The sequence below is a fragment of the Perca flavescens genome, chromosome 16 (genome assembly GCF_004354835.1).
Source record: "Perca flavescens isolate YP-PL-M2 chromosome 16, PFLA_1.0, whole genome shotgun sequence".
Taxonomy (NCBI): Eukaryota; Metazoa; Chordata; class Actinopteri; order Perciformes; family Percidae; genus Perca; species Perca flavescens.
Genome location: NC_041346.1, coordinates 15752902 through 15972858, shown reverse-complemented (window position 1 = coordinate 15972858; position 219957 = coordinate 15752902). Strand labels below are relative to the sequence as shown.

The window sequence follows — 219957 nt, the reverse complement described above, 5'->3', positions numbered from 1 at the left end:
ATAAAAAATGTCATGTCAAGTCATGGTATAGTACTATGTCATAAAAAAGTTTAAAAACAAATAGATTCAGTATGTAGTATGCCATAAGAAAGTTTTAAAACAAATCATAGTAGTATGCCTAAAAAGTCATAACATATGTCTTAAAAAAAGTTTTTTATGTAGTATGTCATGAAGTTTAAAAAAGGTTCATAGCATACTATGTCATAGAAAATGCCATAGTATGCAATAAAGGCCTTGGAAATATTTACCATTAATTTAAATGTGACTCTTTCACAAAATATGTGTTATATATGTTTTTTTTCCAACTATTTTTATTAAATTTTCAGAACAAATGACATACATCATACAGGCAGTGGTGAACGGAGCATAAGAGAAACCACAGCCATAGTATAGTATGTCGAAAAAAGTCATAGTACACTATGTCGAAAAGAGTGATAAAAAAGTCATTGTAAATATGTCAAAAAAAGTGGGGAAAAAGTCATAGTATAGTATGACGAAAAAAAAGTTATAGATTAGAATGTTGAAAAAAGTGATAAAAAAGTCATAGTATAGTATGATTAAAAAAGTGATAAAAGAATTACAGTATGTCAAAAAAAAGTCATAGTATAGTATGTTGAAAAAAGTAATAAAAGTCATAGTATAGTATGTCGAAAAGACTGTAATATGTAAAAAAAAAAATTAGAAAAAAGTCATAGTATAGTATGATTAAAAAAGTGATATAAAAGTCATAGTATAGTCTGTGGAAAAAAAGTCATGGTATAGTATGTCAAAAAAAGTGATGAAAAAGTCATAGTGTAGGGGTGGCTGTGGCTCAGTGGTAGAGCGGTTGCCGGTCAATCAGAAGGTTGGTGGTTCGATCCTGAACCCCGAGTTGCCCCCGATGCTGTGCATCAGAGTGTAAATGTGTGTGACTGATTATCTGAGCAGGTGGCACCTTGTACGGCAGCCTCGGCCACAGTGTGTGAATGTGTGTGCACTTTGAGTAGGCGTTGAGACTAGAAAAGCTCTATATAAGAACAGTCCATTTACAGTATAGTATGTTCAAAAAAGTCATAGTATATGTTGAAAAAAGTCATAGTATAGTATGTCGAAAAAAGATTATAGTATAATATGTTGGAAAAAGTCATAGTATAGTATGTTGAAAAAAGATTATAGTATAATATGTTGAAAAAAGTGATGAAAAAGTCATAGTATAGTATGTTGAAAAAGATTATAGTATAATATGTTGAAAAAAGTGATGAAAAAGTCATAGTATAGTATGTCATAAAGTCATAGTGTAGTATGTAATATGTTGAAAAAAGTGATGAAAAAGTCATAGTATAGTATGTCATAAAGTCATAGTGTAGTATGTAATATGTTGAAAAAAGTGATAAAAAAGTCATAGTATAGTATGTCGAGAAAAGTCATAGTATAATATGTTGAAAAAAGTGATAAAAGTCATAGTATAGTAGGTCGAAAAAAAGTGATAAAATGTCATAGTATAGTCTGTCGAAAAACGTCATAAAAAGTCATGGTATAGTGTGTGGAAAAATGAAAGTCATAGTATAGTATGTCAAAAAAAGTCATAGTATATGTCGAAAAAAGTGATAAAAAAGTCATAGAATAGTATGTTGAAAAAAGTGATAAAAAGTCATAGTATAGTCTGTCAAAAAAAGTGATAAAAAAGTCATAGTATAGTATGTCGAAAAAACAGACCATAATCAGGTTTGAAACCATGACCATTGGGGTCTTCTAACCAGCATTATGTCACACTAAGCCATCTGGTCTGACACTCTCAGTGTTGTTCAGTAACATATTTGACTTCTTCATTGTGGGTTTAAACCTGAAAGTTCAATGTCCCTCTCTGGGTTTGAACCCACAACCTTCAGATGGTTGACCACATGTTTAACACACTGCGCTATTTGCAAAGCCTGAAACATAGTGGTTTGACTTTGTATTTATTGTCAAACATTACTGAGGACAGAAAATGGAAAACTCTGGAGATACAGTGGAGTATTGATCCTTCAACCTCAGATTGTGATCTAGCCTATCTGTAAACTCTAAATCTTATCTTGGTGAGCTATACCTAATGACTTCAGTTTGCTATTTTGTTTGATTATTTGTTCTTCATACCACTGAGAGGAATACTTTGATAATCTCAAAATTGTATAGTTAGACAGGGGAGCCGGGATTTGTGCCTTTCTCTTTAGACTTTTAGGAAACAGCTTCCTTGTTGAGCCACTTCTCTTGTCAAATATTGGCTCCATATCCATTGAAAAAAGTTTAAGAAAGCCATAGTATAGTATGTCGAAAAAAATTAATAGTATAGTATGCTGACTTTTTTTTTCAAAAATTCATTGTATAGTATGTAGAAAAAAAAGTCATAGTATACTATGTGGAAAAATGTCCTAAAAAGTCATTGTATAGCATGTCGAAAAATTCATAAAAAGTCATAGTAAATTAAGTCTAAAAAAAGTTGTAGTACAGTATGTCGAAAAAGTCAAAAAAGTCATAGTATAGTATGAAGGAAAGTCTATACATGCCATAAAATGCACATAAAAAGATTGTTTCCATCCATAAAAATGGCAATGAATAAAAAAATGTATTGTTTCTGTGATTACATTCCTGTATTTACTTCATTTTGCACTGGTAGCAAGGAGGTCTTGAACCCAACACAGGTAGAACCAACCTAACGCACCATCAACATAATTACACTCAGAGATGTTCTCTTGGTGTATTTGACAGGTTTGAAACCATGACCATTGGGGTCTTCTAACCAGCATTATATCACACTAAGTCATCTTATCTGGCACGCTCACTGTTGTTTAGTAACATATTTGACTTCTTCATTTTGGGTTTAGACTGTCAAATTCAAGGTTTCTTTCTGGGTTTGAACACACAACCCTCAATCTTCAGGCAGCTCATCATGTATTTAACACACAGAGCTATTTGCAAAGTTTGAAATATTGTGGTTTAACGTTGTATTTATTGTCCAGCATTACTGAGGATAGAAAATGAAAAACTCTGGAGACACAGCAGGGTATTGATCCTTCAACCTCACATTGTACTCTATCTGTAAAGCTGAAATGTTATCTTGTTGAGCTATACCTAAGACTAATAGACCACTTTTTGTTTGATTATTTTTACTTGACACTCATATAGTCTGTCAAAAAAAGGTCATAGTTTAAAAGTGATAAAAAGTCATAGTATAGTATGTCAAAAAAAAGTGATTAAAAAAGTCATAGTATAGTATGTCGAAAAAAAGTCATAGTATAATATGTTGAAAAAAGTGATAAAAAAGTCATAGTATAGTCTGTCAAAAAAAGTCATAGCATAATATGATGAAAAAAGTGATGAAAAAGTCATAGTATAGTATGTCGAAAATAAGTAATAAAAAGGTCATAGTATAATATGTTGAAAAAAGTGATAAAAAAGGTACAGTATAATTTGTTGAAAAAAGTGATTAAAAAAAGCCATAGTATAGTATGTGCAAAAACAATTATAAAAAAGTCATAGTATAGTTTGAAAAAAGTCATAGTATAGTATTTTGAAAAAAGTCATAAAAAGTCATAGTATAGTATATGTCAAAAAAGTTTTTAAAAAGTCATGTCGAAAGCATGTCAAAAAAATCAGTAAAAAGTCTAATTATTGTGTGACTTTCCTCTGGACATCTGACTTCAAAAATAATAAGCTCCTGGTGGGAATCAAACTCCCAACCTAAGGCACCCCAACCAGTCTTCTAACATAATGAGCTAGAGAACAAGGAATAGGATTTATGTACAAAAAAGTCACAGTATAGTATGTTGACATTTTTTTTTAAAAGTCATAGTACAGTAGGTCGAAAAAAAGTAATTAAAAGTATAGTATGTCTCAAAAAACTAAAACAACGTTTTTTTTAAGTTCATAGTAAAAAAGTCATAGCATCGTCATATAAAAGCAAAAAAAGTCAGCATAGTATGCCATAAAAATGTCATAGTATAGTGTGTCATATAAAGTAAAAAAGTCATAGTATAGTATGTTGAAAAAAAATTATAAAAAAGGTACAGTATAATTTGTTGAAAAAAGTGATTAAAAAAAGCCATAGTATAGTATGTGCAAAAAAAAATTATGAAAAAGTCATAGTATAGTTTGAAAAAAGTCATAGTATAGAATTTCGAAAAAAGTCATAAAAAGTCATAGTATAGTATATGTCAAAAAAGTTTTTAAAAAGTCATGTCGAAAGTATGTCAAAAAAATCAGTAAAAAGTCTAATTATTGTGTGACTTTCCTCTGGACATCTGACTTCAAAAATAATAAGCTCCTGGTGGGAATCAAACTCCCAACCTAAGGCACCCCAACCAGTCTTCTAACATAATGAGCTAGAGAACAAGGAATAGGATTTATGTACAAAAAAGTCACAGTATAGTATGTTGACATTTTTTTTAAAAGTCATAGTACAGTAATTAAAAGTATAGTATGTCTCAAAAAACTAAAACAACTTTTTTTTAAGTTCATAGTAAAAAAAGTGAAAAAGTTATAGCATCGTCATATAAAAGCAAAAAAAGTCAGCATAGTATGCCATAAAAATGTCCTAGTATAGTGTGTCATATAAAGTAAAAAAGTCATAGTATAGTATGCCATAAAGTATGTCATAAAAAAGTATTAAAAAGTCATAGTATATTATGACCTTCACGTAATGTTATCAAGTAGCAGTACTTTGTTTTTCTACAGAATAAAACAAGCCAAAGCTCTCAAATTTTTAATATTGTCTATACACAAGAAGCCATAAAATAGTCTAAAATGGAAAGGAATTCAGGAACTATTTGATCAAAGAATAGACAACATTACCAGACACCTAATGTCAGCTTCCCGTACTTCATACACAGCAGAAAGAGGGTACCAAAATTATACTTAAAGAATGCTATCTGAGAACACAGAGAGGCGAGCTGTGGGAGAGAGGATGTGAGGCATTCATTTGGAAATAGCTGAATTTAGCCACCTGGTGCTGTGACATTTCAACTATGTCAGTCTCTTTGGTTTATATAGATCTGCTCTCAGCTGAAAGATCCAAACAGTAAATGGGCCCTGAGAAATCCACCGTTTGATATTGAATATAGCTCTGAGTACTGTGAGATACGAATTAAAAGCAAGTCCTAGCTTCAATTTGAGTGCATAGTGTACATTTCTATACTTTGTTCTGCCTTTTTAACTAATATAAGAATGAACGTAAATACCATGCTTTTCCCGTTTTTTCTTCTTCTTTTAAACAAAGAAAAAAAGAAAAATATTTGTGTATGTATTTGTATATTTGTTGTCTAAATAACAAAAAAACTAATCTCTCAATCCATCTATTTCATTTGTTTGTGTTTTGTTATATGTTTAAAAAAGAAAAGAAAAAAAAGCATGGTTTATTCTTTCATCGGTTCAAAAGAAAAAACAAACTTTTAAAACTTACACGACCAAGTCTAATTATATTTATATAATTTTACCGTGGACACTTAGGGCCCTATTTTAATGATCTAAGCACACGGCATGAAGTGCATGGAGCAGGTGCGTTTAGGGTGTGTCCAAATCCACTTTTGCGAGTTTGACGGCGGAAAAAAGGGTCTGTGCGCCGGGCGCATGGTTCAAAAGGTTTGTACTTAGTGTCTTCATTAATTCATAGGTGTGTTTTGGGCGTAATATGCAAAACACCAATCAGAGAGTCATCTCCCAATACCTTTAAAAGCCAGGCGTGTTTGTACCTTGGTGCATTGCTATTATGATGGCGGATTTGCCATGTCTGTAATATTTTTATTTGTAATCTTTTGCATGTTTGTGTGCTGCTGCACTTCCCTGTGTGTGTAACAAGCATAGTGTGCGCATGCTGTGCATAAGCCTAGGCGCACTTTACTAATTCGCTGTTAAAATAACAATGAAATGCTGCGCCATTGACTTTAAGGGCCCTATTTTAACGATCTGAAACGCAAGTATGAAACGCAAAACGCAAGTAACTTTGTGGGCGGATCTCGGGCGCTGTTGTTGTTATACCGGCGGGATAAATGAGTCTTGTGCTCGACGCAAATCTTAAATGGGTTGGTCTGAAGTAGCTAGGTGTGGTTTGGGCGTAACGTGAAAATAACCAATCAGAGCGTCATCTCACATTCCCTTTAAGAGCAGGCGTGCTTGTTCCATGGCGGATTGCTATTATGACGGCGGATTTGCCTGGCACACGCCAGCGGGAGCTGTCCGGGATGCAGCAAAGTAATAAATGTATTGTCCGGGTGGCGATGTTGCTGCGGCCTCTCGGGCGCATCTCCTCAAGTCTGGAGAGGATTGCTGCAGCCATGGAGCGTGGGCCTCCAAACGCACCACCTGCTCCTGTTGTGCCCCTTCCTCCTCCCCCCACTCCATCTCCGTCCACCTGCTCCATCAGGAGCACATCGAGCATTGCAATTCCCGGACCCTCAAGTGTCCAATCCCGCCGTAGTTCAACATCACATCTCCTTAAGTCCTCTAATATTTCCTCCTTTAATGTCATCAACACATCCATGATTCATGGAAATGTTATGTAAAACACAACAAGCCACAAAGAATGCTGCGACTTTTTGAGGACTGTACTGTAAAGTGCCTCCTGACCGATCCAAACACCTGAAGCGCATTTTCAGTAATATATTTTCTTGTAATTATGTATGGTTTGCAAAAATGGGAACTGCTCCGTCCATGTAGATGAGGGAAGCAAGGTGTATGCGCGTTGTGTGCACGCTACATTATGGCCAAGCATGCGCCCCTAAAATAGGATCTGAATAACGTACTACTGACTTTAGAGCAGGTTTTTCCTTGTCAGTGGCGGAATTGTTTTCTGAAACTGCAAAATAGCACCAGGGAACGTTTGCGCCTGACCACGCCTCCTCTTTTTGCTGAACCGCCCCCTGGAGCGCAAATTCATTCCCTAATTTACCGACGTGCGTCTGTGGAAGGGAAAGTCCGGTGTGCGTCGGGTGCAAAATAGGAATGATACATGCGTCGGTGTACAAAGGCAATTGCGCTGGGTGCAAGATAGGGCCCTAGAGGTTACATGTTTTTGTTGGTCAATGGTACGATCACTTCCCGCTGCCTCAAGATAGTAATACGCCAAGAATTCACCTGAACACACCTCCCTGTAAGACCAGCACGCCCATGGGCGCAAAGATGGATGCAGGTGCATTTGCTATTTGAACGACGTGGGCGCTGGATGGGAAACTGACAACTGCGTCGGTCTTAAACTAGCAAAGACACTTGCGTTGGGCTTTGCGTCAGGCTTTGCGTCAGGCTTTGCGTCAGGCTTTGCGCCGCGCCGCGCTGCGCCGCGCCGGGTGCAAGATATGGCCCTTAAAGACAAAACCTCTCCTTCCATCCAGCTGAATTAACATATTATGATGCCTGGTTGTTCCAAAATAGGACAGTTTTCACCTTAAGTAGCTGTTGGAAATCAAAACAATTCTCTGTAGTATTCTGACCCCGCTTTTCCACATCAACACCTCCCCCGCCTCACTTTTAACAAGAGCATGGAATGCTGCTTGAGGCTCTTCACTCATCTTGACATGTCACTGGGTTTGTTTATTTATTGGTGTTTTGCATTTTTACCTGTCTCCCGAGTTCAAAGTCATATTCTATAAAAATCTAAAAAGCCAAACATGTCCTTTCCTCTCCAACATTTCGTATTGCCGCTGAAAAGGAGAAAGAGATAAAAGAGGCCCATGCTGTTATAATGAGACTTCTCTAACTCACCTCTTGGGAACACTTGAGAGATTTTTGAACATGAAAATAAACCCGTTTTCTTCCAGCTAATTATATTGTGTGAAAATATCCTCTGTCAGCTACTTGAACAAGCCATTTCCCTCACACTGGATGGAAATCTCCCCGTGGCTTTTACTTACTTTGGCTCCAGTTCTATCTCTCATCTTCTCCTTCCAAGAACATCCCTCATAACATATGGCTGTATCAGGGATGAGTTATTTTCTGCCATGGCCAGTGTATAAAATGTACAGTGTGCACTGATTGTGCCCAAGGTCTAACATATATCTTTTGGAGTGTTTATAACTTGCGTGCGGGCCCATAAAATTATCACCTTTAGTTATGACGGCCGTTGGGATCTTGGCTCTGAGTCTGGCACTGTGGCTGCAGATTGCAAAGCAGCAGGCATGACGAGTTGGAAACCCGGTACCTGCAGCGGCTGGAGGTAACAAGCGTCAGCATTATGCAATCAGCTTGACACCTCCCCCACTCCTCTTTCTGTCCTACGTTACAGAGCTATAAATACGACCAGCGAGGCAGCAACAGAAACAGCAACAGAGTAAAATGCAACGGTGGAATGCTGATGGGACAGGCGTCCTTAGTTGCTGCTCATCGCTGATGATTTGTGAGTCAGGGATCAAGCTCTGTGTGTGTTTGCGAGTGTGGAGCTGTTTGGACCGTAGAGCTTCCCAATAACCTAAGTATGTAAGTAAGTTCACAGTTGTTTATGTCTGTCTAAAAAAAAATTATCAAATGGCCATACGTACATTAAAAACAGTTTTTGGTTGCTGTGATTGTCCCTACTTTGATTCCAAGAATATCTGAGGCTTATTCACAGCAACTCAGCCCAACATCGTTCCTAATGCAATTCCAATGTAAGAGATGCTGGACAAAATGGGTGTGAGAGTACAAAAAATATGAACCTATTTATTAAGACTTAAGACAGATCTGTTGCTAAGAGTTTCTTTGCGGATGAACATTTCACATTAATATTCAACAAGCTAAGCTTGAATCTGATTGGCTAACAGCTAGCCAATGAGAGCCTGGCTGTCAGAATCCTTTACCCAGCCCAACTGGGGGAGCTAATGAATAGTAATGAGCTCAGGCAATATGATGTCAGACTGACCAGCTTTTGTAATTGGCCTGATTTCTCTGCTTATTTCTTTTCAGTGGCTAGAGCTGACAGAGGAGGTAGCAGTTCATTTTCACATTCACAACATAACACAAACATATATGGATCTAACATATTTCAAAGTAAGTAAAAATGGTTTTGTATGGCAGGGCACCTTTAAAACAGGGCATGATGCATCAATAATTTAACTTTGATGGAACCATTTAGCTGGAATCAAACCATTTGATTATTAAGGCGGGCCATTCTTCACTATCAGTACTTTGACTTTTGATAGTCAGTATCAATAGTAGATTTGTCCAACAACTAATTGATTAATTCAGCTAAAATTTCAGCTACATCTGATAGCACCCACGACTATATTTTAATGTGAAGCAGGTCCTACCTACATATTAAATTATATTCACTGAAATGCGGTTGACACAAAGATTACTGTAACCTTAAAAAAATCTAAACCGGCTGGCCTGCATTACCATCCAGGCAGAGCGCCTCTTCAACCCCTATACTTAGTAGGACACAGCCTTGGACAGCTGCAAAAGGGAAAAACCGCAACAAAATGCCTCCCCAACAACTGAGTGTGCAGGTGGAGAACAGATTTGCTCCTCTGCTGCAGGACCCTGGACATAACCTGGATTGCGTCTCACCGTCACACAGCAGGGTAAGGACTGAGAGCAATTCTAAAATTAAAAAACTACAGAGAAAGCTAACGACTGGGCCCCAAACTCTGATTGTGGGTGACTCTGCTGTAAAAGATATCAAAAGCAGTAAAAACACCAAAATACTCTGTTATCCCAAAGACAATGGCCCTCATTTATCAACCTAACGTAGAAACCAGCGCAGATATGAGCGCAGAAATCATCTTACGACAGGCTTCACGTGGGATTCACGAAAAGTTCGTATCACACCAATCCGAGCGTAAGAATGGTCGTACATTGATAAATGCGGCGGCTGGAAACGATCGTCATTTAAATAGCACGCCCCAATATATTCTGGGTTTTGAGGCCTCGCCCCTACAATTTACGACATGGCGAGACGTAATCCGGCTGAGAAGCAACACTTTTCAGAGGTGGAGATTGAAACCCTGATTTCTCAGGTTCATTTGCATTAAAGTGTGTACTATTTGGCAGCCTGAAAACTGGTATTAAAGGCTGTAGAAAGAATGCGGGATGAAAAGAGATCACTGATGCGGTCAACAGTGTTGTCGGAACGAGGCAACAGCTGAGGGAGAGCGCGTGTCCTCCGCCCCCCCGTGCTGGACCCTGTCTCCTGACAGCAGAGGGGCTGGGAAAACAAGCCAAAATAACTTGGTCAATGGCAGAAATAAATCATTCACTTGAAAGAGAAACAAAAACCTGAAGAATAAATAAAAATGTTGTGCATCGTCATGTTTCCTGTATTGAATATCATTGCCAAACATAACACTATAGGCTACATTTTAAAAGTGAGGAATAATATCCTGTCTCCTTCATAAAGCCCTCAGTTGGTGGCTGTTCTGGACACTGCTCTCTGGGCATCGGGTCATCTGGCTCCATCGCTACATTTATGGCACCGTGTTTTCCTGCGAGATGTTGTGCAGAACCCCCCAGGCTAAAACAATGTTGCTGACCGGCGCATAGAGGTCTTCTAAAAGAGCCAGATCTGCCATTGCTGATAACTGATGACTTCTCCTTCTCCTGTTAAACTGATTATATGCTGCACCACCAGTCTACACTGACTCAAGAACTTGCGTACACGAGTTCAGACCAGACGTGAGATTTGATCGCAGCCTACGCTCACGTCCAAATTGATAAATGCCGAGCTTTGCGTAGGAATCGGCGTACGCCCGTCGTACGCCTGTTTTAGGTCGTACGTACGTTTCATAAATGAGGGCCATGGTGTCTGACTTGGCCCAAAGAATCACAGATATCGTAGCAGCACACCCAACTACTAAGAACATTATACTGCATATAGGGTCAAATGATGTTGTAAAGCAAGAGTCTGAAGTGCTGAAACGTGAGTTTATGGATCTGCTGAACACAGTTAGCTCCATAAATGCGAAAGTGTTTATCAGTGGCCCTATACCGCCAGTCAGAATAGGAGTTGAGAGATTCAGCAGACTGCTGGCACTGAACACATGGCTTTCAACTGCATGTACCGACCATTCTCTGCAGTTCATTGACAATTTTAACATTTTCTGGGACCGCAGACATCTTTTTAAAGCAGACAGACTCTTACTTAACAAGTCAGGAGTAAAGCTGTTCACCTCTAGCCTACTTTACTCTCTGCACCACCCATCTGCTCCCTTGGCCAAGGGCACGAGACAAGATACATCAACACAAACAAAACAAGAGGAAGACACAACAAAGTGCGGCAGTGATCCACCACAGCCCCCACCTGAGCAAGGATTTGACCATGGGAGACTACAGAGCGGAGACAAGAAATCTCAACTCCCCTGTTCACCTATCCAACACTCCTCAAACCCCCTTACCAACCCCGACGAGAACTCATCGCCCTCCCCATTCCATAGGAGACCAAAGAGCGGAGATGAGAAATCTCAATCCCCATTCTCACCCATCCAACACTACTCAAACTCCTTTAACAACCACGACGCCTTTGAGGACGTCTTTGAGGATGAGTCGCTCTCTCCTCTTTCCCCCATCCCCATGTTGGAGTTCACTGACCAGATGAAGCAGCTGGTGAATGCTGGAACCAAGTATGCCCCCCTTCCTTCTCCCATCGTTCGCCCCCGGCCAAAAGTAAAATGCCAGGCACCTCTGCCCCCTCAAGAGCGGCAGCTAACAAGGATGCTTGTTTGCAAAATGCAGCAACCGTTAACTGATATGGACCGGGTCCAGGCTATGCATGCCTAGTAGCACTCATGACTCTTTCCAAGACAAGCCTGGGCCCTGCGTATCAGATTCTTCCACAATTTATGTTGTAATAGGTAATAGAAAAAGAATAATGAATAAGCACTTAATGGCAAACTTTGCAAACTTAGCATCCATTCCTTGTCAGCCACAGTCAGTCACAAAAAATGAAAACACACTAACACTAGCCCTACTAAATGTCAGGTCCTTAGTAGGAAAATCATTTTTAATCAATGATTTTATTATTAAGCACAATCTTGATTTTATGTTTTTAACTGAAACCTGGTTGGACCATAATAACAGTGCTGCTGTTCTCATTGAGTCAGCCCCCACTAACTTCAGTTGTATGAGTCGCCATTTTGTTTAATGACTCATTCCAATGTACGCAATTATCTTATGGAAATTTTGCTTCTTTTGAATATGCGGCTCTTCAGCTAAGATCCTCCCCTCAAGCTATACTTATAAATATCTACAGGCCACCTAAATACTGTGCAAACTTATTTGACAATTTTAATGAACTGCTGTCTATAATCTGTATTAACTTTGACCGTGTAATTATTGCTGGTGATTTTAACATTCATGTTGACAACCCCCAGGACCGAGGAATTAAAGAACTATGTTGTGTTTTTGAGAGCTATGGATTGACTCAGCATGTGACACAGCCCACGCACAATAAGGGGCACACTCTGGACTTGATTATCTCCAAGGGTCTAAACATTTCAAAGGTTGTGGTGACTGATGTTGCTCTCTCTGATCATTCCTGTGTTTTCTTTAACGGCACTATCTCGGTGCCCAAAAGTGTTCAAACTAAGTTAATCAGAAAACGGTATATCACTGAAAACACAAGTGAATCATTCATTCAGCTTTCCTCCTCTAAACCCACCCTCTCAGGGGTCTCAGTCACTGAGCTTGTAGATAATTTCAACTGTAAAATTACGAATGTTATTGATGCTATTGCTCCCACTAAGGTCAAAGCTGTCTATGGTAAGAAAAGATCTCCATGGAGAAATTTTATAGTGGTGAGAACAGAAAAAAGAGAGTGTCGAAAAGCTGAACATAGTTGGCGAAAATCTAATCTCCAGGTCCACTATAACATCTATAAAGAGAGACTTCGCATTTATAATTTGGAACTAAGGAATGCAAGGCGGTCCTTTTTCTCTGACATTATCGCCAGAAACAATAATAATTCACGTGCTTTGTTTGCTACTGTCGATAGATTAACCAACCCTCCAGTACCAGTAGCATCTGAACTGTTGTCTACCAAGGCTTGCAATGACTTTTCCACCTTCTTCACAGACAAAATTCAGAAAATTAGACAAACAGTCAGTGCTTCCATATCAAGTAAGTAGGATATGTGTTGTCACAGTGTTCACACAAAACAACATCAAATATGACACAATTTCATGCGATCAGCCATAACAACCTGGAAGACATTATACAACATCTGAAAACCTCCTCCTGTTGCCTTGATATTCTACCAACGGGTGTTTTCAAAAGTGTTTCGAATTCTGATCTTCTAAATATTGTAAATACATCTCTGCTCTCAGGTATCTTTCCACAGGCCCTAAAAACTGCAGTCATCAAGCCACTCCTAAAAAAGAACAATCTAGACACGTCACTAATGAGCAACTATAGGCCGATATCAAACCTTCCATTTTTAAGCAAAATCATAGAAAAAGCGTTTTTTCAACAACTCAACCTTTTCTTATCACTCAACAATAGTTTTGATGCCTTCCAGTCAGGTTTTCGACCACACCACAGCACTGAGACGGCTCTTGTCAAAGTCTTTAATGACATCCACTTAAACACAGATAGTGGCAAAATGTCAGTCTTAGTATTACTTGATCTCAGTGCTGCATTTGATACAGTCGACCACAACATATTACTTGACCGATTGGAAAACTGGGTTGGTCTTTCTGGCTCAGTATTAAAGTGGTTTGAATCCTATTTAAAGAATAGGGACTACTTTGTGTCTATAGGTAATTATACATCTGAGCATACAAATATGACATGCGGAGTTCCCCAAGGCTCAGTTCTGGGGCCTCTTCTGTTAAACATCTACATGCTTCCACTGGCTCAGATTATGGAAAACAACAAAATAAGTTACCATAGTTATGCGGATGACACACAAATTTACATAACCTTATCGCCAGGGAATTATAGCCCAATACAACAACTGAATATGTGCATTGAACAAATTAACGACTGGATGTGCCATAACTTTCTTAAATTAAATGAAGAAAAAACTGAGGTGGTTGTTTTTGGAGCAAAAGAGGAACGATTAAAGGTCAGCACTCAGCTTCAAACGACAATGTTAAAAACAACAGACAAAGCCAGAAATCTTGGTGTAGTCATGGACTCAGACCTGAATTTTAAAAGTCACATTAAGACAATTACAAAATCAGCCTATTATCACCTTAAAAATATATCAAGGGTTAAAGGACTTATGTCTCAGCAGGATTTGGAAAAACTTGTCCATGCTTTTATCTTCAGTAGACTTGACTACTGTAACGGTGTCTTTACAGAACGCTGCTGCTCGAGTCGTCACTAAAACCAAGAAAGTGGATCACATCACTCCAGTACTGAAGTCTTTACACTGGCTTCCAGTGCCTCAAAGAATTGATTTTAAAATACTTTTGCTGGTTTACAAATCACTAAATGGTTTAGGGCCAAAATACATTTCTGATCTGCTACTACACTATGACCCACCCAGACCTCTCAGGTCGTCTGGGACAGGTCTACTTGTTGTTCCCAGAGTCAGAACTAAACAGGGGGAAGCAGCGTTCAGTTTTTACGCTCCACATATCTGGAACAAACTCCCAGAAAACTGCAGGTCCGCTGCAACTTTCAGTTCTTTTAAATCCAGGCTGAACACATATCTTTTTAATGTTGCCTTTCTTTAAATAACCTATTTTTAACTGCGCTTTCTTTAAAATTCTTATACTGCACTGTACATTTTATTCTTGTCTTTTAATGATCTTAAATCGTTGTTTTAATGCTTTGAAATTGTTTTTAATTGTTTTCTAACTGTTTTAATGTTTTATGTTTCATGTAAAGCACTTTGAATTGCCTTGTTGCTGAAATGTGCTATACAAATAAAGCTGTCTTGCCTTGCCTAAATTAAATGTTGCCAACTCAAATCACTAAATCAATGCGTACTAGATATATTTTACTGCTAATATTTGTTTCATTTGATCAAAGAACATTTTTGTAAGCAAGACTTTTACTTGTTGGAATTGTGGTGTTGACACTTTCGTAGTAAAGGATTTAAATATTTGTTTCACCGCTGTTTCATACACAGAATACAGTAGGTTTTCTCTTTTGCTGACAGACACACTTACCTTTCCTTTTCTGTTCCGTTCTTTACTCACTTCTGGAGGACGGTGTGTGAATATTTGGATGCTTGTAGCGGCCCTTGAAGGTGAAATCTTGAGCGATGAATCGCGTTAGTTTCGTCGCTGTTATCTCATTTGTTCAGGAGAGGAGTGTGACAAAGCATAACCGCCACCTGATTATAAAAGATATTTTGTCTGAGTACAAAATTCACACTTCCCACTCTGCTGTGTCCAATTACTTTGCTATCATTTCCCTCTTAATGGACAATTAAGCCTGAGGGTATTCTCAGGGAAATAAACATTATTTTCTTAATCCTTGACACCTGATTACCATAGTCATGGGACAAGTTGTGGAATGTTGAAAAAAATAACAAGAACCTCTAACACACTCGTAAGTCTTTATTCTATTTACACTTAAACTTAACCCACAAATACTTTATCATCTTTTTTTTAATCATGGACAGAACATTTATTTCAGCACTGATAATAAACGTCATATTTTGATGAACAAAATAAATGAGTTTTCTGTTCCAATTATTCCACCTGACTGGCCTGGTTTAATATCAATGTACTTCCACTAAATTGCATTTAAATCAGTGCTGTTCTCCAGCTAACAGTGTTTACAGGTTTGAGGTCACAAACATGTCAAAAGAGGGGTGGAGGGAGGGTGCAGTAATCTGTAAAGAAGTGTTACAGAAGTCAAAGTTTGTACAGTTAAAAATCCACTCCCCAGAATTTAAACTGTACAGCTCGCCTGGTAACATAATAAAGAGAAGAAGGTAGGGCTGGTTGCTCAAACTGCACCGAGTGTGGAGGAGGAAGACAAGGTCTGCACGGACTTCAGCATATTACGATCTCCCCGGAAATTAATTTCATGATTAACTTGAATCAAAATGGTTCTTCCATTAATTGCAATTGGGGTTCTTTTTTTCTTCTATTTTTTAATGTCTATTTATTGGTATTTTAGAAGGTAAACATATTGCATACACCTTCTATAAAATATTACAGAAATGGTTTTGCAATATACAGACACAAACAGGTCCTGTACAAAAGATAATCAGATTAAATAATAATCAGGGTATGCTGCTCCACATACTTATGACATCACACCTCAGGTAGTTATCAAAGCTAAGAGTTAAGGTAAGAGCCAAGGGGATATTTATTGTCTAGCTTCTACTATATCAATGAAGGGTTGCCAAGTCTTATGAAATGTTTCAACGGAACCACGCAATGTATATCTGAGTTTTTCCAGTTTTACGTGCTGTCTTTGATCAACATAGTGAAATTGGGAGGTTATGCAATAGAAACAATCTACGCACTAGAAGGGTTATGAATCTTGCTACTGAGAGAGAGGGTCCTGTAAGAGGACTGTCCTCTCCCGGTACTCCCAATTTGGGTTCGTAAAGGGGAACTGTGCAGTTTTTTTTAGCTTAATTTACCTTAACTGAACAGCTTCGGAGTCATTGGAATGGTTATATGACTTTTTTCGGGTTGAATGGTGGTCGTCTCGCTTCCCCCTAGTGCCTATTAGCAGAAAAAAAAACCTTGCAACTTTCGGTCGGCGAGCCGCCGGCCTCAGCGTCAGGAAGCATCGCGTGATATCAGGTCTTGCAATGTAACGAATTGCTTCACGGCACTGCACACATACAGGAACCTATGACAGGAACCGGCTAGCTATAAGTTAATTGTTTCTTACCAAAACAACAGGGGAGCCACCTGTAAAAACATTGCTCCAGAGCGCTAGTAGTAAAAATAAATCTACAACATGTACCTTTAATCAATCATATTGCTAAGATGGCAAACTGCTTTTATGCTGTGGAGGCAGGAGGTTTGGATAGCCTCTCTTTATCTCCATCCTGAGCAAAGTAATGCAGTTCAAATTCAGTTTTCAACAAATGGCAGTATTTTAAAGTTTTGGTGAGCTGTTCCATGTAACAATTACTTCTTTTTTTTAACTCTTTATTTATTCAATTTTCAAATTATAACAAACCTAACATAACAATTACTTTTTAAAATCAAGACCCTGTTTGTTTTGCTCACTAATGTTCATTGCAAATGTGGATTTCAGACCTTGCCTTCTGGTTCCTGCTTCAAATAGCCTACCCACTAATCAAATCCAACAGATAAAACACTCCTTCATACCCTCAGCAGTCTCACTGCTGAACTCAAATAGAGAAAGGTAATATCAGCATAACCACCCAACCACGCTTGGTAAATAGTGCTTTTGTACTTTATGTTTTTACTTTTTATTATATGTTGTATTTAGTTGATCTTGTGTTATTTCTGTTGTCACTGCTGCACAACCAATTGCCCCTCTGTGAAGAGAACAAATAAAGTTCTACTTGACTTGATATCTTTATTGAAATAGCTGGCTGTTTTTATTGATCGGTGGCCTTCCACATTCACTTTAACAAAGCACCTGTCTAGGTTTTCCACCTTAAATGTCTCAGATCAAATGAAAAGGGTGCACTTCTTCTTTTGTCTCCCTTTGTATAGTGGCTTCTCTCTTGTTAAGTGATTTATATAACATGCAGTATGCCTGATGTAAATACAGAAATGTACGCAGATGATGCAGTTTCCGATGCCCATGCAACAAGATAAGTATGCATGCACGATAACAGGGCCCTGAAATTGAAGTTAGTCATTAGTTTTATTATTTAAACTTGGCTGTGCTTTTCTGTGGGAAAAGGCCTATTGTTCCCTATTAACATTTGACAAATAGCATTTTCTGTGACAAACCTCCAGAATACTCAAACAACAAAAATAGCTCAAGTATGGTACAAATGTTGTCACTGTTTATTTATCATTATGTAGGTGCAAAATAGTCTAGTCATGAAATGTTGACATCTGGTTCAAATTAAACTATTTAACCAACTAGAGCAGGTGGCAGTAGGTCAGTCTGTGGGGATGGGGATTTGGCTTGGTTACTGGAGGGTGGCCCATTCAAGTCAGACCAAAGTGGAGTGGTGCCAGTTCACCTCCTGGACCTGGGCCCTGCCGAGGTGCCCTTGAGCAATGCACTGAATACCCACCTATGTGGCAGCCCCTCAGCTCTGATACCTCTCGATTAATGTACGTATGTCTATGGGTCCTGTGTATTTTGTATTAACAACAGAGTGTAAACATTTCATTTCTCCGTTAAGGCATTCATAAAGTGGTTCTTTTAATAATAAACAACACTTACCACGAAAAGATGCTAATAACTTCACGGCCCAGCATCATTCTCCACTTGAATTTCACAAGAGAAAAGAGTAACGTTACCCCACCCAAAACCAACGTTTTTGAATATCAAACACTCACCTCTGTTACTTGAATTAAGGTGGCTCTGATATATTTGCAGTTTAACTTTGTTAACGTTACTCCATCGAAAGCACAGCAGATAGCAGCATTGGAGTTTCACGTCGAAAAGTACCCAAAATGTCACACAATCACACTTTAGCATAGGATGGTCTCTGCTGTCCGTGTATCTAAGCTAACAGCTAGCTGATTGCCGGTGTATAGCCTACAGGTGCGGTGCTTGCGTAGGTCTATTCACGGATTGTATGACAAAGTAACGTTACTGTGTACTGTACCATCGAAAAGAAAGTGTGCATTTGTGTGAGCCAACAGCTGTAGACTTGTATTGATATTGGTTTACTTTGTTTAAATATTATTGTTACATCTTCACCAGCATTGTTGTTATCTATAAACAGGCACTGATGTTGTGTGTCAGGAGGGAATGCTGTCAAATCAATCTGATTTATGAGCATACATCACAGTTTCCTGTTACCAACTGAAATACGAAACGGGTCATCCTAGGAACAGTTGTCAGCGGTCCAAGGTAATTTATTGCCCTACAAAGTGTAGCCTACAGTATGGACCTGGACCATGATTCCTCATGTATGTTTTCAAATTAGTGTAACTGAGGGAATGTGATGTAACAGTGAGAAGAGGCACACAGCCAAGTTTGATCATCAAACTGGGATCTAATATTTTACTGCAAGCTCTTTATAGTTATGAAAAAGCATTTTGCTCTCTGAGATGTTTGTTTTGTTGGATCATGTTGATGGTAGTTGGCATATACTTCAGATTCTTCACATTGCTATCCACACTGCCCTCATTTTTGTCCCTTTCAAGGAAAAAATGTATACTATAAATATACTATGAAAAAGTGTATTGATGTAGTAAAAAAGTGAACTGCCACAATTGACAATCAACTATCTGTTGAGCAGGGTTTAATGTGTCAGGATACCTGTCATCGGCAGGAGAGTTTAATCCTCAGCCACTGTCTTGTTTGCTTTCTCTCAGACAAAAGCACTTTTATTTTTTATTTATTTTTTATTTAAGCTTTATTGAAAGATGTGGATATTCAGCAGGAAACAACATCTTAAGAGTCTACTTTTGTCAAAACTTTGACTTAAAAAATTAATAAAATGTGGTTAAAATAATTATTACATTTATCACATAACACTGAATAAAACTTTCTATCATGTTGAGTGAATCCAAACAATACATTTTCAATGTGAATGTATATGAACAGCAATAAAATGTGACAATCTGCTCCAAAGTTTCTTGGTATATTGGCAAGACCAAAATAAATATACTAGTGTTTTGTTTAGTTCTCCACAAAAAGTACAGCTAATATCAATGTCTTTTTTCATTTTCTGCAGGTAAAGCACTTTTTTTTTTCTTCCACGCACACACACACACACACACACACACACACACACACACACACACACACACACACACACACACACACAGAGCTTTGATTGGCAGCTGTGCCTGTGTGTAGTGTTGACTGCTGGAGATGTCACTGGATACTCGGGCTTAGCCATCAGCAGTGCTGCTCTAAATATGACTGACAGCTAATATGTGTGGAAACTCTTCTAAGACAAACTTGCCAATTATCTCTCATAGCCTTGACTCTGGAATTATTAGTTTGACATAACGACACAAGTATCATCACTTTTAGCTGTCAGAATGTAGCACTAACAATGTTAAAGGGGAACTATGCTGTTTTTTTTAGCTTAATTTACCTTAACTGAACAGCTTCGGAGTCATTGGAATGGTTATAGGACTTTTTTTTCGGGTTGAATGGTGGCCGTCTCGCTTCCCCCTAGCGCCTGTGAGTGGAAAAAACATGCTTGCAACTTTCGGTCGGCGAGCTGCCGGCCTCAGTGTCAGCGTCAGGAAGTATCGCTGTGATATCAGGTCTCGCGATGTAACGAATTGCTTCACGGCACCGCACACATACAGGAACCTATGACAGGAACCGGCTAGCTTTAGGAACAAGGTAGCGATGGAGTTTTTCACACTATCGCCATGGCTAAGCCGGCAAAAAAAGAAGCAGAAAGCTAGGAAAGCATTGTTTCTAGGAACAGAGAAAGAGTCAGACACGAGTAAACATAGGACCTGTGTTTTCAGAATGGCGAGAACTGAGACAAACAAGCCTGCAAATCCGATGCTGACCTGACGTTCTTGCTGTTGCACTTGTAAGTATCTTTGGGATAAACTCTTTGTATTTCTTGTTATTGTGACCTCAGGATGTTTGCTATTGTCTGTAAAGGTTTTTATTCTGATCGCTGTCTGTTACGGGCTTACAAGCTAGCTTACAAGCTGTCTACCTCAGTGGACATGGCTCCGTGCGTTCGCCGGCTTCTATGAAAACAAATGCACATGACCAGAGGGAGAAGATGGGAGGGGGGCGAGTTGCCAACGAGTTTTTACAACATTGTTGCCAAATATCTATTCCGAAGCTGTAGGGGGAGCTCTATAGAGAAACCTGAGAGCAAAAAGCGAAAAACTACATAGCGCCCCTTTAAGGAGGAACTTTAATAACATTTGCCAAAGTGTCGTATAAAAGCAAACCAAAATACTGTGTGTAGAGAGCAACTTAATCACCCCCCAAAAAAGACACTCACATATTCAGCACTTTCTCAGATTTATTTTCAGTTCGTCAAGCATAGATTATGTCAAAAACTGTGACAACCACAGATCATCACTGCTGTGAATGTTGCTACTAATCAAAACGATCAATACGGTGAGGTCAAATGAGCCCCCTTCATTCACCGTCATTGGCCCCAGTTCAGCATGACCAGTAAGACTCCCACCCTGTCATCGTTATTTCACAAAGTTCACTTCGATAATTTCATTGATCATACAGATTCTGTTGACAGATATCACTTCATAGTTTCAGAGGCAGCATCGTAAAACAGTTTCTTTTAATCCCCTTTTTGTCAAAATCATATTTACAGAAAAACACCCATCACTCGTAAAACGCTACTTTTGTCAGAACATTATAAATAAAAATTTAAAAAGGGGAAAGAAATATGAATCCTTACAGGGTGGATGCGCCCAAAACAACTCTCACACAGAAGTAGTTCAAAAGATATATAGATGTATATATGTATGTATCTTCTGTATATGTATGTATCTTCTGTATATATGCTTCTCTACAAAAAAGCAAGTTTACTCTTTCTAGGAGTAAATACATTCTACTCTACAATCACTATAACAACAGTGTACATTCCCAACCAAAATGCTTTGATCGTTTATCAGGGGGATATTGGACTTAAACAATTTGCGGACAATGACCAGGAAGAATGCAACAACATGCTTAATGTGACTGCAATATTGTGTGTGTGTGAAATAGTTTACCATTGCTCTCCGGTTTATGTGCTTGCCACACAAACATGCAAACCCCCACCCCTCACTCCCACCACCACCACCACACATATGCACACACACCTAGAGAAAATGAAGTGTTCAGCTGTTAGTCTAGTTCGCTTTGCCTCTGCAGTCGAAACGTGATCCTGGATCTATTTCTGCTGCTCTGCAGAGTTCAGACCGGCTCGCGTATGGACTTTCCAGCTCTTTCTGCAGTTCTTCTTTCTCTGCTTCCAGACAAATTTAGCACGACTCCCAAACTTAAGACCCAACTCCCTGTGCTAATGCAAGAATGAGCAAGACACAGATTCCGTTAATTTACACAGGAGATTTTCTTATCTTTTTAACTGATATTTCATAACGGTGTAGACGTTGAATATCAGATCACATACTGTATAGTTTCTCACTTCTGAGACTGCAGGGATGATCAGATTTGTGGAACAGAGTCTTTAGTGTCTGGATAAATCCCATTCCACAGAACAAACCAGAGCCTGTTTCACCTTTGACCTGGCAGGGGGATGAAGAGTTGCCTTAGGGAAACTGGGTTCGACAGTCTCCAAACATAAAGTCCAAAAAGCTGACGTTACCTGGCAACGAAAGCACTCAGAACCCTTAAACTACTGAACATATTGCAGCATCTAAACGTGCAAAGCTCCTGCATTTGGTACCAAAAAAAGTTTTCTTTCCTTTCTCCTTTCTCTCGTCAGCAAAGCTTGAGCTGTTCTCAGATTACTGCTGTTTCTCCAAAAAGCAAAAGTAAAATCCATTATATACAGTGCTGTGGACAGTATAAAGCACCAAGATAACAAATGGGGGAGGTGTGTTTTCTCAGCTCTACATGGCTCAATTCCTAAAGTACAAACAAGCCCTAATCACTTATGTGACTCTCACTACATAAAGTACAATCTTATGTGTAATATACAATCCACAGAGCAAAGAATGTCAAGCTGTCTCAATGTGCTCAGCTTTTATTGTTGATGAATGCTGAAATAATTAAATATATGATTGTGTGTGTGTGTGTGTGTGTGTGTGTTTGTCTTTTTGCATATGTGTGTGTTTGTGTCAGGTGGCCCTGAGAACATGCGTGGGAGTATTGCTCATGTGTGTTTTGTGCTTCTTAGATTTACAGGTATAGTTGTTGAACGTCTACGGAGAGGCGGTGTTTGTAAAAGTGTAGATGCAGTAGGGGATGTGTGTGTTTACAATAGCTGCCACATTTTCCTGTTTCATAGTGATCTCTTAGAGACATCTCTAAAGAACACTGGAGCAGGAAGAACATCCATCAGAAAACTCACTGGGACCCGGGTGCAGAAAAAACAACCATTACTTTCTAGAAAAGTTATCCATGTGAACATAACTGTCCAAGCCCTAGTACTACCTGGAGTGTATTTCTTTAGGGAAAAACATGTCACAATAATGTTTTCTATTCTGAGACATTTCATAGTAGAGTACGGCCATCGACTGCTATTGTCATCTTCCTGGTGGTGCAACAGTATGGCAAACACAGCTGGAAACTATCTGACTATATATTGAAATAAGCTTTTTTTATATCAATTGTGTAAGGAGCAGCATTAGTTCCATTTTCCTGTTTCCTATGCTTTCTCTAAATCATCACCAAATATATACTTTTAAAGAACAAGATAATCGGATCATTTTTTCTTTTTTTCTTTTTAGGAGGGGCTTAGGTACTAGCAAAACAATTATTTCCCTCACATTTCACTGTACGGCCTAACAAGAAACAAACATATGGAACCTAACCTGTGCTTAACTAAAAGACAACAACTCCCAAACCTCTATGGTCGCACCAGACTGCATGTGCCATTTTTAGACTGACTGTGTTTCCCTGAGCTCTCAGCCGGCCACACTTTCTCTTTTATTTATTTTTTTTACGATTATTTTTTTGGGGCTTTTTCTGCCTTTGTTTTGATAGGACAGCTAGGTGAGAAAGGGAAGAGAGAGGGGGAAGACATGCAGGAAATTGTCACAGGTCAGACTCGAACCTTGGACCTCTGCCTCGAGGCATAAACCCCTCACTACACGTGTGCCTGCTCTACCACTGAGCCAATCCGGCCACAGTGGCCACCCTTTCTCTTAATGTGGTCGTACAGCCAACAGACCAGAAGGACAGGGTCAGTAGTCAGGGTGACTCCTCCTGCGTGTCAGTTCAGTCTGAGGGGAAATGAAAAGGTTGCGCACTGAGGTATGACTGTCTGCCTTATTAATGTGTGCCATCTGGACTGAGAGGACGGGGGCAGAGAGAGAGACGGAGAGAGTGCAGAGGGGAAATTAGGAGATTTTTTTGCCGACAGAGAAGGTCTGTTTCCACACAGTAAAGCTCCAAGTTATTCACCTCCACGTGAATTCCACACCAGAATGAAAAGTCAGGGCAAAGCAGTGCCTCTCTCAAGTGAGATGAGACGACCAAAGATGCTTTGTGATTTGATGGAAAATGCTTGGAATAGCAAAGCATGGAAGTGAACTGTGTGGATAAGTCCAATTGTTTAAGTTAAGGAACCAGCTGCTCAAACATAAATGACCAAGAGCTTGTGTGCTTGACCTCATCGCTCCAACACACAAAGCACAACTGGAGGAAGCATGAACATCCTTCAGTTTACCTCCAATCTCTCAAGCACAGCTTGATGGCACAAGTTGTATTCCATCTTCACTGTCAGTTCAGTGGTGTCACAACATCTAACACTAATTTTAATTATTGTCTTGAAACAAGTCTATTTTCTCATTCTCTTTGTTGAATAAAAGCCGACACAAAAACAGGAGATCAAACTAGTGCCCAGATCAAGGCAAGCGTGAGGAGAATCAAAGCCTTTGTGTTCGATGTTGCCTCTGCTGACTGACACCTTGTCTCTATTAATGGCTAGGTATAAAAAATAACACATGAAGAGCTTTCAGAAGCATGTAAGCACCTCAGAAATTTGCAGACATCCCACACAGCCCTGAGTGAGTGCTAAGTGTGTGCTGTGACTGCTATCTCAGTGTACAGTGTTGTGACATGTTTGGTTCCAACGATACCCCAAACTTTAATATCTCATCTCTCAGTCTAATTTCTACCTGCGCAAATAATGTGTGCAATATGTGCGATAGCAGTATTAAACCAACAACACTAGGATGACACAGTCAACTACTAGTAAGCAATATACATGTATTTTGAGACTAAAAATAACCAACCAAACTCTATTTCCCAAATATCTCAGCAACAGTTCAACAATCTTGTGAATAGCTTGTGCAGAAGTGCCTTAAAATGCAGAAACTCTAACTGCATGAGGATGCTTCAAATCTTCATAAAGACCCTGTTTCTGTGTCAAAATACAAAGTCAATATATTTTGATATCAAAAGCTCATTTTGCTTCCTCAAATGCATGTTGTGGTGGAAATTTTCAGAATCACGGTTCCATTAAGAGCATATTTAGCCTTACAGAAACAATTTGTAGTGTGTTTGCTTGATTGACAGGTGTCTCAGCCAATGGTGGCTGAAACTTGGGATGCATCATTCCAACTTTTTCTCTTCCAGTACTGTTACCCCAACTCAGGGTATCTGCCGATACAGAGTACCGATCCGATACAAGTCTTTATTCTAAATGTAAAATCTGTAAACCTCATTGTGTGGAACTCATTGGAATTGTTGTAATGTACCGTAACATGAGGCCAGACGTTGCTGTGGTCGATACTGATTGAGCATGTTGGATTGGTGCATCCCTAGCTAAAATTTCCTCAGTCCACCTCAGCTCCAGCCACATTTCTTTTGCTAAAATTGTCTAACTTCAGTGACTGGCAAAGACAGCCTAAGGTAAAAAAAACATCCTTCCAGAAACCTAGAGGTGACACCACCAACCACTGAAATGTGCCCAGACAGGAACATAAAAATCCAATTCAAAGTTCCCATTTTGAGGATTTTTGCTGGGCATTACCTTTAATTAATTCTATGATTAGTAGTTGTGCTCCATCTTTCCCATTGTGTAAAACAGCCTTTGACAAAGCTGTATCAGCCACATCACATCCGTACAGTAGAGGATTGCCATAGGAGGGTGGAGGGAAGGGTGTGTTTTGTGTGTGTGTGTGTGTGTGTGTGTGTGCGTGTGTGTGTGTGTGTGAATGTGTGCATTTGCAGAAAGAAGGAATAGTAATTTGTGGGAGTGAGCTGTGCTTTTGGTCCCTAAGGCAAGCGGGACAGAGCTGACGATTGTTCTGAGTGTTGATGGGTGAGTCCGCTAATGTGTGAATGGTAGATGGAGGAGCGCGTACATCAGAGTATACACATACTATACACATACAGTACTGTATTTCTAACAACAGTATTCCCTGCCAGCAGTGAGACTATAGAAAATGTGCTTTCTGACAGGAAAAGTGTGTGTGCGTGTGTGTGCCCAGGTGTGATTAGATTATGAGTGTGTTCAGTAGCGAGCACCTCTGGTGCGGTCCAAGTAAACAAACCTCGGGCAGCAGAGAGCATGCTCAGAAAGGCTCAGAAAGACATCAAAGATAGAGGAAAAGTTTGAAGGAAGGAAAGAAGGAAGCATTATTATTCTAACAGCACAGGTTAATAGAAATACCAAAGATAATATTGCATCTCCTAGAACTAGCTTCATTTGCTCAGTGTATATAAAATTGGAAGAAAGCTATACTGTGATATTACAGTTACATTTCACTTTATAATTCTAAAATAATTTATACCAACAATAGTTATATCTTATAGAATATTTACATAAATACATCATCATATAGTAATATTATTGTCAACACATTGTTATAGAAACATACACCATACATATATGTGTATATAGTCATGTTATAGCCACACGTACACACACATACAATGAATATACAATCAGAATGAGCTATTGCAATGCTGTATTGGGTAAAACTCCATCCGACATTCACATCTTCTCAAGTAAGTAAGCTCAAAGAGAGGAGTTCTGGTGTATTGCTATAAGAAAGAAGTTCAGCCAGCCCAGCCTCGCACAGTCGCAGCTGAACATTTCTCGTAAAATCCAAGTATTGCTTCGTGTAAAGTTTCTCTCCTCTGAAGTGATAATCTGGGCAGAGGGTAGAGAAAACAGAGAGAGGAGCTATGAGCCTCTCGGTCAGTAGGTGAGATAGTTTCTGCCGCTGCTGTTGGGCAGAAAGTTTTCCCCAGCGGACTGATCAAACAAAAACAGTTTTGGATCTGTTAGTCCGCACCTGGATAGAAAGGCAGCCCGCTAAGACGGACAGAAAAAACAGGTGTCCTGCGTATACAGACAGGTAAGTGTGAAGAGAGTATCCAACAACCTGCTGCCTCTAGAAGTCAGAGAAGAGATCCTGGGGACCCAGATGAATGATAAAAGGAGCGATGGTCCGCGGCTGGTAGAAGGGATTGTCAATGAAAAGACCACCTGCAGTGAGATGAAGAACAGAAACAAAGAGAGCAGGAGTTACTACTGTTACACACAGATATATACATATATATATATATATATATATATATATATATATATATATATATATATAAAACACAATCTTAGACCGGTATATCGCTATAAAACTTACTTCACTTATTTGACAATATGGGTTGAAAGAATGAATGCCTATGGAGGATAGAGAGGCAATTCCATAATGACAAAGAAATCCAATAATGTTTTTTTAGGACAAGGTTACTTCAAGTGTACTTGAGCCGAACCTGGAAATGTTCCAATAAAAAAGATTATTAACTGGGTGGCATTAATAACATTACATGTCCAGTAGATTAAATTAAAGGAATAGTTCAACATTTTGTGAAATACACTCACTGCTTTCTTACCTAGAGTTAAAAGATAAGATAATATTATCATCAATTGTAATATTTGCTATTTTGGTCTATTCTGTACATGTGGAATCTATTGCATGTCTGTCTGCCCTGGAGATATCCATTCTCTGTTGTTCTTACTAAGGTTTGCGCCATTTTTCTCCCAGTTAAAGTATTTCCTTATCTGAATCTGGGGTCAAAGAATAGAGGGCATCGTATGCTGTACGTGCTCGTCTTGTATGATGAGCTTAAGAAAGTCCTCTAAGTTGTTTTAGCCTCTAAGCCTCTTGAGGTTAATTTGTGATTTGCAGTATTAGGCTATATAAATATAATACTCAAACCTTTTCACTTGGGGGATTAACTCACTCCCAACCCAGAGGGAGCAATCCACCATGGTCTTGTTCACGAGTGAGAGTAAAATGGATCCTGAGATCGACGTGTGGATTGGTGCGGTGTCAGCAGTAATGCGAGGGTTGTACCGTACAGTTGTGGTGGACAGGGAACTGAGCCGCAAGGCAAAGCTTTCAATTCACCAGATGACCTACGTTCCAACTTTCACCTATGGTCATGAGCTTTGGGAAGTGACTGAAAGAATGAGGTTGCGGATACAAGACGCTGAAATTAGTTTCCTCCCTAGGGAGACTGGGCTAGAGATAGGAGCTCAGAATAGAGCCGCTGCTCCTGTGTGTCAAAAGTTGAAGTGTTTCGGGCATCTGCTTGGATGCCTCCTAGATGCCTTTCTGTAGAAGTTTTCCAGACACATCAGACTAGTAAAAGACCTGTGGTAGACCCAGAATACACTGGATTATATATCTCATTCGTCTAAGGAACACTTCGAGATCCCCAAGGAGGCTGCTGTCACCATGACCCGGTCCCAGATAAGCAGCAGAAAATGGATGGATAAATAAAAATGTACTTGACAAGATTGATACACGTCTCATATATGTACTTGACAAGATTGATACACGTCTCATATCATTGTCTTTAGATATGAAGCTGGAGCCATGAGAGTGATCTTAGCTTAGAATAAAGACCAAAAGCAGTGGGGAACAGCCAGACTCTGTCCAAAGGTAAAGACATCTGCCTATCAGCACCTCTCTGCCTTGTCCACAAGATATATAACGTGGACAGAGCCTCTCTAGCTGTTCCCCTGTTTCAAGTCTTTACAGTATGCTAAGCTACGCTAACCAGCTACTGGCATTAGCTTTATATTTAGCGTACAGACATGCGAGTGGTATCAATCTTGTTATCTAACTCTCAGCAAGAAAGCAAAGAACTTAACCCAAATTTCCCAAAACTATTCCTTTAATATTTTACAGCTATTCCAGTCATGAACATCCAGTAAGAGCTGAATGAAAAGCATAATTACAAATGTTAAATCAAAGATGTAAAGACTAAAAAGGTGATGTACATATATGGTGTATCTCAGGCTTCAACTATTTGTGTAATTAAAATGAATTCAACCTTGAACAGAACAAAAATAAACAGAATGCAACAGAAATTAATCTTCAATCATTTGAGATTGAAGTAATTCTTTGGTGATGTCAGACAAATATCATTTGAAAGGTTTAACAAAATCTCAGTGGAGCTCAACCAACCATTGGACAAGATACTGGGTCCTCTCATCCAATGGCTGTGCCTCATACAGTAGCTGTAACCATGGAGACGTCGTCAGGGGGTTATCTCTCGCTGGTTGGATGACCGAGACGTGGTGAAGGGCCAGCATAACTCTGTCTTGACTGGTGCTGACCATTGACTAGCATGCTGGAGTATTTTCTTTTTTGAAGCATTTTTAGCCAAATTCCTCTTAGTTATTACGTTTTTTCACCTGTGGTATTACTGTACTGTAGGTCATTTTTACGTCAAATATTTAAATCTTTATTTCAAACACTGACAAGTCAAGAGGGATAGTTTTGAGCCAAAGTTTCAGTGGCTCAGTTGGTGCTGATCCCTATTTGACGGTTGAGGAAAAACATGCAAAAACAACAAAAAATACAGAAATGATACTGGAATAATGAAACAACATAAAACACACTGACGGTGTGGTTTGAATTCACGTGGGTCCCTTATTGCTGCTTTTGATTAAAATGTGCACCACAGATTGTTTGTTGTAAACATGCAGTATTAACAGCCCTTTATTGTCTGATAACAAGACAATAAGAAAAATATAAGGATATAGATGTAGTCTAAGTAGAAGTAACACATTTTGTCTTCATTATTTGACTTCAATTAAATTCAACTACAACAATGTACTGAGTACTACTCTGCAAAAAGGCTGCAGCTGGCTTATGTGATGACCTATGAAGGCTCTGCATATAAACGGTAGGTAATACCTCTGATAGCTGTGGGAAACCTGCCAAAAATAAATCCATGTGAGGTAATTGGATCGTGCAGCTGAATGCAAGATGCAGGATCTGACAAGAGCTTTCTAAATTCATTGGTTGTCTTCTTGCCTTTCTCTCTGAATATCTATAAACTGAGGGTCAAAAGGATGTAACTAGATGCCTTGAGCTATGTGGAAAGATTTAAATTGAATCTGTGTACCGGTATGAGGGTGGAATATTAAAGCTTGATGTAAGTTAAGTTGACAGTAGTGCGTGCAGGTTAAAGGAGTGGGGAAATCCTTTCACGTTAAGTAACATACCTGTTCTAAAAAGTCAAAATAAAAAAATAAATAAAAAAAACTTGCTACTGCAGCAAGTTCCTTACCAGCTGAAAGCCTTTAAATCAGATATACACCAGGCAGTGTTCAGCTTTTATAGGAGATACACTTTATTCATTTTTAACATTATTATTTATTTATTTCTATACATCCTTCACACAGCTCATTATTATTTTCTTTTTACAGAGAATGTGTGTGTTGTGTGATTCATATGGCAAAGGCTATCCCTTTCCTGGCAAAGCATAAACACAATAACAAAAGGCTGATATATATATATATATAATTTAGACTCAAAGAATGAGGTCACAATTCACAGTACAAATCCTTCAAGTTTTTGTTTATCTCTTAAGAACTTAAACCTGCAGTATATGTTTCATATTCATAAAAGTTTCTGGAAACAGTAAGAAAACAAAAAGCAAAAACAAAATCGCTTTTACAAATCTTCATCTCAAGTCCTTAATCCTCTCCCCATCATTTATATTATAAGAAAAAAGTTTCCCTTCTAAAAAAAGTGAATTTGTCACGGTTTGAAAAAAGCGTTTGGTATGTACGAAAAAGAGTTTGGTGTGTGTGTCTCCTGTGCTAAAAGAAGTGGTAGTGGGGGATGGGGTAGGCGGGCACTTTCATGACAGGCAACAGAAGCATTCTCTTGGGCAAACCTAGAGGGGAGACATGAGAAGAGCACAGCTCTGCATGAGTCCAGGGCAACAAATCAACCAAGTGTTTCTATTCTCACTACACTACGCTACATCTAGGTCCAACAAACAGCCTTCGCACTACGTACACAAACAGGGCTCCCAAAGGGGGAGTGTAGATGTGTGAGACACGAGGTGACATCCTTCATCGGTGGTTAGAGGAACCGAGAAGGAGAGAGATTCAGAGGTAAAGAGAAGAAAACAAATGGCCAAAGCTAAAGATTCATTTCGGTTTACTACAACTTGGGTCTTATTTATGTAGTCTTAGCAATCTTTTCCATAGGTTATGAAAACATTGCACTCATAAAATTAATTGCTGAGGAGCACAGGTCAACGTTGAAACAATTTTTTCTTTCAAATAAGTTTGGCAGATCTGGGGTTTGGTTCTTTTCAATTATGTCACAATGCCAGATCTCAGCAGTTAACCCGGTGAGTACCATGTTGTTATTACCAATAGGAATGATGGACAAAGCTATTAATTTAGAACCCAAGTTATAATAAAGCAGAATAATCCTTTAAAGGAGACAGTTGAGCAGGAGAAGTTGTTGTTGGCACTGTCCTATTGAAATGTTTAGGAAATGGTCATTCAAGAAGAGCTTTAGAATAATGGCTATGTTCTAATGTTCTGGGCTTTACAGTTTGATATAATGTTCTGTGCTCCACATAATGTTCTAGTGAGTCCAGCAGTATTGTAAAATGCATTCTAAGTGCCAACAAGGAAGCCCAAAGCAGCAACGGATGCCAGAGCACAGTAAAAAAGCAGAAAGCAGGATGATGAAAGCTTTGTTTCTAAAAGATAAAGTTGTAGTCCCAATGTTTAAAGTGCCTTTTTGCTCCCTTCTGATTGAAATGTAAGCCCCAATTGGGCCAACCCACAGACTGTTTTTAACTATTTGGTTTTACTCTTATTCAGAGGTGTCAAGTAACGAAGTACAACTACTTCGTTACCTTACTTAAGTAGAAATTTGGGGTATCTATACTTTACTGGAGAAATTATTTTACAGCATACTTTTTACTTCTACTCCTTATATTTTCACCCAATTATCTGTACTTTCTACTCCTTACATTTTAAAAATAGCTTCGTTACTCCTATTTCATTTCAGCTTGTTTTCCTTCCGGCTTGTCATCGTTCAAAAAAAAACCTATCCAGATAAATCACGCCATCCGGATAGAGTGAATTTGATAGAGTGAATTTGATTGTGGTTGGATGAGTATAAACATATACCATTCCGACACCCTATTGGTTTGTGCACCTGCACAGACCCAGTGCTAATACACCACCGGTGCCTTAACGACCGTTATCTACCGGACCGAATAGCAACGCGGATTTCAGTGCCTTATTTAGGTGCCACTTAGATGCCTGCGCTTCTCTCTGATGCTCCGAAAACGGACGTTACAGGGAACTGAAACATCACCGCACGGGACGCTAGTTAACAAACACTTGGCAGCAGGTAACGTTAGCCTACCGTTAGCTAGCAGCTGGAGTAAACACGGTTAAAATGCTGACAGCTAAACAGTGTAAAAGTGTGTCTGTATTTCACTGGAGAGGATTGTAACACCAGACTATAGCGGTTGTTGTCTGAAAAACACAGAGGAGATGTGTCACCTTTTTTCAGCCCTTCTGAGTTTGCAGGTATGATTTTAATATAACATTATTATAGTCATCATGGCCTTTAGAAAAATATTTTTTTTGTGGAGGTGGGGTAGTGCACTATTAGGCCGCTGTGGGGCGGGCTAAGCTTTTGTCCTTAATGGCATTGTTTTCCCCCTTACATTACTTTTACTTTTATACTTGAAGTAGTTTTGAAACCAGTACTTTTACACTTTTACTTAAGTAAAAAGCTTGAGTTGATACTTCAACTTCTACAGAAGTCTTTTCAAACCATAGTATCTATACTTCTACTTGAGTAATGAATGTGAATACTTTTGACACCTCTGCTCTTATTCAGAAAAATTTATTTAATATTATACTTGTAAAAAACAATCTTCTGTATCTCTGATTCTTATTATTTCCATCATCTGCAGATGTTCATTTTAAGTCAACTGGGGGTATGAAGAAAACCTAGATTTCCACATTAACAGCTTTTGTGTTTTGCCTCAAATTTGCAACAGGGTCTCTGGTCACATGTTGGGAACCACTGAGCAAGAATCCAAGCTAACAGAGACAAAAACCTGCACAGCAAGGTCTCAGCATACATTCTGTGCTGACGCAATCTGCGAGGATGAAACATTTCATTCCAGGACCTAATTCTGAGTATAGTTCTAGTTTTCATGTCTATCTTTTTTTTTTCAAATGACATGAATTGAACTTCCGACAAACTTGTAGGAGGTTACAGCTCAGGTTAAAGCTCAGGGTCAGCTGAACGCACAAAGATCACCCACCAGGATACGTGACGTATCCTGAAGAGTCATGGAGCAGAAATGCACACAGTGTGCAATGACGTATGTTTCACCACCCCCACAGAAGATACAGGTCATTTCATAGCCTACTTATTTGCAAAGTCTTTTCATTGGCCGGGTATGAAGCAGTCTCCTGAATGCTTTCTCAAATATTTTGGACGTCACAGCCATTAACAGACTTGTAAGTAAGAATTATTAAATAATAAAAAATATCAGTCACTGAAATTTGCTGGATAGATGAAAGCAAACACTACCATTGAATTCTGAGTATTTCAGTAAGCGCTGCAGTCACAACATGTGAAAAGTGTGCAAATGCCAGGGACTGAAACCGAACACCCCAAATGAATGCAGAGTTCCAGCTCCACCATAAACAGAAACACTAAGGCACACTTCATATTCAGGGCTGTTGGGACCTCAGGGGGCTACTCAAAGTCTGCCTTGGGCCCCAGATCAGTTTCTCCTAGGACATAAGACCCATTCAAACTCAAAGCTGTAGGATGGACAGAGAAGCCTACATGTGTACACACACTACACAAAGCTGAGTCTGTTGAGGTAAATATGACTGTGTGTGACAGAGGGACGCATGTGTAAGTGAATTTTGCGCAAAAACCTATGCTGTTATAGGTCAAGGACTAGTATAGGTTTTAGCCTATGCATGTGTGTGAGAGAGCCCAGGGGCCACTTTCCGCAGTGAGGACATGGAAACCCCTTAGCAGCAGTAACATGACAGGTGCAGCGCTGCAGTGATAAAAAGCTGCCCTGCCACCGTCTTAAATAGGTGAAGAACTTACACTATGTGTTCTGCTAATCTCAACAGAAATTAAGATGACTGCAGCAAAGACAATGTGTCAGCTTGTATATTTAGTAAGAGATGGCTGTTTAAGTGTACAGTTTTCTAGTCTTTTCTATTTTAATTCATGCAGGTGTGTGTGTCACCATGATTACAACCAGTTTCTGGACGTTTTGAGATGAAAGTGACAGGCGGCAGCTATTTACTGACAGAGTAGTGATCCAACCATAAGAGATAAGGAAGTGAGTGGCAACAAGCAGATTAAGGAACAAGTGGTGAGTGGACAATAAGCCAAAAGTACAGACAAATTAGCTTGAAGCACGCAACAAAAGGCAATGCTATAAGATTTGTTTAACCATGACTGAAACTCTGCGCCAAACCCTAAAACTTGGATTTGAATGGGAACAAATTTATTTTGAGAAAAGAGGAGAAATTAAGGCAAAAGGAAATTATGAAGAAGGTTGGAGGTGTCACATAAACTTACTGAAGAATGAATTTACCCACTAATGGTTAGCAATTATGGTATGTTGGGTTAGAAGGGAACTGTATGGTTAAGAGGGAAAAGAAGGTGGAAGAAGATTATAGATGGTAGAAGGGGGGTGAAATGAGTTAACAGGGAAAACAGACAAGAAGCACGTACCGTATGCAGGAGCAGCTGCTGCAGCAGGGCTGTAGCCATACGGTGTCCCAAAGCCTGTTGGGGAAGAGGTTACAGGGTCTCATTCAATGGCGCATTTGTTTAACTCCAAGCTGTAGTTTTCAACATCTTCAGTTTAGAGGAGTGATTTGGACATCCTGCACTCAAGCAGACAGCTATGGGTTCAGGGTAAGAGACCTGAGTGGAAGTCACGCTCCATTCTAACAGGATCAAAAAACTGTACATTCACTCACTCATTAAAAACCACAGCAGAGTCATATATTGGTGGAGGTTCAGCACAAACTGAAAATGAATAAAATTCTGATAAAAACAATCTAAATGAAGGGCCAAGAATAATATGATGTTCAGTAAAATCTGCTGTGAGGATCCAACAAATGTGGGCAAAAAATCTTTGATATGATGTAATGCTAAATGATATAATGCTACAATGCATTCAAATAAAGAAAATATCAGCTGTACAAATAACTGCATTATTTCAGAGGCTGATATAAAATGGCCCATGAAAAAGACTAAAATGACTTCTAATCCCACCCATATCAAAAACACACAATACATTACAAAATTCAACAAAAAATGCTTATTGCCTTGGTAAAAACATTAAAACCACATGCAACTATACTCTCACTACCTGGCGTGACATATCCAGGTGCGGCTGCACTGACAAAGGCTCCTCTCGCGAGGGCTGCTCTTCCTCTTCCTCTGGCTACCTGAGCTGCTACTGCTGAGGCTGCTGCTGCCGCGGCCAGGGCTCCTTTAGTCTGGACACAGACACATTAGATGTTAGTGTGTTTCAAACATTCATGATGCACAGATACACACAGTATTTAGATACATAGATACACCAATACAAAGTTCTGATGCATTATGGGCATCATTGTTGGCACACAGGCTCATAGACAAAATAAGTGGAAGAATCAGGATCTGATAACTGTCAAGTATTGATCTGATTAGACACTTGTTAAACGCAGTGCCATTGATTGCTAATGGCAAAAATTGTCCTACGGCTCAACAGAGGTGATTACTGATAACAGAAAACGTTTAAACTTTATCATCTTTCAAGCTGCACCGACCAGTTTGGTTCTCAAGGAAGCGAGTAACAGATTGCTTTGATTATATGTTTCATTCTGTCTTCAGACTAAAGTAGTGCCCTCTATGTCCAGTATCTACTGTATGAGTGTCTCTTTACCTGGGGCAATATCTTCTTTTTCTTGTTTGCAGCGGCGTTGGGACCAGAGAAGAGCTTTTCCAGAGCTTCCAGAGCAGCACTGGCCTTTGCTACTTTTTTGTTGGGGCCTGCCCCACGAAACTTCTGCCCATCGACCTCCACCTGATATGCACACACACAAACACAAGCACAGACTGTACTGTAAATATGAATCAAATCCTTTTTCATGATAAAAGTTAGACAAAAGGAACACTGCATTTTGGGCATCTGGTAAAAAGTATTTTTTCAACAATAGATCTTCTAATCTAATTATTTCTAATAGTGGTTTCACATGTATGCTACAGATCTGTCAAAACAATCACACAATAATTTTGCCCAAAACCCATTCATTTATCATGTCATTAGTAAATCAGCCAGCAAGTCTGGCTGAACAGGATGGCTTATTTAGCGCTGCCCTGCTGTCAAGCAGGTTTGCTAATCAATCAGCAGAGCAATGAAGCAGCCAGGCATGTCGCAAAACAAGACATCCAACAGAGAACAGGCCTGCTCCAGGAACCAAGTGGACTGATTGACACTACCGGTGATCAGCCTGTTTCTGAGTGTGTGGCTCAGCTTCTGTATGTGTCACAAATGCATGTGTATGTTAAGTTTTTCTATATTTTTTTGATTACATGTCATGGCTCCACACTCGTTTACATGTGTACATGTTTTATAATGTTTTGTCAGAGTCAGTCCGTGTGTGTACTAGAGCTGGGCAATATATCGATATTATATCGATATCGTGATATGAGACTAGATTTCATCTGAGATTTTGGATATCGTAATATCGTAATATGGCATAAGTGTTGTCTTTTCCTGGTTTGAAAGGCTGCATTACAGTAAAGTCATGTCATTTTGTGAACTTACCAGACTGTTGTAACTGTTCTATTATTTGCCTTTACCCACTTAGTCATTATATCCACATTACTGATAATTATTTATCAAAAATCTCATTGTGTAAATATTTTGTGAAAGCACCAATAGTCAACACTACAATAATGTTGCGGTATCAATATCGAAGTATTTGGTCAAAAATATTGTGATATTTTATTTTATCCATATCGCCCAGCCATAGTGTGTACATGAAGCTCTCACCTCCATAACAAAGCGTTTGTCGTGGCTGCCTCCGCTTTCAGAGATGAGTTCGTATTTGAGGCCTCGTCTCTTTTCGTTTAGCTCCATGACGGGGTTCTTCCCACTCGCAGTCAGTATGGGACCCTGAGTTCGCACCTGGGAAGTGAAAAAACGCTTTGTTAGTAAGCACACCGTGGACAGTAAACCTGGAAGACGGAGCATTATGTAATAAAGTTTGGATACCTTTTATGTCTTAACCAGAGTGAGCGTTACATTTTAATCACTTACAATCAAAATCTCAGACGTGGAACATTAAAAAAGCATTTGAACTGAGTTTATGCATTCGTGTATCAGCGCATGTTTCTCAATCCCCACCTCCAGTGTGTTGGAACTGTCCGTGGAGTGTGGTGGGTTATTGCTAGTGTGTGACGACGTCTCGCTCTTCCCCTCACCATCCGACTTCTCATCTGAACTCATGGGGTCCAGGTCTGAGTCAAAACCTGTTGGGTAGCCCATTGCCTGGAGAACCTAGACAGGCAAGATGATGATAAAATAAAAAAGAAGTTGGATAGGAAAGAAACGGCAAACTAAAAACTAAAGCTAAAAATGTGGATTCTAATTTCTTTGTGTTGTTTTTGTTGATTTGAAAATCCAAAATGATTAACAAAAAGACACTTACTACTGTACTTACACACATACACAATGTCATAGATTTAGTAAAATAGGTTCACCTAAACACTTTAAAGTATATAAGAATAAATATAAAATCTCTTTCCGCATTATTGAGATCTAATGTCATGTTGTCTAACACAGAGGTGTGTTACTGGCTATCTACTGTAGCTAGCTGAATGGAAACATCTTAGATACATATAGTATTTGCTAAATTGTTGAAATAACACACTAAATGGGATGAGCTAGCTTGTGCAATATGAGAACAAATTCCCAGTGATAAATTAATGTCCCTTTTTTGTGTGATGACTCTGTTTTGAACAGACGTTTTTTGTGGTTATGTGTTGATGAGACAAATGACTATATTTTGACAAAGAAAATATACTGGAAGCTGTACTAAATATACTGCAGAATACTGCATGTACTGACATAACAGAAAATACACTGGAAGCTGTACTAAATATACTGCAGAATACTGCATGTACTGACATAACAGAGTTCAATCTAACTCACACAATGGTTACAATAAAGCCATTATAATGCACTGGCTGTACAGTCACATTGGTTGACTGTACTGTAAGTCCTCGACAGCACAAAGATCAGCAAAGTGATTCAGAACAATATGCATGCAAAAGATATTAGAAGAATGACATGTTTTCACCTAAATAGGTTATTGTGTTACTGCTGCTGAACCAGCCAATACAGTGAGAGTACAGCAGAGAGAGAGAGAGAGAGAGAGAGAGAGAGAGAGAGAGGGAGAGAGAGAGAGAAGGGGAGATCAAAAGGTGAGTGCATGAGAGAAAGTGAGCGAAAAAGAGAATGGAAAAGGGGGAGAAAGAGCCTTTTATGGGAACGGAGCAGATAGTGGATTATCCCAGCTCTGTGCTCTGGAGAGCCTCTTTGTTCACAACCACTTTGGGATTACATGGATTTACCCACCTCCATCCCTTCACACACACACACACACCCACACACACACACACACACACACACACACACACACACACACACACACACACACACACACACACACCTACCTTTCTGTTTTTTGTATTAATGAGTCTTTTTTTATATAATTTCTCTGTTCTGTATGTACAGTATGTCCAAGTAAGCACAAACATATATCAAAGAGGATGTTCTTCTCCTGTCAGTTGCACATACATAAAACACGCACACACACACACACACACCCACACACACACACACACACACACACACACACACACACACTTCACACACTTCACACACTTCACACACATCACTCCTTTTCCTCCTTACCTTGACGGCGACGTGGAGCTTGGCGGTCTTCTTGGAGGATCCAGATGCTTCGTAAATAGTTCCATCCAGATCCACAGACATGGTGAAGACCGGAGCGTGAACCGGGCCCGACTGGGACAGCAGGCGATACTGCAGCCCCGGCCGGATCTGGTTCAACCGCATCAGGGCGTTCATTGGCTGGTTGGAGTCTATGGCTTTACTGTCTAGGACTAATGCAAAAAATGGAGGGGGTATGGTTACCATAGAAAGTAGAGCATATTAGGATTGATTTAATAAGGTTTTGTAGGGGGTGTTCCAATTATCCAGCCGGAATTGGACAGACTGGGCCAATTCAGGGATACTTTAAGTAATAAATCACATTTTCTAAAGGTTTTCTGCACACTTGCTGGTTGTTTTCATGATGAATAACTGTGCCTCTCTATTTTCTTTCTCTTTCAATCACTTTCCCCCTGTTTGCCAATATCTAAAAAATGTCTCTCTGTCTCCATTAGTCATGGTTAATCTTCTCCTTGTATGAAAAAAGAGCTGGGGATGGTTGGGTGGCCTACTAAAACATTAGCAATCAATACTATTGATCTGCTTCCAAGGGATGGAAGGAAGGTGGAAGGGAGAGAAGCACACAGGGAAAAAATAGAGACAGGGAAGAGAAGCAAGGCTTGTCTGCAGACAACCGAATATGAATGCTTCTATCTCTAAGCATTGCTGCTATCTTCTCAGTGGTTTGAATAAAACCAAAGACCAATGCTGAATAAAACATTTGTAAGATGGTATGTATTCTTTTGCCTACTCTCTTAAGTCAAGCATTTCTTTTCTTCCCATCTTTAAATTAGATTGAGGTTAATTAACAGGAACAATCAGGTAATTACACTGCCCATGCTCTCTTTCCTTTCTTCTCGTACCTTTTCTCAGATTCCTCTTCATCTTCTTGATGACGTCCTTGTCATCCATCGCTCCATCCTCATATGGCCTCTTCAGACCTAAGCCTGGAAAGAAAGCAAGAGGGAGAGATGCAGAGCGAAACACAGAGAGAGTTACTAATCAATCAGTGACTACTAGAGATGTTTATATGAACACATACAAAGGCGCTTGAGTGTGACAGAAAAGAAAGGGCAATGGTGCTGAAAACAAGCAATATGTGAGAAGAAGCATTAAGATGATAAACTCACAGACAAGATAAACAGAACAGACAGGCAGACCAGCAAACAATGAGGAAGACATATAAGCTCCTTTCCTATATGCACCTTAATCTGTAAATGCTCTGGCAATTTTCCATGTCAGCGTCACGAGGCACCAAAGGGTTTGAGTCAATTTTCCATGAAAGCCGCTTTGAAAATTGCCAAATTTCTATTGTCTGAACATTCAACAAAAGCAGAAACAATCCTGCATAAAGCAAGCACAAGTTAACAACATTTCACAGTGTCTTTTTTGCTGTGACACTGAAAATAAATTACAGTGGAAAAAGCAGGCAAAAAAATCTAATTTTGATGGTGCATGTCAGCAATATTGACAGTGCTGGTGTGTAGAAAAAACACCTAATGCATCCAGAAAGGTCATGAAAAGATTTGATGGTAAGTCCGACCTATGTACGAAAGCCCTCTGCCTGAACCCAGGAATGCTATAGGTTTTATGTGAGAGTGACAGACTGACGGACAAGCCTTCACACAGATTAACAGAGTGAAAAATGGACACATACAAACTGAAAGCCTGCATAGACAGATACTCAGGCACAGACAAGAACAGAAAGACAGACAGGTTGAGGTAGACAGTCAGGTAGACGCACCTTCTTTATCAGACCAAGGGTATTTCTGCAATGGTTTATTTGAGGGAAGAGGCTCCATCTCCAACACCTTGTAAATTTTTCCAAATGCCATGAGTCTGAGAGCATGCTGTTGAAGGCAACACACGGTGAAAGAAAGAAAAGCATATAAGATACATTTAAACTATTAACAGTATGGACATTAACATAGTCAAATTATTATTCCCATAATGCAACTTCATAGTTTGTTTCTTAGACCTTCCCTGTGTCCTAAATGCAGACTTCGTTTTCAAACAGCAAACTTCCAGTTTGCAAGAAAAATGGAAATGGCCCTTTCAATCTAATGTTAAATATGTAAATATTCTATTTTTACAGCAGTCTTACTGTGACATACTGTATTTTCCTTCATGAAGAGAATGATGAATCAATGTACATTTTGTCCTGAAATTCTGTTGTAAAGTTTACATTAAATGTGAAGTGAAGCTGATGTGCTTTTTAGGACAAAGCAGTAGGTGGTAAATTCTGGTCGTAAAACTGAGAGACAAAACTGTTACGAGTATAGTATCTTCACAAATATTAGTAGGCCATGTCCAAACATAAAAGGACATGGGCAAAGGTGTACATATGTAAATGAACACTAAATCTCAGCCAGATCTGCATTAACGAATGTCTACACATCTATAAAAACTTCTAAAAAACACCTAACACCTAAGTTATCTCAATTCAATTCAGTTTATTTATGAAAGGGGACAGTGCAAATTAATAAAATGCATGATTTCAACACACATCATAAAGTTTATCCACAAAGATAACTGGAGTAGACAAGCTTTTACATTTGTTTCCCCTCTTAATATCAATACCATCAGCAGACATACTGAACAGTATGTCTATGTGTTAATTTATCATTCTCTATCTATTGTACACATCCTCAATCTACACAATAAATCTGAAAGATAAGCAGAAACGGTCACAGTGGCCCTGCTAATACAAATCCATTAGGGAGGTAGAGTGCTTTAGATATTCATGAGGCTTGGTGTAGCTCATTGACAGAACAGCTCCCTCTCTTCTATCAGCTCTTGTATCTGCTCCAATACAATTATGCCCATTGACATTCCAGCCTCGTTCAGGCTGTCTTCAAAGGAAATGCAAGGCAGGATTCACTAAGCCATGCAGCTCAGAGGCTGCGCTGCTCAGTCGAGTGTGTGTGTGAAGAAGGACATGACAGCACGCACGCCCACAGTGCATGCACACCAATACGTCCTCGAGGTGTCAGAGATGGATTTATGGCTTGCAATGGCAATAGTTTCCCACACCAATCATTAAAATGCAGCACCACACAGGTAGTGCATGCACGTTGCACAAGTGTGTGTGTGTGTGTGTGTGTGTGCATGCAGATTGTGTGGTTGGGGTGGTGATGGGGTCTTTCTGTGTGGTAATAGGTGTGTTGATTACTGATTCCCAAACACTGAGAGCTCACGGCAATGGCAGCTGGGTGATAACAATTGTGTCTTTAAGCTGACATGTGTGTGTGTATGTGTGTGTGTGTGTGTGTGTGTGTGTGTGTGTGTGTGTGTGTGTCTGTTGCTGTGTACCTGTGCACGGTAGGTAATGGCCTCAGCCTGCTGGTTGGTCATGTTGGCTAGTGTGTTTGTTGGCTCTTTCTCACATGGGTCGTGTAAACCTGGACCACCTGGGGGAAGCGACAGAACATGACACACAAAGTCAGTTTTTGTCACTTTATGTACAGACACTGCCGCGACATTTAATTAGGCTTCACTGTTATGGAGTAAGCAACAATGGAAATCCTGTCTGATAAAATAAAAGCAACAGAATAATTAACTGTTCAAATTGGCTGGGAAATATTCAAACCAGTCACTTAATTAAAAAGGTAAACCTTCTCAACCTCTAATTGTGCCAAATATGTAGTACATTTGAATACTGTAGGTCAGTAAATTTTCTCCTGCCAGGGTGGCACATTTTTTCCCTGTAACATTATGACACAGCTATTATCGCTTTTTAAATATTAAAAGTTAACTGTTCTCAGTACCTTCTAAAATAGGACCGTAATAAGCCTCAGTCTAGAAGAACATAACTGGCTTAAGCATCCAAATATATATAAAAAAAAATGAAACTCAGTTTTCACATACTTTTGAATAATTGGATTTTTGCCAAAGATACACAACATTTTGTAAAGAACCCTTCAGCTGCTCCTAATTAAGATGCTCTGGTAATGATGACCTTCCCCAGACAGCTGTGCTATCCTGGGTCATTGATAATGTCTCAACCTCTCTTAGAGAAACAGCTCAAAAATGTGCTAAGCAGAGGCTCGATATACAGGATCTCATCTCATCTACCCAAACCAACCACGTTCCCTCACTACGTTCACCACTGATGCCAATTTGCATGAAAACACACACACAAACACACACCATACCTGGTAGTAGTATGCCTGAGGCCAGACACTCCATGACCCGACGCAGAGCTTCTCCCGCCCCAAGAGGTCTGTTACAGGTGGCAATTGCCTTCTCGCAGATAAGCTCTAAGGGCTGTAGGAAGACACACACACACACACACACACACACACACACACACACACACACACACACACGGAATAATGCACAAATGCACAAAAAATGTATAAAAGGTGCTGAACTTTCTTTTAATTTCAGGTAATTACAGCAAAAGACTCACCCATCCCTTGAGAGGTTCCCAGATAGGGTGTCTATTGCACATGTCTCTAAGTATCCTGAGAACGATAACGCAGGACTTGAGCCCGTTCACTCGAGCCTGAGGGAAATCGAGGGATGGAGAGAGGTGAAGAAGGAAAGGTGAAAGAATGCAAAAAGGAAGATTAAACAAAGAGAGGGAGGAAGGGAACAAATTGAGTGCAGTGTGAAAACAGATACATATAGATAAACATCCTGCTTTACACAAAAAAGCCACTTAATGAAGTAATTGCATCTGCCTAAAACCCCACAGAGAATGAATATCTTGAGTTTATGACACTAAACATTTTGAATTATTTTACTAAACATGTTTACTTATGTTTACTAAAAATATTGCTCTTGATTAGAAAAAAAATCTCTTGAGTTTTGTTTATGTCTTCAGAAAATACCTGCATTCTGAACTTGTAAAATGTTGTCAGTAAGGAAAGTGAGTTGGGAGACAGATGGGGAAAGGGTATGGGAGGGGAATCAAAGGGAAGCATTGACATACTGTACAGAGCAGGCAGGTTCACATAATAGCCAAAAAGAAAAGAAGTATCAACCATTGCTTTTGTAGCCTTACGATTCTTTTTTCCAGTCCATATACAGTGCAACATTGTATATAACGAAAATACACTTTTAGGAAACATTTTAAAAAATTGAGAGAATCTGAAAGTATTTATTCATTAAGTGATGTGTAATATTTGGCAATTTTTGTTCATGATTTGTAAAACTGAACTGGAGATAAGCAAGCATAAAAACATACGTTTATCAGCCATATTGCCTTTGACTATAGTAAAGTAAAGTCTTTTTCACACTTCTATCTACTTTAGATTAGTCTAATCTGAGTGGGTATAAAGGCGCTGACACACCAACCCGATTATCGGCTGTTGGACAGTCTAGCGAGGTCGGTGACTCGAGTCTGTTCCGTGTGTTCCGTGCCGTCGTCAGTCGGAGGAGCCATCGGCATCCATTTTGGCCAATTTGACTTGTTGAATCGGCCAGTGGGCAGTCGGACTCAATTACCAATCTGATTGGTGGAGTGCTAGCCCTCGACTGGCGAATCAGTGCACGAGAAAACCGGAGCGGACAACGCCAGTATCTTCTTATTACTAGCCATCGTATTTTAGTCAGTTCAGCGAGTAATGACAACAACAATCCTTCTTGACTACTATCAACACTCTGATGAAAACAATGACGAAAGTGTGCTCTGTGTCTCTGTGTAATTTTTTGGGACGCCAATACAGATTTGCGCCGACCTGCTGTTATGGAGACGTATTACGTCTCGCACACGTGCTCTGGAGCTCGAGCACCCATGGAAAATACTGAGCACCCACGTGTGCCAGACTGCCACATTCATTTAAAATTAAACATTGCAGTTCGTACTAAGTGAAGCGTCTGTCATAGTGTGATTGGTTATGTCGCTGTCAGTCTCCATATGCTATTCACCAATCACAGCATCTCTCAGATGAAAACGCCTCTTTAGTGAAGATAACAACAGGTGGCATTGATTCTTATTTTCTTAGTGGCGTTGTCCTGAGTTGAAAGATAGCCTACTTTACGGCTTTATTATCGAGTTAATAGGCATGTGTGTTCGTGTCGGCCGCTGTCCATTTCCTAAGGTTCTGAAATGCAAACATTTTTTGACTACTTTTTTTTTAAAGGGCGTGTGCCCGTGAGCACCCACGGAGGAAAACATAAATGGGCGCCTATGTGTTCCGAGGCACTTTTTTGACCTTGGGGAACCGAGTGATCAGTCTGACTGCGTTTCTGCCGACGGTCGACCCTCGGGTTGCTGTGTCAGAGCCTTACTAAGCACCACAGCTTTAGCTGACAGTGAGTGAATGGCTTCTGGGTGAATCGTCAGGCTACAATAAGCATCAGGCAGGAAGACAGGAAGTGAGTGGGTGCCGACCTGGAACCACTTGGCGTGTCGCAGCGCTGCCAGGGCCAACAGACATCTGTGTCTATCCAGCACCTCCCCCTCTTCCTCCTCAGCCTCCACTCTCTGCGCAGCAGCACCCAACACTGCCACAAAACAATAACAACCCAATATAGAGAATGTAAAACACACACACGTCATGTCTGAGTGTGTGTGTTTGAATTGTGTGTGTGTGAATGTGTGCAGACACACTTGAAATTGTGTGTAAATGCACACATACATACACACACATGCATGGATATTTTGATACATACAAGGTGCTTTTCATGCCATAAAGTTGTTCCTCTCCTTGTAGAAAGCTCTGACTCTCTAAAGGTTACAGATCTGTGATAAATGCTCAGAAAAACGTCCTCACTCTTTAAACGGTGTGTCATTTTCAGCACTGTGATCAGTCTAACATGTGTTAACTGCATCACATGTTGACATCTCTAGCACATAGTAATGCAGGATGCATTGCCCCTATATACATATACTGTGTGTGTTGAAAATTACACACACTATTTAACAGTGATTTAGTCATTTATATCCATCCAGTCACTGACAAATCAGTGAAAGGGAGAGCAACTGGGGTTACAAGGGAAGAGACAACTTTGTGGGATGGAGAGCCCCCCCACAGACATACACCTAACAAATACCTAAGGAGTGTTTGATTTAATGTATGGGCATTGTTGGGACACATCCATTCACATTGCTGTGCCCAGCAAGCTAAATCAATCTCTCCTTTAAGTATTTGAGGATTTTATTTATTTTGATCCAGTATGCACCAGGCAGGAGTCAAAATAGGAGTTCATTTTTCTTCTGGATTACTTAAATGCACTTGATTTCACACGCTCATAGAGAAATGGTGCAGAGAAAGCAATTCAACTCCCTGTCTGGGCAAACACAGAATCAAGCGATCCTAAAGTAGAACTAAAATGAAGAAAAAAAAAAGAGTCTAAAATTGTTTGACCCAGTCTCACAAACACAACACAGGAGGGATCGAGGCAGGGTTTAGTCAGAGCAACGTGGTTGGTAAAAGAGAAGCATTACGGTTTTTATACGTAAGCGTTTGATTCAAGCCGCCAAGCATCTCACCCATTCTGCTACTTTAGATTCAGCACAAAATCTATGATGTGCAAGGAGAGCTGAATCAAACGCAGCTGTGTATGAATGAGTGCAGTTACAGTTTCTGAAGAGGGTTTATTGTGTAGGAGACCTACTGGAAGTGACATAAAACACACTAAAGAGTCTTTTGGGTCTCTATGAAAACACGACTACTGTAGGTAAATAGTTTCCTCATCACTCTCCCGTGAAAAGAAAATCCTTTCCCAGAAGAGGTATTAAGTTGAAATGTCATATGTGTCCAATGTGTAGCACCATCTATCTCACGTTATCCCTGAACTCATCTGGCCATTATTGCAGCGTAGCTCCTCTTGTTTAATGCATGGAGTGGTGTGTGTATTTGTGTATCTGTGTGATGTCTAATGGTGTATCTCAAAGTCTGTCAGAGTGATCACAGCTGCATGTGGAGCCGCTCTGCTGCTAGTGAATCATTATAGTCTTTCTCCTCTCACTTGCTTGTCCTCACGCTGCCCTCTCAAACGCTCTGCTGGCCGCTCCCTCACTCAACGCTCTTATTTTATCATTATCTCCTTCTGTGTTACTGATGCTGTCCTCCCCCTCAGTCTGATTAAAAAAATTCCCTTTGCTACCATGTCTCCTCTAATTTACTGTCACAGCAGGCATAACTTATATTCAATCAAATATTCAACTGTACATAGTCTTGTGAAATGTATAAAAGCAAACACAGTAATCCCCATTTCACATGGTGACTGAGTGAAGTGTCAGATAAAATGACCAAGCACTATTTTAAATCAATGTATGGATTGCATGAGATCAGATCCGAAGGCATTATAAAGCTTACTAAAAACATTCCGGTGGATAGCTTTTACTTCTATTAAATGTGTGCACCATGTTGTTGTGCATGAGCTTATGTGTCTTTCAGAGATTTGTTACAGACTCTCTAATACGTTACTAATACATTTCTGACCAGACATGAGCTCCACGGCTGCCTGACTGCATCTGAGCAATTAGATATCCAGTGTCACAGGTATCTTAATTCATACAAAATACTACTGTGTGTGTATGGCTTCTCCTCTTCTTTCGGGTGTGCGAGAAAAATACAAACAGTCTTCTCCGTCTTGCCGTGGCACATGGAGTGATGTACAGCTAACCTTCATGCTATCTCTCATCTTTTTCTGAGACTGGAGTGTCTGGTTGGACGGGAGCCGAAGGATGGATGGGCAGCTTGCTACTGCTCGGTTATTGATTTGGCTGCCCTGCTGGCCTTGCCTCCCTGTCCCACCTCCCACAACCAATTATAATCAGTTCCTGCTACCCATGAAAAAGGTGTGTGTGTGTGTGTGTGTGTGTGTGTGTGTGTGTGTGTGTGTGTGTGTGTGTGTGTGGGGGTGGTATGTATCCTGTAGCTGTCTTGTCTTGTGTCAACATCAGTTAGGTGAGGTCTCTGACCTCTTGTTAAGGGAAATTAAAACAGTTCTAAAACATACAAATACAATATAAAAATTAAATTGTGTGTTGGGGTGTGGAGTGAGAAAGGGGGAAAAACTGTAACTTGTGCGTTCCTACCTCGCCCATTCTTCTTCTCCTGCTCCTGCTTTTCCTCCTCCACTTCCTCCTCCTCCTCTTCCTCCTCCTCATGCTGTCCTTCCTCCCCATTCTCCAACTCCTCCTCTTCCTCCTCCTCTTCCTCCTCATCTTCCCTCATGGCCGGTGAGGTTAGGGTAATCGTCAGTGTGAGTTTGGGCTCTGTTGTAGTTCGTACCAAGATGGCTGCCTCGGGCAAGGAGCTTATGACCTCATATTTCTCTTCTGTCAGCTTCTGTCATGTGTTAAACAAACATAACTGGATGGTCAGAGGCCAACGTCACAGCATGACTCAGTGCAGGTGAAAAAGAAGCAAAATCAATCTGAGCTTGCTGCTGCAACAACATCACCAGGTAGAAAAGGAGAAATATCAACTGAATAATGTGCATGAGAATTTGTTTCAAGAGAAACTGATTAGCGCTGAAGATACCTGATCTCTTGAAAGTTCCAAATGGGGCTATTTTGGTCCCTAGATGTGACTTATATCCTGAACTTAAGCAGAATTTTGAAATGTGAGAAGAATCTTTGACGTACATCATAATGGACAAAAACACAGATCTAAAAATGTCACGTTTGATCACGCAAGTTTCTGTGAGATCCCAGGCCCAAGAATTGACACTCTGAAATTGTTTAGTATAAAGTGTGTGATCCTCCGTCTTCACTGGTGTGTGTGATGTTGTTGCGATTAAAATATTAAAATCGGTAATATATTGCTAATATGTCAGTTAAGATTTGAAAATCCTCTCCTGTGCACCAGGCATAAGCTTCCAGGACATTAATGTAAGTCATTACGATGTCCTCCTAAGTGACAAAAACAAGTGTGTGTGTGTGTGTGTGTGTGTGTGTGTGTGTTTTCTAACACTGCTGCTCTGATGAGAAAATCTGAATCTCTGGTCACTGGGCCGAGACATGAGATTACCTCCCTGCCCACACACACAGAAAACACACACATACTTCCTGTCGTTCTCTCTCTCACACCACTTAACTGCAAAAGAGAACGAGCAGAGAAGAGGCACAGGGGCATAATTTATTCATTGAGTAATTTCTGCACTAGCCAGCCAGTTGGGGGAGTTTTTAGTCTATGCTTTGCCAGACCCTCCTCCAAAGCGCGCTGAAGGAGAGTCTGGCTACTCCACATATCATTCGGGGATGGGTGGAAAACTTGCTCTGGTTTAAAGATATTTCTTTAAACTAATCAGAATCATCATGGGTGGTGCTAAACTCCGCACAGAGCCACTGCAAAATAGTTGTGCGAGAAAACCTCAGATTGGACAGATAGTCTAGCTAGCTGTCTCAATTTACACTGTAGAGATCTGATCTGACAATAGTCCTCATGAATCCACCGAATTTAAAATTCCAACACAAAGAAAGCGGAAGGAAACGGAAAATACATGCATCCGGCAGAATTTCCTGCAGCACCGGAGCAATCCTGGAAGTGGAACGCAAAGGATATAGACTAGGGAGTTTTTAACACGTTAGTTGTCATGGCTAAATATTTTGCCTTTTAGAAAGATTTTTAGAGAATGCACAAGTTCACCTGGCTGCCACAATATATATCGAACAAATTGCTTAAGGGATTTACATGGGGGATTCTAATCCCTAGGAGCTACATAAGGCCAGAAAAAGTGGAATACTATTTAATTCCTAGATCATTTTAACATTACAAGCAAACAAGTTCAAGAATCACTGCATGTAAAAAAGATGAAAAATATGTCCTGCCTATTTGTGCCTGCATTTTGGTTGCACTCTGTGTCCTGTAGGGATCCGTGTGTTCAGTTTTTCTTTGCCATGACTTAAGGAAACATGACACAGAGCTTATGACAAAAAGCATTAATCACACATGACTCATGCATACTAAAACACCTCTCAACTTCTCACTTGACAACATTGCTGTCTCTTGCCTACTTATGCCAACACTCTCTTTACACTTACACATAAACTCATACACACGCACCTAGCAGTGTGAAACCCTCGTTAAATGCATAAGCTTATCCAAATAACTTAATTCTTGACATTGGAGAGGACTGTGCAATAAAAATAGAACTTTTTCGGATTGCATTTGGCAGACTATGACTGAAGGTTTGATGCAAGGTTGTGTGTGTTAGCAATATGTTTGGGAGCGAGTGTGTGAGAGAAAACAAAAGACAGAGACTTAGAAGCAGCATTATGTGCCTGTATGTATGCACCTGTGCTAGTCTGTGTCTCTAACCTCTATCTGTGTGGGTAAATTGTGACAGACAGTGTCCAGCAGTGTCTGTGTGGGTTTGTCTCTGCACATCAGCACCAGCTCCAGGTCCATGTCGCCTTTGATCAGGAGGCCTTTGGACACGTGGCCGATCCGCATCACTCCACACAGCACGCTACCACTGCTTGGCTCTCTGTTTTTAAGGGAAAATAAAGTAACATTCGTGTCTCATGTGGTTATGAATACAAGGACACACCCATTTCAATATACAGCTGAGAAAATTCAAACGTTAATACATCCAACAAAATACTGTCAAAGGAAAATTACTTTGTGATATATAGATTTAAAAGAAGAAAAAAAATCATCGTCAATCAAACTCAGTCCTAAAGAAGTTTCCAACATCCTTTGCCAAACATAACAACACTTCTTCAAAATAGCTGTATGATTAAAAGATAAAATTCCAAGCTGCCAGTTAAGATTGCAAAATAAAATCCGCCAAGGCAATTCAAGACCTTAAAGAGAAGTAGTAAACCCTTAATAAAAATGATTCATCAAGATAGCCGACCATGGAGAATGTGCCCAGAGATTGTCAAGTGGTTAAGTTAATTTCCTCTGGAGCCGCACATGCTCCTGCTGTTCATCTAACTCTGCCAGAAAACGAAAAAAAAAAAAAAAAAAAAAAAAGTGTATTTCCCAAAATGTCGAACCATTCCTCTAACATTTTTGCCAGATAAAACAAGAGGACGTCGCCTCCTATGTCATGTCAAGTTTATGGATTTTTTTTATTATATAGAATAAATAATCAAAACCATTAATAAATAAATTAATAATAAAATAAAATAAAACATTAGTTTCGGCTCTGTTATTCATCACTACTACCCCACCTGTAGCTGTCACTGGAATCCTCAGTTTCACTGCTGGGCTCATCACCAGGATCGTCCTCCTCTGTGCTGTCTGCTGGTTGGCTGTCGACTTGGCTGTGGACGTCGCTGCTGCTCTGATCCAGCCAATCAGAGACGTGTTTGAGGGCGCACTCGACAGTGGACACCAACTTCTGAACGGCTTCCAGCTCTTGAGAGGAGGGGTAGATGGTGGAGTGTTTCGCCATGACGTGGCGGTCATCGTTACTAAAGGAACGGAAGGACCTCTGAAAGTCAAAGATGAACGAGAAGTTAGTTTTCAAATGTAGTACTTTCTGATTAAAATTGACTGGCAACACTAAAACACACAAACCTGTACACACAAACACACACAGCAAGGGCACCACCGGAGAGAGGTTTTTAACAATGGATTGAACTTTAATCCATCAAATCAAGCTTTGGCCTCCCCATTGAAGCCTGACTTCTCTCCATCACGCACCCAAAAGAAACAAACACACACACACACACACACACGTTCGCACAAATGCTTGCACCACAGTCGAACAGCAAGAAACAAAATCAAGACAAACACACACTTACTGTCTCACCAAGCGTGAGGATAAATGGTGTTTTGTGTGTGTTGCTATCTGCAGACTGCACATGTATCTTTTTTATGGTAAAGAAATCAATTTGTAACTCAGTGACAGCTTCCATTTAATGGCACTGACCCTGACATGCACATGTTAACACAGCTATCAGAAATTCATCTGACCACCATCCTCATATCCTCTCTACCTGTCCAGATTCAATCAGACATTCTGGCCCTGGGAATTTATTTCAGCTCTTTTTTTTCTCATTTGCTCCTTCTTACTCTCTGGGAGGGATCAGGAGGAAAAGACTGGAACATGGAGATCAGGTGGGAGACATCAGACAGGGGGTAACACAGAAGAGAGTAAACTCTAGAAAATACAAGGGGGCATGCAATGGAAGCCAAGAAAGAAGAGAATAGAGGACAGCAGAGGAGGGCTGTGGAAACAGTTCATAATCTTTAAAAAGAAAAAAAGGACATAAAATGGCTGAACTCAAAGATGAATGGAAAAGTAAAGAGATGAAGGAGAAGAGCAGATGCAACTGAGGCTTTTGTGATTCGCACTGTGCAATTAATACCACCCAGATGGGTCCCTGTGATTTTATATGAAAAAACACCTTGTAAAATATATGTCTGCCGTTTACATCTTTTAACGTGTCACAGCATTTCAGTGGGTGGCTTTTGTTATGTGAGAAATTGTAAACATCTGACCATTAGGTATTAACTAATGTAATTAAATGTAATGGAAAACTGATACAATGGGGAACTTAAGTGGCAATGTAGAGAATGGATGATGGGATAACCCTTTGCAAGCATAATTACACTGAGAGTGCATTACAATCTATTATCAAAGCACATTTGCAGCAATACACATAATGTAAATTCTCTGGGGCAACTGTATAATTAATAACAGAAATATACAGTTATTGTCATAACATATTTCATATTAATTCCTCAGTGCTTGGATATATATATATATATATATATATATATATATATATATATATATATATATATATGTGTGTGTGTGTGTGTAGGGGTGGTACGGTTCATGAAAAAACATCCGACAGTTCAGTCTGCTTGTCTCGGTTCGGTGCGTGTGTGTGCCGCACGGTTCGACACGTGCAATGTAGACTGGTGCCCGTCAGGTGCCCGTATGTGACCTCAGGCAGTGTGTTTCCCTTTCGCGCAAAAGAAGAGATGTGGACAAGTTACCAACAAAACGTACAGCGAAAGATCGTGCAAAACATGTCAGACCGTCCTTTTTAACATCAATGTACGCTGTAACGTTTTTTCCCTTGTGGCAGGCCCAGGGGTGTGGGTGTCCACGTCACTAGTTCAATAAGACAAGCCGGCACCAGGAGTACAGTTGGAAAACAGTTGAAAAGTTTATTACAGAGAATGAGGGGAATTTCCACAACACTTCACTGGCTACTGCTTCACTGTCCACAATCCATTCACGTTGTCTTTAATCCACAGGTAAACCACAAACAGGTCCTCATCCAGAACAGTTCGGTACACAGGGGGTAGTCAGCCAGTCCAGGTCACAGCACTTAGTCACACAGTTTTAGTTCAGATCACTTGTCAGTACTTTCCACCACTCTGTCTCACTCAGCTCCTCTCCTCTTTTCTCTCTGCTTCTTTTGTTCTCAGTTCAAAAACCTGCTTCTTCTTTTTCCCTCCAAAACCCCAATCACCTAATTAATCCCAGCTCTCTCCTTGTTGGAAGAGGAAGTCCATAAAAGGCTCAGGGGTGGAGCCAACGGGCCGCAAGATACCTTGATGAGACGTACAGGAGGACCTGACAGCTACGCTCGTTATTCTAAGTGCAATGATAAGTACTTTATCAAACCGTATGAATGTGTGTCCCAGCCCAGGCCAGGATAGGAAATTAACTGACAATGTAATTTGTAATGTTTTTATGTTTAACATATTCTGACTTATTCAAAAGACGGAGCTTTAAGAGTTCCTCTCTTTTTCTTTTAAAGGATAACATTTTTGTAAGAGCTACACTGAGGTTGGCAGTTTGATAAATGCAAGTTATTTCAATTGATATTCTGTAATATTTCAATCTTCATGTGCTAAAAAGGCACATAAATTCCTGCAGATGTATACACATTCTCCTTTTTTTGCCAAATAAATGAAACGCTTGTTGAAATCATCAATGTCATAGTTGCGATAACAATTAGAGGTTATCGCACTATGTTGGGGAGCCTGAGGTACATAACCCAGTTCAACATGAGGAGACTGCTCTCAACAAGCTGCTTATCTCCAAGACCCACATTTCCCTTTATTCACTACACACACTACTCAAAGAGAAACACACACCAGGCATGCTAACTGACAACACACACACACACACACACACACACACACACACACACACACACACACACACACACTTCATCCTATTCCTAATTGAACTGGTGGCATTCTCTTTCACCAGAGTGAGTGAGATAAAGCTACTAAGGGAATGTAGGACAAGCACGGCACAATAACTGCAGCCTCGCAGCGTGTGTAGCTCAGTAGAGTGTGGCACAAATATTCGGAAGGGTTAGACTCTTCATTCCCACTGGGACTCAATTGTGATTCTCCAACACTTTGGCACTGGAGAGACATGGAGTGAATTTAGATACCTTGAAAGAATATGCCAATATTAAAATCATGTCTTATTTGTTTTTTATCACCATGACATGCACGACTTCATTTGACATTTTCAGGCAATCAATACTTTTAAATGTGATTTCAATAAATATTCATTAGTGTTATGAGGCATGTGTAAAAACATTTTAAGGGCCCTATTTTAACGATTTAAGCGCAGGGCGTGAAATGCGTGGCGCAGGTGTGTTTAGGGTGTGTCCAAATCCACTTTTGCTAGTTTGACGGCGGAAAAAAGGGTCTGTGCGCCGGGCGCATGGTTCAAAAGGGTTGCACTTAGTGTCTTCATTAATTCATAGGTGTGTTTTGGGCATAACATGCAATAAACCAATCAGAGTGTCATCTCCCATTCCCTTTAAAAGCCAGGCGCGTTTGTACCTTGGCGCATTGCTATTATGATGGCGGATTTGCACCATAATATTTGTATTTGTAATATTTTGCATGTTTGTGTGCTGCTGTGTTTCCCTGTGTGTGTGTGTAACAAGCATAGTGTGCACATGCTGTGCATAACCCTAGGCACATTTTACTAATTCGCTGTTAAAATATCAATGAAATGCTGCGCTATTGACTTTAGAGGTTACAGGTCAATGGCGCGATCACGTCCCGCTGCCTCAAGATTGTAATACGCCAAGAATTCACCTGAAGACACCTCCCTGTAAGACCAGCACGCCCATGGGCGCAGGTGCATTTGCTATTTGCTACGTTTTGGTTTAAAAATTAATATATTTTGCTACGTTTACACCTTGCGTTCACACTGCTCTGTCGTTTCAGAGCCCCTAAACCGGAGAAATTTGAAAACACTTTTGACCCCGTTTTGATTTGGAATCTCCAGGGTTGCAGTCTCAACGGCCGCAAATGGAGACCTTTGTGATTTGGGTCATGATGTCTCTGAGACTAAGCTACTAACATTACCATGGCAACTAACAGCAATGGGCAGAGTATACATGCTGCCTCCTGTTTATGCCCAGTATACAAGAATGTTGATGAGATATGCGCTTTGGGCATGTTAGTTTAAACAGAGATTAGTTCTTCTACTGGAGCTAAAAACACGTGTGCATGGAGATAACTTTTGGCTCAAGACTCTGCTTAAAAAACAAAACGTAGCAATATAAATGTAGCCTAAGCCTCCTTCGCAACATAGGCAACAGGACAAAAGAAATACAGTCAATACAGCTTTTAATTGCACTGGCGCAGAGCAACAATCAGTTGATCAACAGAAAATTAACCTACAACAATTTTGATTGATTAATACATAACTGAAATATGAATATTTTCTGCTTATGTGTTTTATATCATTGGAAATGTGTAATCTTTGGATTTTGCACTTAAATGTGTTGATGCATTCTTCACCAATTTGTGACAAACTGAAAATGTAATAGTCGGATTAATAAATTAATAAAATTAATAATTGTTACAGAACATTGGGAATCACTGCACTGTTTCTTTATTGAGCTATGAACTATATTTTCACTGTTTCCAACTGATGTTTTACCTCTTCTCTTTGTAGAGAACATGGTATATTTTGAAAAGTATTGTACAAAAAAGGTGATAACAGTGTAATTGTGAGTGAGTGTGTGTGTGTGTGTGTGTGTGTGTGTGTGTGTGTGTGTGTGTGTGTGTGTGTGTGTGCCTTCATGCATGCGTACAATCCTATGTGTATCTTTATTACTTGTGTGCCTTCTCAGAGCAGTGTTTAACAGACCAACAGTTGCAGATTTTATGAGCCGTTGCAAATGCTTCAGCAGCCATAAACCACATTGCGAAGAGTGTCCATGTATCCTGTGTGTGTGTGTGTCAGTACTACTTGACTATGGGGGAGTTGTTGCCCAGACGCTCGGATCACCATGTAAATCAGAGCAGTTAAGGAGGACTCACTTACAGGAATCAACCGTCTAGGCCAGCGTGTGCCCGGATAATGTTGCAGACATTTAGACAAGTGACACAATAAGTAAGCTACTGTAGCCAAGATAAGAATCGATGAAGGATTTCACATTTCACATTAATTTGAAAGGTTGACTGAAAATATTAAGTTATTTGTTAAAACAAAATGCTTTACCCTGGGTTTTTTATAAAGTTTTTCAATTTTAATGAAAAAAACAAAAACAGCAAAACATCTCAGAGAAAAAACTGACTTCACAACCTGATTGCAAAAACGCACACTCAATCTGTTAAAGACAACACCATGGTTGTCCTTGAATCCACCCTGACCGGCACATAACCCAGAGGTCAATTGTGCAATATGTTCTTCTGTCCAACTGAGCGTGTGTTAGAGTGAGCATAAATCATCTCTGTCCAGATGCTTGTAACAACCCACCACTGTCACTCACTAACAAAATTAGACTGTGTCCAATTTCAGCACATTGACCTAAAGCTGATCCTTGGAAGTAACATTTTTAGTTCAGGTGTCTTCTAGGGCCAAAGTTAATGCTGCTATCTCTCCAAATTCAATATATCATGCTCAGATTAAGTTTGGACATTATAGTCTATTGGCTGTAGAAAATTAAACACAGCGACAACTCCACAACAAGGTGTGCAGGGGAATGACACATAAGCAATTCAGGTGACCAGACAAATTGTAAACAACCCAACAGTTTAGCCATATTATCTAAACCACTTTGTTTGGAGCTAAAACTGAAATCGACATTTTTGCATGCAGTGTACAAAACAAGTCAGAGTTGTTGCATAAATTCCACATCTATCTCCAAAACAAATTATTTCAATAAAGCTCAGACAAAAACAACTGATAACTTTCTGAAGAGCCACATATGAATAATCCACAACCTGTAAAATCGTATGAGGGAAGCAAAAATCGGTTGCCTGTGATTCTTCCCCTCTAGGAATCAGAAACAGACATGCATCCCAGCTGTCTGCAAGCCACCAGCACACACCACCAGCATGTATACCTTTGTATGCCATTGTTGCATAGTGCTTTTAAACCACACACTTACCAATTACACTCCATTTCATGCTCCAGTGAGGCCGGATGGCTGGCATGTTACATAACCACATTACACAGCATTTACAACTCACTGTGTACTAAACTAATGTGCACACACACCAACACAAGAAAAACCTTGAACATATCATGGCAAAAATCCAACATTGGTCACTAAACATGAAGATTATGAATGAAGTATGCACATAAAACCCATACAATCAATTACTCCACAGTGTCTTACACACAAATTACTGCCATATCTTCCATCCATCACCATACATTCTGTGCTTAAAGGAGAACTCTGGACAATTTTTACGTTAATCTTAATCTACTTTACTTTAGAAGCAGCAGAATCCAATGACTCTGCCTGTCTCTTTCAGTCTCTTCCTGGCTCATCTTGTCTCTCTATGGCCATCTGCTATAAATTACACAACCCAATGCCAAGGACAAGACTCACTCGCACAATATCAGCTGTGACTGGAGTCTCTATACCTGTGACGTTTTTTTTTCTCCAACAATCAACCATATTGAAACATTGCACTGTGTGTGTGTGTGTGTGTGTGTGTGTGTGTGTGTGCGCTCAGGCCATGCGCCTAAGGAGTTTATGTGCTCTTATTTTTAATAAGTCTGTGCCTAAAGTGCATGCAGTGCTTGGATAACAGCACACACTACGAGGTATTGTGAGGAGAGACTGAAAGATGAGGGAGAGAAGAGGATGACAGAGAGGTGGAGCAAGCCTCCGAAAGTAAACAAAGGGCCAAAGCTGAGAGATCGACAGAAAGAGAAGCAGGGAGATAAAGACAAACTGGATTTTAATATTTTTAGCCGGCCACAGAAACAAACGTTTGTTTGTACTGAAGTTGACAACACAGACCAAAACATCCTCATAGTAAAACTACACTAAAACCCAGAAAAACAAATCACCACCCAATAATAGCACGCAAAACCATTTCAGAAGTGGTAAATGTCACACCTCTTTAGCCTAACATGAAACATAAACATAAAGTAAATTTGAAGGAGAAAATAACATATACACACACACACACACACACACACACAAATTAAAAAAAAGCCCAGTGCCGTCTCTGTAACATCCAACAGCCTCTGGGGGTTTGCATTAAAAATTCATCCTGTGATTTATTTGCACTCTGCTTGGCAAGCCGGCCCGACACACTCCGCTATCCTGTTTTATTGTGTGCTCTCTCTCTCTCTCTCTCTCTCTCTCTCTCTCTCTCTTTCTTTCTCTCTCTCTCTCTCTCAAATAACTACATATGTGCAGTCACACACACATACATAAAAGTATATGAAAAATCGTCTAGCAGCAAAACAACAAACAGGCTGTTCATGTCATGCCAGACCTCTCAAATGTCCTGATAAACATTTGATAAACATGGATACATGGAAAACTAGAATAAAAACATCTACACCCTTTGACTCCTTTAATGTGTCGGCATGGTTTTAAAGGTTTATAGTCCGCCTATAAAATATTATGACCGGACCGCTAAAAGCAGATGAGGTGACATTACATTGTTTCTGGCCATACTATTACAATATTGAGTATGGCCATGTCTACATGAGGGAAATACCAGAACACCACAAAATAAACATAAAATTATGTCATATGGAAGAATGAAATTAAACGTTTCCCTGTTTTGACAAAACTTTTAAATCCTTTTTAGTTTTGGCAATCCAGTTATGTCTTTTACCAACTGTACATCAAAGATGCTGTAAAGATGGGAGTATTTGGCATTTAACATAATGTGAGAAGAAGTGGAACTAAAACCACAAAATTGTTGAAACTTTCCACTTGGCGACGTCTGCACTGTCTTCTCCAGAAACAGAGCAGTGAACTAATGATGACATGTACAAGGACCGAGCCATACAACATGCCAGACAAATACAAATAGTCAAGCCAAAATGAGTGTATGTGTGTGCGTACGGAGGGAATGAAGACGCAGAGAAGCACTGTGAGCGTGTGCATTCATTAAATGCCGAAAGCTCAGTGGAAAGTCGATAAAGAAGCTGTTTGGTGTATTGTACGGTTTGCGCGGTGACACCCTTGCCAAGGTCACCCAGAGTATTTGCTGCATCACCATAACTCAAGACTAATCACACAAGTGCGCGCGTGCGCACACACACACACACACACACACACACACACACACACACACACACACACACACACACACACATCTGATTACCCTTGGTTATTTATGAGCTCAACCATGTGCCTTCTTCTGCATAGTCCAACCTCAGCACCTTCAGCAACATCTTGTTTTCTCTCAATCATTCATTTTTCTCCCCTTTCCTCTTACCTCCTCCCTCCATTCTTCCACCCTCGCCCACAAACCACTCTTCCACTCCCTCTCTTTTTTCCACCCATTTTTTCTCCTTTCTACACTTGTTCTAGTTTTTAATAATTCATCTTCTGCTCTGCTCCCCCCTCAGGGAAAAGCTCCCACTGTCACAGGGCAAGAACATTAATCAATCTCTCTTTCTCTCTCTCTCTTTCTCTCTCTCTCACTCTCTCAACCTCCCTACCTCCCTTATCACCCCCATTTTTCCATTCCACACTTCTCTTTTTGCTTTCCATATCCTTTGCGCTTTTCATCTGTCATGTTTCTGTCCATCATTTATGTTTTTATGGTCTTATCTGCCCCCACTTGTCTCCCCCCTCTCTTTCATCTTTTGAGACGCACTCCCTCTCCTCCTCCCAATAAACACAATAGCTCTTTTTCTGCATCTTCTTCCACCCGTAACGTGCCTCTTATGCTATTACGTTAGGAACAAACCTCATTTCTACATTGATTCAGCATTTGTGATTGTGCCCTGGTAGAAAACTGTTGACCAATAAAAATGAATCATCTATCCTTCTTAACATCATGAATAAATGAATAAAGGCGAATGTGAAACATTATTTCCATGCATAATTTTAATTCAATCTATAGGAATATAAGCATATGGAAAAGAACAAACAGAATAAAAATCAAAAGAAAAACCTCTAAAAAACCTTATAAACAGCCAACAGTAATTCACTCTTTCTGTTAAACACCACTGTCTTCTTTTGTTTCCTTTCATTGTTCTTCATCTTCTTAACCTCCTCTATCCTTTTCATTCATCTGTGTTCTCCTTCTCCTCTTTCCCCAATGTTAACATATAGCCTGTAAAGTTCCTCCCCCCCTACACAAAGCTATACACTTCTCTCTGCACAAACTCTTATCAGGTATCTCTCTTTGACACACACACACACACACACACACACACACACACAATTGTCATGTTGGTCTGGAGAGTGTTTCCTTACTCTATTGTGGATAATTCACCAGTATCCAAGCAAACACAACCACATCACAGACATTGACACACAAACACACCAGCAACTACAGCCACAGAGTGTATTACCATGCCTGCAGGAGGAGTGGTCGCACGTTTCCTTCCTTGTGACGCCCCGCTTCTGGAGTTTCTGGGTGCGTGGTGGGGTGCAGAAGAAGGGTTACCGGTCAGGATGTTGCTGTCACGCCGTTTCCGCTCCTCATGTGCTCCTCTGTCACTCTGGCCACCACTCTATGAGAGGTTGTACTTCTGAAGGGATGTAACAGAGAGTGGGGGGTATGAGGATGGGAGAAAAGGATGGAATTTTGATCAGTGCCTCAATAACTACAGAAGGGAGCGTCAAAGGGAAATTGCTTCTGGTCTGCCACATATAAAACACAAAAAAGCAAAACCGATGAAACAAAGATAGTAGCCTGATGATCATCATCTACAGTAACATGCATCAACCCCCATCACATTTAAAATTCCACTCATACATTTCATTTACCATCTCTCTCTCTCTCTCTCTCTCTCTGTTTTCTAAACGGGGGTGCACACACACACACACAGGCCTTCATTTATTTTTCATGAGGTTACAGGGGTCTGAGGGAGGGGGGTGTAATACAAACATGTACTTGTTTTCACACTGGGTTACACACTTAAGCCTAACACAAGCTCCTCCATTTACACACACGCACGCATGCATGCAAACTAGTTGACAGGCTACACGTAAACTAGTCTTTTTCTGTTCTTCTAGATATACAGGACCAGAAATGAGTGTGTCACTAGATTCAAATAGAGAATACACAATGACTTTTATATTTACATATATATAGTAAAATGATACATGCACATACTTAGTTCATAGAAAAAAGGTACCACAGTGAGTCCATACCATGGCAACCAGGAATCCACAGTGAGTGACATTTCTTACCACTTTAAAAGAAGCAGTGACAAAAAATGATCATGTAAGTACTGTGTTTCACTGTAAAGCACTTCCAAGTCACACTGTGATGAACAGCAAGGAGGGTGACAGGAAAAAAGGGACAAAAAAAGAAACTGACAAAAGCTGGACTTGAAATTACAATGTTTAGTGCTTGGCGAGAGCTGGACCACTGTGCTACAGAGTGCTTCTTCCAATACAATTTGTGACAGTAATGGTTCCAACCTTATCTTTTCCTTGCTTTTGTTCCTTTCAGTGAACAGAGGTGACAGTAAAGTAATATTGAAAATGTATGTAAAGGCTCTAAATATACCTCTTAATGATTTTCCATGCCTCTTATAATGACTTGATGATTTTCTTAAAAAGTAAATTAATTGTAATACAAACCTTGAACCTATATAAAGCTACTTGTGACTCATACCTTTAGCTCGTCTCAGGGCTCCGTAAAGTAAAGTAAACATCTGGTGTTGCTATGAAAACACAGGCCAGTTTTATCAGTGCGGAGCAAGCCGAGCTGAACAGATACACAACGTTCCTATTCACAACATGAAATGTCAACAGCATCACCACTGACAGTACACAGACACATCTGGTCACTCTCAAACCAGAGCAATGACATTTATAGAGCTGTGCATGTGTTCACACACGAGTGGATGAGTTGACTTCTCAAAGGTCTTCCAGATTCAGGCGTAGCCTGTTTAAGTAGGTGTGGGAGGATGCAGCAGTGTTAATTTCATTAATGAAAACGGTGGCAACATTTTTGGCAAACACACAGACCAAAAAAACAACAACCTGTGACTACTTATTGTTGAAAAAACTGAGCTAAAATGAGATTTAAAAATAAAACACTGAAATCTATGACGGTTGTTTGTGCTATGTTCATGTGGTGTCAAAATAATCTGAAAAATGTGTTCCCAACTGGGAAAATTCTCACTGCTATAACATTGTGAGATAGGGCATGCCTTGGTGGATGTCTGCACTCTCTGAGTGCCCTTTTAATTTTCATTAATCAACTAGTCGTTTTGTCTATAAAATATCAGAAAATAACGAAAAAAATGGCCCTCAGTTTCCCAGAGCACAAGGTGACATCTTCAAATGTCTCTTGTCCGACCACAAGTCCAAAACGCAAAGATATTCCATTTACAATTAAATAAAACAGAGAATAAACAGCAAATCCTCACTTAGTAGCAGATACATTTTCTGTTGCTCTGCGAATTGTACCACTATGGTGCCACAGCAGTTTGATCTGCAAAACCTATCATCTCTGAAAAATTAGATTAACCAGGCACTGCAATGATAAGTGAAACAATACAGACATTTATGGGGCAGAATCCAGGAGAAAGTACACATGCGTCTATTAAAGTCCATTACAGACACCAGACTGATCTCTGCTGGTGTACCTTGCAGAACTATCACTGGCATTTTTCTTTTTTTACACTGATAAATAGTAAACAGTGTCTCTAATGTGTAGAGAATCTCATCACCTGTACATACATCCAGGGTTCTATCTGGATGCTGTCAGGGGACAGAAAAGATAGACCCATATGATTGGTGGTCTCTCTTGGAGTAGACCTGCTGGGGGATTAAATTGTGGTGAAGCTGTAGCCTCTCTGTGAAAGCTCGCTGGGATCCAGGGAGAACAAGAGCAAGATAGGAGAGAGATAGAGATGCAGTAAGTAGTTGAAGAAAGGACAGAGAAAAATGGTGAGAATTGGAATTGTCCATGAACAGGAGCAAGTAGGACGAAGAGAGCGGGCAAAAGAAACTATAAGCAGAATACGAAGCGGTGTAAGGGGACAGGGGGGAATCAGATGAACAACTACGGCAGATATTAAGCTGGCCCCTCGGGCAAACAGACTCCACCAGAGGCTGCTCCTCATTTTCTCTTTGGCTGTCCCTCTCTAAGCCACTAGCCACTGGCCTGCCACACTGCCAATTACCTCCTCAACACACCTGGCAGCAACAGTTTCTGTGTCTATGCACACAGTTACCTTACAGCCAACACTCTGTGCCTGAGGGGGGTAAGCTCTCTTCCATCATGGCTTGGCCATTTAGGATTGTATGCACATGATTATAGTGCACGTACACAAACAGAGACCCAGATACAAACACCCTGCATAATAACAATGTGCCAGCTCCCATTCGATTCTCATTATCAGAGAAATTCAGTGATAAACAACAACACCAATTCCCTCCCTTTGTTTCTCTCTCATGGCATTTTCCTTCTCATTTTTCTTTAATTAAAATCATGTGTACACGAATGAGAAATATGCCGTACACAAAAAATATATTGGAACAAAAAAATAATGCTTGTGTTGTCTGAATTAAAGCTTAAACGAAGCCCTGGATCTTCAAAACAACAATAGCTGGTCTACAGAACAATTTGCCCACCCTCCTCTGTCTCCCAGTGGGACTGAGGGCGACTGAGGGGACGACCATGTTTTCACATGCGTGGCTGCGTGTCGCCTGTACGAACAGTAGATGCCAGCTTGTCCGTTTATCTTCTTGTGGCTTTGTCTTGCTTGGGCTCACACTGACCAATTATTACATTTCTGTCTGCATCCACCCTACATCTCTTTTTGTACGCCTCCTGCCAGTATCCATTCTCCATTTTTCTTCTTCTCTCTTATTCACACCATCATCGTGGGTCATTAGTGTGCGATTTTGTGTTTTTCTCCAGAGAAGGAGAGGAGAAAGGAGAAAAAACTGGCAGAGGCCCGGCCTCATTAACACTGGTCATGCACACAGACACCATCACCTCAATTCATAGTTATTGAATATATTTCTTCTACAAATTAATGCATAAGGAAAAAAACACACAGATGCATAAGAAACGAGGGAAGAGAAGTGATTGAAAGATGAAGAAGAGATAGCAGAGCTGGGGAATTTGCTGAGATTAGCAGCAATTTTTTCTCATCAGATAACCATCACATGAGATGAGCAGTGGAAGAGACAGTGTGAAGGGAGACTGGGAGGATTGACAAAAGCCAGAGAGAGTGTGCTAATTAGTGTTGGAGGAGCTTATTTTCACATTGTATTCCCTTTTAGAGTTTTGATTGAGATTGTCAGTCGTACTGATGTTGATGATGATTATAGCACAGTTGGAAGTGTTTCTTCCAGCAGCCACAGTGCCAGCAGGATGCCAAAATTCAAGACACACTGTCATTATTTCACCAGCAAAAGGATCTTTGATTAATGGCTGGTTAAAGGCCACAACTCTAACATTACAGCACAACCAAAATGTGCTGGCACTTTATATGAATAATAAAACACCAAATTAATATTTTTTGTGTTAGGGAATTTTAGAGAACCCCAACACTAATGATCTACTACAAAAACCATCTGTAGTGTTGTTTTAACTGAGAAAGCCCTGGGCCATGTCCCGGGAAAACGCTTCCTACTACAGTTTGGAATAAGATATTATCTTGCGCACAAAGTCCAAACAGAGTCCACTGATTTACTTTATACAAGCTTAAATCAATCTATGTAGCTCACATGTATCTTCCACCTTGCTTGTCTTTTCTTTACCCTTTATTTATTGTGTTTCTGACTGTTACTTTATTGTGGAGAAGGTTCTGACATCCACCTATATTTGCACATGCATGTCCAATTAAAAAATAATGAATGGTTTACGGTCTAAAATGTCAAAAAAACATTAGAGACTGCCCATCACAGTTTCACCAGAGCCCAATGTGATGTCTTCAAATTGCTTGTTTTATCTACCTATCTACCTATCTATCTATTAAGGGTGTCACAATCTCAAATTTCGAATAAAAAATGGAATCGTCGATGCTGCCACGCCCCCATGTCACGTCCGGTCGGCTTGCCAAGCGGAAAAAAAACATAGAAAATGTTATGCCTATGTTATCTCCTTACATATACCTACGCTCTCCGTCTCTGCAAGATTCGGGATGATTGAGATTTCTCTTGGCACAGCTACCAGAAGACTTACAACTTTCAGACAGGTTGCTCACGTCACATCTACGTTGTCAAGCTCAGTTCGAGGCTGCGCAGTAACGCTCTGCCATCACCGGAAAAGTGCTTCTAATTGCTTCTAATAGACTTCACTGGTCTCCGTGGAAGTCTATGGTGTCGCTTTGTCCATTCATTTTACTGTCTCTGCACACAACAGAGCATACACCGATCGCACTCAGCTTGAGCCAAGCACTGCCGGCACGAATGAGGTAAAAAACAGGAGTGAGACGGTTCATTCTCCCGGTTCAGTGACACTACTCGTGTTAATTAACAGGCTCTTCGGTCAGTTCGTCAACACTAGTGTTGAAGTGCTGCGAGTCAGTAAACCTCCTCTAATTTAGCAACAGCCAGTCAAAAGATAGCATGGCAACTGCAGATGCAGGAGACCGAACTTGAACCCCCTCCTCTTTCACTGAAGTTGCCGGTGTGGAAGTATTTTGGATTTCGGATGTTGACAACGGTCGACAAAAAAGCCACATTTTGCAAGCTCTGCTATGTGCGTGTATCATATTCTTCCACTGGCAGTACGACTAACATGGCAGTTAATCTGTGCGGTATATGTTCATCTGTTCGGAAATAGTTTGTTAAGACACTTAATTGTTCAGAGAAGACTATCTTTTATTGTTTTTGTTTGTTTTGTTGTGAACTTGAATGTCATCTCCTGTGTAGAAGACTGCAGTTACAAAAGAGAAACTAGATGGCAGGTTATAGATATAAGTTATTGTTACTTTAATAAATTAATAAATGTTTTAAATTTGACAATGTAGTGTGGTACATTGCGAACAAAGGTTAGATATTATATTGCATAAAAATCTAGTCTAAAAATGGCATAGCAAACTGTGCTTTAAAAAAAATTAATGTAGAAATGTAAGAATCGAACCGTGACCTTAGAATCGAAAATGTAATCAAATTGAGGATTTGGAGAATCGTTACACCCATACTATCTATCTGTCTATCTATCGATCTCATGCAGTGTTAAAATAAAGAATCAGGTACTGAGGGATCTTAATAAGGTAATGGGCTTAAGTATGTATCATGTACTTGCAGCTATGTACGTTAGTTCTAGCTCTTGCCCTGCTGTCACATGCCATACTCTTCTTTTTCCACACCAACAACTGTTCAGAAGTCTCTATGCACTCCAATGGAGCAGACCTGCTAGAAAGCTAATCTTGTGCATGTATAAATATGGGTGATGTTTCTGGCAGTTGAGTTTTTGTGTCATTCTGAAGTTATTTTAGAGCATCGCTGTTGATTTATCTCCCGCATAATTGTTCCGAGGTATGGTATTTTTGCTCTCACGAATGCTTTTCTCACCAATGCTATTTCTGATCCATTATGTTCAAACACCATACACCTGAAAAGGGCTGTTTGTTTGTGAGTAGCCTCTGTATTTTATTTGTACCAATTTGTGTGTGGCTGGCTCTGGGGTTATTGGTGCCATAATGTTTGCATCTGGGAAAACATCTGCAAAAGTCTGTGGTAATGAGCAAACACAAATAATGAAACTCATAGGAGCAGGCGGCGCACAATGAACAAAATGGATGCAGAATCACGCTCTCATACACCTCTCTCTAACCATCTCTGTTGTGAAGAAGCATGTATTGTGTAAACAAGTGCTTGCTGACGGAGATGCCTGTTTGCCTGGCTATTTCTCTACAGGGGTGAGACAGCAGGACAGAGAAAGACAGGGACAGATTGAGAGACAAGCGATCAGAAACACAGACAGTGGTACAAGCAGAGAGAGGCATGCTGAGACAGGGAGAGGTTGCATAAAAAAGCATCTCATTTCCCCACCTATTTCCTTGTTTCCACTCTTTCTTTTGATCCTTTTTGTGCTGCCAACAGAGCAGTTATAATGCTTGTATATCCAGTATAGCACACTTTAACAGACTGGACTGCAAACAGGCTGTCTAAAATAGATGTAGCAAATGTTTGAATGTAATCTGGGCTGAAAAAGCAGGGTTGAGGGTCTTCTTTTAAAGCCACATAAATAACTGTGTCACTGTGTTGCTCAATAGTTTTGCTGATAGTAAGTAGTTATGACCTTTGCCTTTTAAAACATATAAAAGTTGCTACACATAAAAAGACTACCTTCCAGCTGCAGGATTTCTGTGACAATTTAAATGCATCAAAGCATATTATAACTATTAAATGCACCACAAATACGATAAGATAAACAAACATTGACCATCCTGATAATTTACCTGACTAACTTTCAGTGTGATACCAAGCAGTCCAGTATACAACCTTAGGTTGTGAGGGCTTTTCCTTTCCGAGAAATAAACAAGGATTTCTTTCTCAGATAAGAACTTAAATTTCTTTCCAGATAAGACAGAGGTCTACAGTCACATACCTTTCTAGAATTAAGGAAGTAGTTATTGTGCAGATAAGAAGACATGCAAAGAAAAAGAAAACAACAATAACAGTAACCAGGGTTTGAAAGTGGCAAGAATATGAGGAGCAGGATAACAAGTCTGACGGAAAACTGCAGACAAACAGGAAGAGAAACACCTAAAAGGGAAACCTCTTGGTTAGACTGTTCTCCTCCTCCTGGTTTTAGAGCCGAGGCAAAGGTTGGACACTGACTCCTCCATTTCTTGTAACGTTTGGTGTTCTATGTGGAGACCATTTATCCAGATCTGAATGAGGTCCAATGGCACTAGTGTGGAGGGTGCATTCAGCATGCCCTGCAGCCAAACAGACGCTGTGTTTCACTGAGAGTTGAGAGACATGCCCAGAGAAGTGTACGGTTGCCTTTGCTAGTTCACTGTGAGGCTTTACTGGCTCACATAGCAGAGGAGGCTGTGCCTGATTGCTTGCTCCCGAATTGCGGAAATAATCAGCCAGTCATCAAAATATGAGGAATGCCTTGCCATTAGCCGTGACAGGGCCATTACCAAACACCTCATACATTTTAGAGAGGCTTGGGAAATCCTGAACCCTACAAGATCATACACTGATGCTCCTGGCCACAAATGCAAAGTGTACGTATTCATGTACCCACAGACCATTAAAGGTGATGAAAACAAACCAATCACTGTAAGCAAAGATGTAAACAACATATTTTAAAGTAGCATCAGGAAGTGCAAAGCTTTTAACTAACTGCATTAGTCCTCTGAAGTTGAGGTTGCAGGTAAGCCGGTCATCCTTTTTATGAATGAGGAGCTAGTAGGACCTAGGATCATGCCTGAGGTCACAAATACTTGGAACTGCTTTGGTGGGATCACCAACCACCACCAACCAATCCTTGAGTTATGAACCTTGCAGCAATGGCAATAAACAAACAAGCAATGCTAACTTATCAGTAAATTGAAAGGAACAAAGAGTGATAGACTAGTGAGGGTCTCTTTTAATAGAAATGTAAAGGAAGAGTTAATATTAAGAGAAAGCCGTTAGTTGGTTAACCGTCTTACAGATCTCAAGACTGAACTTAAATGTTGCAATGAAACGCTGTTTTACAGTATTAGGCTAGTAGTACAATTGTTTTTCCCGCTCACAAATTATTAAGTTTCATCAGCACAAAAACACGCACAACTTACAGAAAACAGCCGCAATAAAATAGCACACAAGACTACTCAAAGGTAATAGCGTTCATGCACTACAAGACGTGATCGGGAGTAAGTGACATGCTTTAGATATTGTCTGCATTATGTCTCATTAATGCAGGACACATGCTGATAGGATATTAGAACAAAGAACACCAGGGTTATGGGGTCAGGTATGTACTACATCTGCATGATGGTGATGGTGGGAAGGTCTGTCTCTCAAAGCCAAAAAAGGCTTATGTACACACTGTATAGAATGTATATACTTTGATGGCTGCCTTTAATTAAGAGGTATGACAACAGGCAGAACAATTGCAACCTGAAAACACTGTCAGGGATTGGCCCATTAAAACATCACACATTTATTTAAAACTATGGCTCTCGATTCTTGTTCTCAGAACAAGGAGCCCTGCTGGTTTTCATATCAGGCGTTTAATCCGGAACTGTTTTACACATGGGAGTCAAGGTGAATGGAAATTAAATATTTCCATTCTACATTATAGTTAGTACACTTTACTGCATTTATCCCGTGTTGTTTTAGTTTTATGCAATGGCGGACAAGGCTTCTGTTATTGATATTTTCAGGGACACGGGGGAACAATCCCATTTTAATGACCACATATTTTGTATATTGAACATGGAGGAATAGATCAGTCACCCGAATAAGAGAGCATGATTCTACACAGTATCACAGTGGACACACACTGACTCCATTAAACACACATGCACCAAAGCAATTACTTCTCCTACTGACTGCCATGCTGATTTCCCAGCTGATCTCAACTTATGCACCCGGTCTGTTCCAATTTATCTTAGCCTCCTGTTTCTCTTATGTTTTACTGCTGTTTTATTAATACCTTGTTCAGTCTTTCAGTATATTTGGTATTACATTTTATTGTATTTTATTGTATTTATTTATTTATTACGTCTATCACGTTCCTTTTTGTTTGTCATCCTTATTTGGCTATGTCTGTTTATTGTGTCTTCTGTTATGAGATGCTGACGTAAGCCATTTTGGTTTTTATTCTATTTACAGAACTTTAAAACATCCAACAATGAGATTAACAAGTTTTCCTGCATCAATGTTTTCTTTATAAAAGACCTTAATTTAAAAAGAAGCTGCTCAGTGTGATGACTAACTACTGTAGGTCCACTTCTGCCACAATAACAACGTTCAACAGTCCAATGGCAATTTCCTTTACTTATATCTTTGCTTCTTTTGAAAGCCTGCATTTAAAAGTGCATCAGTAATGTCCACTATAAGAAATCAAACACACTGTATACATGATGCATAGAACGCAGCCTGAGGCAGTTAACAAATGCAGGTGCCTTGGAAACAAGTTTCAAAAAATGAGGATGAACGACCATGCTTTGGTTTATTGATTACAATTGGTATTCTAATCCATATCATCAGCAGGACAAGGTCAGGTCAAGTTCTGTTGAACCCAGTCATTGATTTCTGTAACCTCTGATCAGCTCCTCTTAGTTACCATTTTCACATTTGTCTTCTTTATATTTGTAGGCATACGTAGGCTTCCCTGTGATCCTGTCATCAAATATAATTTTAAAACATAGGTAACAGAACTAAGGCCGGTTACACACTGCACGCGTCGTGGGAGCGTGGCGTTTCTGTTGCGTGTCAGCTGCGGGGATTTTTCTGTGTCCTACACACCAGAAGCGTGTCTGACACGGCGCTGCTCCTGCTGCTAGGTACAGGGAGGACTGATCTCGGGACATAGTGCTGACAGATTCAAACTCTGAAAAATGGGTAAGTGGGCTGTCTGTTTATAACAACTTTGTGTAGCTGTAAAGAGCCTATATAGCCTATCTGATGTTGGACCGTCACTCAGAACACACACTACGTTGTTATAGTAGCCTATCCTACCATTTATATATAGCCTACTGATTTGATTAAAGCAAGACGTCGGCAGTATTGACTGCAAAATATGTTACAGAATATTTTGTTCTGCAATATTGGAAAATATTTTCTCTGAAATTTTGTATTACATTTATATCTACATTGATGTCAAAACCTAGACTTTCAAACATCAAGATGTCATTTATTAATGTGCATTCGTGTCTAAATGACATATACACATATTTTCCTATTCTATTTTGCCTGGAAACGCTTTCAACACGCTCGCGTCTCGCGTGAAAAATAGGCGTCGGTTCTATTTCTAGCAGGCACGCATCTCACGCCGGCAGTGTGTAAGCTCTAACCTGTTAACATGGGAGGCGAAATATAAACGGACACGCCACGCGGCTGACACGCTCGTGCGACGCGTGCAGTGTGTAACCGGCCTTAGTGTTCCCTGCTTGCCTTGAAGAAAGATGCTCTGTTATCCTCCATATGTTACACTGTGGTTGTGTCTTGACTGGGTGCAGGTGCAGGACAGGAGAAGTCAAAGCACAGAGTATTGATGAGATGACAGAAAGCAGAGGAAACGCTGATGTTGCTTCTGGAAAGGAAATAGATAACATTGACAGGGGAGTGCAACTCCCCTCGGGCAATTATTAAAATGGAGAATAGCCGTTTGTGTGCACAATTTCTGCTGATGGTGGAGAGACTATCTATCTATCTATCTATCTATCTATCTATCTATCTATCTATCTATCTATCTATCTATCTATATTATGTATGTCTATCTATATTATCATCTTAAAATTAGCTTAGCATTGGTCATCTCAGACACACCCGTCATCTATATGGGTTACCTTACTTTTAACTGAAAACTTTAGCTACCATACACACACACACACACACACACACACAATTGACTACTGTCCTGCGTCAGCATGGGGAATAAATAGACTATCCCAGAACTGAAGCATGCTACAACTGTGTATGTGTGTGTGTGTGTGTGTGTGTGTGTGTGTGTGTGTGTTGTAGGCTCCTGCTGTGCTGATTTCAGCAGGAACAGATGGTCCTTCCATGGCTCTGCTGAGGCTTCACAGTCCATAGTCATAGGGAAGACTTGTGAATTTGTGTACAGTGTGTGTGCCTCTTTTTTTACCATCTACCACACTACTGTACTTACTTTACTACTGTACACACACACACACACACACACACTGACAATGATTGTTGCAGTGTAAGTGATATCCTAGTGTTCTTTGGCCTAGTTGTCTGTCCATTGACACTTAGCAGCTTAATCCTGCTTGAAAGGTTCTTCATTGCTAAGCTCATGTTTGCCAACACACAAAGCTGTCACACCCCCACCCCTTTGTGTGTGTGTGTGTGTGTGTGTGTGTGTTTGTCCGAGCAGGTTTGTGAATATGTAAGTGGTTATACACACAATAAACTCCAGCTGTCAAATTTAAGTAAAAAAAACAGTGTGGGCTTTTGCTGCTGCATCCTACTAACCAGACGGATCTGCAAGCTCATGTTGTTGAACGTATCCAGATCCTGACCGTGCCAATCACAAGCGTTTATCTCATATGAAGCGGGTTTGAAACAATGACTAACAACTTCCGGAGCCTTTGCGCTTTACGCAAAATACGTGATGACATCGGGAAGACTACAGTGAGCATAAACCTAGCTTAGTAAAGAGGAGCGCTTTTGAGGAATTTTCGAAAACAAACAAGATGGCTGCAGCTAATGTGGAACTTTGTGTTGAAGTTTACATTTGTCCGTCGCTTGTCGCTGTCGCTATGTCACATGTATCGTTGCTCTGATTAGTTGCAGGTCCATTTAATTTAGTCCAGAGGCATTTTGGTCTACTTCTGTTAACACACCTTGGAAATCGGAACTTAACTGAGAGGTTTCCAGACTATAACTATTATTTAATAATAAATAAATAAATATACAAAAAACAAATGAATAAATAGCAATTTAGCGAATTACCATCAACTCAGTCATAAATTTTGAAGCAAGGTTACATAGGTACAAAAAAGTGAGGGCGGTAGGGAGGAACAAAAGAAGAAAAGAGGTGAGATTTAGAAAGAAAGAAAAACTTATGTATAGAAACTTTGAAGATGGATTGTGTGTGTAGATTTGACCTTAAACCTTATGTTTGGTCCAGCGGTATCAATGACAAAACAACTATCTTGATATGTTGTAAATATATTAAAATGGGTTCACAGAGACATCCAAACAGGTCTCTCAAATAATTTGGAGAAAAATTGAGAATTGATTGTCAGAAGTGGTTGTTTATGTAATGTTCCCAATTCTGAAATATTTAGTTGTGAGCACACGAGGACAGCTAGGGTTGTCCAGATGTGGACTAATTCCCTAATGGGCTTCTACTTACGTCTATATACACACACACACACACACACACACACACAAGTAGAGCTTGATATCCCAGAGGTATGTCCATTCTCTATTTATCTCTGTCCATTTTCATTAATAAAAGCAGTAGTGTGGGTGGCAGATGAGCAGATTAGCGTGATGTATTACGAAAGCCAAATCACATCAAGTATTTTTAAGAAATTAATTTCACAGGATGAACTCAGAATCATGTAATAATGTTTCATGTTTTAATTAATAAAACAGAACAACTTGGGAGAGTGCATCCTTGTCATTCTGTCGCTGCGTGTTTGTCATTTTCACTCTCTTTAGCCGTTGCCTCGGCTGTCTGTCTCTCTGTTCCCTCTATAAACAGAGAAGAAAATCTCTTGAATACAGATTGCTTACTCCTTCAGCTGAAATGACTGAATTCATGGGCTTTGCCAAATATCGATTTTGGGCAGAATTCAGCGGAAAGAAGTTATTTTTCTGTATTACTATTATTTCAAATACAGCTGACTAGTAATAGAATACTTTGACTACACACAGTAAACGTGTTTGTGTTCTTATCCTGTGTGAAAGTATTCCTAACATGCATGCTACATTAGGCAGCTTCATCTGTGCATTCAGCTTTAGCTCGAGCTGTTCAGTGACTCCATTCATTCCAGGTCAATTTGGGCAGTGTATTCGATATAGACGTTTCATTACACACTTCCTTACTGTCTGTCTCTCCGACTCTAGGGAGAAGACGGAGGGACCTAGAGGGAGAAAGGAAGGAACAGTAGAAGAGAAAGAGAAGAGGAAGGGCGGCATTAAATTATATACTGTATACGGTGGGAGAGAGGGAGAAAAAGCGTAGGGGAGGTTAGAAACGAGGGAATAAGAGAGGGAACTGTGTGTGTGCAGTGGTTGGAGGGTGAGAGATTAGGAAGATATAAATCAGGATCACATGAAGGAGTGAGAGATGGTGAAAAAGGTTGAATGACAGGATGTTACTGTTTAGATAAGAATAATGGAGCCATAAGGTAGGGTGTGTGAGGCTATAGAAAAGGAGTGAGGGAGATTAGAAACTGCAAGGGAAGAAAGAAAGTGGAAAACTGAGAAGGACAAAAATGGATGAAGAGACGGGAAGGAAGGAAGGGGAGGCAGGGATGAAGAGAAAAAGGATGAAGAGAAGTGAAGGGAGACAAAGAAGAGCCTGAGGAGCCATGGCTGAAATAATTCATTTCAACTGTCTTTTTCACACTTTATAACAAAATGTTTTATATTAATATTAAAACAAACTTTTCCTAGCCACAGGAACAGGACTTGTCATTAATAATTCACAATTAATCATCATGGATTTACAAAATTGTATTTCCTGCACTTTTAGTGTGTCTTGCCCAAGGCCACCTCCATTAGAACCACAGATTAAGAATGACAGATTAAAGGATAATTCCAATCATTTTAAATCTACTTTCAATAAGGAAGGTCTAATTACAAGTTTAGATGATACAAATAAAACTAATCAAATAGCACAAAAGCTATTTTTTGGATGGGTGCACTTGCAACATGCAAGTCGTCAATGAGGACCAGGTTAAAAAAATGTAATTACCTATTTCAGAGGAGGCATACAAACACCTCAAAGAAACCAACATGGGCAATATACACCCTTCTGGAGCTGATGTCTAACAGCTCACTCTGTCAGTACAGCACTCTCTTCTTGAAATTATTCTGCCTCCTCACTTTATGTTCCTTCTTTTTCAATAATCTTCCTCCTTCAGCCTCTTTTGTATGTGTTAAATGTCCAAAGGTCTAACTGTAACAGTCATGGTCACTAACAAGCAAGAAAGTTAGAACAGAAAACAGAAAAAGATCCTAAACTCTTAGTGTTCTCAGCAATCAGGTCACTTATTTTACATCAGTGCTTAATTGAACTCTGTGCCAGAAGGACCAAAATAACATGTGACTCACAAACTGCATCTGTTCTCTGTGTGTGTGTGTGTGTGTGAGAGTGTGTGTGTGTGTGTGTGTGTGTGTGTGTGTGTGTGAGGGAAGCATTAGATTGCAACAGGGCATGAGACAAAGGAGGGAGAAGAGAGTGAGAAAGAGATTCAGCATCAACTTTTCCCCTTGGGATTGGTCGCCATGGCTACGGAAGCATTTTCAGCTGAACGTGGGACAAACATAAGGAAGAGTGAGAAAGACACAGAGACCGAGAGAGAGATAATGGCGGCACAAGTGTGTTAATGTAGATGTAATGTAGATAAAACAGTCTTAATAGTATAAAACAGATAGAATAGAAATGATTGCTGAGTATTGTACTGTACATATAAGTGTATCAATGTATTAACTTCAATCTGACTGTCATCTAAACATTCAGGATGCAGTTACAAAAACACTTCTGCCACACAAAGCACTGCAGCTAGGTAACCCACAAGATACTGGATCTCCAACAGAAAACAAGTAAGACGGCAGGAAAAAGCAGTGACCCAATACGCCCTCCATGAACTCTAATGGAAAACAGAGACCAATGAGAACAAACAGCATCAAGAGACCATAACATCTCATCTTACAACCAGACAATCAGACTCCATCTATATTTCAAAAGCTACGGAAAACTGTGACAATGGGCCGTCATGATCTGAGATTAGTGGAGGGCACCTTTAATGAGGATGGATCGTGTTTCCATGCTGGCATGCTAACTGCAGTATCACCTGGAGGCAATTTGTCCGAATTCTGTAACAAACCATGAGAAAGAGTAATTGAACTTGTGCATCAAATCCTGTTTTCTTACATGTCTCATCGTCTGACCAAGAGAAGGGAATTTAACTGGAACCTTGAATTATTGATTGTTTTTTCAATGGACATGGACAATGTCATCTTATATGTTACACAGCATGGCATTGTTGGGGTCTGATTGACAAGCAGCCACAAGCATTAATAAAGAAAAATATCTATTAACCACTTAAAAACTCCCTTTCACTTCCACTAATTTGAGGAACGTTCTATGTGCCATGACTTTGCAATGTTTTACTTGTATCAGCAGTTTGTTGATGATTTACTTTATGTTACTGAAAACAGTAAGTGGGCAGAAATTGTGCTCAATACAATAAATGACTGTGAATTTTTCTCTGCAATAGGTTTGTCAATATTTGCATAAAGTACAGCCAATTTTACTGGTTATGAATTATTTATGGAGACTAAAGAGAAGAGACTTGTAAAGGCTGGTTTTGCTTGACAGTGTTGCAATGGACCTACCAAATGTGTGTGTGTGTGTGTGTGTGTGTGTGTGTGTGTGTGTGTGTGTGTGTGTGAGAGAGAGAGAGAGAGAGAGAGAGAGAGAGAGAGAGAGAGAGAGAGAGATGCGCTCTGCTGCGCTCACCGGCAAAGTCACTGCTTTCTCAAGGACACTGCGGCTAAGGGGCAAGAAAGAGGAAAGAAAAGACACACGGGAAGAGAAAGCAGGAAGGAGGCAGAAAGAAATAAAGACATTTAGTGATAGAAGGCCAAGTACCATAATTAAATAAGCAGAGAAAATGGAAAAAATGACCAAGTATAAGGTAGCAGATGAAAAGTGTGACAAAAAGAGAAGGAAATGGAAAGAAGTGAATACACTGTGAAAGTTAAAATATTTCTTTACACTATGTGGAGTAACCATAAAACATTGTTTGGCCTATTACCTTGAATCTGTTAAACAAAATACAAACTAGGGCTACAGCTACAGATGTTATTATCAAATAATGTATACATTATTCTTTTTTTGTTTAATCAATTAAGCATTAAGTTTAAAACATGTGAAATAAAATATGAAAAATGCCAATCACAATTTACCAGAGGTCAAAGTGGCATCTTCAATTTACAGTAGTTCAAACTAACGTGTGGTATTTTGACTTAAAAAATTATTATAATGGTATCTTAATCTTGATATTTGATCTCAACAGACACAAAAAGAAACTCCTGTCAGTGCTCCTTTATACCATCCCTCTCGCTCCCATTGCCTTTCTCTTATACATCCATGGCCCCCGGTCCTGTGCATGTGTGACTCGGTCCGAACCACTGTGTTTGTTTTCCTTTTAAAGCCAGGGCTGTGTATGAACACCAGCTGTTTTTGAGCGCACACACAGAGTGTGAGGAGATAATTGCTGAATTTAACAAAAAAGTGTATTAGATTACAATCGCAGACTCCACGTTTAATGTCTGTCTAGATTTTCTGTGGTTCTTAAATTCATCATCTAATCCTTACAGCAGCACTAACACAAACTCAATTGACACCAACAGGCCACCACAGACAACACAGAGAGTCCACTGAGCAGCAGCAGAAATGGTATCGTTATGTTGTGCACACTGAGGAGTCTTTCCTGACTGGTTCAGTCTCACCAGCGATCCACTAAAACTTCTACAGCAATCAATTATTTACACATAAACACACACAGGCAGACCCCAAAACACTCCCACTGAGATGATAGTGGGGAAGGTTGCGGAGTGAATTGCATAAAAGCTACTTTACATACATAAGTAGGCAGTTTACCAAAGCAGCGAGTGAACTCGGCAACCACGCAGGCCACAGCCCCGGACCAGCTGTGATCAAAAATTGTGTCTAACCTAAAGGCATCCTCATGTCTGCCTGTAATACTGAGGACCAGACCACAAGGTGAATGTGGGGCTTATTCAGATAGACAGATGGGAAAGGCAGAAATACATGCATAGAGGCGTACAGAATACATTTAGGTGAGCAGACAGACAAAAACAGATAGACAAAACAGAGAAACAAAAGTTTTAAGCTTTTACAAAAATTAGGGTCGTAGATATGTGTTGTTTTCTGGCTGATTAAGCTGCTCTGTAAACAATGAGCCAACAATCCTGCAGCAGACTGAATACAGTACACAAAGCTATACAGACGGAGAGATGAAAATGCATTCCATTATTGTTTTCACTCACCTCCCTCTGTCCTCCAATCTGTTTATCTGCCTTCTCTTTCAGCTTCTGTCAGCCAGTGTGTCTGTCTGGAGTCACAGTGTCAGAGCAGGCAGGGTTTAGTACCTGAGAAGACAAAAGTTCGAAGGTCAGTTAACATCAGCACGACATCACTTAAGGATCATGTTCAGCTTGACACCCTGACCAGCTGACATCAAAAGGGGGAGTAAAAACAATGAGGTGCAAATACAAATATGCTTGTGTACTTAAGTATCATGCATTTCATGCGCACTCACACTCACACAAACACACAAGCATATGCACTTACACACTCCACTACAATCTAACTAAGGCAAGAGAGAGGGAAATAGAGAGCTAAACAGACACTGAAAGATGAGAGGTTGAAAGACTAACACCTCCATTAGGGAAGTGCATATTTAATCTCTGTGCGATAAGAGTCATTATTTTGCATTACAGTATGACTGATTCACTTGTGCACATAGCAGACCCTCATTAGTATATTGCTTCTGACTCTCCTTCCTGAAAACATCAACTGTAAGGGCAGTGGAGAGCTGGTGAGGGCAGAGGTGACAGGGCTAGGAAAAAATATATAATATTGGAAAGGAAGCATGGATAAAAGAGAAGAGTAAAAGAAGAAATCATAAGAAGGAACAGAAACACAGAAGTGTACAAACACCCACTGACCAGAACACTGAGACCCTGCCCCTGAAGAAGTTGGCCCTCCCTTTTCAATTTGCATATGTGCCACTCTATAAATACATGCATTCAGCATCAATTCCATTTACACATTTACTTTCCATGCAAACAGATTACAGAGAACGAGCCTGAAATATATAGCACTGTATCAAAGATTTCCAGAAAATGTTGCAGTTTATTCCTCTAGGACTTTGAGAAAAGCTCTCTCTCCCAACTTTCCAGAGCTTGTATAGGGCATTGTTCTTTATATTTAAATTTTTTTTACTTTAATTCATTGTGATGGAAAATTAATTTACCAACAGACAAATAGTTTAAATAAATTAAAGTGATTTAAGCTACTTCTATTCTCAATTAAAACCTCCAACCATTGTTTTAACTACCATTGTCATTTGATACTTTACTGTGAAACAAAGCTACAGTGACACTTAAGAACAACTTAAGAGCTACTGGCTGCTCTGTAGAGCACTATTATATCTTCTTTTACATTTTACTTTCTAAACATTAGTATAATTAGGTTGTGGTTTTTAGAGAGGCCACAGTGTCCTCTGTCTTCTGTTAGCTAAAACATCTTAAGGCACCATGTGTAGCAAAGTCTGGCCGTGATGATCCTGACAAACCTGATATAGCCAACAGATGCTGTGAGACAAGAAAATCAAATACCACATCTACAGTGCGTGCCTTGTGTTGTTTGGGGAAGTGGTCACACCTTGTATAATAGAGCATAACTGAGGTGGGTGTTGGTTGGTGTAATGGATGTATTGTCCTTCAAGGCAAACTGGTTCCCAGTCACATTCTAACTGCAAGTCTATTCACAACTCTGACACACACACAAACAAATCAGACTTACAAGTATACTGTGTTTGGTAATCACACACAAACACACATACATACACAGATTCAGATTTCTATGTGTTAAAAAAAAGAAAAGTATGTTTAAAAATAATTAACAATTTTTCAATATAATTTAGTTGTAAAACTTTTGAGACCAGTGCGTGTATGTATGCGAGTTAGAGTCCTACTGTAGGTTCACACAATCGCACACACGTACACACACTCTTCTTGTACAACTAGAAAACATGTGTTATACGAGCAGTGTAAACCATGGTAGCATCATTAAAACCTTTTATGATTTTAAAGATATGTCATACAATAAACAAGAGTACACTATTGAGCATTTTGTGTCTAGGACAGTGACTCAAAACTATCACTGGTACAGTGTGCAAAAATAAGAAGCAATAAGGTAAATAGGACATATATCCTGTATTTGAGTGCAGACCCACTGCCAAAAAACATACATAGCCAAAAATAACCTTTACAAGCAAATCAAAAAGGACAGACAATCAACTTTCAAGCAAAAGATGGATCATCATTGTTTGTCAGCAATCTCTTGTAGTAATTGCCGTTTGATAAAAAATATGATTGTGCTATAACTGTACATCATATAGGCCTATTAAATATGGAATCAGAATATTGATCAGATCACAAACAAAACTGCTGTATAAAGCCACACTGAATTGAGCAATGTTAATATTATATCTAAAATAATCTCGTTATTCTTCACAGAAAATCTGGCAGATGTATTAGGCAGAGGCAAAGTATGGCCTGAGGTCAGACTTGAAAATCATTTTTCACACCTTTAACAGGCATGGTGAATCAGTTTTAAAGATAGAGTGAGTATTAAAAAAACTCATATCACAGATTTGTATATCTTCCGTCTGTACTGTAGCAGAGCACTTGAGAGAGAGGTTAATGGAGACGTACTGTCAGATAATGGTCTACAGTGACTGACACATGTTCTCAAAAGAGTGCTCACGAGAAAGAAAAATAAACCTTCACTCGACAGTAGAATCTAATTTGCCTATTCTTCACATGTCATTTGTAAACCATTACTGATAGTGAGAACTAAGAAGCAATGTGTCAAACTGAGAAGCACTGGTGCAATGGAGCATAAACAAAGACATAATTTAATGCTGCAGTAGGTGGTGCAGTATAAGAACCTGACTAGGTGCATAAAACACAACCTGTAAGAATTTGAGCTTGTTAGTGACTGATTTCCAGTGTTGCTGATTGTCAGAAAACACACATTTGTGAACATATACAGTAAACGTACACACAAACATGGAAATCTACACAAAAACCCATGGGTTAACTGTTTACACAAATGTACATGCCACCATAAACACATTTTGAGGGCTCTGTTGTAGGGCTGCAACAACGAATCGATAAAATTCGATTACTAAAAAAGTTGGCAACGAATTTAATTATCAATTCGTTGTGTCGCGCAACTATTAGGCAACCTAGTCACGGAGATAAAAAAAAAAAATTGAGTTGAGCGCAGCGCGGAGCGGAGCAGCGCGGAGCGAAAGAAAAGGAAAAAAGAGCAGAGCGGGGGTAGAGGAAATACGGAGAGACCCGTAACGTTGTTCTGAAACACTCGGCGGAGGCAGAGAAATCAGTACGACCCAAGTCATCCAAGGTGTGGGAGCATTTCACACTAAATAAATCAAAAACGTGTTAATTGCAAGATAAACAAAAGCGACACGGCATGGCATGGGAGCACCACGGTGATGAGTCAGCACCTAAAACGGAAACATGCTGGAGTCCTTGATGAGGAAGAAGGGAGTTCAACAGCAGGGTAAAGTCACTACACTATCCTACTTCTGTTCCGTTCTGAAGTGAGGAACGTACCGTCCCTCCAGTAGCTCTTCTGGTGCTGCCGTTTACTTGTTATCCAGCTGACTAGCATGACAAGCTAGCGTTAGCTCGGTAATAACAGTAATAAAGCAGGGGTGGTATACTTTGCAAGACTAAAGACACGGTTTTATTCACTCGCCTTTTTTGGCCCATTCATTTTTCAATGTTATGTATATTATGTGCTTTGTCCCATATCAGTTATTGTTGACAAATATAATAGTGTGTGGTGTATAAACGAACTTAACTTGCACTTACTACAATGATGGTAATAATTTAATGAATAAGTGTGTGTGTGTGTGTGTGTCTGTCTGTCTGTCTGTCTGTCTATGTGTCTTGTCTGTATCTGCTATTTGGGTTACTTACCTTTACACAACTATTAACTAAAACAATAGGTATGTATGTATTGAGTTTATGTAAATTAATGCTTTTTTTTAATCCGATTCATCGATTAATCGAAAAAATAATCGACAGATTAATCGATTATTAAAATAATCGTTAGTTGCAGCCCTACTCTGTTGTGTCTGTGCATATGTACATCTACTAAGGGTTGTGCATTCTGGTCCATATGCTGCATGAGACCCATCAGCTTGATGACCAAAACAGGGTAGAGCACTCTCCATCTACCTCCTTGAATAAAGCTAAGCACTCTCCAGCTCTATGAGTCAACGCCACCATTAAGCTGTTCGTTACCATGCATATGAATAGATCATTCTCACCCACAGCCCCTGAATTCATGGTATACATTTCACGACCCTCGCAATGTCAGAAATCTATGCATGGATTCTAGTGAGCGCAGGTGCCTTCGCAATACCTTTGTCTCTGGTGAATCACTCAGAGAGTTCCTGATCAAAGGGGCTGTTTAATCAGCTGGAGCCTTCACATCGTAATGTGTGGTGATGTAGCCATTAGCCAGACTAGTAGAGTACTACAGCCAATAGTAACAAACGTAATCAAGTGTGAACACAACATAAAAGTGGATGTTTAAAAACCAATGCTGCAATTTTGCTAGTGTGCTGCACAAATATGTTCTCTGAACATCATTACAACTGAAGCTGCATTACTGTCAACGATTTCCCAGGTTTCCTGGACTTTACAGTGTGTTGGTTGTTTAGTTGTTATCTGCTTTATTTTACAATACAATAACCTGACTTTACTTTGAGTTGTTTGTCTCTAACCACCATTGCATTGTTTGGTACAGCTCTTATTAGCCTTATTATTATTAGCATGAAGCTAATCACGAAATGCTGCTTGTCTAGTAATTTCTAAATCACAATCTTAATCAGATATTAATAATGTATTAATATTACAGCCAGTGAAAATGTGGCAAGTCTTTAGCTTTGAGTCTAAGTGAGATTGACATGTCATGGAAAGTGCATTAGTTGATCTTACTGTAAAACACCAGAGTGCTTTCATAAAAATATAATAGACTATTCCGTCTAATTGTAAATTAGTTTTGCTATTCAATTTGTGAAATAAAATTAAACTGACAATCCCTTTTTAATTTTCATACACTCTAATAGTAATTATGAAGTGAGGGAGTATGCCTAACCTCATTCTCAATTTAAAAATATTACATGTAATCCTAATCCAGATAATCTCCGTTATAAATCATTTTCATTAGGGATGCTCCTGCATACACACTTCACATTTGTATGTGTTTTAAAAAAAAAAAATGTATGTTTTAAAAAACATTTACAATTAACAATTTTTCGATAGAATTTAGTTATAAGACTTTTGAGACCAGTATGTATGCAAGTTAGAGTCCTAGGTTCTAGGTGCAGGTAACCAGACAATTCAAAAAGTCGCAGATATAAAATATACACAGGCGCACACCCACAAATGCCGTACAGAAAGATTGCAGTACATACAGAACCACTTGCCTAATAGGATCAAAGCCCTCTCTTAATAATAATAATAATTTATCTTGCAAGGGAAATTACAATGTTTTCCCTCTGTTAGAACACACATTACACAGAGGACTGAAATACACACACTGAGCAGTTGGGGGTTTGGTGCCTTGCTCAAGAGCACCATGGCAGTGCCCAGGAAATGAACTGGCATCTTTCCAGCTACCCATCCACCACTGTACTTTGGTTCATATGGGGACTTGAACCAGTGACCCTCAGGTTCCCAACCCAACTCCCTACACACTGAACTACTGACACCCCCAAATTATAATATATTAATATATTATATATATATTATATTAACCCATAGATGCACACCATTGTACTAGCACAAACACAAATACATGCATGGCACACACATACACACAGTGGAGGAAGCTCTGAAATTGGTTCTCTGTTTCTATATATCATATATGAGAGAGCCTGACCCATAGATCTTCATGGACTTAGCCTTGGCTTTAGAAATTCCAATCAGGAAACAACTAGAATGTGAAGGGTGAGATGGGTTGCGGCTGAATGGAGTGTGGGTGGTTAGGCATGAGGACTAAAAGACCTGTTTGTGTACAAAAGACTTCGATAAAATCCATGTTTGCATCCCTGCCAGAGCCATAACAAGGTCAAAAATGCATCAGTGAAATAAGATGATAAAGCGTGAGGAATGAAGATGCTGATATGCATCATCATGCACAGTGAAAGAGGTAGAGCGTGAGCTCGTGAGAAGGAACGTGGGAGGGCGGTGAGGACAGAAGTGAAGACAGACTTAGAGGTGACAGGGAGTTTCCAGGATCAGCCTGTTGTTCTTCATTCTTGTGTGTGCCCTCCTTCCACTTGACAATAAAAGCAATTTAAGCTTATACATATGCAGCCAACTGCAGAGTAATTTGCTGCTGACTGCATTTCTTTATTCCTAGGAGCAAGTGTTCAGAGAAATCTTCTCCTGTGAAAGAAATTATCTAGACCAGTTCAACACTTGAGTTTGAGAATAAACCACTTATCTACAGTATTTTACTATGCAGAAAATATTAATAAGCTTACAATGACAAGGCTATATTGCAGGTTTCATGCAAGAAACATTATAGAGAATGTCTTTGAACGCTATGGCTGTTAGCACACACACACACACACACACGCACACACGCACGCACGCACGCACGCACACATGCACGCACACATAAACACACACACTCACACAAACACACACCGAGCCCCAGTCATTGGTTGTGATCTGACATCTACAAAGACACCTCTGTTTCAAATATCACTAAAGGCCCCCTCTATCCTTACAGCTCTAGCAATTGGTGCTAGTTTGTGGCCAATCTTGTGCTAGGCGTAGGTCCCTAAAATCACAAATGAGTCTACATTCAGTGCTTGTTTAACACTAATCCATTCTGTAGCAGAACACAAACACTATACACATAGGGCCCTATAGACAGTGCAAAATGCCTTTGACACTAGTGCAGTGTAGGAAGCATAACTTAGACCTCGCCAGTGAAGCTCAATGGTGTTTTAAGCCCCCAACGTCTCCTTCCAGGCAGTGCTGCGATCGTTGACTTCAAGGCGCTGCCTGGAAGGAGACGTTGGGGGCTTAAAATACCGATAAACGCCAATGAATGCTGACACACCAAGGGAAGAACACAGAAAACACCATTATAATGTTACAGGAATAACTAATTTGTGATTGACAGCATTCTGTGTGATACAGAAGAATTATTATATTATTATTTGTCCAAGTTGTAACAATATCTGACTTGTTGTTTTGTATCAGTGGAAATGGAACTAATGGGAAGTCTGGCATACGTCTTTTATGTGGTAAAACTGCTGGGGATCCTCTATGCAAGTAGAGTGTTTTACCTAGAACTAAAACAATTTATCATTAATCGATTTCTTTATCAACAGAAAATTACTCGTCGCCTATTTTCATAATCAATTAATTGTTTCAGTCATTTTTTTCTAGAAAACTTAATTGGTTCCAGCTTCTCAATTATTGAGAATCTGTTTCTATTCTTTGTCCTATGTGATAATAAACTGAACATCTTTGGGTCTTGGATTTTTGTTGGTCAGACAAAACAAGCAAGTTAAAGACATCACTTTGGACTTTAGGAAATTGGGACAGGCATTTTCCCACCATTTTATTAAATGATTAATTGCTTAATCATGATAATAATCAGCAGATTAATCAATGATGAGAACACAAAAAAGAGGTACAAATAAAAAAACAGAGGCTCCTGTGTGATATATGAATACAAAGGACACCAGAGTGTGATAAAATTCAATAACAAAGGCACTAAATCAACTGTAATCAACACTGGGATTTGTCCTCTAAAAGCAAAATATGAACATATGCGTGCCTTTCAGTGAAACATTGGACTTATATGGTCTGCTTGATGTCACAGCTACACTGTGGCTGCTTTGTATCTCCCCTGTGAAGTGTGTAATTTCATTCAATTAGCCATGCAACCAATGGACTCAATTCACAATCTTTTTTTTATTTTATAGGCCGTGCTGCAGTGAGTAAATGCTGTGCCCACCCAGATCTATCATAACAATCTGACAACTGACAGAGTGCTCAAACACAACATGAAGAAGGCCGACAGACAGGAATGGGAGTGAGGAAGAGTCTTGACTCCTTGTGCTTCTCTCACCCACTCTTGTATCAACACATACAAGCACACACACACACCAAATGCGAAAGAGTGACTAAGTCTCGCCCTAGGCCTCATACAGTAGCTCTTAACACATTCAAGCCTTGCCCAATAATTTCCCTTATCTCTAGGTTGCCATAGCTACAGCCTGCCTCCTTGTCTGTACTTTGGGAAGGGTGAGACTTTACCACTGTGTCTGTGTGTGTAACCCCAGCAGATATAGTCTTGACACTTCCTATCTGTCAACCTTACATTCACACTCAGATTGAACGTCTGAGACGGGAAGCTGTGAGATAGCAGAGGAGTGAGACGCGCTGAGAGAATGGAGAAAATAACTAGTGTGGTGGATGCGATTGCTTGTAACCCCACACGTGTCTTCCCATTCAGTACTGTCACCATGGGCCTTTCTGATTTCTCGATTTTGTGCCTCGGCTTGTGACCCGGATATAGATTTCAGCGCTCCATCTTGAAGGACGTCCCAATTCCTAAACTGCATCTCGAGGAGCAAGGAGGGTTGCCGGAGGAGCTATTAGCAAGGATACAGCCATGTATCCTTTGTGGAAGTCCTTTTAGCACTTGTGATGCAAAAAAGAGGGACAGAAAAGAGAGAGAGAGAGAGAGAGAGAGAGAGAGAGAGAGAGAGTGAGTTCTATTTCTATATGAATTAAGGAGAGGTTAAGTTAAAACATTCACTGTGCTTGGCACTCTGCGGCTCCATCTCCTCAGACTGACTGGTATATATTCCAAACAAATCTGAATTTACAAATGCGGTACCATTTGTGCCAGAGTGAGAGAGAGAGAAAAAATATATACCTTGTATATAGAGCTACAAAGATTAATCGATTAATCGATTAGTTGTCAACTCTTAAATTAATCGGCAACTATTCTGATAATCGATTAGTCAGTTTGAGTAATTTCTTAAGACAAAAGTAAAAATTCTTGATTCCAGCTTCTTAAATGTGAATATGTTCTAGTTTCTTCTCTCCTCCGTGACAGTAAACTGAATATCTTTGAGTTGTGGACAAAACAAGACATTTGAGGACGTCATCTTGGGCTTTTGGGAAACACTGATCCACATTTTTCACCATTTTCTGACATTTTATAGACCAAACAACTAATCAAATAATCGAGAAAATAATCAACAGATTAATCGACTATGAAAATAATCGTTAGTTGGAGCCCTACTTGTATATAGTTTGTATAAATAGTTAGATAGACATGAGTGTGTTTGTGTAAATAATATATGCCTGTGTGTGTGTGTGTGTGTGTGTGTGTGTGTGTGCGCTCCAGGTGCATGTGTGTCTTCAGAAGTGTGCTTCTCCACGCACTACACCAGATGTCACCTTGCAAGCACACCACGCAGATGTATGTGTGTTTGTTTGTTATCTATCAGGTAGATGACAAGAATGATATAAACACTTGAGGATCAACATATCACTAAAACTCCCACCATCTGCCTGCCAGCAGACAAATATAAACACACTCTTCTCTTGCTCTGCCATTTCTTTATCTTCCTGCATTGCTCCACTTTTCTCTCTGTTCTCGCTCTCTGCAGTCCTGCCATCCATCATCATTAGGAGGCGAATAGATGACCTGTCTACACCTGCAACCACTCCGTCCCTTTACTCTCTGGAGAGGAGAGGAGAGGAGAGGAGAGGAGAGGAGAGGAGAGGAGAGGAGAGAGGTTGGGGAAGGTTGACGTTTCGGCCATTTAGGAAACAGTGAAATTTGTGTTGTCTATTTATTCTACTTCTCTAAATCATACACTATTTATATGTGAAGACTATACCATCTCCCCTCTCTGTGATAATAACCGGTAACGCAATATAGCAATATACTATATTTTCTTGTGAAACATCATAGATAAATGTCTAAATATTACCATTCTGATACGTAACTATGAATGTGCCTTCTATTATAAGCATTTATACAACAATTTCACACTTTGCACCAATTAAACAGATTGTTTCACTTTCTCTGAGGGTATTATGTAGTGATCATTACCTGTATAACTTATAGAGAGGTCTGGCACTCTTTGATGCATGTGCATGCGTGTGTGTAAATCAAGAAAACAGAATGAAAATGTGTTTTCCCAAAGGTACACATAAAAGTATATTATATTATTATATTATTAATATTATATGTTATGTTATATCATACTGCATGTGTATTTGGAATGAAATGCAAATTCTGACTTATTTCTCTAGTTATGCTATGAGGCTTTGCTTAGTCACATAGTATAATAACACCAAATAAAGTCAAGTCCCAAGAGTATAATTAAAAACTTGGTTCAGAGATAAAACAAATAATAATAAAAACCTGTGATCAATTTATTTATGATTTGCTACTGTTTATGTGCATAATTGTCTGCAGTTATGCTCAACCCAACATTATTAGGGCTGCCCCCTGAAAGTCGAAGATTTGAATCCTCTCAGTCGACTGAGATTCTTCAAGATGAGAAGTTTAGTTTTTTTAGTCTGTCAGTGTGCAGTGTACTTCTAGGGACATGTTGGTCCCCAGAAGTAGCCGCAGAGTGAGCGCTCCTCACGGTCACGCTGCTATTCGGGTAAAATCATTCCACTACCTCAAGTTGTCCTGTCCACTCGGTGAAGATGTGTGCGACGGGTACGGGTTACTGGTACAGGCAGCTGCGGACCCTGACCCAGGGTGAGTCTGAGTGAGACTAGGCAGCTGCCCGGTGGAAGAGAGACCTTGCCTAGTCAGGCTTCGAGGTAACGTTATCTTCTGCCTTCTGCTTAGAAGTGGTACATTTACAGCTTAACAACTTAACACAACATAGTCTATGGCTTTTATTGGATATCTAGTCTCAGCAATATTTTTTTGCACATTTCTGATCCGTGACTAGCGTAGTTAGCAAACATTAGCTCAGAGGGCTAACTTGGCTTGGTTACCTGAACATCGCTGTCAGATAAAAAAATCTGGCAGTTCAATAAAGCGTTGCTTAATAGTCTATATGTAAAACAAAAACAAAAAACGAATTGTTACTCGTGCCCAAAAAAAAGCAGGGAGTTGGTGAAGCTTTACATCCCTAAAGGAGGACAAAGGATCAAAGCCAATAGAGACAAACAGAAAACGGGGGAAGAAGCACAGCATGGTACGAGAGGAAAGGATGGCAACAACTAAGATGGAGGAGAGAAGCAGAAGGAAGCATACGGATAAGGGGAGGACAAGCAGAGGACAAAGTATTGTCTCCTGTTAATATGTAAAAAATAACTGGTGCTGTCTGGTGGATGAGCTAACTAGGTCACAGAATTCCCAGAGAGAGAGAGAGAGAGACAGAGAGGTATTACATTGATTTAGTCTGTGGTATCAGTGTGAAGCAGAAGTCAGTCTCACTCTTTACCGTAGGTTGTTAAGGCTGAGAGACACCTCTATGCATATCCATTCCATGTATCCATCTATCTATCTATCTATCTATCTATCTATCTATCCATCTATCTAATAGTCTGCACCCACCCATCCCACCCTCCCACTTTTCATTTCCCCCTTTCCTCCGACTCTAGTTTACACCCTCATCCCTTCCTTCCTCTGCTGATAAACATAGCCTTGACTTTATCACATCCACTTGCTAGCCTCTGCTCCCCAGTTCCTTTCTTGCAATTAACCTCTCTTTCTTTTTCACCGTCTTTTCTCTCTCTGTAAATACACATTTCTAACACACCCCACTAAATGGGTGCATGAAACTTGGTGTGTAATACAATGCCAGTTAATCAATTCATAATACAGCATTTAATTACCCATCAGTTAAGCAATGTGACACATCTTGAACCCATGATAATGATGGTGAAACTGACTGATAAGCTTGAAGGAATAAGAAGAATGTATGAACTCAAGTTATTATATTGCAATCTGCATAATTATCAGTGGCACAAAATCAGTCACTGGTTAATGTGATATTGTGCTCTTAAAATGTTATCTGGTAATTTATTTGGCCTCCAAAACATGAATTAATTTGGTTAATTTACAAACAAATTCACAACAATAATTGATGTCAAGTTACTCAATTATTTTGTCTGTGGTTTTTGGTCACACATTGCTCTGCACAATGTTCCATGTCATAGATTTTTTGCTTTGTTTCTCCTCTTTCCTTCTGGACCTTTTTCACTATTTTATTCATAATTATTATTTATGGAACACCTGGAACCAGTTTAGTTAAATGTAAGAAAGACTGGGCAATATGGACAACATCTTCTACGGTATGCCCATATTGGGAATTTAATATGTTGATACATCACAACATAGCATGTTTTCTGGTAATTCAATAAATAAATAAATAGTCTATATGAAATGGCCACATGGTAAAGCCTATTTTTGTATATTTCTGTGTGAATTAAATATTTAACAAATTAAAAGTACTAAGTATTTTCTCATTCAATTAAGAACTTTAGTACAAAATGGAGGATCAAAATGTAAAGAGCCGTCCAAATGACATAAATGTTTTTTGACAATGCATCGGAAATATATAACAGACATTTTTATATAATTTTGATGATATATATCGTCATATCCCCCAACTCTAAATGTAAGTATAACACCATCTTTAAGATTATTTGTTTGGCTTTTATTGCCTTTATTTATAGGAGAGATTAAATTCAGGAAAGTTGGAAAGAGAGAGGGGGATAACATGCAGCAAAGGGCCACAGGTCGGAACCGAACCCACAGCTGCTGTGACAAGTACTGAGTCTCTGTACATGGGGCGCATGCTCAACCAGGTGAGCTAACCAGGCACCCCATCTTTAAATGTTTCCTAAAACATATCTTCTTTTCTTCTTACACACTGGATCTGATCAGTTGCTACTCTGTGTTCATGCAGCTACAGTGGGTTAAAGATCTGAGGATTTGAGCCAACCCTTTTAAATTATTTTTAATATTTAAGCTATTTTCAGATGGACTCTAAATTACAAAGACACCGTAAAGCTTTTTCACAGTTTCTCTCCCACAGTTTTTAATCTATGAAATGTAATACCATCCACCAAATATTTCATGCTCTGCTGTGTTTCTGGGTTAATACTTGCCCCAGCCAACACAGCAGCTATAAGAGTAACCCATAAACCATACAATGTGTGTGGGTCAGCAATTCTGAGCAGTAATTAAAATCTTTATTGATGAAGAATGCTGTAAGCATACTAACTACTGTATGTATAGTGCAGACTATTCATCAGGCTACTGTACTGCACTAGCTGTATGTGTGTTAGCCTGAGCCATACATCTATAAGACAAATGAATATAGGAGTGCTCTTGCACTTGGGGATTTCCCACCTGTGTATTTTCTCTTGAACTCAAATTCCAATTTTTTGACAATGGTAAGCAATAATGTGAAAAAGTAGTCTGCAAATAACATTTCTCGGTGAAGGTCAATTTACTGCTAAATAATCAAGCTAACCTTTTTGCTCTTTTTACTTGCCATATTTCTGATAATTCATAATCTTTCTTATTAACTACTGTATATTAGATTATCCAATCTCCATTAATCCCTATTTTCCACCAGTCGCATCTGTGTTGCGTTCCGGAAGCAATCAGTGCCATTCAAGTCAATGCTTGATATTCCACCACATGTGTTATGGGTCTCTGCTCTGGTAAAGATAAACGCCAGGTCTATTTTCACCTGAGCCGCGGGGCGTTCAGACAGCCGGGCAGTAAGTGAAACAGCAAGAGCATCCAGTCAATTTACCAAAAGACACCCCCCCAATATCATATACTGTATTACTCCTCTACAAAAACCATGGACGACGAGAGATTCATCTTGGAGGTAGAAAAACATAAGACATCACAAACCCTTTTTATAAAGACAATGCCAAAAAGAGAAAGCATGGAGTTTAATTGCAGGAGTGCTTGGAGTGGAAGGTAGACACTAGCTCAATAAACACGTGATTATTATTTCAAGAACTTGTAGCTAGACAATAAAATCTGTGAGTCGGGCAGGCAAGATGCTCCGCTTCTGAGACACTCCCAATGTGGTATGGCGCGTGGCAGAGGACGGAACAAAACCGCGGCGCAGCCGGCACGCAGCACAGAAGCGCCTGGTAGAAAATCACGGTAAGTATACCATATGTATGCAAGTGCCTGGAGCTACTTAAAATGAGTCCAGAGCTTAAAATTATTGAGAACTCAAGGCCTCAATGGATTAACCTGCAGGGTTGGTCGAAGGGCTGTTTTTTGGCTGGCTGACGAGCGGCAACAGAAATAGCTTGAGCTGACTACAGCATATGTAATGCACTGCAGCAGTCCTCCAGGGTTCCATGTTTTTGCATCTAAACCACCTGCTGTATTTATGTTCGTGAAAAAGAACTGCTTCATTAACTTTGTGAACTGGAGTGTACACGTGATGGTAACAAGAAGGAGCAGGGTGTTGGTGTGCTTTATGGTAGAGAAGAAGAGAAATACTTATGGGTAAATAACTCCCACATATTGTAATGGTGCAGTGGTACTCTGTAGTCTTTTAAACCAAGGGCCCACAGAGAGTCTATCCTAATGAACATAAAACACAATATTATCCTGTCATGTGGAGGTCTTTACTGTTGTTGAATAAACACTGCACTACAGTGTTGCTACAGTAGATCTTGGCAGCACATAAGTACTCAGGGTCACTGAGAGAAAGCATTAAGCCTTCTGTGTTTTTGTGCATTGGTGGAAATTAAATAATGTCAGATTGTGTGTTAGCTGTGAGCTGACTAAAGCTTTAGGGTTATTGTGAGTTTAAACTAAAGACTATGGACCCTATCTTGCACTCAGCGCAATTGCCTTTGTACACCGACGCATGTATCATTCCTATTTTGCACACAATGCACAGCGGACTTTTCCCTCCACAGACGCACGTCGGTAAATTAGGGAATGTATTTGCGCTCCGAGGGGTGGTTCAGCGAAAAGAGGAGGCGTGTTCCGGCGCAAACGTTCAAACGTTCTGGTGCTATTTTGCAGTTTCAGAAAACAATTCCGCCACAGACCAGGAAAAACCTGGTCTAAAGTCAGTGGTGCTAGTCTAAAGTCAGTTGCGTGTTATTCATAATAGCAACAGCGCCCGAGATCCGCCCACAAAGCTACTTGCGTTTCACGGTTGATACTTGCGTTTCAGATCGTTAAAATAGGGCCCTATAACTTGCAATTTCATCTCAGCCATTACAGACATACACAATAACTTGTAATTCAAGCAATACTGTTGTTAATCCTTAAAACACAAAACTATGCACAAGCTTCTTTTTTGACTACTGGGACAATACAGTGTAATTCTTGAGGTTTTGCAATGAAATATATTATTATTATTATAGAGTGTGTTAATGATAATTCTGTATAACTTCACTGCAACCAAATCCCTGTTTTCCATGTGTTTTCCTGCATAACTACCAGTTGATTTAACAATTTAGCAAACTGCTACTGTATGTTTCTGACAGAAAACAATGCTGTGCATTGTTTAGAATCAACTAACTGTAAGGTTTAAAGTCCATAAGCATTAAAACAAGAAAGCCATTTTATTACGCTCCTGTCCTTCCTTTTCCTTTCACAGCCACACACACAGGCACTGGCAGACTGACAATGATGTGTGTGCTGGAGTGAGACAACGATGTGGCTCCAAAAGATCTCAGGAGAAATATGGTGAAGCTGCAAGCGCTATGTGTCTGCTCACAGGCGTGCGTGTGTGCGTGTGTGTGTGTGTGTGTGTGTGTGTGTGTGTGTGTGTGTGTGTGAGAATGAAGGCCACCTGAAACTATTTAGCAAATAGACACAGATTAGAGTCAGTCTACACATAATCCACAGATAAAGTGTGAAGTCTGACTGAAACTAAACAGTGGGGAAATGTAATTCTTTACTAACAACCCTGCTTATTCAGCAGTGCTGAAATGACCACAAGGTTTTAAAATGAAGTTTACATTACATAGGAGGCCGTATGGTTAACACCTTATGAGAAAAGGAAACGGGAACTTCCTATTAGGCATGCATGTTTGGTAACAGTGACTTGTTTGTATATGTTCAAATGCAAATATACTACATGCATATACTACAGTGTTGTTTTAGAAACTAACAACATTACTGCATCTACATGTGTAGTTCATGTCTGGATTAGGAATAGACAGATCCTATTTTGGGCCTGGGCTGATACTGACCCACATAGCTGGATCGGGTATTGCATAAAATGGGGCCGATCCATTCAATTCATTCTATGTAGCTTTTCTTTTCTTCTCCACCCATACTTGCACGTGTCTAAAGAAAAAAAAGGAAACGTAGACGACATGTCATGTCTGTCGGTGTCTGATGTAAGGACTATTTGTTTGTAACATATGTCTGATGTCTTGTCATAAAGTGCCTTGCGATTGTGCCGCAAACCCAACTGCCCCACGGGGACAATAAAGTTATCTACTACTACTACATAGTGTAACTTACTGCCAGGTAGCATGCAGCTAAAGACGCTAACGGTAAGCTAACGTTAGCTTACCGGTAGCATGCAGCTGCACTTTTGTAGACACCATGGCCACTGTTAAAGGTGCAATATGTAATATTGTATGTAATACTGGCAACTAGCGGTTAAAATAGTTAATTGATACAACTAATTTATTGTATCTCTACTTCAGAAATCAACAAACTACAAAATATGAATTAAATCTTTCCACCCCTGGATTACTATTGAAGATCAAGCCCCCTCCATTGGACCGGTCAAAGATCAGGGCTGGAAGCAGGATGCATAGAAATAAAACACTAGAGTCAAGAGTGAAACACCACTAAGAATCCATGCTCAGACGCAAATTTGTCCAAAAAGAAAATAATGTAACTGTAATTCGATAAAGCTGATTAAGATCACCAAATCAAGATCCTGTTCCTGGAAAAGAGCTGTAGGAAAAATATCCCCAGCTAAAATAGCATGAGCACGGCATGCCCCTGCTAATTCAATGTGCCTAAGCTGATCCGTTTTAATGCACCTTTCATTTAGAAAGCTATTTCGGAAAATAACTTGCCTCTCAAGTTTGCTGGTTGTTTTGGTCAGTCCATAACAGTTAGCAGTAACATGCCTTGCTCTTTTAGCATCCTGAAACAGGCATGTCCCGAAGGGGATGTTTCCCTCAGTCTGATGGACACGCAGCTCTGCCGGTGAAAACAAGTTGTTCAGACAACCCATTTCCACACCTGATATTTAATTTTTTTCCCCCTGAAAATCGTTTGCTGCTTCTCTCTTCGCGGTCTACATCTTCTCGTCATCATTAAGCGATCTACAGTATCGCGGATATCAGTGCACGCATGCGAGTCATGGATTCCCAATTACTGTAACTACAGCCTCCACATGCATCGCTCAAAATCGTATTTCACACTTGTTTTACACAACACAAAACATGACAGTTTTTGTTGTAAAGAGTTGAACAACACATCGCACTTTATTTAAATTGGACGCAGATAAAACTGAAATGACCATCTTACATCCCAAATAGCAATAACAAACTAAAAACAAAAAAAAACCTGGCTCATCTGTCCTGTCCCTTGGAATGGCTAGAAAAAAGAAAAAAAAAAGAAACTTTAAATTGGATTTAAAAATGTTGAAATCCAAAACAAAAGCAATTGTTTTACCTTTGACCTATTACATTGGGAATTGTCTCTTTTTAATAAAATTCAACAAAATGGTTTAAACTCAACCCAAGCCAGGAGAACATAAATAACAGCTAAGGTATGGGATCTACAGTGTTTTCTGATATCAAGCCACTCGTACAAATTTGATTCAAACAAATCATTAATCATTAATCATTAACTTATCAATAAAACAGAGAGAATTTCAGCACCATGGAGAGCACACATTCCAAACTAAGTACTGTACAGTATAACATACAAAGTAAAACAGATCAGATCAAAGTTTGTCAAAAAAGCAAATAACAACGAAGCTACACAACACACATCATTTCATATGCACTCACCAGCAGCTGGTGCAGTTGCAGACGGGAGGTTTCAGCACACATTAAATTCACGTTTTGATCAAATAGTCCATATTATGAGTCACAACAAATATTACAACTAACAGTATATTATTACATCACTCTTAACGAAAAAGCCTCTCTTCTCACAGGATACAACTTACAGGAAACATAATTTTCTCTGCCTCGGAACACGTTTCCTGAGGTTCAGATGGCTGACTTATAACAATGTTTTGTTGTAACCTCAGTACAGTATGTTATACCACTTAAGGGAGAGACAGCACCTTAACGGATTACTGCGTCAACAGATTATAAAGCAATACAAGACATATTTCTCTTTGATTAAATAGAACGAGTCCCTGTCATGGTCTTTGTGTTGTGTCTCATTTAAAGTGCAGCACTAAATCACATCACCCCTGTTTAGCAACTCTACACTGGCTGCTTTTGTAGGTTTCATTTTAAATTTACTGATAACTAAAAGCCCCCAGCGACATATCAGACTTTTTTTAATCAATTATGAGCCGAGGCACAGTTTGGTCCTCTTAGTAGAGCTTGTTCCACACACTGAACCGCTATCAGAGGTGATGGAGCCTTTACGGTCAGAGCTCTCAACATCCTGCAAGAAGAGCTCAGGCTACCAAGATCATTATGATACAATATCAGTGTAATGTGACTGGGTCTGTTGGGATTGGGAACAGAATGGGTTGTTGCAGGGATGCTGGCAGTCACTGTTCAGCCTTCTTGATGTGTCATGTGTCTAACTCAGTGAGTCATCTGTGAAGGAAGTTCTCCACTTACTGTAATAACAACAATGTCATTCCCACTCGCTCAGGCTGAAAGCTAGAAGAAGTACTGCAAGTGTCACTGTCAGTCTGATGGTGCGGTTTGTTTGCTATAGTTAAACTATTTATGAGTGCTCAACAATCAAAGCTACACCTGTCAGTCAAGTGAGTTTCTAATCACAGGTGCACAGTGAATGTTTCGAGCCCACGTGTTGTGTGGTCTCAACTGTTTCCTGTGTTTTGGGCAGGCAAGAGAGTATGTTTGGAGAGAGCTGTGTGGGAGCTGTCGGACTATAGTGAGCTGTGGATAAAAAGCCAGTGAGTTGGACCAGCATAACAATTCTGTATTCCAATATAAAGGTACATCACACGGTAGCCTGGGTATGGTTCACAGAACAAAGTTGTTGTAGAGTGCACTGCTTTACAGTTTTACCCAAAAAACTCTATTTATTTACAAAGCGCTTTTTCCAAATATTGTCTGATATTATTTTATTACTTATCTATTTATGTATTTAATAGTATAATCATGTGGCTTTTGCTCTCCCCACCTACACATAAAACCCACAGCTGAGATGTACAGAGTTTTAGAGATGCATCCACTGAGGCACTGTTGAAAGTTGTTTCACTGAAATGTGAGAAACAACATTTGGCCTAAAATATAAATTGCAGCATGTCGTCACTAAAAAAACATTTTAAATAGGTTTAACATCACAAGATGATGACAAATAGTATGAATTTAGGTTAATTTCCATGTAAAAGGAAGTTTGTAAGTGTAAAAGTGAAGTAATTGTTCAAAATTTTTACAGATGGCTTATTAATTCAAGCAAAAACATACAGACGAAAACAAGCAAAGACACAAACATTTTGCACATATCTCATGCGCTCCTGTCCTTCCTTTTCCTTTCACAGCCACACACACACACCCAGGCACTGGCAAACTGACAATGATGTGTGTGCTGGAGTGAGACAACGATGTGGCTCCAAAAGATCTCAGGAGAAATATGGTGAAGCTGCAAGCACTATGTGTCTGCTCACAGGCGTGCGTGTGTGTGTGTGTGTGTGTGTGTGTGTGTGTGTTGCATTCTTTTTTATACCCATCCTCCCAGCAAGCATGACAAACATGGGTGGATACACTTCAGCAGCTCTGAGTTATATGACACGAGTATGTGTCTACTGTACAATAATATCTTTGATTCTACACTATGTCATTGGTACTGTACTGTGTATATATATATATATATATATATATATATATATATATATATATATATATATATATATATATATATATGTATATATTAGGGCTGTCAAAATTAACGCGTTAATTAATATTTAACTCGTTAAAAAAAATTAACGAAATTAAAGGTGCAATATGTAATATTGTATGGAATACTGGCAGCTAGCGGTTAAAATAGTTACTGCACTACCAATTCAAAATACTGGAGAGTCGTCTCCCCCGCCCCCTCCTGCCCAGACTCGAAGTTCACGGGGGTTGCCAGGCTGAGACCGCAGCATTCACAACAATGTTGCTAGACGCTTTTCTCACATAGCCAGACATTACTCACAGCACAGCGGAGTAGCTAACGGTAGATGCTGGCTATATTGACAGTCATAAAAGCCCGTGCTCACGCTGAGCTGTGTAACCAACTGACAGACACACTTTTTTGGCTTAAAATGACAGTATGAACCGCTAAAAACACAACAACCTCACTGTCCTCTCCACACGCCAGTCAGGCACACTTCCTCTGCTTAGAATTACAATACGAAACGCTAAAAATACCACTACCTTGCCGACGGAACACACTTCATTGGCTTAGAATTACGGCAACAATCGCCAAACACACTGCAAACTCACAGTCCTCTCTTTCCGATTTACAGCCCCCCTCTCGTGGCTTAAAATAACTCACCGTTGTCGGCTCCAGCCGCTGAAGAGGCTACACGCTGTAAACAGCCATGGGCTGCTTGCCTGGTCCTCCCGGTAACGTTAGCAGTTAGCAGGGTTAGCATGGCGGCGTTAGCCAGGACCAGTCGGGATCACTTTACTGGCTATGTCTCAATTGTTTTTGCGAGTAACCAACTCGGGTACTCTAGCTATATAATTCAATGTGAGTACACAAATGTTGAAATGACAAAAAATGCCCCTCCCTAGAAGCTGTGATAAATTAGCCTAAAGCTAATGCTTACCTGTTCAGGAGAAAATAAGCCAACTCTGCGTCCTTTTGGGATCTAAGCTGTCTCCATCTTTTAAATACATCTCCAATATTTACCAGGGGGTTGTTACGTCTCTGGTCACGCAACTGTTAGAAACATGCTGTTTTCTTTTTTTTATGTCATGTAGAATCTATCTCCGTTGATCCTGTTCGTTTGTTTGCTGCTTTCATGGCTGTACTACCGTTACAGCTGTAGCGCGCTGGGTTTACGTTTTTACAGGTATATCTGGCAACCCGGCCTGCCTGTCAAACTGGGGCGTTGATAACAACACACAGATCAAAACATAAACATAAATTCCGTCACGGAATGTAAATTTCAAAAAGAAAAAATACTGACATTAGCATTGTTGTCAGAAAAGATAGTATTTCAGTGTAACATGTTTCCTTAATATCTGATGAGGCATTGGTGTCATTTTTGGATTTATTACAGTACAAATATTACATATTGGACCTTTAACGCAGCTGTGTTTGTTTACTTCATGTGGCGGCTGAGAAACGTAATACGTCTACATAACAGCAGGTGGTGCTAATCTGTATTGTTGCCCAAGTAATGAAAACCGGCAGCTGATTGGACGAACGCGTCACATGGGTTTGTTTTCTCCGGATATTGAGAGCCAGACTGTCATGGCGGCCGTTCAGAATACGATCTCATATTGTACTAAAATAGTTCACTGAAACATGTTTCTGAAAACATTTTAAGCGAGAAATAGGCCGTGCAGTTGCTGAATCTGTCTTCATTTCAGCTCAAAAAAGGTCAGTTTAGAAGATTTTTGTCAGATTTTGAGAGACTCTAGTCACACTCATTCCGCTCGCCATTTCCGGGTGAGTCCCGACTGCCCTGCCGCCGACTGAACTCTCGGCTCGTTGGAGATGAACTGCGCCTCGCCTGTAAAGTAGACGAGAGCAGGCGACAGCAGCCGGGGACGGTGACAAAAATCTGCTCTCAAGTCAGACAGTTTCTAGCCGTTTCCAGCAGCCTTCAGCAGGACTAAGCCAAATTGTTGCTGCTGTTGTTCTGAAAGATATTAAACATTCTGAACTTAGCAGAACTTTTCCTTGTTTGTTTTTTTCTTCATATTTGCAAAGTTAAGTGATTTAGCATTTAAATATCCATTATTACAAGCTTCAGTCTCAATTTAAAAAAGCGATTAATCGCGATTAATTACAGCAAATTGTGCAATTAATTAGTTAATTTTTTTTAATCAATTGACAGCCCTAATATATATATATTAGGATAAAATCCGTGTATATTAGGATAAAATCAGTGTATATATATATATATATATATATATAGAAAAATAACAAGTACTTTGCTGTAACTTCTTTCTTCTTAGCCAAAAAAAAATCAAAAGGGTGTTCAATTTACAGTCCTCACACATTTGAGAAGCTGCAACCAGTGTATCTTTGGAGTTTTTCATTTATAAAGCACTATTAATCAACTATCAAAACTAACTTCATGTCAATTGCCTAATCAACAACAAATTGTTACATTTTAGTTTTAGGCCTTGAAAAAGACGTCATGTAGAGAGGTAATGTGTCCATATGTGTCACAATTCATAGTCTCTCTGAGTATTTCACAAAGGCATTGCAATATGCAATAGGATTTGTCAATAGCATGCAGCTCTGCAATGACATGCACTCTTTTTGGATCCTCTTCCATCACTCGTAAGGGAGTCAGCGCTGGTCGGTGTGTGTGCAGAGGAGAGAGACTAGAATCCCATAAATCCTACTTTATTAGATAAACTTCCTAATCAGATAAAGAAATCTCACACACCCCCGTGCACACTGCACAAAGACCGGTACAGGATCTCACTGATAATCTCCATTACCAATTACGGGGTGATACGCCACAGCTTAACATGAAGGCAGCAATTAATCTGCTAACACCGGTCACTGGGTCATTGTAGTAGAGAGAAAAAATTGCCGCTAGGCACACATATGCACACACACAAAGCAAAAGTATCACTGAGACATAGTGAAGAGTATAATTTTTCCTCATTTCTCCAGAGATGCAATTCAAATATAGTGGGGGTTTTTAAATTCTTATTTCCATTCAGTGCCTGTGTTCGCAAACTGTGGTGAGGGACTCAAAATTGGTCCCAAGACTTTTTGTTGTCCAACACTTCATCTGCTCTGTATAATGCATTAATAAGATAAATGAATGGAGAGACTTAACAGCTGAAGCTTATAAACAGTAGGGTATATCACACAACGATCAACAAACAGCCCGTTCAGTTTTAAACCATCACCAATACAATTTAGTATTTAATATTATATAACTGGTTAAGTTAGTATGGTTATGTGTTTTTTTCTGTTAGTTATCCTCACTACTTTTTTTTCAAAAATAAACTACAACTGTAATAAATTACAAGCATGCACAAGTTACCATATAATAATGAAATTTACCATTATATTGTAAAAAACGTCCCAGTACAACCACAGTCTTCAACCGCTTGTTGGAGCAAATGAATGGACTGCCTTGCTCTACGGCTCTATGACAGTGGTTTGGTTGAACCAAATTTGTCAAACCGTACTGGGCTTTAAACGGGAAACCTTCCAGTCACAGTCCAAACATGGTCTGCCAGGTTTGAATAAATAGCCTGATCTTCCAGGAAGTCTGCATGAGGGCAAGCTATGGTTTCCCTGATCTAAGCTCTTTTTGATGCAGTAAGCAGAGCTGGGACATTAGAGAAGGGGGATAGGGGAAGGTTGTGTGTGCATGTGCACATGTTTGAGTGAGTGAGTGAATTAGTGAGAGAGAGAGAAAAAGAGAGAGAGAGAGAGAGAGAGAGAGAGAGAAAGAGAGAGAGAGATTGGCTGTGGTTTGTGCAAATGGGTTATCAACATGTATACAATATATGTGTTATATGTTGCTGCCAGTGTCTCTGCGTGTGTGTGTTTGTGTGTGTGTGTGTGTGTGTGTGTGTGTGTGTGTGTGTGTGTGTGTGTGTGTGTGCGTACAAGGCAGGGCAGAGAAGTGACACTCAGTAGCTGAGTGATAAAGCAGATGGGCCTCCCATACCAAACTGTCAAACTGAAGACATTTTCTTAACTAAATCATTGACTCCTTCAGTAGATATGTGTGTGTACAGGGATGTTATCATTTTGCTAAAGCCAGAGAAATACAATATACTGATTATTGTAATTAGAATGTAAAACATATCTTAATCAGGTTATCATACTGACATTGAGGGTATAATAACACTTTACATGCTTTTTTAAAAGAGTTTTGATTGTGCACAGCTAGGGCTGGGCGATATGATGATATACTGTATTATGTCAAAACAATAGAAAAAAGGTAATTTGTGTGGTAACACTTTACTAGAAGGTATCTACATAAGAGTGACATGACACTGTCATGAACACATGACACTGTCATGACACATGAACCCTAACTCTAAGTCTAACCCTAACCTGTCATGACAAAAACCGAATGACACTTAATGACAGAATTGTTATGTCAACGTTTATGACAGTGTCACGTCACTCTTATGTAGATACCTTCAAGTAAAGTAACCATTTGTGTTTTTTTATATCGTTTCAAGCACAATGCTGAAAAACCAGCAGCCAAACTGCGTTACGGCAATATTTCCGTTCTGCTCTAAATTGGGCGCAATGCTTTTCCATTTCCACATTTAAATTACATTGTGAATATTGTCAACCATAAAGCAGTGTTTTGCATTTTCAAATTGTCAGAGAATGCATAAGGGTGTATGAAAATAAAATGGAATTTCAATTGTGACTTAAATGATGCATCTAAAAATGCAAAATTAAGTTATTAATACTGCATTTTAATTAACATTTGACCACCATAAAGCAGAGTTGGTCTTTGAAAATTAAATGTCATATGGCTTTTTCATTTTTATTTTGTGTCAGAAAATGCCCATGCTAGTATCGAAATGCAAATTGCATCACTTAATTTATTTAATTGAAATGTTGACCCAATTAATGCATATGTACTGTAAGTGGGAAATGAAAATGCTTTTGTGAGATTACATTTTCATTTGGATTTAGTACACCAAATGCTCCCATATTCCATTACTAGTCTCCTATCTGCTTGACGTTTTTTATTTCGGTTTAATTTGACCATTTCTTTGATATAAGACAAAGCAGCAAATGACAGCAAAAACGAGAGACAGGAAAACAAAGATCACAAACTCAATGTGAACCAAGAAGGATATGAATGTTTGGTTTGCTCGAGAACTGGAGCTGTCATGATAACCTCCACTGTACCACTTCTAAATCCCATCTCCACCTCACATTTGTTCTATGTTCTCTCTCCCTTATACTGGTATTACCTCATCAATAATGTTAAAGATGTGGTATTATCAACATGTTACAAATGGCACACTATTAAATTGCAGAATAACTGTTAGATGCGCTCTAACAAATCCACTAATGCAATAAAAAAAAGGCACATTCTTAGCTCTCCTCGCCCACATGTCCGTCACGACAACCACTTTCCTGGTAAATCCATCAACACACCAGCAAGTGAAATAGAATATTCAGAAAGTGGACTTGTGAAAGCCTCCCTCTATAATGGCCTTCACCCAATGACACTATGGTGCAGTGATCAAATAGTTGTGTGACAAGAAAATGTTGGTCAACACACTTCAGTCAATGTGCATGTTTAAACTTATTCCTCAAATTGAATGTAAACTTAATAACTGACCATTAGGTTTAAGGTAATTGTTTTTCCTGTTTAAGATATGTTTCACATTATCATTACAATAATCAGAATATAGGGCTGTGCAATTAATAGACATTTAATCGTGATTATGATTTTGGCTCCCAGTGATCACACAAACAGAATAATCGAGAAAAACAATTATTTAGCTCATTCACATTTTGCAAGTAAACTCTTATTTTCTCTTGTGTTCTGAATGAAAAAATAAAGTTTAAATAGCAAAAGTATTAAAGCAAATTTTACAGTTTTTTTTTTACTGTTGATTTATTTAACTTTTCCCACAGTTTTTTAAGTTCAATAATTGCAACATCTTTCCAGAAGTCAACGAGTAATCGTGTTAAATTATCATGATTTCAATATTGACCGAAATAATCGTGATTATATTTTTTTCCATAATTGAGCAGCCCTATCAGAATGCAGCATTTATCTGGCTTTAGAAAAATTATGACATGCATGACACACATACTGTATGTACATCTGCCAAAGGAGTAAATGGATTTTCCTTTCAGGGTTAGTATGATAAAATATGATCTTTGAGCATCATCTCACTTTGCAGGAAAGGGATTTTGCGTGAACCCACATTAAGTGGTTTATAATGCCATCTGGAGCATTTTCCCTTGTGATTAAAAAAAAAATTATATTTGATTTTCATTTATTATTTGTGCAAAGCAATGATGATAAACACACTCTGCTGCATGTCATTTGTTATTCACTGGCCTCACTAACTAAATATTATAATATAATAAGCCAATAATATAATATATTATTTTATATTTTTCTCAGAGTCTCTGAGAAAAAAAAACAATGTATCAAAGATTGAACAACTTTCAATTAACAGCTTTTTTTATTATAACACATTACGGTACATACATAATTAAGAGCTTTTACGATTAATTACACAATTGACCTTTTATATTAAGCCAAATTAGTGCGGAGGTTTATGATACGTGTGTGTACTAGCTACATTCATTCAACTTATCAAGTTTCATTCACATGTTATCAATATAATGATTACTTGAAAAAGAATCCAAGATCAAGCACAAAAAGTAAATTTAATTTTTCTTGCAAATGATGAGTAAAGAGAAGTACTAAGTTGTACCACTTTAGGTAAGGGTTTACGTTTTATTGGAAAACCAAATCCTAACGTATAATATAATTATTTCATCATGTACAGTACATCGCTGCCATTGTATATGAATACAATGATAATGCAAACAAAACAAGCCATTTCTCAGGAGGAACTGACTATTATTACAAGTTCCCAATGCATCCTATGGTGAAGGCTGCCTTTGTTTCATTGTAAAGCTGCCTCACAAAGCCAAAGTTCAAGTTAACAGTGACTTAATAAACCAAACTCTGAACAGTTCATTTCAGGTTCAGTGTTTGTGTGGTGAGGTGCAAGCTGTTGTGCAGGAAACCTTACATGGCCATCTCTCACACTCTCTGCCTCTGTCTGTCTGGCGGTCCCTCTTTTGTTTCTCTCTCCCTCTCTCAGTCTGTCTCTCCCTCTCTCTCATCTCTTGTTTCTGTCACTCTGAGCTATTCCTGGATTCCACGCTGAGGTGAACGGAAACAGGAGTGGCTGCAGTGGATGTTGGTAGCAGCATTTTTTTTTTCTCTGCAAAGAACCACTCTTCCTCTTGTAATACACACACACACAGTCAATATTCCTGTGTTAATGGCTTTGTTCTTTAGCCAATTGGGAAGATGTTTTCTCAAACATGTTTAGTGTGATTAAAGCCCTTCTTGTCCCTGCAGATGGAATGTGGGGGAGTGTGTGTTTGCATGCGTGCGTGTGTATTTGCATGCGTGCTTGGCAAACAACACAGCTGAAAATGAGATACGGTCAGCTGGATGGATCTGAGTCAGCAGGGTGCAGATGGATCCTTTATATTGCCATGTGGAGGAATATTCAAAACAGTAGCGCACTCTCTGCTGCTATCTCTCTGCTTTTATCTTTGTTCAGCCTTTCCTGCACCACAGCCCCGCTGGGACTCTCCCCAATTCCGTGTTGTGCTTACTGGAACCTTGGCAGCCAGCTGCTATGTCGGCCAATTAGGAAAGCTTTTACTAAAGCGCCAGCCAATTGGATTAATGCTACATTTCCTTGCCAGATGAGACTGTAAATGTGCTGCTGTATGCTAGAATCAGAGAACTGGTGAGCAGAATCCTGTTTCGCTGATAGGCACAGGGTACCAGAATACACACACGCTGCAGAAGCAGCGGCAGGAGAAAGAGACATCCCATGACACTACTGTGAGTCTTCTGCTACTGAGTGTGTGTTACTGAGATCCTAAACAGAAAAACCAAGAACACAACATAAAGCAAACCAGAACCCAAGCAGCCGAGTGACCACAACACTGTTCCCAGGCATAGATAAAGCAAGCGCTTATTCGCGGATGGGTTTGAGGAATAACAGCAGAACCAGCCTATATAGGTGGTGACAGCTAACAGACAAGGGGAAGAGGGCAAACTGAAGAGTGAAAAGGGACAGATACCAGACATTTTAATATTTTAATAAAACTCTTCCTAAGGTGTCTTCCTTTTTCCTCCATGTTAAATGTTTTTTTTGGGAGAAGTTTTTCTTCATCAGAATTGAGCATCAAAGGCGAGTGCTGTATGCTGTGCAGGTTATAAAAAGCCCTTTGAGGCAAATGTGTGATGTTGGGCTGAATAAATAAAACTGACTGGACTTGACTTGAAAACAAATTAAATGCAGTTTGTTTACCTGCCTGTGTGTGGAATAGATTAAAACAAGGGTACCTGACAAAACTGTGATTTTCTGGTTTCTGGCTGTTATTCAACTGTCAATCCACTGTGTCTGTGTTTGTGTCTGTCTTTCCTATGCATGCTCAGTTTTGCCAGTTCCATACATGTCCTTAATCTGGGAATCTGGGCCCAAGTAAGTTCCTTTAGTGAAAATTAAATCAATTTCAAAAAGCATTAAAGCACTTTAAAGCCATTGTGCTTCAATCACCTGTTTGATACTAGGATCAAACACCAAAAGCTAAATATAGAATGGTAAAAAAAATCCCTATTTTATACAGAAAACATCTTCTAATTCTTATTGAATATGATTTTTTATGGTTTTTTGACCGAGGAATATCAAATAAACTAAACATAACTAAATAATGCCTTATTTGTAAGTGTAAGGGGACAAATAAATGCAAAAATGGGCTAGAGATGCCGAGCAAAATCAAGAACGGGAGAAACAAAAACAGATTGTGCATCATGATCGAAACAAAACCAGCTTGCTCTCTCCCTCCTTCTCATCCTCTTATCTCGTCGATACTGCCTGAGAGTTCGCTGCCAAGACAATGCTTACGAGAAAGAGTCTGTGAAAGTGCTCATGGGGTCCTGGAGCCCAAACACTCAACCACACAGGTACTGGACACACATGCTTTCTCAACCTGTCCTGTTCCTGGTACTCTGCTCACTTTGTAAAGTTGCCACTGGGTATTTGTCCATCACAGAAAGGAGACATAAATACCGGTACACATAAGAAAAGAAGCAACACTACAAAATCACTGAGAATATCTCAAACACATACCAAAAAGCAAGGCTGTAATTACTCCATCTCTCCCTCTCACAAAGTCCACTGTACGCAGCACAAGAGGAGCATTATATGGCCGTAACAAGCAACAACTAAAGAAGTGTGTGTTCCCACTCTATTAGTCAACTCTATCTAGGCAAGTGAAGCAAGGGCTGGGCATTAAAACAAAGACACCCCACATTTCTATAACCAGGGCAGGTGTGGCTGAATGTATTAGCAGGGACACCTCCTGCACATGTAACAGGGTGGAGCAGGGTGGAGCAAACCAAAATAACCCAGAGGCAACAGACCATTAGTCAAGCCTGGCAGACCACCAGGCAGAAAGAGCTGATAAACTACTAAAACCAGCACAGACCAATGAGAACCACTAGACCACAGCAGAGACCAAATACAGCTCAGGTACAGAAACAACCTGTCAACACATACAAATGAGAAATGCTGCCAAATCTAAAAATAAATAAAAATAAAAATAAAAAAGGTGCTATTTCAACACCAAAAGGAACTGTATGCAAAGTTTTTGCACGATAGCCTACTATTCAAGCAGGTGTAAAGACCTTTGTACACTGACCTGACAAGCTGATATGCCTGTTGTGGTCTTTCTAGTAGTTGTAATAGCCGAGAAATAATAAGGTGCTAGTTTAAGATTACTTAAGGTTTAGGTAAGCCAACAATCTGGTTAAGCAAGAACAGAGCGCAGTTCAGCATTGCTTTCTTTCACTTAATGCCACGCACGCATGCACGCGCACACAGATACAAACACACACACACACACACACACACACACACACACACACACACACACACACACACACAGTATATTGAAGGAAATAACCTCGATGATGAAGACGGTATTTCAATAACTTAGCCTAGGCCTACTTTTGGTTCCCTAAAACAGTGCCTCGTGTAGGTTAAAAAGGGGAATTGAAAAGAATACTGAAACAACAACAAAAAGATACTAATACACAACTGTGACACCTCAACTAGTAGCAGGACCTCCAATAACCTAAAATAACAAATGTTTAGGTTAAACAGACCTATACGATCTATATCTCGCAGCACAGTGCGGAAGTGGGTTATCAGACACCTGCTATAAAAGATGAGCTATACAGTCAAACCGCCACCTCCGGTCTCATTTTAGTCTATTCTTCGCAGGACAATTCACCAAAAGCTCTTCCGCAAACACTGACAGAAAACAGTGTAGACCCACAACATCAGGAAAGTTAACGTTTCATCACGTTCCTCTTTTTTTCCGCTCACAAAAGCGAAGGCAAGGACGGTTATAAGCAGATAACGAAACAATAACAAAATGCAAAAAGTAGTTTAACTTCCAAACCTCTATCGACCAAGCACGCGAGAGATAAAAACAAATTATCCAAAACTCCTGCCAGTAGATTTTTCTCTCTTGGGGTGACAGCGTTAAGCATGCATGTCCTCATAAAATACGCGGGGGGGACAAAGCTAGAAAGATAATATCAACCAACTCACTGTGTTAGCAAGCTGAGGATAGTCCGTCACTTCTGCCAAAATATAGAATTCCAAAGAGGCAAAAATTTGAGCACAATCCGAGAAATGAGAGGGCCGAGCTGAGCTGTCACCGTCCAGCCGCAACGAGGAGAAGTCAGACTGCCTTGACAACCGGGGAAGCGAGCGCGAGCCCGGAGCCGCCTGCTGGTTTCTCCTCTCGCACGAGACAAGAGAAGGTGGGGGGGGCGAGATCCCTAGAGATGAATGGTGGTGGGTGTGCGCAAGCGCGGGCGGGGTTGATTCATTCCGGTGGAGTAGGGCTGTAAAAGGCAGAAACATAGCAGGGCAAATGCGCTGCATTTATTTATTTATTTATTTTTCTAAGGAAGCACTGGGGACGAACAGAAAATGACACTGAAATAAACAACCGCAGATCTGTAGACAACACTACCAGGACTGTAGAAAAGGATGTTATTCACATGGTGCACCAACAGTCCAAAACTTAAATATAGGCTATTCAATTTACAGGAATACAAGTCAGAGAAAATCAGCAAGTTCTCAAAAGCTGAAATGTAGTCTTGTATGCTTGATTCAATTTTCTGTTGGTCGGCTAATTGATTTTCCGCCTAATCCTGTCAATGTATAATTTGATTTTTTTGCTAAAACAATAAAAAAGAAACACAAACGGATTTCATTATCCTATAGCATAAACTGAACAAAAACATGCAAGTATAGGCTACATTTAGAAGTAGAAATGGGGAGATATCCCGATATATCTTCCGGAATATCTTGACTCCCTCTCCATCCAAGAAGCATTAGGCTACTCTCAGACAGTCTTATAAATAATTCAGCAATAAAAGCTTGCCTGGTTGCATGCAGAACCGAAAGAAGCATTTAACTCCCCCTTGCACGCGGCGTCAATCTGCGGGCGTTTCCAATTTAAACAAATCTCCAAGCAAAATAAAGTTCAATCAACATTCTTGTTTCGCAAATGGCTGTGGCCGGCCAGCCAGATCAGTCAGGGATTACAAGGCTTCTGTCAACTATCAATAGCCTCGTGTGCCTGCGAGAGACAAGGGGGTTAGAAAGGGAGAGAGAAGGTGGGAGGGAGGAGCGGGAAGGCTGAGATTCAATGCGCAGACGGTGCAGAGCAACCAGCCGATGATGCTGTTTGTCCTGTCCGAGGATCGGATGAAAACCAGCGACGACAATTTAATCCATGACATGTTGTCCCAGAGCCTCGCATCTGAACCGCATACTAACCCAACAGAGCTGGTGAGAGGGGATGAAGGCACACAGATAGCCTAGGCTATAATAGCAGTGGGGGGGGAAGCAATTTACCTGCACCGCTCCCGTATCAGCCTGCCGTTATTACTTCCCACTCAGTGTGGCTTTCAGCGCTACCGCTCACTCCAAGCTGTTCGCCGCCGAACGGAAATTTAGGCAACGGGATTTGTTCACGTGGTCACGCTCAGTGCTCCTAATTGGCGGAGCGGCTCGAGACGCCGCTCGCTCGCACCTGTACGGTGAACGGTAGCCTACAATAACGTTGCAGGGGGAGAGAAAGACAGAAGAAAACAGATTGTGTGTGTGTGTGTGTGTGTGTGTGTGTGTGTGTGTGTCAGATAAAGAAAACTAGCCTATATAAGTTCACTAATGATGTATGACAATTGGGAGATTTCATTTTTTTTAAACAAAAATTCAGTAAATAAAATCAGATGACTCAGACTAGGCTAACTGTAAAGAAAGCTACTAAATGGTTGTTCTAGTAACATTGAACTGTTTTGAGTAATACTACAAATCAATCTTGAGTAGGCTAGCATTTATTAAGAATGAAAGGGACTATACTTATTACACATAAAGATAGACTAAATGTCATTGCATAAATTAATAGATTTTTCTTACCATTTCTGTATAGCTTACTTTTTTTGCAGCTCTCAGGTGAATATCAAATCAATGCGTTTTGGAAATAATCTCAATGAGACTTTCTGAATAAATAAAGCTTAATCAGCAAACTAAGAATCGTAGCAAATTAAATATTTTAAAGGTCCTACGACATGCTGCTTTCTGGAGGCTTTTATATAGGCCTCAGTGGTCCCCTAATACTGTATCTGAAGTCTCTTTCCCGAAATTCAGCCTTGCAGAATTACAGCCACGAGCCTGTCCCACAATGAGCTTTAGTATGTGCCATTTCTGTGTCTGTAGCTTTAAATGTTATTGAGGAGGGGGGGCAAGGTGGAGGGTGAGGGTGTGGCCTTGACCAACTGTCACTTTGCTTATTTGCAAGCCATGATGTCTCTCTCTTTTATAACCTCATAAAGAGGCAGGATGCACACCTTATAAGGAGCAAGATTCCAGATTCCAGCAAGATTCCAGATCGGCCCATCTGAGCTTTCATTTTCTCAAAGGCAAAGCAGGATACCCAAGGCTCGGTTTACACCTATTGCCATTTCTAGCCACTGGGGGACCATAGGCTGGCTGGGGGAACTCATATTAATGCTAAATTCATGCCATGGGACCTTTAAAACCATTAAAATTGGCTCTGTGAACACTCTAGTTAGGGCTCGAGTGCTTCTGCTACTGTATATCATATCAATGATAAAGCCAGTTTTTACTGCATAAGTAATATCTGTCACACATCTGTCAATCTACCAACAGACTACTGATATATTCACATTTACAAACCCATAAGCATAATAACATACAGTAGCAAGCAGAATCTAACACAAATTACACTGCACCGACACATTGCACCGGTCTCACACAAATCTTACTATAAGTTAATTTTCCATACAATAACACACTTTTTTATTCATGTGTGTTAACTTTTACCATTTTTTATTTTCTTGTATTTATGTCAAAACACCATTCATTTCTGTACCACATATATATTACTAGCACACCCCTATTAAAGCTGCAAGCAGTCATATGCTATTAATGTACTGGATTTACAGTAATTTGTGCCTCATTTACTTAGAGTAACACACACACACACACACACACATATTTACAAAGAGGTTTTAAGATTGAGGCTTGTAACCAAGGCAGTGGCAAACCTCAGAATATAGCCTGTACTGCATTCCCACTTTACCACACGCACACAAGCATACTATACACATGAAGTTATTCATCTACCTACTGAGGGCACGGCATAGTAGCAGTCAATGGTGCGGGAGTATTTTTAGATTTCATGTGGGTTGCAGATGCTGCTCTACTCAACCAGGTCACAGCAAATAAAACTGTGTTTTTACTGTAACATCCAATGCCTTTGACTTCCTCTCACTTTCCCCCAAAATGTTTGCATTGAGTGTTGAAAAGAATTAGGTAGATTGTGATTATTATGTCACTACCTGCATTGTAACTCTCCTAAATGTGGTGCTCTTAGTGTAACAAGGGAAGTCAAAATCTCTACAATTTGTAATATCTTCTTTTCTCTTCTCTGATTTCAGTCTTCTTCACTGGTCCTGGTAGATTAGGCCAAGACACTCACATGGCCTGCAGGCTGTTGGCAGTGATATGTCTCTATGTTTTCCCCCTACTCAGTTTTGGCCCAAATTAAAAGCATGTTAGGTTTTTTAGGGCAATGCAGGGCATTCATAATTAACTATGAGAAATCTGACACAGTTGCAGCACAAACTGTCGAAAACATACAGTGAATCATCTTGTGAGCCCATATATAACCAGTTGTCATAACCACAGTAAAAGCCTGAATGTAACTCCTTATTCCAGACTGGAGGGGTTCCCTTGGTTTTTGGAGTCAGGGGGGTGGAGAGTTATTATCTAGGAGAACAAAAGCTGAAGAGCAGAGAACAGAGCAATCCCCCCCTCCTCTTGTTTCCTTCTATACCTTCCTTCATCCGCCCCCATCATCTCTCCATCCCCCCTCCACTCACCAACACAAACGCCTGCCATCTGACACCCCTCTAAGGAGTTCTTTTTCAGAGTTGTCTTCTAAAACACACACAGCACACACACACACACATAAACACTGGGTGGTGGCTGTGAGGAAGAGCTCCTATGTTTTCAATCCAAGGCAGAGTAACAGGCCAAATGGCATAGGGAGAAACAGACAGAAGGACAGACAAACACTCTTTCTGCGTGTTAATCAGGCCTACGTGCACACCAGCAGAAGGATTGAGAGGGACTTTCTGTTGGTGGACCACAGTGTACCGTAGGTCACAGCGTGTGTGTAACAACTGTTGGTCAATTGGTGTGATGCCACCTGGCTGTCTGACCACAAGTAGGACGTAGGGAGTGTGTGTGTGTGTGTGTGTGTTTGAGGAGTCTTGCTAGGCCGGACAGAACTTCGACGGGCAGCAGATGGTGGTGCCAGCGTGGCATGAGCATAAGAGCGAGGTGGACTCACACACATGGATGCACACAGGCTGCCCTGGCTGTGGTCAGGCAGGCGGCCAGGGTTGCCAGGAAAAATTTCATCAAAATACTAATCTGACTTTCCCACTCCACAGCCCTTTGTACTTTCTATCAACTGGGTTTTATTCATCAAGTTCTGTTTCTTTCATTTTTTCCTCCTTGCTTATTAGCACTCGTGATTATGCAGACCACAGTTCTAATTTCTTTTTATAATTAAAAAGTTCCCTCAATTTATTATGGAGGAGATGCCATGTCACTGTCAACAATGGAATAATCAATCTGTTTACGTATCTTCAAATGAATGTCATTCAACACAATACAATACTGGTGTCTAACCGGTGATTTGGAGTCTTTGTCAGCCACATTTGCAAAAACATAAGAGTATCATTTTTAAATACAATCTTATTGTAATGTTAGAGGTTCATTATACACAGACAAACTCACTCATGCTTGCATATATTAAACATACATAAACATACATATGCACAGACACATACACACACACACACACACACACACACACACACACAGACACACACTTTCAGGGGGTTGTGACTGGGCAGCTGTCTAGGGAGTGGACGACATCTCTATTGTTGGAGTGTGATGATGGATGAGACGGGAGCTTTAAATGCAACACTGGTTGACTATGGACTGGGGGGAAATTCTCCTCTGCCAACACTGTGAAACTTCATTACAGCAGTCAATGGAAAAAGGTGTTTTGGAGTGGCTTTTTGAACAAGGACATCCTTTTCTAATGTCATTTTCTGTTTCATGAAAGGTGATGACAAGAGTTGTCAAATTAGGATCACATGGAATGAGCAGATGATGACATGACACCTCCACAATGCTTGTATTGTGCGAAGAAGATGGGTTTGCTTTGAGAGCATGTATGTGCTTTAGAAGAGTTGCTTCATATCTCGGCTTTGGATCAATAACTCTCAGTCACTTCCATCACACACACACAAACACACACACACACACACACACACACACACACACACACACACACACACACACACACACACACAATGTGGTTGGTGGGTAAATTATCCTGTCATGTAAACATCTGTTGTCAGTGACAGGTGATGGTAAGGTGAGAACACACTTTTGCCCCCCATCCAAAACCTCAAGCAAGTAACCAACACACACACACACACACACACACACACACACACACACACACACACACACACACACACACACACACACACACACACACACACACACTTGTGTGAAGCTCAAGCCTTTGGCTGTCAGACTCGATCTCCGTCTCTCTGTAATGGTGGTGACAGCATGACATACACACCCATTAAAAGAGTTTTGTTGGCCCTCATACTCCAGGATCGTCAGACCTGCTCACCAAAACAACACAATGTATATAACACAAGAGCAGGTGTTCAAGCCAGCAACCCAAAAGTCTCTTTTCTTAGACCTAAACTCGTTAACATACAAAACACACTCTTGCGGGCAAGTGTCTTGAACAACATGTTGACTGTGTTGGACATGGTCACGTTACAGTTGTTTCAAAATACAGACATGCAATCAGGCTTTCACAGTAAGAACGTCAATGCTGTGGAAAAAGGTGATTGAGAAAATCAGGCTAGCCTCTTCAGTCTTTTCTTTTAAATCACTCCCCAAAACCTTAATAAAGCAGCTCTTACTTTGGCTTTTTTATGGAAAGTTGGTATTTTCATATCCGTTCATTTCATCACACCTGCTTTCTGTTTTAAATGTTTTTTATTATTAATATTTATCTCCTCATCTGGTGTTCCGTTGAGCATTTTGTACATTTTGCTTTGAAAATAAAGTTCTTCACATACCAAAAATCTCCAATGCTCGTAATCATTTTGCTCTTCTTTAAATGTGCACAAAGTGTCATTTTTGTTGTAAAGGGACCGTGTCAATCAGTAAGTGAAAGTACAAATTCTGTCTGCCTTGTGTTCTTGTCACTGCACCAGTGTGATACGTCGATACACTCACAGTTGCATGAATATACACCTGTACATGCACCCTTGCCTAAACACAAAGGCCCAGAGGAGACTTTGTAAGTGGAAAGACACAGAAGCTGAGAGAACAGACTTTGACGTTGGATAAATGATGCAAAGCAGTGAAACCAGCAACTCACTGTTGTATCAGTGAGGCCAGTGTGAGCTAACCTCAGGTGTCTTAGTTTGGCTGCGCAAAGTGCTGCTTATATGGCATCCCGCAGTTGTGGAATGTAACTAAGTACATTTACTCAAGTGCTGTACTTAAGTACAAATTTGAGGTACTTGTACTTTACTTGAGTCTTTTCTTTTTATGCTACTTTTTCACTTTTACTCCAGTACATTTCAGAGAGAAATATTGTACTTTTTTATTCCATTACATTAATCTGCCAGCTTTAGGTACTAGTTTACTTTACAAATTAAGATTTTTGCACACAAAAAACATGCAGTTTGTAGTTTGTAAAATACAATGTTTTATTATAAATTAAACTAACCAATAATATACAGGCCTACAAGTACAGCTGAAATGATTAGCCGATTAAACACTTAGTTGATTGACGGAACTGTTTTGATCATTTTCAGTTTCTAAAATGTGAGTATTTTTCTGCATTGAGTACTTAATGTACTTTAAGTACATTTTCCTGATTATACTTACATACCTTTACTGAAGCAACATTTTCAATGCAGGACTTTTACTTATTTTATGTATTTTTTACAGTGAGGTATTAGTACTTTTACCTAAGTAAAGGACCTGAATACTTCTTCCACCACTGGCATCCCGTCAAATGTACGTACAGTGACTCAACACTTCAATACGAGCTGTGAGATTGTAACATAGGGAGAAGAGAAATAAACAGATAAAGTAAGCCAGAGAGGCAGAAATACACAAAAGAGAGCAGGCCGAACCACAGGACAGCTCTGATCTCGACCTTGACAAATATTGGTTACTTTACATTAGCGAGGGACATCAATCCAGCCTGTTCAACCTCTACTCCACATGCTCAATCATTATTTGTCAACCACCTGCCTGTTCCTTCCTTCCCCATCCTACGTAAGATCGCAGTACTTTCATCTTCCCCCATCTTTACATCCTTCCATTAAAATCCTTCCTCTCCATCTCTTGAGATTCACTCCAGACCTCTGCATCTATGTTTCTGCTGTAGCACTTCAAAAGCAGCAGAAACCAGGGAGGAGCCACCAGGGAAGAGAGAGAGACATATACAGAGAGGCTCCCGTATCCAAACTAGAGGTTGGTAATGAATATAGAGCCGCTGTGGTACTACTGCAATAAGTCTTTTAAGGAGCAGGTGTTGGGAAAGAGATTATTACCTGATACTAGATATCACGATCAGAATTGTGAATACATCCCATTCATAATGACATATAACGTGACAAAAAATCTTGCATCTGTTTTGTCTGTGCTTGCTGGTAAGAGAGACAGCGAGCATCTGCCTAAATCCTTCTATCTGTTGAGCAATAACCGACCTCAGATTAGATCAGGCTGAATGGAGAAAATAACAAACAATATTCCAGATTGCTGGTTTTCGAAGTGTAGGGACAAAGTCAGTCTCACTCTTTGTCACCACACCAAACAGGTACATTTTTATGTAGTTTCAGTCACTAGAATCAAGCACAAGCCTACCCCATGTAAACACTTCTAATATAGAACATAACTTTAGGGACCCTGTCCCTCTATTGGGTTAGTGTAAGGGTTAGCTACAACATTAGTTCTTATGTTTCAGCAAGGTTCATATTCAGCTAATCAACCTGTTCACAAAATAATCACAATTCATTACTTTAAAAAACACTGTTGATTCCATACTGGAAGTAATTCCTTGACTCTTCAAGTCCAACAATGTGGCTTTTGGCAGGGATTACTATAATTCTGCCAGTACCTGTGTCATCATATGCAGTATATAACAGTATATAATATAACAGTAACATACTTGGATCTTCCAATAAAGCTAAATGAAAAATGCCAGGTCACATCTGAGTCACAATATAATATACTTTATGGGCAAAACTACTCAAATTCTGCTATGTATTGCATTATAGGTATCCCTGTCCTGTCGTATGGAAGATATTTCCTTAACAAATGATGACCATGTGTGTTTCCACATTCATTCAGTATAATACAAATATGTTTTTTTCAGAACATAAAGAGCCACGTTGAGCAGAATATGTGAAGCAGCAGTGTGTTGATTGTGGCAGAACAATCCTTCAAATGCTTCAAAAATGAAAGTGTTCCAGTCTTGAAATCAATTAAAATCAGCATGAAGCCATGTGGTGTATGCTAAGAATGCAATGGTAATATGGTTACAATTTTTAACGGTACAGTACCATGGTATGTTTTCTCAGTACATGGTAGTCTACTATCATGGTAGTAACTGTGTACCAATATATAAAAAATAGCACTTTACCTCCATACAACACTATATAAATAGAGTAACTACATTTACACAGCAATCATATGTAAGTGCAAAAATAATACATTACCATTATTAATATTCTTAAGCTTAGTGGTCTTACTGTTGATTCAAGCTAGGTATTTTGTTAATTGTGTGTGTGTGTGCACATGGGTGTGCATTTCAGAGTAGAGTATTGAGAGCAAGATTATCCCTTGGACTCAGATCCACAGGAGTTATGTGTGATTGACACGTCCCTGTTTATAATTCCCTCTCTTACTCTCACTCTCACTCTAAATTTGCATACATTTCTGCCCTCTAGTTTCCTAATGATGGTTCCGGCGCTGAATTCTATGATGAAAATGAGCGCAGGATATTTACATCTTATGAGCTTATCCACTCTTAGTGTGTCCCAGGCTCTTAATCTGCTTCTTTTATTCATGAGTCTGGCATGTTGGGTTTAAAGGTGTTAATTACAGTTCAGTTTTAGAGAGGCAGCTGTCTACTCCTCCTTAACACGCAGCCCAGGGAGAAGATGTGTCCGCATATCTGTAGATGAATGGGTGGCCCAATTAGAATTTAAAGGTACACACATGCAAATGTTCAACTAAAATCATGAACCAAAATATCTATATTTTTTTGTACGCTTCTCTTGGATATACTTTATTCACGTGGGATTGTGTGTGTGCACAAACACACAAAAACCACAGACATGTTCTTAATACTTTTCATTATCCTGTCACTGATAAAAGAATTTCATTTCTGGTGGGGACGTCATTTATTATAGTTAAAGCTCTCCTTATAGATTTATATTTGACAGTTTTATCTTTCAATTTAACAGAAAAGCTTCCACAAAACTATCTGGATATGTGATATTGTGCAAAAGCTGCTTTGAATGAAAGTTTTAAATTGAATTAATGATTACAGGGATGCAGTTTTTATTCAAGTCTATATGTGTCCAACCATTCCCATCATTAGCTCGGCTTTACAAAAGAGACATGTAAAGTGATGGGTATATCTGGTTTAGAAACAGTGAATTAAAAAGAAGAGAGGAAGAGGAGAAAAAGCTGAAAGAAGATTGAGGAAACACATTTGTTTGAGGCAAAAGGGAAAGCTTTCATAAGTCCACATTGGATCTGGGACTCCGCAGTGTGCACACGCTTCTCCTTAAGAATTTCATTTTGTAGAAAATGTAATCTCGTAAAGTTTGTTGCCTTTCTTCACATCTCACACACCCACAAAACTGTTTATGACACTCTTCATCACAGCCATCATTTCTGCCTTCCCACTTTCTGTTTCTTTCTGATTACTGTTATCATGACACTGCTTTTATGGAGTTCCATGACAAGAACAGGAAAAAAAATAGCAGGTATTTTTCAAATTTGATTTGGCCTCAACAGTCTTTCAATGGTTTTGGCGGCTGAAATCGCTTGCAAGTAGCCTACACTGCGGACACACACAATCTGTCTGTTTAAGACACACACAGGTATACATCTTTAAAGAACTCCACTTAAAAAGATTGTTTCCTTAAAATCTTCTCATTACTTTAACATGAATGCATGTTCAAATATAGTCTTAGTCTTTGTTTCTTTGATCTAAAGAAATAGAGCATCTTTCAAGTCTTACTAACTATTTTGCCACAATGAAGACCAGCAATATGTTCTTCTTTATTTGAATTCCCCTCATGTTTCCATTCTTGGTAAGCCAAACTGAATCAATAGATGCAAATGTAGTCTTCTTTGAGCTGCAATCAGTGATCATCAACAGTGTGCGGGTGTGTGATGTCATGGGAAGAAAGGGACACTACCAAATCATTTGAGATTGCGTTTTTTAATTAGCAAAAAACAGGAAGGAGAGAAAAATGAACAGAAAGTGTGTGTAGTCATGTTTTAAAATCTATCTCAGATGGTTTAATACATACATGTGTGTTTGTTTTCTCTGAGAGGGTAAGAAGAAAGAGAAAAGGCAAATCAAGACAGCTTGCGAGAAACAAACATTATGTCTTTGTTGTAAATGATGTGCAAGTAAGTGTGTGTGTGTGTGTGTGTGTGTGTGTGTGGGGGGTTGAGATGTCTTCCTCTGACCTGCAGGCTGAGACTACATTTACACCTGCTAAGGATTTTTTCCCAGACCCTCAGAAATCTGTCACCTCCACATTTCTGTCTCTCTCTTGCTGTCAGGCTTTCAATCTTCTTCTTTTTTCCACACCTCCTCTCATCTGCTTTCTTTTTTCAACTTTTACATTCATTTATTTCTCATTTCTTCATTGGGGTTTAGGGCAAAGATTCCTTTCCCACAGATATGTGCTCCTTATCTTTTTATAACCCCTTAATATTTTTGATCTCTACGGCAATACTTTTCTCATTATTCCGTCCTTTCTCAGTCTCAAACTCACCTCTCTTGTGACTCTGTTTCCTCTCCTTCTCCTGTTCTTCCTCCCAGTAGAATTTCAAAACAATAGGGACTGCATAGTCATGAAGTCCTGCATGCAACAGAATGTAGCAGAATGAAGTGCATTTACCCTAAAAGATATAAAATGACTAAAAGACACTAAAGGTAAATATGTGTGTTTGTTTTGCTTGCTCTTGTTAACTAGGCCAAGTGCCATATAATAAGGTATTTTATCAATATCAATATAGGCTAGTGATAAAAGAATAGGCAATATAAAATACAACTTAAGAAATCAACATTCTAACAGCATGCTAGCACCCTGTGAGGCTGTGAGGTGGTGCTTTGAGCCTAATGCTAACATGCTCACAATGACATTGCTAAGATGCTGATGTTTAGCAGGTATAATGTTTACCATGATCACTATCTCAGCATTTTACAAAGTATGTAAAAGATGAAATTCAAGAATCATGTAAGTAAGACCCCTGACGTACAGCTGTGAACTTCTTTCTGTGTGGTCTCTGGGTTTCTGTAAATTTAGACAATGAGATCTGATTTCTGAGCACACACACACACACACACACACACACACACACACACACACACACACACACACACACACACACACACACACAGAGGATGAGCAGTTATTTGTCAACAATGCTGTGGTACTTGAGCTGACAGTTGTTGCTCAGCCGAAGAAAAGAACATCCGAGCAATGAGGTCAAGATGTTTTGGAATTTCTGTCATGCTAAGCAGCATTGTTTGTGCTCAGGCATTTACAGGGGGACAAGTGCTCAAGTGAAACAAAACACACAAAGACCACAGTTCAGGAGAGTAGGGGCTATGTCGATGTAAGTGGGATCATTTCTGCACCTTATTAAATATAGTTATTCATAAGAAAATCAAACATGAGCAGCAGAGCAAAGAGCCACTTTAGTTCTTTCTTATTGTATGTTTTGCTTACAGTAAGATGTTGTACTTTTTGGTAAATAGTCTAATAAAATACGTACGTGCGTTTCCTTTTGTGGAAAACAATGATGTTGATAATAATTACTGTAACAAAGCAGTTAAAGTTATTTATAGAGTTTTCAGTAAAGCAATAAAAGCCCAACCACCTGTTCCTCTAACTATTTAGTGAGTGTGTGTGTGTGTGTGTGTGTGTGTGTGTGTGTGTGAGAGAGAGAGAGAGAGAGAGAGAGAGAGAGAGAGAGAGAGAGAGAGAGAGAGAAGGACGGAGAGAGGGAGAGACACTATTCAAAGTATATCCAACATCAAAGACAATGGTGATTAGTTTGTTCTGACCTGTAGCACATTAGTTTAAAAGGAAAACAAACACAAATTGTCTCTTCAGCTCTGAAGGTTAATGTCTTATTTTCTTTTCAAATGTATACTTTTGATACCTTAGCTATAAAATGCTGCTGGAAACCTAGGAATAAAAATATAAGCATCATAAATAATATGGATAAACATAGAAGGGATGTAACACCTGCTGAGAACCACAATTGAATCCATACTCATTATACATATGTAATCAATAATCATGTTTATTGATTTTCAGCCCCAAGGAGTGGCTGGTCACTATGGAACAGCACACATAATTGACTTAAATCAATGCACTCACACTAATTGGGTTGAGAGCCAATGCAAAGGGTGAGCTTTCCTCGGAACGTGTGGTCAGGGTGAGATCACCCTTCTGTAGACAAATGATCCAAGCAATCTAACTGTGACCTGCACCTGAGCTTCTCCTGACCTCTGTTGTTGTCAGGCTGATTCAACAGATTTAAACTGTGGGGTATTTATTATGTAGGGCACAGTGAAAGAAATCCATCAAATACCGTAGTGTTGGTATGGAATTAACAGCTCAATACTGAGCGCTGGGCAAAAGCCTGAGGCAGCTAATGTTGGCTGTTTAGTACATTTTGAGATCAACCAATGGATCAATTAGTTTAACTTTGTCCATACAGTGCTGTAGTTTTAGAACATTTCTATACACAGTGCTGCAGGAAGAAGAAAAACTGTTCAACTTGATTCATGTACTTTTTACATATTCATTACAATAAGTGCTTAAAGTCTGTAATATGGTAATATTTTGTAAGTTATTGCATTATGTGCTTCTGAGTAGAACATAAAACACAACTATTGCAGTGGCACCATCATTAAAAACGCAGAAGACTTAGAAGTTGTTATAAATCCCAGATTGATTGGCATGTCTTTATAGCACACAGACAAACACAGGTTAGAAATACATTTTAAGTACTCTGTAAAATGTTTGTCTAAGTAGGCAAACTTTACATGACTAAACAGGGCTGAAACTTTATTGTAGGTTGTCTCCCACTGAGAAACACAAAAACAATTATTTTTCATCCATTTATCACACATTTGAAATCATAAAACCTGGCCATGATCCACCTAATTTTAATGCATAATGCATATTTCAATAAACCTTTTTCACAGAAGACTTGACATAGCAGGAAAGGCACAGGTGTAATTGTAGAATTAAACTTGAACTGGAACTGAACCATTGTTAACAAAACTTGTTCCAACTGTGCTTATGGATTTTATGGTTTCGCTCATTACTTTTACCATAGATTGCTTCATAGATCCTATTTCTGAGCTGCTAAACACTGTACACCTTGGTTCAGGAATATCCTGCTGGAATAATTACTTCTGAATGACACATTTATTAAAAAGGTGCTATTTTGATTCAGCAATACTCTGATTTTAAATTCCACTTTTTTTCCAATTGCACTTATGCATACATTGATTACTATTTTATCAAACAGTAATAATACATGGGTAGATGTGCAAGTTAAGCTGACTAAAATGAATACTCCTGCTGTATTACTGTAACACTGAACCTGAGACAAGCATAGAGTTCTTCATGGTTGCATTTGACTGATCTATTTGCTTGATAAGCATTATCATTTTCCCCTTTTTCTTGATTACAGCAGAGAGTTTGACTTGTCAGAGCAAGAAAAGCCTAGGTGGAACTGACACCATTAAAGAAGGCTGCATGCAGTTATTGTAATGTCATGCAACAATAATTTATGTTATAATAAACTAATTCAACCTTTGTTTGACTAATCAAATGTCTGCTGTGGAAAAGGTCTATTCAACTCCACATTTTTTCTTCTGGTAATGTCGGTCCGCCCAGTTTGGGTAGGTAACGAAAACAACGTAGACTATACAAAAAGTATCTTTTTTTTTCTGATAGGTGTCAACAGTAACATGAATATTATTTGTCACTCAGCATATAGCTTAAAATTATGTTTGGTTGTTTTTGACATTGTAAAGTGGAGCACTGATGGAGTGTGAAGGCAGAGAACAAAGACAGCCAAGAACTTGTCTGTGCCTGCTCATTAGCCCCCAGTGACAGTAGCTGTTATGTCCGTGCAATATTCAACTTTTACAGTCAAAGGCCATCATTTCACCTTTTTTTCTGTTGACTGTGCAAACCAGTTTTGGAAACCAAGCTCGTCTCTCACTGTAAAGACACCGTCACAAGGTTCAAGAGAGGGTTAGAGGGAAGAAAAAAATAACAGGAATCCTGAAAAACTCTAGCCAAAAGATGCCAAATTGATCTGTTCTATAGCCTCAAACACTAATAATATTTATTTCCAGGTCTCAAGCTAAATTTTGAGGCCATCCATTGTATTGTGTGAAGCCAACCTATCAATCATTGAGTAATTTTGTAAGACTGTTGCAGTGCAATAAACAATAATTGATATGAAGAGGCAAGTTAGGAGGAATAGAGTGGCAAAATTACTCAGTGTTAGAGAATGCAGGGTGTTTGATTTGTGAGATAACACATGCTAATTCTCACCAGGAGTGCAAGAATGAGTTCGGAAGATATGAAAAATGTGATACATAGAGACATAAGTGTAAGTAAGAATAATGATACAGAATAACCTTCCTCTTTTCTTTACACTGCGGCAAAGCTGTGGAATACAGTCTTGACATATAGACACTTTGCATGGAAAGCAGAATTGACACTCCAACCAAATAAAGCAAGATTTTGCACGCTGGGATTGATGTATTTGTTTTCATCTATTTTAGGGAATTTCTCTTAGATATGTTGATGGCTGTTGAACAACCAATCTTGATTTGATTTTAATCATAATTAGCAGTAAAACATTCACATAATGTACATTTAGTTAGTGTTTTACTGTAATGAATCAGATCTAAATTTGCCTCAAGGAATATACAGTCCTGCAGCATTCTAATATTTCGATCTTTGAATTTGATTTTGCTTTATTTGATCTGTCTTGTGCATAAAAAGGATTTATGCTGGAGAGCCTTACTTAATAATATTGTGATTTTGTTTACATGCACCATCCAGTTAGAGTCTTGTAGTAGCTAACCCTTAAGGATATTACTTCTTTACTCCATGGGCCATGGGCCATGTGCCGTAGCATTGTGTTTCTTATTGTGAGGTAAGAGCGCGAAGTGTAACTGAATTTGAAGAGAAAAATTACAGCTATAGGAAAGAAAAACACAGGTGGAGGGAAGGGAGACCGGGAGGGGAATATAAGAAAAAATAACATGCATGTGTAAATAAGATTGTGTGTTGTGGGAGCATCATGGCCTCAGGAAAGGAAAGCGAGAAGTGGAGAGAAAAGAGGATGGTGGTTAAGGGAGATGAATGTGGAAGGAGAAACAAAGAAAAGTGAAGGATCAACATGCTCTTCTACTGTATATGAAACCAAACACCTGAGGGCCTCACTGCCTCCTTGTATCCTGTGAGCTGGTAGCAGAGGATGATGGCAGGATTCATCATATTGGAGTCCAGATGTATCAGTTATGAAGCTGTTTGTTTGTTTGTGTGCATGTGTCAGATAATGAAACATACAGGGAGCATTTTGCCACATATGAAAATGATGGATTAAAAATGCTTAGAAAAGTAAAAGATTACAAAGCAGTTGATGTGTTTAAAAATCCATATAAATAGAAGTTGCTAATGTTAGGGTTTCTTCATTCAATATAGCTAGCCAGATGTTGGCTGCTTGCTAACACATAGCAATAATGTGTTGATTACTCCATTGCCAGACTGTCCTCACCCAGAAAACGGCTGTATGGGTTGCTCAAGCGAGCAGCTTATATCGACACATATTTACATTTGTTGTTAAGCGGCGACCTCAAGTTGCCATAGTAATTATCGCGGGAGCAAAACGAAGAAGTAAGGTGATGAAATATAAGAGCTCCAAACTCCACATAAGGAGAAAAGAAGGTTGGGGTGGTGGATGGGTAAAACAAACACAGGACTTTCACCCAGGAGACCGACGATCATGTCCTATAGTCAACGGTCACTTTTTAAAATTAACCAACTTTGTTAAGGACCTAAGTCTGTCCCCTAGTTACAAAACTGACGTAGTTACATCCATGACTTGTGTTAAGCCAATCTCTGATCTTTTCCTAACCCTAACTAATCATTTTTGTTGCCTAAACTTAACTAGGGCCGTTTCACAACGTTAACTAACTGTTTAAAAATGCCATCGTGAGGTAAGAGCGTGCACCCCATGTAGGCTGAGTCCTTTGCAGTCCTTTCCTGTCTATAGACGTTACTATCAAAAAAAGGGAAAAGCCCTAAAAATAAAAAAATAAATCTTTAAAAATTTCATCACAGTCACGTGTTTAAAACGTTTAGAACGTTAAATAGGTGGTCTGGTCATATATGTCGTTTTAGGATTCATTGGCAATTGACCTAGTGTGTCGTTTGGTTCTGAGGATGTGTTGTCAATTGTACGTCATTGTGATTGATTTAATGTGTGCAAATTGGTCGAAATTCAGGCTGCATTCATTCATGCTGCAGCGAGTTTGCAAACAAATACAGATTTCAGACAGATATCATATGAACATTGAGATCAAGTAATGCATCACGTCACTTGTCAGGAGTACACACACAGTCTAGCAGGCAGGCAGCTGGGGCATCATTAGAGCAAACAGTCACGCAACCAGTGTTGCAGATGCTCTCTGTTCTTGTCAGGGTGGATCTGACATGAGAGCTGATGTGGGAAAATAGGCTACCTTTTTCTAGCAAATTATAAAAAAAATGGCAGCACCAAGGTTAGAGGTTATGGATTTATAAGTCTCACTGTCTCTCTTTTTCTGTTTCTGTTCATCAATGTCTGCTTTTTTTTCAAAGCTTTGTTTCACTAGAATATGTCTGTGTCCTAATAGGACACTTCCACGCTTCATGTTTGCCCTAAAGTCACACCAAAGAGGCCCAGGTGTTGCTCTGTTCAGCCAGAGTTCCCTTCTGTTATCTCTGTTGTGACCAAAAGAACCCTAAAGCTAAATGTAATCCTAACCCTTTGGCTGGGTTGGCCCCCAAAAAATGAGGGAGTCTTTGCCCTACACTGCTGGTGCTGGACACAGCATCAAGCTAGCATTCATTATGGAACATTATATTAATGATTTGTTGGCTTTTCATGTAAGTTTTTAAACAGAATTCAATACATTTAAATGTAATACGGGTACATTTTTCCATATTTATTTGAGTAAAGGTGTTAGCTCAAAAATACTGAGCACTAAACATGCAATACACATCTGTGGTCCATGGTGTGTGTGAAAGGGTGAGTGTGTTAGAGTGTGACTTTGCATGATCGAACGTGTCATGTATGCATTTTGCTGATCCTCCATATTACAGTGGGATCAAACACTGTCACGTATAGCCACCATCAGCAAATCCTGTTCACACACACACACACACACACACACACACACACACACACACACACACACACACAAAACACACATGGTCATGGGATAATCCCCTGTTTTTTTTTTCTGCCACTCATAAATCAGGTTCAATGTCAACAGTTTTACTGCAGCTACAGCCTGGTTAGTTGGTGATACATCTGAAGATTACAGTCATATTTAAGTATCATTCATGGAATAACATGTAATATATATGGATAAAAAGTCATACTATTTATCTATAAGTTCTTAAGTTCTAGTTCTAAAGTATCTATGAAAACACACACACACACACACACACACACACACACACACACACACACACACACACACACACACACATCTTTGATCTTGCACCTTATTTTACCACATCTTTCTGTATTTTCATCCCGTACACTTACTGAGACCACCTTTCAAAAGAACTGTTTCTGATTTGTGCCAGCTTCATAGACAGCTTTATTCATAGCATTCACCCCCCTGACAGTATAGTTATTTTAAACATTTGTTGGAGCATTACATTGTGAAGAGATAAAAAGAAAAGGCATACCACTGAGGAAAGGCTGTTGTTGTTGCTGGCTGTGTTTTCACAGCGGGAATGAGCTTCTATGGAAAGATTGATCAGCTCGAGGACTAAAACCTAAATCCATTCAAATGAGAAAAACAAACTCCTTACATTATATGTGTAAGTAGAAAAATAGCCATTTACTGTAAGTGAAGGGCTTTTGTAAGGACCTCTTGCTCATGATGTGAGTACATTCATGTACACTAAAAGAGCCTGAAATTCCCAAACTCTTTCAGTTGAGATTGTCTGACTCAGACACTGTCCAGGCCCTGTGCCTCTGAGCCTCTGTGAGGAACAGAGCAGCCAAACAGCCCTGTCAGCTTCTTTCTCTCCCATGTCCTGCTGCCATTTCTATAACTCTAAAGGTCATTGAAGATTTCATAACAACTGCAATACTTCTGTCCTTTCAAAGTGCTTTAGAGTGAATTTATAAATCACCAAAATGCCAAGTGTAGTAAAAAGATTAAATGAATCTCATTACTGGAGCCTCTGCACCTTGCATTGGCGAAAGACTCAACCAGAATCTGAGTGGTGGAACCAGAGCCTAAGAAAGAAAATCCACTTGCACACTGTGGGGACATTAAGTGTCTGTATGTACTTCTTTCAAAAGGTAGTTAGTACTTGTCTTTACTGTAAATAATGAATAAGATGGATACAGAGGAAAAATATACCTGGATAAACCTGTCTTGCTGGTAACTTTTCCTGAGATCTGGAGTTTATTGTATGCTCACAAATTGATCGTGGTTTGAACAAAAATCTCCATCTCTATTTATTGGTGCTTCAGAGAAAAAGGATTAATTTAGTTGGCTTTGTACGAACGCCACTTGAGCTGCCAGCACATTCACTTGCAATAGATATAAATGCTGTGATGCTGTGCATTGGAGATTTGTTGCGCAAATGTCTATGTCTAAGCATCTGTCCCTGTTCAAATAAACTAGAAGGCTGCTCTATTCAACCCACATATCAAATAAATATGCAAATATGGACAGTAGAATATTTAGAAATTATCTGTGTGTATTTGTTCCCCTGTGTTGTGGAATTCAGTGCTGTGTGCGTGTGTGTGTTTGTGAATGTGTGTTTACATATTATATACACAAAATATACCAAAGAACACAACATCATCAAGCTGTACTTTTCTATAGCAGGACAATACACAAGCTTCAACTGGAGTAAATCCCATTTCACTCCAAATCAGTAGATTTTGGAATTGCAAATGTGACATACATACAGGAACAAGGAGGGAGAATGATTGATAGATCAGTGCTTTTTAAACACTAGTTCACCGTTCAGTGCAAATGCTTCTTCAAATGCATGTACCCCCCCCCAAAACCACACACACACACATACATACATGTACAAACAGAGTAATGCATTATGTAATGTTATTGCAGCAATTCAGCTGATCCAATGGATTTAGATTCCAAAGAACACAAACATGGGAAATTGTATTCAGATTTTCATATTTCAGCTTTGTTTTGAATGATTTAGTAACGTTGCAACAAATAGGGACTCTGTCTATCTGTCAATATGCTCGCTGCCCATCTAAACTCCTGCCTCTTATTAGATTTTGGCCATAAATAATTGATGACCTTTGCACCTCCCCCAACTCCCTCAATCTCTCTCTTTTTGTCTCACAATCTCAGTCAGCTGTGGAGAAGGACACCCAAGGTTAAACAATGGGATTTTGTATGTGCAGTTGAGTGTGTGTGTGTGTGTGTGTGTGTGTGTGTGTGTGTGTGTGTGTGTGTGTGTGTGTGTGTGTGTGTGTGTGTGTGTGTGTGTGTGTAACAGAGAGCAGAGATCAAAGGACAGGGAGCGTCCTGATTTGATTCCAGGAGACAGGGACTGATGGATAGACGAAGAGAAAAGCAGAATTCAAAGTATAAATGCAATAAAGTGAAGCGCATCAACAACATAATAATACAATGGAGTAGCTCTAGATTAGAGTAGATGAAACATTTATGATATGCTCGCAGAAACTGGGTCACAGTGCAGGATATAAGATAGACAATATTACCTAAATAGAATATGTTAGAGACAAAAAATAGATTTTTTAAAAAGCTTTAAAAAGGTGGGAAAGGATTAGTTGTCTCAAATGCATTTGCTTTATGTTTGATGATTTTCAAGGATTTAATTTATTCATAGTTAGTGAGAGTCTTTATTGTTTGATAATTATCTGCTCACATCATCCAATATGCAGATAGGAGAACAGTAATACAGATTTATGCAAAAGCATTGTGAGCTATTGACATAGTTCATTAATTTAAAAACAGAGCAAACACTTAAAGTGCTCATATTATACTCATTTTCAGGTTCATAATTGTATTTAGAGGTTATATCAGAATAGGTTTACACAGTTTAATTTTCAAAAAACACCATGTTTTTGTTGTACTGCACATTGCTGCAGCTCCTCTTTTCACCTTGTGTGTTGAGCTCTCTGTTTTAGCTACAGAGTGAGGCATCACACTTCTGTTCCATCTTTGTTGGGAGTCGCACATGCGCAGTAGCTCGGTAAGCACTGCTAGCCAGTCAGAAGCAAAGTTTGGGGGCGTGCCACGCTAGCAGCTAGGCGAGCATTATAACATGTGTTACAAAGTGACGAACGTTTGTCTCTGAAGTAAAGGCTGGACTACAATAGAGCTGTTTGGAGCAGTTTGTGAACAGTGTTTTCTGTTGGAGATTGTAAGTCCCTTTGGGGTGGACTTTGGGCTTTTTCACTTTGTAAACCTATAACATTCACACAAAAGATATATACCACAATATATAACACAATAAAGGAAAGGGGAAAAGCATAATATGAGTAATCAGCCACTGACAAGTTGAACTGTTGGTGGGATTACAGTGTATGCTATGTGACAAAATGTTAATCAAACAGTTAATTAGTTGTTAGTTAGTTAATTGATAGATATACAGGTTGACATTCTGAAAGGTTAATTAAGCTGATTGATTACAGTAAGAGCTGCTTATTACTGTAATCTATTGCAATAACTGATTTTAGAAGGAGCAGCAGTGGACTCAGGCTGTCTGAGGGGCAATGGCAAAATAAATAGGCACCAGCTGCATACGGTGGGGAACCAGAGAGCAGCAGATAGATAGATAGATAGATAGATAGATAGATAGATAGATAGATAGATAGATAGATAGATGCCATTCTCTGTATAGTGATGTATGTAGACAATAACCCAGTGGAATGAGATAAATTGAGGAATATCATCAAGCTGTGTTTTAATTTGGCAGGCATTACACTCACAGTGATCCCTGACACCATCTGCTGTCTTCCTCTCCTTGTATTTCTATTTCCCTCTCTAGTCCGTTCTCTCTTTGTGTTCTGCTGTCTCTATTTCACACACACAGACACTCTTCTTATCTCTGTCGCCCTTACCACACCTCTTTTTATTTCCTCACAGTAATTCCTTCATTCAGTTCAGTCTGACAGTCAAATTACGTGCATGCTGAGTGGATGCTGAGAGAATAAGAAAAGATTATGATTAAGCTGACACCGGTGTGTGTGTGTGTGTGTGTGTGTGTGTGTGTGTGTGTGTGTGTGTGAAAGTTAGAGGGAGTGGAAGAAAGGAACATTTTAATTGTATACCCACAATGAGCTTTTTCATGTATATTGCTAAACATTTAGTATCCAAAGTCATTTGATTTGTAATGCCCATCCGGGATCTGTGGAGTTGCTTTGAGTGCAATATGTTGTAAATATTTCCTTTCCTTTCCTTTCAATGTCATATGGTGGTAAGTGAACAATCAGAAGCAGTGGATGAGGAGTAATGAAATATTTAAAAAGGGATTACTTCCCTGGAATGTTATGAAATATGTATCTATCAGCTTCTTTTAGCCTCGCCAAGTGCTCTTGGTGAGCTTAAATAGCAAAGAGTGGCTCGCACACTGCTGGGGTGAAAGCATCAAGTCTTTGTAGTCAAGTCTGGTTACAGTTCGATTGTGCATAGTGTTTCCAATTTCTGTCCCTAAAAACGTAAATTCATTAAATCAGAAATAAAGTATTAATACTAGAGGTGATTTGTTTTCGGTGCTTAAACCATCTGTGATGTGATTTCAAACATGACAACAAAGAATGTTCTGACTTAGAAGTGGCACTGCACTCGGTCACACTCTATCTGTAGATTATCCCTGCCCCTATGAATAAGTTTTACTGAAACTATAGTTATGGTTTAGTGATGATAAGTGTAGAGACCCACCACAAAACACAAATTATCATCAAATCTATACTGTCTGACCAACACGCCAGACAACATTTAAAAAGGTATAGTAAGTGTTGTTAATCCAACAAACTTTTCGTAAAATTCAGTGAATATCTCCTCACGGTCACCTAGCTCTCTATTAATACACAGCCCTGGCTCTGTATTATGGAAAACAAACAGAAAGGAGTGCACAAGCCACAAAACACTATTCCAGCCAATCAGCAACAGGCAGCGACAGTTGACGGTAGGAGCGGGAGGGGGGCAGGCAGCATTTGAATGTGCTGGGGGGGGGGGGAGGCTTGTATTTGATTGGCAGTTGAGTTCAAATATCAACAATCTTTGTGCAGAATCACTTACTGCACCTTTAATGCTTTCAAATGACATTAACGTTTTGTTGACATCAGTAATGTCAGGAGTAAACATTTTCAGTTATGATCCAATGAAAACACCAAATTTTTAGTGTGGTCTATATTCACAGTTTAGTGTCAAAGATCCCATGATCCCATGGAAAGCAGTACATCTTCAGTGGTGATGTCATCCTGCACTTGTGTGTTTAACTAATGAATTAATCTCATATTTTTGTGCTTTTTCTCCATACTAATAGCTCACTCATTGGCTTGACTCGCCACTCTTCTTTCAACAGGAAATGCCTCACATTCTAGAAGTAATAATAGCATTTAATTTAATAAAAGACCTGTAATTTTAGCTTTTTTATTTTACTCAATTTTTAGTGTTTCCTGCATACTTTTCTGGACTGCTGTCCATGGTGCTGATTGCCCCTGTCCTTAGACTCTATGCTGAGTAAGAATACAGCACATATATGTTTGTGTCCTTTGCCTCAGCTGATTAAGTGGGGGATTTAAGCTACACTGAAGCACAGAACATGTCAGTATGACTTGATGCCCAGAATTTGATCCAGATTATTCTTTTCTCCTTGAATGTTTTTGTACTGATTCGATAATCTTTTCTCACTCAATATGTGAGAGCGTCATCGGACAAGGGCAAGAACAGGACCTGCCTCTGGTTCTGCTCAGCCAGGGAACCATATGTTTCTAAAACATTTCCTCTGGGAGACCAATCTCAGTAATCTCTAAGATCCCTTTGAAGCTCAATAGTGTCTGTCTGAGAATTATCATCTTACTCAACCAGCCCTCCTGAGGTTTACTCCTCACAGAACACCAATCTGCACTTATAAACTATCCAATTGCTAAAACCTATGGTGACCCTTACCACTCTTGTTGCTTGTTATATGCAGTGATTTACAATACTCCAATTTATTTGCAAAATGTTCAAGTACTGACAACTTACGGTACTACTATGGCGTGAACAACATTGCTATTTTGAATGCTCTGCAGTGCTAGTAATTTATCTCATGAATCTCATTCCATTCGGTATAACTTCTTCATTTCACACTACTGCACAATTCAATGCAGTTCCTTCTTTGCCTGCAGTCATACATGCATACTGCTGCAAATGCATAGAATTACAATATAATTTACTGTAAGTGGCTTAAATTCAAATCAAGCACGCCAATTTGCATCATATTGCAATCTCAGTTATTTGCAGTCCTCTAGTGGTTGAAAACTGACAGTACATGTGTAGAATACACAGTAGACTGTACCAAAGCAGTGACGTTGCCATTGTGTAAACCTCACAGAAAATGGTTTTATAATTATGAGCTTGTGTTAAGTAAGTTTGATAACCACTTGGCCTCTCATGGCACCCCAAATTTCAAAGCAGAGCATTGGCAGTAGCCTAAACATTTGCAAAATGCAAGTGGACTTAATCCTTGCAATGCCAAGAACCTCAGACAGGGAAGTTAAAATAAGAACTCATTCCATCCTTCAACAACTCCCGCTGAAGTGCCATTAAGTTTTTAATCCCCAACTGCTCCGGTGATCTTCCTCAGGGGACAAAATTAGAAGCAAAATGACCCAGGGCAGGGTTAGTGCATGTATGTAACCGTGTTTGGCCTGCAGCTACGCCCACTGTTGTTGCAGTAAATACAGCAAAAACAATTTTATTGAGTTTGCCTTTTCCAAGATAAAATGAGAATTGAGTGTTTAATATTAAAATGAGTCAACCATGACAACCAGGCAGTTAGGTAATTAATACAATTCCATTCAAACCATTCAGATTAAAAAATGTTGATTGCTTTGTTAACATTAAGAGATTGACCTTTGCTTTAATTAAGCATTTCTTCATCACTGGTTATCGAATTAACTTGTGATAATGTTACTGTGAGGACTGTAATGCTTTAGTATACTATACATTTTGATAAGAGGACATATAGACGCATTCTATATATAACAGAGTAAACAAATCCATAGAATTCATGATATCCTGTTATCCAAACCAATACCAATACACCTTTATCACTGACAATGCACAAGTATACAGGCAAAAATAGTAATAGAAAAAAAGTAATAGAAAAAGATCAAAATGTTTATGGAGTTATATGCTTAGAGCTACCAGAGTTGGAAAGTGCTATGGTCTTGGCCAAATCTCTTAAGGGGCTGATATCAAAGATTCATTCTTTACTGCTGTACTCTGACTCTTCAGCCTATGACTCACTGAAGCCGCTGTGGGAACATGATCTGGAGGTCACATTTAGCTCTGCAGATTGGACCAAGATTTATAATGGAATCTTCCCAAAATGTACTTCGATTTCTATACATGAACAGAATTTTAAGTTTTTCCACATAACTTATTTTACACCTGTTCGCCTCCAGAAAATGTTTCCCCATAGTTCAAATCTATCTTTGTTATGAATGTAAAACACACAAGGGTACATTTATTCACCTGTTCTGGGCGTGTGATCACATTCAGATATTTTGGGGAGAGGTTCATTCTGTGGTCCAGGAGGTTATTGGCAAACATTTTATGTTATCCCCATCATTTTATCTGTTAAACCAAACTTTGGAAAGTCTTCTTGACACGGACACCAAATATCTGTTGATAACTCTTATTTCTAGCTAAAAAAAATATTTTACTGAGGTGGTCTGCCCCGCAGTGTGTGTGTGTGTGTGTGTGTGTGTGTGTGTGTGTGTGTGTGTGTGTGTGTGTGTGTGTTTGTGTACAGTATATATACTTTTTTCAGTTGTCTGTTAAACTCAAAAATAACAAAAAATAAAAAATGTTTATGGAGTTATTGACATATGGTAAAGGATCAGAGCCGAACCGCCTTAAAAACAATTGCAGATTTCATTGATTAATTGTTGTTTACACCTCATAATTCAACACCTCACCAACAGAGAAGAGAGTTATCATGAGAGGTGCAGATGAGTCACCTTCAGCTGGCTGGACTGCTAGACTTATTAAACAAACACACACACACACACACACACACACACACACACACACACACACACACACACACACACACACACACACACACACACACACACACACACACACACACACACACACACACACACACACACACACACACACACACACACACACACACACACACACACACACACACGTATTCCTTATTAGTAAGCTGCCCTCTTCTCTATAATGGTTCTAACCCATCTCTGCTGATAATGTACATTACAGTAAATGACACTGGTTATATTTTCCATTAAACAATTTCTCTTACTTTCAGTGAATCTTATTTTGCAGCAAGACTGATAATGCAATAGACAATGCATATTGACATGTAATCAGCTATGAGTTGTTACTGTAACATTACATTGGCAGGAACACAGAAGACTGATACAGCACCTCAGACTCACTGATAGTGTTCAGGCCTTTTTGAAAGTTATTGAAGTTAATACAGTATAGAACATAGTGGCCATCCACAACCTTGGTAGCGTAGAGGTACACTAGATGCAGAGACTGGAAGGTTCATGCCAAAACAAATAAGAGTCCAACAGAGTTGGCAGCATAGTGATCTACAGTAGGGAATTATGAGTAAAAAGATGGATATGTTTTCAGAATAATTCTCACACCCATAGGAAATTCAAAATAAATGTGTACTGTATATATCATTTTTCGTTTGACACATACAAAACAGAAATAGACAGTGTGTCTGCAAATATTTTATTATCTCATCATGAAAGCCAGTCGGTTTTTAATTTCATTCTTCATCAAGATATTTTAAATCTGTCAGATTCAATGTCATATGGGTCAACAAATGCCAATTGAATAACGTGTGTCTTTATCAAGAGCCTCACAAAATTGTCTTTATTGATGGTTGTGAAGTAAAAACGTCCAGTGCCCATGATATAAGGAATACTAATTCAGACTCCTGGCTGTCCTCTTCTTGCTCTACAAGGAGACACAAGCTGCCAGAAATCAAAGCTGGCACAGCTCCTGTTAACTGGAGTCTTCTCAGGTCTTCTTGTATTTTTCCAAATTCAGAGAGAGCTCCAGTGCCCCTATCTCGAAAGAAGCATGCCAATCACTTGATGATCCTCACCCACCTTCTGTTAAGCTAACTCTGAATGATACCCAAACCACAAACCCACAGCCACACAGTTCATTTTAACCCATGTGCACTTCACAGCTGATTACTATTAGTACATCCGATCTACAGCATTTCTTATAAATTGACTTATGTAATATGTAGTCATTACAACCACTGACATAATTTTTCATGAACAGTCCTAAATAATGGCTTAATGACACGTTTAATCCTATAATTCATACAGTACATTCAATTTGTATTAGATTTATAAATTGTGGTCTTTCTTCTGAGGATTGGAATAAAAGATGATGTTATCTATAGTTATAAATTATTTTAAATGTTTGGCTGTGTGTTACACATTACAATTCTTTGCTGTGATTGGTCTGTTGGTCCGATGGCGGCAGGTGATTTCTCTGTACGGAATTAAGTGAATTTAATTGTCTTTGGCGCCCCCCACAGTCTAAGACACATGATGACACATTTTAAATGGTTTACTGTATTTACTGTGAATCCACTATCCAATTACACGTATACTAGATTCTAATATTTACAGAGCTTAATAGATTCTTTGGCACTTGTTAGTTATAAAAGGTTTGCTACCTGCTAACTGTAACCTGCTAACAGTCAGTTGTGTGATAGCAAATTATATCACACAGATCATTTCATGCCGTTTAGAGCTCTTATTTTACAGACATTCACAATAAGTGCAAATGATTTCAAGTGTTGATCAAAGTCAGAGTGCATCACATGATAAATGTGTTGTAAGACTTCACTAGTGATGTATTTGTGATACTTGGAGCTGATGCAGTAGCTCTGTTGAAGAGAATCTGAGGGGGTCTTTGTGCTCCAAAATAAAGCATTTGATGTTTTTCTGATGCAAATCTGTAAAGACAATTCCTTCTACTCTAAAGAAGCAGCAGATGGTGTCTGAAGATGTGCAATGTACTTGTAATATATCTCTAAGAAGACAACAGCTAATTAGTGATGAAACTAGCCTCAATTTGGAACTAGCCTCAATTTGGAGAAGTTGTACAGGAAAGTCAATAATATCTTAAATCTGAGAGGTACTCACAATTACATCACATTAGACCTTTGTGCAACCAAATGAAATGTGATACAACTGTTCTGCCATAAAGTCTACTTTTGGGATACCTCTAAAGTTCTGTTTTTATTGATGCGGTCATTGAGGTGTTAATTCAATGATTATATTCGGGGAGATGTTTCTAATATTCTGGTTTCAGGGAACAGCAGAAAGACGTATACTGAGAGTGTAACAAGCCAAGGTCCTCACAAGTACAGCAAAGGATGTATCCGTGTGTGCCGGGTTGAATGTGTGCTGCTTTAATTTCACCTTGATGACAAACAAGGCTTCAATAATTCAGCCTCCCTTGTATATGACAACTAGAGGCCACGTCAATACAAAGTGCTAAAACTTGATGACAACACAATCTGAAACACTGTCGTCTTGACCTTTTACTCTCACACGGTCATTTCATTTTTACAATTATCATTTTTTTTCTGCAGCATTTCTCTTTTGTTGGACATTACACAATAACAGGTGACAGGTAGACTGCTTGAAAAGGACAGTAGAGCTGAGGTTGCACAAGATATAAACAGAGTGCATAAAATAAACTAAGATAAAATGTTGTGGAGATTTGACCTGAGCAGGAGGGGAAAAAACATGAACGTTACCTCTTTCTGCATCCTATCCGTGGCCCATCAGTCTCTGGGGACAACACAAGGAGATGAAAAATATGTTCAGTTAGATAGCAGCTGTGACTTTGCATTCTTTGACTTATTCTTCTGTTGTGTTTTTGTTTCAGTTCTTCATTCCTCAGCTACAAATCATATGATTACTGTAGTTTATTAGACATAATCCATTTTTATTTTTATTGATTAGACAACCCAAGAGTTTTTAAAGTTAAAGCTCAGTTAATTTACATTAAAGTGCTTCTTACACATGTATGTATCAGTAACTATTTTACTTGTAACGTTCTGCACTTTTAAGTAAGATTTTGACTGCAGGACTTTTGCTGTAGTGAAGTATTTTTTTCACATTCTTGTATTCCACCACTGCAACTAACCACGTCTTTCAGTGTCCTCAGCAAATCAAAAAGAAAGCAGTTGTCTTTGATCATCCACACGGAAGCTAACAACAGGACTAAAGTTCACAATCACATTCCAATAAAAACTAGATATTAATTCAGTTGTTCTTGTAGCAACAGAGAGATGATTTCGTCAGTGTATTGCAGCTTGACACAAGTCCTGAAATGCACAGTAAGGTACAGCAGATACAGAATATATTTTAGATGTCATACAGAAATAACTTTATAATTTACATTCAAAGATAACAGCTCAGAGTAATTCATTCAAGTGCTGTTTAGGTGCTACACTTGAGTGGGGTTTTGCAAATGTATTGAATTGCAGCACATTTGATTGGTGAAAAGCAATAAAAAATAAAATCTCCAGTGTAAAGTGCATTATTCCGGCGAATACAACATTAGCACCGCTTCACCAAAAGTTAATGCTGACATTATTAGAAAAGAAGCAGAAATAAGAAGGAAAAATCATAAAGCCACATGTTTTTATGTTTCTAGGCTACACTGTACGGATTTTAAAATGTCTTTTAGAATAATACAAAAGCATTGATTTATTAAGTATTTCTGACAATGTTATCATAAAAGAACCATAAATGGGGGATAATAGTTACCTTTCATCCATCAGATATGTATCACCTATCAGTTCCTTTGTGTTATTACAAAAATATTGTGTTTCTGAAGACAAGTGTACATACACTTCCTTAATAGGAGAAACAATTACGTAATATGTGGTGCTATAATTACTGTTGTTAATATGTGTGATTAAATGATGAAGGATCAGAATTGTCTTGATATTTTTACTTGTGGTATATCATTTTGGAAATGAAATAAAATAAAGTGAAACTAGGCTGACAGCATTTCTATTTTTGTGTAAATAAGGTTTCAGTTTTGTGCGTGCGTGTCTCAGTGTGGGTCAAAGTCAAAGTGACTGATGTTTGTCATCGTATGAGGAGGCAGAGAGCTGAATTATTGAAGGCTTGTTTTTCATCAAGGTGAAATTAAAGCAGCAAACACACACACACACACACACACACACACACACACACACACACACACACACACACACACACACACACACACACAGTCATTCTCTCCAGCAAATTACTTCTGTGGAAAACCTTGTTGGGACACAAAGTCTAAAATGAAAGTCCAGCATATTACCTCAGGGTGTGCGTGTGCTCACATGTGTGTGTTTGTGTTAACCACACTATATTATATTTCTCCCTTTATTCCATCTACCTCCATGCTGGTGGATTACAGAGCGGTGACAAGCAGTTGCTCAGTTGCGTCTATAGGCTGCATCAAAAGGACAAGGTGTTCTCATGGTCCTTATTTCCTAATGAGCATGTGGCATTTCTCTGAGGGTCAGAAAAATATGGCATCATAAAAATACGCTTTTTAAACACAAAAGTGATTACATGAGATATGTATGCATGATGCAATTTATCAGCAATTATCTGTATCAAACATGCTTATATTTACAGTAATCTACAGTATGAAGTACATATGGGGTAGAGGGAAGGAAGTGTGGCTGTATAGTTCTGTTTTTTCAGTGACCTTTGGTGCCATGCACAGCATAATTAGTAACAGAAGATAAGATTTCTGTATAAATTAACCAGTGACTCTTTCTGGAATGCTGATATGTTTACTGAGCCAGGTCACATTAAGGGAAGCCTATGAAGTGAACAACTTATGTGACCACAAGCCTTTTGGTTGGGAATGCATGTGTGCATTGGCGGAACCTTCTGTCCCTGGGTTAATCAGTTAAAAGTGAGTTCTGTTGACACAATAAAAGATTTGATGATGAAACAACTGAGCAGTAAAGTCTGAAATATTGTCTTCTGGGCGCCTTAAGATGGAAAATGTAAGAAAATGAACAACAAACCCTGGTTGCTCTTTGAGGTTGCAGAAAAATAAACATTGACAATAAACAGCTGATATTGCCTTTACAGTAATAAAGGGGCTGTTTGCATGTTTCAGACGTTTTGGGGTGTCATTTTGCTTTATAATGTGTTTTACTCTGTTATATGGCTTCACACTTCACACTTTCATACCTCCATATACACTGGTGTGGTACAGTGTTGACAGGAAGAAGCAAGGCGTCTTTGCAGAACTCTCACACCAGAAAGTGAACAGGAAGTGAAAGCCCATGAAGGCATACGGCTCACACTAATCACTATATAGACTAGTATACACTATACTACAGTGACTGTTATTCAGAATCTTAATTGATCTCCCTAATCTGACATTAGAACAACAAACTACATTAAAGTTAACTGTATCATGCTTTTTTTAAAGAGATACATGTGCACATGTCAAACTAAAATGTTTTAAAATAAAAGATAATGTCTTTTCCATTTGTGGAGTTTGTTCCTTCATTATGCTTAAAGTAAATAAATAAATAGGAGAAACAAAAAAACAACAGAAAGATTCCAACATAATGATAAGTTACTTTCCTTTTAGAAGGCATTGTTTTTTTTAAATAAATTATGTCTTTGAACAAAGGGGAAGAAAGATAAACAAATATTAATCAATATATAAATAAACCAAAAAACTAACCTGACTTTAGAGGATTTATTTATGCAAAGTGATATTTTTGTGACTGTCCTGTAATATAGAGAAGTGTCAAAATAACATGAAGATATGGACAGATTGTGGTCACGGTTAAAGGAAACCAACAGTGACTACTGGTAAGATACAGGATGCTAACCCTGGTTTCCCGTTTAAAAGTCATAACATTATGCTTTTACTCGTGAAAATGATATTTATTCAAACAACAAGGTTACCTATCACTGAAACATAAACAAACTGTACATGTTGTCATTTTGCTGGTGAGGAACCTAGACTGTATATGCTGTAAATAGGTGTGGACACTCTCCAAAAAACCTTATGAAGATCTTTCTCGTCAAATGTTACACTCCTTAACGTGCCGTTTTTTTTCTTTTTGCGTCCCCTTAAGTAGCACTAAGAAATCAACTTATTCCACACAGTATTACATATATTCTGTATCCGTTTTTTCTCCAACTCCTTAAATATAGTGTTTACCCAAGACACACACATTTTTTATAACTGCACTTTTCCATCAAATTGGATTTTTCTAGATGTACTTTGCACAATCATATACACTTAGACCCAAAATTCAGCCTGATATATTTGGTATCTTTAAAACCTTTGGCATCCCCGGCTAAATTCAAAACAAAGTTCTGTGGGTTTTTAGCAATGTTTGGCTGCACAGCATTGGCTTGTAATGACTTATCCATCAGTGGGTTTTTTTGCGGGATTTTAAAAGATGGATCCTTCTTAGATGCCACAGGTTTATGTTGAGCTTTCTGGAGGCATTTTTAGTCTAATTTAATCAGACATAATTGAAGTTTAGACTTAGACACCAGCTCTTATACACCACCCTGACATTAGAAGTCCAAGATGATCCACCAAACAGCTGCAATTGCAATACCTACATCCTGTGCAAAAAGCAAGTGACATGCACACATCAGTTCTGCCTGAAGGTGTGTCTTTCACCTACACTCACAGAAATCAAATTGAAACTCTGTGTGCACAGCAGAATGTCCTGCATTGATCTGAGATGTGCTGACAAACAACAACATGTCCTTATTACTACATAAATACTCTTCACATTTGATTGAACCATTAATTTCTTGTTAAAGGTAAGGTGTCTTGATAATGCATAAGTGTGAAGCAGCATTATGAGAGATTGAGAATCTTTATCCTAATCAAACATTAACTATGTAAATAAACTGTGTCGGGAAGATGAAATGACTCATAGCTTTAAGTAGATAATCAGTGATATCAAAGGTGATAGTTATTAAACTCTGGATGAGGCCAGCTTTTTATTTTCAATGGGACAAAAGTCAGCACTTCAGTTTGAAACACTTTACACTCCTCTATATATATCTATCAACACTTTTTCATTCTGGCCAGAGGACACCCTCACGTTTTTCATATATTCATATTCTTATCTTATTCTTTCAAGCCTTGTCATCTCATCTTTTCATTTCCTCTTACCATTGGTCCTCTCAGCTTTACACAGGAAGTGTCACGCTCTGCCCTGCCCTAGTCGTTGCCGCTCATCTTTCAGTTTTGTCTCTGTCACACATACAAACTGTGTGCAGTATCTCACCCACAGAGAGGAACTGTGGTTCATACCGAGGTTTGCTCACCTACCAAGTTATCCTCCCCTATCTATTTCTCCTTTTTCCCTTGTAGACTAGTGCATCTCCTTTCAGATGATTGATCTGTCACCTACCTGCAGCTGATCTCCCACACTGCAGCCACAACATGAGCATAAGGAAACTGAGTGAGTATTGTGCCAGTGTGTGTGTGTGTGTGTGTGTGTGTGTGTGTGTGTGTGTGTGTGTGTGTGTGTGTGTGTGTGTGTGTGTGTAGAGCAGCTGCACTTTGTTCATCTGTTTACACATACAGTAAACCACAATGTCAGTTAGGTTAATTAGTTTTGATTATCAGACACTGCCATGTCACTTTTGCAACATTTTGGTGATTATGACTTCACGCAAAAATCCACTTGCAGCTGAAATGATTTTGTAAGACTTGTACAATAATACATAGGGGCTATTTTAAAGACCTGTTTTGACCTGCAGTGTGTATTATGTTTTATTCATATATACATTATAGTATTTTAATTATATACAGTATATGTTTTATAAAAATAGCAAAACACATGCATATTGGCGCTGACACACAGAGACAACCAAGCGCACAACACACACACACACACACACACACACACAAAAATGTAGGTCCATTATTTATATTATATATATACTTTACTTTTAGATCCCTGTTAGTTCGCAAACTGTTGAAAAACATCTTTCACATTGTCTTTTGATCCATTATCAATTAAAAAAAGATAGTGTGTAGCTTAAATTAACACAGCTTCTTTAGCTTCTCTTTCATTCCTGACTGAAAACAAAATCTAATTGAGAGGTTGCATGGGGATGAATTGGGTTGGCTAGTGGGGGGCGAACACACTGACCAACATCATATACTTGTTACCACATAATGAGCATTTCTTTCCTAACTGTTGCTCTGTCAAGGTTTCAAGTGGTTTGGTAGCCTCACCAACCTCTCCTTTCGCCGCTCCACTGAAAAATCTGACTCCAAGACCTCTCCGTCCAAGTCTGGAGCAGGATGTGTACCTGGAGATGGCAAGGCGATCCTGGCTCCAGTTGTTGAGACAACGATGGACGACATGGATGCCATGCGTCCTCGCACTGCCAGCTACATTCGCTCCAGTGAGAGCTACACACACATGGGTACGCTGCCACGGCTACTGATGAAGAGGAGAGACAAGAGCAATAAAGGTAAAGCAGCAGAACTTATGATAAGAAAAAAGGACAACCGTTTTCACCATGACAAACGTTATGTTTATTTCTGATCCACCTTCTTCTCTAGGAGGCCCCAGCAGCAATAAGAAGAGTAAAGACAAGAGCAGCATCAGCAGAAGTCAAAGCCAGAGACCTTTACGGGACCGAGACTGTAGCCCCTCGAGGCTCACAGGCGTCAGATCTAAAGCGGCTGGGGATGAAGCTGGAGCTAAAGCTGACACGGTGCTCGGAAAAGACTCTCTCACTGATCCCAAGACCCAGCCTGAACCTATAGGTGAAACTAATGTCACAAACACCCAAAACATCATGTCTGCAATGTCACCATCTGGTGGCTCAAGTGCTGCACTCCAACCAGAGACTTGTGACAAGCAGAACATCACCCAGGCAGGTGCAGACTGGAACCCTGAGGAGACTTCATCACCTCCACCCAGCCGGGGGAATGATCAGATTAATGAGGATGAATGGTTGGAGTCCAGGCCTGTATCTGAACCTAAGGAGGAGGCAGAGAGCAGACAGCTGACAGCAGGAGCGGCCAAAGGAAACCAGAACTCTGACAGCATTTACTGGTGATTGGTTTCATTCCTTTTTTTCTTAGATGTGAACAGTTTTCTTGCTTTTTTTCTTTTCTGACAGTAAAGCAATTGAAGGAGGAAAGGTTACTGATTGGTCAACTGGTTTGTGGTGGTTCATTGAAAAATGAGAGAGTATGCACCACTAAAGCACAGTATTAACTGGCACGATAAAGGCCTAAGGGTGGCTCCTGCTTGATCTTGGGGCCCTGTCTTGAACAGGGGGGTCCTTGTGTTAAAATCACTGCTTGAAAGTAACTAACTACATTTACTTAAGTTCTTTACTTAAATATAGTTTTATTGTACTTATATTTTACTTGAATATTTCATTTTATCTTACTTGTGTCCAGTTTATTACATACAACACATTGTTAAAGATTAAACTGGTGGTTCTAAGCCATTTGGTTTGTGACTACTTACAAAAAAGCTGTGTATAGTCAGGGCCCGATGCCATGTTTCTGTAAATTGTCGGCAGTTTCACCAAAGATTGATTTCCTCTCTTTATTCTTTACATGGTTTCTTAACTGTAATTTTATTTAATCAATATTTAATTAATAATCATATATGATTATTCATTTTACAGAGGTATTTTTGTTGAAAATGACTGAATGAAGGTCTTTTACTAATGGGGTATTTGTACATTGTTATTTTGGCACCTTTACTTAAGTGAATTCCAGCACTGAGGAGCCTTAAAAATGGCATGTGAGCACTCTGTGCATACGCCAGGGGGTGCAAACTGGTTTAAAATGCGCGTGGACCCACGGGAGAAGTTGGGCAGTTCACACACTTTGTGCTGACTTAGCTGTGGACAGGACTTACCTCAGGCGATGGGTGTGAGGTGAGATAACAGGAATTATGACTTCACTTTTTAAAGGCAGCGGGTTATATCGACTCCTTTTATTGATCAGATGCTGCTGGAAAGCTGCAGGCTGTTGGTCTGATGTTTTCTTATTTTGCATTGATTAGTTCTGACACACAGGAGACGACATGGATAAGCTTTTGTGCGCTCATTGTGTGCGTTTCATAATGTTGTAGTGGATTTATCAACAAAGTCAGAACTTTATTGAACAGTTTGAGGGAAAATGTTCTGTAACTCCTCCTCTCAGCAGGGTAGATTGCGTCTCCTCGTTGCTTTCCCATGACATGCCAAGGTCTCCCTGCTCTGCTGCTGCCTCCAGTATCCCATGCATGATAGTGCGTGTATCATGTTACAGTGGGATTTTGCACTGCGTGTGTGTCTGTGACTGTGAGTGTGCGTGCCTGCGTGGCTGCAGTTGTGCTGGCATGCAAGTGCGAGCGTGCAGCATCGGCCCATTAGTTCAGCCCAGGGACCGTGGGAAATATGGCTGTATGGTGATGTAGTGCAAGTTCAGTGTGGGCACATCAAAGAGTTGTCCGTCTGTTCATCCCTAAATCACAAGTCTCTCAGCTTGGCTGTCAATTTCCCTCTATATTCTTATTCTATCCAAAGTGCAGCTCTTTACTTTGCCTGACTTGGGCTGCTTTACTGGAAAACCACTTTTACTGTCATAGTGTCTCTGCTCAGCTGGCAAAATTATGAATTTTGTTATTCTGCCTTACCTGTGCATGATAACTCCTTTGTTTGCCACTAATTTGAAAATGGGATGAACAGGGGTAGCCTACCCCCGATGTAAACTTATGTTTAACTAAAGTTGAATTAAGTAGTCGTTTAATGAATTTATTGAACAACATAAAATTAATCAGCAGCAGATTAATTGTTCAGTCAGTTTTCAAGCAAAAAATGGCAAATAATATGCTGGTTTCTGCATCTCGAGGATTTGACGCTTTCCACTGTCATATGTGACATTACTTAACTATATAGTATTGTGGTGGACTGACAGATAAAACAAGCAACCTTCGACTCTTGTTACATTGTGTTGGGCATTTTTCAGTCTTCTGGGATATTTTATAAACAAAACAATTCATTGTTCATTGTCACAATACTCTATAGTAGCCCTAGTTGAAGTCAATTTGAATTAAATAGCCCAAAATCAAAAGTTTCTCTCAGACGGCTTTACAATCTGTACAACATATCACCACTTCTGTTCTTACATCCTTGAGTCAGATGTTTTTGCTCCTTGTAAAGACAAGAGTAGACAGAAGTGTTAGTAGTAAATACAAGTCAAGTATGATATCATAGGAGTAGGAGTATAATATTAGGACGTATTATGTGTAATAAGTTTTTAGTAAGTCAAAGTATGAAAGTGTTTCATGCAGCCCCTTTACTTTACTGTGCTGTTTATAGTCCGTTGCAACAAATTGACTCATGCGTCCAGCCACTTGCTTGCCAAGCTTTTTTTGTTTGTTAGAAACATGATTTTGAAATAAAATGAAGATCGCCTTACAGTAATCAAACAACTAAAATGGGTTTTGCACAAGATTATTTGGAGGAATAGTTTTTGCATCTGAAACGTTTATAATTAATTCAAATTTGACTTGCTAGAATAGTTTATCCCATAATGAATGTCAGTAAGTGTTGCTTGATATTAGTCTATATCAGCAACATTTAATTTCCGGGATTGTTAGGTGCCCGCCGGAAATTCCGCCAGATGTCCCTCGTTTTCAGCCGGATGTCCATCACCTACCAGCTTTTTTTGTGATGCCATTTTAAACTCAATTTTGGTCAATTTATGAGGACTATGGTTAACTGCTCCTCAGATCTCTGCAGGGTAAAAACAGACAGCTAGCTAGACTATCTGTCCAATCTGAGTTTTCTGTTTCACGACTAAAACAACCTTTGAATGTACACGTTCCACCAAAACAAGTTCCTTCCTGAGGCGCTTTTGCAGAGGCACTAGCGCCGCCCAAGACGATTATGATTGGTTTAAAGAAATGCCAATAAGCCAGAGCACGTTTTTTGCTGCTGTATGGACTAGCCAGACCCTCCTCCGCAGCACTGTGGAGGTAGGTCTGGCAATGCAAGACTAGTTGACATTGACTTCAGCTCTAGCCTACTGGAGTGCTCGATGATATTCTCTCTATACTGTAAGTATGATGTGCTGTTTGTTTTCGAAGCCTTATGTATGAATGGTATGTTTTAGTATTTATAGCTCAGTCACATTTGTCTCTGGATAAATGTGGATGTGTTCAATGCAAATGATGGGGAGTAAATATTTTACATTTGTACAACCATTTTTATTTCGTCTAAGCACAGGAGCAGCCTAGGAAGGGAATTTAGAGCTCCTCTGCCGTGGGACCTATTAACATTCCCCAGCCCGCTGCCACGACGGGACCCTTTGATCTGGCCTCTCTGTGGTCATGTGTAACACGGCTTTGCTCTGGGCCCTAGGAGACCCATCGTGCAACTGTGCTGATTGATCTAAAAACTTGCCCGGGTGTGTAATTGCCCCTTTAGCTCGCGCTCACTCCGAATCACAAAGTACCCACAGTATGGCTCCCAAGACTGCAGCTCAGCGGGGGGTTTCGACACATGATCCGGATGTATCGTGAGTGTAAAAGTGAGAGTTATGGCGCCCTAAGGATTTGAGAGGCCAGCTCCATATTCAGCAACCTTAGAAGCTCAGTGGGGTTTGTTATCTATCCATTTTCTATGAAGCTGGCCTGCAACAACATTTTACTCACTGGAGAGGCCGCTGCGGAAGTGGGCCATGGGAATACAGGCATGTTTTTTGTCTGTGGTAACATGCACTGCACCTGTTACAAAACCAGATCAAACACGGAGGCGTGTGTACATTTGTGTTGATACACACGTGTGCGCAATTCCACAGAAGTTTACAGCCATTTTCTCTTATAACATTTCTGAATTTTCTTTCATGTCTTTTTTCCTCCTTCTGTTTCTTCAGCTACATGGAGCCAGCAGGGAGCCGGGCGGAATATGTGCAGGTAAGTCTGCTCTGTCAAGCTGTGTGTGCTTGTGTGTGTGTGTGTGTGTGTGCATGTACTTGAATATTATCCCACAGAAATATTTTAAGGTTTCTGTCAGTTACACCCATGCACACACACGTAATGCCTGAGATGCCAGTAGATATGAGTTGTAGGTTTAGCCTGAACATGCAATGCAGTTTGAGTTTTCTCTTCTCTCCCATTATATTAAATTAGATTTTTTAATGTGAGCTCTCAGATGTAATTGTGGCTGATTATTAGCCCTTAGTCTTAAACAGTTTTGCTCATTTCAGCAGGCTCACTCTGCATTTAGCCTAATTCAGTCTGCCATTTAGCTAATTGAATTTGGAGGGAAGCTGTGCTAATGTCAGCACTGTGCAGCCAGCGAGCAGTCTGTACTGTAGCCAGTAGGTGGGGCCATACGCTGGAGTTGTGATCTTATAGATCAGAGAGCATGTGAAGCTGGATGTTAGGAATTCCTGCATCCTGTATAACACAAACACACATTAATACAGATATTGGACTTTAAAATGAGAGTGACAAGTGACAAGTGATAGTCAAGGAAGTGAAGCTTAAGAAAGAAAGGAAGGAAGGAAAAAAAAGAGAGAAGAGACTGATAGTAAACTGTTGAGCTCTTGAGATCAGATTTCCTATTGATTATCCATCCCAGATGGCCGTTAAAAGCCTTCTCCTATGACCCTGATCTGTATTCCTTTTGTAAAACAAATATATCCAACTTCCTCTGACCACAACACATTGACTATGTTTAAATCCCACCACACTGCCAGCCTTGTTAAGAGTTTAATGTTGGAGGCAGAACAGCATGTAAACAGTACACTTCTGTAACATCACTCTGTTTGACTCAAACATACATTCAAGGCCCAATCGGTTATTTCTTTACCTTAAAGAGTTTGGATTTGAGATGGAAAATCAGCTTTTTTTTTCAAAATTAAGAAAAAGAAGGTTTGCTTTGTCGCTGTGTTTATGAACATAACTGATGTAAACAAAAATTTAATAGAAAAAGAAAACATTTATAAAATACATTGAGGTGTTTAGTATTAGCGTAGCCAAAGAAGTAAGCCACCCAGAGCTGACAAATCTCGTTTCATCATCAGTTTATTTGGAAGGCCTAAACATCTCTGTCCAAAATAGTGCCTCTGTTCTTTTCTGCTGGAGGTTAATGTTTTATTTTATAAAAGTGTATACATTTTTTATGATGTTAGAGAGGTTACGTGACCCAGCTTGACAATGTAGGCCCCTGTACTTAATACCATTAGCACTACTCTCACGCTGACAAGAAAGAAAATGATGCCTTCTTTTGGTTCTCAAGTTTTTCAATTTTAATAAGCTTGACATGTGACTGCTTTGATCATGAATTTTCATAATATTTCATGCATGCAGTATTGGATGAACACGCAAGAAGTGAAGTAGAATAATTGTTTTCTGCTTTAAACCCCAATTTTTCATTGTTTTGTCACCCAAATTGGTTTCCTTGTCTCGCTCTCAAACACCACAACAGCCCATCCCGCCACCCCCCGCCGCCAGCTGAAAGCTGCCAGCGAACATCTTCTATTTCCCTGAAACATTTATGACAGCTGATGTTTAAATCAGGAGTTGGCCTCAGTGTTCGCTGTTATAATGGGTAAGACCAGGCAAGAGTCCTCTCCTGTTTGTCACATGTGTACGCTCACACATGTGTACACTTATTTACCCACATACGCACACGCAGTAATCACATATACATAAAACAAAAACCAGACAAAGTGAGAAAGACAGACAAACCAATCTCATCTGAGGATGCTCAAAGAAAATAAGCAATCAGTAAGAAAAGCCCCAAATAATTCAGGATAAGTTATTCATCTTTTAGACTTTATCATAAAATATCCATCATCATTCATTTTCATGTGGAGTCACAGCTGGTCAAGCAAATATCTGCGGGGTGACTTTCAGTGAAAGACGTAAAAAGCCGTTTTAAAATGGCTGAGGTTGGTAATAAAACAGGCCTGATGATACTGTGTTATTAAGGAACTAATCACAATGTTCAGTCTCTGTCTAAATTTGAGCTTGTTTTTTGAGCTCTTTTACTGTGTGTGTTTGTGTTTGCCTGCAGCCCAGCCCTGCTTTGTCTTACGATTTAGTGGTTTGGTGCTACTTTGACGGGAGGGGCAGGAGGTGGAACGTGTCGGATCATTTGAGGTTTATTAACATACGTCTGGCACTAGAGTCATGCTGCTGCTCTAAAAACATTTCAGTGTGTGTGAAGGGGCTCAGCTGTGTATCTGTGCATTACTGCATGTTTGATTATGCGAATGGTTTGAATTTTTTAAATCTGTATGTGTCTGTGTGCCGTCTGATTAAATTAAGGGAGTGCCTTGTGGGTGCAGGTACGTGTGTGTGTCTGTGTGTGTGTGTGTGTGTGTGCGTGCCCCTCAGTATTACAGTAGATGAATTAATATGGCGCCTCTGTAAATGAGAGGGGGTGTAAACTGTCAGGGCTGGCCCCCGGTAACACACCCCTAAAAAATGTCTCTAGTTACTGTTCCTTCACCGTGCAGACAGACTGACTCAGAGTACAGCCATGTCTGCACACACTTACAGTCCATGTACTGTGTTTACATATTGGATTGTTTGCATAAATCAGTTTATTTAGGTCACCAAAGAGAAAAGGGCCCAGATATGCACTATATCTTTTTATGGCACATAAATTTGACTTGGACTAAATAACAAACACCTTAAAATGCAATACAGTACAATACCCTGCAGTAAATACTAGTTTGGTGAAACCCACAATGTTTTCCATTGATTTACATATTTTACAGTGTTTGCAGCTGACCAGCAATTCAAGCCAATAATGACAATTCTAGCAGGTGATGTTTATCATGTTTATCATCTGATCCGATCGTGTTAGCATGCTAACATTTGCTAAATAGCACGTCAACCTCATGGCGGCCTTGAGGAAAAGTCGGGGATCATCAAGGTCGGTATTGGCAATCGATCTACTGTAGTAAATGTTGAGATATTTCACTGGATAAGTGAAAAATTACACATTTACTACATATGTCCAATAGTTGTTGAGATATTTAAATCAGGACCAAAGTGACCGACAGACCGGCATCGCCATTCCTCAAGCCATGCCACTAGTGTGGCTAAAAATGCTGACTATCTGCAAGCACACTTTGCTAATTGGTTTTCAACTTTAAATAGCTCCTTGACTAACTGCCTTTGTAATTATGATTTATTGTACAGGTACTGGTACTTCAGTCATAAAACACTGAAAGAATATGTAACGTGGTAAAGAGAAAAGTCTCAAAAATCCTATCACCACATGCAAAATATATGAAAACTGCATTAGTAAAGAAGCCCGGAGGTCACAAGCACACCTTATTGGATAGGATATTTACTTCACAAACTGCAGCCTCAAAAATAGCCATTGAGTTGAATCACCTCTGAGAGTTCTCAGAACAAAAGCTCTGATATTTACTACAGGCTTGTGTTATTCTCAAGTATTTCTGTTATTTTGTCCATCCCCTTCAAGGTCAGCATGCCAATGCCACTAAGCAGTACATGAGGCAGAGAATAATGGCACATCGATCTCTCTAAAACAGTATTACACACTCCTTTATTCACACTAAAGATGTGTCTAGTTGCTACAGCAACACATTTGTGTAAATCATTTTAATGTGATTACAGCAGGGCAGAGGATTTTTAATTGCGCTATTTCACACCTAAATTCATATTTTTCTACACGTCTGTGAGAACACAGCGTTTTCCAGCAGGCCTCTTTCTCTTGCTGCATCATTATCGCAGACTGATGTTTCAAACGGCCTTTGAAACACACATCTGGTGGTTCGATACGGATTAACCAGTCGGTGAATGGTGTCCGCCCTGTGAAAACACACTGATGACAATCAGACACACACAGATCATTAGCTGAACCCCACTAACCCCCAACAGAGCCCTGCCTTTGTTTTAAGAAACGCACGTGTGCACAGATAAAGATATGTGTGCACGTATAATCTTGATCTGCCCTCGGTGTGTCTCTTTTCATCTCTCACACACATGCACATACACACATTTTACTCTCACAAACACACACTCTCTCACTGTCTATGTTCTCTCTCTTTCTATCTCTGTGTGTCACACACACACACACACACACACACACACACACACACACACACACACACACACACACACACACACACACACACACACACACACACTTTCATTAGTGGGATGCTTGCAGGCACAGGCAGGGATTCTCCATTGTGCTCCCTATCAGCCTGCGGGATGGAGCTTACTAATTAATATTTAACTGAAGACCGCCTCCAAGCAGGGGAGGAGATATAGAGCGATAGAGGTGTGGAAGGATGGGATAGCCATGGAGGAGAAGGGAAGGACAGAGGAGAGAAGGGAGGGGAAAGTGATGAGAGGTCGGGATAAGGAGGAGGGAGAGATGAGGGGAGGAGCATGATGATAAAAAAGGTTGGATTCGGTAGAGCCTAGAGAGAAGGAGTTGAGGGAATTCTGAAAAAAGAAAGTACAGGTTCAATGAATGGATAACAGTAAAAGAGAAAAAGAAAATGAAGGAGATGGTGGAACCACAGGAGTACTTGTGCAGACGTTGTCTGACAAACGTACTTGCATGCAGAGACTGAAAGGAAGATAGATAAAAGGATTTAAAGGGAAGCTATACTGGTGAGAATGAAGCAAGGAAAGAAAAAGAACAAGACAGACGAGTCAGGGTAATGAAGTGTACAATACACTAAAGTAAGAATGAGACTCTCTTTAGTCTTCCCAAAGGCACAAAAACAGGGCAAAGTTATCATCATTTTTCTTTCAACCTGTGTCTGTGGAGCATTCAGTCTATTACATTTAAAACATCTAAAATGATATGGAGCAGTGAAGGCTGCGGCTTGATGATATGTTGATTAAATTGTCACATTTATCTTTATGAAATATGTAACAACAACAGACTTTAACACATTAGGGGTCTTTACTTTCTTATGTTAACTATGTGTTTGTCTCGATGATGTAGATACACAGTATAGACTGTGGACTGATTGGTCTCACCACTGTATGTCATTGTATCATATTCTCAGTGAAATTATGTAGGATTCAGACAATTGAAACATTGTGAATCGACCATATTTAGGTCTGTAAGAGATTCATAGTATTGATTTTTGTCACATTTGTCAGCTCCTTTCACAACATAGTTCTTCTTAGTTGCTGGAGAAAAGTAAGAAAGAAGAGCAAGTTACTGATGCACCAGAACATCTACCCTTGAGTGTAATATATTTTTCTCTATCAAATATTTCCAGAGAACACGGTATGACTCAGTTCTGGTGAATCCGTTGCTTTGCGTTAATGTCTCAGCTCCCCACAGCAGCCATTTGATATTGGTTTGACTTAACTTAATTCATCTGAGGATGCAGACTGACATGTGGAAACACAAGCTAGAGCATTTAGAATGTATTTTCGCCTCAAACCTATGAAAGGAGGTGCTCATTTTTAGCAGGATTCTTTTCACTTGTGCCAATCAAAATACTCATTTAAAAGTATTAGGAGGTGTGATATAAAAAGTGCATGTTTTATAAAAGTGTAATTTTGTGGAGTGGCTTTTAACTAATGGAGTTTATGGCACAATACATTTTCATTATGACCTGTATGAGTGGGAATAACACCCCTAACATTGCCACTCTGCATCCTTCATATTTTTCCCCCAGCGTGCATTTTTGGTATGCGTGTGTGTGTGGCGCAGCAGCCAGATGTAACATGCTGTATGTTGTGATTGTTTTGGCGTGGTATTACAGTGGATTGAGGGAAGGAAAGCACAGGGCCCCTTTTATGAGATTATTTGTGTCCCTGCTGTGTAATCTGTCTAATCCAGCGCTGGATGGTTTGAGATTACATTAAGAGGAGTCACTGCAGTTAATGAATCCTTCCTGTGTCTTGTAGCTCCTTATCTATCAGCCTGTTCTCTCTGTCTGTGACCCACTAACATGCATTCAAGAGGCAGATTAGCGGAGTGATTGCTGGCATCATCTGATGTAGTGTATGTGTGGTGCAGACATGATGGTGCATACAGTATTTTTGTCACCTGGTATGTTGCATATTTCTCTCCTTCTCTGGCTATATCCCTCGCTTGCGTTATGCTTCCCTGCAGTGGTGCAGACCCAACTAAATGCAGTGTCAGAATTTTGGATGCTGTCAGGTGCTCTCGCAGTGTTGCCATGGTAAGGCGTCCTCAACTCAATGATGTCACTCACTCAGGCCTCTGGAGACAGAGCCCCACCCCTCCTCACATCTCCCTGCCGGTATGTGTGTGTGTGTGTGTGTGTGTGTGTGTGTGAGTGAAATGGACCAGTGAAAAGCACACTGTGTTATCCTTGAAACACCTGCCTGTGTGTTTCAGCCTATAATAAGCTGTCTAGCTGCAGTCTGCATGGCTTTTTAGAGACACATCATTATATATATGCTGCGCACGCGCATGTGTACACACACACACACACACACACACACACACACACACAGATAAGGAACCAAAAGCTCTGTAGCTCCTGCCATCTCTAGTAATATATATAGTGTGTGTGTGTGTGTGTGTGTGTGTGTGTGTGTGTGTGTGTGTGTGTGTGTGTGTGTGTGTGTGTGTGTGGGATGGGGGGCACCCCTGCTGGGTTTTTCATGGCAGAAGAAAGGTTAGATTCCTTTGGGAGGCTGCACTCCTCCTCCTTTCTCTCCTTCCACTCGCAAGTTCTTCTTCATCTATTCTTTCCTTCCTCCCATCTTCTCTCACTTTCTCCTTGTTTTACTCAGTCCAACCCCCCCACACCACCCCATGTCAGCATTGTCTCAGCACTAATGCGGGGGTCGTTGGGTGGGTGGGTGGGGTTCTTTCTGCCTGCAATTCGACAGCTTTCCTTTCTGCTTGTGCCTGCTAGCATTCACCCCCCCGGCCTCCCTCATTCCCTCCATCCATCTATCCATCCCTCCCACCCTCTCTCTCTGGTCCGCCCTCCCCCCACCCACTCTCCTTTCATCAGCAAGCAATGAGGTAATCCCTAGCAGCCGCGTGAAGTGCAGCAAGTGCAGTGAGAGGGAGAGAAGCGAGAGCAGGAGCGACAGAAGCCGGCGCAGGGCAGAAGCAGTGGAGATGTCAGGAGCTCTAATATCTCTTGCTGTTATCAGTTCCAGCTGTTAGCGGCTCGCTCGTAGCTTATGGCTGATGTGGTTACCAGCAGCTGCTTGCAAGCTGTAGCTGTGTGGTGTTAGCTGTTTAGCTTGTAGCCTGGTTTTGTAGTGGTGGCACTATGTTGAGGGGCTGTTAGCCAGGCAGAGAGGCAGGCGAGGAGGCTGGCAGGGGTGGGACAGGCTTAGCCCTGGGGCTGGGGTTTAGATCAGACACCCTGGGTGGGGTAGAGATAAAGAAGAGGATAGGAGACGGGGAACAGAAGAAGAGGGAGAGGTGTAGTAGAGAAAAAAGGAGAAAGGTTTGAGGAAAGGTAGCAGAGGAAGGTGTGCACCCACCATGACGGAGAGGTGTAGTCTGTGGAGTGCCCTGTCGGCTGCAGCATGCTGCTTCTACCGGGGATCTTTCATGCAAGTGCAGGTGAGTGAGCATCTACTGTGTGTGTGTGTGTGTGTGTGTGTGTGTGTGTGTGTGTGTGTGTGTGTGTGTGTGTGTGTGTGTGTGTGTGTGTGTGCGTGTGTGTGTGTGTTTCTGTTTGTTTGCAACAGAGAGCCTGTGCTTCCTGGTTTGTAACAAAATGCTCGCAGTACATCATATGTCATTACCAGTCATGTGTTCTGATTTCATATTCCATGCCAGTTTCCTTACATTTGGCACATTTTGTTGTGCACGTGTGTGTGTGTCTGTCTGTGTGTGTGTTTGTGTATATTCGCAGGAGGTGTGCTCACTGTTGGCTTCTCTCCTGTCCCGGCAGCCGGTAATGTCAGCCTGCCTGCTAGCTGGCAGACTGATCCCTGATCATAGATGCTGTACAGTACTTTGGTGTCAGATGCACTGTGTGAAATCACGGCGTGGAGAGAGATGGAGGGGAATGGTGAGGGAAGAGAGGGGTTTGGGACTAAAGGGATAAAAGAGAGAGAAAGGGAGTTGTTATGTTGTGTGTTTGTGATTTGTGTATTTGTGTGAGAGGAAGAGAAATGTGTGAAGGGTACAGTAGAGTGAAGCGTATCGTTTTTACTTGGGTCTAATTCTGGCTTCATGCCTGAAACCAAATATCTGACCTTATTCCCGAGACAAAACGACACCTAGAGAATATTTTGTATGTGTGTACAGTATGTCCCTGTGTCTGTTTTGCTTGGTATTTGATGCTCTCTGGCAAAAAAAAATAACTTTTTTTTTTTTCAAAATATCAACTTTTCAGGGAACAGCAAAATCAACCTTTGTGTTTATTTTCTGGCAGGGTTTGGTTTGTAATGCTCATAGGTAGTAGAATATTCCCAAACGTGAGACTCTTCAGAGTGAGAGTTGCGAGGATTTCTCATGACAAGAGTGACAAAAGAAGAGACTACTTAAAGAGAATTGGTTAATAGATGAGTTAATAGGAAATAGTACACCATGCGCTGTTGTTGCCTGGGGATATAATACTTTACTGAAGTGCTTGTTGTAAAACATGTAGAATTTTCTCTTCTCTTCTCTCTGCCACGTTGTTTGTAGCCGACTGTGTTGTAATTATGGCTTTACTTTAAACAGGAAAGCAGCAGAGTTGTGTTTGTGTGTGTGGTTTAACTGCGTTTCAGGACAGTAATCCTCAAGTTGGGTGTCGGCGTGTCCTACCTTGTCCCTGGCAGCAGGACATTTTGACAATGTGACACAGTCAGCGTCTTTATGATGGAATACTTGGTTTGTTTTGTTGTTCTAAAAACAAATGTCTGTCCTAGAGATAGACATAGCTGTCTCAGACATAGAGAAAGAGAGAGGGGCATTCTTGGCTCTCTTTCTAGGGTTTTTAAACATCTGCTTTTGTTTAGAGTGAAGTGTTTCAAAGCTCAGAGTAATGAAGTCATTTTAATTGAATCTGTCATTAGGGTTCCTGCGAAGCGGTGGTTGTGGTAGGGTGTGTGTGTGTGTGTGTGTGTGTGTGTGTGTGTGTGTGTGTGTGTGTGTGAGCGGGGGGTAAATTAATTAGCAGTCCCTGAATGGTTAGAGTTAAGTGGGAGCCTTTCTATTGTAAAAAAATAATAATTACTTAATTCCCTGAAATTTGGGTTTGTTTACAAACTGTGTTTTTGTCAGACCAATATTGATTCCTCAATCCATTCTAATTAAACATAGCCTGTCAAGCACAATACTGTGTCATGTAACCCAAACACTGTCTGCTACCCAGAGAAGTGATGCTTTAATCATTACTTGTTCTGCGCATTCAATGTCATGTTGATGCTTTTTCTTTGCCTCCAGGGGGTAACCATTAGTAATCAACACTCAGTACTTTTCTCTTAGACACATGCAACTTGTGATTGAGTTTTCTTTTATCTGAAAACATAAAGATTACTCATATTATATTTTCTCTTTTAAACTCAAAATAAACACATTTGTAATCTTGATACTTCCCAGTAAAGTTTCAAAAGCATAATTGCAGCCAAAAAGGGGTAAAATACCATAAAACAAGTTGACACAAGTGACATGCAGAGGTGATGTTGACACAGCGACAGTGGACTCATCAGCTGTATCAGTAGAGAGAGATTACACTTGATCCCTAAGTCTAGACTGCAGTATGCCAACTATATGCACACACACACACACACACACACACACACACACACACACACACACACACACACACACACACACACACACACACACACACACACACACACACACACACACACAGCTTAACCATTGTGTCTGCATTATACCCAGTGCTTCCAGAGCATCGATGTAACTGGGACAATGTAACTGTCCGCTGGACTCCTGCAGCGTTAAAACCACCAATAAGCCTCCAGAAACACACACACACACGCACACATACATACACACGCACACACACACACACACACACACACACACACACACAAATACATTAACAGATGCATGGACACAGAAAAACACAGAACTGACCCCTCTACTTAAATTATTTTTGAAGTTAATTCTTTCTTTTCTGCAAGCCACCCCCCCCTCCCCCTCCCTCTCTCTCTCTCTCTCTCTCATTCTCTCTCTGTGCCACTCGAGTCTGTAGCCTCGCTCCCTGCTGACCTGAGCAGCATGTGGCAGCCGTCATGCCAGCCAGCAGCCGGTCCCTCTGTCCTTTAGCGTTCCTGCAGCCCGACTGTACCTGGAACGCTGCTGTCAACCTCCAACCTCGCAACATGGCACCTCTTTGCCTTTTGTCCCATACACTGTTATTTCATTTTTCATTTCATTTCATTTTATTTATATAGCACTAGTAAACACAACAGAAGTTGACCACTGTGCTTCACATAACAAGAGTCAGATAAGAAAATAGAATAAAACATCCTTCAGACAACAAAAAGACATAGACAAAAAATAAAAATGTAAAGAAATGCACGCTCCAAGTTTCTATTTGTGCAAACTGATTCTCAGCAATTTAGCACCTCATTATATTTATTTCACATACTGTGGAATACTATAAGTATACAGTAAGTAGAATATAAGGGTAATTGTTTACACAGATTTTTACTAAAAAATACCAAGATTTTTTAAATAGTAGATTTGTTGTGTTTTCTGCTGCAAGAACATCCTGAACACCTTAGTTTACAGTAAATGACGAGCAAAGCTCAGAGGATCTTCTGGTTATAGAACGTGAAGAGACAAATGGGAAGTGAATGCAAATGAGCTGCTGATTATGCACCAGAGTCCGTCTAAGTAAGTAAAAGCACAGGGTGTTTGCGTTGCAAATTATACTGCTACAATCTTTTTTTGCATCAACATTTTAAATATAGGAAATAAACACTGATAAATTCACACATTTTTGGAAAATAATAACTGCCTTAGTGATATAAACAAGTTAGATCATAACAGAGTTCAGTTATTACATGCAGCAGGAGGATTTTCTTAAGAAATCCTGCAACAAATAGATCATACATATTAAAGTGGCCAGCTTTATTGCATTGATGTCCCTTCTGTATGTCTCATCTATGTTTTATTCCCAAGAGAAGGTCACAGTTTAATAAAAGACATTGAACCAGTGGCTGTATGTCCTTTCAGTTGTGCCTCCTCCACATAATATATCTCAACACGGTTCACAGTCTGCATGTTTTTAGTTTTGCAGTAACAAAAACAAAAACAGTTTCATACATCCTGCAAGTTAGTTAGATCTACTTTCAGTGATGATGCTTTTTTAAACTTTCTTTCAAAGGGTAGTCCTGACTTGAATGGGGGAGCTTGGTTGGTTTTGGTCCACTCACTCAGTCCCAGCAAGTTAACCAGCCATCAGCTTGTCGGTCAGATCCCCGGGGGGCCCAGTGGTTTTGTATTAGCTTTACCCATCACCTCATTCTCTGTCTAGTCACCGCTAAGCTAGCTGTAGCAGATATGGCCCTGCTCGTGCGTGCGTGCATGCATGCGTGTGTGTGTCCAAGCCAATTGGTATGTTTTAGTATTGAAATATTCACCATGTAATCCCCTCTTCTCTACTCCTCCTATCTCTCCCTCTCGCCCTCCTCCCCAAAGCTTTTCACCACAAATCCTCTTTTGGCGTGCCTGCCTGTCACACCCTCGGCTCATAGTGTGAAGGGCAGCTGTGTGTGTGTGTGTGTGTGTGTGTGTGTGTGTGTGTGTGTGTGTGTGTGTGTGTGTGTGTGTGTGTGTGTGTGTGTGTGTGTGTGTGTGTGTGTGTGTGTGTGTGTGTGTGTGTGTGTGTGTGTGTGTGTGTGTGTGTGTGTGTGTGTGTGTGTGTGTGTGTGTGTGTGTGTGTGTGTGTGTGTGTGTGTTAAATTGTCTTGTTCCAGAGTCCTCATTAGAGCACTGTGATGTTTTTGGCAGTAATGAGGAACAAGCCTGTGTGTGTGTGTGTGTGTGTGGGGTGCTCCAGACCATTCTGTGAATTAGTTCTTCATTCACATTTCTCAGTTCTCAGCTCTTCTTTGGTTTGTTTGTTGCGTTAGACACTTGGAACCTCTCTTTGATTTGGTGAGAGTTCCTTGAAGTGAGATTTAAGTTACTCTAAAACAAGTCCTTATACCTAAACAACAAACTACGTTGTGACCTATATGTCAGCAAGAAAACATCATTTGTGCCCTCGGAAACTCCCAAAAACAATTCATATGAGTATTTTGTAATCTGCCACCTCTGTGATTAACATTTGGTTACTTGTGAGTGAAAGATTTGGGTCATGGTTTAAAGAAACCAGCATTTCTGCAACTGTGTGTAGGAGACAGGATGCAAACCCCAGTCACCAATGTGAAAATCAGATCCTCTTTATGCCTAACTATCCACCTCGATCTCCTCCCTTACAGCACTATAATAACATCCTGCCACTCCTGCCTTTGCTTCTGAGAGAAAACATCATTATTGGCATGATCACAAGATGTTTTTTGTCAAGAAAACATGAAGGTTCAGTCAAAGGCACTTCAGGGATTGACCATTTACAGTTAAACTTGGTGGAAAAGGCTCTGCTCTTTAAGGGTGATTTGACATCTAACAAATTAAAACCTGCGGAAACCAACATTATGTGATTATGCTGTGACTCAAAACTTTCAGCGGCTGCTGTACATTGAAAGCCAAATAGAAGGCTTATATCGTATTCGCTTGACGGCTCTTATTGTGAAGCACCTCCAGGAAGTGTTAGGTTAGCTTTAACAGCTATTAAAGAGTCCACTTCTGTCTCAATCAGTCCAGCAGTGCTTTGTCTTTTCTGATACATTGTGCTCAGGATCTCTTTTAATCTTCATCTTGGCCTGGGAGGTCGGAGAAAACACTGAGAGTTAAGTGGTCACTGCAGGTCACTATAAGGAAGCTTACTCTAAAAGGTAGAAATAGTACATTAATTCCTAAAAAGATGATTTTATTTATTGAGCCTCTTATCAAATAATGTTAACTTGTTTGCGAGGTTGATGGTACTCAGCACTAAATGATCAGTTGTCAGACCTCAGAGCAATCAGGTGATGGCATTAGTGTAAGAGTTATAAATACAGTAATTTAAATAATTGTGGCCAGGCTGTCTAGTAGAAATGTGTCTTCAGGCACTGTATGGTTCAGCAAACTCAAGCGCATAATGTGCTCACCGTTTAAACAAGTGAAAATGCAAAACTGGTCTCTTCATATCATGACGTTTAGCTGCAGGCCAGGATCACCGAGTTTTTCCAGCTCAGTGCTTCATGTAATCATCTGTTCTCTCTCTTGACATGATAGAAGAAAACTTTAAAATAGAATAGTATAAGAACAGAAAGGTATGGCGCATAAATGCACAGCCTAGACTATAGAATATTTAAAACAGAGGCTGTTGAAGGAGAGAGATTATTCTAAACATACCGGCCTGCAGGTTAGAGATGAAAATGTGCCCCTCAGCATATAATTATCTTCTCTCTCAACATTTGAGGTGTAGGGCTGAAAGTAATTACTTTGGTGAATGCTTACATTTCGTTTTATCTTTTAGTGCCTTTGCCTCTATATAAACAAAAAAATATTCAACACTGTTCTGCGATCCTGCTATTCATTTAATCATTATTTAACTCTGCAGATTTGTTTGCATCTGTGGATTATGAGAGTAAGACTTGCTAAATAATAGCAAACACCGCCTCACACAATGAAAGGATGATTGTTCCTGGACTTGAATGGAGGTACACATGCTGCAAAGTGTAGACGCTTCTTTAGATGAAGAGAAATGATCTATAGATGATCACAAATTGTAAAAGAGCTCTTGGTAACTGCGAACATAGACGTGTAATTTCACATTTGCCGTTGGTTAATAGCACCGGCCATTAGCACAGTTTATGTATTGCATCCACTTTGCTCACCATTGATTGAGACTAGGAATTATATTCTTCTCTCCTCTTTTTTTATCAGGCTCTCTCACTTCTCACTCTGTCTTTTACTGGTACATTCATTCACAATCCCTAATGTGGAGTTTTAAGATGAATGAAGTCTGTTAGTTTTACAAGCAAACCTTCAGAACTGTGTGTGTGTGTGTGTGTGTGTGTGTGTGTGTGTGTGTGTGTGTGTGTGTGTGTGTGTGTGTGTTTGATCCTCTGAAGTCTCTCGCTGAAGAAATCACACATGCCTGTGGATCCACACACAGACACACCACGCTCACATATGCTGGGAACGTCACAGCTGAGGGGGAGTGTGGCATAGTGAAGGGATTTGGAGCAGGAGGTTGGCAATTGTTTGCTCTCCTCATCTTTGACCTAACCTGACCTCGGAGAAAGAGGAGGCTATTGGATCAAAGGCGACCACAGCTTTAAAGGCTCAGTTCTCCCAAATGAAATAAATAGCCATTCCAGCACGGGGAGTTGTGCTCTCATGCTTTTAATGCCCATTGTTTGATACAAAAAGTAAGGCCTATTGGTGTGAAACGATACAAAATGGATGCAGTCTGGAAGTATAACACCTGCTGAATTGTTTAATCTCTAAGCCTATAGTATGACCTTTTAATGCCTTTTTTCAACATACAATACAATGACTGTTTTCAACATACTTTATTTAGTGGCACAGTGGCTCAGTGGTTTGCACCCCACTGGAGCTGGTGCTCCAAATAGCACCAGCTGGTAGGCACTGAAGACCCTCACCCAGGTTCAATCCCCATTCCCCACTTTTTTTGTGGAGTTGTGAAATTGTTGTTGGAAATTTGCAAGTTGAAATCGTAAATTTGCAAGTTGAAATCATTGTTGGAAATTCGCAAGTTGTCACAAATGAAACCAGATACATTCTTCACAAACACTTGTGTGTTGCATACCTGAGGCGGGGTTTGAACCCGCATCTCCTGGCTGTCGGTCGGTGTCGTTCCCCACTGGACCCTCTCCGGGAGTAATAAACACGTGATCCAAAGAGAAAGAAGAAAGCCACTATGTGGCATAGTGGCTCTGTGGTTTGCACCCCTCCAAATAGTACCAGCAAGTAGACTTGACTTTTTTATGACTTTTTTCGACATACTAAGGTGTAAAACAATTGCATTTCATTTGCATTTGTCCTTATTAAACAGCTTGAACGATTAATCGAAAATGTCAAATAATTGAGAAATTGTCGAATTGTTTCAGCCTTACTGTAGAGGCACAGTTTAAACACAAGTGCTCATTCATAGAGATTTGTCAGAGAATAATTTTGCTGAAGATACTGATAACATATTAGTTATTAATGAAGCACATCAGGGTGTCAATGTGAACCAGACATAGATACTGATTAGAGATTAAACAAATTTAATTGACTGAAATTTGATAGCTTTGTTGGATCTAATTTGATTCAAATTAGATTACACTTCTGCCAATAAGATAGAATTCATTCATTGTGGACACACAGATCGTGTGCTGGAACACATATAGCTCATACATAACGGTTTCAGTAAAAGTGATTTTTAAGCAGAGGAGAAGATTGTGTTGATAGAACAGTGGATATCAGTTATTATTTTTCCTGTATGTAACAAGTGAGCAATTGAAGTGTTGACATACTGTATAAGAGTGTAAAGGACAAGGTACAGGCAAAGATAATCCTCCAGTAAGGCTGTTGGAGCCTTTCATGTTATTTTATGTTATGCCATATTTCGTAGGAATGATTAATTATGGTTTGTTATGATAAGCTGCTTGTCACGGGTGTTTTGTGAATGGGGTAAGCATGTGATGTTTCCTCTCCACCCATTTTGGGCTGATCATCTATACAGGTGGTAGTGTGTGTGAATGATTCTGATGAATGAGCTGACGGGAGTAGAAGGGACACAGTTTTTTGACCGTGGTCGTGACGATTATATGTAACAGAAAGAACTACGAACATAATAAACGTTTAAGTTGTTTGCAAATCAGCTGCCACACGTCCGAGATGATCTTTACTCCCGACATAGTGGCTCCGGGCAAAAGTTTCGCCGGAGGCCACAACAAAGGCAATTCTTTTTTGTAATCGGGACATCTCAAATTGCATTATCATGATTGGTGGAATGGCTTTCAGTATGTGGTATCTGGACTTGTATCTTTCTGTAGTGTGCATGTTGAATTGTTCATATAAATGCGCAACTACAGCATATTCAAATGAAATTCAGGGCTGGTTTGAATTTTGTGTTCACATGTGAAGTCTTGGAAGAAACAGCCATGCTGGCAATTACAAGCCCATGAGTGACATCATACTCTAAAAAAGGGTGTTTGGGTGAGGAGTGGGATGTTAGGGTGGCAAGAGGGGGAGGGGAGTGTAAAAGAGGAGGAAAGAGAGAAAGAGAAGGAGAGTGAACGCACAGCACTTTGTAACAGGCTATCACAGGCTAATTTCCCTTGAGCTTCTCTTAGAGGAACGACTCTAGTGTCTCCCATGGGTGTGTTTACACTCACACATTCACACACACTCTCACACACACTTCCACATACTGAAAGCCAGTCCTTTTCTGTTATATTTCTTCTGTTGCTTGAAAGCAGTTGTAGTATGGTGGGGCAAGGCTGCTCTTAAAAGGTGTGCATGTGCATCAATGAAAATAGGTGTGTGTGTTGTTTATTGAAAAGTCCGATATAGAGGTAAAAGCTTCATCGTCATCACCATGACAACAGCCCAATAACAACAGGGAGACAATACCCATCTCAACCATCCCAACCCCCATCACTTGTGTACAAGAGTGTGTGTGTGCATGCTTGATTACTTGCATATTTGATAGTGTGCATTTGAGCGATGTGTGTGTGTGTGTGTGTGTGTGTGTGTGTGTGTCACACACAGAGAGAGCGTCCATTATGGAGCATCCCACCAGGTACTGTCCGTGTCTCTGAATGATGGACACGGCCCTCTGCCTGAATGCATCTGTGGGGAGTGGTCACACACACACACACACACACACACACACACACACACACACACACAGAAGTGTGTGTGTGTGTGTGTGTGTGTGTGTGTGTATTGTCCGTGTCTCTGAATTATGGACACGGCCCTCTGCCTGTATGTTTCGGTGGGGAGTGGTCACACGCATGCACGCACACATACACACACACACACACACACACACACACACATTTCTGCCTCTATATGAATGGAATTGATACCTCAGCTGCGCTCTACCACTGTCTGCCTCAGCCAGCCAATTGTTCAGCTCGCTGCCCAACCTCTAGAAAGAGATGACATCATTGCTGGCCAATGGCATCACAGCTCTGGGGCGTGCTTTTTTCTAATGGTCTGCATGATCAGGGGTGACGAGGAAGGTTGTGTGTGTGCGTATGTATGTGTGCTGGTAATAGGGAGATAAAACTGATTGATATACAGCCGTGGTCTACCTATGGGATCAAAGCGTTCCTCATTTCTATCTCATTATATAACCATAATCCTTCCTCCTCTCATTTTTTCTCCCATCTTTCTTCCTCTATAACTTTTTTGCCTCTTTTCCTCTTAAACCCTTCTTTCTAACTTCCTATTTTAGTGTCTGTTTACCTTCTGTGACTCTTTATTTCTGCCCTCTGCATTCACATCTTCAACTGCATCATCATCATCATCTCTTCCTGTGCATGTGTTTGTGTGTCAAGTTCCAAGGCCAGTCGATAGGTCATTGTTTGTACTGTGACTAGGCAAAATGTATGTGCCTGTGTGTACTGACACAGCAGGGGAGTAGGATGACACTGTGACTGAACTACAGACAAACTTGTTCATGATACACTTCCCTCCTGTGACCTTGCGTCTAAAGTGAGTGTTTTTCTCACATACATAGGTGCAAAGAGTCCTTAAAAATAGTCCCGTTTTTAAGGCAGTGAATCCTGTTTTAAACCCATTTCAGCTTAAAGTTGAGCCTAATCCCTTAAAACATACAATTAAATCAAATTTGTGTATAGTAATAAAAGAAAAATCATCAAATGATGTGGCTGCGTTTTCATGAGAGTGACCATGTTATTATTTTATTATAAAAAAAATGTATTTATTATTTCAGGACAATGCACATTTGATGAACATGTACAGAAGTACACGTAAAAGTGCCAGATTGTAGCCCAAAGGCTAATTTCCATCTGTAGTCCATTTGGCAGGTAGAAATTACAATAAAAAGGACAAAAGATATACACTAGTAACATTTGCTATATAAGACAGAGTAAAAGAGGACGAAAGAAAAGAAAAACAGGACAATTTATTACAATCTATGTCTTGGCTGCGTTTCAGCCAGCAAAGCTGATTAATCCTCTGCTGTCAGTCATTGATTAATTAATAAGATGCTGTGTCACCATATGTGTGTGTATCTATGGTAACGAGGCTGCAGCTTAGGCCACAGCCTTTATTAAAGTTAAATAGTTATGGAAGCAGTAAAAAAGTATATTAGGTATAATATAATGACCCTCTTCACTGTCCTCACTTGAACACATACAAGAAGAGGTCCTATTAATTGCTTATTGTTGTAGCATTTCATTCAAAATCCGATTTCTGTTTTTTTTTTAACCAACCAACGCCCTCTTCTTGCTTTTCACCAACCCCCACCTTTCATTTAGTGTCTCTGCTATCTGTCCTTAACCGCTGCTTCCTTAATTTTTGTCCCTTTCCTGTTTAACTGTGTTGGTGAAATGCATTGTGGGTTTGTGGTTTTTCCCTTCACACCTGTCACTGTCAAGATAGATGGCCCTAGTATGGATGGTAATGGTACTGGCTTGCGGTTAGGATAGTAAGGAATAAGTGTGTGTGTGTGTGTGTGTGTGTGTGTGTGTGTGCACCATGTGTTACATCTGATTGCTTGCAATATATGTTTAAATTCATCCACGTTTGTCTGCACCTATACATTTGTGTGTGTGTGTGTGCGTGCGTGCGCACCTTTTTGTGTGTGTGTGTGTGTGTGTGTGTTTGTTAGTATTGATAAGTCCTTAGACCTTCCATCCATCAGTGTGCTGACCTTTTACCCCCAAAAGCCTGCAAATTAGCCATTAATGGTTCAGCCCAGAGAAAAGAAGATGACAGCGAGTGGCACAGCCCTTAGGGGTAATTGTGTGTGTGTGTGTGTGTGTGTGTGTGTGTGTGTGTGTGTGTAACAAACTGCAACTTTGCCCCTACCAATCACAAGCTCTCTTTTTGAGCTGCCAAAATGAATGGTTAGATTTGTATTTCCAGCCAAGTGAATAAACTGCCCAGAGCATCTTTCAGCTGTCCCAGCTGGTCCTGGTTGTCATAGACACTGTCAGCTCCTGTTTCAATTAAAGACCAAAAGAGGATGTTCTTCACTTTGAGTGAAATCAGTCGGAAAGCATGTGCGCTTATCAAAGGCAAATATAAGTTCCTCAAAATTACTGATCAAATTATACAAGTGAGAGCCAAAGTAACACATTCAACATTTTGCCTGAGACAAGCGAACAGTATATAGTATAGTAGCTTTCCTTCTATTTAACTCTTCTGAGTTGAATGTGCCCATGTAATGTATACATATGCCTTTTAGTAGATTAGGTTGTCAAAGTAAAAAAATGAGGAATTCAAATGAAACTGGTGTAGAAGTGCGTATAACAGTAGAATGGTTGATTAAATGCCTTAATTTCCTCCATTTTTCATACATTTCCTTCTTTCCTCTGCGTCCTAATGCATTGCTTCTCTCTCTGTCTCTGTTTTGCTGATGGAGCAAGGTGATGCTCCTGCTGTTGTTTTACATCAACACATTCATACACACAAACAACTACACACCCACGCCGACAGACAGGCTGAGTGGATCGGTGAGGGAAAGTGCACAGAGGGGGGAATGATATGATGTGTGGTTGAGAAATGGCAGGTTAGTGCAGTAGGGAGGGAGGGAGAGATGAACTGACAGTGGACTGCGATGATTAATTTAGAATAGAAGACGGAATAAAGGAGAATTTTGAGTTGAGAAATAAAGGACTAGAGGAGGAGAGAGACAACAAGTAATGGATTGAGTTGACAGGATAATAAATATTAAGAAAGAAAGAGTAAGAGATGAGACGGACAGATCAGCCATGATGCTGGAAAGTAAGAGGAAGAAAATGGGAATTGAGACAACTGACCTCCACTCCATTTATATCTAGAACAACAGAAGTTTGGAAGAAGATAAAAAATTTTAGAAATATTCAAATAAAGAACATGAGAAGCTAAGAAGTGCAAACAAAAGTCTGCAGTGTTTGCCTAAAGCATAGTAGGTGGAGAAATCGGATGGAAAGTGGTGGAAAATAAAGCAGCGATGTAAAGGGAAACCATGTGATGAATCACACGTGTGTGTGTACATTCGAGCCTTCTATAAATTGCAGCGCAGTGAGGGAGAAGTGAAGTATGAGAGCCAAAAGGAAGCAAACCGAAATGCAGTGATTGAACAGCAAATCCTCAATTCTCTTTGTTACTCTGAGCTTTAGTCCGCCAGGAAGGATGGACAGGGTTGATTGCTGAGGTGCCTGGCAGGGTTAATAAACATCTTGAAAGAGAACTGTTTTGAAATAGTTTCTCCGTGAGCTGGATTATAAAATCATGGATTTATTCAATCATGCATTTATTCTATGTCATTGCTAAATGTGCACTATATGATACACACAAAATATCCCCAATAGTGGCAAATAAGTTATTCTAAAGGTACCATGGGGAGTTTTGACCAGTAGTAGTGCTACTGTACAAAGCAATGTTTTTGTTTTGTTTCGTTTGTCGTGCACTGGCACAAGGAAGGACATGGGTGATGTAATACACAGTCATGCCGAAGTTAAGCTACTGTCAGGTATATTATTTTAATGTATGTTTTGGAATTGTGTAAAGGTCTGGTTACATGTAATGTTGTTGATCAGATCATGACATTTTTAGTATAAGTTCCTCATGTCAGTCATCAACACAGAAAACCAAGTACACAGCACAACATAATTGTGCAATGGTGAATTAGCCATTAGCTATTTATGTCATACATTACCCATGTATTGATTGATTAATCCTTTATTATTCTTTGTGTATGTTTCTGTCGTGAGTGATGCTACCAGTGAACAGAAATGAGAGCTGGAAACATGACTACTAAATGTGGTACTTGTCTCAAATCCTCTCAGCCGTGTTGGCAGAGATCCAGGTCACCACACACTGTAATGTGTGTAAAATTTAAAGCATGAGTCATTGTAAGAAAATAGCAAAAAGATGTGTGATTGAGTGGGCTTACTGAGGTATTTGTTTACTCTGGTGTGGCTCCATGACTTTGATTTCAGCTATTGTTGTGCTTGTACTATCGTATTCTAATTAATTTGGATTGAGATTAGATTTTGGCAGTATATACTTGGCAGTAAAGTTGATCTAAAGGGTTTAGTGGCATTTTATCTTCATTCACTGTTTTGTCTAATGTAAGCTGCTTTCTGATTCGTCAGGTCCCATGGTCTTGACCAATCAATAGCAAAACTGATGACTGAAATATAGAACACCATAGAAAAAGATCACACACACACACACACACACACACACACACACACACACACACACACACACACACACACACACACACACACACACATCATATATACAATGGGGTACCATGATAAGTGCTCCCAACCAGCCATGTTTTCCTCTTCAGTACACATCGCTGCACATGACAGAGCAAAGCACACATGGGACACATTAACCTCACACACACACTCACACCCATACATTTTTCCTCAGGGAAACACCAGCTGGGGCATGCAGAGTATGGAGTTACCATGGCAACAGCATCTATAGGTGTGGCATTGCTGAGTCGACACTAAGGGAGTGGGGTGTGATTATATGAGCTTGTGTGTGTGTGTGTCTTATGTGTGGTACTGTTATGCGTGGCATCTGGTGTTTATTCTGGATAATGATTTTTTTAATGGACCTCTATGCATCCCCTCATTACTGCAACAGTCTTTCCATATTACAAATAGATGGGTAACAGACATCTGCAGTCAAGCACTGTATTATATTACCATACTTTTCTTGTCTCTCTCTCTGACGCATTGTTGTTCAAAGTGTAAGCAAATAAAAAATGTTTTTCCAGTGTTTCTTCACTTCAACACATCCGTAAACCTAGCATCGTGGCATTGCATTGCTGCTTCATCCTACCTTATCTGTGTCCATGTTCAGTAAAAAACAGTTTATGTCCACATTTGTTGATTTTTACATTTTGAGATAAACTAAACAAGTATGCGTTCTTTTCCTGGTCTTAAAGCTGAAGTCTGTTTTCCTCAGTTTATGAAAAGTGGACTTTTTTGGAGATACATGTTTTTCACAAGATAGTGACACAATGCTGCATCCACACTCCTGAAAATTAAAGAAGAAAATGAAGCAGAAACATGTTTTTGAAAATGCGTCTCTGTCACCAGATTCATATTAATTGTTGATGAATCCTGATTGGTGCTCAGAAGTACGTGACATCACTTTTTTACAACTGGATCCCATTCCAAACCAGTGAGAAGAGAAATCTCTGTGAAATAACCAAAGCTGTTCTCATGATAATCCTATCACTCAGTGTCAGAAGCTAATTGAGAAAATGTGTTTTTAAGGCAAGCCCAGTTATGACCCCTGACTCACCTACACTCTGTCCTCGAGTCATTGGGTGAGCCTGTGCAATAGAACTGTGTATGTGTTTAATTGTGTATCCAATTACACCAACCCAATGTGTGTGGCTACATAGCTGTGTCATTAGCATAAGTATTAAACTAATTTGAATTGAATTAGGTTCAAGCAAGCTATCTAATCTCATCCAGAGAAACATCTAATTGAATCGGTGTAATCTGTGTAATCAGTATCTGTATGGCACTCTGGGTGACATCAATGCTCCAATCTGTTTCTTTAATAACTAAAGTATCAGTACCATCTCTATTTTTTACGTGTGTGTGTGTGTGTGTGTGTTTTGGGGAAATGTTTAGATGTTTATTCCCCTCACTCTTCTGATGTGTTAGAGAGTGTATTCACTCATGTGTATTTATATCTGTGTGTGTATGAGTTAGTGTTTCTCCGTCTGTTCACATTTGTGGGGATTAAAAAAGGTTGTTTTTTTCTCTTTTGCGTTTCTGTGATATGTATGTAACGTTTTTTCTGTCTTCTCTCTCATTGTCGCCGACATTGCTGTCATGTGTCTGTATACAACAGTTTTTTGATAAATGAGCCAGAAAAGACACAATTAAATTAGCAAGAGTGACAGTATTGTGGATAATAATACACAAAACCACACACATACAGTACAGACACATTCAGAGAGGACATTCAGCCCCTTCAGGCAGCTGATTGTCGGCATATATCTGTTGGCACGATGACATGCACATTGATACACTCTCAGTAATGATCCTGTCATCAAAGTGCTGATAGATGTTGTTTACCAGGTTGATTAGAGAGAGGGAGAGAGAAATAGAGAGAGGAAATGCTTCAGTAGGTCTTTGAGCCAGAAACAAAAAGATGGAAAAGAAATGAATCACAGAGGAAGAGACATTAAAATATGAATGGCAGAGTCGGGGGACACAGAGAGAAAGATGGTCCATAGAGAGGAAGGCAGATACTTTCATTAATGTATTAAAATAATCTTTTTTACAACTTTTGTTTTATCTTCATAGTTGTGGCCTTGATGATGTCTAGGGACAAAGTGGGAGGTCGTAGCTTTATAACTGTGTTTAATAGATGAAGATCACAAATGGTCAGACATGTTTTATGTAGGTTTTAGTCCAAAGTTCAACTATATGACTTTACTAAGGGAGCTTGAAGGGTTGCTACCCATACTGACCTAATATGCAGAGATGTACCAGAAGCTGTGGGTCACACAGTGCTGCGGTGCAAAGGATGATTCTAACAGACATTTTGAGTGCATCCACTTTTGTTTTTACTTCCACGCAAGGACGTTATTTCACACTGAGGGTGGGAGGGTCATGTCGCCCTTCTCCCCATATAGTGTTCATACTGTCCAGCCACCATGATTAACATGAGAGGAGAGAGGAGTTGATGAAACTGTTGATATGCTCATCAAGGTCACTTTAATTTGTCAAAGCAATTAAGCTTTATGAGCAGAAGAGAGTGAATGGAGGATTTAGTTTTCCCCGGGGTTGTCTGTATCAGGCTACATAGCTCCAAATGCCCTATCCTCTGATTAGTGGAGGTTGTTCCTGCAGGGTACTATTCAGGTTCGGAAAAATACCCCAAACTCTTCTGCACATTTTTTGAGTAAAAAAAAAATGCAACCTGTATTTTTAATTGCAGTAAATATTTTCCTAAAAGAGATACTATATTTGAACATATGTCAAATATAAGGCAGTATCATAAGGTACAGGGTCTCAACAATAATATAGGAACAAAATGAAGGAAAAAGCGTTCTCATGTTTTCGTATTTTTTTAAATGTTGCCTTTGTCACTGTTTCTTCATGTCTATAAAGACTCTTGAAATTGAGTTAATAAAGAAAACAGGGTTGAGAGAAGGGAGGCGGTAACCTGGGAAAATTGAGAAAAGAGAGAAAGACTGAGCTGATGGAGAAAGCCAAAATGTATAGCAGAAGGAGAGTAGTTTTGACCAAGAGAGAGGAGCCACACAGTGCAGAGCCGCACTGTGCTCTGCAGTCTCAGTAGGAGTGTAGCTGTATGTCATATCCTGTCCACCAGCTGTCACTCAATCCAGGGGGTCTCTTCTCTGACACCATACTGGCTGACAGCTCACACAAGTCCTCTATATACGTGTGTGTGTGTGTGTGTGTGTGTGTGTGTGTGTGTGTGTGTGTGTGTGTGTGTGTGTGTGTGTGTGTGTGTGTGTGTGTGTGTGTGTGTGTGTGTGTGTGTGTGTGTGTGTGTGTGTGTGTGTGTGTGTGTGTGTGTGTGTGTGTGTGTGTGTGTGTGTGTGTGTGTGTGTGTGTATTTCTGTAGGATATATATCGGGATGAATGTCCGGTGTGTCTGTTTGTGTGTGCACATGCGTATGTGTTTTTCGGAGACACTCATTCCTTACGACAGTAGAAGGTCACTGTTATCAGTCTCATATTCTTTCTCTCTCTCTCTCTCTCTCTCTCTCTCTCTCCACCAGTCGTCACTTTCTCTCTGTCTGAAGCTGGTTCTCTGATACTGTCTGATCATGTGAGACATCAGCACTGTTCAGTTTGATCTGTTTTTTCTCTCTGTTTTAGAATGCCTGCTATAGTATTGTGAAGTGTCTGTGCATAGCGCCACATAATACAGAGTGAAAACTGGATCTCATTTCTCTATTTCCTTACATAAGAACAACATTAATGAAATGAAACCTTACTGGTTTATGAGTTTCTTTCATATGACATAATGTGAAACATTGTGTTGTGCAGACAGTCCTAATCAATGAAAGAAGCCTAATTACTAGCAACATTTTTCACCTTTTATAAGAGAAGGGTTATTCCAGAAAGTGTTTAAAGCTTTCAGTTTTACTTTAAACCATCATCCGGAGTACTGTACAGGTTTCAGGAAACAACATCCGATAAATACCATTTCAGTCAGACAACTCACGTTTGAAATGTTTATTATAACAGCAGAACATTGTGCTTCACCTGCAGGCGTCGCCCCATGTGTGTCAGCTGATTACTCTGCTGGAGCAATTAGGCTGATATGAGGGAGTATCTCTGTGGACGAGCTGTTATTACACCTGTTATCTCATATACCTTACTGGCTGAGCGTTTGATGTTTTTGTTTTATGTGTTGTTATTTATTTTTTTAAATGCTGCAATGGACACATTTTAATAGGAATTATTATTGAAAAGGTTGATTTTTGTCTTTTATTACACAGAGCTGTATCCTCTTCTCTCATTTAATATTTGTCCAGCTAGACTGAACAGAGTTGGTGCAAGTCTTATTCAGGGCATCTCGCACATTGAAGAATCTGAGGGACAATTCTGTGAAATGTGGAACTTTAATACAGACATTATTAGTTAGTAATAGGAGATAGGAGGATTCAATGGTATTTATGCAATAATCCTGGTCTCTATCGCCCCAAAAGAGGGGATACATAGAGTTGAAGGGGGTGAGTGGAGGAGAAAGAGAAAGCAGATCAAGGGATAGAAAGGTCCTTTTAAGAATTGGACCCCTGAACCTTGTGTGTGTGTGTATGTATGTGTGTGTGTGTGTGTGTGTGTGTGTGTGTGTGTGTGTGTGTGTGTGTGTGTGTGTTTCTTGTTTAACTGTATTCATGGGGTCCAAAATCCAGGAGTCCAGTTATACTATAAAATAACTCAAATGCTGCAATAAGAATATCAGGTGCAGCTCAAGAAGTGCACAAATAAAAGCATGGCTTTGGTTTTATTTAGAAATATATATATATATATCCTGACAGCTTTGTGGGGCTAAAATGCTGGACCCCACAACTTTAAAGGGCTGTTTGAGGGTTAAGACTTGGTTTTAGGATTAGAGATAGAATTAGGTTATGGTTAGGGTGAGGGTAAGGGTTAAGGTTAGGCATTTAGTTGTGATGGTTAAGGTTAGGGTAAGGAGCAAGGGAATGCATTATGTCAATGACGGGTCCCCACAAAGATAGTGCCACACACCTGTGTGTATATGTGTGTTTTGTGTGTGCGTGTGTGTGTGTCCGCCCAAACCCAGCCCCCTTCCTTCCCCCACTGTCACCACCACCACTTGGGGCGTTACCATGACAACGGGGTTAGAGGCTAGCCCATGAGCTGAAAAAGAAAGAAGATGCATTCTGACATGAGCTGAGATCTAAGTACTGCAGTCTGGTTAGAATGCATTCCTCTCTTTTGTTGGTGCTTTTTTTTTTGGTTGGAATGTGTTCCTATCTTTCTTCACTTTGCATCCATGCTGGTAGATGCCAGAGACAGACTATTTTTCCCCCTGCAGGTTTTTATACTTGTAAGCAATTATCTTGCATTTCATTTCTCATTCATGCCTTCGCTCTAGGAGTTGTTTGTTTTTAGTCAAATCCCTTTTAAATTGCTCAAGCTACTTGGCTTTGTGCTCCTATAGCAAGAATTAGCAAACAAACTAGTTCAACCACAAACAACAAAATGCTGATTTGTGCCAAAGTTAACACTCTACCCCACTGCATGGTGCATTTGTAAATACCTGTGACTGTATATGTTTGACTTAGCATCGAACATCAGTGGTGTTATTTGAATCTTGCAGTAATGACTAGTCAGATTGTTTGTTGAATCAAATATTGTTAATTAACTGCATTTAGAACTGCAAACTTGCACAGAAAAGAAAGAATACAGCAAGCATGCAAACTCAACAGTGTAATAAACATAAAATAAGCAATTCATCGTGGAACAGACAACATAACAAAATCAAAAACCGCAGTAACACACACACACACACACACACACACACACACACACATGCTATAAAAAGCGCAAAGTGCATAATATACAGTGGTGTGAAAAAGTGTTTGCCCCTTCCTCACACAAACACATGCTATAAAAATTAAAAAAGTCAAAAAAAAAACCAAAATGCAATTTGTAAATGAAGGTGTGTGTGAAAAAGTGATTGCAAAACATAATAACTGTACACCTGAGTTCATAAATATGTGTTCATAAATTTAAAATTTCACAGTAAGGTCCCCATTATCATTCCTTTTCATTTATTTTCCTTTTAGGTTGTCCATTTTTTTCTTATCCACAAATGGCTACTGATTTTGGAGCGAAATAGCCCAAGTGTCAATTTCCAAGAGGTCACAAAAGACCCCACAACAACGGGCAGGGTGTGGTGATGTCATCAGGAAAAGACTGGGCAAAAATGGCCTGCATGGCAGAGTTCCAAGGAGAAAACCACTGCTGAGCAAAAAGAACATCAGGAAAAACACATCTTGAGGCTCTTGGGACAACATTCTGTGCATGTGGGTGTGTCCAAATATAGGTGATGGATCATACTGTGTCATATGGTCACACATGCACAAAAGGAACGAATTCTAACCCCTATCTGTTCCTAATCCCTGTCTCAAACCCCAGCATCTATATAAGAAAAACAAAATGAAGACTTTGGACCACTCCTAATACATGTATCTGCTGTCTTTAACTATTAGCAGCAAAGATGAGTGGGCCAAAATTCCTCCATCTCTGGTAACCTGGTGTTACTGGTGTTTATTTTTAGGGGCTCCAGCCAGCTCAGACCAAAAAATAGAGTGTTTATCCATTAAATATGTGCCACCCAATTTTCACTCGGGGAGGGTGTGGTGATGTCATCAGACGAACGTCTAAACGCTGTAGGAAAAGGGGAGGAAGGACACTTTTTCACACCATATGTGGGTGTGTGCATAAATTTAGAATTTCTCCCCATTATCATTCCTTTCATTTATTTTCCTTTTAGGTTGTCCATTTTTTTCTCTTACTGATTTTGAGCGAGTGAGGAAAAGAGGCTCTCAAGTGCATGTGGGTGTAAATTAGGTGATGGATCACACACACACACACACACACCACTCTAATACATGTATCTCTGTCTTTATATTAGCAGCACTCCTATCTCTGGTAACCTGGTGTTACTGGTGTTACTTTCTCTCCAGCCAGCTCAGACCAAAAATAGAGCCCCATCCATTAATAGTGCCACCCATGTAGGACACACACACACACACACACACACACACGCACACGCACACACCCTAACCCCCCCGGGGAAACAAAGTCCTGCATCAGCTACTAAATTGCCTAAACTCTCTCATCTGCTAATGGGCTACCTGTGTATCTGCCTCTCTGTCTACATTAGTGAGTTTCTCTTGTCTGTCTGTCTGTCTGTCTGTCTGTCTGTCTGTCTGTCTTCCTCTGCGCCTTCCTGAATGTCTGATGTCTTGTCTTTTATGTATGCTGCTTGTTTACTCTGTCTGCCTTTGTGCCTCTCTGTCTGTCCGCCTCTTGGTTCATAAATGTGTCTCCGTTTTGATCTGATGTTCTCCACTCTCTTATACTCTCGATATGCACACCTTTAAGATGAAATATAAGCATGTGCTTGTGTGCTGCTGCTACTAAACCCACATAAAATACTCAACACAGTAAATAAGTGTGCCTGCTTTGTATTATGTATATTTGTATCTGATGTATGGAAAATGAATAATGAATAATAAGTATTGGTAGAAATCAGTCTATTGTATCAGAATAACCATTAATATTAGTAGCAGTAGTAGTACTGTAGTACACCGTAAGTAGTTACTGCTACTGTATGATGAAAGATGGAAGACTCTTCTTTGCACGCCGACAGGCAAACAAACACAATGATATATCGCTATGTCAACCAAGGACGAAGCGTAGTGGTGATATAAGAGTTGCATACACCTACTCATTGTAATTATAATAGTAATGTCATACTGGTCTTTGTAGTTGTCTCCTCTTGTATGTGTGTATTTCCTTTGTGTCTTCCCCGACCAGTCAACACATTTCTCGCGAATAGAACTTTATTCTTTATTCTTTATATTCTCACCTTTCCTGTGCTTCACATCTCAACTTCATCTCTGATGTTCCCCCTCTCTTTATTTAAAAGGGGAGTGTGTCTGCTATTTCAATCAGGAGAGACTTCCTTGCAAATATGAAAAGATTTATTGTAAATTACATAACCCAAATATGACATGTACAAAGTCTTTGGAGATTAGACTCCATTGTAACAATATGTTTTAAAGGGGTAGCGAAACCCAGACATATCCCCCGATGGAGTCTAGACACTGGTGGTGGTGATGAAGGAGCACAGGAGACCAAAGGGGGCCAAGGGGGCGGTCAGCTGATGAAGACCCAGGGTACAATGGGGAGGAGGCAGGTCGCACTCTAGTCCTGAAATGACAACTGACAACTGGCAGAATCTGATTGGTTTAACTGAAAAGTGAATGCCTAGCTGAATCTGATTGGTTACTGAAAGTGAATGCCTAGAAACAGCTGACAACTAAGTATGATGTGAAAACGTTATTGAAGTCTTCCTGAAAGAATTTACGCTGAGCTCCATTAGAGGGGAAGGCATACAAGGAAAGCAGGAATTTCTCTGAATTATTAACATGGGACAGATTTAGATTGATGTGTTGAAAAATTGACAAATGGAAACCGAACAAAGGGGTTTCATTCATAAACTTTCATATGTGACAATCTGTATAATCCTTATTTCACTTTAATGTAACATCAAACATTGTCTCAATTTCTGTCAAACAAATTAAAAAATATTTTAGTAGTTTACAGTGTACTGTAAGACCTAAGGGGCCTAAAAACCAATCCAAGTGAATCCATAAGTGCCGTGCTCCAAATGTTATGCTATATGTTACAGTAACTGAATACTGTGACGTGTGTGTGTGTGTGTGTGTGTGTGTGTGTGTGTGTGTGTGTGTGTGTGTGTGTGTGTGCACAATAAAGTTGTTTCTTTCTGTGTCCTTGTCAAATCACTTTTTCTTTCCTGCTCCTTTATTGTCAATCCATTTTTCCTCCCTCTTTCAATGTGTCCCCCCTGATGTCAGCCTATTCCGTAAACCGAATCATAAATAGAGCCCCACTGACATTTCAATTTGCCCCATAACCCTTCATATATATATACACACACACACACACACACACACACACACACACACACATATACACACACCAAGTTCATTGTTGAGCATCAGTTCAGTGGCAGGCCTCTTCTGGGTTTCCAGGGAGACAAGGAAAAGCAATAACTGCACACTTGACCCCTCTGCTCTATTATTGGCCTCTTCACACATACACACACACAGACGCACACACCTCAAATCTAATCTGGGAGAGTAAGCCTCCATGGCGATATGCCTTCATGTTCCCCTGAGGATTGGAGAAAAGGGAGAAGAGAGGAGCTGGAGAGGAGGAAGTTAATAATTTCATCTTGCAGTGACCTGGAGACGATACGATCGATTGTTTGGCCCTTGTAGTCTCCCCACATCACACACACTAATGCAGGAAGGCGGAAACACACTGTACACACACACAGATCATCTCAGTTTCCCATCCTCGCTCCCACTGTCTCTCACAATGTCTTTGCCTCTCTGTCTGTCTGTCTGTCTGTCTGTGTCTCACAGATTCAGCAAAAGTCTAACAACTGACAAACTTTTATTGTGAGGGATGGTGAACAGAGAGAGGAAGATCAACGGTGGGCAAGAGGGAAAAGAGTGTGACTGAGAGAAAGTAGGAGAAAAATATTGAGCCTGAAAGGAAGGGAGAGAGAGATTGAAGGAAGATATTAGGAGGAACGACAGGCCAGCCTTAGCGACCAGGCTGTTTACTGTTTATTTTGGTCTCCGGTCTCATTTCTCCTCATATTGGCAGAGTCTAGATAATTTCCTTTCGCTGTTTATTCCTGTGTGGATTTCTTGTGTTTTGAGGTTATTTGTGTAAGAGTTTGTGTTTGTGTTTGTGTCCCCTGTTTGCCTCGTCTAAGATCATCTATCTGAACTCAATCTTTCCACAATCATCGGTTGTTATGGTGCCGTCACGTAACATCAAGGTCCCAGTGTGGGATTTCCTTTTCTTTCCTACTCAAATAGTTCCTGAGTTGATCAGATATCTGAGCACATACTTTCTTCAAACATTTTGAATTATTGTGCCGAGTTTCTTCTCAGAGTTTTGATTGTGGATTCAACCAATCACCATATCAACTAAGAAGCTTGTATGCTCGTTATCATGATCTCAGACGCACGCAGCTTGAAGATTATTTGTATTTAAATAACCATGAAAATATTCAGTGGAATTTATTTCCATGTTTTACAACCCAGAAGTGCCGTTCTTTGTACAAACAGAAATATGAAGCTTTGAAATCTGAAATCTGATCTCGTTTGTTGTGCGTATGCATGTGTGTCTGTGCGAGTGTGTATTTGGCATTATTATAAGCTATCCTGAGTGACCACACTCAACAGCTGAAGCTAGGTCTCCTCTGTGCATGAGAACAATAAGAGGGTGCTCTTGATGATTTCTGCCTCTTTGTAATCAGGTCAAGGTCGATTGGATTGTTTCTTGTGTGTGTGTGTGTGTGTGTGTGTGTGTGTGTGTGTGTGTGTTTGTGTGTGTGCATACGCCTGTATCAGTGTGTGCATGCTTGTGTGGAAGGCAGCACACAGTGTTGCTTCCCTGCAGTGTTGCCTTCTGTAACACAGGTGTGTGTGTTAGTCTAAATGACGCTCTGCTGTAGCTAGAAACCATACACATTTGCTACAGTATTATACTATTACATTGTTTTCATGCTCTAAACTGAAGTATTAATTCAGCATCTTTTTGTATTGTAAATTCTAAATTATGTAGGTCTATATAAATAGATGTATGCACTCAAGTCCCTATTGAAAATTAGATCCAAATCAGAAGACAAGAATGTACCTAAATAAATAAAAGTTATATATAGACTGATCTATGGTTTATTTACATGTGAATACACTGTGAGCAGTCCCTTGTGTAAACTCACTCCCACTCATGTCTTGTTGTGTTCTTGTGTTTGTTCCACGCAGTTCTCCAAGGAGAAGTACCTGCTGGAGTCTCCTCCTGAGAAACTTCGGAAGGAGCTGGAGGAGGAGCTGAAACTGAGCGCTGCTGACATCAGGAGCCATGGCTGGTACCATGGACACATACCCAGAGAGGTAAACACACACATTATGAAGTACACTGTGGAATCTGTACAACAGAGAACATTGAGTTAGTCATGACACTGGGAGTCCTGAATTGATGTTTGAGGACAGATAGGTACACAGATACTAAATCCATGGTAATAAACCCTGTGTGTATGTGAGGATTTGCTGTTTTTCTTTGTTTCGTATCATTGTAAACTGATCTCTTTGGGTTTTGGTCAGACAAAACAAGACATTTGAAGACTTCACCATAGATTGAGAAATAATATTGGGCATTTTTCTCTCTTTTTCTGACATTTTATAGACTTTACAATCAATTAATAGAGAAAATAATTGGCAGATTGTTTGATACATTGATAATGATGCACTAAAAAAAACTGCACTGTCCTCTGTTTAATGTCATTGTAAATTGAATATCATTGGGGGTATAGACAGAACAAGCTATTTCAATTTGTCGCTCTGGGCAGTCTCATAGGCATTTTTCACAATTTTCTGAAATGTTTAAGACAAATTATTTATTGATTAATTGAAAAAAAGGATGAACAGATCAGTAACCCATTTAAATAATCATTAGTTTCAGCATTGCAGCCCTAGTTTTAAAATGTGTTTTGATTAAATCAAATGTGTGGTGTAATGTTTCCAGAACACACAAAATTTTCATACTTAAAAATAACCAAAACTTAATTTATTACTAGTCTTGACTTCATGTCACAGTCTCTAAGTCCCAGCGCCAGTTCATCAATTATGATTAAATAAGTAAACTCTGAAAAAGAGGTTTTGCTGCTGTGGTTATTTCCCCACATTTAATTATTTCTTTCAAAAAGCCACAATAAAATTAGATAAAAGTACTAACAATAGTATTTTTTGTGTGGGTTGATGTGGTTGTCAACCAATAGTATTAGTTGAGCGATTACTTGGCCAAATTCTCTGGCTTTGAAAGCACAGTTTAAATGCTTTACACACAGAATGACACTGGTTTCTGAATCCCATCATCTGTCACAGCTCAGTAGAAATTGCTTTAGCGTTCAGAAGGAGGAGAAACTCTGCCAAACAGACAGCTGTGTGTGTTGCTTATGTACGCAATTGAGTTTCCCAGCTGGTGACTGAGACACACATACACAGAGACACACACCGGACCTGCACCCACCCACACACTGAATGCACATGTGGAAGGTACTCGTTCAAAGACGCAGCCTCTCGAGCAACCTCTGGTCTCTGTGTCTCTCACACACACACACACACACACACACACACACACACACACACACACACACACACACACACACACACACACACACACACACACACATTCAAATCAGCCATCTGTGAGTCTTTCCTCTTTAAATTTACATAAAATATTCATGTATTCATGGTTTGTCCCAGTGGAAACTTGGGGAAACCCTGAGCCCCCTGGTTACCTTCACAATACTTAGTGACTACACTTCACACACTGTACATACTATCCTTTCTTCATGCTCATTTTTTCCTTCCGTTCTTCCCTTTAAAGTGAAGACTTCCAGTATGTGCACACGTCATGAGTGTATGGACCAATGTGGCTTTCCTTTTTAGTCATATTATTTTATATGTTTTATTCCAAAGTGTTGGTGTAAAAAATGATATATTCTTAAATGCGGTGAGATGTCAGTTTAAAAAAAGCTAAATAAAAGACAACAGATGTATTTTTAGTAATTGGAGAGATAAGAGGAATGTGCACTTGGTTTAAGCTTTTGATATGTGTATATACTGCCTCCTGCTGGTCTCTGAAGCACTGTTTACCCTGTGCTGTGCTGTGCTGCATTGCATATTTCATGCATTGTTTCCTGTGTTGAGTGAATTTGAAGCATCACTCCTTCAGCCTTCATCAGCAGTCTCTTTGCAGGTACTTTTGAAGGGAATTACGGCTCAGTTTGAAATATGTTTCTCTTTCCCTACATGACTACTATATCAATATTTGCGATCTCTTCTCATAGACACCAGAGATACTTCTGTAGTGTTTGGTATCAGCAATATGTACAGCCTGAGGCTGCTCCATTGACCATAAATGGGAGAATGGGAAAATGCTTTTTTCTGGGTTGTTTGTTTTGTTAATAAGTTCAAAATAACAAATTTTTACAATAGAGCTGAACTCGATAAAATTCATTCCGACCACTGTCGCTGGCATTTTATCCATCATTGCCAATTCAAACTGTGCGTAGTAGCAGGGAGAGAGATAGTTGTGTTTGTTTAGAGAAACACACTGTCCTAAGGCATTGTTATAAATAATCATGATTCTCTAAATTCAATTATTAAATTATTCAACAGTCAACTTGTCAGACACAAAATATTCACACACATACTGTAGCTTGGTAAGCCAAGTTTGCTTCCAGCTCTTTAAGATTAGAGCCTTTTGTCTGGTTTTTACAAACAAAAAAAACCCATATACATATTTTCTGTCTAGGTGTCAGAGACTCTGGTTGTACGTAATGGGGATTTCCTCGTGCGTGACTCTCTGACCAGTGTGGGTGACTATGTACTGACCTGTCGATGGGATAATGAGGTGCTGCACTTCAAAATCAGCAAAGTCCTGGTCAAATCCAATGAGACCAAGGTACGTATTAAATCTCTTACTGGTTGGCTCAAATCACTCAGAAAGTTACTCCTCGTCTGGGTGGGAGCAGGGAGAGCACAGGTGTAACTAATAACATTAGCGGCGGCTCTGTTCCATTTAGGTGTCTCAGCCAGTGCTTTGTTGGTGAGTCAGCATGCATAACACCAGAGTCCAGGCATTAGAAAAGCCAATTGATAATGTTATTAGTCACACCTGTGTTTGACCTGTAATATTGACTGTGTGAAATGTGTATTGAGTCTTAACTACAGTCTTTACTGGCCTTTATAGACATGGCAGTGTTGCCCATAGCCTCCTCCTCTCGCCTCCCTTCCATCATACTTGAGTAGAGTGCTTGTTTTTTCTTTTTTTTTCAAAGACCACTTTTTGGGCTTTTCCGCCTCTACTTGATATGACAGCTATGTGAGAAAGGGGAGAGAGAGGGGGAAGACATGCAGGAAACCGTCACAGGTTGGACCCGAACCCCAGACCTCTGCATCGAGGCACAAACCCCTCAGCACATGTGCGCCTGTTCCACCAACTGAGCCAACCCGGCCACGAGTAGAGTGCATTTTTAGCGTTATTATTTATTCCTGGGTTTGGCAAGTCAAGATCCATCCTCCATTTGAAGAGGCCTATTTTCTCTTGTTGCTCCTAATGATGGAAATAGTTACATTGGGCAGACTATTTTGGCGCAGGTGTGCCTCGTTGACCAGCTGTGCCTGCTCCAAATTTCAAATCCCACCCTGCTTGCTGATTTCTGTTTTCAATTTATAATGCACAAAGCAGTTATTAAATGATTCCGCACTGAGTAAATGGGTTTTAAGCACTGTAGAAATAATACAATTCAAAAGGAACAGCAGCATTTTGTGCTCCCCACTAAAAGAATTACAAAACATAGAGGCTGGGCTTCCTTTTCTGAGTGATATTTGAGTGAAGAGAGAACACAGATACTCCGGTTTTCTTCCCTTCAACATGTCCATGGTGCAACTAATTACAGCAGGTATACCAAAAAACACAAAGCTGTTATATGAAATTATCCTCAGGTGCAGTATATGTTGGAGTCCGACAGCTTCGACTCGGTCCAGGAGCTTGTGAGGTTTTACGTGGGCCAGCGCAAACTGGTCTCCCAGTCCAGCGGAGTCCACATCTACTGTCCAGTCAGCAGGACGCTCCCCCTGCGCTACCTGGAGGCCACCTTTGCTCTGGCCTGCAGCAAGCAAGGCTCCGCCTACTCACCGTCCAGTCAGAGGGGAGCGTACATCAAGAGACGGAGCGTCACCATGACCGATGGGCTGACGACTGAGAAGATGATACCTCACAGGTGAGCCGGGAGAACGAGGAGTGTTTGTGTTTTTTAAGTGGCAGAGATGCAACAGCTGAGCAGCCAATAATAAAACCCTGAAAGTTTTTTTTCTTCCTATTTCATTCTTTCATTCTTGCTTTATGTTATATATGTGATCAGTGACTCAGACAGTCCCAGTCCAGTTAAGACACCAGTGGCACCACCAGAACCAGAGCCGGAACTTGGGCCCAACTGCAGGTTGTGTGTGTGTGTGTGTGTGTGTGTGTGTGTGTGTGTGTGTGTGTGTGTGTGTGTGTGTGTGTGTGTGTGTGTGTGTGTGTGTGTGTGTGTGTGTGTGTGTGTGTGTGTGTGTGTGTGTGTGTGTGTGTGTGTGTGTGTGTGTGTGTGTGTGTGTGTGTGTGTGTGTAAGTAACTAGTGTTGTGTTTGAGCACTAAATTAGAGCACCTTTCCTCCCACAGTCCTGCAATTCCCTCACTTCACAAACACCATTAGCACCTCCTCTAGTAATGAGCATCAAGTCCTGTTAGTTTCCTCAGAGTGAAGTTGCAGAATGAATTGTTCACTTGGCCACTTCTGCACTGGATCTCTCAAGTTTCAAACAGACCTAGACTGTTTAAAACTTGAACCTACAAAGAAGGAGCAGACAAATATGTTGTGTACAGTGGAAATACATTTTAGCCTATGGAAGGGAGTTGAGAAAGCCTTTAAAGAATGGGGCCAATGCCAATTACACACTGGGCTTTAGAAGGCAAAGATGATACACATTGATAAACAAAGTGATTATGCACCTTTTAAACATTAGTTTTAAAGTGCAGTTAATATTTTCCAAAGAAGCCACACTGCTACTTTCTCTGCTCCTGCTTTAAAGTCCTAAACATGGTTTTATTGCCTAAATAACACATGAGTGTGTCATGAAGTAGAATAATTGTCTTCAAGGTTGCACCAACTAAAATATTTCCCTCTTTTCTCATCTTAAAATAATTAGCATTTGCTTCTGTAAGGACACCATTCCTGTCATCTAAAACTGATAAATGTGACACCCTGAACTGCACTGCTTTGTGAGGTTCCCTTCAGTTTCTTGACGGCTTTTAAATCCATACCCAAGATTGTTAATATCGTAAAAATCCTGTGTTTGCAGCCCGTCGACAATCCACCACCATAAGGACGCGATGCGGAACTGTGCGATGAGCATGGACCAGATTCAGGAGTTTCGCTGCCCCTTGTCACCTGTTGAGGAAACCCCACTGAGTCCTGCATATAGTGCTAGTAAGAGCCAGAGACACAGACCTCAGACACATAAATAAAAAGTAAAAGCTCAGCCCCTCACATTTACAATGACAATCTTCACTCTTTCTACAGTCACCAGGCAGAGAGCCCACTCAGGCGGGCGGGTCCTGGCTGTCGTCCCACCCTCCCCTGTGATGCGTCGTTCCAGCGACCCTCAGGTCAGCCCCTCAGCCAGTAACAACCCGCCAGAGCATCCCGCGCATACCTCTCACTCGGCACACTCCACACCCGCCCATCATCCCAGCTACCAATCACATTGCTCAGATACAGCAGGGAGCTACTGTGACCTCAGACCTTGCCCTGCTGGGCCCCCTAAACCTCCAACTAAGAGCTACGTGGAGCGATTGCGAGTGGAAGAAGGGAGGGAGGACGTAGCAAGGGAGGAAGGAGAGGGGATGTTCAGCGCCCCACAAGTGGAGACTGCGTCCTCGTTTAGGCCATCCAGGTATGAGATGCGCGCGCACACACACACACACACACACGCAGGATTATGCTTCCAAACTTGCACTTCATGGTGTTTCCAAAAGATACCTAACCTCTCTTTAAACTTGAAGTTAGGAAGCGCAGCAAAGACTTATTATGCAAAACCATGCTGTTAGAAAGTTGCTAAAAACAGTACACAACAGCTTGCTATTTCCATCAACTGTGGAAGTCACTTCTGCGTGAATCTCTTTGAGTTAAAAATGACATTACATGGAGAAAATCTGGATAACAGTGAATTAAATTTGCTAAGACTTAATGTGCATTTAATAAATAGTTGTCATGCCCATGGGAAGAAGAGTAGCTACAGAAATATGTCCAAACATTTGGCCTTCCTTTATGTTAAGTTACTGTATTATGTCAAGTTACTTTATGGCTGGCCTTTTGGCTGAGTCAGTTTGGCGGGCTCAGTAAAAAGAGAAAATTCCACTGAACTGATGATCAAGACTGCTGAAGGGAGCTAAAAAGAAACAGACACAGTTAGAGCTCATCACTGCAGCAGGATTAATTTAAGTTGGTTTGTTCAAAGGTCAATACACCTGCTGACATTTTGCCATAAAGGGCAAAAATATGGGAGTGAGGCATTTTCGACCAGGCACTGCAGTACAGCTGTGAGTGAGCAGAGAATGGAAAATAGACTTGAGTAAACAGCTGATAATTCTGTGGGAAATAGCCTGAGGGCAGACATGTGCTGTGGTCAGAGACACAGCAGATGAGGCTTGTCACAAGAAAATGGTCAGGTACACTGACTCGGCAGCAGCTTTGGACATCTGAAGCGTCCTGTGTGAAATTTTGGTGCCGGGGGATTATTGTTGGTGTTAACAGTACTGGGGAAATTGGAAGTTAAGGCAATACAATTTATGTTAAAGGGCACCAGTGTGAGCAAGTGACTGACTTGCTGGCATGACTAAGACACAATGTCACTAATGTTAGCTATTGTTGAGTGACACATAGTGTAGAAAATACTGTATACTGTGTATTTGGTTTGGTTTGCATATGTCAGTTTATGTCCAGAGGCCTCTTCTCCTGCGCTCCTCGCCATTGCTCATGTCTCTGTCCTTGTTCAGTATTTTCTAATATGGTGTAATCGCTCCTGTGCAGGTACGAGTCTTGCCTTATGCCAGCTGAGAATAAGCCTCTAGAGATGTCTGTGCTGAAGAGAGTCAAAGAGCTGCTGGCTGAGGTGGATGCAAGGACTGCAGCTAAACACATCACCATGGTGGACTGCACGGTATGCACAAATGCATGCAGGTGACATGCAAGCACAGATGCATACAAAAGCACACATGCTGACTTGCATATTCACATACAGTAAATGCATAAAGACACCCAATGTGAACACCAATATGTATGCATGTATGCACACAAACATCACACCACACATACAACTGATCTATTTTTTAACTCTTGTACAGGTGGCTAGAATATTAGGTGTAACGTCAGACATGCAAAGGATGATGGGAGTGTCCTCAGGGTTGGAGTTACTGACACTACCACATGGACACCAGCTACGACTTGACCTACTGGAGAGGTACAACCGCAACTCCTACATTAATTCAGCTATTGATTATCTGGACACTTCTGTTCTTCTCCTCCATCTCTTCTCTTCTTTTCCCTGTGTTCTTATCTTGTAACACACTACAGCCTGCCACAATGTTAAATTCCGGAGTTGCTTTTAAAAGGCGTTGACTCAACAACCTCTGTTTCCCTATCAGCAGCGGTAATTAACTTTTATTGATGCATCTTATTGAATAGCGCCTTCTTTTCTCAGGTTTTATACCATGTCTATCATGATGGCGGTGGACCTGCTGGGTTGTACAGGAAGCACAGAGGAGAGGGCGGCCCTGCTCCACAAGACCATCCAATTGGCAGCAGAGTTGAAAAGCAACCTGGGCAACATGTTTGGCTTTGCTGCTGTGATGAGAGCGCTGGAGCTGCCACAAGTAAGAGATATATATAGAAAGAGAAAAAAGTCCCCATCATAAGCACAAAAACTCCAAGGGTTTCCGAAAAAATAATGCATTCTTAAAAATGTTGTTACGTCACTCATTGTTACAGATTTCGCGCCTGGAGCAGACGTGGATAACGTTACGCCAGAGACACACAGAGGGCGCTATTCTTTATGAGAAGAAGCTCAAACCTTTCATGAAGAATATGAACGATGGCAAAGGTGAGATCATAGATTACATAGTTGCTATGTGTTTCATACATGCACGTATTTATTTACAACTCTGAACTGAAAACTCTCCTCCTGCGTACAGAGTTGAATGCCCTGTCCAACACCTCCCTCCCCCACATCATTCCCGTCCTCTCCTTATTGGAGCGGGGTATGGCTGTAGGGGAGGCGCTGGAGCCCTGGGAGAGTGCAGAGGTTGGCGTAGACGTGGTCATGTACCACCTAGAGGCAGCTCGTACCATTGCACATCACGGGGGGATCTATAGAACCAACACTGAGACCAAACTGCAGGGTAAGGCACAGCGTGACCTGAGACAGCATGTGTTTGTTTTTAGTCTCTATGTACGGCAATGGTTTGTCTGTTGGTCAGCCGTGCATTTGGGCCATCCACCACTTTTGTACAGACTGAAAAATGTCAACAACTATTGGATGGATTGCCATTTTGTACAGACATTCATGGTTCCCAGATGATGAATCCTAATGATTTTAGTGATCCCCTGACTTTTCCTCTACAGTAAGATTTCTCAACAACTATTGGATGGATTGCCTTGATATTTGGTACACACATTCATGTTCCCCTCAGGATGAATTGTAATAACTTTGGTAATTAAAATGTTATATGCCCAATAATTGAGTTTATGACCAAATACATCCAAAACTAATGACATTCCCATCAGCCTCAGCTGTACTTTGGGTTTAAAGGTTCAGTGGGTAACTTAAAAAAAAACAATGTTTTGTCATATTTGCTGAAACTGTCACTAAATCCTGACAGTAGGACATGGTTAGCAAATCATGTTCCTCTGCCTCCCCCAATGCTCCTAATGGCATTTGCAAGTTTCCACCGACAACAATCAGAGCCAAGGAGTCTCTAACAGTGTCAATCAATTGCACCTGACTGCAGTACGCAGATCGGGGTTGGGCCAAATGTGGGCGGAGCTAAACGTTTGACTCTGTGGGTGCTCCATCTGGTGGCGGACATCAGGCAGCACATTGTCAAACGTCAAACGTCAATGCAACACCTTTATAATATAATATATATTATATATAGATTATAATAAATAATGATATTTGAATTGTAAAAAGGAAAAAAGAATGGGGTTGGGTTTAGGAAAAGAAGAACGGGGAAAGCAAACATGACTCCCGGGAAATGAGCCCTGGTCTCTGGGGAACGCCAGACAACAACTGACGGTTGTTAAGGCAGAGGCGGAGTGGCAATCGGGAAAGTCTGGACGAACTAACCTGCCGGCTGGCTGCCCGCAAACGGACGCTGGCTGCCCGCGGACGGACACTGCCTGCCGGCCGGTGGTCTACAAAATTTCCCGGTAGATGTTTTGGTTCCACTCCGCCGCTGGGTTAAGGAAAAGGATAACTGGGAAAGCAAACGTAATTCGCGGGAAACGAGCCCATGTCTCTGGGGGACGCCAAAGTCCTGTGTTTTCCCCTCAGACCAATTGCCAGAGTGATAGAGAAATGGCTCTGCCAATTGCTATTTGGCAAGTGGGCAGAGTCAAATGTTTAGCTCCACCCACATTGAGCCACTCCTCGATCTGCGTACTGCAGTCAGGGCTTACTCGTGTTAATGACTGCTCATGAACTCCAGACACAACTGTAAAACTAGGCTGCACTGATCAAAATGAATCACGATTCTGTTACTGCATTGCCTATTTCTTACCTCAAATGTTTTCAGAAATTTATTTCACTGTTTAGCTGTAAAAATTTTAAAATGAAAAAAATCAAGCTGTATGACCACTTTTGGCCAGCAATGGCTGAAGCGGTAGAGCGTCAAGGTTGATGGTCCTGTTTGCATGTAAAAAGTGTCCTTGAGCACTGAACCCCAGATTGCTCCTGATGGGCAGGCCAGCTCCACCACGTTCTGTGTATGAATATGTGTGTATGTGTGTGTGTGTGTGAATAGGTGAATGAGTAAGGTAGAAAGGCGCTATATAAATGCAGTCCATTTACCAAGTCGAGCCAAAACTAAGAACCGCTCACCGGCTGGACAAAAAAAGTAAATTGTCTCACCACCCCTTTTCCCCTAATACTGTTTGCTTTAAGTTCAATAATACAATCAACAGTGTTAATTATTTCATCTACACCAAAGATATTATGAACAGATGTTCTCAGCACAGCGTCTTGTGTTCTTGTGGGACAGCTAGTATTGTGTTACATCTCATGCTGTTAATAATGCAAGTGTGTGTGTGGTTACTGTGTTAACTGTATTGATCCCTAATGCATCCCCAATGGGTTTCAGTTTGAGGCCATTACTGCTTTATTACTCACATCTCTGTTTCCTGTTATATCTTGCCATCTATCAGCCTCAGTCTGCTCCCCTCATCAACATTTCTATGAGCCAAAGTTGAGATGCTTACTTCATACAGTTGTAGAAATTGGTTCTTCAGCTCAAGATGTTTGCTATCTTTAGTTCATCTTAAGGGTAAGGTTAGGGAGTTTGAATTATTTAATTGAGCATTCAATCATGAAAGTTCATTCTTTACCTTGGTAGCAGTATGTGAGGTCCAAAAGTCGTTCACATGATAATAAGTGGTCATACATAAGGGAGAAGAGTGCTGATGAAGGTCATGAGATATGGTTGAAGGGATAGTAAGTGGACCTTTTGAGTTAAAATCATTTTGCTAGACAAAATGATGATAGATTTGGGTTTTCAGTACTTTTGTTAATTATTCAAATTTACTTTTTAATATAATTTTCTTTCAATTGTGACTTAGTTTCCTCCTTTTTTTCTTTCAGCAGTAGTTTTCTTTTAATTATTTAGTTCCTTATTTGTTACAGTATTATTTATATTGTAATATTGCAAGTGCTTTCAATTAAAACATGTTTTTAATTCTAAATAGAACAGAGACTTTAAGTTAGTAACGTTCATTTTATTAGTTGACAAAATCAGTTCAGTTTTAGTTTTTTCCACAGCCTTGTTTTTTATTTTATCATGCAATTATGGGATTTATATAAACTTTTTTGTTTTTGTTTTCCATGGTTATCATGAATACAATGTTGTCTACCAAGAGTAACCCCTACGCCTCTCCTCTGCAGGATTCCAGGAGCGAGCAGAAATACACGAGATCTTCCAGACAGAGTTTCAGATGCGTCTCCTGTGGGGCAGCCGCGGCTCTGAGGGCAGCCAATCAGAGCGTTACGAGAAGTTCGACAAGGTCCTCACCGCTCTGTCACACAAGCTTGAGCCTCCTGTGCGCCATAGCGAGCTATAGCACCTGCCCTAACACCCAACATCGCCAAACCCCCCCCCCATCTGTACTCACCACTCATTGTGGTATGGTCTTGTTTTGCATCGCAAAGGATGACGTGGAAGAGTCCAGCGCAAACACTGGGAGGGGGGAGAGTGAATGAAGAGGCAGCTAACAGAGCATGTGCAGTGAGCAATATTGAAAAGAGGGTCTCACTTATAACGTGTGTTGCACTCACTGTGGACTTCTCCTTCTGGTCCTCCCTGTGGACTTCCTCACTTATCGTAAAATATTTAAATGGCGTCTGAGAGGAGACAAGCTAAGTGGAAAAGAAGATGGGGGAGATGGGTGACCAGCTCCTCTGCCTGGTACAAACCGTAATGTGTACGGTGTGTCCTGAGGGCCAAACAGAGCTGCAGAGTTTTGCTTTGCTCCAATAAAACACAGACTCTCTCTTATTTCAAACTGCTGTCACACAATGTAGCAGAAATGCTAACAATAACTTGCATAGCTCATAATAGATGTTTTGTCTGTGTGTATGAGTGTGGGTCTGTACGCGTGCGTATGTATGTATGTTTACATTCCTTGAGTCCTTTTTTTTGCTTATTTATTTTGCTATGATCAACGGATATCTAAACATCATGGACATTGCTTCACCAAACTCATGAGAACGTTCTGAGGGAACCATGTTCATAAAACCTCATTAAATATGTATAAAGCAGCATTGACTCCCTTAAAAAAATTTATCAGGCATGCATTAATAAACGTATCCGAAATAATACATTTGCAGACATCATGCATCAACTTCAATGTGAGAGTTTTGCGAATTGTTAAAAATGTTAAGAGGACAAGTCAACGTCCCTCTGTTGTAGCTGTTTGACTAATACATTTGATATTGCGTGTCTTGTACACATAATTTAGTTTAAAATGGCACTAACAGACAGAGGACAAATGGGATCTTTAAATTTAGTTCAAGCAATGTTCACTTAGTATATAAACATTTATGAGCATACGTTGGTATGACTGAAGCTTTAGTTTAAAAAGTTGCAGAAATAATTACAATGATTGATGCATGCAGCTATAAATGTTATACCAAGTAAAATCTTGCTTTTAACTGCCAATTAAAATACAACGTGTCAAACTTGACAATATACAGATGATACAGTGAACATCTTTCAGGTCTGTGGATAATCTCGAATGATACCAAACAGACAGAGAAATCTGTTATCTTTCATCTTTTTCCAGTTTTAAAACCAATGAATTATAAAGGAAGTTCCCAAACTAAGTCCAATAATAACATGTTGACAGCAGCCCTGCTACAGAGAATGTCATTTGGTTGTATGTTTTGAGTTTGTGTTTCAGCAATAGAGCTAATCATTTTATTGCTATGGGTTTACATTTTGGTTGACGGTTTGGTGTTAAATCTTTGCTGTATTTACAGCATGTGGGCTTGAGAGGGCTGGAGCTGACTCTCAGAGCTATGCAATCATTTCAACCAAGGGCTGAGGCCCCTGAGGAACAGACACCCAATCACAATATTCACTTTTTGCCCCCGACATCACCTTCTTTTCAGATGTATATTCTTTGTTCTCTCAAACCCTATCCAAATTGATAATTGATATATGAACTAAAGTCATATCAGATATCAATCAAACTGAAATAATTCAACAACAAAAAAATCCTTCTGCCCAAGACTTGCATATCAGAGATTCTTAAATGGAGGATGTTTGATTATCTGGACCTGTATAGATCAGTTCATGAGGTGAGGTGCCATGTGCCAGCTCCCACTGTGGTCCAACAGGGGGGCGATCTTTAGTCAGAAAAAAACATTGAATCATTAATTGTAATACAATATAAAAGGACGACATATACGCAAAATAACACATTTATTGTGTGTGTTCTGAGACCAGTGTTTGATATCAATGTTAACAGATATCATACCTACTGGTTTATGTTTGATATCTGATAGCACTGATGACATGAATGTGATGATGTTGATATAATATGATTTGTCTTCTGATGAATGCTGTACAGGAATGCTCTGACATTGTGTGGATTCTCCTGTTTTTTCATAACAGGACTGTGTGAGATGAACGTTAAAAGCAAAAAGACAAGAATTGTTTCAGGTATGATCTCATGGTTTTTTTTTACGTACTGTACATAGCAATTCACTTTTTTTCAAATAAAATGATTGCTTGTGTCAAAGGGTGTGGTTTTGTTAAGAAAAAAGCATACACATGTATTTCTCATAGTCATCAAATCCCAAACTCAAACAAACAATTAAGTGTTGCCTTGGTAGTTAAACTTAGATCTCAATTATTATCTAAATGCCTTTTAAAACACTGTTGCACCGGGCGACATGATCCTTTATGAAAATGGGCAGTGTAGTTTAGTTTAAGTCATCCTATATACACTGCAACATATTTACTGACAAAGCCCGGGGAAGTTGGAGAGGATTGGGAGACTGTAAACACATTGCTGTTTTGGTCTTTTCATGAGATTTGTTGACAATTATTATTAGAAAAATTATAAAGAAGAAATAAGAAACCCATAACCAGCAGACTTATCTCTATACATTTCTGTTTATAGTAGAAAAAGACACCACCACTGAGTTCTAATTAAGACACTTAGTAACAACTAGTTTCAAATTGATTAGTGTAAAAGGCTTGTTCTGAAGGAACCATTCTCTTGCAATGCACATTAGTAGCCAATAGGGGGCAGCATTTCACTGTCAAACCAAAGCTGACCATTCTCTTATACAGTACTGTTTACAGTTATCCCTCCTCTAGCCAGCTGAAGCCAGGAGCATCCTGGTTCCTGGTCCAGTTTAGGTGGCTCCTCCACAGGTAGACCAGAACATCCTTGTTAGTCTTCTAGTTTCTTGGATAATGCACCCTCCTGGGCACTTTAACTACTCTATTAATGTTCATTATGCGTAGAAATCTGCAATGTATCTTGTGTTTAACTGAAAATGCACCATATGAAGTGAGCATGCGTGTTGAGAGAGCCTCACACATTGTTTTGCAGACAGACCCATGGTGATGGCAGTGGGAGGGAGACAAAGACAGATGAACTGTGTGCGTGTGTGAGCGTGTGTCTGTCCATATGTGTGCATGTGTGCGTTTTTGTATAAACGTGCGCTTTTCTCAACATTTGTGTGTATGTGTGCAACAACACAGATGTTGCTGGAATACTGCTTTTGCTTTTGCTGCTTACCCCCTTCATGAAGGAGGCAGTAGTGCGGCCCAGCAGCTGTTAGACTGAGGTGGGGGGTCCAGTTTATAACAGGTGAAAATATTGCTGGGAAAACAGAAAGCAGAAGAATTACTGCATGTGTGACAGTAAAAAAAATGCCATAATGTAGCAGAAATATACAATACAATAGACTCAAACAGAATAGGATGCCCCATAATCTGCTATAATAGAAAATGATCATTCGCTCTGCTCTTTGTCCCCCCTCTCCATACAGTTCCATAGGCGTAACATGTTATGGATGTAATCTCTAAGAGGATTCTCTCTGCTTGGTATCATGGTACATGTTAATTTCAGTTCTTTATGTTCCTTATTGAAACAGACCCAAGATCTCCCAGGCCTGCCAGCCAGCCAGCCAGCCAACCAGCCAATCAACATCAATTCACCCCTAATCTCTCCCCCCAGTCCCTTTATAGCTAATCCATTGTGTGGGTCATTGTCATCTGATCATGTGTGACCCTGGCTGCTCTATAGCTGGTGCCTGGCAGCTTAGCGTTGACTTTTTACGTCCATCTACAGGCAGATATGTGGGGGGAGTTCAAACTTTTCCTAGGTTTCAAGAAACATCGAAAATCACATTCAACTTTGAGTATGAGATGCTGAGATGAAGATGACTGAAGTTTGGGTCGGATGTTGGACACAGCCAACAAAATAATAGGAAATAAATATAGTATTTGTCATGTCAGAGGTTACCACTGCTCATTCACAAAATTAAAAAGTAATCTAATTTAAAAAAATGAAATAATAAAACAATAACCTGTGATTGTAATTTATAGCATATGAATCAATAGATGATGAGAGCAGATCCTTTTAACAGGGCATTGTGTATTTTACAAACACAGCATTAAGGACATTAGATTGAGCATGTCTGTGGAGGTTAATGTTAACAGGCATACACATATCATCTTTTACTGAATACATACGTTTAAAATATTTTAAAAGTCTAATTTCGATATTTACACCTGTAAAACAAATCGCATTAAATATAAGTAACTATTTGTGTACACGTATCAAATACATGTAAAGGCTCATTTTTGTTTCACTCATACTGGCACTAAGAAAGCTCAAGAAGGCGTTATTAGAGTACAACAGAAGCACGGCGTACCGTCCGCAGCTGTACGTGCACCTCGAGGCAGCTTAACGTGACAACCGGTGATGGTGTGATCGTTATAGATCACTCATGAAACTTACAGCCATAACAATCCCACCCACACCCCATCTTCTGCCTCTTTGCACCCCTCTGAGCACATGCGTGTATACTCTTCATTCCAGCTACAGCGAAAGGCTGCAGCCACTAATGGCACTCATCATGTCTTCATTATCTTTCAAAACTTCCACTGCGGCCTTCACCGCAGAGGACCCCCTCGTTTTCCCGCCTGCCTCCCAAACCCACGCCTTGCTCTCCCCTCACCCCCGCCAGGCCCCTGGTCGATCTGTCTATCTGCCCCTGCACTGACTCCTCATTAACACATGAATGAGGACAGGGAAGGGCCTGCTAAGGCTTGGACGCCAACAGAAGGCATCGGATTTGCAATTCAAACCTCTGACCGACTCAATCCCATCCCCACCCCATCATCCCGGCCCTGTACACTGGGACTGGAACTGTCACCAGTATGATTGAGGATGTAAGACGAGAGAGAGAGAGAGAGAGAGAGAGAGAGAGAGAGAGAGAGAGAGAGAGCTGTGCATTCACACACTAATGTCATGCACACTTTCATATTGGCATACACAATGCAAATACATGCAGAGAGGAACATTCACAGGGCATGTGAGAGAGAGTGGTGTATATAGCTACTTATGACTTTCCAATATAATGATTTTTTTAAATAAAGTCCAAGGGAATACCAATTCATAAATGGGGACACCATCACACAAATACAAATAAACTCTTTTGAGTTTGTATTTACAATATTGATTCTGGGGTTCACAGAAGCACAACCTAAATTGTGTGCAGAACAGAACTCTAAGTGTAGGTGTAAAAATTGAAACATTGTAAATAAAAAGTAAAATCTAAATATCTGAAGAATTTGCTCAAAAGCTCCTTATCTCCTCATATTGAGGGCAGAGTCACAATTACATAAACACAATATTCAATATTTATGCAACACTATCTCTTTCTCTCTGTATATATATATATATATATATATATATATATATATATATATATATATATATATATATAATCATTCACTCATTCACTATTCAATACACACTGACACTGTAGTACATGCAATGTTTTGGACTCTAAAGTGAATAAAGATTTCATTCTGAATTATTATACATACATTATAAACCTTGTACAATATGTTTTAGCAATACTGTAGGCTACTTGATTATGTTTCGCCAATAAAGGACATTTTAATTTGACTAAAAAAAGAAAGAGAGAGGTGAAAATTGTCGATTAAATAACAAAATACTTTCTTTCTTACATTCTAAAAATTGTTATGAGTTTTCTTTAATTTTGCTGATTATAACAAGTCTCCTTTGTTTAAATCTTTATTACAAAAAATTTAAATATACAAACACTGTAGCCATGTACTCAACACAGTGGTACAGAGAAACAAGAATATGAATTGTAATGCATCAATAAATAAATAATATTAGGATACATAAACTTCAATAATATAAAACTGTGATTATCAAGTTTCCTCTTTTTTATTTTAACAATCAAGTCTACTCTTGATATAGACAGTAAAAGAAACTCTTGTATGTAGACCGGCTTTGATGTAGCATATCCAAATACGTCACTTCCGACTTCCCCTCTACTTCCTGCATGTGCCGACAATATGGCAGCGCCCATAGCGATTCACTTGGAATTTGGGTAGGCGAATTTAAAACCCTTTGTGGTAGTTTATGATGTCTGTTTTGGTGTTCTGTCAGCAGTTATGCGAAAACAAGACGTTGGATAACCGTTTCAATAGTTTGTTTTTGTATCATTGGCCTTCGTTTATTTAAACGAGAGCTCAAATCAGTGTAACAGCTAGCTGCTGGCTAGTTTGGAGTTTGTTTACAAAATATCCACCGTCGTGTGGTCGCTTCATCTCTCTAATTTCACAGCTGGGTAAAGAGGGGAGAGCGTTTGTGTGTTGACTTAACACGCTTTAGAAAATTACCAGAAATAAACCCCTCATATAAATATACTTTTAACATCTCCTTTCTGACCATGCTGCACTGTGCACCCTGTAAAACATGTCTATGGAAACTGAGATCTCAGACTGACTGCTCCCTGACGTACCAGCTGATCCACTCTCCTGGTTCCTCCTGCAGCTCAGCCAGATGTGCAAAGTCTGCAATTTGACTGAACGTAATCAATGACCCGCAAAACATAAGGAACACCCCAACCCTTCAAAACTATAGACCTAAAAGTAAGACTAAAGTCATGGGTCATCACAAAAATGAGGACTTGAGACTTGATTTCTGCTTCTGGCTGCTGTAAGAATTGAGTGGGGGATAAGTATGAAGTCCTTTTTCATGGTATATGTAATCCTATATCATGAGGAGAAACAAAAATCAATATCATGATCTATAATATTTGTATATAACACTTTATTTTACGCCTCTCATAGTTCCCTATGCTCTTCCTAGAAAGAAAATTATATGTTACAGTAATTCATCAGAAGGTTCTGAGGAGCTGAGAAAAATGTGACATTTGTCTACAGACAGCACATCATTTAACATGTGGGGAATAAAATTTACAAAAATAAATTAATATTTCTTGGGTTTAAATGTATCTGTCCGTTTTTTAAGTCATCTTCAAAGTCCTTGCACCCCAGAAAGTCTTATAGACCGGTGTGTTGGATTTGTGACTGTGAAAGAACCAAAAATCTTGCACACTGACGTTTTGGTCCTCCGACATTTGTTATGGAGAATTCATACAATCAAACAGCACCAGTATGTATACTTACTGACAAATTACCTGCAGTTCTTTTCAGGAAACTTCCCAGGGAAAAAATAGGAAATTAGACACCTTTAATTAAAAGTGTTAGTTAATTTCAAACAGTTAACATAGTAATTGATAAAGACGCTTGACAAGTGACATTACAGACTTAAATATTGACTTACAGTTTGCTTATGAAGACCTGATGTTTGACCTGTCCAATAAGACTCATGTGATATAGCAGTTTGTTCATCATGCAACATCCTCTACTGATCTCTTGATTATTTGGGGAGCAGCAGCTTGTACACCTGATCCCTGTCAGCCGAAAAACCTCCTGCCAGCATGTCTATACAAAATCTTTCTCTTTGTCTGATCAAGCTGCCCCAAGCTTAGAGTAATGCAAACCAGCGATACATGAGTTTATATTTAATCCTGCAACTGTCCTGTTTAGACCACTTAAATAATGTGTGTTTATCTGTAAAGGTGTTTTACGCCAGTATTAAACAGCAACAGTATTTTTTATTTTCCAGTAGTCTCAGCTCAGCTAGACGTTATGTCATGTTAACAGACAACTACTTATTCCTGTATTGTGTGGAAGTATCTAAATGCAACAAAATCACACACTTTATTGACCTATCTGATTTTTGTCTAGTGGTGGAGCAGAGCTGCTTTTTAATGGTGTAAAGGAACATCATGTGACTCTTCCAAGCCAATCCGAACCTTGTGAGTATTACCTGTCTGTGTTTTTCAGCATTAGAGCCTCATCGTGAAACAGCGATGTTCTCAAGATTTTCTTTCTTCAAAGTTAATGCTGTGTTTACAGTAGACTGTAGTGATACAATGTCAGATAGCTGGATCTTAAGAAACCAAAGGATGAGACATTTTCCTAATAAGTGTTGTGGTTAGAAATGTCACTTAAAGGACCTGTCCAGTGTTTCTGCATTGCACTTCATGCATACTGTATGGCATGTGTTCATGGTGAGAGACGCTTGGACATTCAACACATCAGACATCTCGGCTGGCAAAAGACAATTTTTTTCTGCACAAACTTTTACATTTCACTTTAAAATCATGCTTACAACATCTACATTTGCATATTATTTTTGTTCAGGTTTTCATTTTCTAACAGTGCTGTTTGTAAATGCAATGTACTCAACCAACCCTCTGTCAACTGGCACACGATCGCACCATTTTTGCTGACTTTTCAAATAAATCCATGTTTTTAGCTGCATTACCATGTAATGACGATGGTAAATTAACTAAATTAAAACTAGAGATGATGTTTCACCGTGATGGACTACATATCAAGTTTACAGCCTCGTCAAGTTGACTGTCATAAACTGCTGAAATGAATGGAAAGCAATGGCTTCCTGTCAGGTAGGATGGTTTTTAGGAGAAATCAAAGAATCCTTCACACCATCACTTGTATTCACTTTATTAGACATTTTGCACCTGATCGATAATGTGCAGGATTCTTTGCCTTGTGATCCTTTACTACACCTTAGTGAGGCTTTTTGCTGTGTTACTTTGAAAATGGTTTGGAAGGTTTGGCAGTCATTTAAAGATATTACTAAAATAATGCCCAAACATCATTTTTATTTAACCTTTATTTAGCGAAGAAGTCTTGTGAGATACATTATCTCTTTTACAAGAGATACTTGACATTATAGCTATAGCTCAAACCTCTGCCAGTGAAATATAAACAATATGGAAATTCATCATTAGGATTTGTGGAGGGAGGGTTGGGACACACGTTGCAATTTCAGGTTTGTGATATACCTTATTCTTTGCATCGCTTTTGCTTCGGGACTATATCTCTTTAGTGTAGCGGCCGGTCATAGCACTACTGCAACAGTAAATTATGAAAACACGTGGTGCTCCATAAAGCAGCCCAAATGTTTTCCCAACTTAATAGAGTAGTTTATCTAAATGTAGAACTTGACAGAAAATCACCCTTTCAAACATGCATTTGTCATATTTTGAGTTCCGTGTTTTGAAGGTTTGGTGACATTATTGTACAACAGTAACTGGAGTGGTCAAAATTCAATGTTGATGCAAGCCAAGCTCTATTATTAACCCTTCACCAAGATTTAAAACCAATGTAAATAAGCCTTATATTTGCTTTCCCTTTTGCATTTATCCTCTTATCACTTTCCCTTCTTATTTCTCTTCTTCCTTCCATCCTCACGTCTAAACTGAGCCTTTTCTACCTCTTTCACTTGTGAATGTTGCCCACTGCTAATGCCAATGTATGTGTGTATGTGGATGGAGTTAGTAATCGGGGCAAAAGAGGAATTTTATGTTCTTTCTGTGGGTTTCAAAAGAGCTGTAGGGTGACAGAGCTTTTTTTGTCTGAGATCATTTTGGCTGACTTGGCAGGTGTGCTCTCATTTTTCAATTCATAAAAACTTAACTACCTCAGGATCACAATTGATTAGATTTTTTTGCTGTAGGACTCAGGCTTTTTCCAATATTGGTCACTAACTGAGCATGGAGGAGTCAAGCCTGCAGCCCGGTTTTATTTCCCAAACCCTGCTCAGGACCCGGGTCATTTAGAAAATAAGGAGGGGTAAAGTGAAGTAAAAGGAAGTTGCCTCAAGGTTAAAATGGTGTGTGTGTGTGTGTGTGTGTGGGGGGGTGGGTGTGTGTGGGGGGGGTAGTACAGACGGGGTGCAGTGAAGGCCGATTTAATTGGTTCTGAATCCTTCGTATTTCTCTTTGACCCCAGTCAGTGATTGATGACCCTCAACTGAAAGACCCCACCCCCAATATCTCTCTCTCTCTCTTTCTTTCTCTATCTAACTCTCTCTCTCTCTCATACACACACGCACAACAAAACCCCCATAGTCTAAGGATCACACAGTTTTTGCCCCTCGCATCAGCAGAAAGATGGATAGCTCATCCCCCCCCTCACATGGCCGTCATAATCGCACAAAGACAGAAAAGCAAACGGAAAAGAAAGGGGGGAAAAACTGCATGCACAAAAGGAAAGCGGGCACGTTTTGAATCAGTGTCAAAATGGCGCCTTTTCCCTCCCCTCCCTCCATGTCTCCTTTTCACCCACGCAACGCAGCTATCCCAAGATGCTTCAGGAGCCTGCATTTCCCCTCTCTTGTCCGTCTGTTCCCTCATTTTCTTTCCTCCCCTCTACCTGGACCGCAAAGCTCTATCAAAAACCTTCACGTCTCTGCCCCTCCATATCACTGAATCTTCCTTTTTACCTCTCTAACTCCTAATTTCTTTACGTTGTCTTTCATTTTTTTTTTTTAAACAATTCATTTATACAAGCCTGTCTTTTTGCTTCTGGATGATTTAAATTTGTAGCCCTATGTGTAACCTTTTACAAGGCAGCCATTTAAAGGGCAGCGCCTGATGACTGTTTCTGTTATAAAAAAGCTTAACGGATGAAAGTCTCAATTATTACCGACCTGTGTATCAAGCTTAGACAATCTATTTATTTTCCATGTGCAACTTTTAACATGTTTGTGTGTGTGTGTCTCCAGGGAGGCAAATAAAAAAAGAAGGCAAAGGATGGAAAGAGGGGAGGAGAGCGGGTTTTATGAGACAATGAAAGAGAAAGTGAGAGAGAAAGAGAGAGAGAGCAAATGAAAAGTAAATGGGTGAGAGGATGAAAGAGCGAATAAGGGGTAATGGTGGAGAAAAATTACCAATAGTTAAAGACCGAGAGAGAGCAAAGAAAGGAGTCACCACAAAGAAGGAGTTATGACTGCTGTAGTGATTAATTCTGTTTTTAGCCCCACAGAGGTTCAGGTCAATATTCACTGCCTGGTACTGTGTTGTGTGTGTCTGTATGTATCTATGTATGTATCTATGTATCTATGTATGTATGTATGTATGTATGTATGTATGTATGTACGTACTGAGATAGGTAGAGTGAGTGTGAGTGTGAGTGTGAGTGTGTGTGTGTGTGTGTGTGTGTGTGTGTGTGTGTGTGTGTGTGTGTGTGTGTGTTGCAAGGGTGAGGTATTTGTCTTTTTTATATGGATGCCTGGAACCGTAGAAAACCAGCACTATCATTATACTACTGAGCTGGCCGACAGTACTGCAATTAACCTGAGCACCATTCACACAGGCTTGGGACTACACTACACACACACACACACACACACACACCTTATACATCACATATCATCTACACAGTCTGTTGCCCTCATAGCCACAGTAAGCAGGCAGGTGCCTCTTAAAATCTTTTTGTCACAAGCTAAATGCTGCAAGTAGGCCTATACTTACAATACAAACAATACAAATACATCTTGGGGTTATTTCCCCAAGATAAAATAAAATTCAAACTAAGAAAAAAAAACATATTCCACAGTGTGGAATATATGTGTATATATATGTAACAAAATAAGAGAATAATCCAACTTTAATTCTGAGAAAAAATGTTGGTTTGAATGTTTTTTTCCTTCAGAATTTCTTTAAATATATATGTCTGTTTTATATATATATATATATATATATATATATATATATATATATATATATATATATATATATATATATATATGTACATATACATACACACTGTGGAATATGTTTTTTTTTCTTAGTTTGAATTTTATTTTATCTTGGAGAAATAACCCCAAGATGTATTTGTATTGTATGTGTTGTAATCAGCAAGCACTGTAATATATGTGACTTTATGGCTGAATAAATGAAACCTTGAACGTCATAAGATGACTCTTCCACAGAAAAAAAAAACAAAAAAACATTTTGTTTGGTGTGTGTTGTCACCATTACCCCTATCTCACTATAATTTGATCATCTGAAAAACCCAGAAAAAGCAGCATTTTGGTGATTTATTTGGTGGTTTTCCAACACCAAAATGTCTCAGTAATTTTAGATATGCACACAATGTATGCCTGTGTTCTATATCTAGAATATTAAATTAAAAAGTAAAGTAAAATCTAAATTTGGCTCCAGCTGTGAGCACGTTGCATTTTTTCCCCTCCATTTTTCTGAATGTATTCCATGTACAAACTGTAGTCTTTGCACAGTTTTAATGTGATATTAGCTCTGCCTTTGATCCGGCTGCACTCCTGAATCCCTGTGTGGTTTGACGCCTACCTGCTACGGCTTCAACGCACTCCTTCCACCTGGCTTGGGATGACTCACTGTCGTCCTCTTACCCTCGTATCTGCTCCATCTGCTGTTGCTCTCTTTTTCTCTTCCTCTCTTGTAATGTATTTGCGCTCTCTCTCTTGTATTTATTTACTCTCTCCATCCCTCATCTCCTCTGTTCTTTGTGCCTGTGTAAACTGGTCAAATAGGCTGATACAGTTAATGTGTGTGTGTGAGTGTGTGAGAGATATGGCTACCAACGACTGCAGTGCTGCTCTCAAGTATTATCGCGGGTCGACGTGTTCATGTACATTAAGAAGACAGCTGTGATCAATCACAAAAGAACACACAACCAAAAATATTAGATTTGTTGTGTTTGTGTGTCCATATTATTATGATAACAGAACCAAGCACTAATATACATACATTCAAAAACTCTGACACCACCTGGACTCTTGATGTTAACAACATCCATAACTATAATATATTCATCGTTAGTTGTTTAGTGGGGATTTATCCTAAAACTTCTCATTGTCGTCGCCTTTGTGGCTTTCTGTCAGTCGGTCTGAGTGAGGCTCAACCTATTGTTGAGACAAGGTCAATCTGATTGTTCAAGAGGTCAGACTCATAGAAAATTCAAGCATTGCTGTTATTCAAGCTCAGCCCAGAAGCAGCGCATTTAATGTTCGAATTTAACAACGGAAATTATTATTCTGAAATTTGATTTTCTGATCATTTGTCACTACAATGTATGAGGCTAGAGAAAAAAGAATACATTTTTTTAAGTAGATGCTTTGTGAAAATGGCATGTCGTGCTGTATATGTTTTTTGTTTTTTTAAATTATCTGTTTAGTCGTTTCTCGATTTATACACACAAATCATTAATTTTATTTATTTATAGCCAAGGTGAACATTGTCACTCTTGGCCATTGACATCAGTCAGCCCTCCCCCCATTTCCAGTGTCCTCTTCTTTCCCCCCAACATACACATACACTCATAAATATACATGCACACAGACACACACATATATACAGCCTCATCCCGCCTGGTGCTACTGTCGCGTCACATCGACCAGGGGGCTGGAACCATGCACCTTGACCCTTAACCCCTGACCTGTCACCTCTGTTGTCTGCCTTTGTCTGTCTGCGTGTGTGTGTGTGTGTGTGTGTGTGTGTGTGTGTGTGTGTGTGTGTGTGTGTGTGTGTGTGTGTGTGTGTGTGTGTGTGTGTGTGTGTGTGTGTGTGTGTGTGTGTCTGTCTGTCTAGGGGATGTGAAACAGCTGCTGGTCTGGATCCAACAGAACCTGCTGAAGGAACGGCCTGAGCTCTTTGTCCAGGGAGACTCTGTGTGAGCGTTTGCCTGCACTTGACACACACTTGGATCTGTGTACAACACCATAACCTTAAAGGATATGCTCTACATCACACTTTCACTGGAACAAAATCTTAACTGTCAAATATGACTGCAATATTTGATCAAAATAGCTTGATCAGAACGTTTTTTAACATATTGCAAATGTGCAAATTAAATTGATGTAGTTGAGGAGCTTTTCAGCTGTTCAAAACTGCTGAAATGCTGAGAAAAAACAGTCTTGCCGTCAGGTTATGGGTTTCAGTAAGGTGTGTGTGTGTGTGTGTGTGTGTGTGTGTGTGTGTGTGTGTGTGTGTGTGTGTGTGTGTGTGTGTGTGTGTGTGTGTGTGTGTGTGTGTGTGTGTGTGTGTGTGTGTGTGTGTGTGTGTGTGTGTGTGTGTGTGTGTGTGTGTGTGTGTGTGTGTGTGTGTGTGTGTGTGTGTGGCTCACAGCAGCCTTATAGGACTGGCTGACTTTTACAGCTGCCTTTGTGCAGGACTATTTATAGCACCACCTAACCAATGAGTGGAGAAAAGGCTGGCCTACCTATAAACCTTATAGATTAGATGTGTGTTTTTGTGTGTACTTTATGTTGGCAGCACACGCTGTTTTTGAGCAAACCATCATCAAGGTGTTTCTTCGTTATCTTTTAAAAAAGGATCTATTGGTGCTGTGTTCGTTTCTTTTGTTCTTTCTCAAAGCAGCCCTGTTTTTGCGTGTTCATGCTGCTCGTGTGGATGCGTGTTTGTACTCACAGGTTGCTCTCTCATTGCCCTTTCTAATTGACGTCATAGAGCATCTACAAGGTGGAGAGAAGCTTATTTGAACTGCTTCAGGCATTATCACCCCATCCACATTTCCTCTATGGCTTTCAGAAAAAAATACACCAACATACGTTAAGAAGACTGCATCCATAGGTGCCCGTTGTTACCCTCCCCCCATTACCCCCATTACCCTCTTTTGATTGGTGGTGATTTTTTTTTTTAGGCTTCATCTGAGTGTTATTTTTGGGACGCCATTCATTTACCAAGGACACTTTGTCTTCCTTCACGATCTCTCTACTCTTTTACCTCAGCCACTTATGTCTCTTTTATTTAATAAAAAAAAAATCATTAATTTCAGTCCTTGTTAGCAAGAAAACGGTTTGGTTATTTGTGATTGGTAATACAAGAGAGAGCATTTTAAATGTACATACAGTAGCATTATTTGCAATGAGAATAACCCTGAAAGGCTTGTTTATGATCATATAAGGGCTATAACATGGACATAGCACACATATGCAGTCACTTATTTATTATCATAAATGTACCAGTGTGGTTCTCACACATAATACTGGTTGCCTATTAATTTCATACTGTGAAGTGTTGAAAAACACCACACTTGATTTCTTAATTTCAGTGGGTTCATTTTGCTATGAATTGTAAAAAAAAAAATATATATATATATATATATATATACACATCATAGTTTTTTACTGTTATTTATTTCTTTTTTTAGTCAGGTGGTGCTTGCAAAGAAATAACTTATGTGTCCCAATCCACCACCCCACTAAGTTAAAGACTGTAATATGCGATAATTAGTACAAATTTAATTAGTACTAAAATATATTTTACAAATATTTTAATTTCACAGGCGTACATTCAGAGAGAAAATAAAAATGTCATGCCTGAGAAAGAGAGGAAAAGACATTTCTCTCTTTTAAACATGTAATCAAACTAATTTAGTTCTATTTCAAAACAACGTAAAAAGTTGTTATTTTCTCTTGATTTTTTTTAATGCAGGGTGCAGATTATTTTTGTTATTTTACGTGCATCCATAGAGGCATCCTGCTCTACCTGTCTGTAATTTGCATGTGTGTGTTTGTGTTTGCATGTGTGTTACCTTTGGGAAATGTGTCTGACTCTAAACGGTGTGTTTTCCCACAGGAGACCTGGGATTCTGGTGCTTATCAATGATGCAGACTGGGAGCTTATGGTGAGCGTGCGTGTGTGTGTGTGTGTGTGTGTGTGTGTGTGTGTGTGTGTGTGTGTGTGTGTGTGTGTGTGTGTGTGTGTGTGTGTGTGTGTGTGTGTGTGTGTGTGTGTGTGTGTGTGTGTGTGTGTGTGTGTGTGTGTGTGTGTGTGTGTGTGTGTGTGTGTGTGTGTGTGTGTGTGTGTGTGTGTGTGTGTGTGTGTGTGTGTGTGTGTGTGTGTGTCCAGCAGCTCATAAATACATGCATTGGTTTTAGTATAAACTCTTTTAACTTATGTTTCAGAATGTACCATTACAGTGTCAAATGATTGGAGAGCATGTATACAGCTGTGTTTATGTAATCATTCATAGATGAAACTATGAACATAACATTTAATTCAGGACTGTTTGTGTGAAGCTGATTCACTGATACTGAGATTGCTCATTTTCTCTGAGTCAGTTAATGTTTCATGTAACATGAAAGCAGCTGCGAGACCAGTTTGTCCTTGGGGTCTCATATCTGAACACATATTTACATGCACACACAGTGCGAACGCTTCAATTTAAATCCATTGATTCAATTACAGGACGCAACACAGGATGTAAATGAAATGAAAAGTTTGTCATTGATTGGACCCCGATGGGAACACAGGAGTAATACTCATATTTGTATAAGATATTTCTCTTTTGACTTGTAGAGATGTTTGAATATTGAATATTTTGTATGTTTTCTAAACCTCAGGGGGAGCTGGACTACCAACTACAAGACCAAGACAACGTTGTGTTTATTTCTACTCTTCATGGAGGATAGCGAATGAATGAGAATTACAAACATATCCTTGACACCTCTGTAACAGCCTTTTCTTCACATCAACCTATCCCCCCCACACTTCCCAACAACACGCCACCCCATTGGACGCTGTTGATGTGTCAGCCTGCACCGACCGTGATTGATGTTGATCCGCAGGAATGAGTGGACATTCAGACATTGTTACCAAGAAAAACGTGGAAACGTGAATTCTGTGGACGTTTGCGTAACATTTTTTTTTAAATCAGACTGGACAGGTGTGAAGGGAAGCTTCATATGAAGCTCTGGTTGTACTGGCCAGCTCACAGGTGCGAGTCTATATACCTTCAGTTGGTGTGTAAACCTTCATCTCCCTGCATCCTCTCTTCCAGCGTGACCAGACAAAATGACATCATCTTAGGGTCTACTATGACCTCCAGTCCATGAGAGCAGTATATAAACATTTAACAATCTGTTCATAACACACTGTAATGTATTGTACGCAGATATAAGGACATTTTAAGTGTTTATTAATGTGGTTGTCAACAAATATAACTTCTCCTATAAAGACATATATGGTCTGTGTTTTACTACATTGCCATCTGTTTACACACTGGCAACCAGTTATAGATGCTTCACATGTGGGGTTACAGTTGTCGAAAAATAATTATTAAACAAAAATGTCTGCTTTCAATTGCATTACAGTGTGTTATACATGTCATTGCTAATTAGGGGGATTAAGTGTTACCAAAGAAAAGTTTTTTTGTTTTATTTTTTGCTCCAATTTGATTGACATTTTTTTTAAACACGTTTTATTCTTCTTATTGCTTCATATATTTTTCTTCACAAATGAAAAAAGGATTAAAATCTTTTTTAAAGAAAAAGACAAAGAATTTTTTCTAAATATTTGAACAAAATGTATGCATTATTCTTTACTTGATTTCATCTACATTCCTATTTTCAGTGATAAACACTATTTCTTATACTCTTTAATTTATTAAGAGTATTAAATACTATTGTAGTGAATTTCTGCTATATATTAACTGTCGTCTGTGTTATGGTTATTGTTCTCCAATGTAAAGGTTATTCTTTTACAACTCCCCAAACCACATTGTGTTTCTGCACTTTACAAACGGCAACATCTCTCTGGACATATGTCACCATGCAACGGGCAATTTGGGCTGCAAGGATCCAAAGCACCGCACACCGAGCACAGGCCTACAGCCAAACGCGTTTCTCAATTAGGATTTTACATCACGCTTCGATAATTCCTGGTGATAGTTTATATCTGATCGATTTAAGCCCAGCTCTGTGATCACACTGCAGTTTTAGGCTGATTAGACGAGACTTTAGGGAGATTTTAGCGTCCCATAGCCCCACGCTGGATAATAGAGAGGGGGTGGGGGGTGAACTACAGGAACACTGCGGGAGGTCGAGATGTAGCCTCCGGGCTGCCCTCCCCTGAACGCCCGGGGCGACCTACAACCTTTTCTCCGTTGTGGAGTCCGATTTGCAACGGGAAACCGGCCGATAATGGCCGGTAGAAAGGAAATGCTAATGAGGAGGTGAGGGGGTTACAGACAGGAGAAAGTGTAGCTGTGTGTGTGTGTGTGTGTGTGTGTGTGTGTGTGTGTGTGTGTGTGTGTGTGTGTGTGTGTGTGTGTGTGCGTGCTCGACGCCTTCATAGACTTCCATTTTAAATGTTTGGACCAAATATTAAGAACATTAAAGGCTTCAAAGTTTGTTTCGGCTGTTGTAGGTTTAAAATGTTATAATCTTTAAACGTTTTTTTATTTACTTGATCTGTTATAGTAGACCAAATAAAAACACAAGTTTCCCATAATAATCGTGTGTGGATCAGGTTGTACCCATATTTGATTCCCTCTCAGTTCCCATAGCCATATGCACTCAGTTATTACCTGGGCCTGCGCAGTTTATAGCTAAGTCCACATCCTGCACACTGACTGGCTGGCTGCTCAATATGATATGGTGACGATGCTGTTGGTGAGAGGGTCGACCTGGCCTCACCATCAGATCACACACACAAACACACACACACACACACACACACACACACACACGCACCCACGCATAGACCTATCATAACAACTCTGAGCAGCTCAGGTTACAACAGTGAGTATAAAAAGCGCCTGTGATCTCCAGTCTGTAACAGCATGCCATATAATAAACACTATAGCCAATAAAAATAAACTACTAGATTATGTTTTTACATAATATCATTGATTTAGTTTTTTTTTTTTATCTATCAGGCTGATGGGAAGATCATTTTGTAAATTTATTTTTGTTACGAAATAGAGGAAAACTAGCTTGCCTCCTGCATGAAAGAAAAAATAGGATACATATTTACCCCTTATATATCGATTATGTGGACAAACCAACTGTGGCCAGATTTGCTCTCCATCATGTTTTCCTATTGCACCCATTGGTCTCCTGCAGTGAATCCGGTGCTGATATGTTAGTTGTATGTGAACAAAAACCCTTAGTTTTTCCTTAGTAGTTCAAGCTAAGCTTACAGCCTGCATGTCCATGCATAACATAGGCTACTTCTAATTAAGAGTGGAAGTAGCCTATATTTTGCATCTATCGCTACAATCAAAATGTTAGACTGAGCTCCATTACATTACAACACCTGCTGATTAATAATAAAAAGGAGCCCTTTATGAGATACACACTCTATATGCACGCTGAAAAACACGTGCACTAATCATTGCATTTGTGCTTCAAATATTATTATAGCCTACGGTTGTAATTTATAGGCTGATATTCCGTAAAATAAATAAAGAGAATCAGTACCAGAGTCCATTTCACACAGAGGCATTTCTGCAAGAGCAAACATGATGCTCTGATCGCCTAGAATTAAGAAAAGGTTAGCCTTTGATGTTCATCAACAACACACACACACGTTGGATGTGTGTAGTGCTGTGGTTTTCAAATGTGGAGCCTACAAAATAAGAATATTTTTTGAAAGATATTTAAAATAAGACAATATCTTTTAGGGGTAACATATTTTATATAGGCCTATTTTTACATTAAACGTTAAAACGTCAATAGTTGTATTTATCTATTAGATTAATATTAGTTTAAATCTTCAATAATTTGTCGTTTAAAAAAATTATTAGAACAAATTTTAAACAGTAAAATCATAAAATCAAAGGATAAAAACACCTAATGGGCCAAAAAGTGTCACACATGATTTATCAGTGACGCTGTTTCATCATCATGCCTCTTGTGTTCTGTGTGTTTTCTGTTTTTGCAGCACTGTAACACATATTAATAATATGTGTATATACTGAATATATATGTGTGTATATATATATACAGTATGTATATATATATATATATATATATATAGCCTATACACTGCCCTTGATTTTGCCTAATAGCACAACATGCGTTTAAAAAATGTGTTTTAAGTAATATACTAGTGCATTCCCAGCACTTTAGGCTTTGCCTTAATAGGCTCTAAATGTGGTCTTTATATGTTAGAAAAATATTCTATAAGGATCTAAGAAGTTATTTTTACAGCCAAATGTAGCTTTTAACGAATTTTTCTAATATATTCAATCAGCCTCGTTCATTTGTATTTATTCTCCTCGGTCATGACTTCATGTGTCTGATGGTCCAGTTTTTAGCTTTGCTCCTCTCACGTGCATCTGTGCTGCATGCAGGCCTTACTCTTCCAGCACTCAACTCACTGCTTTCTACGATTTGCCAAACACAGTCGATACATCAATGCTTCCAGTCGATATTTGCCATTTAAAACAAACAGTCTTGATTAGATCTTCGACAAAGTGTAAATACCAATCGGGCCAACCACAACGCACATCTCGAAAAACACATTACACGAGGCAGAATCAGGTTTCCTCCACTTTATTGGCCCAGTCCCGCGTCTGTTTCTTCCATAACATGCTAAAGGTTCGAATCTTACCTGAAACGACACAGTTACAAAACATAACGAGACTAAAGACCTTTCTGTAGCCTGCTTTGTGGTTTGGAGGCCTACATTCTTGATGTGGCGTTTGGCAAAAGAGAGCAGTGATGAATGTGAGTCTGCAGCAACAGATGTCCATACACAATTCTTGGGGTTGAATTTGAGTTTACTCAAGAATTGCGTTTGGACAATCAGTCGCTAAAGACTCTGTATACCCTCTGCCAAGATTAAAAAGAAGAAATTAAGCATTTGATTATTTAAATCACACGTGTGCACGATCAGTTATTGTATAGGCCCATGGCTGCACCTGCTACGGCTGCCTAAATGCCCTTTGACAGTGTTGGCTGCGTCTGACACTAAAAACTGTTGTCTTTCCTTTTTTTTCTCTACACGATAGGGAGTTGCACTTCTGTGCATTTTTTGTGACATCCTCGCAGCTCAGCATTGCCTCGGATTTGGCTTATCTTTGAAAGAGATCGCACTGTGCATTTCCAACACTGAGCTGTTGCAGCAGAAAACTACACCTCAAGCAATTTTTTTTTTTGCGATGAAAAACATTCAAATAGCCTATAGCCTGTGGTGCAACTTGCATCCAAATGAGCACATTCCCTTATTAAAAAGCGGACCCCCTCTTTTGGACTAATCTCCACGAAGAAAGTCCATGAATTAGAAGAAAGTCCATCCTTTTTTTTCACAATTGTTTGATAATTCTAAAGAGGCATTGTTGCAGCCACAATCACTTTGTGACTTTTTCTACTGCTGTTTTGAAATTTCCTACTTTCTCTTATAGCTGCAGTTATCTCTTCGTGTCTCACTGGTTGCTAGTTGTAAAGTTAACCCCAAGTCTGTCCAGATCTCTGGGCCCTTAAGATGGCTGAATGGCCATTGCATCTTCAAGTAAAAATGTCATCTCCTTTGGTTTATCAGAGAGTCTCACTTTTAAAGTGTCTCAAAAAAAGGGTGGAAAAGACAAGAATCAAACAGCTCAAGTTGATTTAATTTCATTTTAAAGTCCGAGGTGAGAACGCCAGGAAAACGCCATTTCTGCACCTGTGTAGGCTACTGTCATCGATTCAGGGAAAGACTGTTCAGTTCTGGTGCCTCAAGATGCACAATGGCTTTCCACGGCTGTTAATAAAAATCCCCTTCTATTTGAAGAAAGGCACTTGGAGCGTTTATGTTCTTCCCTCTGGTGTTTTATAGCTGGTGATGAAACCGAAATGTTAAAAAAAAGGAAACCCCTTAGTTCCCGTTGGTGCGTCCTTGGTTCAGTTCCCACGACGTGCGTTCTCTCGGATCTCTACTCCGTCCTATGCCCCCCCAGCGAGCAGCGTTGGATGGGGACAAAAAGAGGCTGAGGAGCAGGAGAGCTGCGGGCTTCGTACACTCCTGGACAGACGCTCCTGTCTTCTTTCCATCCTTCCTTTACGGTTGTTTCGGACTGACTGGATGGATGTCTCTCTGCCCTCCTGGCTTTTTCTTTCCGCTGCTCCGACAATCAACGCTGCGGCCGCGACACAAGGCGGAGAGGAGTGGAGAAGGTCCTCGCTTGGTACTGAATTTGAATAACACCACGGGGTGATAAATGTCCATTGTACTGCTTAAGTAATGAATCTCCGCTGTCCTCTATGTCACACACACATACACACACACACACACACACACACACACACACACACACACACACACACACACACACACACACACACACACACACACACACACACACACACACACACACACACACACACACACGCCAGCAGCTGCGATGAGGGACCAGTAGCCCCTCTTAAAGACACAACAGCCCTATTTTCTACCCAAAAAGAGATTACAATCCCGACACTGTTTACTCTCTGACCGCACTGCATGACGTTTGGTGTTTGTCTTGTGCCCCGTCTTGTGGGAGAAAACTAGTGCAACGCTGTAACCAGGCACTTGGACATAAAGCGGTGCCTTCAGCGCCATTCTGCTGCAGAAAGGGCAGCCTATAGGCCTGTGTGGCAAGTGTTGTCCCGAGTGACAGAAAATGTGTGGATTATTATATATTGCTCATGTGACAGACGATTGAAGGGCCGACAGAGGCCGCTTTGTCCTTTATTTCATTTTTACTTTATTTATATAGCAGTTATATACAAAAGATTCAATCAAAAACAAAATATAATGCACGCGTAGCTGCAATGGTTTGTATAGCCTTATTGCCCATGTCCTATTAAACTATAAACTCCTATGTTGCACGTGTGCAGCTGTTCTTTTATTTATTGTAAGGTATTAGCCTAAATCTTTTAGCCCTCAGGCGCACCTGGTTACATCTTGGCCACTGTGACTAATGAGATCAGTTTAGGTAGTTTTTTTTACAAGCATTTAAACAAAAGAACCAAATTAAAGAGACTTTTTGAGCCTTTTCTGTTTCTATGCTCATATAACACTAGGGAAAAAATCCCTTCAAGAAAGTTGGCATGCAGGCTTTTGTGATCATGCGCAAAACGGTTGTGTAAAAATGCCCAGATATGTAAGTATAAGTCAAGAGGTAAGAAGTATTGAGCTCTCTCTCTCTCTCTCTCTCTCTCTCTCTCTCTCTAGAAACTGGAATCTGAATCAAGCTCATCCTCATGTCGTGCATATCAGCAGTTTTCAATGCTGCGTTTGCTCTGCAGCTTTTTGATGCTTACAAACACCACCTCTCTTTTTCTCTCTCTCTCTCTCTCTCTCTCTCTCTCTCTCTCTCTAATAAATCATCCTGTCTGATCCCGCCCCGAGCGCAGGGGATCCTCCTCTTTAAAGCTCAATCCGTTTTTTCCCTTTTCATCCTTCTGAAGAAGCCGAGTTAACCTCTGCTGATCCACAGGGCCAGAGCCCCTCATTCATTCAGCCAGTCACTCATTCATTGCTCCTCTTTTTGAGTGGCGAAATGCAAACCCCTCCATCTCCACTCCCCTCTCTCCCTTTGCCTTGTTATGCCCTGACTCTTCCAGAAGCGAAAAACCCAAGTCAAGAGGGTCCACTTTCACTCTCACCTTGACATTCTTCACTTATGGTACTCAGGGTTATAGGATCTGAAGAGTTTTGACAGTGTATACTGTGTACCGCAACCACAGTACAGAGATACATGATTTAACTTGTAACCACAGTGAATATATACTGTTAAGATCACAGAGACACCTGCACCAGGCGTTTGTTATTTTGATCTAAAAATCAAGCCCATGTGTGGCAAAGACTGACTGACAGCTCAACAAGTGATTCACACTATATGTGGAATCAACTGCAGTAGGCTACATTTTTTTTGTTTGCAGATAAGAAACATCTTCAAACCTGCAAAACGTTTATTAAATAGATTATCCTTTTTTGGTGATGCAAACCATCAGGCACTGTCCCTTCTAATGTTGTTTCTTTAGTTCTTTCTCCTAAGTTGTGTGTATTTGGCTTTAGTTGGTGAGAAAACACAATGTTGAATGTGAAAATTGTCTGACTTGCAAAACAATGTAAGGCTAAATAGCAACACAAAAAACATTTGGAACACTATCTCAGTTGTTGAATTAAGGCCTTTAAGCTCAGTGGCTTTTATGTTGGTTTAGTCTTGGTGGTGTATAGTAGGTGTGAGTGTGTGTACACACAGAAACAGTAGGGGACCACTGCACTCTACGCAGGGGCCACTGTGCTTCCCTCCATTCACAAATCAATGTTTAACCCGCTGGCTAAAAGGCCTGGCAGGGGAGAGGGAGGCCCAGTCGGCAGGGGTGGGCTATGAAACCATCCCGTCAAGAGACAGAGAGGAGAGAGAGGACAAAGGGAACAGGGGAATCCTTAAAATAAACCTCCTCTGGTGAAGGCATCTCCTCCCTGCTGATAGGGCACGGCTATAGAGGATGGAGAGCAGAGTAGAGAGGTTGGAGAGAAAGGCAACACTGTGGCAGGGAATGTTATTGAAATTTATAGTGGGAAGCATGTTAGGACATAGAGTCAAATAGCCAAAGAGGTAAATTGGAAGGAGAGCTTCTGAACAGGCTCAGTGGACAAACACAAATCCATCCACATATCTACCTGCTGGAGCACTTCTTTATTCTCTAAAAAAGATCATTATAAGAGCAGTACTACACTCATTTCATCCAGCAGGCATGTTAAAAGTGGGACTGTTCATCTGGACTGGCAGCTTGTAATAGTTAGTGGAGGAACTGTAAGAGATAGGCAGGAAATATGATGCACAATGACAGACAGCAAATGCAGGAAGCCAATTACAGAGAGGCATAGAAATCTTTAGGCCATGACACACAAGAGAGACAGTTATAGCTTTCATAATACATTTATTCTGTATCCTACAGCCTCAAGTGAACACGTGCTTTTTTTGCACATTCATTTATTTATTGCCAAGCTTAGGGGCAAAATATTTTATAAGTTTGACAATGAAGCCAAATCTCATACCAGTTATTTTACTTTTCATTGTAACTGACAGGAGGTTGCTTCACTGTGTTGTTGGGGGTAAAAAATGTGACCTTGTGACTAGGCTAAACCAATGAAAACACACTACAAACATCGAAAACATTCATTTGAGTGAGTGCGAACCACAAGTTTTTCTTGGTGTGAAAAAAGTTGACTCATCAGAGATTATAGATGTTTATTTTGTAACAACCCTTAAAGGCTGGATTATAAAATAGATTTTGAGGAATCACCAAGTGGCATAATAGCTGAGATTAAAAGATTAAAAGAAAATGTTCATATAAATGCACAACTGAGTGTGTCCTGCTTCGCTCTACTCTAACCAGTACACACTCCTACTTCTCCTCTGCCACCAAACACACACACACACACACACACACACACACACACACACACACTCCTTCCCCCCAAGCATGCCGCTGCCTAAACATCCCCCAGAATTCTTTGACAGTGGCTGCGCTGTTGCTTGGCAACGAGGCGACGGACAGCGTCATCCAGGGAGTAACAGAGAAGATGAGAAGCAGAGAAGTCTACACTAATCTCACCATGACTTTGTAGAGATCACGGAGCTCGAGGGTGTTCACAAATATCCTGTAATTTGTTATTGAATGTCGGTGTTTGCGGGGCTAAAAGATACAAAAGTTAACCTACCTTTGAGATAATGTGCAAGGTTTAAAATTTCGGTGAGCTTTTAAAAGTTAAAACATTCCTAAATTATGCCTCGACAACCAAAATCTCTAAATTGGCTCTTAAGTGTAGCAGCGTAAAGGTAGAAGATGAGCTAAAGAGAATGCCAAACATCTCATTATCAACAGATTTTTTTTTCTGTTCAAAACCTCAACGTTACTTTACACCACCGTAAAGCTCATTGTCATCATCATCTACTGCAAATCAATTCACTGGGCAGGTATTTTATTTAACAACATTAACATTGAATACATTTTTTTGTTAAATCAAATCAAAAATTATAAACATTTTGTTGATGATCTGTTTTATATTCATGAGAGCAGATAATGCAATGATACCTGTGTCACCAACTTTATAATGTCATTATTTCAGGCATCGCTAGAGCATTCAGTTTCTTTGTGCTGACTAAGTGGTGTTGTGTAAAGGCTGGACTTGACATGCACAGGTCATTTTTTTTACTAAAGCAATTATGTTAAAGTGCTTGAGTCAAACAACAGTATTGGCCACCTGGGCTAAAAAAAAAAAAAAAAAAAAAAAAAAAAAAAAGAGCACCCTGCCCACTGGCCAGGCACTCAGTTTATCTGTACTGCTGCCTCTTTACACTGTCCAGACCAGGAACATGATGTCTGTAAGGTGAGGTATTTACCATTTAAACCCATTATCGCCTGCTTAAACATACAAAAACATTGTCACTAGCTCTTGTTGCATTAGTTATGCGCAGTACTGAGCTGAAAGAGGACATTCTTGCAAAAAAAAAATTAGAAATGTTTCTCTTTTTTACCAATGTAACTAAATGGTGACTGGATGTAATTGTAGTGCAACAAACAGTGCACCATAGCTGGAAAACACGAACAGATTTGATTTTCTTGAAATTGCCATGACATTTTCGGTTCATAAAATTTAATTTGAGAGTATTTCCTAAGCATCAAGTGGTCCAGATTTTCTAAACCAACAGATGATTATGTAATCATTCAGTTTACAATAAAAAAAAATATAAAAAAATAACCACAACTGAAGTTTATTGCTAAAAAGATAAACCGATTAGTGGCTTGACAGAAAAATGAATTGATATCAATGCTGACAATCGCCCAATCGTTTAAGTAATTTATCAAGAAGAAAAAAATCTTTATAATGGTTCCAGCTTCTCAAATGAGAATATCTGCTGCTTTTCGCAGTTTATATCAGTGTAAATGGAACACCATTGGGATTTTGATGTGTAGATTATTAAAAAACAATAATCCAAATCCTCATTAGTTGCAGTCCTATTGGAGTCACTATAGATTTCCACACTCATTGATACAGTGGGCCACGTGGACATGAGTTCAGATAAAAAACATGACTCCTTAAATTGTGAAAACCTCACACTCCTGAGATACACAAGATGACATGGGAGGAAGAGAGCAGACAGAGTGAGGCCGCTAGCTGCTGAGTAAGAGGGTATGTGATCGGGCTCAGATCCTGAGTGACAGGTATTGACCCGCCCAGCCAAAAGACGTCTCTGTGGGAACACTATTGATTATTGCCACAGCAATAAAGGTCCCGGAAGCTTGTGAGAATGTCACGACTCTTTGCCGCCTATAGGCTACCAGCCCCTGGTCCCAACACACAAACACAAAGACAGAAACACTTTCACTCTTACATATCCTAACCTATAGCCACTCATTCTCTCACGCTAACTAAAACCTGATGAAAGAGAGATTGGTGGCACAGTGACTGATGTACATTTGTGTGAGGGTGATTTTGTGTGCACGAGTTCCAAAAAACATATGTTCCTACTTATTTTCAGTGGCATCATGCAGATAGTTTGGGTTTATTTTGAGATATTTGTCTTTTAAATTTCTGCTGCCTCTCCAGTACAATAGAGGTGAATTTGTGGTGCACCCAAAAAAATGAAATGCTAGAGTAAAAAGAAATCTGCAGCAACCTTTCTTTGCCTAATCAGTTTCCATGCTACTTAGAATAATCTGCAGAACATGTTGTTTTCAGTTTTCACTTTACTACTTGGTCACAGCAAACACAGCAGACTCTTGAACCCTGAAAAACAGTTTTGCGTGCTTTGAGCGGCAAAAACTAAATTATATTCATCTCTATTGTATTGGGAAGGAGGCAGACCTCTCAGAGTTTGATATTTAAAAACATGCACACAAAAAATAACTATCTGCATGGCTTGATACCACTATATATAGGTAAAAAGTTTTTTCTTTTTGTAATTTGGGTGATCCACCCATTTAAGACAAGTACACAAGCCTCAATAACTACACTTTTTCCTATAGTCTCTTTTTTGCAATCTGGTCAAAACAAAGAAGATTTCCCCTTTCTCTCCTCTTTAATTCACACCCCCCCCCCACACACACAAACGCCATCTCCACCCTTGACCTCTCAGTGAAAAGTTAGTGCACCCAAGGTTGAACTCTCCCAGATCTGCCTCCGCCACAAACGCTGGGAAAGTGCCCCTGACATACGTATATGTTTGTGTGTGAGTGTGGCAACACTTGGGTTGTCATGAATAGGAGAGATTTGACCCTCAACCTCCCTGACCTGTCCACACAAACAACCCCTTTAACCCAACTTCGCTATTGTCAGCCATGACTGCCTTCGTTTATTCAGAGGGCCCGCCAAAGGAGTCAAAATTCATTATATACCACTTTGCTTATTATTTTCCATCGACATTTATGGCTTTATGTCTCTCCTCATACCTTCACCATTCTTTCCATCATCCTCACTCTCTTTTTCTTGTTAATTTGTTAACCCTTGGACTGACAAATACCAGCGGCTATTTATTTAAGTAGGTAAAGGAAGCTATCTCCACAGTCCCATCATTTTCTGGTTGGCATATTCCTTTGCTTTGTTGGCCTTGTTCCATCAGTAAGTCACCCGACAAACATAAAGAGAAAACACCTGTTTGAATCCTCTGGCTTCACCTGATTAGATCTTTTGAAACAGAACCTCTTCTCAATGACAAATTACGAGTTGTATTTAACATTTTGAAGGACTAAATACCAGAAACCTTTCAATGTCTAGTAGGAACTGCTGTGACTCCACTGATTCAGTGATCTGCCCCCCCTCCCAGCTCTGTTTGGAGTCTTGCTTCACAAGTGTGTGTGCCCCACAGAGCTTTTGACACAGCAGACCATATACAGTAATAGTTGTAACTAATTGTTGTAACTAATTCAAACTGCTTTATACTGTAGCCTATACACTGTTGTGTACTTAAACCTGCAGAAATCATCATATTTTCTAAATTGATCACATGGTTTTGCCAGTAGTTGAAGATATTAGTGATTATTGTTGCCAAATAAATGTAAAACTAGTATGAAAATACTCATTTAAAGTACAAGTAACTCTAGAAATGCACTTATGTGCAGTACTTGATCAAATGCAATTAGTAACAACATCCCCCCACCATTAACCAAAGAAAACCATAAGATCTGACCTTAGCCTGAGTGATGGACTGTCTCTTGCATCAAATCCTCCCTCTGCTGGTGAATCTCTGGAACTGCT

The 219957-nt window shown here is 39.8% G+C and overlaps 3 protein-coding genes and 2 long non-coding RNA genes across 9 annotated transcripts; 3 read left to right on the top strand and 2 right to left on the bottom strand.

Moving 5' to 3' along the window:
- Positions 1-30265: 30265 nt before the first annotated feature.
- strbp (spermatid perinuclear RNA binding protein) lies at positions 30266-108833 on the bottom strand. Its single transcript, XM_028601042.1, has 20 exons — positions 108641-108833; positions 78080-78181; positions 60559-60738; positions 50996-51258; positions 50136-50304; positions 48007-48161; positions 47494-47500; positions 45254-45328; positions 43325-43420; positions 43068-43179; positions 42226-42323; positions 40658-40763; positions 39777-39860; positions 38878-39086; positions 37306-37458; positions 36952-37086; positions 35839-35979; positions 35281-35410; positions 34635-34688; positions 30266-30768 (listed from the first exon to the last, which is right to left on the bottom strand). Exons 3-20 carry the CDS (start codon positions 60559-60561, stop codon positions 30692-30694), a joined length of 2067 nt encoding a protein of 688 aa, XP_028456843.1. The 5' UTR covers positions 60562-60738; positions 78080-78181; positions 108641-108833; the 3' UTR covers positions 30266-30691.
- On the top strand, positions 81367-87991 carry LOC114570644 (uncharacterized). Of its 2 annotated transcripts, XR_003694553.1 has the most exons (3): positions 81367-81407; positions 87306-87380; positions 87571-87991. It is a non-coding gene; the product is annotated as an uncharacterized LOC114570644 (long non-coding RNA). The 2 variants fall into 2 exon arrangements; XR_003694552.1 differs by having other exon boundaries at positions 87306-87991.
- A 33038-nt stretch (positions 108834-141871) lies between the features above and the next one.
- Positions 141872-191545, top strand: sh2d3ca (SH2 domain containing 3Ca). 4 transcript variants are annotated; one of them, XM_028602153.1, is made up of 16 exons: positions 141872-142065; positions 142823-143089; positions 143181-143679; positions 147507-147546; positions 179937-180065; positions 182491-182640; positions 183684-183961; positions 184103-184180; positions 185083-185210; positions 185304-185676; positions 186813-186942; positions 187127-187242; positions 187483-187654; positions 187770-187881; positions 187973-188179; positions 190936-191545. In XM_028602153.1, the coding sequence occupies exons 1-16, from the start codon at positions 142047-142049 to the stop codon at positions 191109-191111; spliced, it is 2874 nt and encodes a 957-aa protein (XP_028457954.1). In that variant the 5' UTR covers positions 141872-142046; the 3' UTR covers positions 191112-191545. The 4 variants fall into 4 exon arrangements, with proteins under 4 accessions (XP_028457954.1, XP_028457955.1, XP_028457957.1 ...); XM_028602154.1 differs by lacking the exon at positions 184103-184180; XM_028602156.1 differs by lacking the exons at positions 141872-142065; positions 142823-143089; positions 143181-143679 and adding an exon at positions 144452-144520.
- Positions 177142-182778, bottom strand: LOC114571276 (uncharacterized). Its single transcript, XR_003694629.1, has 3 exons — positions 182571-182778; positions 179955-180099; positions 177142-177279 (listed from the first exon to the last, which is right to left on the bottom strand). It is a non-coding gene; the product is annotated as an uncharacterized LOC114571276 (long non-coding RNA).
- A 5528-nt stretch (positions 191546-197073) lies between the features above and the next one.
- urm1 (ubiquitin related modifier 1) lies at positions 197074-207958 on the top strand. The gene is made up of 5 exons (XM_028602015.1): positions 197074-197160; positions 198869-198939; positions 204565-204646; positions 206575-206623; positions 207342-207958. The coding sequence occupies exons 1-5, from the start codon at positions 197126-197128 to the stop codon at positions 207408-207410; spliced, it is 306 nt and encodes a 101-aa protein (XP_028457816.1). The 5' UTR covers positions 197074-197125; the 3' UTR covers positions 207411-207958.
- Positions 207959-219957: the final 11999 nt, after the last annotated feature.

Coding starts and splice junctions, on each gene's coding strand:
- strbp (XM_028601042.1), bottom strand. Junction 48,162..50,135: donor ATTTACCCACACAGATAGAG/GTTAGAGACACA, acceptor AACACATGACAG/AAGCTGACAGAAGAGAAATA. Junction 35,980..36,951: donor ACAAACGCTTTGTTATGGAG/GTGAGAGCTTCA, acceptor TGTGCATATCAG/GTGGAGGTCGATGGGCAGAA.
- sh2d3ca (XM_028602153.1), top strand. Junction 187,243..187,482: donor CGACTTGACCTACTGGAGAG/GTACAACCGCAA, acceptor TTCTTTTCTCAG/GTTTTATACCATGTCTATCA. Junction 188,180..190,935: donor CACTGAGACCAAACTGCAGG/GTAAGGCACAGC, acceptor TCTCCTCTGCAG/GATTCCAGGAGCGAGCAGAA.
- urm1 (XM_028602015.1), top strand. CDS start 197,126: ATGGCAGCGCCCATAGCGATTCACTTGGAATTTGG. Junction 198,940..204,564: donor TCCAAGCCAATCCGAACCTT/GTGAGTATTACC, acceptor CTGTCTGTCTAG/GGGATGTGAAACAGCTGCTG. Junction 204,647..206,574: donor TTTGTCCAGGGAGACTCTGT/GTGAGCGTTTGC, acceptor GTTTTCCCACAG/GAGACCTGGGATTCTGGTGC.